Source organism: Mustelus asterias, chromosome 17, assembly GCF_964213995.1.
Source record: "Mustelus asterias chromosome 17, sMusAst1.hap1.1, whole genome shotgun sequence".
NCBI classification, from domain to species: domain Eukaryota; kingdom Metazoa; phylum Chordata; class Chondrichthyes; order Carcharhiniformes; family Triakidae; genus Mustelus; species Mustelus asterias.
The window spans coordinates 51,017,152-51,271,422 of record NC_135817.1 but is presented as its reverse complement, the minus strand read 5'-3'; the positions used below and the strand labels follow the sequence as shown (position 1 = coordinate 51,271,422).

Sequence of the window (254,271 nt, the reverse complement as noted above, 5' to 3'; positions counted from 1 at the left end):
CCTGACATATTCTTTCTTTCAGATAGTTTTCCAATTGCGTTTTGAATACCTCGATCAAATCTGCCTCCTCCACCCTTTCAGAAAGTTTGTTCCAGACTCCAAGGACACTCTGGGTGAAAAATCTTGTCTTCACATCACTTTTACTCCTTTTGCCAATTAGTTTGAATCTGTCCCCTCTAGTTCTGAATGCTGTCTTGAGTGGGAACATTTTCTCACTATTTACCCTGTCCATACCCCTCAGGAATACCTCTATCAATCTCTATCAATCTTGAATACCTCTATCAATCTTGAATACCTCTATCAAGTCTCCTCTTGGCAATCTTTTCTCGAAGGAAAACAGTCTCAACCTCTCCAATCTATCCTCATAGCTAGTTCCTTAGCCCTGGAATCATTCTTGTTCATTTCCTCTGTACCTTCACATCCTTCCTCAAGTATGGCGCCCAGAACTGGACACAGTACTCAGATACCTTATACAAGTTCATGACTTCCTTACTCTTGTACTCAGTGCTCCTATTAATAAGATATTATATGCTTTATTCACTGTTCTCTCAACATGCCCTGCCATCTTCAATGACTTATGTACATATGCACTGAGGTTCCTCTGTTTCTGCACCTCTTTTGGAGTTTCTCACTGGCTCTCCATATTCTTCCTATCAAAATGAATCACCTGACACTTCTCTACATTGAACTTTATCTGTCATTTATCTGCCCATTCCACCAATATATCTGCCCTTTTGAAGTTCAAGATTTTCCTCATCACAGTTGACAGCATTTCCAATCTTTGTAACATCTGCAAATTTTGAAATCATGCCTTGCACACCACAGTCTAGGTCATTGGTATACATTGATAAGAGTAAGGGTTCAAACACTGACCTCTGGGGAACTCCAAACTTTTTTCCAATTTGATAAACATCAATTAACTATTACTCTGTTTCCTGTCACTCAGCTAATTCTTTAACCAATTCCCTACTTTCCCTTTAATTCCATGAGCTAGAATTTTGCTCACTAGTCTGGTCCTGTGTAATGAGACAGGAATAATTAATGACCTCACAAGGATCCTCCCAGAAGGAGCGATCATAGTATGATTGAATTTCAAATATAGATGGAGCATGAGAAGGTAAAATCCAATACCGGAGTCTTGTGTTTAAACAAAGGAGGCTACAATGGGATGGGGAGGAGTTGCTAAGGTAGACTGGGAGCAAAAACGTTATGGTGGGACAATTGAGGAACAGTGGAGGACTTTCAAAGTGATTTTTCACAGTGTTCAGCAAAATATCTACCAGTGGTAGGGAAGGACTGTAGAAAAAGGGATAATCAGCCATGGATATCTAAGGAAATAAAGGAGGGCACCAAATTGAAAGCAAATGCATACAAAGTGGCAAAGATTGGTGGAACGCTAGAGAATTGGGAAATCTTTATAGCTTTTTTCGTGGCTTTCTGTTGACCTTTAAAGAAAAATAAGATAATGAGAATAAACTAGTTCAGAATATAAAAAGATAGCAAAAGTTTCTACAAACATATAAAACAAAAAAGAATGGCTAAGGTAAACACTGGTCCTTTAGAGAAGGGGGATTTAATAACGGGAAATAGCCGAGCATTGAACATGTATTTTGTGTCGGTCTTCACAGTGGAAGACACAAATAACATGCCAAAAATTGATGACAAGAAGGCTGTGGCAGGTGAGGACCTAGAAACAATCATTATCACTAAATAAGTAGTGTTGGGCAAGCTAAATGGAGCTAAAGGTAGACATGTCTCCTGGCCCTGGAATGCATCCCAGGATATTAAAAGAGATGGCAGGTGAAATAGCAAATACACTAGTGGTAATTTACCAAAATTCGCAGGACTCTGGGGTGGTTCTGACAGATTGGAAAACAGCAAATATGACGCTACTGTTTAAAAAAGGAGGTAGACAAAAGGCAGGTTAGTTAGCTTAACTTCTGTAGTGGGGAAAATGCTTGAATCTATCTTCAAGGAAGAAATAGACATCTGAATGGAAATTGTCCCATTGGGAAGACGCAGCATGGGTTCATGAAAGGCAGATCATGTTGAACTAATTTACTGAAATTCTTTGAGGACATTACGAGCGCAGTGGACAATGGGGAACCGGTGGATGTAGTGTATCTGGATTTCCAGAAAGCATTCAACAAGGCTGCTGCATAAGATAAAGGTGCACGGTGTTACGGGTAATGTATTAGCATGGATAGAGGATTGGTTAGCTGACAGAAAGCAAAGAGTTGGGGTAAACCCAAAAAGAGTTGGGTGTTCTTCTGATTGGCAATCATTGACTAGTGGTGTGCCTCAGGGATCAGTGTTGGGACCGCAATTGTTTACAATTTACGTAGATGATTTGGAGTTGGGGACCAAGTGTAGTGTGTCAAAGTTCACAGATGACACTGAGTGGTAGAGCAAAGTGTGCAGAGAACACTGAAAGTCTGCAAAGGGATACAGATAGTTTAAATGAGTGGGCGAGGGTCTGGCAGATGGAGTACAATGTTGGTAAATATGTGTCATCCATTTTGGTAGGAATAACAGCAAAATGGACTATTATTTAAATGGTAAAACATTGCAGCATGCTGCTGTGCAGAGGGATCTGGGTGTCCTTGAGCATGAATAGCAAAACGTTAGTTTGCAGATGCAGCAAGTATTAAGAAGGCAAATGGAATTTTGTCCTTCATTGCTAGAGGGATGGAGTTTAAAAACATGGAGGTTATGTTGCAGCTGTATAAGGTGCTGGTGAGGCCACACCTGGAGTACTGTGTACAGCTTTGGTCTCCTTACTTGAGAAAGGATGTACTGGCACTGGAGGGGGTGCAGAGGAGATTCATTAAGTTGATTCCGGAGTTGAGAGGGTTGGCTTATGAGGAAAGATTGAGTAGACTGGGACTGTACTCATTGGAATTTAGAAGAATGAGGGGGGATCTTTTAGAAGCATAAAATTATGAAAGGAACAGATGAGATAGAAGCAGAGAGGTTGTTCCACTGGCGGGTGAAACTAAAACTAGGGGGCATAGCCTCAAAATAAGGGGGAATAGATTTAGGACTGAGTTGGGGAGGAACTTCTTCGCCCTAAGGGTTGTGAATCTGTGGAATTCACTGCCCAGTGAAGCAGTTGAGGCAAAGATAGATAGATTTTTGAACAGTAAAGGAATTAAGGGTTATCCTGACTGGGCGGGAAAGTGGAGCTGAGTCCACGGAAAGATCAGACATAATCTTATTGAATGGCGGAGCAGGCTCGAGGAGCCAGATGGCCTACTCCTGCTCTTAGTTCTCATGTTCGTATTGTGTTTCAAGTGCCTTTTGAAAATCCATATACACCACATCAACAGCCTTGCCCTTATCAACCTTCTCTGTTACCTTCTCAAAAAACCTCCTGCAAGTTTTCCTTAATGAATCCATGCTGGATTTCCTTTATTATCCTGCACTTGTCTAAGTGACTATTGATTTTGCTCCAAACTATGGTTTTCAGAAGTTACCTACCACTGAAAAACTGACTGCCCATTAGTGGCCAGATTTATCCTTGCACTTCTTTTTGAACAAGGGTGTAAAATTCACAATTCTCCAGCTGTGTTTAAGGAAGACTGGGAGATTATCGCTACTAGTTTCTTTGCAATTTTCACTCTCATTTCCCTCAGTACCCTTGGATACATCTCATTTGGTCCTGATATCTTACCAATTTTAAGATAGCCTTTCCAATACCTTCCTTCCCGATTGTGAATTCTTCTGGTGTACCAGTTTACCACAACCTGGGTAGTATCTTATTCCTTTGTAAAGGAGGAATGCAAACTAATTGTTTAATACCTCTTCATGCAAGTCCTCTTTTTTATCCCTAATTACCCTATTCTTTCTTTTACCATCCTGGTATTATTTATATGCTTATAAAAGATGTTGGGATTCTCTTTTATATTAGCTTTCCTTGCTTTTATTGTTAATTTTTCACTTTCCCACTAGTCATTTTATATTCAGCCTGATTCTCCGTTGTATTTTCTACCTGACATCTGTCGTATGCACGCTTTTCATCTTCACCTTTATCTCCCTCATCATCCGGGGTTTTATTTGACCCATTGCTGGTCCGAAATAATCAATTCAGACCATGACAGGGGCACTAGTCGCAAAGGTATTCAACCCCCAGCATATATAGGGACATGTATCGTGAGCAAACCCAACAGCTGGATTGGTTGGAAATTCTAGCATATGCATATGTCATGTACAGATAAGTGTTGACATGCAGTTCCTGAGGGGAACGCTGAATGACCTTGGGTGCTGGTCCTATGTGAGTTAAAATCTGTAAACTCAACAGTAAAAGAATAGAAACACGTAATAATTTTGACTATCAACAATCTCTATAACTCTTCTATGTACCTTGATTGTGGACCAATATTCGGTAAGTAAAATGTTTAGTTACACTCTCGCATAGCAACCACGTTACATTTAGATACATGCTAATTGGCTGATATACTTTAGATGAACCGTCTACTGCAGTCTTGCTCGGTGAAATAGTTGATGTGTGGGCACACTCTCTTGTGTTAATTGTACCCTCTAGGTATAAACAAAACACCTTTCGGCTCTCAATTAGTATCACAATAACACCATTTCTATTTCTTCTCTTCTTACACCCTTTTGGTTCCTTTGTCTCACAACCTGGCCCACTCTAGTGGCCCATCTACAAATCCAAATTATTCAGACTACGAGTACGGCGGCCATAAGGGCCATAACAACCCATTCCTTTATAGGTTTTTACTACATAAATAGTAAAAGAATAGCTAGAGGAAGAGTAGGATGCTTAGAGACAGCAAAGGGGATCTTATGGAGGCAGAAGATATAGCTGAAATACAAAATAATTACGTTACATTGATCTGTGTACTAGAGAAGAGGTTGCTGTCGATGTCACAGTGAAGATGATAGCACTATTGGTAAATTAAAAATAGATTAACGGTACTTAAAAGATTGACTATGCAAAAATATAGAAGTTCTACAGTCCCGATGGAATGCATCCTCTGTAGTTGAGAGAAGTAAAACTAGAAATTGCAGATGCTCTGAGACAATCTTCCTTAGATGCAAAGTGGTATGAGAGGAGTTAAGGATTGCAAATATTATATCCTAAGGAAAGGGAACCTGGTACAGGAAGCTCATAATATCTGAAATGCAATGCCTCAAAGACTGGTGGAAGCAGGTTCAATAGTAACTTTCCAAAAATATATATTTGAAAGAAGAAAATTTACAGAACTATAAGGAACGTACAGGAGGGTGGCTTTACCAAGGAGCCAGCATATATACAATGAACTGAATAGCCTCCTTCGGTGATTATTAAAACATAGCACGACTGCCTCACAGTGTCAGGGACCTGGGTTCGATTCCCAGCTTGGGCCACTGTCTGTGTGGACTCTACATGTTCTCCTTGTATCTGCGTGGGTTTCCTCTGGGTGCTCTGGTTTCCTCCCACAGTCCGAAAGATGTGCTGATTAGGTTCATTGGCCATGCTAAACTCTTCCTCAGTGTACCTGAACAGGCGCTGGAATGTGGTGACAAGGGGATTTTCACAGTAACTTCATTGCAGTGTTAACCTAAGCCTACGTGTGACACCAATAAATAAACTTTAAACTTTAAAAAGTAATCCAGAGACCCAGAATAAAGCTCTGTAAACCTGGGTTCAAACCAAGATTTGAATTTAATCAATAAAAATCTGCAATTGAAAGTAATGATGACCATTATCAATTGTCATAAAAATTGCTAATGTCCTTTAGGGGAGGAATTCAGCCGTCCTTACCTGGTCTGGCCATCTGACTCCAGATCCACAGAAATGTTGTTGATTCTTAACTGCCCTTTGAAATGGCCTAGCAAGTCACTCCGTAATATCAAATTGCTAGAAAAGACAAGGAATGAAACAAAATAGACAACCAGGTATTGACCTAGGCACCGGGAACAATGGTGACAGATCCAGCCGTATTGACCCTGCAAAGTTCCCCCTTATTAATATCGGAGGGCTTGTGCCAAAATTGGAAGAGCTGTCTCACAAACTAGTCAAGTGATAGCTTAACATAGTCATACTCGTGGAATCATCCCTTACAATGTCCCAGACTCCACCATCCTTGGGTATGTTCTGTCCAACTGGCAAAATAAACCCAGCAGAGGTGGTGGCACAGTGGTATATAGTCAGCAGGTAGTTGCTCTGGGAATCCTCAACATTGATTCCGGACCCCATGAAGTATCATGGTATCAGGTCAAAAATCTCCTGTTGAGTACCATGTATCTCAGCTACCCCTGGCTGATGAATCAGTACTCCATGTTGAATGCCACTTGGAAGAGGCACTGAAGGTGGCATAGGCACAGAATGGGACTCTGTCTTCAATGTCCATTACCAAAAGTGGTTCAGTTGCACCATTACAGACTGTGCTGGCTGAGTTCTAAAAGAGATAAATGCGGCAGGTGGTGAGGGAACCAATAAGAGGGAAAAGCATACTTGACCTCATCCTCACCAATCTGCCTGCCACAGATGCTTCTGTCCTTGACAGTATTGGTAGGACTGACCACCACACAGTCCTTGTTGAGTCAAAGTTCTGTCTTCACACTGAGGATGCCCTCCATGTGGCACTACCACTGTGCTAAATGGGATAGATTTTGAACTGATCCAGCAACTGAACACCAGGAAGCATCATGGGCCATTGTAGTCAACCACAATCTGTAACTTCATGCCCTGGCATATCTCTCACTCTACCATTGCCACCAAGCCAGAGGGTCAACCCTGGTCCAATGATGAGTGCAGAAGGGCATGCAGGAGCAGCACCAGGCGTACCTAAAAATGAGATGTCAACCTGGTGAAGTTACAACACAGGACTACTTGCATGCCAAACAGTATAAGCAGCAAGTGATAATTAAACAACTTGCTGGATGAAGAGTCTCCACAAATATCCACATCTTCAATGATGGGGGAGGCCAGTACATCAGTGCAAAAGTTAAGGCTGCACTTCCAAAAGTGGTTTTTAGCCAGAAATGTCAAGTGGATAATCCATCTCGGCCTCCTCCAGAGATCCTCAGCATCACAGATGTCAGTCTTCAGCCAATTTGATTCACTCCACCTGATATCGAAAGATAGCTGAAGGCACTGAATACTGCAAAGGCTATGGGCCCTGACAATATTCTGGCAACTCCAAAACTTGCTGCACCCGTAGCCAAGCTATTCCAGTACAACTACAACTATGACATTTACCAGACAATGTGGAAAATTACTCAAGTACGTCCTGTCCACAAAAGCAGTCAAATCCCATCTGGCCAATTACCGCCCCATCAGTCCACTCTCATCATCAGTAAAGCAATGGAAGGAGTCTTCAACAGTGCTGTCAAGCGGCAGTTGCTTACCAATAACCTGCTCACTGATGCTCAATTTGGGCTTTGCCAGGATCACTCAGCTCCCCATCTCATTACAGCCTTGGTGCAAACATTTACAAAATAAATCAATTTCAAAGATAAGGTGAGTCTGACTGATCTTGATATCAAGGCCACATCTGACCAAGTGTAGCATCAAGGGGCCGAGCAAAACTGTAGTCAATGAGAATCAGGGGAAAACTCTTTGCTAGCTGGAATCATACTGAGCTCAAAGGAAGATGGTTGTGGTTGTTGAAAGTCAATTATCTTAATTCCTCAGCATAGTGTCCTAGGCCCAACCATCTTCAGCTTCTTCATCAATGACTTTTCTCCCATCATAAGCCCAGAAGTGGGGATGTTCACTGATGATTGCATAATGTTCAGCGCCATTCGCGATTCCTCAGATACTGAAGCAGTCCATGCCCAAATGCAGCAATATCCAGACTTGGGCTGACAAATGGCAAATAACATTTGTACCACACAAGTGCCAGCCAATGACCATCTTCAACAAGAGATAATCTAACCATTGTCCCTTGACATTCAATGACATTACCATCCCTGAATGCCCCACTATCAACATTCTGGGGGTTACGATTGACCAGAAACTGAGCTGGACTAGACATATAAATACTGTGGCTACAAGACTGAGTCAGAGGCTAGGAATCCCGTGGAGAGTAACTCATCTCCTGACTCTCCAAAGCCTGTCCACCATTTATAAGGCACAAATCAGAACTGTGACGGAATACTCTTCACTTGCTTGGATGAGTGCAGTTCCAACAACACTCAAGAAGCTTGACAACATCCAAGATAAAGCAGTCCATTTGATTGGCATCATCCACAAACATTCAATCCCTCCACCACCAATGCACTGTGATGCTCAAAGGAAGATGGTTGTGGTTGTTGAAGGTCAATTAGGATAGTCTATGTTTGGGGCTAGAATTATAATCCGCTTCACCTACATCACATGGACTACAGCAGTTTAAAAAGGCAGCGCATCACCACTTCCTCAATAGTAATGAGGAAGGGGCAATAAATGTTGGGCTAGCCAGTGGCGTCCAAATCCCATGAATATTTTTTTTAAAACCTGCTACAGTGTCTCTTTTTTAATATGGAACTTGAACTGTGGATGATGTTCTAAGTATTGTCTAATCAAGGCTGTAACTTACCAATGCTCCTTAGACAGCACATTACAAACATACAACCGCTACAACTAGATTCTAGAAGGATAGGAGCAGCAGACAATGGGAACACACCTCCTGAAAGTTGCCCTCCAGGCAATTTACCATCCTAACTTGAAAATATATAGCTGTCCCTTCACTGTTGCTGGGTCAGAATCCTGGAACTCCCTCCTTAACAGCACTGTATGTATCTATGTGAAGGAAATATGTGAATAACTAGGTAGAATGAATATGTATTTAGGATATTATACTTTTGAATTGAGAAAGTGGTCACATATTCAAGTATTGCCATTTTTACCCAGAAGCCTTAAAGTACATAGATGGGCAGCACTTGCTGACAGCTTTGATTTCAACAGGTGTTAAATTGACTTCACCTGTGCCATGCATAAAGTAACATCAGGGCCTTTCAAGTTATGATGGGGGCCCTTAAATTGGTATCAGCTGAGACATTGCATGTTTAAAGTTTTATTGGGATTCTGTATTAGAACTAGGTTTTTTATCATTTATAATCGTTAACTTTGCGATATACTTGTCCACTTTAAAGTGTATTGCATGTTAAGTTGATAAAGTATAACATCTCTTGTGATATTTTGTAGCCTAATGCGGTGTAAGAACCCAAGTCTCGTATTTTCTGAGTGGGAAGATACAATTTTTGAAGCGAGAAGCCTGGACCCTTATAATATCCAGATAACTTGACCAACAAATTATTAAACAGGTTATCTGGGAAAAGGTAATGTCTCTTAATAGCCGCTTTCCTTGGGGAGACGTGGTTCACATTCTCAGACCCAAAATAAGTGTATGTGTGAAGTTGCTGCTTTGAACTCAGCTGAGGGTGATTATTAAGGGAGTGCTTCCAATCTAGGATAGTCTATGTTTGGGGCTAGAATTATAATCCGCTTCACCTACATCACATGGACTACAGCAGTTTAAAAAGGCAGCGCATCACCACTTCCTCAATAGTAATGAGGAAGGGGCAATAAATGCTGGGCTAGCCAGTGGCGTCCAAATCCCATGAATATTTTTTTTAAAACCTGCTACAGTGTCTCTTTTTTAATATGGAACTTGAACTGTGGATGATGTTCTAAGTATTGTCTAATCAAGGCTGCATATAATTTGACCATATCTTCTCTGCTTTTCAATTCTAATCCTTTAGAAATGAACCACAATGTTTTTTTTTCCTGCCACTGCTGATTCCTATAACAATGCACCCGTGTCTTTTGCAGGTTCAGGCCCTGCCTCGTCACTTCTCTCCTTCCCTTCCCGCAAAAGCCCACTACTTGACGATCCCCAATATTCTATGGCTATATGGTATCACACCCTTTCTTTTGTAACTGTTGCACCTGGGGATCTGGTGTTCCTTGAGTGGTGACCAAGGAAAGTAATTTCAGGGAAACCTATTGTTCCCTTGCCTATGCACTATTAAAGAATGGCTGGTTTCAAGTATTATGGGTACTTTTTGAATATGCATGGATATTATGCATTGCGGATGTGGATCAATTTCAATTTCTTGGATTGAACTGACCTCAAATGGGAATGGCAACACTGAAATCAGGGCAAGGCTAGTAATTGCCCACTTTACAATTCATCAACTAAATGTTGATGAATTGTAGGGGGCATGTAACATCGGGCTGCACTTGAAAAATCAACTTGGAAAAATTGCTGGTGCAGAGGATTGTTCTTCATGGGTACGAGCGTTGGAGCCACATTAAAACTGATGAGAAGAGGATTACAGCTTTTAAAATGTAATCCCGATGAAGGGTCCTTAGAATCAGGGCAAAGAACTAATGAATTTGACCACAAGAAAATCAGAATCCCAGTATCTCATGGGGTTTTCGCTGAAGTGAAGAAGCAGATATGGAAAAAAATGTGACCACTGGAGAAGGCAGAGTAAAAATTTACTGAAAAAGACACACCAGGGACAAAAGGAATGTCTCAGGAAAACAGCTAAGTTAAAGGAACTGCGGACAGGAAATTGAACATGGTTGGGTGAAGTTAAAGTGAAAAGCAGAGAAAGTGCTCAGAGTTAAAGAGACAAATGCAGTAACCAGGTTTAAAGTGGGAAACCAGACATCAGAGGTAAATCAAAAGTTTGGTGATATCTTAATACAGCCTGTAAAGTAGTAGTGTTTTGATGGCATGGCTGGATACCCAAATTGTGTGGAAGCTTGAATGCATGTGGCAATCCAAGGCAGACAAATACTGAAAGGAGAAACTGAAATCTTGGAAGTTGATTCTTGGTTGAGACATCTGAGAGAAAGCATTGTTTGGGAGAAGATTCCAAGGCATGTTTTTTTCCAAGAGTGTAGTTTGGAAACATTTGTTTGGAAGCTCAGATTTCACTGAGACCAGCTGGCTCATTGTGTGATAAGCATATGTGGTGATTTGATGAGAAACCCATAGAAGTCATATTGGATGGCATCTACCATTTGGTTTCAGCGCGTGGTGTGTCTGACCAGTTGGCCTGTTGGTTTACATGGACTTTGTACTCACTGAGAACATTGTTGTATAATATATACTTTGCAACATATTTTGCTTGAAAATCTGTAAAGATATAGATGGGGTGAAGGAATATTACATCATAGTCACTCTTTTCATGTTTAATTAATGTTTTATTGTTTTGTTAAAAGTTAATTGGCAGCCCTGTGACTTTGTTCATCCATGTCTCTAAACAAAAAAAAAATCAAAGTTACAGTCTATTAAGCTAGGGTGCCATTATGGGACTTGATTGTTCAGTAGTAACAGCAGCTGGGATTTTAACATTATACACACCTAATCTCACACTTTATCATGCAACACTATCAATCCATCATAGACCTTTCTCCCTCAAGTGCTTATCTAGCTTCTCCATAAATGGGTTTACTCTATGTGCCCTAATTACTCCTCAGCCATGTTTCATACAGCACGTCAACTACAAATATAGGCTGGAATTTTCCAGCCATTCATGCCCTGCTGCTGCAAGCAAGCATGGAGAATTTAGCGCTCAGCCAAATCACCATTCACTGCAGCAGAACGAAAGAATCCCGTCAGCGTGAACAGCTGGAAAACTCCAGTCATAATCGTTCAGTCCTAGTTCTATACTTCAAATATTTTTTATACTTTGTCTAATGCCTATATGTCCTTTTTACAAAATTCTGATGGCCCATGTACTTTTGAGGAAAACCTACATTTTACATTGGGGTGCTAGTCTCTTTTTTTCTCCAGGAGGCAATTTTTGGTAAAGCTCCTTGCTTTCCGTAACTGATCATGCAACCAAGTTGCCTGGGAAATAAACAATAGAAAAAAGGGTCAACAAGAGGTTAATTATATGAGGGAGTAGATTGTGTGCATGATTGTTTCATTTGGTGTTTAGAATAAGCTGCCTGCAGAACAGAGAACATTTCTGTCAGTGTAGTGCCACCTGTGTCCACAGATCGGTGGATTGGTCGTGGCACGGAGTCACTGGGATGGAGTAGAGGAGCAGGCCTTGCTGGGACGCTCTTTTGGAGAGTCAGTGCAGACTTGATGGACCAAATGGCCTCTTTCTGCCCTGTGGGGATTCTATGATATGGTTACTGGTGTGCATAACCAGTTACTTGGAGTGATGTGAGAGTTTTGGGACACCAGTTTCCCCTTATCCACACCCACCCCTTTTGACTTTATCAAACTGCACACCAAAAGATCAAGGATACTTGCCCTCGCAAACATCTCCTATATATTCCACAGGTTTAAAAGAACAAAAAGTGGCAGCTTGTCAGGAACAGACTTGAATCTGCTAACTTCCACAATTAACCAGTGCGCGTTTGGAGGCACGTGGTGCAATTATCTGAAGATTTAATACTGGGTTCTGGCTTTTAACTGCTAATAAACACGTTTCCCAGCTATCTGAAATGCACAAGTCAACAAGTTGAGACAAAAGCACAGTGGGGGTTAACGGGGCTACAAAATTCACAAGATGAAAAGCTTTTAAATACTGAACTAGTACAGCTGCTTCTTTGCCTCTGAAAAACTTTTGCTCACATGACTGTCCTTAGATTGTGCTTTCACTGTTTGTAGAGTATTTTCAGGACTTTGGTGATCATATCTGTAACCTTCCATTGCCTTTGACTTTGATCTGCTTGCATGGCTGCCAGCCCTCACAGCAAGAAGTTTAACAACACCAGGTTAAAGTCCAACAGGTTTATTTGGTAGCAAAAGCCACACATGTTTCGGAGCTGCAAGCCCCTTCTTCAGGTGAGTGGGAACTCCGAAAGCTTGTGTGGCTTTTGCTACCAAATAAACCTGTTGGTCTTTAACCTGGTGTTGTTAAACTTCTTACTGTGTTTACCCCAGTCCAACGCCGGCATCTCCACATTAGTATCTTATGCAATTCTACCTTGGCCCTCAGAAGAGGAACGAGAAAGGAGCAGACCCATCAACAACACCAGCAGTAACTTTTTTTTCCTCAACCACCTGCTGCTATACAGGACAGAGAGGAAGAGCACAAACGTCCTACTTACAGCAGGTGACCGCCACCTCTCCCACAGGGTATACAGAGGAGAATTCCTACAGTACAGGAGGAGGCCATTCGGCCCATCGAGTCTGTACTATCCCACCCAGGCCCTATTTCCGTAACCCCACACATTTACCCTGCTAATCCCCCTGGCATTAGGGTCAATTTAGCATGGCCAATCCACCTAACCCGCACATCTTTGGACTGTGGGAGGAAACCAGAGCACAGAGGAAACCCACACAGGCATGGGGAGAAAGTGCAAACTCCACACCGACAGTGATCCGAGGAATGATTTGAACTTGGGTCCCTGGCGCTGTGAGATAGTGCTAACCACTCTGCCACCTGAGTAGCCAGAGACTTTCTCAATCCCCTGCCCTTTGGAGTTATGGGGATGCCTTGTCAGCAGCTTTCAAGCTCACCATAGCCCTGAATTCTGCATCTCTGGTTTCTTCTAGGGATCTACTGCTCACAAGTGCATCTCCCAGGTGACGGATGCCACCTTTGCCAGGGTGCCAATTATGTCCATTTTGCAACTGATAAGGCAACACACCATGGGAGGGCCTTTGGGTTTGCTGCAATTCCTAGATTCCTGTTAAGTCCATGGAGTCTTTGATGGCAGCCATATGGTAATGAAGCACTTTCAGACTAACCAGGAATATAGAGCAATTAAAACTGATTGCAATCCATTAAGTTTAAGCTTTTATGTTACTCAAATAAGATCATGCATGTTTGTAGGTATCCAGGAAACTTCACTAGTCAAGTCTTCCACAGATCTTTGAACTGCCAAGCAGGTTGTTTCTTGAAGCCATGGCTCATGATGCTCACGAGGAACCCTACCACAGATGCACTGTACAGCTAAAACAAAAGCCATATAAGCTCAGGACTGAACATAGAGCAATTCAAGCTGTGATTCAGGTGCATGGAAAGATCTGGAAGCATTTGTCAATGTGCACCAGCAAGGATGTCCTGAATGCTGATGGTCTGCAGAGTCTTGCACAACATAGCACAAGAGAGGACTAAAGCTGCAAAAGACAATGATTGCACTGCAGTTACAGCGGGGGAAGAAATCTGTGCTGCAGTTACACACACAGTCGCCTGGCATAGTCCTATATAGACGCAATTCAAATAATCTGAGGTTATGTAGCCATACACCAGTGCTGAACCCACTTAACCCCTGGACACTCTAAACATATACCATTCCTCCAGTCAATTATCCTTCTATTTCACACCCACTGCTCCTCTTCTACTTTGGTTAAGCCATTTACCTCAAGACTGACATCCATTTGTCAGTGAGAGGCAATAACTGGACAATAGAGAGTAGAGATAAAGTTTGTGTATAGATTTTAACAATTACGTTGACAGATTGATGCACTTTTAAACACCCAAGTCATTTTCCGTGGCTTAACAGCACCTCCCAAGACACTGATAACAGTTACATGGGAACATTAACACCTCTAAGTCACACAACCTTGACATAATCATCATTCCTTCATAGGTACTGAATTAAAATGCTGGAACTCCTTATCTATCAGTAAAAGTTTATTTATTAGTCACAAGTAGGCTTACATTAACATTGCAATGAAGTTACTGTGAAAATCCCTTAGTCGCCACAAATTAGTGTCTGTTCAGGTACACAGAGGGAGAATTTAGCATGGCCAATCCACCTAATCAGCACGTCTTTTAGACTTGGGAGGAAACCGGAGCACCCGGAGAAAACCTACAGAGACACAGGAAGAGCATGCAAGAGACCATGACCCAAACCGGGAATCAAAACCGGGATCCTGGTGCTGTGAGGCAGCAGTGCTAACCACTGTGCCATCAAGCTGCCCAGTATAGACTGTAGTAGTTCAAGAAGATAGGTCACATAACCATTTTTTGAGGGGCAACTAAAGATGGGCAACAAGAACTGCCTTGCCAGCAAGGCAAATATTCCAAGACTGAATTTAAGAGAAAAGGAAATTACCCAGCTCCACCTATGTAACCAAAGCATGCCCAATTTGCAACTTGTTTAAATCATGAAAATGTACTAATTACCAAAATAGCTAATACTGAATTTCCGTTGAAAACTACTGCAAAAAGTTCTAGTCCAAATAAAACTATGAATTTGGAACAATACAAAATGCTTCAACTGAACACACCCTCTCCAGACTCCACTCCCCTATTTTGTTGCTATTTCCTGACAATCTTTTATATTGATCCTTTACAAATACTTATCAATTTCCCTTTTAAATTGTGATCATTACTGCTATAGCGATAAAGCATCGCATGTTCTCATACCTTTGTGTGAAAATAATCCTAAGATTCTCTCTTGATACTTCCAGTAATCAGTAGTCTCTAAAATTCTTACCAAATCATTAAGCTTTTTGGACTGATGGGTGGGCAAAAGAAATGGGGAGTAAAACATGCCTCAGCGGTTAGCTAAACTTCAAACACACAACAGGTTTTCAAAAAATAGTTCAAACCATTCTAATAAAGTCAAAAACACAAGGCAACGAAAGAATGGATGGGCGAACAAAAAATATACAGTACACTATTATAATCATGAACAGATATGCATATTTCACCACAAATGGAATATTCTGTTGACTTGTGCAATACTTCATAAGTGATCTGATCAGGAAAACATTAACTTAATTGGACATTCTAATAACAGTTCACTTGATCTAAAACAGTCATTTTCAACTGATACAGTCATGTCAGGAACACATGCAGATAAATTCTGCTTATACTCTCACATCATACGTACACACATTTAAGAAAACAAGTGGCAGTAAAAATACATATATTTATAATTAGATGAACCTCAAGGCAAAGAATCAGGCAATATACAAAATAAGAGAATAAAGATGAATACAACTCTGATTCTTATTTTAATATATAACATACACAGCTTTCTTAAAAATATAACCAATATATGTAAATAAGAAAACTCACTGAATATATAATTTTCATTGCTTCGAAATATTGCTAGTTTCAACAAGAAACACTTGTACTTCTATACAACCAATACAACCTTTGCACTAAAAATGTTTCATATTACTGTTAATTCTCCTGTGCATTGGTTGCAACAATTAAATGTGATATTTTCATATCTAGTGTATGGGTGAAATCGTCCTATGTTCTTTTTGTTAGAAAGCAATGAAGATGGTGAAGTATCACAGAATGGTATATCTGTTGTTCCTTTGCTGCACAGTGTTGGAGCCAACATCATCAAAACCTGCAGATACAAAAAAAGGAATCTGAGCATTTAAAATGCTGAGTCAGCCAATTAAGTTATTTACGTCACAGTTATTACTGCTCAAGTAATGTTTAGTTCACTCAACTAGTCAAAGCATCGGAGAAAACCTGAACCACTAGGCGCCTGTACATGAAAAATATACAGTCAATAGTTTGTAGCATTTGTAACAAGATGGATGGACTGATAACTCAAATAGAAATAAAGGAGTATGATAGGATTGCAACCATGACTCTGTAGTGGCTAAGTGACTGCAGCTGGGATCAGAATATTCAAGGGTACTTGTCCATTTCAAAAGGACAGGAAGAAAGGAAGAGGAGGTGAGGTAACTTTGTTAATAAAGTAGTCTGAGAAATCATCTTAGTTTGGGGGATCAAAATATAGTATCAGTTTGTGTGGCAATAATAGCAAAGGAATCACTGGTGGGAATGGTTTATATGCCCTCTGAAAGTAGCTACACTGTAGGACAGAGCATCAAGAAAAAATGGGGGAATGTAAGAAAGAAAATGTAAGAATGTGCAACAATCATGGGAGATTTTAATTTTACAATAGTATGGCCAAATCAAATTGGGAAGGATGAGTTCATAGAGTGTACTTGTGACAGTTTCGAAGAATAGTATGTTCCGAAACCAACCAAGGACAAGGCTATTTTAGATCTGGCATCATATAATGCTGTGGAGATGCCGGCGTTGGACTGGGGTAAACACAGTAAGAAGTCTTACAACATCAGGTTAAACACCTGTTGGACTTTAACCTGGTGTTGTTAGACTTCTTATCAAATAATGCAACAGGATTAATTCCTGACCTCTTACCTCAGCAAGAGTGATCGTATCATGATATCATTTTACATTATTTTCAAGGATGAGAAATTTGGGTCAGAAACTAGTGCCATAAACTTAAATAAGCCAAGTACAAATGTATGGCGACATTCTTGGCTAAAGTGGAATAAGAAAATAGGTAAATGGTAAGATGGTAGAGAAGCACTCGCAGACATTTCATATTTGAGCAGCACGGTGACACCGTGGATAACACTGCTCAAAGCACCAGGGGCCCGGGTTTGATTCCGTCCTTGGGTGACTGACTGAAGTTTGCACACTCTCCCTGTGTCAGTGTGGGTTTCCTCTGGGTGCCCCAGTTTCCTCTCTCAGTCCAAAGATGAGTAGGTTAGGTGGATTAGCCATGGTAAACATGTGGTGATATGGGGATAGGGCGAAAGAGGGGGTTTGGGTGGGATGCTCTTCTGGAGAGTTGGTGCAGACTCGATGGATCAGATGGCCTCTTTCTGCTCTGTCGGGATCCTATGGTTCTATATCTGTCAATAAAGACATAATTCACTTCGAAGAAAATTCTACCAGACTAACTAAGGAAGTTAAGGATGGCATCAAATTGAAAGAAAAGATATTTACTGCTGCAACATTTTAGAAATATCTAAGAATGACTACAAAATAGTAAAAAGGGAAAAATTGGAGAATGAGAGAAGACTAGCAAATATAAAAAGATAGTAAAAGCTTCTATAAGTAGTGAAAATGAGCAATGTTCCCCTAGGAGGGTGAGACTGAAGAATTAGTCCATGGAAAATCAAAAAAAAAAGCAGCAGAATCTTGGTTTCTGTCTTCACCCCACATCTTTTGTCTTGCCCTGAACCTATCACCTTTCTTCAGTTTAACTCATGCCTTCATCAAATTCATCTTGTCCACGAGAACTTATTCATAGATTCCATACTAGCTGTCACATTGCAAACGGTTCCCTCTACTCAAGTAGGTCAAGTAATTTCACTTCCCTTTCAAATCTATCATCACCATCTCCTCAAAAAATCCACCCATTCCATCTGTCCTCGCAGACTACATCTGGTGGTTAAAAGGTAGGGATATGGACACCCAAAGGCTAGACAACTGGGAGTCTAAAAGTACATTTATTGTATACATTATTACTAAAGATCACCCATAGTTCTAATAATCAAAGGTTTCATATTGAATGAAAATCAAAAATCGTTTAATGTCAGCTATAAAACATTGGAGGCAAATCTCATGCAACAGTTTTGAAAGGAAACCAGTATTTGAACAGGGAACATTTGAGGTTTAAAATGTGATAAAACATCGAGTTAAAAATCAATATTTTAACATATTCCTTCATGTTCAATCACATACCAAGTATCGGATTTTCCCATTAGCAGTGTTTGTACTGTTGTGAAACCATTTTCTATTAGGATCATACAGTACCTTTTCAGCCATTTTTTCAGCTGGTGTGTTGCAGAATTCAGCTTGTTGGTTAGTTTTTTGTGCATTACTTGTACTCAGTTTTCCAAGGAGGTGAGAATTAACAGCCTCTGCTAACTTAAGATTGACAGCAGCAAGCTCTGCCGTGGTGTGTGGTTGTGCACTAGGGTAATACGTTTGTTGTCGGCCCCATTGCAGAGATACCAAAAGCTCCTCAAGGAATCTGTGAAGTATAATAAAAATACATTTTTTTAAAAACTGGATCCTGTGCGCAACTAACTTGTACAAAGTTGGACGCTTTATTGTGGGTAATGGTAATTTTTTTTTTATTGGAGCACTATACTTGCTGTGCAACTGCCTGAACAAAAGTCTGCCCTTCTTGGAAGGGAACCTAATTTTACAAGGATAAAAATAAAATAATGCAAATGCTGGAAATCCAAAATAAAAACAGAAAATGCTGGAAAATCTCAACGAGTCTGGTAGTAACTGTGGAGCGAGCAACTGAGTTAACATTTTGAGTCCATATGACCTTTCTACAGCACTGAAGAGTTATCACGGACTTGAAACGTTAACTCTGTTTCTCTGTCCACAGATACTGCCAGCCCTGCTGAATTTATCCAGCATTTTCTGTTTTTATTACAAGAGAACAGTTGTGGCTATCCAAGTTTGCTACCACTTATGAAATCTTCAGAGACTGTTTGAAATATTAGAAGCCTTTCATTACATATAAATATACTTGTAATCCAAACATAGTTTCTTCCAGAACTCACTTTATTAAACAGTGCTTATTTGGGTTTAATTACATGACCCAGATTTTGCAAGGAGAATTATGACACCACTATTAATGTTGACCATGAAGGAGTAAATCAGACAGCAACATCTGGGATCTGCACATGCACAATTAAATGTGGAAAATAATACACTCGAGTTACTCTGTTCCTCCACAGGCTTTGCTGTGCTGGCATCTTACTGAGAGACTTGGTATTCAGACAAAAGGCAGAGAGTTGGGATAAAAGGTTCTTTCTCAGAATGGCAACCAGTGACAAGTGGTGTCCCGCAGGGTTCAGTGTTGGGGCCACAGCTGTTCTCTTTATATATTAACGATCTAGATGACGGGACTGGGGGCATTCTGGCCAAGTTTGCCGATGATACAAAGATAGGTGGAGGGGCAGGTAATATTGAGGAGGTGGGGAGGCTGCAGAAAGATTTAGACAGTTTAGGAGAGTGGTCCAAGAAGTGGCTGATGAAATTCAACGTGGGCAAGTGCGAGGTCGTGCACTTTGGAAAAAAGAATAGAGGCATGGACTATTTTCTAAACGGTGACAAAATTCATAATGCTAAAGTGCAAAGGGACTTGGGAGTCCTAGTCCAGGATTCTCTAAAGGTAAACTTGCAGGTTGAGTCCGTAATTAAGAAAGCAAATGTAAGGTTGTCATTTATCTCAAGAGGCTTGGAATACAAAAGCAGGGATGTACTTCTGAGGCTTTATAAAGCACTGGTTAGGCCCCATTTGGAGTACTGTGAGCAATTTTGGGCCCCACACCTCAGGAAGGACATACTGGCACTGGAGCGGGTCCAGCGGAGATTCACACGGATGATCCCAGGAATGGTAGGCCTGACATACGATGAACGTCTGAGGATCGTGGGATTATATTCATTGGAGTTTAGGAGGTTGAGGGGAGATCTGATAGAGACTTACAAGATAATGAACGGCTTAGATAGGATGGACGTAGGGAAGTTGTTTCCATTAGCAGGGGAGACTAGGACGCGGGGGCACAGCCTTAGAATAAAAGGGAGTCACTTTAGAACAGAGATGAGGAGAAATTTCTTCAGCCAGAGAGTGGTAGGTCTGTGGAATTCATTGCCACAGAGGGCTGTGGAGGCCGAGACGTTGAGCGTCTTCAAGACAGAAATTGATAAATTCTTGATTTCTCGAGGAATTAAGGGCTATGGGGAGAGAGCGGGTAAATGGAGTTGAAATCAACCATGATTGAATGGTGGAGTGGACTCGATGGGCCGAATGGCCTTACTTCCGCTCCTATGTCTTATGTCTTATGGTCTTATGTATGAAAGGTGTGAAACTGTGGTACTTACCCACTAGATCCCCACTTAACATGCCAGAAAATGTTAGGGCATGCCCTTTCAAGTATAAGTGAAAATTGTCAGGCTTGATAAGTCTTTGTTTTTACCAAACTCTCTTAAACTGAAAATTAATTTTATAATAGAGTTTCACTCCTTCAGATTTTAATTATTGCTTTAGATTATTTAAAAGTAGAAATTATTTTCTTCCATCTTTCCTCTTTCTCGTTATCCAGACTTTCAGGTTCTAACTCTGCATGTCTTAGTAAGGATTTCTCAATCGGATCGGCTGAGGTGAAATGCCATTGCTTGCCCTGGTCCTTGTAGAGGATGCTTCGCTGCTTTGATTGTCTGATTACTGCAAATCAGTGTTATCAGAAATTCTGTGGGCAAGTGGAAGCTTAATTAATGACAAAAGTCATTTGTTGGCCTCTGATTATAATATTAAGGTCATTACTTATTTCTTGCAAGGGGCGGAGGTGGGGGGTCATATGCCACTTTCCCTGCCCGAAATTGGACTTTGCTGAGTTATGGGACGATTTCACCCTTGTTTTTGGATTCTATTCCTATGTAAAACTCAATCCCTGTACCATTTTCATTTACCCAAGAGGTTATCATGACAGTGAATTTTAATGAAATCCTGCTATGTTATTTGGAACCATAGAATAGCTATAGTACAGGCCATCTGGCCTGTCATGCCTGTGCCAGCTCTCCATAAGAACAATTCAGCTTGTCCAATGCTCTCGCTTTTTCACCATAGACCTGCAAATTTCTTCTCTTCAGATAATTATCCAATACTCTTTTGAAAGGCATGATGGAATCTGCCTGCAACATGGTCTCAAGCAGTTTGTTCCAGATGGATGGCACGGTGGTTAGCACTGCTGCCTCACAGTGCTAGGGACCCGGGTTCAATTCCGGCCTAGGGTCACTGCCTGTTTGAAGTTTTCACGTTCTCCTCATGTCAGCATGAGTTTCCTCCGGGTGTTCCTGCTTCCTCCCACGTTCCAAAGATGTGCGGATTAGGTTGATTGACCATGCTAAATTGCCCCTTAGTGTCAGGGGGACTAGCAGGGTAAATAAGTGGGGTTATGGGGATAGGGCCTGGGTGGGATTGTGGCTGGTGCAGACTCAATAGGCCAAATGGCCTCCCTCTGCAGTGTAGGGATTCTATGATTCTTTTTTTCCCACTTCGCTTATTAACTTTCCATATGCAGCCTGGTTCTAACTTATATCATCAACCTGACACCAGTCTTACTGTTTTTCTTGCTTAATTTGAGAAATATTTATATAATGCAATAAAAAAGTGAACTATATGTACTAAAAGAGTGAAACTATACTTTAAGCACTTTGCAGGTCAGCCCATTAACTTCTTTTTAGTGACTGAATATTTGTTGTTTTTTTATTGACAAGGAAGTGAAAGAGTGTAATGGGTACTCAGGAGTATAGAGTTGACGCCTCTATCAGATCAGCCATGATCTTATGGGATGGTGAAGCAAGTTCGAGACCTATTCCTGCTACTAATTCCGTTGTTAGTATGTTTCCTTGTCTTTTATCTTCAACCACTTTTTCATCCTTAATAAAATGCTGGCTTATCTTCAATTCTGATGAAGGGTGCACATCTTGTCTTTTCTCTATACAGATACAGATGTTGATTGATACGATGTGCACTTCCAGCATTTTGTTTTTATTTCAAGTTTTTGTAATGTACATTTTGAAAACAATGTAATTACCAGGGTGTTATTCATTTAAAGGCTATCCAAAACAATGGATTGCATGCAGAACTCCAAAGAATTAAATATATATATTTTGCAAGAGCAGGTTTCCTTTATGATAACACTGTGGATAGGTTTATTTCTATATCTAGTTGTTGCCATTGTGGACAAGATAATCAGCCTTGCAACAGCCCATCCAGGTTGACAAAAAAACCCAGATCAACCTGCTAACACCAACAGATGATAGTGTAGTGGCAATGTCACTGGGCTAATAATCCAGAGGCCTAAGCTAGTGCTCTGGAGTCGTGGGTTCAAATCTCACCACAGCAGCTGGTGGATTTTGAATTCAGTTAATAAATCTGAAATATAAAGCAAATTTACTATCTATGCTTGTCATAAAAACCTACCTGGTTCACTAATGTCCTTCAAGGAAGGAAATCTGTTGTCCTTACCTGGTCTGGCCTACACGTGACTCCAAATGCACAGCAACGTGATTGGTTATTTAACTGTCCTATGAAATGGCAAGCCAGCGACACCCACATCCAATAAAAAAAACCTCTCATCAACCATATTTATCTTTGGAGATATGTTCAGTTGCCTCACACTGATTGAAAACTGGCTCAATTTACTTTAAGGTGGATCCCACCTTCAAAACAAACAAGGCATCCAAAGTGCAGAAAATAAAGGAAAAATTATTAAGTAGAATAACATATTGTTGAAAAGATTTAAGTTAAAGTTGTTAAAATAAAATGGGTGAAATAATGGGAGCTAGGCTAACTGTATTTGATTTAAATTGAAATGTTTAATAGTCATTTTAGAAATGAGGATATGTATTACATTTTAGTCACTTTACTATTCTAACATATTTACGGCTTGTGGCAGTTTAATGGTTAGCCTAGGAAAACTAGTGGCAGTTTAACGGTTGAAAGTTTATCGTCTAATTTAGCGGTCTCCAAACTTTCCAGTACGAGGGCCACATCGTATATTTTACACATTTTCGCGGGTTAAAGAAAAAAATTTGTTTTATAAATGAATGAATAAAATTTATTTTATCTGGGCCGGATGTGACCCGCTGTGGGCCGGATGTGGCCCGCGGGCCGTAGTTTGGAGACCCCTGGTCTAATTGATAAAACATGATATGACTGCACAGGATGATAACATACCTATGGGAGTCAACCATATCCTGACGAAATTGCTCACGTTCACTAAGAAGATCCTGTATTGCACTTTGGGTTTCTCTAACATGACGCTGCAAAGATGCCCTAGCATGGGCCAGCTCCTCTGTCATCACTCTGCATGGAAAGAAGATTAAAACAATATTTTACCCATAATTTATAAAATTTACAATGTCTATGCATATTAAATGGAAAAAGATGTTTATCCAATTTAAAAATGAGTAAGCATTTAACAAAGTCATTAAACATGGACCAAGAAACATATTTTACATTATCTATAGTGTCCATATTAAAAAGGAATTTTGAAGCTGAAGTACACATATATTGGCACAATAAGACCGAAATAAATTTGATGAAAATACTGGCTAAAATCTATTACAATTAATTACTGCACAATATCAAATTAGCATTTCAAAAATAAATTTACCTTTTTGCTGAATTTATTTATTTAAATATATATAGTCCAGTGCAGATATCTCTCTAGGGGTTCTATATAATTCTCTGAGCAACTAAAACTAGTGTAGCCAAGTCTGGATTGCATGGTGTCTGGTTTCACTATTTCAGTATTCTTTTACATAGAACTGAGAGAACATGAAGCATAGAAACAGGCCAGTCAGCCCAAGCCAATGTTTATGTTCATTTAAGCCCCCTCCTACTCTTTCTGATCTAACTTTGTTGTATACCCCTCTATTCCCTTCTCCCTCAAACTCTTATCTAGTTTCTCTAAAATGCATCTATACAATTTGCCTCAACTGACCCCCGTGGTAGCAGGTTACACATTCTCTTCACTCTCTTTCTTCCAAATGCCTTTTTTGATTTTTGGGTGACTACATCTTACATTTTGGACTTTAGTTTTTCTTTTCCCACAATTGGAAACATACTCTCGGTATCTACTTGATCAAAAGTTTCCATAATTTTAAAGACCTCTATTAGCTCATCCATAAGCCTTCCCTTTCAAGACAAGGAGTCTTAGGCTGTACATCTTTGTAGATTTTTTTTGTACCATCTCCAGTGCCTCTATTAGTTTCATAATATGGCAACCAGAACTGCACACAGCACTCGAAGTGTGGTCTGACCAAGGTTAGCACATTTTTAATTTTTCAGTTCTATCCCTCTAGAAATAAACCATGTGCTTGATTTACTTTTGCTATGGTCTTACTGATGTGTCACAACCTTTAGTGATGTGTGTATTTATACTCCCAAATTCCTTTGAACCTCTTTGCCAATATTCCTTACTAAAATGTAATACCTCAATTATCTGTAATGAAACTCATGTGCCAAATACATGACCTGTCCACAAGCTTGTTAGTGCCTTCTATTTTTTTTTCTTAATTTGTTCAGTGCATGTGGGCATTGTTGGCTCGGCTAGCATTTACTGCTAATCTCTAATTGCCCTTAGAAAAACACAATGATGAGGTGCCTTCTTGAACCACTGCAGTCCACTGTTGTGGAAACATCCACAGTGCTGTTAAGGAGTTCCAAGATATTGACCCAATAATGACTTACTATATAACTATTCATCACCCCAATCTGCACCATTTGGCATCACCTACAAATTTAGAAATTGTGTGTCCAAATGTAAATTGTGAACAACAGTGATCCCAAGTACTAATTATTATGGGACCCCATTTACAATCTTCTATCACTGAATAGCTATCCATTCTGGAATAATTCATTGGGAATGATTTATCTGAAAGCCTAGGATTCGACTGGAAATATTATTGGAAACACTGATCTTTGTTACCTTATTGGATACTTGTTTAACTTCATTTCACAGCACAATCTTACAAAAAGGGATAAAGCATTTAAGCAAATAGCCACAAGGCTTCAAAAATCAGAGACTTTTCCATCCATTTGAAAAAGCAGTATTGTAGGACAACTAGCGTTGCCTATTATGTTTACAGCAAATACACCACCTCGTGTCTGAATAAAACATTAATCATAGCACTCCCCTCTATTGTCATAAGTGGAAGTGATGCAAGTAAGCAATAGAATTAGAAAATGTTAGTAAAGCTGTAAACAAAAGTACATTGTTCACAAGTCTTTCAATACAAATGGCTGTAAAGTATCCAACCTGCTTGCAAGGAACTTGCTGCGCCATACATCACATTGTATGGTCATCCGCTCCAGCTGCTCAGAGAGCTGAGCCAAGTTTTGAGTCAAAGTCTCATTTTCCAGGATTAGTTGATTTTTTTCACGGGCCATGCGCTCAAAATGATATTGAAGATCATTCCCAACAGAAGCTACAAGTAGTTTTTTTAGCTCACGATTTACCTGTAATAGAGGGGAAAACAATCTTCTGAACGGAATTATTTTTATACATATGAAAGTTACCAATTACTGTTCATCTTGCAGTTTGGCTGGATTTTAGGCTGGGTTTGGAGGCAGGAGGGCTGGCTAGATGTCATGGGAAGGCAGCGGGTGGCATGCCCATCACTTTTCTGTCACCATGCCATCTTCCCATCAGCAAGAAAGATGGCAGATAGCCCTCCCACCCAAAGCCCAAATGAGCCAGTTGGACCCCCTTCCTGTTTCTACTGGCATTTAAGCAGCCACGAGGGAAGACCACCAGGTAAATGTTGGTAGTCTCCAGTTGTGGGCGGGCTCAACTCTCACACATTTTGGCCCAAGATAGGGAAGCAGTAGCAGCAAGGGCCACCCCCATGGCAACAGCACAGCCTGCCCTCACCAACCCTTTGCTAGGCCTGTTCAACTGGCCCAGATACCTAGAGTCCACACCTTCCTGGTTGCGAGAGTGCGTGACCTCTGCCTCCTCCAGATGCAGCTCCAGCAGTGGCCACTGCTCTGGATGACACTGCTGAACTACTGGCTGGCCTTCTGATTGGGCCCAGGCAGTTCCAGGCGGCAGATGCTCATTCCTAATACCAATTAATTGGCTGTCACTAACAAGATGCTGTATTGGATCCTGCTGGCCACCAAAGCAGGTATTCCCTCTGCAGCTAATAAATCCAACCCTTCCTTTCTATTTTTCTGTGTCTTGCTGATTAATGTTTTAGAGAATAAATATCACAGAGGTCATAGAATATTGTAGAGTCCAAAAATGATAATAACAAGTGCTGTGAAGACTTGGAATTTAAATTGAGTAGATCAAGGCAAAAAAGTACACAATTGTCTGATTTTGCATGGGGAGGCAGAGAATTGAAAAATATATTTCAATGACTCAGATGCTGGTCTATATCATATTGATTTTCTATTAAGCAATCCTCAGGTTATCCAGCCCATCAACTTCCTTATCAATAACAAAAGTAAACTACAGCAGATGTTGCAAATATGGAATAAGAACATAAAATGCAAGAAACACTCAGCAGGTCAGTGGGAGAGAAACAGAGAGGGGGGCGGTTTTACCATCGCGTTGCACCCGTTAAGTGGGGGGTAAAGCGATTAGCGCGATTGGCACTGGTTTTTGCAACCGGCGCTATTTTACAAGTGCCGGATTTCCGGCACGGTCAGCCTCTTGGCGGAAATGGGCGAGAGGCAGGTTAATGTATTGAAATTTATTTAAATAAGCGTTTCAATGTCATTAGCGATCCCGACAATCATCCGGGCTCGCCTGCCTTTATGACCTCGCCAGGAAAGGTTCTCACCAGCGAGGAATAGACATACTCCCCATGAATGGGGAGCAGTTGGCTTGGCCTCACCGGTGGAACCAGAGGCCAATGAGGCCCCCCTGGAGAGGCCGAGGGCCCCTTGTAAGTGCTGCCAGTCTGGCACCTGGGCAATGCCCATCAGGCAGTGCCAAGGGGCAGGGGCCAGTGGGGCCTGCTGCCACTCTGCAGCGATAAGTGGGGAGAGGGAGCCCACTGTCACTCTGCAGTGATCGGTGGGGGGAGGGCAGCAGGGCCATAATCGGTATAATCGGTCTGAGCGGGGGGGGGGGGGGGGGGGGGCTGTACCTCGGGCCGTAGGCCCCCAGGATTGCAGGATGGAGGGTGGGTGGGAAGAGCTGCTTCAGGCTGCCTGCATGGGCCTGACAGCTCTCTCTTTGTCTGTCAGATCCTTGCTACTGGTAATGCATATGGCCAGCATCAGAGACCTGCACATGTGCACTACCTCCCTCTGCAGGCTTTCGGGCCTGTTAAGCCCCACCCACAGGCTTCTGCAGCGAGCAACAGGCTCACTCAAAATTTTGCGGGCAGAGCGCGTATGGGGAGGGCCTATAAACATGCCCAAATGGCGGATCTGAAACTCTCCTAGTTTCAAGTTCGCCCAGGATTGAGAACAAAAATAATAAATTACCACCCAGAGTCATGTTACAGGTTGATGATACAGATGCTGTATGAGCTGTTGAATGTTTGTTCTATTTTCTCTTTTTAGACACAGTCCTTTGTGATTGTAAAATCCGTTTTCTCTTCTTCCCCAACCTCACCAAACCATTTGCTTATCTTTCAGTTTTCAGTTCTGACATAAGCCTAGCTTGTCTTTTCTCTTCACAAGTTTATTTCCAGCAAGTTGTTTGTGATATTTTAACTTCAGTAACAATTTAAATGCAAACACAAGACCAGAGCACAGCTCTCAAATTTCCACAATGCAATTTAAAGTACGTGTCATCTCACCTCAGTTTGTACCCGGATTTGATTGGCCAGCCCTTCTTTATCTTGTAGGAGTTTTCTTTCTGAACTTTGAGATTTATCAATGGCGGCTTTTAGTTCTGTCAGTTCTCTTTTGAGCTCGTTCGTATTCTCTAACTGACTCGACAACTCGCCTTTATGAGAACCTGCAGTGTCATTTAACTTTGTACTCTTTGTGGGAATTTCATGAATTACAGCAGCTTTGGGAACTAAGATTTTAATGGCTTCCACCTCAATCGCTTGGTCAGGCTGAACACTCCCAAGCTGAAGAACGCCAGGCTTAGTGACAATTTGTGAAGAACAAGAAACTACATGAGTTCGTGGAGCATGATGACATTTTTTATTTATTCCTGTGGTATTTTCCACAGGTTTGGCTGGTTCTTTTGTTTCCATTCCATCTCCAGGTCTACGGATAGGTTGTACAATGTGAACTAAAAATGTGAAAAAGGAAACATCTTACTGCTATGAATACAAAAAAGATAAATTAAATATTGATAGCCAAATGTTATTCTACTTTAGATGATAATTGTGGCAATAGTCACTGCAAGCAATAAAATGCTTGCAACCATAACAGATGTTAAGAAAGAATAAACACCATTAGGGCTTAAGGTAGTTTTAAATTTATGTCAAAATAAATATCAATCACTTGAAACATCTATCTTGCACAGTAAGTATTATACTAACCAGACTCACTTATGTAATGCAATATTTTGAGTTGGTAAACCAGATTGCAGCATTCAGATATCACATACGTTAGATGCCAAAGCAGTCGGTGATCGGACACAGAGATATATTTGAAACAAGCAGGTTGAGTCTGTGTGCAATTAAGTGTCCATTAAGTATCAGTAGGGGAAGCTCACAGGCTAACTGTCCCCATCATTAAGAAACAATTTGTAACTGACTTAACAACTCTACTAAGCAGAGAAATTACATAACCTATTGTTTCCATTTGTCCTCCCATCACAAAACATCCTCTGTCCATTTCCTCCAGTTCCCCATCTTCTCCTCAGTCCCTCCTACCTTCTCCTTCTGCCCTGTTCCCTCCTGCTTTCCATCTTAAAACACATCATCCTCCTCTTTATCTCCCATTTCCTTCTCTCAATTCCTCCCCTTCATGTCTACATCATGCTCCCCCCACCCCATCCTAGCCTGTGTCAAGTTGTGTCCAGCCCTTTGATGTAGTGTGCCCTCAATACAGCAGTTGTCTTCACTCCTAATGTGCAACAACACATGGGAGAATAATAAGTATTATTAATGAAGTTAACTTAACGTGTGAAACTTGTTTGTTTTTGTCTAGGATACTAAATTAATAAAAACAATTGATTGAAGAATGCTTTTTTAAAAAGCAGTTTGTACCTCAGAATTAATTATGGCAAATAATTTGGTATTATGGCACTCATTCTTTCTCCTCCTTCCCATTGGCAATACCATACAAACTTTGCTGTTATTTAGAACGCATTGATCTTTCAAACTATTAAAAAAGAAGCAAAGTATGTGGCTTCTCTAGTTGACATAAAATTTCTGAACCTTCTTGGGGAGGAAAAGTCAGCTAAAATGCCACCAATGTTTTAACAAACTTCAGTGTTGGACCACAATGTAAAGTTGTTTAGCTAAACAAAATAATTCTGCATATTGTCAGTGTTACAAAAGGCCACCTTTTCATTTTTATTCCACTAAATTCTAGAATCACAGGATGGATACAGCATATAAAGAGGCCATTCACCCCCCCCCCCCTCTCCACAGTCCTAATTTTTCATTTTCCGATAATGATTCAATTTTCTTTTCAAAGCCATGAATGCATTTGCTTCCACCAGACTTTCAGGCAGTGTGTTCCAGATCATAACAACTCGCTGTGTAAAACATTTTTACTCATGTCATAGGAATGTAGGTCTTAGGGGCATTTGGCCCTTCAAACCTGTATGCCATTCAATGAGATCATGGCTGATAGGGTTGCGGTCTCAACTCCACTTTTCTTTGCTGGCACCATAATCCCCGACTCATTTGTCGCCATTCCTTCTTTGTAATCACTTCTGATTCTTATTGCAACCACAAGTGGGAATAATTTCTCCCTATCTAATCTGCCAAACCCATCATGATTTTGAATACCTTAATCAAATGTCCTTTCAACCTTCTCTTCTCCAAGATTGCTTCTCCAATCTATCAATGGAACTGAAGTTCCTCATTCCTGGAAGATTCTCCTGATTCTTTTTTGCATCTACATTTTAATTCCTTCATGTCCTTCCTGACGTGTGGTGCCCAGAACTGAGTGCAATACTCCATTTGAAACTGATTCAGTGTTTTACACGTATTACTATCTTCCTCATAGTTCATGATATTTCCAAGCTTTATGTCATGTGCAAATAGTGCCATGAAATCCTTTACATCAGCAGCGGAGATTAGAATTTACAAAAAAAACTAAAACGACATAACTAAAGGCTCTGTATCTGAATGCATGCAACATTCATAGTAAAACAAATAAATTGACATCACAAATTGAAATAAATATGCATGATCAGATAACCACCACAGACGTGGCTGCAAAATGAACAAAGACAGGACCTGAATATTCAGGGGTATTTGACTTGGAAAGGACAGGACCTTAGGAAAAGGTTGAGGTGTAGCTCTGACAAGTAATGATGACATTAGTACAATAAAGATGGTTTTCATTCTGGAGATCAAGATGTAGAATCAGTTTGGGGAGAGGTGAAAAATAGTAAAGGCAAGAAGTAACTTGTGGGAGTGGTTTATAGGCCCCTAAATAGTAACTACACTGTTGGATGGGGCATACAGGAAAAACTAATGGGGCTTGTGAGAAAGGAATGGCAATAACCATGGGTGATTTTAATCTACATATAGATTGGACAAACCAGATTGGCAAAGGTAGCTTGGATATGAGCTTATAGTATGTTTTTGGGGCAATTTCTTACAGCAGCATGTGCTAGCACCAACCAGATGGCAGTATATACTAGATTGGTAATGTGCAATGAGACAGGATTAATTAATGACCTCGTACTGAAGGCTTCCCTAGGTAGAATATGAAGTCGTTTCCTACCATTTAAAGTTTATTTATTAGTGTCGCAAGTAGGTTGACATTAACACTGCAGTAAAGTTACTGTGAAAATCCCCTAGTCGCCACACTCCGACACCTGTTCGGGTACACTGAAGGAGAATTTAGCATGGCCAATGCACCCAACCAGCACGTCTTTTGGACTGAGGGGGGAAACCAGAGCATCTGGAGGAAACCCACGCAGACACGGGGAGAACGTGCAAACTCCACACAGACAGTGACCCAAGCCGGGAATCAAACCCGGGTCCCTGGTGCTGTGAGATAGCAGTGCTAACCACTGTGCCACCATGCCATGTCAGCTATTTACAGCAAACACCATATGTATACTTTTAGGAGTTATTTTACGTATCTAACACAAAGTAAATGAAGATCGGGAGTTAAATTACAAACTCACAGCCTCATATTAATAGTAATAAATATGGAATTTTATTCAAGAATCACATTGGTAGCCTGAAGCCTGCATCTTACAGGGTTGAATTTAGTCAAACTTTTGAGTTATCTTGGTTGTTCTGCGCGTAACCAGTTTTGAAATTAGGTAGATTGTGTAAGGGGTTTCCTGAACTTAGTACAAATATTAAGTCTCCTTGCTTGTAGGTTTTCAAGCTTTGTTACATGAAGGGCATTATCATACGACTGGCACTGAGGGCTTAAGATCAATCTCAGCGCATGTTGCTACATTATTTCAATCTGTGTAGTTTGCACATGTGGGAGGCCAGAGTTCCATTGCTGCAACTTTGTATTACAATAAACCTGATTTGGAAAGAATTTCATTAATTCTTAGAAATAAAAGCAGTAAAATACCTTTATTCTCCATCTTGATAACCGATGTCATATTCCTGAAGCTGTTTTGAATTTTAATTCAGTCACTAATTCTCACCTGGAAAAAGATATTAAAATTACTCCTCAGAACTTTTGCTAGATCAGTATCAAATCATTAAGTAATCTGAAATTACTATAACTATAGGAAAACCAAATAATAGAAACTGTATCGTAAATTTTATAACCAGTCTTCACTCATTTAAAATGAATCAAAGACATAGTAGATTACAGTTTTAGAAAATGACAGACTAGAAACCATTAACATTTTTTGTCTTTTATACTTCAATGGATAAGATCATTGTAATAATTTATATGCAAAATAGTTGACTACACAAAATTTGTGGAGATACAAGAGGTAAAATTTTAAGTTGAAAAATGAGGAAGAAAAATATTCATTAAATCTTTAAAAGGATTAGGATTAGTTCAGATAAACAAATCTTTAAAATTGGAAGAAGTTCATAAAGTTAAAATATGTAAATTGGGTCAGTCTATAGATTGAGGTACAGGTACTAAACGCAAAGACTAAATGCTACTCCTGTCCAAACAATAATCGAGTCATAATTAGAGTAATACGTTCACATTTGGGGACCATACTTTAGAGAGAAGGTCAGTGAAAGATAGAGAGTTATGATGACTTGAAGCATCAACCTTCTTTCTGAACAGATGCTGCTCGATTTGCTGAGTATTTCCAGCATTTTCTGTTTTATTTCTGATTTCCAGCATCCACATTATTTTCCAGTAAGTTTATTGTATCAGGGATGAGATGCCTATACGTGAAAGATAAGAGAAACTAGTATCTTATCAGAACAAAAGTTAAAAAGGAGAGCTGATACTGTTTCTTTCAAAATTATGAGGGATCTTGATAAATAGGGAAAGTACTATTCCAGTGTATGGTCAGTTGGTATTTAAAAGACATATATTTATCATCACCAAAGGAAGGAAAAGGTTAGAGTTTTTCCTGATGAAATATATTATTTGGAAATGAACAGTTTTAGTAGAAATGATTGTGGATACAGAATCCATAATAGCATGTTTAGAGGAAGTGACTAACGATATAAAAATAGGAGTTTTAGACAGCTGGCGCAAAGTAAAGGCAATAAGGAGTCTCACAACACGAGGTTAAAGTCCAACAGGTTTATTTGGTAGCACAAGCCACTAGCTTTCAGAGCGCTGCCCCTTCATCAGGTGAATGGGAGTTCTGTTCACAAACAGGGCATATGAAGACATAAACTCAATTTACAAAATAATGGTTGGAATGCGAATCTTTACAGGTAATCAAATCTTAAATGTACAGACAATGTGAGTGGAGAGAGTGTTAAGCACAGGTTAAAGAGCTGTGTATTGTCTCCAGCCAGGACAGTTAGTGAGATTTTGCAAGCCCAGGCACCTTCCACTCACTATCTCCCACTCACCTGATGAAGGGGCAGCGCTCCGAAAGCGAGTGGCTTGTGCTACCATATAAACCTGTTGGACTTTAACCCAGTGTTGTGAGACTTCTTACTGTGTTTACCACAGTCCAACACCGGCATCTTCACATCATGGCAAAGTAAAGGAGCATACGGCCATCTTCAATACAATATTGATTGTACAATACTCTGGCTTCTTTTGAAACTATAACAAAGCAGTTTTATTAAAAACAGCCCAATAGAATTGTAACTCCAGTTATGTTTTAATATTCAAAAAGCATATATGTTCTTAAATAAGAGTCAGGTAATTAGCATCTCAAACAATAAAATGCCCAGCCATCTACCCCAACCTTCAGTTACCTCACAACATCATGGGACCATCATCACCACAAGCATTCAGTGCTTCAAGGCGGTCCATCATACCACCTATCTTCTCAGAGTAGTTATAGAAGGACAGTAAATGCGGTATCGCCATATGAAAAAAACAACAAAATAAATACTACTGAACATAAAAAGGATAGTTCTACGTCCAAGTATGTGCAGGTTAGGTGGATTGGTCATGGCAAATTGCTCCTTAGTGTCCCAAGATGTGTAGGTTAGATGGGTTCGCCATGGTAAATGTGTAGGGTTATAGAGATAGGGCAAGGTGAGGGCCTGGCTAAGATATCCTGGTTAAGATTGCCAGTATCAAGTAAGATACCCTGTCAGAGAGTTGGTGCAGAATCAATTGGCCAAGTTGCCTCCTTCTGCACTGAAGGAATTCTATGATCCCTCCATTATGCATTTTACTGCAGACGATAATTTGAACTATCCAATCATCATAGAACATAGAACATAGAAAGCCACAGCACAAACAGGCCCTTCGGCCCACAAGTTGCACCGATCACATCCCCACCTCTAGGCCTATCTATAGCCCTCAATCCCATTAAATCCCATGTACTCATCCAGAAGTCTCTTAAAAGACCCCAACGAGTTTGCCTCCACCACCACCGACGTCAGCCGATTCCACTCACCCACCACCCTCTGAGTGAAAAACTTACCCCTGACCTCTCCTCTGTACCTACCCCCCAGCACCTTAAACCTGTGTCCTCTCGTAGCAACCATTTCAGCCCTTGGAAATAGCCTCTGAGAGTCTACCCTATCCAGACCTCTCAACATCTTGTAAACCTCTATCAGGTCACCTCTCATCCTTCGTCTCTCCAGGGAGAAGAGACCAAGCTCCCTCAACCTATCCTCATAAGGCATGCCCCCCAATCCAGGCAACATCTTGTAAATCTCCTCTGCACCCTTTCAATGGCTTCAACATCTTTCCTGTAATGAGGTGACCAGAACTGCGCGCAGTACTCCAAGTGGGGTCTAACCAGGGTCCTATAAAGCTGCAGCATTATCTCCCGACTCCTAAACTCAATCCCTCGATTAATGAAGGCCAGTACGCCGTACGCCTTCTTGACCGCATCCTCCACCTGCGAGGCCGATTTAAGAGTCCTATGGACCCGGACCCCAAGGTCCTTCTGATCCTCTACACTGCTAAGAATGGTACCCTTCATATTATACTGCTGCTTCATCCCATTGGATCTGCCAAAATGGATCACCACACACTTATCCGGGTTGAAGTCCATCTGCCACTTCTCCGCCCAGTCTTGCATTCTATCTATGTCTCGCTGCAACTTCTGACATTCCTCCAAACTATCCACAACACCACCTACCTTGGTGTCGTCAGCAAACTTACCAACCCATCCCTCCACTTCCTCATCCAGGTCATTTATGAAAATGACAAACAGCAAGGGTCCCAGAACAGATCCCTGGGGCACTCCACTGGTCACTGACCTCCATGCAGAGAAAGACCCCTCCACAGCCACTCTCTGCCTTCTGCAGGCAAGCCAGTTCTGGATCCACAAGGCAACAGCCCCTTGGATCCCATGCCCTCTCACTTTCTCAAGAAGTCTTGCATGGGGGACCTTATCGAACGCCTTGCTGAAGTCCATATAGACCACATCCACCGCTCTTCCTTCGTCAATGTGTTTGGTCACATTTTCAAAGAACTCAACCAGGCTCGTAAGGCACGACCTGCCCTTGACAAAGCCGTGCTGACTACTTTTGATCATACTAAACTTCTCTAGATGATCATAAATCCTGTCTCTCAGGATCCTCTCCATCAACTTACCAACCACTGAGGTTAGACTCACCGGTCGGTAATTTCCCGGGCTGTCCCTGTTCCCTTTCTTGAATATAGGGACCACATCTGCAATCCTCCAATCCTCCGGAACCTCTCCCGTCTCCATCGACGATGCAAAGATCATCGCCAAAGGCTCCGCAATCTCCTCCCTCGCCTCCCACAGTAACCTGGGGTACATCCCATCCGGTCCCGGCGACTTACCAACCTTGATGCCATTCAATAGTTCCAACACATCCTCTTTCTTTATGTCCACATGCTCGATCCTTTCTGTCCACCGCAAACCAGCAGTACAACCACCCAGATCCCTTTCCACCGTGAATACCGAGGTAAAGTATTCATTAAGCAGCTCCGCCATTTCTAACGGTTCCACACAAACTTTTCCCCCTTCACCTTTTAAGGGTCCTATGCCTTCACATCTCATCCTTTTACTCTTGACATATTTGTAGAAAGCCTTGGGATTCTCCTTAATCTTACCCGCCAAGGCCTTCTCATGACCCCTTCTCGCTCTCCTAATTTCCTTCTTAAGCTCCTTCCTACATCCCGTATACTCCTCTAAATCCTTAACACCTCCTAGCTCTCTGAACCTTCTGTACGCCTCTCTTTTCTTATTCACCAGGTTCATCACAACCTTCGTGCACCACGGTTCCCGTACCCTACCAACACCCCCCTGTCTCATCGGAACGTTGTCATGCAGAGCTCCAGACAAACATTCCTTGAAAATCCTCCACTATATGCATTACCATTCTATATGCAATGGTAATGCATATAGAAAAAAATGAATCATTTAAACTTGATAGCCAGGTCTGACAATAGAAACATGAGGAAATCAGTCCAAGCAAAACTGTCTCAACAACTATAATCAAGGAAAAATAACAAACATTAGTTTTAGAAAAAGAACTAATGGCAATGTTCTGTAAAGAAGTTACTTGATCTGCATCTGGACTTCAAGTTCACATCACGTGCAGCAAATGGATTAGACTACATTGATTGAAGTGTTTGGGATCCTGGACAATGCAAAGAGGAAATAAAAGGGCAGGCGTTGCATCTCTTGCACTTGAACAGGAAGCTGACTTGGGAAGGGAAGGAAAAGAAGGGGGTTCATTCCACAAGTGTAACTGCAGGCTTCTAGTAACTGATCATTTTAATACTTTGCTCCCACTCTGGTCTCTAGCTGTTTCATCCCTGGATGGGCTTGAAGAATGGTTAACAGATGAATGGGCTAACCCACTGCACCACCGAAATTATGGTAAAATAATCAGATCACTCATACCTGCCACAGGAGCATTTTATTGAATTAAAATTTCACCATAGACCATGCTGGGAGTCAAGCCTGGGACCCCAGAGCACTGCCCTAGGTTAGTGGACTATCATCAGGTCAATGACCATAGCACGAGGCCACAGGAGGAACCCTTTTTAAATTCCACCCATCTGTCGTCATGAGATTCAAACCCAGATTCCCAGAGCGCTATCCTGGGAGTCTGGATTACGAGTCCAGCAACAAACCACTGCGCCACCAACTCCCAAGATAGAGCAAAGGGGACCAGTGTCTGGCTACGTGCTGAAACTCCGAATTGGATCAGGGATCTTCAATCTATCCCCTGCTTTTTCTATAGTTTCAATAAGCTCAACAAGCTCGAAGAGTATCATCTCATCTTTCAATTAAGCATTTCACAGACTTCTGGCTTTAACACGGAGTTTGACAATTTCACATCATTCTTTATTCAGACAACAGCTGTTGGTCGTGATCTTGCAAGTGCCACCAGTTACACTTCCTCCAGATACATATTTTGCTTTTTATCCCCTACTATCTCCCTTTTTCTTTACCTTATTCCTTTTGTCATTTAATCTCGCCTTCCTTCCACCTAGCCACATACATACCTTCCCTTTCACTTTCTTCCACACTTCCCCCTCCGTAATTGCTGAAAGCCTGTTATATCGCTATTATTACCCAGTTAACTTCCCTTGCCATACAGAGACTTAGAACATAGAACAGTACAGCACAGAACAGGCTCTTTGGCCCACGATGTTGTGCCGAGCTTTATCTCAAACCAAGATCAAGCTATCCCACCCCCCTATCATCCTGGTGTGCTCCATGTGCCTATCCAATAACCACTTAAATGTTCCTAAAGTGTCTGACTCCACTATCACTGCAGGCAGTCCATTCCACACCCCAACCACTCTCTGCGTAAAGAACCTACCTCTGATATCCTTCCTATATCTCCCACCATGAACCCTATAGTTATGCCCCCTTGTAATAGCTCCATCCACCCGAGGAAATAGTCTTTGGGCGTTCACTCTATCTATTCCCTTCATCATTTTATAAACCTCTATTAAGTCTCCCCTCAGCCTCCTCCGCTCCAGAGAGAACAGCCCTAGCTCCCTCAACCTTTCTTCATAAGACCTACCCTCCAAACCAGGCAGCATCCTGGTAAATCTCCTCTGCACTCTTTCCAGCGCATCCACATCCTTCTTATAGTGAGGTGACCAGAACTGCACACAATATTCCAAATGTGGTCTCACCAAGGTCCTGTACAGTTGCAGCATAACCCCACGGCTCTTAAACTCCAACCCCCTGTTAATAAAAGCTAACACACTATAGGCCTTCTTCACAGCTCTATCCACTTGAGTGGCAACCTTTAGAGATCTGTGGATATGGACCCCAAGATCTCTCTGTTCCTCCACAGTCTTCAGAACCCTACCTTTGACCCTGTAATCCACATTTAAATTAGTCCTACCAAAATGAATCACCTCACATTTATCAGGGTTAAACTCCATTTGCCATTTTTCAGCCCAGCTTTGCATCCTATCTATGTCTCTTTGCAGCCTACAACAGCCCTCCACCTCATCCACTACTCCACCAATCTTGGTGTCATCAGCAAATTTACTGATCCACCCTTCAGCCCCCTCCTCTAAGTCATTAATAAAAATCACAAAGAACAGAGGACCAAGCACTGATCCCTGTGGCACTCCGCTAGCAACCTGCCTCCAGTCCGAAAATTTTCCATCCACCACCACCCTCTGTCTTCGATCAGATAGCCAGTTACCTATCCAATCGGCCAACTTTCCCTCTATCCCACACCTCCTTACTTTCATCATAAGCCGACCATGGGGGACCTTATCAAACGCCTTACTAAAATCCATGTATATGACATCTACTACCCTACCTTCATCAACACACTTAGTTACCTCCTCAAAAAATTCAATCAAATTTGTGAGGCACGACTTGCCCTTCACGAATCCGTGCTGACTATCCCCTTAATCCGCATCTTTCTAAATGGTCGTAAATCCCATCCCCAAGGATCTTTTCCATCAATTTACCAACCACCAAAGTAAGACTAACCGGTCTATAATTACCAGGGTCATTTCTATTCCCTTTCTTAAACAGAGGAACAACATTCGCCACTCTCCAGTCCTCTGGCACCATCCCCGTGGACAGTGAGGACCCAAAGATCAAAGCCAAAGGCTCTGCAATCTCATCCCTTGCCTCCCAAAGAATCCTAGGATATATTTCATCAGGCCCAGTAAGATACTTCTTACTGTGTTTACCCCAGTCCAACGCCGGCATCTCCACATCATGACATCCAGATACTGCCAGACCCGCTGCTGATCATTGCCAGTATGGGCACTACTTCGCTTTTGTCTGAAGCTATGCTGCCGGTCGGTGGCGCAGAATCCGGAAGAGCCAATAAGCTTCTTAAAAGTAGGAGAGAGGGATCCACCGAGGCCTAGAGCCTGAGAGTCCTGGGGTGGTAGCGGGACTTTCTTTTTTTGGGATACTGACATTTTAACTGAAACGCGGCGATTAAAACGAACCAACTCAAACACCTCTGACAATGCGGGCCTTGGGGCCTCACTTACCCGAGGTGACAGCTGTTATCCTGCGTGGCAGCTCCAAGCAGCCTGACAACAGAGACAGACACACACAACTTCCGGCAGCGGCATAACCTTTCACCTTTGTTTAACCTTTCACCCCGGCCAACCTCCCTCAACAAAATAGAAAGGTTTCGAAAAAAAAATCTACATTGTGTCTTTCCAATCCGATAACGTTAAGGAATAAAACGTATCGTTTTGTTTTAAAATTTTAAAAAAAATGTTGGATTGAAATCCGTTGCTATGGGACCTTCAGTTCAACAGAGTGGAGCCGGGAGGAGGCGGCGGCGGCGGCGGCGGTAGTGGCGGCTCTGGCTGAGGAAGACACATAGGCAAGATGGTGAGAGCCGCCTACCTGGCAGCGACCCTCAGACAGGGAAGCTTTTCTTTTACCTACACCGTGTATCACACCCTCCCAGTGAGCCACCCAGCAGCAATTAGACAGGTCCCGTTACCGACCAGGAATGACCACCCCCCTCCCCCCCTCGGGCTGGAGCCTGGTGGTTATTTTACCTCTAATGTGTTAGTCAGAAAAGGGTGTCCGCCCCCCCCCCCTTTGGTAAGAGTTTGTTTAGTGTTTCGTGCTCTTGCATTTTTTTTTAAAAAAGCAGCCAGCACATTCGACACCGTGAGAAATTGCAAAAAAGACAGCGCCAGCCTCCTGGTGTGAGAAGGTCTCTCGGAGGGTTGTGTTTGTTTTCGCGGTTTGCTTTGCTTTACTGTATCGGGGAAAAAGGTGTTTGTTAGTTTCACAAACCATTACAATCTGGAAGCTTCGAAGTTTGTTTTAGCAACGGCCAAGTGTTTAGATGTCAAATGCGCGATTATTTTAATTTTTTTGTGATTATTCCTAACAAGTTTGCAGACTCCGAATGTGCAATTGCATGTTGTATTTTGAGTGGCTTCACGGCCTTTTTTATTTCTCCTGGCATAGCATTATAGATGCACCACAGAAGGAAGCTATTCATCCTAAGGTGTCTGTGCTGACTACTGATGTATCCAATTAATCCCATTCTTATGCTCTTTTCCCATAGCCCTGTAATTTGAGTTCCCATCAAGTGTTGAGACAGCTAATTTTTTTAATGTTCTTATTGAATATGCTTCCATGTGCCCTTCCTGTCCTCACATATACCCACACATACTCAATCATAGAGTTTTACAGCACAGAAAGAGGCCCTTTGATCCATCATGTCTGTGCTGGCCACCAAGAGCCTATCTATTCTAATTCCATTTTCCAGCATTTAGTCCGTAGCCCTGTATGCTATGGTGTTTCAAGTGCTCATCTAAATGCTTCTTAAATATTGTGAGGGTTCCTGCCTCTACCACCCTTTCAGGCAGTGAATTCCAGATGTCCTCCACCCTCTGGGTGAAAATTGTTTTCCTCAAATCCTGTGATGCACTATCAATCAAGCAAAGACTAGTTTGTATGCTGGAACAAATAGGCTTTTATTAGCAAAAGACTGGGAGCACACCCATTCTGATGAATTGGTCCAGAGACTGAGGCAGGGGGTGGGGAGCAGTCACCTTTATACCTGGACCAGGGGGGAGGAGTCCCAGGCAGGGCCATGTCCAGGCATGTCACACACACACACAGGCAATAAGCTAACAGTGGTTTACCACAGTCACCCCCTGCTTTTTAAACAAGAGTCCGGCGGGGGTCAGGTGGGTGGAACGATATTTACAGAATTACAAATTTAGTCTCTCTGGGGGCTTGATCTGCCGCTGCGACCGCCATAGTGCCGGTTGTGGTATCTGTTCCGGTGGCCGCGGTGTTGGTTCAGGCGCCAGGCCGTAGTCGATCGAGTCGTCTGTAGTCCAATCCAATTGTCGGGTGCGTGGTGGTGGCTCCTGGGGCTCAGGCGTGCTGTATACGGGGGTAGGTCGTCGTGGTCCCTGGGGCACCAGCGGGTGCCAGGTCTCAAATAGAGACCGTGTCCTCCCGCCCGTCGGGGTACGCCACATAGATGTATTGGGGGTTGGCGTGGAGGAGTTGGACTCTTTCGACCAGGGGGTCCGACTTATGGGTCCTCACGTGCTTCCGGAGCAGGACAGGGTCTGGGGACGTCAGCCACGACGGTAGTGAGGTCCCCGAGGAGGACTTTCTGGGGAAAACAAACATTCTTTCGTGAAGGGTAGCATTGGTAGCTGTGCAAAGGAGTTATCTATTCGAGTGTAGTGTATCAGGGAGGACCTCTTGCCAGCGGGTGACTGGAAGACCTTCAGACCTCAGAGCTAGTAAAACGGCCTTCCAGACTGTTGCATTCTCCCTCTCTACCTGTCCGTTCCCCCTGGGGTTGTAGCTGGTGGTCCTACTCGAGGCTATGCCTTTGGAGAGCAGGTACTGTCGCAGCTCATCACTCATAAAGGAGGATCCCCGGTCGCTATGGATATAGCTAGGGAAACCGAACAGGGTGAAGAGGCTGTGCAGGGCCCTGACGACCGTGGCCGAGGTCATATCCAGGCAGGGAATAGCGAAGGGGAAATGTGAATATTCGTCAATGATGTTGAGGAATTATATGTTGCGGTCAGAAGAGGGGAGGGGGCCTTTGAAGTTGACGCTTAAGTGTTCGAAAGGGCAGGTGGCCTTTGAGATGTGCCCTGTCTGGCCGATAGAAGTGCGGCTTGCACTCTGCGCAGACTTGGCAGTGTCTGGTTATAGACCTGAATTCCTCAATGGAGTAGGGCAGGTTATGGGCTTTAATGAAGTGAAAAAACCTGGTGACCCTCGGGTGGCAGAGGTTGTTGTGGAGAGTCTGCAATTGATCTGTTTGTGCGCTGGCACATATTCCCTGGGACAGGGGGCTCATTGAGCTTCCCGGGCCGGTATAAGATGTCGTAATTATAGGTGGAAAGCTCGATTCTCCACCTCAATATTTTATCATTTTTGATCTTGCCCCGCTGCGTGTTATTAAACATGAATGCAACTGACCGTTGGTCCGTGAGTAGGGTGAATCGTTTACCAGCTAAGTAGTGGCGCCAGTGCCGTACAGCTTCCACTATGGCTTGGGCCTCCTTTTCGACAGAGGAGTGTCGAATTTTAGGGCCTTGGAGGGTTCGTGAGAAGAAGGCCACGGGTCTACCCGCCTGGTTAAGGGTGGCGGCTAGGGTGAAGTCAGATGCATCGCTCTCCACCTGGAACGGGATGGATTCGTCTACAGCGTGCATCGTGGCCTTCGCGATGTCTGCTTTGATGCGGTCGAAGGCCAGGCGGGCCTCTGCCGTCAGGGGAAAAGAGGTGGATTTGATGAGCGGACGGGCTTTATCCGCATAATTGGGGACCCACTGGGCGTAATAAGAGAAGAAGCCCAAGCATCTCCTCAGTGCTTTGAGGCTGGTGGGGAGGGGGAGTTCCAGGAGGGGATGCATGCGGTCGGGATCGGGACCGATGACCCTCTTTTCCACCACACAACCAGGGATGGTGAGGCGGTGTGTGCGGAATATGCACTTCTCCTTATTAAAGGTCAGATTTAGGAGTGTGGCGGTGTGGAGGAATTTGTGGAGGTTGGCGTTGCGGTCCTGCTGATCATGGCTGCAGATGGTGACGTTATCCAGGTATGGGAAGGTGGCCCGCAGCCCATTCTGGTCTACCATTCGGTCCATCTCATGCTGGTAAACCGAGACCCCGTTGGTGATGCCGAAGGGGACCCTAAGGAAGTGATAGAGGCGGCCATCCGCCTCAAAGGCAGTATATTGGCGGTCTTCCGGGTGGATAGGGAGCTGGTGGTATGCAGATTTTAAGTCGATGGTGGAGAACACCCGATATTACGCAATCTGATTAACCATGTCGGATATGCAGGGAAGGGGGTTTGCGTCCAGCTGCGTGTAGTGGTTAATGGTCTGACTGTAGTCAATGACCATGCGATGTTTCTCCCCAGTCTTAACAACTACTACTGGGGCTCTCCAGGGGCTGGTACTGGCCTCAATGATCCCCTCCCCCAGGAGCCGTTGTACTTCGGACCTGATAAAAATTCTGTCTCCAGCACTGTACTGTCTGCTCTTGGTGGCGATGGGCTTGCAGTCGGGGGTGAGATTTTCAAACAGTGAGGGAGGGGCGACTTTAAGGGTCGAGAGGCTGCAGGTGGTGCACGGTGGGCAATCTAAGAACTGCTGATTGCAAACGGAGAGCGGAGGAAAAGGCCCATTATACTCCATGGTGACACTCTTCAGGTGACACAGGAAATCTAGCCCCAGGAGTATGGCAGCGCAGAGTTGTGGCAGCACGAGGAGCCTGAAATGTTTGTACACTGTGCCCCGTACAGTCAGGGTCGCCACGCAGTACCCGAGGACATCCACCGAGTGGGACTTTGAAGCCATGGAGATCGTTTGCTTCACTGGCAGTACTGAAAGAGTGTAGCAACTCACTATGTTAGGGTGAATAAAGCTCTCCGTACTCCCACAGTCAAATAAACAGTTTGTAGTGCGACCATTTACCTCGATGTCTATCATGGACCTGTCGAGTTGGTGAGGCCTGGATTGGTCCAGCGTAATTGAAGCCACCGTTGAATTTTGCAACGCGGCTGACGGCATCCAAGATGGCAGCCCGCATGGCTCACACGTGGCTGAAGGCGTCCAAGATGGCAGCCCGCACGGCTCACACGTGGCTGACGGCGGCCCGCACGGCTCACGCGGCTGCAGGTGTCCAAGATGGCCACCTGCACGGCTCGCATGTGGCTGAAGGCGTCCAAGATGGCAGCCCGCACGGCTCACACGCGGCTGACGGCGGCCCGCACGGCTCACGCGGCTGCAGGTGTCCAAGATGGCGGCCCGCACGGCTCACACGCAGCTGATGGCAGCCCGCATGGCTCATGCGGCTGAAGGCGTCCAAGATGGCAGCCCGCACGGCTCTCACGCAGCTGAAGGCGTCCAAGATGGCGGCCCCCGCGGGTCGCACACGGCGCTACTGGGCTTGGAGGTCAATTTCGCCCTGCATACCTTCACGTAATGGCCCTTCTTTCCACACCCGGAGCAGATCGCATCCTTCGCTGGGCAGCGTTGTCGGGGGTGCTTCCCAGGCCGCAGAAGTAGCACTTCGGGCCTCCGGAGACTGCTGCAGCGGTCGGGTCATTGGTGGGACGTGGCCTGGCGTAGGCCTGCGGCCCTCCCGAGTACAGAGGTGGCGGTGACCGCGGTGTCCATGATGCGCCCCCGTGGTCGGGGGTGTAGGCCTCGAGATTACGGAAGGCCACCTCTAACGAGTCGGCAAGCGCCACAGTCTTTTGTAGGTCCAGGCCACCCTGTTCCAGCAGTCATTGTCGGATATAGTTTGACCTGATACCCGTGACATAGGCATCTCTGATTAAGTCCTCAGTGTTTTGGGTGGCTGTTACGGCCTTGCAGTTGCAGGCCCTGCCAAGTGCTCGCAACGCACGCAGGAATTGATCGCCCGATTCTTCTGGCTGTTGTCTGCGAGTAGCCAGAAGGTGTCTGGCGTAGATTTCATTAGACCATTTGTTGTACTGGCCTTTTAAAAGTTCGATCGAGTCCTTGTAATTTTCAGCGTCTCTAATCATCGTGAATACTTGATCGCTTACCTGGGCGTGGAGCACGTGTAGCTTGTCGGTTTCGGTCCGGACAACGGAGGCGGTGAGGAAAGTTTCGAAACATCGCAGCCAGTGATCGAAGCTGTTCGAGGCTCCTACAGCTTGTGGATCCAATTCGAGTCTATCGGGTTTTAGTATCCGCTCCATCCCAAAACTTTTGCTGATAAAATTGATGCACTATCAATCAAGCAAAGACTAGTTTGTATGCTAGAACAAATAGGCTTTTATTAGCAAAAGACTTGGAGCACACCCATGCCAATGAACTGGTCCAGAGACTGAGGCAGGGGGTGGGGAGCAGTCACCTTTATATCTGGACCAGGGGAGGAGGAGTCCCAGGCAGGGCCGGCAGGGGCATGTCCAGGCATGTCACACACACACGCAGGCAATAAGTTAACAGTGGATTACCACATCCCTTTACCTTAAAGCTATGCCCCCTGGTTATTGATCCCTCAACTAAGGGGAATTTTTTCTTCCTAAATATGTCCTTCATAATTTTTGTACACTTTAGTTAGGTTCCCCCCCTCAGCCGCCTTAGCTCCAAGGAGAACAAACCCAGCCTAACCAAACTCTCTTCATAGCTGAAATGCTCTGGCCCAGGCAACATCCTGGTGAATCTCCTCTACGCTCTTCCTAGTGCAGTCACATCCTTCCTATAGTGTGGCGACCAGAACTGCACACATTACTTGTAAACTGTGGTCTACCGAATGTTTTATATAGCTCCATCATAACTTTGTTGTTCTTGTACTCTATGCCGAGGCTAATAAAGGCAAGTATCCCATATGCCTTTTTAACTAGCTTATCTACCTGGCCTTCATGGTGCCTTCATGGACGTATGGACATGTCCCCAAGAGTCCTCTATACTTCCTAACATCCTACCATTCATTGTGTATTCCTTTGCCTTGTTAGTCCTCCCAAAATGCATCACCTCACACTTTTAAGGGTTAAATTCCATTTGCCACTACTTTGCCCATCTGACAAGCCCATCTATATCGCCCTGTAATCTGATTCCTTGATGAATATTGCGACACCACCTCCTCTTTTACACCATCTCCACTTTTCAGACAGTGCATCCCACATCATTTTCCTGAATGTGTGCTGCCATGAATTGAATTCTATTCCAGCTGAGATCTAACCAGTGTTTTACAATGATTTAACATAACTTTCTTGCATTTATATTCTTCCTTTGTTAATAAAGCCAAGGACAGAATTTTTAAAACAGTTTTCTGAACATATCCTGTTAAATTCAAGGAATTGTGTACATACACTCCCTGGTCTCTCAGTTCCTACACCCCTTTTAAAATTATGCCATTTAGTTTATCTTGTATCATTTCATACTTCTTTGCTTTAAGTTTCATCGACTAGGTGCTCAGTGCATCAATCTCTCAATATCTTCCAAATGTTTGTTACTACCCTTATTGTTTACTACCTTGATATTTTCTTTATCTATTCAACATGTTGTACTCATAGAATCATAGAAACCCTACAGTGCAGAAAGAAGCCAATCAGCCCATCGAGTCTGCACTGATCACAATCCCACCCAGGCCCTACCCCCATATCCCTACATATTTTACCCGCTAATCCCTCTAACCTACGCATCTCAGGACACTAAGGAGCAATTTTTAGCATGGCCAATCAACCTAACCCGCACATCTTTGGACTGTGGGAGGAAACCGGAGCACCCAGAGGAAACCCACGCAGACACGAGGAGAATGTGCAAACTCCACACAGACAGTGATCCGAGTCGGGAATCGAATCCAGGTCCCTGGAGCTGTGAAGCAGCAGTGCTAACCATTGTGCTACCGTGCCGCCCGTACTGTGTGAATGTGTATATATAATATATATAAAAATTAATTGATGGGTTGCAACATTTTGTTTCAAAATTCATTGAAAATTCCTCTGTGATAGGTAGAAGAAGTGATGTGCAGTTGTGGCAGAAGATACAGAGGAGTGTAGTGCCACTATCTTTCAAGACTTTCTGTTAAAGCCATGTGGCACACTGAACAACAAAAGAGCATAGAGAGAGAAACAATCACGCAAACACAAACAGAATGAATGTTCATAGAAGATTAGAAGAGAGAGAACCTGTAATATATGGACATCAACATCAGCTTGATATAGATAATGTCTGCTTAAATTTACTCTGAACAGTGCTATTCCAAATTACGATACAGAAACAAGCATTTTAGTTTTTGTCCTTCGCAAAGGCAGTAATCCGCATTTAATTTATCTGGTCTGTTCCCCGCCAATTTATTTAAAAACTTATTTGAATAATAGATATATTATATTTCACAGAACTAGGTATCTTGGCAGTAAAGGAAAAAGTTTAAAATCTTTTCACTTGCCAATCCATCTCCATCTTCTTTCCATCTGTACCTTCCTAGTAAATGTGCGAAATGTCATGGGAGGTATATTAGTTTGGGTATAACTCTACATGGAAGTTTGGGTTCTTTGGGCGCAATTTTACTGGCTTGCTGCACAGATAAGTTTGTGTGTGGAACGAGAAATTGGGTTCGTGCTTGGTTACGGGCACTGTTTTGCCAGCGGGATCGGCTTTGTGCCCAAAAAGGACGCAACGCCAATTTGCATGTCATTAACGACTCCTGCACAACATTGTCCAGGCTTACTTCAACTTACCTCCCTGCCGACGAGAATCACAGCTGGTCTCCATCAGCGGAGACCAGATGTGATGGCCTCATGGGGTTGGATCAGAGGCCATTGAAGCCCTCAGTGGTTGGGGGTATGGTTGGGCAGTGCCAGAGAAGCGGTGCCACTCTGGCACTGCCCACTGGGCATCCTGGCACTGCCCACTGGCTACCATAATTGTGCTGGGGCAGTACCAAGGAGGTGGGGCCTGAGGGTGGGGCGCTCTGCAGTGGTGGGGGGAGCTCTGCAGGGGGGTATGCAAGGGGGGGGAGACTGGCACAGGGAGTGATTGGCAGCAATGGGGAGGATACAGGGTGGGCTATGGGTCATGACAAGGGACTCATCAGGAGGGTCTTGATGCCAGCGACCTGAGTTGCCATTGTGGGTGGGGAGGGGTTCTACATTGCCGCCAATGATGAGGGGTGGCATGAGATCCATGGGGAAAGGGGGCGTGGTGGCAGGGGAGATCGCATCTCCTGCGCAATGGCACCCCAAGCAGTCTGCAGCTGGATTTTCTGGTGAGCTTAGGCACTGCCCTGCCGCCCTACTGGTGAGAATCACACTTCTGTCCAAAAATGTGACAGTGTCATAAGATTGCATTTCAAACTCGCCCAAAAAAAGATTGAAATTGTCATGTTTTCTCATTCATTCGGCACTTAGATTTTTTTTTCGTATGATTGCGCCCGTTTCTTATTTTAAAGACTCACTATTGCATAGTTGGGAGTTAGTTCAGAAATCAAGCAGCTGTATGTGGGGATTGATATTCAGTTTAAGTTACCATTATCTAGTCTTCCTCTAAAGATCACACTATGCTTGTTTTCCAATGGGCTGTTGGATTTTCTGCTTAGAGTGGTTTACAATTTTGACATTAAGACATTAGGGTGTGTTACCTATTTGATTATTTGGCTCACAGTTCAACCTAGTACTCACCAGAAAGTTCTGCAATGCATAATGACAAACATATGTGTATAAAAGTAAAGGTAAATCCTTGGAATCTTCTGTAATTATTTTAAAAAGAAAACATAGATGCTGTTATAGGGAGGATTGCTGTTTGTTCTTTTGGGTGCACAAGCTAGGATGCACTGGTTTTCTATTTTGTCTGGAATGAGTGGCTGGAAGGTCCAGATTGACAGAATGTTGTGTTCACTCTGGGATAACTGTTTGTTGATGATAGATCCCATCTCAATTTTGTCGTAAGCAAAAATACATTAATTTTCTTTTCTGATTATAGGTAAGTGGACATTCGTTATTACAAATGTTGTGTGTAGTAGAATAGATGCTGAAGTAAAAAATAATAACGAAGGTATTACTTTAGTTAAATTAATCTATCTTTAAACAGCAATCAAGTATAAAAATGACAGAATGCACGTGTGTTTATTTTGTGGATCTTGGTGGCCAAGACAGAAGGTTAAAATGTGTTGGAACTGGATAGTCCATTAGGTTAGCATGTTAACCTTCTAGATGTTGAATACTTTGAGAGTTGGAACTGTAATGTAGAACTCGCTACCACAGAGTAGTTGAAGTGCAATTTAGGCAAAACTAGACTAAGGAGAAGGGAATAGATGGCTACAATGGAAGATGGTTTCTATGCTTCCTCATCTAAATGAGAAAAGACAGGAAGAAGCTTGAATAGAGTATGAACATGGACTGGTTCAAATGGCCTGTTTCTGCGTCATACATCTGTGTAATAACAGGAAATGTTAATCTGGCTACTATGGAAAAGTGATGGGCTTCTCCTGAGTTTGGAGCTCAGATACATTGCTGGAGAAAGTTTGAAGAACATTTTATCTGTATGTAACCATATTGTACTTAGCCAAGGAACTCTTGATGTTGAAACTGGTACACAAAGTGAGAAATCATTATCCCTGTTGCCTGCATTCTTTGCCATGATAAACTCATCGGCAAAAGAATAATATTCTGTTGTTCGTAACCCTGCAGGCAACAGGAATAAGTATGTAGCCAGATGAGGATTTAGGTTCCACTCCAGCATCCTCCACCTTACTTCATCTAACTATCAGGATAACATTATACTCTGTGCTTCCTCATAGTGTATCTTTCTATCAACATAGCTTTAGTGGGGCTGATGGCATAGTCTAGCTTCTTCTCCGGCTTTCTTCCAGCATCCCTCAATTTATTGCTCAAAATTATCCATCTATTGGATTTTTCTTCTTATCTGTTTTAACTACAGTTTCTCAGTCAATTGTTGCCAGAAAAAAAGCTGTTAGGGCTTTGTTTCCAATGTCTATACTTGACTATCTTTCTCTCTCCAACTTTGATTAGCAATTCTTTTGATTTCTGAACTTCTAGGTTTCCCTTAAAATAATCTGTACTATTTGCCTCAACTATTCCCTGTGCTAGTGAGTACATATTCTCACCACCTTGGATAAAAAGGTTTATTCTGAATTCCCAATTTCAATTCTTGGTGACTTACACCATGTTAATGGTCTCTACTTGTGCCTAAATGGAAGCCACACTCCCCATATCTGCTGTATCAAAACCTTTCATTGTTTTAATACCTCTATTAGGTCACGCCTCAGCCTTCCCTTTCCAATAGAGGTAGCCAGGCTATTCATCATCCTTTGCTGATGGGTGTAACCTTGTCGTTTTGGTAACATCCTTGCAATTTTTATTATCCCTCTTCCGTGTGCTTCTTTGTCCTTTTGGTAATATAATGAACAGCTTTGCACACAGCATTCCAAATGTGGTCTAGCCAAGGTTCAGTACATGTTTAGTATAGATTCTCTCCCTTTAGAAATAAGCCTGGCACTTTGTTTGCTTTTGTTACGGCTTTATTGACCAGTATTGCAACATGCAGTGATTTGTGTATTTGTATATCCAGATCTCTTTGCTCCGCTGCACTTTTTGGATTCTTATTTTCCAAGTAATTTTATTTCCTTATTTTTCTAATAATACCTCAAAATTATATGTTAACATTAATTTGCCAATTATTTGTCTATTCTGCAGTTTGTTAATGAATTTATTAGTGTCATTTTGTAATTTGTTGCAAACTTTTGCAGCGCTGACCTGAACTCCCAATTTGATGTCATCCACAAATTAAGAAATTATGTTTTTGATTTCAAAGTCTAAATCATTTAATATAAATTGTGAACAGCCTTGGTTCCAGATCTGATCCTTGTCTGATCTGCCTTGATAACTTCTGTCATGCTGAATACCTATACAGTCATCTGCTTTACGTCTTGCAACCCGCTAGTTATCTATTCTGCTATTAGTTCACTTATTCTGCATGTTCTGATCTCATTCATTGTCTACTATGTTATTTCCTCATCAAAGGTGTTAAAGAAATCTAGATAAATTGCAGCTGTCTTACTCTTGTCCTCTCTCTCTCTCCACTTCAACGAGGTTTATACTGTATTATGTCTGGACACATAATGCAGATTCCTCATTTGTGGAATAACATTAGAAACTGGTGTCACTTTAAGTTAGAAACAATTAAGCCAAATATATATGCAACATTCCTTTTACAACTCACTAGATTTGAGGAGACTCTTGTTTCATCTGTCATTAGTCATTGAAAGTAAAAAGCACTCAACATGCAGTTTGATTGCCTGTAATGCTGTAGTCTTCTTACAAATGATCTTAAATTTGAAATATCTGCCAACTTTAAATGTTTTAATGAAATAATAATGTTTGAACACTATAATAGGCCACACATTTCAGAGGGGAGTTCTGAATGTCACATAATTTGTGCAGAAGTTTTGAATAAATCATAATTGAGAGTTATTGGCTGCAAAATTAATTCTAGTGGTGCCAGGCATGCCAACTTGCATCCCTGAGTGCAGAGAATGAGTCACTATTCATGTTAGCATTCTTCTTTGATATGGACACATGTCACAGAATCAGAGTCCCCTGAATATACGCGAAGATGTTGAATTGCGCCACCCTGACTTCAGGCACCCCAACCTTCTGCTGTGATGTCAGGAAAATAAAACTGAGTCCAGTGCCAATGCCTGAGCTTGAGCAAGTGCCAGATCAAGTAATGTGGCCTGTTCATCATTTCTGTGCTATTGCTTTCTCCTTGGGCTGCTTTGGCTGTTCAGGTGGCAGCTCTTGGTTGTCGGAAAGCAAGAATGTAGAAAAGGGAGGTACTCATGAGGGAATGGGTAGTGTGGGAAGTAAGAGATCCATGATTTCTGCCTTGGAATTAAAAGTTCTGAGTTCAGCAGCTTGGCCTTCATGCCAGATAGCAGGATGAGGGTGTGCTGGGAGTTGAGAAGGGGTAAGATACTGCAGATCCCAATATTGAGGGTATTTGACTTTCCTGAGCCTACAATTCTGGGCAAAATAAATTTTGTATCTATTAAGTTGTTTACTTGGACGTTTTTTGACTCTGTAAAATGTGTTGCTCTCTCTTACAAATACTTGGGCTGGATTTTTAACGGGCAAGGCTCGCAGAATGGCATTCTCCGTTGGTCTTGGGCGGGATCTTACAAGCCTCGGGCCGGCGAGGCAGTAAAATTCTGGTTAATGATATTCTGGGTAAACGGCAAAGATAATCCTAGTTTTGGATGATTCAAGAGTAGTGGTTATTTTTGAAAGGGGATAACTAGACCAAAGAGTTGATTAAATATAGGCAGATCTGGCGATGGATTGATAAGAAATCTGTGCATCACCAGAGTTTTGTACCTGCTGATTTTTATATTCCAGCTAGTGTTTATCATTATCAGTATTCAATCATCATTCCAGATGTTCCTATACATCAGTAAGCTGATTGCATTTACTTGTTCTGGTGCTTAGTTGACACTCAAGAGGTCACATCATTAATGATAGTAGTACAAAATAAAAGCAGATTTAATGGTTGCATGACCTGATAAATTTGGTTGAATATTATGTTTGAAAACAATTGCTGGGTATGGATACAAAACTTGAGTACTTGAGCAATTTCTAGATATTTGGTAGAAGTATTTGGGGCGGCACGGTGGCACAGTGGTTAGCACTGCTGCCTCACAGCAGTGAGGGATCCAGGTTCGATTCCAGGCTTGGGTCATAGTCTGTGTGGAGTTTGCACATTCTCACCGTGTCTGCATGGGTTTCCTCCGGGTGCTCCGGTTTCCTCCCACAGTCCACAAATGTGCAGGTTAGGTGGATTGGCTATGCTAAAAAATTGCCCCTTTAGCGTTGGGGAGATTAGCAGGGTAAATATGTGAGGTTATGGGGATAGGGCCTGGGTGGGATTGTGGTCGGTGCAGACTTGATGGGCCAAATGGCCTCCTTCTGCTATATAGAGTCTATGAAGTAGCAATCAGTTTATTTGGATTGAGGCTTTATGCTTTGTGTCTGCAATGTTATATGAGCATGTGCTGAACGTATGCCATCTGTGTTTTCTCAGTATTCTGTTTGCTTTGGAATTTGCCATTTGGTAGGAAAATTCTACATTTCACTACTAGTATCTAAATGACATGTTAACAAACATATCTTTCAAATACTTTGGAAGGGAACAGATTCACAGTTGTGAAGTGACCCTTAGTTGGAAGTATGTGTAAGTGCACAGATATTGGGTGAGCAAAAGATTTAGTTCAATCCAAATAGCCTGCCACCACTCATTTTTCAGGTTGATGTGAAGAATAAGTACATGTATAAGGTACCATAGAGTTACCTGAAATTCACTGAACAGAATGGTAGCATGAATCTTTGCCTGCAGGGGAAAATGTCTCTAATTAGAGATGGCCTCGAACAGAATTTTGTGTGAAACCTGCACAATTCTTGTTATATCTCAAACTGCTTCAATGTGTTAACCCACAACAAATGTTTTTCTTTACTGGAGGGTAAATAAACCTGACCATAATTGGGGCTGAAATAATGTAATAGCATATTACTGCATTTTAAACTGGGAACTGTTTGTATCACTGGATGGCAGCATTTGCTAATTTTATTAGGAACCTGATTCCTCATCAAAGATTGCTTGAAGGTCATTTGAAAATAACTGAGTGTGTGCGTGGGTGCGTGTGTGCGTGCGTGTCACGCATGCAGAGTACTTTTCTCTGAATTATATGATTAATTCACATTATGGTTATTATGTTTTTGAGAATTAAAAATAAAAACACAACATGCATTGTCCTTTTTAGTATCTTGACTTCTGGGAGTAAAATTAAGTAATCAATCAATCATGCCTAAACTGACACGATTGAGTGAGGACTTGAACTGGGGCAGTAATTATGATGTGTCTTGGGTTTTCAGGGTCCAAAATAGGCATGAAGTTGAATTTGGGAGTGTGACTTTAAACAGTGTAAAAGGGTGAGTGGCATGATGATATGCCAAAGATGTGCGGGTTAGGTTGATTGGCTATGCTAAAATTGCCCCTTAGTGTCCTGGGATGCGTAGATTAGAGGGATTAGCGGGTAAAATATGTAGGGATACGGGGGCTTGGGTGGGATTGTGGTCGGTGCAGACTCGATGGGCCGAATGGCCTCTTTCTGTACTGTAGAGTTTCTATGATATTGGTATGGACGTACAATAAAGGCCCATGACCCTATAACAAGTGTAACCTATATCTGAAATGGTGGACTTTTCAGCAACTGGCCTCCTTGCCTGCCAGAAACATTATCTTTGTAACCTGTCCAGCAGATCAAGGTGAGTTAGTAAGGAGTTTTCAAGAGCGGTATGTAAAGGGATCCCAACCTCTATTGAAAATAGGAGGTTGAATAACAGCAAGAAAGAATACTGTGATTTGCATGAATTGTTGGATTCCTACAGATGCAGGGAATTGTAGACTGTACATGTATAGCCAAGGCACTTATCCATCAGGAAGCAGCTCTGTTTCTGAACAGGAAGGGCTTACATTCACTTGATCTGCAACCTGTTTGTGACCACAAATAATGAGTCATACAGGTCTATGCCTTGTTTCCTCTCATTAGTCATGATTCATTCACACAGCAGCAGTCTTCAATATCCTTCTGTTCCACCCTGATCCAATATTCCTCTGTTCCACCTAAATTAGCATCTTTTTAAACAAGGGCTATCTTTTTTCTACAACTGGCTGGCATTCTTGTCCCTGAGTCAGATGTTGTGTGTTTAGCCCAGTTCCAGAGTCTTGACCACAAAATCTAGGCCAACATCCAATTTCTGTACTTTGAAAGTGCTGTAATTTGGAAGTGCTGTCTTTGAGTGAGACATTAAAACCAAGGTTCCATCTGTGCATTAATGGCACTATTTCAAAGACATGCAAGACATTCGTGCTGGTATTCTAATCGTTATTTATTCCTCAACCAACATCACTAAATCAGATTATCTAGTCATTATCTTGTTGCTGTTTGTGTTCCCTGCTGTGTACAAATTAGCTCCTGTGTTTCCTACACTGCATTAATAGCTAGACTTCAAAGGTACTTAATTATCTGTAAAGCTATTTGGGACAAACTAAGGCTGTGAAAGGCACTATATAAGTGCAGTTTTTAAATTTTGTTCATAGGATGTGGGCATCACTGGCAAGCCTAGCATTTAACGCCCATCCCTAATTACCCCTGAGAAGGTGATGCTGAGCTGTCCTCCATTCCTTTTGATGCAGGCGCACAAACAGTGCTGTTGGGGGGGTGATCGTAGTTGTGTGGGGTGGGGGGAAGAGTTGGGGAGTACCAGGATTTTGATTCTGCAAAGTACCATCCCATCTTCAATTCCTGTCCTGTCCAATCCTTGAATGTGTTGTCTTCCAAATTAATGCTTATCCTTGCAGGAATTCCATGTTTGAATCCTTCCAATTGGGTTTCTGCCCATACAAACATAGCTCTTATCAAAGTCACATTGTAAATTTTGCCTCATCATCCTTCTTGACCTTTCTGCAGTCTTTGAAGCAGACATCCCCCCTCTTCCAACAACCCCCCACTGTTGTCCAGCTGGATGGGCTTGCTTTTACCTGGTTCAATTTTTATCTAACTATACGAAGGGTATCACTTGCAATGTCATTTCTTCCTTCTCCCATACTGTTAACTACCAGATTTATCTTGGGCACCCTTTTATTTCTCATCGTCATGCTGGTCCTTCGTAATATCATCAGAAAGCACAATGTTAGTTTTCACGTGGATGCTGTTGTCACCTAACTCTACTTTGCAGCCACCTCGTGACTCCACCATTGCTAAATTGTCAGACTGCGTATTTGATGTCCAAATGGAAGAGCAGAAATTTCCTTCAATTAAATATTGGGAAGATGGAAGTCATTGTTTTGTGACGCTGCTGCAAACTCCGTTCCCTATCTATCGACTCCAACCCTCTCCCTTGCAATTGTCTGACATTAAACCAGACTGACCCCTGAGATGATCTTCTGATCACATTTTGGGCTATCACTAAGACTGCTTACTTTCATCTTTAACTCCACTGCTCAATTCTTATCCTTATTTTCAAATCCCTCTATGACTTTGCTCCTACCTATCTCTGTAATTTTCCCCATCAGTACAACAAGATATCACCACATATTCAATTCTAGCCTCTTGTCCCTGATTTTATCCGCTCTGGCACTGGGGACTGTGCCTTCAGTTGCCTTAAAATCTGGAACTCCTGCCTGACACCCGATCCCATCTCTATCTTACTTTCCAACTTTAAGACACTCCATAAAACCTAGCTCTTTAACCCCAGTTTTGGTCATCTGACCTAATATCTCGTGGCTTGTTGTGACATTTTGCTTTATACTATTTGTGAAGTGTTTTGGGATGTTTCATTAACATTAAAGGCACTACATAAGTACAAGTTGTGTAATTGTATGCTGGTGGTGGACATTAACTAGTGAATAATCTGAATCCCTGTAAGTAGATACTGAAACTGTAGTTGGTGGGGTCTGGAGGCATGTGTGTGTAATGTGTAACTTTATAGTAAATACACAAGTACACAGACTGGCTCCAGTTCTATCCTTCAGCACCTGGTTTACTGGGAAAAAACAGAAGGGACCTGCCTTCTGTATGCAAAACCCTCTGTCCATGATGTCCATGACAATATATGAATAAATCATGGTCCTCCTTTGTAGACAACGCTGGCAACCAAGGAAAAAATGGGTAATGCAAGGGTATAAGCAAAGGAACAAAAAGACATATGAATAAGATGAGATGGGAGGAAGTCTGTGTACAGCATAGATACCAGTATAGACTTGTTGGGCCCAATGGCCTGTTTTTGCTGCACGTTCTGTGTAATTACAGAGTAATGATAGGCAAACCTCTTAACTCACCTTGGTTATCATGGTGAGCTCATTGAACTAGTTCCTGTATTAAAACCATTCTCTATGGAATATACTTGCATTCCTCTGCCACCTTTATCTACTCTTAATGAGCAGTTTGTTTGCAATCTTTCCTCTCACCTAGTTGGTAGAAGATATACTTCCTCCGAAGCAGTGTCTGAAAACAAAGGGAGAGAGGCACTTGCGGCTTCTCCTGTACTTGCTATTGTCCACAGATAGTTGTTTGCAGCAGAAGAGCATTTGCTCTTTAAGAGGTACAGGCTGCCATTATAATACTTTATGCAAACCAAGAACAAGCTGCCAACCGAATGCTGGAAGTCTACCCATTTAATTGTAATGAATAAGTTGCATGAATTTGGGAATGTTGTTAATAGGCATGTGTTCATGAGTGTGCTTACGAGTATGATATTCTGCACATGAAATATGAATCTTCACAATTTCTACTTCGTTAAGCTATGATTTGGACTGTCACTCCTCGTGTAAACTATTTCTGTAGTGTTTGAGAATAATTTACCATAGCCCTGGTGATTATCAATAATGTGGAGATGCTCTCCTGAAGAAGGGGCTTGGGGCTCCGAAAGCTTGTGTGGCTTTTGCTACCAAATAAACCTGTTGGACTTTAACCTGGTGTTGTTAAACTTCTTACTGTGATTATCAATAAGGCAAATAGACAACTGGAAGGCAATGATTTGGGACATTTTATATTGATTATTATCACTGGACTAGTAATCCAGAGACCCAGGGTGATGCTCTGGGGACCCGAGTTCAAATCCCACCATGTCAGAAGGTGAAATTTGAATTCAATAACAATCTGGAATGAAAATGTCCCTGAAACTATTGTTGATTGTTGTAAAGACACATGTCATTCTCTGCTGTCCTTTAGGGAAGGATATCTACTGCCCCAACCTGGACATCAGAGAACGACATGTGTCTTCACAACAATCAACAATGGTTTCAACGACATTTTCATCCTTCCCTAAAGGACATATGCACTTGTCACCAACTCTACTTGCCTTCCCATCCATTATCTCAGGATGAAGCGGACTATTTGTAAATCTACTATCCTATTTGACCTCAAACCATTACAGCTCTATGTCCTCTTCATCATGAAAATTACCTGCTTCCACCTCCTTAACATTGCTCACCTCTACATATCTTCTGCTGAAACCTGCATTCTTGCTTTTGTAATAGCTGAGTGTGGAGGCAACAATGTTACATTCTTCTATTCAATGTTAATATATCAATCACACAACAAGGATTAGTGAAACAATGTGAGTTCTTTATTTGATTAGATATACAAATATTAACTAGGAGGCTAAGTATACATGTCTGTCTCCTACCATCTGCTGCTGTGGACTGAATACAAGTCATGGGATTAATTGCATCCTATGTCAAGGTGATATTGAGAGAGTGGTTCCTCAAAGGTACATGTACATCATATCAGAATATCCCATTTTTTCTAAGCTAGTTTATCTTTAAAGAATGAAACTATTTCCATGACAACAAAATAACAAAATGATCCCTTTGAGTTCTAATTAATGCCAAACCACCTAGAGTCTGCTGTTAATCTCTGTTCCTCCACAACTGTCACAGCAGATAGACTTGTATTATTTAAGCTCTCCCAAATTTGAATAATCATACAAGGACCTGTTGTTCATTGGCTGTGAGGTGTGACAATGTTCCAGAATGAAGGTCCAGAGTGTAAAATTCCTACAGAGCTACAGAATCACTTACGAATTGAAAATCTTTATAGTTTTTTTCACTTCCACGCCAATTCTTCTATATTTGGAAGAGTTGAGGCTTGTATACTTCCGAGTCATATCTTCAAAAGTCATGCTGACATCATGTTACATTCTTTTATTTGATGTAAATGTACCAATGTCACAAGAAAGATTGGTGAAAAAAATGTTATTTATTGTATATAGTCCTATAATGTTAACTAGGAAGCTAAGAATACAAATCTGGCTCCTGCCATTTACTGTTGTAGATCCTGTGTCAACGTGGTGGTGAGTGACTGGAGTTTAAGATACTGAACCTTAAAGTTATTATACATCATGTTGTGAAGTTAGTGTTTGTAAAATTATGAAAATGCTAAGAGTTGTAAATTGTCTGTTTAAAAGGTGGTTTTGTTTTTTCTGTACTTAGAGTTTTTTAAAAATGCAGGTGTGCAGTACACAGCGAGCATAGAGTGAAACAATGTATTGCTAGCCTAGGCAGTAACGCTGCCAGGACAACTGGTTGGTTTTGAAGTTTAACCAATCAGTTTGAAATGAGCACTTGGGTAGCAGCAGCCTATCTGATTTGAATTTGATGTTTTGATAACCTGTAAACCAATCCTATTGTGGGGTTTTGGTATGTTAGATATGATATCAGGGGTATAAAGACCACAGCTCCCAGCTCCAAACTGCTAGAAGACAACCTCCCACCTGCCGAGTAACAGCTTAGTTCAGCTCCGAGAGAGAGAGACAGACAGCAGCTCTCTAATAGTGTTACAGCCACATTGATGTCTTAAAAGAAAGCCTCATCTCAATCATAAAGGTAGTGAAAACAGAAGATAAAGATGATCCTGGAGGACTACAAACCTGATTGCATTTTGTGTGACTAAAGGTTTTTTTTGTTAATAAGTGGAAATTGTAATTATCTAAACAGCATTCCATTAGAATAGTGTTTTATTTGGTTTGTTAACCTGTTTACTGTTAGAAGAATAAAGTGTTACTTGGTTACTTGTTGCTATTTCAGAGTGTCTCAGGTAGTTATTTTGATTTGACCACTAAGCTGTTGAAGGGAGATAATCCCCCTTCTCAAATTCTTTGATAGGTTATGAAGGGAGATACTTCTCTTTGAGTGGTTGTGTCAGAGAGGAGATCAACCTCCCCTTCGTAACAGTCATAATACAACAACAATATTCTTCTGGCAAACGTTCTGTCCGATACACTCTCAACTTTAGGTAATCCAAAATTCTGCTGCTAATATTTTATCCTGTATGTAGATCCTTTCACCCCTGTCCTTTGTGATCTGCATTGTTTCCCAGTCTTTGTGTCACCAATTTAAGATATTCATCCTTGTTTTTTAATCCCTCTACATTCTCCCTTTTACCTCTTTCTGGCTTTTCTCATCCTTGTTATTTTGAAATTTTAGATTGCTATCTCAAAATTTGTGGTTACACGGGAAAGTTTGATCTTGTAAGTGTTACTTGTGATTATTTAACCACATCAGTAAATCTAATCTAAGAAGAGTTCATCGTGGCAGAAAGAAAAATTTAGATGAACAACATCACCTTTTCTTGTTCTATACATTTTTTGTGCGTTATGCTGCTGTAGACTGAATACAAGTCATGGCACTAATATAGCAATAAAAATTTAAGTTATATATTGTGTCAATCTGCACCAAAGAATCTATTCATGTCAATTTGTGCTTTTTATGTCCTCACAGATAACTTAATACAAATTCATTTCAGAAGTCTAAGTATAACTAAAAACAAATAATATAATCTAATTGGTTTCGATGTGTATTCATTCCACTAACAAAATGTTTACAGCTATGGCCAATATTGTCTGGAAATAGAAGTATAAATTTGTCACATATGCATGCCAAATGGGATAGCTAATCAGTAACCTAATTTGGGCTTGCTCGATGTTTCTTTTGCATTGAAAGGGCTTCTCTCTCTCGTTGAGTTATTAACTGATAATTATTGGTCAGGATACTCTGAACTCACCAGCTCTCCTACGAATTGTATCATAAGATTTTTTATGTCCAGCTGGGGCCTTAATTAAACATGTCACCCAACAGATTGTCTCTCTGATACCGCAGTAGTCCCTTAGTGCTACCCTAATGCACCAATTAAAATGTCCAACTGGGACTCACAACCGTCTGACCTCTAGCAAATACCACTAGGCCAAAGCTTGAAAGGTGATTTAATATCATCATGAAGTAACGTGGCTGATTGAATCTCCAAATCGGACCTCTCAGGGACAAAAGTGGGGAATTATGCTTGGAGCCCAAAGAAGTAGGGGAGATCCTAAATGAATACTTTGCGTCGGTATTCACAAAGGAGTGGGATGTGTTGACTGGGAGTGTCTCGGAGGGGAGTGTTGAACAGTTGGAGAAAATCTCCATTACAAAGGAGGAAGTGTTAGGTTTGTTAGAGAATATAAAGACTGACAAATCCCCAGGGCCTGATGGAATCTATCCAAGGCTGCTCAGGGAGACGAGAGATGAAATCGCTGGGCCTCTGATGCAAATCTTTGTCTCGTCACTGGACGCAGGTGAGGTCCCAGAGGATTGGAGGATAGCTAATGTGGTCCCGTTATTTAAGAAGGGTAGGAAGGATAACCCGGATAATTATAGGCCGGTGAGCTTGACGTCCGTGGTGGGGAAGTTGTTGGAGAAGATTCTTAGAGATAGGATGTATGCGCATTTAGAAAGGAATAAACTCATTAACGATAGTCAGCATGGTTTTGTGAGAGGGAGGTCATGCCTCACTAACCTGGTGGAGTTTTTTGAAGAAGTGACCAGAATGGTTGACGAGGGAAGGGCCATGGATGTCGTCTATATGGACTTTAGTAAAGCGTTTGACAAAGTCCCTCATGGTAGGCTGGTGAAAAAGGTTGGATCTCATGGGATAAAGGGGGAGGTGGCTAGATGGGTGGAGAACTGGCTTGGTCACAGAAGACAGAGGGTGGTAGTGGAAGGGTCTTTTTCTGGCTGGAGGCCTGTGACTAGTGATGTTCCGCAGGGCTCTGTATTGGGACCTCTGCTATTTGTCATTTATATAAATGATCTGGAAGAAGGTGTAACTGGGGTGATCAGTAAGTTTGCGGACAACACAAAATTGGCAGGACTTGCAGATAGTGAGGAGCATTGTCAGAAGCTACAGAAGGATATAGATAGGCTGGAAATTTGGGCAAAGAAATGGCAGATGGAGTTCAATCCTGATAAATGCGAAGTGATGCATTTTGGTAGAAATAATGTAGGGAGGAGCTATACGATAAATGGCAGAACCATAAAGGGTGTAGATATGCAGAGGGATCTGGGTGTACAAGTCCACAGATCCTTGAAGGTGACGTCACAGGTGTAGAAGGTGGTGAAGAAGGCATATGGCATGCTTGCCTTTATAGGACGGGGCATAGAGTATAAAAGTTGGGGTCTGATGTTGCAGGTGTATAGAACGTTGGTTCGGCCGCATTTGGAATACTGCGTCCAGTTCTGGTCGCCACACTACCAGAAGGATGTGGAGGCTTTGGAGAGAGTGCAGAGGAGGTTTACCAGGATGTTGCCTGGTATGGAGGGGCTTAGTTATGAGGAGAGATTGGGTAAACTGGGGTTGTTCTCCCTGGAAAGACGGAGGATGAGGGGAGACTTAATAGAGGTGTATAAAATTATGAAAGGCATAGATAGGGTGAACGGTGGGAAGCTTTTCCCCAGGTCGGTGGTGGCGTTCACGAGGGGTCATAGGTTCAAGGTGAAGGGGGGATGGTTTAACACCGATATCAGAAGGACATATTTTACACAGAGGGTGGTGGGGGCCTGGAATGCGCTGCCAGGCAAGGTGGTGGAGGCGGACACACTGGGAACGTTTAAGACTTATCTAGACAGCCATATGAACGGAGTGGGAATGGAGGGATACAAAAGAATGGTCTCGTTTGGACCAGGGAGCGGCGCGGGTTTGGAGGGCCAAAGGGCCTGTTCCTGTGCTGTATTGTTCTTTGTTCTTTGTTCCATTCTTTTAGCCTATTATTTTGTATGTTGGTGCTCCGGCATTCAGTTCCATCATGATCCAGTCTGCAAAAGATTTAGGGAGCATTACTGCATGACCTTTTCTGCTGCAAAGGAAGACCTATCATTATGCATTTATCTAAGCTTAATTTTTTTATATGGTTTGTTGATCAGTGCAGAATTTTACTGTAACTTTTTAGTTTAATAAATATATACTATTTTAGACATATATTTACCTAGAGTGGGTACTCTGGCATGATCTATTGGGACAACTTGTACATTTGTACACTTCATTCAATCATACAAGTCCCAAATTGTAACCCATCGTATCTGATGAGAAGAAGGTATGCATGATGTCTGCTGCAGTTTTCACTCCTAGGTTTCAGGAGACTTCTGAGATCCTTTCCGCAGGCAGGCTGATGAGAGCCTCAAATACTCAAAACATCTGAACCAATAACATAATTCATGAATTGTTACCTTTGGCTGTGCTTAACTTATATGGCCTAAGAAGTTGCTATATATTGGACTTGGGGTCAGAAATGGCTGCAAATAAGCTTTACGATTTTATTTAAAGGTTGCCTTGTGGACTAGGAAAAGCAGGATCTCTACCCTAGGCCTCATAAGTAATCCTTGGGCCTCCGTTATTCCAAGGATCTCACCTCCTTACTGTGCCACCTGGAATCTGCTCCCAAAACTTACATTATAGTGGATTCCTGCTGTTGTGTTATTTCCTGCTTCTCCCATTGTAATGTTTCTGATGGGATGGGTAGGAGTCAGCACTGGGATGACATAATGAGACCTAGAGATTAATAGGACCTGGGGCTCATGCCAATGAATTGCTGTGAGTTTTCTTCTTGCCCCAACTGCCCACTGTTTGATGCTTGCCCCATTTTAAAATCAAGGCTGTATTTAACTGTTATGTAGCATGAATTAGAATGAGGGAAGTTTTGACTTTTCATTGGCAACTCAGTACGTTTTTTCCAAGTTTTTATTTGTTGCAACCAATAAGATTGGTTTCATGAGCAATCCAGCGACATTACTGTTGACTTCAGCTACTCCCATTATGTCATCCCAAAAAGTTACAACTTTGAAGGAGTCAAATTCTAAATCTTTTGAAAGTGAATCTGATTGTTCATGTTGCCAACTGGCAGTTGTATAGTGGATGGTGATCTTTAAAAAAATCTAATACTTGCAGAGGGCGTTTTCGCATAGTGAATTTGTGTTTTATTATTAAAAAAATACTTCAACTGTTCTCTTTTCTTATCTGATATATTTGTTCCTTATTATTTTGTAGATTCCTTTGCTCCCCCTCAGTTCCCATGGTCTCACATTGCTCTTTTCCCAGCCTTTGCCTTTATCTTGGTTTTCTCAGCCATGAAACGCTGTATTTTGGTTTGAACCTTGTAATTATTCTCAACATTTTGGTGTTAGCTCCTGGTTGTTGTGACACTGAATGCATCTTCAACAAGGGGCAGCACAAAAAAATTTTGAGGATTTGATGAAGATTGTTAAGACTTGAGATGTGTTTCTTGTTGATTAGTTTTGGTGACAGTGGTTTGTAGTGCTACTTAATTGTTAAATTATTTGAATGTTCTTAAATTCATGTATTTGCATTTTAAGATAATTACTGCTGTATGATCATTCTGAATTTCAATTATATTCAGCAATCCATTAAAAATATAACTCTTTGGTAAGGATTATGCTAGAATAAAGGACAAAGTTGATTTGAAACAAAATAAAATGGAGAAGTATTTTAATTGGAGGTTTGAAGTACCAACATGACACCAGTTTTTGTACTTGTTAACGTGTAGATTCTGTGAGTTGTGCTTTCGAAATTCAAATCACACTTTGATAATGTAAGACTCTTCAGAGCAGAATGTACTGTAGAAATTGTTGTTTTTTATTTTAGTACTGTGATTAGTCTGACACTAGCCATGAATTTAAAAGTAATTATTTTTTTAAAACTTTAATTTTACGAATCTCTTTAAAATTGCCATAGATTTGATGTCTGTATAATGCACCTTATAACTGACACCTTTTTAAGAGAAATCTGATTTGTTGCATTGGTTTATTGTTTTCTCTCTAACAACGGAGCACTTGGAGAATTGCTACTTTTCAAAAAGGAAAGCTGAATACTATCACTAATACTAGTGTAACTGCCATTTGGAGGACGCTATTACTGTTTGAATTTTACTTCTAATATGTAGCTTCCCCATGCATTTACAATTATGTGGAGCTATATTTACATAGTTATTAGTAAATTCACTTTGAACAGTCGATACAACAAAGATACATCTTACCCAAGCACCGGACTATATCTTACCCTGCAGACATGCAGTTCCAAAGTTCTTTAACTTGGCCCCTGGTACGTAGGATCTCTCACGTTTTACACTCAGCAATTATCTGTGAGGTTCTGCATTTTAATTTTGACCCCAGCTCATGAATCTCTCAGCAAAATCTGGTTCCTAATTCTACTTATGTCATTGATTCCTAAGTGGAGCCCATAACAGGCGTATCCTCCTCCTCTCATTTCCAGTTCTTGTCCAGCTCAAGGAGATGTCCTGAAGCCTAGCATCAGGCAGACAATATTATGTTCACCATTTCTGGTCATGGCTGCAGAGAGGTATCTATGCCCCAACCATACTGTGATGTAACTTTTCCCATGCTGAACAAAAGAACAAAGAACAATACAGCACAGGAACAGGCCCTTCAGCCCTCCAAGCCCGTGCTGCTCCCTGGTCCAAACTAGACCATTCTTTTGTATCCCTCCATTCCCACTCCGTTCATATGGCTATCTAGATAAGTCTGAAACGTTCCCAGTGTGTCCGCCTCCACCATCTTGCCTGGCGGTGCATTCCAGGCCCCCACCACCCTCTGTGTAAAATATGTCCTTCTGATATCTGTGTTAAACCTCCCCCCCTTCACCTTGAACCTATGACCCCTCGTGAACGTCACCACCGACCTGGGGAAAAGCTTCCCACCGTTCACCCTATTTATGCCTTTCATAATTTTATACACCTCTATTAAGTTTCCCCTCATCCTCCGTCTTTCCAGGGAGAACAACCCCAGTTTACCCAATCTCTCCTCATAACTAAGCCCCTCCATACCAGGCAACATCCTGGTAAAACCTCCTCTGTACTCTCTCCAAAGCCTCCACGTCCTTCTGGTAGTGTGGCGACCAGAACTGGGCGCAGTATTCCAAATGCAGCCGAACCAACGTTCTATACAACTGCAACATCAGACCCCAACTTTTATACTCTATGCCCCGTCCTATAAAGGCAAGCATGCCATATGCCTTCTTCACCACCTTCTCCTGTGACGTCACCTTCAAGGATCTGTGGACTTGCACACCCAGATCCCTCTGCGTATCTACACCCTTTATGGTTCTGCCATTTATCGTATAGCTCCTCCCTACATTATTTCTACCAAAATGCATCACTTCGCATTTATCAGGATTGAACTCCATCTGCCATTTCTTTGCCCAAATTTCCAGCCTATCTATATCCTTCTGTAGCTTCTGACAATGCTCCTCACTATCTGCAGGTCCTGCCAATTTTGTGTCGTCCGCAAACTTACTGATCACCCCAGTTACACCTTCTTCCGGATCGTTTATATAAATCACAAACAGCAGAGGTCCCAATACAGAGCCCTGCGGAACACCACTAGTCACAGGCCTCCAGCCGGAAAAAGACCCTTCCACTACCACCCTCTGTCTTCTGTGACCAAGCCAGTTCTCCACCCATCTAGCCACCTCCCCCTTTATCCCATGAGATCCAACCTTTTTCACCAGCCTACCATGAGGGACTTTGTCAAACGCTTTACTAAAGTCCATATAGACGACATCCATGGCCCTTCCCTCGTCAACCATTCTGGTCACTTCTTCAAAAAACACCACCAGGTTAGTGAGGCATGACCTCCCTCTCACAAAACCATGCTGACTATCGTTAATGAGTTTATTCCTTTCTAAATGCGCATACATCCTATCTCTAAGAACCTTCTCCAACAAGTTCCCCACCACGGACGTCAAGCTCACCGGCCTATAATTACCCGGGTTATCCTTCCTACCCTTCTTAAATAGCAGGACCACATTAGCTATCCTCCAATCCTCTGGGACCTCACCTGCGTCCAGTGACGAGACAAAGATTTGCGTCAGAGGCCCAGTGATTTCATCTCTCGTCTCCCTGAGCAGCCTTGGATAGATTCCATCAGGCCCTGGGGATTTGTCAGTCTTTATATTCTCTAACAAACCTAACACTTCCTCCTTTGTAATGGAGATTTTCTCCAACTGTTCAACACTCCCCTCCGAGACACTCCCAGTCAACACATCCCTCTCCTTTGTGAATACCGACACAAAGTATTCATTTAGGATCTCCCCTACGTCTTTGGGCTCCAAGCATAATTCCCCACTTTTGTCCCTGAGAGGTCCGATTTTTTCCCTGACAACCCTTTTGTTCCTAACGTATGAATAAAATGCCTTGGGATTCTCCTTAATCCTGTCTGCTAAGGACATTTCGTGACCCCTTTTTGCCCTTCTAATTCCCCGTTTGAGTTCTTTCCTACTTTCTTTGTATTCCTCCAGAGCTCCCTCCGTTTTTAGCTGCCTGGACCTAACATACGCCTCTCTTTTCATTTTGACCAGTCCCTCAATTTCCCTGGTTATCCACGGTTCTCGAATCCTACCCTTCCTATCCTTTTTTACAGGCTGCTATTGGCTTAGTTGTCATCTTGGATCCTAAGGGCATTTATTTACTTAAAGGGCGCTTTGCTCTTAAATAAATGATAAGTTCAACACTGAGCTCTAACTTCTCGGCTTCCAGTGCCCCTCACTTTTCTGACTGTAATGTTTTCATTTGTTTGGCATCAGATCCTGTTCTCAGCCACTTCCTTTTCAATGCATGGTACTTGAAGTTCCTAATCTTTTCAACTATCTACTGCTCACTACTGCTGTTCCATTTCAGCATGCGGGTGCCTGGGGAACTGTTTGGTGCTGTAATGACATTTCTGGGCATTAATGTAAGCCAATACAGTGAATGCTACCTTCACCAGGCTGTATGTCTATGCATAAAATTTGACAATCTCCAAGAGGATCAACATCATGGAATGATACAGCACAGAAGCTGTTCATGCTAACAATGTAGTTTTTAAAATCAACAATGTAGCTTTTGCTGTGGATTCAATTTGAGAGTCTGGGGTTCTTGTAGCACCTGATGCTAACATTAAAAAGTGATACCTCCCTCATTTGTTCCAGATTTCAAAGGACTTCTGGAAAAGCAAAATAATATGGGTATTGGAAAGCTGGAATAAAAACGAAGTTCTGGAAATTCTTAGCAAGTCAGGCAATGTCTGTGGCAAGAATATCAGAATTAACCTTTCAGGTTGATGAGATTTTGGCAGAATTTGGGGGAAAAGGATAGACAAGTAACAGGTTTTATACAAATACAAGGGCAAGAAAAGCTGAGGTGGAAAGTACAAAAGGGAAGTCCTTTGATAGGATGGAAATCAAGAGATATCAAATGATCAAAGGGTTCTACTAAGGACACGCCTGATAGTTAATGCTGAATTGTCCCATATCTCAGAAGGGAAACATGAAACAACTGCCCACAACTCTATTTTTGCAATTTGGTGTAGTGTGAGGAAAAGCTTTAAATCCAACGAATGAAGTTATAGATTTTCTGTGATGATTTTAATTAAATAAATGTTTATTACAAAACAAACAACAAACTAATCTATATGTACACCTAACTATGACAATGGCGATACATGGTACCACTAATTTAAACAGTTTTAAATTAGCTTAACTTTACCTTCAGAGCTAACTCCTTAAATCATTCCACATTACCTTATAGATTTTAAAATCTGTAAAAATCCAGTAACAACTACCACACCAGGCAGTCATTCTTTGGGGTTGCTTCTGAAGTAAAACAAGCAGTTGGCTTTTCAAGCCAGGCTTTCTTGACAGAGACTTCTTGCTGGAAGTTAAACAACATGGTACCACATGGTAGGTTGTTGCATAAGGTTAAATCTCACGGGATTCAGGGTAAGGTAGCCAATTGGATACAAAAGTGACTTGATGACAGAAGACAGAGGGTGGTTGTAGAGGGTCGTTTTTCAAATTGGAGGCCTGTGACGAGCGGTGTGCTTCAGGGATCAGTGCTGGGTCCACTGTTATTTATCATTTATGTTAATGATTTGGATGAGAATTTAGGAGGCATGGTTAGTAAGTTTGCAGATGACACCAAGGTTGGTGGCATAGTGGACAGTGAAGAAGGTTGTCCAGGATTGCAACGGGATCTTGATCAATTGGGCCAGTGGGCTGACGAACGGCAGATGGAATTTAATTTAGATAAATGCAAGGTGATGCATTTTGGGAGATTGAAGCAGGGCAGGACTTACTCAGTTAATGGTAGGGTGTTGGGGAGAGTTATAGAACAAACAGATCTAGGGGTACAGGTCCATAGCTCCTTGAAAGTGGAGTCACAGGTGGACAGGGTCGTGAAGAAGGCATTTGGCATTCTTGGTTTCATTGGTCAGAACATTGAATACAGGAGTTGGGACATCTTGTTGAAGTTGTACAAGACATTGGTAAGGCCACACTTGGAATACTGTATGCAATTCTGGTCACCCTATTATAGAAAGGATATTATTAAACTAGAAAGAGTGCAGAAAAGATCTACTGAATGCTACCGGGACTTGATGGTTTGAGTTATAAGGAGAGACTGGATAGACTGGGACTTTTTTCTTTGGAGCGTAGAAGGCTGAGGGGTGATCTTATAGAGATCTATAAAATAATGAGGGGCCTAGATAAGGTAGATAGTCAACATCTTTTCCCAAAGGTAGGGGAGTCTAAAACTGGAGAGCATAGGTTTAAGTTGAGAGAGGAAAGATACGAAGGGTCCAGAGGGGCAATTTTTTCACAGAGGGTGGTGAGTGTCTGCAACGGGCTGCTAGAGGTAGTTGTAGAACCTCGACAACTTTTGTTTAGTTACATGTTACATGGCTAAGATTGATATAGAAGGTTATGGGCCAAATGAGGGCAATTGGGACTAGCTTAATGGTAAAAACTGGGCGGCATGGACCAGTTGGGCCAAAGGGCCTGTTTCCATGCTGTAAACCTCTTTGACTCTATAACAATTCCTGCTGTTGGTTGAGGTCTAAAAACATCTCCCTGCATGGGTTTAATCATCTCCTTAAATACAGTTTTTCCCTTTAGTCTTCCCTATCTGACCTAATCTCCCTAGGACATAGACTTATTTAACTTTATTTCTTGATTTTAGCTTTCATTGTAAAGGCAAAGTGCACTCACTTTATGGACCTTTCACACCTTGTATCTTTTCATTTGAACTCTTAACTTATTTAAAGACATTCGTGTTCTGTCTCCTATTGCTACTAACTTGCCTTAAGTAAGCATCTGCTTGCAGTGTTGCTCAGCTCATCATCGTATCAATGGCATTACCGCTAAAAGCCATGTTATCCCTGTCTTGAGTAACCTATATTTTCCTACTTTTTAAAAATACATAACCAGCAGAAAATATTCCAGTTTCTTGGATTTCCTGGTATTTTCATGTCACCAATATTTTTTTGAAAATATGGTAATTGTAAAGCAAAGCAGCAAAAGTTTTGTCTAAATAAGGTAAATTGTCCCAAAAAGTGGGGCCAGAGATTGTGATCTGAAGTTGTTGAACTCAATATTAAGTCTGTAAAAATACCTAATTGAAAGGTGCGGTGCTGTTCCTTGTTAAGATTCATGGAAAGAGTTTTCACAACACCAGGTTAAAGTCCAACAGGTTTATTTGGTAGCAAATACCATTAGCTTTCGGAGCGCTGCTCCTTCGTCAGATGGAGTGGAAATCTGCTCTCAAACAAGGCACAGAGACACAAAATCAAGTTACAGAATACTGATTAGAATGCGAATCCCTACAGCCAACCAGATCTTAAAGCTACAGACAATGTGAGTGGAGGGAGCATTAAGCACAGGTTAAAGAGATGTGCATTGTCTCCAGACAGGACAGCCAGCAAGCCCAGGAGGCAAGCTGTGGGGGTTACTGATAATGTGACATAAATCCAACATCCCGGTTTAGGCCGTCCCCATGTGTGCGGAACTTGGCTATCAGTTTCTGCTCAGCGACTCTGCGCTGTCGTGTGTCGTGAAGGCTGCCTTGGAGAACACTTACCCGAAGATCAGAGGCTGAATGCCCGTGATCGCTGAAGTGCTCCCCCACAGGACGAGAACAGTCTTGCCTGGTGATTGTCGAGTGGTGTTCATTCATCCGTTGTCATAGCGTCGCTACGACAACGGATGAATGAACGGATGAATGAGACGCTACGACAACGGATGAATGAACACCGCTCGACAATCACCAGGTAAGACTGTTCTCTTCCTGTGGGGGAGCACTTCAGCGGTCACGGGCATTCAGCCTCTGATCTTCGGGTAAGCGTTCTCCAAGGCAGCCTTCACGACACACGACAGCGCAGAGTTACTGAGCAGAAACTGATAGCCAAGTTCTGCACACATGAGGACGGCCTAAACTGGGATGTTGGATTTATGTCACATTATCAGTAACCCCCACAGCTTGCCTCCTGGACTTGCTGGCTGTCCTGTCTGGAGACAATACACATCTCTTTAACCTGTGCTTAATGCTCCCTCCACTCACATTGTCTGTAGCTTTAAGATCTGGTTGGTTGTAGGGATTCGCGTTCTAATCAGTATTCTGTAACTTGATTTTGTGTCTCTGTGCCTTGTTTGAGAGCAGATTTCCACTCCATCTGACGAAGGAGCAGCGCTCTGAAAGCTAATGGTATTTGCTACCAAATAAACCTGTTGGACTTTAACCTGGTGTTGTTAAAACTCTTACTGTGTTCACCCCAGCCCAACGCCGGCATCTCCACATCAAGATTCATGGAACCAATGTCGGAGGTTGTGGACAGAGGTCAGAATAGGAGTTGGATGGAGAATTAAACTGACCAGTATCTGGAAGTTTTGGATTGCATTTGCAGATTGAATGTTGGTCTTCTACAAAGTTGCACCTGATTTGTGTTTGGTGCATCCAATGTGGAGGAAGCTGTTTTGGGAGCAGTGAATATGATGTACTAAATTGAAAGATATATAAGTAAATTGTTGTTTCAACTGGAAGGTGTGTTTGGAGCCCTGGACTGTGGAAAATTGAGGAGCTAAAGGTGCTGTTATTACATTTCCTGAATTGGAGGGGATGTTGCCATAGTTAGGGGTATCATCCTTTCAGAATGCTAAAAAGGAGGGAAAGGTGTGTTTGATGATGGAAATAGCAGAGGATGATCCGTTGAATGTGTAAAGGATGAAAAATACATGTTGCCCACCTCCAGGTATTCTTTATTTTCCCCATAATCTCCCATGCAGCACAATAATTCCTACAGGAGCATATTTTTGTGGGGCTTGATGTTGAGTAATTTGTTATTTCAATTTTATTTTCCGATTTAAAATAATCTTGCATTTCACTCGATTTAAATTCTACTTTCGCAACTTAGAAGTCACAATTTATAAGTCACAAGAACTGAAAATGTGTGTGTTGTTAATACCCTTTTGTCTCTCTCCCCTCCCGTTTTAGGATTATGAAGAACAATTTTCGTTTATTGCGGAATGGTATGATGCAAGTGCTAGTTTAATTCGGCGTTACGTATTTCTGTATTATCCAAAAGATGGAGCTATTGAAATGGTGAGTGTTTTGTTTTGCTTCTTGGTACTGCTTTTTGTAGCTTTTTGTTTTAAATTAAGTGCCAGATTGGGCACAAAATCAAGCCCTGACCTCTGCAATGTGCAGTAAGAAGTCTCACAACACCAGGTTAAAGTTCAACAGGTTTATTTGGTAGCACAAGCCACAAGCTTTTGGAGCACTGCCCCTTCATCAGGTGAGTGAGAGTTGTGTTCACAAACAGGGCATATATAAACACAAACTCAATTTACAAGATAATGTGGCCAATGTTGGCTTTGGCAAGAGATAGCAGAACTCCAATTAGTCTCAGTATGCAAGTGAGTTGAATGTTGAAACAGAATATCCATATAGAGCTATAATTCAATGTTACAAGTACAGTGGAAGTTTCATTATCAGTGTCCCTATTATTCATCATTCTCATTACTGTATATGCCAGAACTATCTCAGGACAAAGTCCAAACATCATTTCCAATGCGTGATTCTTTTCGTATTTTTTAATTGGATATTATCTTTCTCTATTGATGAAATATAATAACATGTTTTAAGTTATGATCATTGTATTCATTTCCAATGCCTAGGTACTCATGGTTATCTGTCAATTTTATTACTTTTTGGGGCTTTTTCAGTTTGGGATGGTTGACTTGAGGCTCCAGATGTATAGGATAGGATTGAAATTAAACTTAAAAACATTGGTAATTTGTGTGATTGCAAAAACTATTGCAATTCTCTTTTCTATATTAAAAATCCAACTGTTTTTATTAATATCCTTTTAAAATGTAATCTATCTTTGGTATGCATATAATTCCATTTGGTTTAGTTAATTTTAAAGCCTCAACTTAAAATTGTCTTGTAATGTTGGTTACTTGCTTGAAAAAGAAGCTGTAAAACCAATTGGGAATGAGCAAAAAAGTCATTGCTACTCGCATCCTTAGAACATCAACCTTAACTTAATGAGGCAGTTTTGCTTTGCACTTACGGAGACCTGCCCTTGATTTTGACTAAGTACTAATGTCTCATCCAACCTGAAAATCTTTAACTAAATAATCAAATGAAATAACTAAATAGGAAATGGTATATTGTTTTCCATGGGAAATTATTATTGGGGAGAAGGAAGACCAGCAGCATTTTGCAAGTAGAAAGGAGTATCATGAAAGATGTCTACAACCTACTTGACATTTATCTCTCCCTCCTAGGAATCTACAAATTGCATAGGTCTTATGAGGATCTTCCTGAGGCATTCTGTGCCAGAAGAGTTAGCTTCTCCAGATCTGCCGTTAGGCATCTCTTGTGACTTTCTGATTAAAGATCTGAAGCTGTGTTTTTTTGCATGCGCTATTCTGTCTGGCTATGAAGGTCACTATTGCCTTCAACTTCTACACTTTAGGCTGTACAAGCAGGCCAAGGGATCTCTGCAACATAAGTCAAGAAGCAACTGTGTGTTTATGTGTTTTACATGATGTATACTCAGCAAAAACAGTAGCTTTAAATAGTCTTAAGTGTATGGTACAGCTGAGAATTATAAGTATAAAGTTAAGGACAAAAGTACTGTTCAATTAGAATTTATGCTGGATTTTTGGATTGAAATCAGGTACCTATTTCTGTTTCTGGTGTTTAGGACACTTGGAAGGAATAAAAATAATCTAAGACCCTAGACAAATTAAATTGTCCATGAATTTTAAAACTGGAACTAATTTATATCTTTTTAAGTTCCTTGGCTAAGATTTGAAGTTGCTTAGTTTCCAACTTGGTGATTAATTTTTTTTTTGGTAAGTTTTTTTAAAATCAAACAGAAGAAAGTTGATTTATTTATTTCTTAAGCAAAGAGTTTATTTACTTTTTTATGTAAGATTCCCCCTCTGCTCGAGGGGAAATGAGAATGGAGCAGTTTAGTAGAATATATCTGTTCATATTATTTTAAATCTGTGCAAAATAACTTTATCAAAAATATTTCTGGCTTAAATCTGAACGAGACCTGAGATGAGGCAACTGAGTTCTATCACTTTGATGTCACTTTAGTTAGTCTGTTCAAGATCGTTGTGGGACATGATGATTACTTAAATATCAGTTCTTCACTCACCTATTTTCTTTGTTCATGGATATGATTTTGGATTTAGAACAACTTGGTGAAATGCTGCTGTGATTCACAGATGGGGTACAGAGCTTAATCTAGTCCTTTAAAAGGATAAAACAGTTAATCGTCTATTAATCCCTCGCAAATGAGATGATGCAAATAGACTTTGAAATAGGATTTTCAGTACAAATCATTGCAATACAATGTGCTCACAAGTTGCACCAGATATTGTTAACTAAATCTGCAATAAAGAGTGATAAAATCATCATGGCTTAGAAGAAGCCTGTTTAGCACATTAATGCATGCTAATTTATATATTATTTATATATTATTTACATGCTAATACGTTTCTGTAGGGCAGTCCAGTAAGTCCCATTTTCCTATTCTACCTTTGTAGCCTTGGAAATTTATTTCTCGCCAGTGCCTATTTAATTTTCTTTTGAAATCAATGATCATCTCCACTTCCATATGCCTGTAGACAATGGCCGGAATTTTATCAGCCCGCCCGCCATGGGAATCAGAGCAGGTAAAGGGGCGGAGCATGGGAAGGTCTGTTAACCTCTGGCAGGATTTTACGATTTCGGGACGAGTGAGACTGTAAAATCCCACCCAATGAATTCCAGGTTGTTACCACTTGCTGTATTTTTTTTTAAAAGTTCTGTCTCCCATCATTTCTGTATTCCCAGCCTAAAACTGTAAATCTATGTACTAGAATGTACCATCATTAGTTTTAATGCCAACTTGGAGTTGGAATTCCTTTCAGTTTTGTCTATATTTAACAATGACAACATCCACTAATTTTACTAAACTATCCATTATACTATACAACCAATACTATAATGTTTGTTGCTGCTATGCATTGGGCAGTGGTGCACCATAGGTATCAATGGCAGTATAAGCAGAATTGTCCCATTATGCAACGGGACTCTGATTCATCTCTTAATATTCCCCTCCTCCAAGTCTCTTGATAATCATGGTCCATTGGGAGCTTAAATCCAACTTTTTAAGAATTATTTTTATTGGATGTGGCCATCAGTGGCAAGGCCAGCATTTGTCGCTCATCTGAATTAGAAGGTGATGATGAGTCAAACTCATGAACCACTAAAGTCCATCTAGTGCAGGTACACCTACAGTGCAGTTAGGTGCTAGGAGTTAGCGCAGATTAGATGCAGACCTCTTGCTCATCTCTGAATTTGTTAACCCTACAAAAGCTTGAGATGGCTGCCATGAAGGCGCAATGGGGAAAAGTTGCCGTCTAAGACGTTTTGGTTATAATACACTGAGGGGCTGAAAGATTTGTAGAATCCCCACAAGCTTTTATGCCCGTCATTCAATGTGTTTTGTTAATATCGAGAATATTGAATTTGTTGTTTGGTAGTATAAAACTTCAGGGGTATTGCTGAAAAAAGGGAACATTCATCAGTTCAGCTTACAAGAAATTGCCAACAATAAAGGGGAAACAACCATTTATACTGCATGAGAAGAGAGTGCTGATTGGTTGGCAAATGGACTTTGGTGGAGGCATTGCCATGGAGAATGCAGCATGGAACAGTTAACTGCTTAGCTTTGTTCAAATTCAGACTGGGCAGGTAAACTCTAGTCAAGGTATGCCCTGGGTAATGAACCAAGGAATAGTTGTTTCCCAAGCATTTTTTTACTTGAAAAAGGCTTAAATGTGCGGACATGTCATCTGCAGACAGAAGGAACTTTACTGTGAGTAATTTTTTGTGAGCTGTCCTGATGAGTGCAAGATGAATCTTACAACATTATTAAATAAGAGCAGATGTAGGCCATTCGGCCCCTTGAGCCTGTTCCACCATTCAGTAAGATCATGGCTGATCTGTTTGTGTTGAGTTCCACATTCCTTATCTATCCCCGATAACCTTTGATTCCCATGCCTAACAAGAATCTATCTACCTCTACCTTAAAAATATTCCATGACCCCACTTTACTGCTGGGTTCCAAAGTGGCACAACCGCCTAAGAGAAAGAAATTCTCCTCACCTCTGTCCTATAAGGGCAGTTACTAATTTTAAAACGCTCCCTACCTCTGGATTCACTCGCAAAAGGAAACAACACCCTTTCAACTTCCACCTTGTCAATACCATTCAGGGTCTGATGGCATGTCTCTTTTCACAGCAATACTCAAGTATTGAAATTGTATCAAGTCACTTCAGGGAGATACGAAGGAAAGTCAAATTCTATTGCACTTTCTGTCATTTTTCAATTTGCAATCTTTTGCCCCTGGGCTGTATGCCTGACGTGGAATGTATAATGTAAACATCAAGAGACTTACAACTGTATAGATACAGTATGTCCCCTTTCTCTGTGTATGGAGGCAAGTCAAATTTTATTGTACTTTCTGTATTCATCAAGTTGAAATATTTGGTGATGTACTTTTGGGGTGAAGGGGTTGGGAGTGGAGATACGGTGCTATGTTCACCACAAGCTCATGGTGGGCACCAGTTCTACTCATTCTGCTGCCAGAATTATAGGGCCCTCTACCTAAAGGTTAATCTAATTTTTCTCTTGGGTTTATTGGGTTTACTGCATACAGGATCAGGCAATTGCGTTTCTTAGGTTCTTAGACAAGTGTGCTATCACTGAATCAACGCTTCTGAAAAGTACATGGTAAAATGTTGGCAGGTGACAGCGTTTCTGGAACATCACATTAAATATTTTACTGTCCATTTCATTACCATGGGACTGGCATAACTATAATCGGGGCTTAGTCAATTTAAACAGCAGAAAGACTACGGGAGAGTATTAGAATCATAGAATCCATGTGGTGCAGAACAAGGCCATTTCAGCCCATCGAGTCTGCACTGACAACAATCCCACCCAGGCTCTATCCCTGTAACCCCATGTATTTACCCTGCTATCCCTGTGGTACTAAGGGGCAATTTAGCCCAGCCAATCAACATAACCTGCACATCTCTGGACTTTGGGAGGAAACTGGAGCACCCGGACGAAGCCCACGCAGACACTGGGCAAACATGCAAACTCTACATAGACAATTACCGAAGGCTGGAATTGAACACGGGTCCGTGGCGCTGTGAGGCAGCCGTGCTAACCACTGTGCCACCGTGTCGCCTACACAGAAGCACAGTGTGCCTCTGCATTGCCATAATTACAATTACCTCTGCATTGTAGACATGTAGGTAGCAAAGCAAATAAATCTTTCTCTGCTGAGTCCATCCAAGTAGGCTAGTGAATGCATGTATTTTTGTAATGCAAATTGTACTGATTGTACCAAGGTTGATTTCATCATACTCAGCATTCTGCATGTTATGTCTGTTGTGGAATGAAGCAGCTTACAAATCAACCAAACAATACCTGGTCTGCTTTCCAAAATATTAAAACAATTAATGTGTTTCAGTAACTGCGAGTCAGTCCAGATCACAAGGGAATGTCATTGTTGCATTCCTGGATCACACGACTGCACAAGTAGGAGTTGACTTCTGTTTTTTTTTAAAAAAGGCAGACAATTATACTCTTAAGGGAGTGACTGACGCCACCTAACTGGTGTAGCTGTCTGTGGCAGACTGACAAGAGTTTGCATTTTTTTCTCAAGCGACTTGAACAACACTTTATTTGTTTTATTTAAGGTGTTTGCATTTTTCCATGTGCTTCTATTTTGACTTTCTTTAGGTATGTTTTATTTTGTGAATAGATGTGTTGATAGTATCCATTCTTGACATTTTACAGTATGACATAAAGAACCACCGTACCTTTCTGAAAAGGACTAAATATGAGCAATTGAGGCCAGAAGAATTGTTCGTTGGCAGCATAATTACTGTGTACAGTCGTCAGCTTCATTTGGTAGCCTATGGGGACCAATACACAGCTCGCAAAATGGGAAGTAAGAAAGAAAAGTAAGAATTTAATTCCTAAATATATTCAGAGTTCACATGAATTATGAAGGTGTATTTTGGGCCAAACAGTGTTTAAATCTTTTTGCATACAAATAAAATCCATCCATTGTGAAATTGCCATTCCACCCTAGTAATTTACTGATAATTCTGATCAAATTTTGACTGGGCAGCTCTTGTATTAAACAAATCACTTAACTACTTGCATAAATCCATAATATTGTAAATGTGCTAGAAGTTACATATTTTAAAATACAGGACCCTGTTTTTTACAGACAGAACATGTGCCCAGGTTGCACAGTTTTCAACTAAACAAAATAGGCCACAGCCATTCTCAGGTTCATTCCCCAGGGCTATACCTTTACCAGTCAGAGTCAACCTGACTCTGACCTGATACTGGAATTTAGAAGAATGAGAGGGGATCTCATCAAAACATATAAAATCCTGATGGGACTGGACAGGCGAGATGTGGGAAAAATGTTCCCAATATTGGGCAAGTCCAGAACTAGGTGTCACAATCTAAGAATAAGGGGTAAGCCATTCAGGACTGAGATGAGGAGGAACTTCTTCACTCAGAAAGTTGTGAACCTGTGGAATTCTGTACCACAGAAAGCTATTGGGGCCAGTTTGTAGATATGTTCAAGAGGGAGCTGGACGTGGCCCTTGCGGCTGAAGGGATCAAGGGGTATAGAGAGAACGTGGGAGTGGGATATTGAGTGCATGATCATATTGAATGGTGGTGCAGGCCCGAAGGGCTGAATGGCCTATTCGTGAACCTATTTTCTATGTTTAAACAGCTTGGTTTGAATTTAAACAATGCTTGGCAGTTAACTGTTGGTCGTCAGTTAACTGGTGCATTCTCCATGGCAACACCTCTACCAATCGGAGTCCACTTGCCATCCAATCAGCAGTCTCTTCTTATGAAGTATAACTTGTTCCATCTACATTTAGTATTCTTGCAAATGAAAACTTCAATAAGATGTAGCCTTTTCAGTAATGCTCAAGTGCTGTACTGCCAATGACTAAATGGTAAATACGTGGATTATTTGTTTCTTGTGTTCTATTTGAATCTAGCTTTACATAGTTGGGTCCCAGATTGCTGATTTGAATTGCAATTAGTCAAACTGATGGAAGTAGTAGCAATTTCCTATAGTTGAAATAAACTCTTCCTAGCTGTCTATCATGAACATTTGAGCAGAAATATAAACTTTATATACTGTTTGTGTATTTAATAGAGAAAGTGTCTTCTAGAGAATCTGATCCAGCTTTGTAAGATTTAAGGTGCATAGATTGTTCTTGATGTTATATGGTTAACTAGAATGAGCATTCATCCATATGAAGTGAGGAAACCGGGAGCAAAGTTGGATGTCATGTTTTCCTTTCCTAGGTGATGGTGGACCTGTAAAAGCATGATTCAGGCATTTCCGTCGAACATATTCATGTCAAGAGTTTATAAATGACACAAATGGAGTGAGAGATATTTCTGCCAGAGGACTCTGGAATAAACCAAGTCATTTTTGTCCATTCCAGCAGGAAAGGGGTGGAATTTGGTGCATATGCATTCAATATACCCATCTCTGGGGTGAGAAAATACGACATAATGGGTTTTCCTCATCCTGGATACAAAAACATAAGTATGAAGTTTTGCTGAGAACCTTGTCCTTCAATATATAGGGTTTTGTTTTCTGCTTTTTCCTATGACTGGTAAGCTTTCTGTCTGACAAGGGCAGTTTTTCCTATGATGAATAAACTTTATATCAAAAATATCTGGAGCAAAACTGTAATCCATTGGCAAAAATATCTTGATCTGAATCCATGATAGAAACTTAACCAGGAGGTTGCAGTTGAGTATCTGAGCTAGGGCCACAATAGCCTACTGAATACAAGTTTATCAAATTATTCATTTGTTTAAAAGATTTTTTTCACTCCAGCTTGCTCCAGTCAAATAGTGTTGTGATTTCAATTATTGCCAGATATTTCTTACATATCTCTCAAATGGGAGAATTGTTGTATGCCTTGTTTTGCTTGTTCAACTTCAAATTAATGTTAGTAACTGAAAGTATTATCCTGATATAAATACAATTGTTCTTACCTTCAATCCTCTGCATACGTCAATGAAAGAAATACAGTTGCTGTGTCCAGTCAGAATGCAGTGCAGAGGATGTTTTGTGTGGGAAGAGGGTAGATGGTGAGTTTGTGTGTCTCAGAAGAGTGCTAACTTCACTTAATTTTGTAAATTAGTAATGGTCTTCATCTTGACAGGTGAATTGGGTAGGCAGCAGGTTGAGTTTGAAAATTCTTGGTTATCCTACATACTTTGGGGTTTCACAGCATGTGCTTTCTGTTTTTGACATGATTCCTGATTGGTAGTCAGACCGATTGATGGGCTTGGCTTGCAGTTGGGCATGGAGCACTCCAGAGAAGGCCAGAGGCGCAGTGGAGTCGGCCTGCAGCTACTACTGAGAGTGTGTCTATGGGGAGGGGTCAGGTGTCCATCTCCTGATCCAGGAGGTTTTTGTAGGGGTTGAGGGGAGTCCGGTTCAAGGCAAGAGGGTAAGTTTGGTAGCGAGAACTCACCTCCACTCACCTGATGAAGGAGCAGCGCTCTGAAAGCTCATGATTCCAAACAAACCTTTTGGACTTTAACCTGGTGTTGTGAGACTTCTTAGTGTAGCTAGAACAAAGCATTCTTGGCCTACAAGCAGTGTTGTAAAGATACTTGCCTTCCCCTGCCACCCACCCCTATATATTTCACCCCTATATTTTTGTAAAATAGATCTTGTGACATTTTTCACATTATGCAATGCATTGTGCCACGTATAATTATATTATCTTTGCATTATACTTGTGTTTGATCTAGTGCCATTTTGTTTTTTTATTGGTTTCCACTATTTTGAAATTCTTTATTTTTTTATTGTTAGCATTCTGTTTTTATTAGTGCTTTTGTCTATTTTTGTTCCCAGTCTGTCAATGCATCCACTTTGAAGTTCTCATCCTTATTTTCAAGTTCTTCCATAATGTTATCTTTCCCGATCTCTCTAACCTCTCCAGCCCCACAAACTTCCAAGGTCTCTGTGCTGCTCCACTTCTAGTTCCTTGTGTATCCCCAATTTTCATCATTCCACAATGGGAAGCCGTGCCTTCAGTTACCTGGACACTAAACTCTGGGCTCTCTAAACCTCTCCACTTTGCTACACATTTCACTTCCTTTAAGATGCTCCTTTGACCACGCTTGTGATCATTCATCCTAATATAACTGTGTCAAATTTTGTTTAGTATTGCTCCTTGGGATGTTTCGCCAGAATAATATTTCTGTTTTTATATCACCTTTAAAATAATAAAAGATGGCATGCAATATCTTCACAAAAGCATTAGAAAACACTGCACTACGTGGAGAAATATTACCGTGGATGTCAGATTTAAGTCGACATTCGTAGCCTCAAAATCCCTGTAAAAACAGGGTTCGATTTGTATGCTGAGTATATGGGTGGTTATCATTTTAATTGTCATTAGCATTCAAAGCAAAGAGCAAGCATGTCTTAAACCCCAGTGTACCTTTGTAACACAGCTCTTATCACCTGCTTGATCCCTTGTGCCCAATTATAAGGTACCAGTAAGTAAAATATACCTTTGTGGGATGAAACATTGAGGCTGACTACTAATGCAAGTATAGCGTGTTATAATTGAAAAAGGGGGGTTGATTTATACACCAAGTAGATGCAAAAAATTTTGGGGGTGGGAAACTATCTATCATGTTGTGATCAACAGGTGAGTGAGATGACTGATGATTGTGAAGCGATTTAAAATGGGGTGAACAAACGGCCAGCATTAGAGGAATGCAGATATCTCTGATGATTGCAGGAGTGGGGGCGATCATGGAGATAGGGAGGGGCCAGACCATGTTGGGATTTTAAAATCAAGACTTGACAGTGAGCTATTGTAGATCAGTGAACACGGGGATGATAGGGGAGCAGGACTTGATGTGAGTTAAGTTACAGGTAGCAGACTTTTGGATGACCTGAAGTCATGGAAGGTAGAATGTGGGAGACAAACCAGGAATGTGTTGGGATAGTCAAGTCTAGAGATAACATGAATGAGGGTTTCAACAGTTGATGGGCTGAGACAGGAATGAGATGTTAGAGTTGGAACTAGATGGCCTTATTGATGAATATGAGGTTGGAAGCTTATCTCAAGGTCACATGTAACACCAAGGTTGCAAAGAGACTTGCTGAATTCCCCCAGACTGTTGAGAGGGATGGAGTTGATAGCTAGAGAATGGTGTTTGGAGCAGGGGCCAACAATAGTAGTTTCATCCAGTGTTGTATGTTGGCCAAGCAGTTGATAATTTAGCAACAGTGGAGGAATTGAAAGAGGTGGTTGTAAGATAGAGCTGAGTATCATAAACATGTGAAAATTAACACTCTTTTGCTATGTAAGATCACTGATGTTGGCGCAAGGAAGCACTGACCATGTAATTGTGTGGTTTATTACATGGACAAAATGAAATGTGAGAATAGTGAGTCAAAAGATGATGGAGGTGTTGCAGGTTAGTGTGCATACATGTGTGTGTTTATGTGTGCTCAGTGTCCTTGTATCAAACAGAACTGAAGAAGGCTTGAGCACGGATGGTACAGAATATAATAACTCTGGGGTTGCTACAATCTGGCATTATTTGGAGAAGCTAGTAATATCTTCACAGTGAATTACTGCTGTTCTCTTCTGAACCATCAGGCTCTACCCTACCTGTTCTTGCTGGTTGGCCTCCTTCTTTGACCTTTTCTTGATACATACGCAAGTATTTTCCTCCTCCTTCCTCTCTCTCCATTTCCATTATCAGTCGGTTCCTGACTTTGTTTATAGCAATAAGAACAAACATAATTGACGTCTAACACAAAAGCATAAAGTGCTGAACATGCATATTGGGTCTGTTTCCTTTGAATAGAGAGAAGATAGGTTAATGTTTCTCACTCTACATTTTCAGCGTTTTAAAAACTTCTACATTTGTGGCTGCTCTAGAAAATGTGTTGCCATTTAAGCAAATATATCTTTGGTTTGATGTCCATGTTTGTGCCTCCCAAATTGAAACGTAGAACCTAAATTTGTATTAACTACTTTTGTCTGTACTGGCAGTAACAACAGTGGCAAATCATTTGTCTTTCAGTAGTAGACTTGTATTTGGGATTTTTTTATTTATTACGGGGTTTGGTTTAAAATGTCTTGTCCTGGATATTGAACAACATTTTTTCTCCTATTTCTTTCAGGACCCTAGGTATAATAAAGCCAAGTCCTGATCTTAAATTTGGAAAATTAATTGACCGGCTCTACAATGCAGGGTTGGTCATATCCAGAGCGAAAATGGCTAATCTAACAAGGTAGGTAGTGTATTTTTTTTTTAAACTTGGATTTCAAAACCTTCTTTGTAGAGCACTATCTATGCATTGAGACTGCAAGCTTCTTCAGGGGGAAAAATTATGTACCTTGGCATTGTTTGCAGTTTAAATACCATTTTAGTGTTATAAAGATTGTCTATTGTTTTGGAGAGGCCTGGAGGCTTGTATGGTTGAATGTAAGCTATTTATTGGTAACATATAACTATACTGCCAAGCACAGGTGCTGTCTCTATGCCTGCCACTTCTTGACTGTACAGACAATTTACTGTCATGTAACTCTCTACATCACAATGTGGGCAGTGTTATTCTGCAGTCCCACATTAACCCTTACTCTACCAAATAATTCTTATCCTACACCTCTACCTAAGTCCTTACCAAATACATTTCCATGTAATCTTCAATTTATTTGCTACCCCTTCTCAAGTCTCTGACTTCATAAATGCAGACTGTCTGGAGGCTTAGAGTCATAGAGGTCTACAGCACAGTAAAAAGTCCTTCAGTCCATTGAGTATGTGCCTTTCAAAGACAAACCACCCAACTATTCTAATCCTATTTTCCAGCACCTGGTCCACAGCCTTGTTTGCCTTGGCATAGCAAGTATATATCTAAATACTTCTGAAATGTTATAAAGGTCTCCGCTTCCACCACCCTTTCAGGCAGTGAGTTCCAGGCTCCCACCACCCTCTGACTGAAAAACGTTTTCCTCACATTCCCTTTCAACCTCCTGCCCCTGACCATAAACCTATGCCCCCTGGCCATTGATCCCTCCAAGGGGAAAAGTTTCTTCTTGTCTACTCTACCTATGCCCCTCATAATTTTATACATCTCAATTGTGTCCCCGCCCTCAAGTCTCCTCTGCAGGTGAAAGCAAGGTTACTAATGTTGGAATTATTAAAATTGGGTTGTGTAAGAGGACCAAACTGAAGCAGTGTTGAGATCACAAAGCTTATAGAAAGTTATAGAGTTCATAGAATCCCCACAGTGCAGAAGGAGGCCATTCAGCCCATCGAGTCTGCACTGACAACAATCCCACCCAGGCCCTATTCCCGTAACCCCACATATTTATCCTGCTAATTCCCCTGACACTAGGGTCAATTTAGTATGGCCAATCAACCTAACCCGCACCTCTTTGGACTGTGGGAGGAAACCTGGGCACCCGGAGGAAACCTGCGCGGACACGGGGAGAATGTGCAAACTCCACACAGACAGTGACCCAAGGCCAGAACTGAACCCAGGTCCCTGGCGCTGTGAGGCAGCAGTGCTAACCACTGTGCCCGTGAGTTGGAAAGAGGAAAGGTCATGGAGGGATTTGAAACAAATAGAAGAATTTTAGAATTGAGGCATTGCTTAATCAGGAGCCAATGTAGATAAGCAGGCATCAGTACAATGGGTGAACGGGACTTGGTGCAAGTTACGATAAGCAGCAGAATTTTTGAAGATCTTCAGTTTCTGCAGTGTAGAAGGTGGGAGGCTGTCCAATATAGAATTGGAATAATTGAAAATTGGACTCAACAATCCATTGCCTGAATCATGGGGCTGAAATGAATAGGTGGTAAGTCATGTGCTGAGGAACACAGAAAATCCTAGCCATGATCTTGAAATTTATACCGCCCAGTCAGATGGCTAATCCTGGAGTAATGAAGAGCACAGAAGAGTATAAGGAGCAGCTGCAGGTGTATCTGCAAGTGAATGCCAAACTGGTGAAGCTATAGTACAGGTCTATAGAGAAGTTTAGAGCATAGCTGGAGGACTACATGGCCGGCACACATGTATCAGCTGTTTGAAAGAGCTACCCAATTTGGTGTATGCATTTTCTTCTTTTTGTTACCTATTTTAATTCGGGGGTTTTGCTTCAAAACTGTAGACTTGACCTTGGCCCCTTTATTCTGAATTTAAAAACTGGTTATCACATCCAGAAGAAAAAGAAACATCAAACTCCAAAGAATTGACAAACCCACTAATTAGGGTAGAATGTTTTTTATTTTACCAGCCAAGGAGAACCATAATTACAATGGCAGAATCTAACAGGATTTTCACAAAGCTCTGCTTTGTGCATTCCACCATATCACTGTCCTCGCATGATTTGCCCCTTTCTCAATCAAACAATTCAATCGTAGGAGCACTGTGAGCTCTGAAGTCAAAGCAGAAATGTTGGAAATGGTCAGCAGATTTGGCAGCATCTGTGGAGACAACCCTTCAGTTTGATCTATCATCAGAACTAGCTTTGAAACCTGCTTGCTTGCCTGACACTGGCTCGATAAATTTCACATTACATAGAACAGTGAATTATTCTAAAGTAGGCAGGAGTCAAGTTACACATTCCAAGCAAACTATTTGACCTCCTTGGAAGATAAGATATATCCATCAGAAATCTGATCCAACCCACTTGAGCTGCAAATAAGAAAGTTCTATGGTTTGCATTTATCTGTGTACTTTCTGGGAGAGAGTACTCTGCAGCAGGGGAAGAGGTTCTGCTGTTTGTAGGCTCCAGGCAGCAAAGATATTGCTGGCTAGCAAAGTCCCAGGAGCCATGTGATAGCTCTGTGCTAAGAGAATTATGGGATGCTGTGAAGGTGGTAGAAGGTCCGGCTAGAAAGGATTAGTGCTCAGAAGAACAGAGATTGGAGCTTGGTGAAATACAGTGAATCCAGCCAACTATTAAAGAGTTGAAGTTGCGTTAGTAAGTAGAGGCTGGAATGCAGACTCTCAAACCCAGAGAAATGGAGTCTCCAGAAATGAGATTGCAACCTGTGAGGTGTGCAGTCATTGAGGCAGTCTGAGTTTGGAGCTTTCAGAGAATTCCGAGACTTAATCTTCAAAAGTGGAAACACAGTTTCAAAGAGTTTGGTTGACTCACAGTATTTACTGACATTTGGACAGGCTGCTGAGAAATCTGTGGAATCTGTTTTGGTCGCATTTGCCACTTATTGTGCAGTGTGGTGTGTTTGACCACAGTTTGCCTGTTAATTCACATGAACCTCATATTAACCCTGAATGTTAGAGCACAAGATAAATAATGTAAATTGTTTTATCTTTTTGACCTTGGATAGTAATGTTTATTTCTGTTTGTTCCAAGTGTGTGGTATCTTGTGGCTTTAATCTTTTAGCAAGCATCTGGAACATAACTTTGTCTACTTTAAACAGTGTTATTGGTCCCTAACTGGATCTTACCAAAATCTTGGGGATCTTGTTTGGGATCATAACATGAGTAACTCGTCTCTGCACCTTCAAGCCCTGACATCTCTCATGCCTTGAATTTGACACAATACTCAACTGAGGCCTAACCAGTGTTTTATAAAGGTTAACATTATTTTATAAAGCCAAAATTTCTGTATGCTTTTAACAGCATCCCCAACTAATCTTCCCATCTTTTAAAGATTTGAGCATATAAACTCTCTGTGCTCCCCCCAACAATATCATTTACTTTATATTGGATTTCCTTATTCCTCCAATCAAAATTCATCACTTCACACTTCTCTGCATCAAATTGTATCTGCCATATTTCTGCCCAATTCATGAATCTGTATGTTATCCTAAAGTCGATTATTATATTCTTCATTGCATATTGCATTTTCTAAGTTCTGTATTATCTACAAACTTTAACCTGTGTCCTGCGCACTCCAGTCCAGGTCATTATATATGTGAAAAAGAATATTGGTTTTAATTGTGACTCCTTGGGGAACACCAATGTTGATTTCTCTTCAGTCTGATAGACAGCATTCACCTCTACTATGCTATAGTTAAGAAAACCCACCAACGCCTCTACTTTCTCAAGAGACTAAGGAAATTTGGCATGTCTGCTACAACTCTCATCAACTTCTACAGATGCACCATAGAAAGCATTCTTTCTGGTTGTATCACAGCTTGGTATGGCTCCTGCTCTGTTCAAGACTACAAGAAACTACAAAGGGTCGTGAATATAGCCCAATCCATCACACTAACCAGTCCCGTCCATTGACTCGGTCTACACTTCCCGCTGCCTCGGAAAAGCAGCCAGCATAATCAAGGGCCCTACACATCCCGGACATACTCTCTTTCACTTTCTTCCGTCGGGAAAAAGATACAAAAGTCTGAGATCACGTACCAACCGACTCAAAAACAGCTTCTTCCCTGCTGCCATCAGACTTTTGAATGGACTTACCTTGCATTAAGTTGATCTTTCTCTCCATCCTAGCTATGACTGTAACACTACATTCTGCACTCTCTCCTTTCCTTCTCTATGAAGGTATACTTTGTCTATAGCATGCAGGAAACAATACTTTTCACTGTATTCTAATACATGTGACAATAATAAATCAAATCAAAGTCTCTTGGCTAATTTCATATCCAAGGTGTCATTGCCTGTTTAAACCAGATAAGTATATTATGCTGTGCTTTATCAAACATATCAACTGCAGTATCTTCATCAACATTCTGTTATTTGAAGAATATTTCCTCACTTTTTTCCTTGAATGGAAACTCCTATTCATCAAGAACACTATTCTCCACAAATTCCCACATATTTATCAGCAACGTATTCTTGTTTACAGGTGACACATTGGTGGAATGCAAGTAAAATCCTTTTATGTATTTTTAATCGCATGTCATATAATGAATGTGAACTAATTTCTTCGTTCAAAAGAAATGAGGCATTATGTGGAGAGTAAATTTACTTCATAAAGTACTTTATTGGCTGTAAAGCAGTTAAAATTCCATTTAATTGAATTCCTAATATTTACATTGTAACAAATTCCCAGGTCTTAACATCAGAATGATAAACAAAAAACTTTCCATGAGGTTGCAATGACTGTTGACAATATCAGACTATTTTGTTGAAACTAAACTGAATACCTAATTATATTGTGGGAATATGAGCGCAGAATAATGGGATTTCCTTCCTCTATTTCAGTGATCTTCTTCAGTATTTAACTTGTGGCCCAGCTGTTGCACTGGAAATTATGGGAGATGAGGCTGTGTCCGTTTGGAAGAAGCTAATTGGTTCTTCAAGGAATGCAGAAAGTGAAGTCAATGTTCGGGCACTTTATGGAATCGACAACATCAATAATGTTCATGGCTCTGAATGTGCTGCAGTTGCAGCTCGAGTAAGTTTTTTTTGTGGGGTGAGGGCAGCAAGGGAAAGAAAATTGCATTGAGCTGAATCTTTACTTCTTGTCATGTTTAGGTGTATAATTCATACGCATAATTCTATGCATAAAGGCAGATGAGAATTATGCACAATTTTCCTAAATGGATTTATTTGGTGAATAGTCCTTTAAGGCTTAAAGTATGAATGAAGCCATTTAAATTCTTGAACTCTCTTAAGGGTTGAATATAGATTTCAGTTGTGATTAAGCTTATTCCAAAAATGTTTAAAGTTTCTTGCTTGTTCATTGATAATTCTGGGCAATTTATCCCTCCTGAAAATTAATAGGAAACTGATTAAGTCTGTCTGTCCAATACTTAATTATGGCACTGGGAAAAATTAAAATTAAGTTTGCTTACAGTCCTGTCAGCTTATAAGGGCCACTGTTGAACTTACTATTGGCCAATGCAAGCAAATCTTTGCAATCTGAATGAAAAATTATGGCACGTTCCCAGAATAAACTGTGGGAGTTGGGAAGAAGGAAGCAAAAACTATTTTCAGCTAGAAAAGGTTTAGAAAATTTCATTGATGAGAAAATGGTAAAATTAAAAAGACTAAAACTTCAAAAAAATCTAGAAAAGGATGATTGTCAGCTAAGTTTTGAATTGGAGAAAATGTTTTTACTTCAAGATAAATGCAAGTATTGCATATAGAAGTGAAGCTATTTCAGATTCCAAGACAGCAGGAAAGTGGTCCTAGTTTCTTAAGACAAATCATTTATGATTTAAATTGAGGGAACAATAGCCATTAGAATCAGAGAATGGTACAGCATAGAAGGAGGTCACTTAGTTCATTGGACCTATGTTGGCTCTTTGGTACAGCTATCCATTTCAGGCGATGCATTCCAGGTCATAAATTGCCGCATACATTTTAAAAATCTTACTCTTTTGTCAATCACCTTAAATCTGCGTACTCTGGTTACCAATCCTTATACTAGTGGAAGCTATTCCTCCCTATAAAAACCATATATGATTTTTGAACACTTCTTTCAAATCTCTTCTTTATCTTTGCCCCAGGGAAAACAACTCCAGCTTCTCCGATCTCTCCACATAATTAAAGTCCTACTAACCTAGTACCATTTAATACTGTTTTAGTAAATCTCGACTGCAAGTTCTCTCAAGGCTTTAACAGTTTTCCTTAAGTTCAGTGCACAGGACTGAACACTCCTCCACTTGAGGCCTAACTAGTAAATCATATAATGGTTACAGTGCAGAAGGAGGACATTTGGCCCATTAAGCTCATGCTGACTCACTGCAGGAGCTTGCTCCTTCCCCGTTGTCCTACAAATATTTTTCCTTCAGGTATTTATCGCATTTCCTTTCCAAGGCCACAATTCATCTGCTTCCACTACTACTAAGGCAGTGCATTTGTGATCCTAACCATTCACTGTGTCAAAAAGTTTGTCCTTGTGTCAACTTTGGTTCTTTTGCCATGATCTTTCCACCAATGGGAACAGTTCCTCCCTTTCTAATCTGCCCAAACCCCTCATGATTTTGAACACTGCTAATAAAGTTTAACGTTTATTTGTTAGTGTCACAAGTAAGCTTATATTAACATTGCAATGAAGTTACTGTCAAAATCCCCTAGTTAATCCCCCGCTAATAGGTCTCTTCTGCGTGTTTGCTTCTCAAAGTAAACAACCTGTTTCTCCAGCCTATCCTCGTAGCTGAAGTCCCTCATCCCTAGAACCATTCTCATAAATCTGTTCTGCATCCTTTCTGATACCTTCAGATCCTTCCTAAAGTGTTGTCCCCAGATTTGGACACAATGCACCAGTCGAGTTTGAAATAGTGTTTCATAAAGGTTCATCGTAACTTCACTGCTTTTGTACTTTCTTCCTCTATTAAAAAGGCCAAATATCTCATTTGTTTTTCTAACACCTTCTCAACTTGTTCAGCCACTTTCAAAGATTTGTTTATATGCATCCACTGGTTTCTCTGTTCCTGTATCCAATTCAGAACTGTACGATTTAGTTTATGTTGCCCCTCCTCATTCTTCCTACCACGTGAAACATTATTTGCCTTGATTCTGCCCATTTCACCAGACCTTGCTTTTACCAGTTGCTGCCTTCCAAAGCTCCTGACATGATTGATCTCTCTTCCCCTCAACAATTTCCCCCCTCCCTCCAAAAAAGACTACGATCCATGACTTTCCCTAGATTTGTGGCTGTGTCTTCCTGCAGCTGATTGCAAGTTTTCCTCCTCTCGCAGCTGACAAGCATATCAATTTGGCTGGCTGGCTGCTGGGTGGGAAGCAGGAGAAATCAATTCTAATGAGATCTTGTCATTAAATTCAGCTGGCATTTTGTCTCTCCGGCCTTATCTGGATTCCCTTAAGCTACTATGCATCCTGCACCCTTCCTGTGAATGTCTGGACCCATGTTTCAAAGTTCTTTTGTATTTCAAAAACTATGGGTTCAGGTACTTTCGCTTAGATTGTTTATATCTCATCATGCCATCCATCTTTCTAAAAAACAACACTGGAGCAGCATGGTCTTCTGGTTCAAAATGGTCTTCTAGAAAATGACAGCTTCTGCTCTCAAAATTATAAAATTACTTGAATCTGGTTCTGAGAAAATGAATAATGGAATCTTATAGCCTAAATGTCCCCTTGAAATTCAATTTATTTTGCTTAAGCCTTTTGCTAGTCTTTATTGGACCACAAAAATTAGCGAAATATAAGTATTGGTGGTTGAACAATCACATATCTTGTTTGACAATTTATGAGGCATTTTCCTATTTGCCTTTTTGTCTCTGAATTGTACATAGGAGATTGCAGTTTTGATGTTATAGCTGCCACTCCATATTTATTCTATTACCTTAATATTATTTATTAATTAAGCTATTGGTGGAAAACAGTGTCCATCTTTTTCCAGTGTGATTCCCAATGCCAATCTCAATCTTGCCTTTATCAGGACGAGCACTGCAGATGCTGGAAATCTGAAATAAGAACAGGAGATGTGGCAGTTTTCAGCAGGCCAGGCAGCATCTATGGAGAGAGAAACCAGTTAATGGGTTGAGTTCTGGGTCCCAATCGCATGCCTTGCCATTTTAAGTAAACAACTTTTGGGAAGGCAGGAGGTCGAAAGCAACCATGGACGACAAGGTTTGGTGTCGAGCCTTTGCCGGTTGGCCCTCAGATTTCAACTCAAAGCAACTGCAGAGAAAATTCCAAGCTCGAATAGACAGATCCTTAATGAGCTAAAGAGACTGTTAATTGCCAGTGAGCGTGTTTCTCACCTTTGCCAGACCTTTAAAAACTTGAAACTTTCCTGGAGGAGGCAGGATTCCGATGAGACCTCCAGGACCATGATTTTCGAAGCCTGCTTGTACTGGATCAAAGTTAACATGCAATTAGTTACAGCAAGCAATTAGGAAGGCAAATGTAATATTAACTATTGTTGCACTGGGATTAGAATAGGAGAGTAAACAATCTTTACTACAATTATACAGTGTGGGAATATTGATTAAGGAGAAGATTGCAGTGCTGGAGGGCAGAATAATTTAGCTAGAGCTAAGGAATAATAATGATGCAGTTACATTGCTCGATGTAGTCTATTGACCACCAACTAGTTGGAAAGGTGTAGAGAAATGAATTTGCAAGGAAGAGAAGTGGAAAAATTATAGAGTAGTTATAATGGGGGGATTTAATTATCAAGTATAGACTGGGATAGTATCAGTGTAAAGGGTAGTGTTGTTCAAGAGTTCCTGGAATGTGTTCTGGAGAATTTTCTACTGTATGTTTTCAGTTCAACAGGAAGAGAGGCATTGCTGGACTTGGTTCTTGGGAGTGATATAGTCAAGTATCAGAGGAACAGTTTAGGGACAGTCATTGTGTTATAAAATTTAGATTGACCATGAACAAAGAAAATTACAGCACAGGAACAGGCCCTTCGGCCCTCCAAGCCTGTACCGACCATGTTGCCCGACTGAACTAAAACCCCCTACTCTTCTGGGGACCACATCCCTCCATTCCCATCCTATTCATGTATTTGTCAAGACGCCCCTTAAAAATCACTATTGTATCTGCTTCCACTATCTCCCTCGGCATCGAGTTCCAGGCACCCACCACCCTCTGTGAAAAAAAAACTTGCCTCATACACCTCCTTAAACCTATGCCCCCTAGTAATCGACCCTTCCACCTTGGGAAAAAGCTTCTGACTATCCATTCTGTCCATGCTCCTCATAATCTTGTAGACTTCTATCAGGTCACCCCTCAACCTCCATCGTTCCAGTGAGAACAAACCAAGTTTCTCCAACCTCTCCTCATAGCTAATGCTCTCCATACCAGGCAACATCCTGGTAAATCTTTTCTGTACCCTCTCCAAAGTCTCCACATCCTCTGGTAATGTGGCGACCAGAATTGAACATTATATTCAAAGTGCGGCCTAACTAAGGTTCTATAAAGCTGCAATATGACTTGCCAATTTTTAAACTCAATGCCCCGGCTGATGAAGGCAAGCATGCTGTATGCCTTCTTGATTACATTCTCCACCTGTGTTGCCACTTTCAGTGACGTGTGTACCTGTACACCCAGATCCCTTTGCCTATCAATACTCTTAAGGGTTCTGCCATTTACTGTATATTTCTTATCTGTATTAGACCTTCCAAAATGCATTGCCTCACATTCGTCTGGATTAAACTCCGCCCAAGTCTCCAACCGATCTATAACCTGCTGTATCCTCTGATGGTCCTCATCACTATCCGCAAATCCACCAACCTTTGTGTCGTCCGCAAACTTACTAATCAAACCAGTTAAGTTTTCCAAATTATTTATATATATTACAAACTGCAAAGGTCCCAGCACTGATCCCTGAGGAATGCCATTTGTCACAAGTCTCCATTCAGAAACGCACTCTTCCACTGCTACCCTCTGTCTTCTATGATTGAGCCAGTTCTGTATTCACCTTGCTAACTCACCTCTGATGCGATGCGACTTGACCCTCTGCACCAGTCTGCCATGAGGGACCTTGTCAAAGGCCTTACTGAAGTCCATGTGACAACATCCACTGCCCTACCCTCATCAATCATCTTTGTCACTTCCTCGAAAAACTCAATCAAGTTAGTGAGACACGACCTCCCCTTCACAAAACCATGTTGCCTCTCACTAATACGTCCATATATTTCCAAGTGGGAGTAAATCCTGTCTTGAAGAATCCTCTCCAATAATTTCCCTACCACTGATGTGAGGCTCACCGGCCTGTAATTACCTGGATTATTCTTGCGACCTTTCTTAAACAAAGAAACAACATTGGCTATTCTCCAATCCTCTGGGACCTCCCCTGTAGCCAATGAGGATACAAAGATTTCTCTCAAGGCCCCAGCAATTTTCTCCCTTGTCTCTCTCAGTATTCTGGGGTATATCCCATCAGGCCCTGGGGACTTGTCTACCTTAATGTAATTGGGCGGCATGGTAGCACAGTGGTTAGCACTGCTGCTTCACAGCTCCAGGGACCTGGGTTCGATTCCCGGCTTGGGTCACTGTCTGTGTGGAGTCTGCACATTCTCCTCGTGTCTGCGTGGGTTTACTCTGGGTGCTCTGGTTTCCTCCCACAGTCCAAAGATGTGCGGGTTAGGTTGATTGGCCAAGCTAAAAAAAAATTGCCCCTTAAAGCCCTGAGATGCTTAGGTTAGAGGGATTAGCGGGTAAATATGTAAGGATATGGGGCTGGGGCCTGGGTGGGATTGTGGTCGGTGCAGACTCGATGGGCTGTAGTGTTTCTATGATTCTCAAGAACCCCAATACCACCTCATTTTTGATCTCAAAATGACTCAAGCTATCTACACACCCTTCCCTGGTTTCATCATCCACCAAGTCCTTCCCTTTGGTGAATAGTGATGCAAAGTACTCATTTAATTCCACACATAGATTCCCTCCCCTGTCCTTGAGTGGGCCAACTCTCTCCCTAGCTCTTTATATATGTATGAAAAGCCTGGGGATTTTCCCTAATCCTGCTGGCCAATGACTTTGTGTGACCCCTTTTAGCCCTCCTTAATCCTTGCTTAAGTTTCTTTCTGCTTTCCTTGTATTCCACACTTGCTTCGTGTGTTCCCGGCCTCCTAGCCTTGACAAATGCTTCCTTTTTCTCTTTGACTTGGCTCACAATATCTCTCATGATCCAAGGTTCCCAAAACTTGCCATACTTATCCTTCATCCTTACAGGAATGTGCCGGTCCCGAATCCCTATCAACTTACACTTGAAAGCCTCCCACGTGCCAGATGTTGATTTGCCCTCAAACATCTGCTCCCAATCTGCATTCTTCAGTTCCTGCCTCATATTGTTGTAATGAGCCTTCCCCAATTTAGCACCTTAACTTGAGGACTACACTTATCTTTATCCATCAGTACCTTAAAGCTTACTGAATTGTGGTCACTGTTCTCGAACTGCTCCCCTACTGAAACATCGACCACCTGGCCAGGCTCATTCCCCAATACCAGGTCCGGTACGGCCCCTTCCCTAGTTGGACTATCTACATACTGTTTCAAGAAGCCCTTCTGGATGTTCCTTACAAACTCTGCCCCATCCACGCCCCGAGCACTAAGTGAGTCCCAGTCAATATAGGGGAAATTAAAATCTCCCACCACAACAACCCTGTTACTTTTACACCTTGCCAAAATCTGCCTACACATCAGTTCCTCTATCTCCCGCCGGCTGTTGCGTGGCCTATAGTAAACCCCCAACATTGTGACTACACCCTTCCTATCCCTGAGCTCTACACATATTGCCTCGCTGTATGAGCCCTCCGAGGTGTCCTCCCGCAGTACAGCTGTGATATTCTCCTTAACCAGTAGTGCAACTCCCCCAACCTTTTTATATCCCCCTCTATCCTGCCTGGAACATTAAGTTGCCAATCCTGTCCTTCGCTTAACCAAGCCTCTGTAATAGCAACAACATCATAGTTCCAAGTACTAATTCAAGCTCTAAGTTCATCTGCCTTACGTGTCACACTTCTCGCATTGGAACAAATGTGCTTCAGTCCACCAGACCCTCTTTGATTAGCAACCACATCCTGCCTGCTGTTTCTCTGAATCTTACTGACCCTACTCTCTGGGCCCTACTCTCTAGGCCTCTGGACCTATGACTCTATGGAAAAGGACAAGAATACTTAAGACACAAGAGCGGCACGGTGCCACAGTGGTTAGCATTGCTGCCTCACAGCGCCAGGGACCCGGGTTCGATTCCCATCTTGGGTCATTATCTGTGCGGAGTCTGCACGTTCTCCCCGTGTTTGCATGGGTTTCCTCCGGGCGCTCTGGGGGTTTCCTCCCACAGTCCAAAGATGTGCGGGTTAGGTGGATTGGCAATACTAAATTGCCTCTTAGTGTCAGGAGGACTATCTAGGGTAAATGCATGGGTTATGGGGAGAGGGCCTGGGTGGGATTGAAGTGGGTGCAGGTTCGATGGGCCAAATGGTCACCCTCTGCACTGTAGGATTCTATGAACTTCAATGGGTAAGACTAAATCTGGCTCAGATAAATTGGATTAGCAGTCAAAGCTGTAACTGAACAAAGGGCTGCCTTCGAAGAAGCAAGAGTTTTGAGTGTATTCCCACATGCAGGAAAGTTAGGGTACACAAATCCAATGCTCCCTGGATACCAAAAGCGATATGGATAAAGATGATGCAGAAACATTGTGCTTATGATAAATGTCAGTTGGATAATACAATCGTGAACCAGGCCAAATATGGAGGTTTCCGAGAGGAATTGAAAAAGAAAATAGATGCAAAGAGAGAGGAGATTGGCCTCTAACCTAAAAGGGAATCCAACAGTCTTCTACAGGCATTTAAAGAGTGGTAGGAGGATGAGTGGAGCTGATAAGGGACTAAAAAAGAGAAAAAATGTATGGAGGCACGAGGCATGGATGAAGTATTAAATAAATACCCTGCGCTGTTCTTACCAAGGGAAAAGATCTTGTTTAGGTCATGGTGAAAGAAGAGAGCATCCAAAGACTTACAGATTTAAAATCAATGAGGGGAGGTATTGTCTCTATTTATAGTTGATAAAGCCTCAGGACTGGATGAGATGCATCCAAGGATACTGAGAGAAGTGAGAGAGCAATAGAGATTAATCATTTAGAATTTAGATAAGGAATAATTTCCCACCCAAAAGAGTTGTGAATTTTTACTCTCTGTTACAGAGAGCTGTTGATGCTTGGGTTGATAGATTTTTAGGTGGTCAGGGAATTAAAGGATATGAGGAGAGTGCAGGCTGATGGAGTTGAGGCATGATCTTATTGAATGGCAGAGCAGACTCAAAGGATCAAATGGTCTACTCGAGCTCTTTTTTTCCCCATGGTCTCTGCCCCCTCACCCTACTCCCCAATAGAGAAAATCTACCCATATCAAATTATTTTAATTTTTCAAATACTTGTCACCACTTCAACTTAGATTCAAGGGATTATAAATCATTTTTATGCAATCTCTCCTCCAATTGATCCTTTAAACCCTGATATCATTCTGGTGAATCTTTGCTGCGTTTCCTCTGTGGCCCAATATATGCTACTTGAGGTGTGATTCCCAAAACTTCATATAGTACTCTAGATGGAGTGCGACTAAGACTGTATACAAGTATAGCATATGTTCCTCCTAATTTGCATTTCAGCCTCCTTGAGAGAAAGATTAGCATTTCATCAGCCTTTGGATTCTTTTGTACTTGGATTCCAAATCTCTTTGTGCTATTAGGGTTCCTAATTTCTGACCATTTAGAGAATATTTATCTCTCTTGGTCCAAATTGGATGAATGGGTATGGGGTGAGAAGCACGAGTTGTTTTGTCACACTATCAGGAGCTTAGTCATCATCTGGAGTACTGTGTACAGTATTGGTCTCCTTATTTAAGGAAAGATGTAAATACATTGGAAGCAGGTCAGAGAAGGTTTACCAGATTAATATCTATAATGGACAGGTTGTCTTATGAGGAAAGGCTGGACAGGCTCGGCTTGAATCCACTGGAGTTTGGAAGAGAAAAAGGTTACTTGATTGAAATATATAAGATCCTCGGGTCTTGACAGGGTGGATGTGGAAAAGACGTTTTCTCATGTGGGAGAATCTAGAACTAGAGGTCACCCTTTAAAAATAAGGGGCTGTCCATTTAGGACAGAGACGAGGAAAACATTTTTTCTGAGTGTTGTGAGTCTTTGCCTCAACCACCTTTTGAGGAAGAGAAATTAGAGTCTTTGAATATCTTCAAGGAAGAGGTAGATAGATTCTTGATAAGCAAGCTGAAGTTAAAATCAGATCAGCATGGTCTTATTGAATGAAGGAGCAGGCTCAAGAGGTCGAGTGATTACTCCTGCTCCTAATTTGTATGTTCATGTGGCAGGTGAGGGTGCTGGAAGTTCGGTAGGAGCAGAAGGCAGGAAGTTCCTGTCATATTGTTCTTAGTGATGTGGCAACTGCAGCATGATGTAGAGAATCATCTCCTTATGGAGCTCTAGAAATGCAGGTTTCCTTGTTCTGCTCAGCTCCTTTCTATGGTGTGCCGCTTTGTCTTGCGAGAGAGGAGTTAGAATAGTTGTGCAGCATTGTGCTTGGCCGATGTGCCTGCCATAGCTGAAGGTAAGTGAAAGTTGAGAGGTGGCTGTAGAGCTGGCATAACTGGAGTATTTGTGAGGGTAAAGTCGAGTTACCTGGATGTTAGCTGTGTACCTTGATTGCCAGGGACTGCTGTTGGTTCAGTGATGACATGGTGCATTGAGGCTGGTATTTCTGGTGGGTAAGAAATATCACGAGAAGATGCATTACCAGACATTGACCACCTGCATAAGGTCATTAAACCTCTTGTGACACTGGTACCTGCCCTTCATGTCCAGACCCTGGGACTTTACCTTTGTGGCCACCTGCTCTCACTCCCTTCCGCGGTTAGCCTTTGAGAGTCACTTGGTTCCCCACAGGACCAAGCTGTGCTGTCTCCTCTCTGCCTCCTCCACCGCTGCTTGCAGTGCCACATTTAGCACTATGTCTGCCCTGGTGTTTCTTTGTAATAATTTAAATTGCATTCATGTTTTTGTCCTTTAAGAAGAAGACTGTAATATGAGGTCTGTAATCAACATTGCCTGGGCCTCCTGTTGTACACGGTGCTCACAGGCAGCGCTCATTAACAGAGAACAGCTCTGAAGACACACTTGCAGTCGTACAAATGAGATGGTGCACCTAAATGATCTGAACAGGTGTTAGCAGTTCACAAATCAAGACCCTGATGCCCCTGCTAAAAAAATTAATTATTTAATTTCAAATCCTATAGGTTCCTAAAGCTCCTAAGAAAACTCTAGGAACAGAGCAAAACCACCCTGAAGCCCATGTAGGAAACATTTGTAAGATCGCATTAGTATATACTTTTAGTGATTTTGTTTTCCAAACTCTGCCTGTTGTCACAGGCAATGCTATTTGCAACCTTGGCCATGACTGAGAGGGTGGAAATCTGACTGAGGCTTTCAATCAAGAAACCTTAGGAGAGTTGGACATTAGGCTGGATGGTCCTGACACTTTAAAGGACTTTCGAAGGAAAATTGAAATTGGGGATGAGTTGGTAGTTTGAGAAACCTGGTGGAGTTTTTTGAAGAAGTGACTAGAATGGTTGATGAGGGAAGAGCCGTGGATGTCGTCTATATGGACTTTAGTAAAGCGTTTGACAAAGTCCCTCATGGTAGGTTGGTGCAAAAGGTTGGATCTCATGGGATAAAGGGGGAGGTGGCTAGATGGGTGGAGAACTGGCTTGGTCACAGGAGACAGAGGGTGGTAGTGGAAGGGTCTTTTTCCGGCTGGATGCCTGTGACTAGTGGTGTTCCGCAGGGCTCTGTATTGGGACCTCTGCTGTTTGTGATTTATATAAACGATCTGGAAGAAGGTGTAACTGGGGTGATCAGTAAGTTTGCGGACGACACGAAAATGGCTGGACTTGCAGATAGTGAGGAACATTGTCAGAGGCTACAGAAGGATATAGATAGGCTGGAAATTTGGGCAAAGAAATGGCAGATGGAGTTCAATCCAGATAAATGCGAAGTGATGCATTTTGGTAGAACTAACGTAGGGGGGAGCTATATGATAAATGGCAGAACTATAAAGGGTGTAGATATGCAGAGGGACCTGGGTGTGCAAGTCCACAGATCCTTGAAGGTGACGTCATAGGTGGAGAAGGTAGTGAATAAGGCATATGGTATGCTTGCCTTTATAGGACGGGGCATAGAGTATAAAAGTTGGGGTCTGATGTTGCAGTTGTATAGAACGTTGGTTCGGCTGCATTTGGAATACTGCGCCCAGTTCTGGTCGCCACACTACCAGAAGGACGTGGAGGCTTTGGAGAGAGTGCAGAGGAGGTTTACCAGGATGTTGCCTGGTATGGAAGGGCTTAGTTGTGAGGAGAGATTGGGTAAACTGGGGTTGTTCTCACTGGAAAGACGGAGGATGAGGGGTGACCTAATAGAGGTGTATAAAATTATGAAAGGCATAGATAGGGTGAACGGTGGGAAGCTTTTACCCAGATCGGTGGTGACGTTCACGAGGGGTCATAGGTTCAAGATGAGGGGGGGGGGAGGTTTAACACGGATATCAGAAGGACATATTTTACACAGAGGGTGGTGGGGGCCTGGAATGTGCTGCCGGGCAAGGTGGTGGAGGCGGACACACTGGGAACGTTTAAGACTTATCTAGATAGCCACATGAACGGAGTGGGAATGGAGGGATACAAAAGAATGGTCTAGTTTGGACCAGGGAGCGGCGCGGGCTTGGAGGGCCGAAGGGCCTGTTCCTGTGCTGTAATGTTCTTTGTTCTTTGAGAAGAGTTATGGCTCGGGGGAAGCTTTTAATGAATGGAATGGATCTGAACTCATCGTCGTCATCATTCCATCTACATAAGATGCTGGGTATGCAGCAAATCTAATCTGTTTTGGATGGAGTAGCTTCATATGGGGCACTTTTGCTAATGGCTGAAGAAACCAATCTGTGAGAGGCAGGTTCTACTGCAAGTGCTCCAAATGGAATGGTTATTGGGTGTCATTGTGGGTTATTTACTTAGGTGTTGGTGCCTGTTGTCAATCTACTGTAGACAACTGATTATCATGGTGGCCAACAGGTGATGCTGCCATTTCCCTTTGTCATTGGTTAGTGTCTCCCAGGTGTGAAAATTGATGTTTAGAGCCTTTATATCATGCTTGCACGCATCCTTGAAGTGGGGTTTTGCCATACAACTGGTTGTCTGACTCAGGGGGCTACCAGAAAATCCTTACATATGTGATCATCTTCCATCCTACAAACATGCCCGAGCCAGCAAACTCATCTCTGCTTGATGAATGCCAATATACTTGGGAGATTTGCCTTGAGAGAACTGCCACATTTATGATTTTGCCCTTCCAAGAGATGTCCAGAATGTGCCACAAGCAGCAAAGATGAAAGTTGTTGAGCTTCCTTTCTTGATGCCATAAGTTGTCCTTGTATTGCAGCAACATAACAAGGTGCTGAGAACACAGACCTCGTAAACCAACATCTCAGTCCTAAGAGTCAGCTTGATTGTGACTGAACTATTGCAGTAGTGACTTAACAGTGTAATTAATTGTATATGAAGCATTATGGAATGTTTCTAAGGAACATGGTGTGGGTCTGCATTACTAAGGTTAGTTTATTTTCAGTCCGCTGACCCATAGGCATTGGATTCATCAGCAGTGCAGCACTGCAGAGACATCTGATTTAAACTTCTATGGACTAACAATGCCTATTTTAGGTTGGCAGGGTTGTGGTGTTAATTTCAATCTCGTAGTGTATGCCCTTCATATTGGTTAAAGGGCATAAAATTGGGATACACTGCAATGCTTGATAGACATTAGACTATTGCATATGCAGAAAAGGTGCCTGACAGAAATCATTGAACATGGCATAACAGGTCAACAAAGCAGATGGAATCCTCGGATTCATAAATAGTGGTATAGAGTGGAAAAGCCAAGAATTGATGCAAAATGTATGTAAAACAATAATTTGACATCAGCTGGAACATTGTGTCAAATTCCAGATAACATACCTTGCAAAGGATGTGAAAGGTGTGGAGGAGATTTACTAGGATGGATTCAGGGATGTGGGATTACAGTTATGTGGATAGACTAGGGAAGGTGGGGTTGTTCTTCTTGAGCAGAAAAGGCTAAGTGGAGTAAAAGCAAAATACAGTGGATACTGAAGATCTGAAAGAAAAAGTGCCAGAAAAGCTCAGTTGGCAGCATCTGTGGAGAGAGACACAGTTAATGTTTTGAGTCCAATATGACTTTGGAACCCCTTCCAAAGAAGTTAATCTCTCCACAGATGCGACCAGACTGGCTGAGGTTTTCTAGCACTTTGTTTGAAAATCTTTTTCATGCACCAGTGGATGATTCAATAGTAGCCTTCAAAGGGAGCTGAATAAATACTTGAGGAAAAATAATACATGGGGGAAAAGCAGGGGAGTGGAGCTAACTGAATTCTCTTCAAAAGAACTGGCACAGATTTGATGGGCTGAGTGGTCTTCTATGCTGTACTGTTCTGTGGTTCTAGGAACACGTGTTTCAGGTCCCCACTGCATGATTATTTTGCTCTGCGGCATCTGGTACTTACTGCCCTCAGGAAAACTAGGGTTAAGGCGTAACAAGGGTTTTCTTATGCCACAACTATCAAGGTAAAATTTTAAAATATACTTTCTGGCATGTGAAGATGGGAAGAGTGGGCATTTTCTTCATGACACCACAGTCAAAGAATGTGAGCCGCTGCTAGTTACCATTTTTGACCTTCCCTTCCATCCTTTTTCACCAGCAAGCTACCTGTTGTCCATGGTTTGCTGCCTCAGTAGCAGTAAGGTCTGAGATCCAATCTCAGGTGCATCTCGGGCCTCATTTTACAGGCACAGTAACTGTTCCCTTCATGTGTCCAAAACTGTTGTGCCTGAATTTTAAATTTTCTAATACTTACAAGTTGTTATATTTAACTGTGAACATAACTGCATTTCAAAAATAATTACTTAGCTCAAGTTGTCCAGAATAATGAGGACTTGCCTGTAAAAGTTCTTTTGATTAAATTTTGTTACTTTGCAAGTAAAAACATTGTATGCCACGGTACTGATATTACAGAGCAGTAAGCCTGAGGGTTCAATACTTAATTTGTGGTAAAAGAATGTGCTCTCAGCTGGGGTGGTGTTGAGGCGAATACAATTGCCCTTTGAAGGGAGAGTCAGGGTAATAGAAAATAGAACAAAGCTGGCTGCTGACTGCTCGGGGCAACATTGCGTAGGCGTCTCCATCCCTCCATCCATCATGTTAATCATGACATTAATATTTAAATTGGCTTCATGCCCTTTTTGGGAAAAACAGGGCCAGAAAGATGGCCTATGGGGCAAGACCAGTTCACACCTGGCACGAAAGCCTCGCACACCAGTGCAGCAAGCTGGAAAGATCACACCCATGTTTCAGGTCAATTACCTTTTTGCAGAACTAATTTCTATTTCACATTTCCAGGATCGGCAGTATTTTATTTTTGTATTAATCTGTTCAATTCATTTTGTATTTTTTTGTTTTTATAGGAGCTCGAGATATTTTTCCCATCGCTTGGTAGAGGGCCATCAAATACGGCAACATGTATTGAATGCACCTTATGCATTATAAAACCGCATGCTATTGCTGAAGGTAAGCTTGTCATAGTGGAAAAAGCATTACTTTCTATCAGAAGAAAATGAAAAATGCTGTCAATTTTGTAGAATTTACATCGACACAATCCTTTGATTTCCTTGCTCATCTTTCCATAGCATTTCCTCCCAAGAGGTCTTCTGGTATAATTCTTAGAACTTCTTAGACCCTATGGACCTTATTTTGATCATTTTGTATCAAGGTGTATGATTTCACCAGTTTTCAATATGGAAAGCTATGTCCAGGCATCATATACTGTGATAAGGGAGTTTCTGCATAGAAGAATGTTGAATTATCAAGCGATCTTGAATGGAGCAATGTCAAGGGATTTCAATGTGACAGTACAAGTTAAGTCTCGAGTATAAAAAAAAATGTTGACAATAGCTATCATTTCCTCAATAGTGAGAAACAAGGAGTACAAAGGAGTGAAAATTATGCTATAGTTGGATAAAGTTCTGGTTAGACTGCATCTGATGCATTGCATTGTTCTGTCCCTTGGGAAGGATGCATTGGCTTTGGAAGGCAAATTTACTAGAATTATACTGGGTTTAAAAGCATTACATTTTGTGGACGGATTGCAGAGGTTAGGCTTGCAAGGTATTCCAAGTGATTGAAAGAGTTGGTCAGGTAATTAGAGAAAAAAAATAATTTCTGTGTTGGGGAAGTGCAGAACAAGGGGCGTTAATCTTAGATTGGAGTCATGGGCTAAAACTCTACCACTTCATCTGTCCCGATTCCGGGGCAGGCAAGGTTCCCAAAACAGAAATCTCTGTTGGCCTCGGGCGGGATTTTACGATCTCGCCCGAGTGAGGCCACAGGGGTGATATCAAAAATCCCTTCTTCACACAAATGATAAAAAAATTCTGGAGATATCTCCTCCCCAAAATAATTGCTGAGGCTGGGTCAAATTTCAAAATTGAGATTGATAAGCATGTTAAGCATATTGCGATCCAAGGCAGATAAATGTAGTTCAGCTAGAGAGCAATGATGGTAGTTTCATTTCTGTTGATGGGATCTTCCAGTGTACAAATGGCTGCTATGACTGCACGTATAGTGATCAAAAATGGAGGGAGAGTAAATATCGGCCCCTTCATATTGGTGGATAAAATATTACCTATAAACCCCATATGGGCATTTGTCCATATTTATTATCGCGAGCGAGTGAGGTGTTTTGTCTTTTATTGTACCAGAAAACATGCAAGATAAAGTTTTACAACAATGTTAAATCTACTGTATTGATTAAATGCTGCTGATTTAATAAATCTGATTCTTTGCTCTTAGCCTAAGCCATAAGTCTTGATAAGAGTGTTTATTCTTCCAGAATTTGAAGACCAGGAAATATAAGGATGTAATTCCTTAAGATATGACACTAACCAGAGTTTCTATTTGATCTCCTAGGCAGTGATACATTACCAGGTGTTGTGTTGATAAAGTTGCACTCTTATTTCTGGGAACAAAGATTGTCTTTCAGAAATGAGTGTTATCACAAAAAGCAGTCGTTGGTAGCTCGATTTAATAATTTTAATCTGGACTGATAGATTTTTGTTTGCAAAGTGAATTAAGGGTTGTGAAGCCAAGGCGGAGGGATGAAGTTAGAATAAAATCAGCCATCATCTCATCAAAGGATAGAGCAGGCTTAAAGAGCTGAATGGACTCCTTTAAGAGGCTAGAATTCGCTGAGAAGAACTTTCCTACTCATTTTATCACATTTATTTCAACAATTAGTCAGCTTGGCTCAAGACAGACGTTGGAGCATGAATACAGTCCAGTCTCCTCCAGCCATGATTTATACAAATATTTTACTCTTTGATTAATTTATTTAAATTCTTCTCAATCCAGCTTACTTTTGAAGTTATTTATTAAACCATTATGTTGGAAGCATTTGAGAAGCGATGATCAAGTTATTTAGCTTCAGGGAATGGTACAAAAAGGAACAAAAACAACTGTTTAAGCATTTAACTTGTGTTGTCGCTTGGCATAATGATTTAGAACTGTGTAGCTTGGCATAATGATTTAGAACTGTGTAGCTTGGCATAATGGTTTAGAACTGTGTAGCTTGGCATAATGGTTTTGAACTGTTTATTTTCTGCTACAGGTGCTGGCTAAGCTTAATTACTGCAAAAAAAAAAGTTACAGCTGGAGCTCGCATTAAAATATTACTGTTTAATGAGTTTGAATATTTAAAGCTCAAGGCAAAATCTACTTTATTTTTCTCTTGCCTCACAAAGACCAGAAAGATTATGGGAGAACATGTGATAAAATTATTGGCCGAATTAAACTGTAAAAGGTTTATGTTCTTTTCCTGGGCACACGGCAAATTTACCTCAATATCTAAAGAAGTGAAATCACTCAAATGTAGGAAGGCAGAGCTTATTTATGCATGTGTCTGAAACATGGAAGCCTAAATATCTAGAGTGAAAAGGAAGATGGAAACCTCAATAATAACACAAATCTTCCTAGACCAGTTTCTGAACAATTTTATCAAAATTCAACTAATACTGTAGCATCCAACCTACCAATCAGCTTTTAGTAGTGTAATCCCTTTTCTAAATGCCTGGGAAATCCCCAGTAATGTTGGCAGGCCTCCTGACTGAAACATTAATCCAATCTGCTGACCTGCTCACTTAACCTGTATCTTGTACTCCTGCCACAATACAAAATGGGAATCCCACAGTGCAAGTTGAGTGCTGCTGAACCTTAAGATTTTGCCAACTCATCCAGTTGAGCTCCCTTCCTCTGTTGAGCTGCTGATCTGCTCTCCCATGAGACCACTGTTATCCAGTAGGATTTTGGTGCCACAAGTTTGGTGAGCAATCAGCTCGCCATATTAACCAGAGAATTATACAAAATATATGCAAAGAATGGGGTGAATCTTGTAACAATCTCTGAGGTGAATTGGACTTGAGGGCCAAGACTAAAAATCAGCAGTCGTGCACCGTTTTGTGGCAGCATCTCTGTTAAAGACTATAGGGGCGATTCTCCCAGTCCACTGCTCTAGCAGTGCAATGGGCTGGGAGACATCAGCGGAGGCTGTTTACTGGGCTCCATGCTGGGCGCCACAACCTCCATGTGTCACGGGGACAGGATTTCCGGAGTTGTCAGCTCCATGTCGGAAATCGGTACGGAGCTGATTTAAATATTGAAATTCGCATTTAAATCCCATCAGCGGGCCCGGGACTGAAGTCTCCGGACCTTCTAACGTCTCCTTCCCCTGCTAGGAGTGGTTCACTCCAGCGGGGTTTGCAACACCACCCCACTAACGTGGAACTGGCGGTCGACCCCTCTGGAGTGAAGAGAGGCCAAGGAGGCCTCCTGGCAGGTTGAGGGAAGGGGGGGTGCCCCTGGGCATTGCCAGCCTGGCCCCCTGGCACTGTCTAAGGGGCACATTGGCATTGCCTACCAGGCATTGCCAGTACCAAGTGGGTGGGACCTATAGGAGGGCGATCGGTGGGGGTCCCATTGCCACTCTGCACTTGGGATCAGTGGATCGTGGGCAGAGTTAGGGAAGTGGGTGATCGGGGGCTGGCCATCTGGGTTTTGGGGAGGGGTCAGAACTGCCACCAAGATGGTGGGGGAGGGAGGTTGGGGAGATCGGGGCGAGGAGAAACATCGGGGCTGACCCAGGAGGCCAGTGATCAGGGAGGTGGGGTTGGGGGGGGGGGGGGGGGGGCGGCGTGGGGTGGTGGTCACTAAACTAGTGATGGGGGGGTTGCTTTACAGGCCAGCAATCGAGCTGGCCAGCGATTCAGAGGCTGGCAGTGCGGGGCTATTGCGCTGGCACCGATCTCCGCTCTGACAGATTGGTGCATGCGCAGTGGCCTACTGTACTATACTGCCGGCCTCTCCAGCGAGAATGGGCCCTGCCCCTGGATTTTCAGCGTGAATCTCTCTCAGGCATTCTGTGATGCAGAGTATGGGAGATTCATTTTGAAAATCCCGCTTAAAAAACCAGAGGAAGTTACTCCAGTTTTTATGCGAATTCAGCACTTAGAATTTTTTTGGGAGAATCTCCCCCAATTTTTAGCAGCAGCAAATAATCACACAAAGCATCCAGGTATAATGTTGCAATTAAAATATTTCAACATGTTTTTACTTCCTTCAATGGGAACTCTTTTACACATTATGATGTTTATAATAATATTATAAATCCCACATTCCCTTTACCAGATTTATATGCACATAATTACAATGCAAAAATTAGTTTTCCATTTTGCTATTATAACGTACATTGTCCCACTTCCAATACATTCAGCAATGTAATTAAGGGTCATTAATTGTAGCCTTAATGAGTTAGGCTACAATTTTTTTTTAATATTAAGAATTGTTTTTGCTGTAGGATTCCATTTGGCTAAAATCTTTCAGCTAATGAAGAGCATGAATCTTTAGTAGAAGGGGCTAGGAATAATAGGGTTAATGTAGAACTGAGTACAGTACCACCATACGATGATATGAAAACACATAACTCACATCCAGGGTCAGTCTAATGTTGAACAGTGTTAAATTTAATAATAGTATATGTTGGAGGAATAATACAGCAGCTTGTCTTTTACCTTCAGTAAGTTTACAGCACAGTAGAGATACAAATTCCTTGCAGCTTCCTCACCACAACTGTTCCATTTATATTCTTTTGGAGGTTCAGCCAACAGCCATCACCTGTCTTTAATAAGGTAATTAGTTTTAACATGTAATTGCCAAAGCACGCACTTGCTGATACACTGACAGATTCCCCTCTTTTAAATTAAGGCTTTAGAAAAATAAAGAAATTCAAGAACACGTTATTTTTAAATTCGAAACAAATAGAAACAAAGTTAGTTGCTTTAACATTATAAATCCCTCATTCCCTTTACCAGATTTATATGCACATAATTACAATGCAAAAATTAGTTTTCCAATTTACTCTAATAACACAAGTTGTCCCTCTTCCAATACATTCAGTAATTCCTTGGAACAGGCATTTATTTCCATTAAACAGTCTGATCATTGGTGACTTGTGTCGATCCATTGTATCTTGGAAATCTCACTTTTTAACATTTATTTAATGCTAGCTAGGTCAATTCTTAACCTTTTTTCCAGTCACACTTTCGTTGAATAGGCATTGTCCCACAGGGATCGGTTATCAACGTAGCACTCCATGGGCAGACTTTTCTCACATTGCCCTTTGTACAATATTTCTTTAACATTTTGTTTGCTCTGAGCTTCCTCTACCGTGGCATATTGCATCATGGTACTCAGCTCCAATACATCATAATTGGCATCAGGTCCAGTCTGAGTGCATAAATAGGTCAACTGCTCAATTAAATTTCTCAATTGATTGGTTTCTTTCTTGAACACTGGCTCCTCTTTTTGTGACGATCTGACCCAATTTATTGGGATGCAACTACCATTTCCTAGATGGGAGTGTTGGCTCAATGTCACTTCTGACTTGTTTTGCTTAATGTTTAGCCAATGTATTTAAAAACCCCTGAAGCCTGCCTTCCAAACTTGAACCCCGTCTTGATTTAATTGATCACCAATTGTTCAAATTCTTCTGAACCTCCCGACAGAAAATCATCCGCATGCATAATAAAGATTCCTGTTAGTGTCTCCTTGTTGTACCAATAGAACGTCACAGGATCTGCTTTTAACTGAAAGCAATCCATTTTCAATTGGACTGACCTCAGGATATAACCAACACCCTACAATAGAATTCATCACATGTCTGTGGGTGATTCACCATTTGGTGGCTAGCGAGCATATTGGTCAACGCTGCAATAGGCCACAAATAATGTTGATGTTTGAGAGACGGAACAAGCTACTGGTCCTTGTGCTCAGGGGATAGGAATAGAAATGCTGCTTCCTGATAATTTCTTCATCAGAAGGCAGAACATGCGAAAAAGGGCATGTAAAAAAAGTAGAGTAATAATTATGGGTGACTTTAATCTTTGAGTTGATTGGGTTAATGAAGTTAGAAAGGGTAGCTGTGACAACAAATTCATGGAGTGTCCTGGGGATGGTTTCCTCAAGCTATATGTCATGGAGCCAACCAGGAAACAGGCTGTCTTGGATCTGGTAATGAGGCAGATTTAATAAATGACCTCAGAGTAAAAGATCCCCTAGGAAGTAGTGATCATCCCATGATCAAATTTAATATTTGGCCTGAGAGTGATAAAATTGGGTCAGAAACAACGGTGTTTAACTTAATTAAAGGAAATTACAATGAAATAAGAAGAGAGTTAGCTAAGGTGGACTGGGCAGATAGATTAGCAGGAAAGGCGGTAAGCAAGCAGTGGCAGACATTTAAGGTTAATCATAAGTCTTCCCAAACTATATCCCAGCAAGGAGGAAAGATTCTAAGAGAAGGATAAACCAACCATGGCTAACCAAGGAAGTTAAGGAGAGAATTAAGTTGAAAGAAAAAGTATAGCCCCGGAGACTGAGATAAATTCAAAATCCAGCAAAGGAAGACTAAAAGAATAGAGAGAAAATAAATTGTGAGGTCAAATGAGCAAGGAATATAAAAACTGACATTAAGAGCTTCTTTAAATATGTGAAAAGGAAGAGAGAGGTCAAAGTAAACATTGGTCCCTTAGAAAATGAATCTGGGGAGATAGTTATGGGGAATAAGGAAATGGCAGAGGACTTAAACAGATATTTTGCATTATTCTTTATGGTGGAAGAAAATTCGGATATTCCATTAACACTAAAGAGGGGAGGAATTAAGTACCATCACTAGAAAAGTAATGTTAGACAAACTAATGGGGCTAAAGGCAGATAAATCCTCTGGCCCTGGCGGCTTGCATCCTAGGGTCCTAAAAGAAGGAGCTACAGAGACACTGGATGCATTGGTTGTAATTTTCCAAAACTCCTTGGATTTTGGAGATGTATCGGAGGATTGGAAAACTCCAATGTGACATCTCTATTCAAAAAGGGAGGCAGGCAAAAAACAGGAAACTATAGGCCAATTAGCCTAGCATCTATTGCTGGAATCAATTATTAAGAAAGTAATAGCAGCACATTTGGAAAATCATAATTTTAATCGGGCAGAGTCAGCATGGCTTCATGAAAGGGAAATCATGTCTGACTAATTTATTAAAGATTTTTGAGGAAGTCTCAAGTGGAGTGGATAGAGGCGAGCCAATCAATGTGTTGTATTTGGACTTCCAGAAGGCATTTGACAGGGTGCCTCCCAAAATGTTACGTCATGGCTTTGGAAGTAGTATGTTGGCATGGATAGCAACAGCATTATGTAAATGGATATTTCTTTTGAAGTCACGTTATTACACTTGATGAAAGGATTGAGATAAATCTGACATCCAAGAATCTAGAAGTTGAAGCCACTGATGCTGATGGCAGGCTTGCTATCCAGAGGGAAAAACATCATTTCCAGAGAGGACAATGTCACTTCCTGATGCAATGATCAAAGTTCCTGAGAAGGCGAGGAGACCACCAAAGCGAACATGAAATCAAAATCAATTTTGAACAACAATTTATGATTTATTTTAAGCTGAAAAACAGCAAATCCTGACTAAAACCATGTGCCTAAATGTGAACTTTTATGTACCATATGTCTATTAAGGAATGGAGTCTATCAAGACTGGTGCCCGGATAAGTTCCCCTAATTTGTTAACTTCCCAAACGGGACCCCAATTTTGTTATGCCCCTGGGTAAGGAGGAATTAGCTGCTACCTTCTTTAGTTAACTCCTACACCCCTACCAAGACCAGATTAATTTAGTTGAAAAATAATCCCTTCCCCGTGAATACCTTTTCTCAGTCCAAGTGTATGTACTTTTAATAGGAGCCAATTTAACCAGACTTTCTTGAGACGAAGAACAAAGAACAAAGAACAGTACAGCACAGGAAACGGGCCCTTCGGCCCTCCAAGCCTGTGCCGCTCCTTGGTCCAACTAGACCAATCGTTTGTATCCCTCCATTCCCAGGCTGCTCATGTGACTATCCAGATAAGTCTTAAACGATGTCAGCGTGCCTGCCTCCACCACCCTACTTGGCAGCGCATTCCAGGCCCCCACCACCCTCTGTGTAAAAAACATCCCTCTAATATCTGAGTTATACTTCGCCCCTCTCACCTTGAGCCCGTGACCCCTCGTGAACGTCACTTCTGATCTGGGAAAAAGCTTCCCACCGTTCACCCTATCTATCCCCTTCATAATCTTGTACACCTCTATTAGATCTCCCCTCATTCTCCGTCTTTCCAAGGAGAACAACCCCAGTCTACTCAATCTCTCCTCATAGCTAAGACCCTCCATACCAGGCAACATCCTGGTAAACCTTCTCTGCACTCTCTCTAACGCCTCCACGTCCTTCTGGTAGTGCGGCGACCAGAACTGGATGCAGTACTCCAAATGTGGCCTAACCAGCGTTCTATACAGCTTCATCATCAGACTCCAGCTTTTATACTCTTACCCCGTCCTATAAAGGCAAGCATACCATATGCCTTCTTCACCACCTTCTCCACCTGTGTTGCCACCTTCAAGGATTTGTGGACTTGCACACCTAGGTCCCTCTGTGTTTCTATACTCCTGATGACTCTGCCATTTATTGTATAACTCCTCCCTACATTATTTCTTCCAAAATGCATCAAAATGCATTACAAGGAGTAAATTTATGAGCTTTTTTTTTGAAAAGCAAGAAAATTATAAAGAACACAACACACACATTCACACACTGATCAGATTAGAAATTATAATTCAGATAAAAGTTTTTTAAAAACCCTAATCAATCTTTGGCTTGTCTATGAACGTTGATGGTGGTATGTTGTGGCCGTTAAGTTAGGTGATTCGAGCAGAGTTGACTTTGGAAGGTTAACAGTTAGTTTGGAGACATTGGATTCTGCAGAGTGGTTGGAAAGCTGTCCGATTTCTATTAGCTTGTGGCTGTTACTGAGCTTTCTTCCCATCAACAGAGAGAAATCTATTTTTCCTGCACAGTTTTTGCAGGGGTGACTGACTGCTGTCGCATCTTCTGACACACAGACACTCTTAGGGAGACATACACACACACTCTCAGGGAGACGGGGAGACACGGGCACAGACTCGGGGAGACACCCCAGCACTAGTACACGCAGACAAGGTCTGCAGCTGGCTTTTATTCCAGTTTCCTGTGTACTCCTGAAAGGAAACAAACAACGTGTCTCTCGCCCCAGAATCACTTTTCTTTGAACTCAGACCATTTCCAAATTGCCTCGATATCGATCAGCAAGAGATGGGTTTTAGATGTCTGCTCAGATGTCTCTCTTCACATTCATTTTTGGCAGCTCTCACTTGCCTTTCTCACCTTCCCACTGGAAGATGACCTTGCATTGTAAAACAGTTTGTTCTGTCTTATTTCAAATTTCAGTTAAAAATTTTGAAAATTAGTTTTTCAAAAAATAAAAAGCTGTAACTTCATGACACGTCTAAGCTACATACACCAAGCAGAAAAATCAAGGACTTGTTTTGCATGTTAGGGAGTTAACCAGCATGGCAGATTTAATGAGGTTCTTCTTGCAGTTAAATCTGTGACGATGAGTGTTGTTCTTTCAGTCTGAGATGTGACAAAACTGACACAAATTGGCCTTTTAGCTACTGCAGTAGAGCCAAACCAGGCCTCCAGAATCCCCAAACCCTTCCAGTTCTTGCCTCCGAATTTGTATATTTCCTTTATAAAGGCAGTTGGTTAGGCCATGTGTAGAATTTTTTTTTCAGAATGTAGCTGCTCCCTAAATAAACAGTGTTTAAGGCTAATCAATCTGTAGAGAAGGTAGCACGTATTATCGGATCCCTGATTTGCATATGCAAAGGACATGCTACCTGTTCTGATGTGGGCTCTGGATATCATTTTTAAAAACTATATGTTTCTGGCTCAGAATGCTTCAGTGTTACCGTGTTTCTGGGCAAATATCTTTCACTGTCTCATCCCATTTGGAATTGAAGATTGTATAAAAGAGACTTGCAGTTTTGTTGGAGTTTTAAAGAAGCCATTGATTTTAAAATTGTCAATGTAATTAACATAGATAAGTGGAAACTTAGTGCTCAGAAAAACACAATCTAATTATTCGCATTATGCAGAGTACAGAAGATCAGTAATTACATAGAACCATAGAAAAGTTACAGAATGAGGTCATTTTGGCCATCTTTTCCATGCCAGCCCAAGGACACCCAGATGCCCTTTCTAATCCCACCTTCCTGCACCAGGCCCAATATCTCTGCAGCTTACAGCACTTGAGGTGCAGATCCAGGTACTTTTAAAAAAAAATTTAGAATCATAGAATCCTGCAGTGCAGAAGGAGGCCATTCAGCCCATCGATTTTGCACCGACCACCATCCCACCCAGGTCCTATCCCCATGCATTTACTCTAGCTAGTCCCCCTGACACTAAGTGCCAATTTAGCATGGCCAATCCACCTAACCCGCACATCTTTGGACTGTGGGAGGAAACCGGAGCACCCAGAGGAAACCCACACAGACAGGGGAGAACGTGCAAACTCCACATAGACAGTGACCCAAGCCGGGAATCAAACCCGGGTCCCTGACACTGTGAGACAGCAGTGCTAACCACAGTGCCACCGTGTCGCCTCTTAGGCTCTCTGTTTCCACCACCAACTTGAGCTGTAAATTCCAGACACCCACTAGGGGAGGCAATGGCCTAGTGGCATTATTGTTAGACTTAGTAATCCAGAGACCCAGGATAATGTTCTGGGGATTTGGGTTCAAATCTCACCACGGCAGAATTTGAATTCAATAAATACCTGGAATTAAGAATCTTCTGATGACCATGAAACCATTGTCGATTGTCGGAAAAACTCATCTGGTTCCCCTTAGGGAAGGAAATCTACTGTCTTTACCTGGTTTGGCCTACGTGTGACTCCAGAGCCACGACAATGTGGTCGACTCTCAATGCCAATGAAATGGCTAGGTGAGACACTCACTTCAAAGGTGACAAGGGATGGGAAATAAATGCTGGTCAGCCAGCGATGCCTATGTCCCACAAATGAATAAAAAAAACTACCCTCTGTGCAAATAAATTCTTCCCCATATTCCCTCTACATCTTCTGCCACTTATCTTGAATCTATGTTTCCTGCCTCTGGAATTCTCCACCAAGGGAAACAATTTTACTCAAATGGCAGATCTGCAGACCTTTGATCTGATTCGCTGGTTGTGTGGTCACTGAGTCCTTGCATGCTACTTCTGTTTTTTAGTATATGTTGTAGCTACCTCTTCATTAGATATGCTCATCTACCCTCCTCATTGAAACCAGGTTGGTCCCCTAGATTGACGATGATGGTAGATTGAGGGATATTGCAGGCCATGAGTTTACTAATTATGGTGGAATACAATTCTGCCGCTGATTGCCCACAGCACTTACTGGATGCCTAGTTTTGAGCTGCTTCTGAGTATATCCCAATGAGCACTGTGAGTGCTGCAAAATACAATGGAGGATGTCCTCAGTGTGAAGATGGCACTTTGTTATCACAGGCACAATTTTATGCCATAAAATTTTGCCCATGTTATAATAAGGTGAGAAACATGGTTGGTGAGAATTGCTTTCTTTTCGGGGGCCATTGAAAGGGAGGGCATCAAAGCTGGAAGTGGGCCTATGCCTGACTTTAGCAGGAGGCTGCTGAGGGTTTGTTATTTGGGATATTTTTGCTGTACGCACACCTCTGATCAGATTCAGGGCTATTCCTCAGGGGAAGATCAAAAAAGTTGGTGCTGTGGCCATTTTTGTTACATGAAATGGTGTTCCCTATAGACATTGAACATTCTATGGGAATGGAGAAGAAGAAAGCCAGCTGACCAGATGCAGGAGTGACATGAGCTGCAGGGAGATGGATAAGCTGCTGATGAGCAAGGGTCTGTAGAGGGAAAGCAGCAGCAGGCACACGGATGTAGGGAAGTCCATACCATGCCACCGGGGTTTACAGGGTCTGCATGTCCTATTTGCAGATGATGGAGTGACTGTCTCCAGAGATTTCACCTTTCGTAAAGCTGTCACATCCATATTTGACATGCTGGTGGCTGAAATAGTCTCCAATTGTTTGGGTGGCTATCTGATGCCTGTAGTTTTAAAAGTGACAGTTGCATTGAACTTTGCCTGCAGCTCATTCCAGGTCACTTGTGGGGGCCTCAGTGGAACCACCCAGCCTGCAGCGCATCTCTGTATCAAGGTCTTCATTGATGCCATGTTTAGGCATGCACACAACAGACAACAACTGTTAATTGGAAAGAGCCCAAGGCTTTGTTGCAGCCATGCCTGGGTTTGCATGGGTACAGGAAGTCACCAGCAGGGTAGCGAGGAGTTTTCAATAACTACAAATGATACCACTCCTTATTGCACAGATTGTGTGTGACTGCAAAGAATTATGCATGCACGTGCAAGGCACTCACGAAGCAGCCATGATACATATATCCTTTGACACTCCAAGGTACCAGTAATGTTTACAGACCTGGGGATATTGTCTCTGAGCAGCAATCTATCCAAAGGATACCCCTGAAGAAATGGCTGCTGATTCCACTATGAAGTCCAAGGATGGAACTTGAGCATTGTTGCAACAAAAGCCTCACAATGATCTCGCTCATCATCCAGCAGACCATAGGTTTGCCTCTAGGTCATATTTCGATTCCTGGATAGACCAGATGGGTTGCTCTAAAGTACACCAGCTAGAGTCTACCAGATTGTAGTAGTCTGCTGTATGCCTTCCATGGAGGGACTAACTGTCTGAGAGGAATTGAGGGAGACAGGCCAGTCCTCTGAGGAGTCAGAAGAATGGGAGGGTGAGCTGCAGCAGGCAACTGGCCAAGATGATCCATGGGGAAGGGAGTTCTAGATGCCAGTGAGATACTGAGAGCTTTGGTCATAAGATTCCATTAGCTGAGTCTCTCCAACTCAATGTCACCTTCATGGTCATTGGCATCATCTCTGCATGCTCCATCACATGAACACCAGTATCGTGTATCGGTAACGTTATTCAGTCAACTACTGTCATTCGGAAGGACACACATAATCACACAAGCATGTCAACTAAATCCATATACTTGTTTCACACACACATGATCAATGCATGCACCTAGAACCAATTGAAAAAATAACAATCATGTATGTACACAACTCTCATAATGATTCAAATCCCACAAATAAGAGAGGCACCCATGTTTGCAAGTGTGACTAATGTGGGATTCTCTTACAAAATTTCCTGATGCTGTGGCATGGTGCTCCCTCCATTGTCAAGAAACTTGCTTAAAATAAAGATTAACAAATTGGATAAAAGGGAATTGATAAGGGTTCAACTGCTCTGAAGGGTTTTTGATATGTGAATTAGCTTAGCAGCATGATAAACAGAGATTTGCTTAAGTGAAATGGAGAATAATAGAATATAGAATCGTACGTGTTAAAACTACAGAAGGTGGGATTTCAAAGTGGAGACATAAGAATGCATGGGTCGCTAGAAGCATAGCTTCTCAGATGATTGTTTAGATAGGTTAAGATCAAAAGGGATAAATGACATATCAGTGGCAGAGTTAGTTCTGTACTGGAGACAGAAGCACAGCTGATGAGCAACTAAGATCATAACCATGCCCAGCTGGAAACAGAAGCTCCCTGAAAGTGGGCTTCTATGCTGAGAAGCTGCTGTTTTGAAAACCTCAACAATTCTGATCTCAACCAGAAGAAGGCTTTCTGAAATAAAGATACAAATCGTGTGTGGCAACTAGTTGTTGGCTTGTGAAACTAAACCTTATGGGGTGTTGTTTTGGGAAAAGGAACATTCCCAGAGTTTAGGAATGTAGGTAGATGTGGAATGGGGTTAATTCATGTATGCCCCATGTGTGTGTGGTGGCACAGTGGTTAGCACCACTACCTCAGTGCCAGGGACCCAGGTTCGATTCCTGGCTTGGGTCACTGTGGGGAGTCTGCACGTTCTCCCTGTGTCTGCGTGGGTTTCCTCCGGGTGCTCCGGTTTCCTCCCACAGTCCGAAAGATGTGCTGGTTAGGTGCATTGGCAATGCTAAGTTCTCCCTCACTGTACCCGAACAGGTGCCAGAGTGTGGCAACTAGGAGATTATCACAGTAACTTCATTGCAGTGTTAGTGTAAGCCTTCTTGTAACTAATAAATAAACTTTAACTTTAAATGATTTTAAACTAAATGTCCAACTAAAATAACCTAGTGAATTTAAAACAAAATCATTTCTTGGTGAACAATCTCTCTTGATTTCTTTTATCCAACAAATAAACCCTCAAAATGGGTGTTGCTAATTGGAAGTATTGTGTATCTGAACAGTCTATGGAAGATGTCATGTGTTTAGAAATATTGATAAATGCACAACTTGTCTGAATGGAATAAATTGGAGAGATAATTCTCAAAGCTTTCAAAGTGTTTCAGAAAAAACAAATAAATTCTCATCCCAGCGGAATGAGACATGCACCATTCTGCCCTTCAATTTCTGTTGTAACAAATTATAGAATCATAGAACCCTACAGTGCAGAAAGAGGCCATTCGGCCCATCGAGTCTGCACCGACCACAATCCCACCCAGGCCCTACCCCCCTATCCCTACATATTTCACCCGCTAATCCCTCTAACCTACTCATCTCAGGACACTAAGGGGCAATTTTAGCACAGCCAATCAACCTAACCCGCACATCTTTGGACTGTGGGAGGAAACCGGAGCACCCGGAGGAAACCCACGCAGACACGAGGAGAATGTGCAAACTCCACACAGACAGTGACCCGAGCGGGAATCGAACCCAGGTCCCTGGAGCTGTGAAGCCGCAGTGCTAACCACTGTGCTACCGTGCCGCCCTGATGAGGATTGGTAATGTTTGTTTCCCAGAGGGTTTCCTATTTGCTGTGGTAGTTGGGATGGTGAGGTGCGAGACCACATTGTGTTAATACCTACACCTTTACCTCTTCCATGCTTATTATCCAAGGTCCAAAACAATCATTCCAGGTTAAGCAGCGTTGCACTTGCACCTCTTTCAATTTGGTCAATTGCATTCGCTGCTCCCAATGTGGTCTCCTCTATATCGGAGAGACCAAACCGAGACTGGGTGATCGCTTTGCTGTGCACCTTCTGTCTGTGCACACTCAGGTCTCTGACCTTCCTGTTGCTTGCCATTTTAACACACGATCCTGCTCCCATGGCCACATGTCTGTCCTTGGTCTACTGCAATGTTCCAGTGAAGCTCAACATAGTCTGGAGGAACAGCATCTCATCTTCTGGCTAGGCACATTACAGCTTTCCGGTCTCAACATTGAATTCAACAACTTCAGATGATTAGCTCGACCCCACCTTGACTTCAGCTTCTCTGCCGTTTGGCCATTCACACCTTTTATTCTTTCTATGGGCTGCCATTAGCAGCCTTTTCCCTTGTTTCTATGGCTATGACTCATCTTTCATTCCCTCACCCTACTGTATAAATATCTCCCACTTTCTATGTCTTTTAGCTTTGACAAAGGGTCATCTGGACTCGAAACGTCAGCTCTTTTCTCCCCTTACAGATACTGCCAGACCTGCTGAGATTTTCCAGCATTTTCTCTCTTGGTTTCAGATTCCAGCATCTGCAATAATTTACTTTTATCCAGAATACCTGGTTGCTTGATTTACAGTTGTTGCAGCCATTTCTATGTTACCTATTGTTTGGAGCTGTAGCAAACCTCCCCTTTAAGATGTACTGCTGACTGCCAGTGTTAGAAATGCTTAACTTACCATCCTTCCAAGCAGATGCACAACCAGTAAGCAGCACTGTGAGGGTAGTCCTGACTGCACACTTGAGCCATGATAATGAGTGAAAATTAAAGCAAAATACTGTAAATATTGGAAGCTGAAACAAAAACAGAAAAGCGCTGGAAAAACTCAGCAGGTGATTGAATTTCTTGGGCTTTGAATCGACATTGCATCCTTTCATGAATTCCAAAGCTTTACAACAAATAAATTAGTTTTGAAGTATCATTTGTTGTTTTCTAAGCAAACACAAAGAAATTTATGTGCAACTTGGTCCCACAAACAACAAATGTTGTGCTGTGACCATTCAATAATCTATGACACAAGAACATTGATAGCTAATCCATTTTGGTGGTGTCTGTTGAGGAAAACATGCTGGTTGAGCAGTGGGCGAAGTCCTGCTCTTCTCCAAATAGTTATATGGGATATTTTATGATGAAACAAACTGGCAGATGGAACTTTGATTTAATGTCTTCTCTGACAATACAGCATGCTTTCAGTAACGTACTGAAGTGTCACCTGAGAGTATGTGAGCTTTGACAAAGGGTCATCTGGATTTGAAACGTCAGCTCTTTTCTCTCCTTACAGATGCTGCCAGACCTGCTGAGATTTTCCAGCATTTTCTCTTTTGGTTTCAGATTCCAGCATCCACAGTAATTTGCTATTATATAGTATGTGATCAAATATTTGAGTGGGACTTGATTCCGTAGCCTGTTAATTCAGAGACTATTACTACTGCTGAGCCAAGCAGACAGTATGATGACCATCGCAGTTACTCCACATCCTGTCATTTCCCCATAGCATCTTTCCAACATAGTCTTTTCTGTGGTGATTATAAGTGGTTGTCTAACATTGAGAAATTGCATTACCTTTCCTGTCAAACTTATCATAGACATGACACTTTGCTGGATTGTACATACAGTACAGCTAGTCACTAGCTGAGCTTGCTGAGTCATTGAGTTCTGAATAAGGTTCTGTAAGATTAATATTCTTCTCTATTTTAGTTTGGGGCCCGATAGTTTAACATCTTAGCACCAAATTTCTGTATACATTACCTTAAGGTCATTCACCTATTTAAAATAAACAAGATTATCAACTTTAATAAAGTATTACAGATAGATGTTTAGTGTTTAAATTGTGCACTAAAAATACTGCTCAGAGGAATTTTAACCCCTTTAATTTTAATGTGAAAAAAAGGAAGCAGACAAAAGGAAGTCAAAATGAAATCATCATAGAATGAACAGTATAAAAATATGAAACCGAGCACAGAATGAACGCAGTTCAAAATCAATTTGTGGGTGAGTTCAGATGAGTTTTAGCACGAAAAGATCCTATCATCTATCCATCGTATGCAGAATGTAGAGGGGTTCTGCTATTTGTTGTTTGTGTGAAGATAAGAGTGAAACATTTTTAAAATATTCATTCAGAGGATGTGGGCATCACTGGCTAGGCCAGCATTAATTGCCCATCCCTAATTGCCCTTGAGAAGACCGTGGTGAGCTGCCTTCTTGAACCTCTGCACTCCATGTGATGTACAAATACCCACAATGCTGTTCGGGAGGAGATTCCAGAATTTTGACCCAGTGATAGTGAAGGAATGGCGATATATTTCCAAGTCAGGATAGTGTGTGTGGCTTTGAGGGGAACTTCCAGGTCGTTTTGTTCCCATGCATCCGAAACATGGAATAGTTTTGTTTCTGGTGGTAGGAAGTTAGAAGAGTCACCAAAACATGTTAAAGAGCAGAATTCCTAGTCTTAAAAAATTGAATGGTGCCATTGTAACCCAGGAAGTGTAGTGGAACAGGACTTCTGCTTGTCCATCTGTTGGCTGCCTATCAGGGACAATCTCATTCTTGAAATGGGGTTATTTAAATATTGGGAGTGAGCTTGTGCAGGCAGAAGTATCTGCTGGGACATCCACCCACAGACCCAGTGATGGGCTGTGTGATCAAAGGTACACTGAAGCTACTTGTGTGATGCTCCTAAGTTGGTAGGCCTCAATTTCAAATATCAGTCATTTTTCTTTTTGGATATTTGCAATTTGAACACAGCATGTCGGGCTTATATATGGCCCCAAATGTCATAGAATCCTTGTAGTGCAGAAGGAGGCCATTCGGCCCATTGAGCCTGCATCAACAACACAGCATGGTGACACAGTGGTTAGCACTGCTGCCTCACAGCGCCAGCGACCCAGGTTCAATTCCTGGCTTGGGTCACTGTCTGTGTGGACTTTGCATGTTCTCCCCATGTCTGTGTGGGTTTGCTCCAGGTGCTCCGGTTTCCTCCCACAGTCCAAAAGACATGCTGGTTAGGTGCACTGGCCGTACTAAATTCTTCCTCAGTGTATCCAAACAAGCTCAGGAGTGTGGCGACTAGGGGATTTTCAGAGCAACTTCATTGCAGTGTTAATGTAAGCCTACTTGTGACACTAATAAATAAACTTTAAAACAACAATCACACCCAGGCCCTAACCCCTTAACCCCACATATTTACCTGTTAATCACCCTGACATTAAGGGGCAATTTGGCATGGCTAATCCACCTAACCTGCACATCTTTGGATACTAAAGGGCAATTTAGCATGGCCAATCAACCTGCACTTCTTTGGACTGTGGGAGGAAACTAGAACGCCCGGAAGAAACCGATGCTGACATGGGGTGATTGTGCAAACTCCACACAGACAGTGACCTGAGGCCAGAATTGAACTCCAGTCCCTGGTGCTGTGAGGCAACAGTGCTAACCACTGTGCCGCCGTGCCGCCCTAGACCATGTCGGGTGGGATTTTCCAGTTGCGGTCCCCCCAAAACTGGAAAGTCCCACCTGAGGTCAATGGACCTTTGCATGGTCCGCCCCGCCCCCCTGCCTGCTATGATTCCCATGGTGGGCGGGATGGGAAAATTTCCCTCTAAATGCCTGCTTCATGTAGTCTAACTACACGACTTTAGGGGGAGCCCAAGATCACATCAGAAGTGCTCCCAAAAGTGACATTGGAACAGAAGGTGCAATACAAGAGCAGAAATTTGAGGCTTATGACAATTGATTCCATATCTTCAGAAAGTTATACCTGAGTATCAAATGACCATTTGTATTTAATTTCCAATACTGGCTCAACTTTGAAAGTTACAGTAAGCCATATTGGGTTATATCAAGAACAACGTGCTATCAGCATTAGCTTGTACGAATATTTTAATATTTTTCTTTATCTTTAATCAATCCATAATTAATCTCAGCAACTCATAGTAACAAAGTTGTAATAGTTTCATTAGTCCAACATCAAATAATCTGGTTCTGACCATCCACTTCATTGCTTTATCTTAGTCTTTTTCTCCTGGTGTATTTTGTTACAATTTGGAAGCTTCATTTAGCTAACAATTAATGAAAAGTTTTATGTGTATTCTAATTTGTTCTCACTAGTAACACGTCAACTCCAAAGTCCTAAATTTTTTATTTTATGCCTGCCTGCTAATTTAAAGGTTATAGTCTTTTCCTTGGAGATTTTTATTTTTTTATTGCAGTAGATAATTTACAGATTCCCTAAACAGAAACACAGCAATGGAAAATCACAGCACTCTTTATCTCTGGCAGCTCTGGGCAGGCTGATCACCCAATGACTAGAATAAAGGAACAGCTGTTGCTAGGCAGTGGGAACGATGTATCCTAGCAACAGACGTACTTACAATGGAAACATAAGGAACACAAAGTGATCTTAGACATGTGGTTGGTTCCTGTGAGGGCAGCTTAATGCTGAACTGACACGAAATGGGAGATGTAAAGGACGAACAAGTGGAAAATAGTGAAATAAACTATTTGTGACTTGTACCTCAGAGCAGCAGCTCCGTAGTAGTTTCTAGGAGATTGTATAATTTATTTTTATAACCATATTATCAATCTATAGATGAAAGAAAAATGCTCATGTTAAAAATTTGTATTGAAAATAGAAAATGGTGGAAGCCAGTCAGCATCTCAAAGAGAAAGACAGGTTAACATTTCAGATGGGATATTTTAACTCAAAATGTTAACCTATTTTCTCTTTCAGATGCAGATTGATTTTTTTTTTCTTATTTAGTTGAAACGAGCAGTTATAACATTCTTGGTCATATTTGCAAACACAGAATATTTACAGTTTGCTGAGGCAAGAAAAACATTGACTTTCTTGGAACATCTTTCCATGAGGTTTGCAAGAGAGAGCAGGATCATGACATTGTACCACTTCCTGAAATGATGTATTCTGTGTCTCACCAGCATGTTACTCAGTTAGATCTCTCCGAAGTTTCAGGTCCTCCCCATTATACATCTCTCCTCCTCCTCCTCCCCTTCCACCCCCCTATCTCCCACTGTGTAGAAGGTTGTTTCACTGCGGGAACTAGTACACATCTGTTCTGTTTCACTACCATTATCTGTTTGGATGAGGTAGGACTGTAGATATAGTGTCTGTTCAACTACTTGTCCGTAGTGAGCTTGGTCTTGGATCCAAACTGGCTGTCCTCGTTGGAGGTCTGGCACATTGTGTGCTTTGTGATGCTTGTCATCGTTTCACATTTGGCTGGAACCATACAGAATCAGCATCACAGAATTGTTGCGGCGCAGAAGAAGGGCATTTGGTCTATCGCATCTGTGCCGGCTCTACAAATGACATCATAACTTAGTGCCATTCTCCTGCCCATACCCTTGCACATCGTTTCTATTCAAATAAGCATCTAATGCCCCCTTCAATGTATCAATTGAATCTGCCTCCACCACACTTCCAGGCAGTGTATTCCAGATTGAACCACGTGCTATGTGCAAAAGACTTTTCTCACATTACACATTCTATTTCTTCATCAATTTGTCCAAGTTATCAGCTTGTACTTACGGCATAAGCATTTGTGAAAGTGCTGGAAGGATGAGTCATCAGTTTTTCCATTAGGAGTTCACATGGTGCTGAACCATTTTGGCGTGGAGTTAATCAATCGCTCAGTAGTGCAAGTCTGATGTCATCGTTCTTCTTTAGCAATGCTTTCGGGAATATCAACAAATCCATACAATGTTGTGAAATCTTTAAAGCATTCATTGGCGAACTGCGGTCTATTGTCTGAGATTACAAGCTCCGGGATTCCATGTTACAAATATCTCCTTTAGCGATGTAATCACTGCTTCAGAAGTGTGACCCTGCAGATGCTTGACTTCGATCCATATTGCATAATAGTCCACTACGATCAGGAACATTTTACTTCTGTGTTTAAAGAGGTTCATCCCAAGATGTTTCCATAGTCTTAATGGAAATGAAAATAACATCAATGGTTCTCTTGATTCTTGATAACAAATAGCACATAATACAGTTTAATATCATCTCTTTTAATATCTTTGAGAGACCTGGTCACCAAATAACCTGCTTTGGCTCAACATTTTGTGATGCACAAATGTCTTTAGTGCAACCATTGCAGTATATCCCGGCTCGGGTCACTGTCTGTGTGGAGTTTGCACATTCTCCTCGTGTCTGCGTGGGTTTCCTCCGGGTGCTCCGGTTTCCTCCCACAGTCCAAAGATGTGCGGGTTAGGTTGATTGGCCAGGTTAAAAATTGCCCCTTAGAGTCCTGGGATGCATAGGTTAGAGGGATTAGCGGGTAAAATATGTGGGGGTAGGGCCTGGGTGGGATTGTGGTCGGTGCAGACTCGATGGGCCGAATGGCCTCCTTCTGCACTGTAGGGTGTCTATGTGTCTATATTGAGTCTCAGAATGACCAATCTCTCATCATAGATGCGTAAATCATCAACTACACTGAGATGTTCTCTCCGTTGGGTTTTGGCACTGGGACCATCCATGAGCATCAACTTGTTGGTTCTATCATAGATAAAGTAACCCTTTGCTTCAACGTAGAGTTAATACCCTTCTTTACCTTTGGCAACAGTAGATGACAAGGTTTTCTGGATGCAAACTGACATATTGGCTTTGTTTCAGGATGTAGGCTAATGTAGTATGTTGTCATCAGCTTTCTTAGCGCTTTATTTTGTTTACTTATTAGTCACAAGTAAGGTTTGCATTAACACTGCAATGAAGTTACTGTGAAATTCCCCTTGTCGCCACACTCCGGCGCCTGTTTGGTCAAGGCATCTAACCAGCATGTCCTTCAGATTGTGGGAGAAAACCGGAGCACCTGGAGGAATCCCATTCAGATACGGGGAGAATGTGCAAACTCAACACAGACAGTGACCCAAGCCGGGAATCGAACCCGGGTCCCAGGCGCTGTGAGGCAGCAATGCTAACCACTGTACCACCATGCCTGTGAACACCTGTGGAAATTCAGCCCTGGTGGATTTAGACTGATCTGAGCTTTCCAGTTCCTATACTCTGCAAATCAGATGCAATCTGGCACAGACTTTCCTGCTAAAGAGTGAATAACTGTGGTTCAGTATCACGTATAAGATTTCAGTGGTTTTTCTCTCTCTCTATTAAAGGGTTTTGTTCAGTTGTCCTATGACTGGCTTGTGTACTTTCTTTGCATGATGGCTGAAGAAAGAACCAAAATTGATGCACCTGTGTCTAACTAAAAGCATGTCTTGTTTTCCTCTATTAGGAAATCAACCCATTAGTGGCTTCCACTTGGTTCCTGGACCTCCCCAAGGAAAAGCATCTCAATACCATTGATATCTTCTAATTCGTGTATCTTGCCATCTTTTGAAGGCTTTTTTTGTTTATTTGATTTATTATTGTCATAAGAATTAGTATACAGTGAAAAGTATTGTTTCTTGCGCATATACAGACAAAACATACCATACATAGAGAATGAAAGGAGAGAGTGCAGAATGTAGTGTTACAGTCATAGCTAGGGTGTAGAGAAAAATCAACTTAATACGAGGTAGGTCCATTCAAAAGTCTGATGGCAGCAAGGAAGAAGCTGTTCTTGTGTTGGTTGGTACATGTCCTCAGACTTTTGTATCTTTTTCCTGACGGAAGAAGGTGGAAGAGAGTATGTCTGGAGTGCGTGGGGTCCTTGATTATGCTGGCTGCTTTTCCGAGGCAGCGGGAAGTGTTGACAGTGTCAATGGTTGGGAGCCTAGTTTAAGTGATGGACTAGGCTTCGTTCACGACTGTTTGTAGTTTTTTTGCGGTTTTGGGTAGAGCAGGAGCCATACCAAGCTATGATACAACCAGAAAGAATGCTTTCTATGGTGCATCTGTAAAAGTTGGTGAGAGTTGTTGCGGACATGCCAAATTTCCTTAGCCTCCTGAGAAAGTAGGCTAAGTTGGTGGGCTTTCTTAAGTACAGCTGCTTGCTGTGACACAAAACTTGAAAGTGACCCTCCTTTCTGCAAAAACAGCATTTGGCATCTTTGGCAGGACAATTTTCATGCCTGTGATTTTTTTTCATTGCCTCATCAATTACAATTAACAGAGATGGTTGATAAATACCCGTCCTGTCTCCCCTGTTTTTGTACGTCCACTTCTCTGCTTTTAAATGTAATATATTGCACAGATTAAGTTGTTTTTGGGATGTAGTTCTCCCTATTACCTGGAGTCACTGATTTTTGCTTCTTGACCCCATGTTTTCTGCTCACTTGAACCGCCTTTGTTAAGGTTATAGCATCCAATGACCGCCAAGCAGTTAGAAAATGCTTCATCCAAGAGTCTGACAACAATACAGCCCCTGATTAGTGCATATTTTAAGCTGCCAATTTCTCAGTTCTCTGCAAGTCTATATGATATTGATTGTTTACAAATGCATCAATACTTTCCTCTTGTCCTTGAGTACGCTCGTTAAATTTAACCCACTTGGCAATGGTATTCTTTTGCAGATTGAAGTAGGTATCGAGTGCTTTTATTATTTCCTTGTACATAGATTTTTATTCTTTGATTCCTTGCATTTCTAGGATATCATCTCTCCAGCCACCCTATGCATATAATAGCGCTCTGGCCTGTTTTTTTTATTCATTCAAGAATGTGGCCCTTGAGAAAGCTGTGGTGAGTGGCCATCTTGAACTGCTGCAGTCCATGTGGTGTAGGAACAACATTGTGCTGTTGGGGAGGGAGTACCAGGATTTTGGCACAGCAACAGTGAAGCAAGGGCGACTTATTTCGAAGTCAGGATAAGGAGTTGCTTGGAGGGGAACTTGCAGGTGGCGGTGTTCCCATTGTATGTGCTGCCCTTGTCCTTCTAGATGGCAGTGGCCGTAGGTTTGGAATGTGCTGCCTAAGGAGCCTTACAGAGGTTCTGCAGTGTCTGTTTGAAGTGGTACACACTGATGTTACTGTGTGTCGGTGGTGGAGAGAGTGAATGTTTGTGAAAGGAATGCCAATCAGGTGTGTTGCTTTGTTCTGGATGATGTCCAGCTTCTTGAGTGTTCTTGGAATTACACTCATCAGGCAAAGGGAGAGTATTCATTCACACTCCTGATGTTTGCCTTGTAGATGGTGATCAGGCTTTGGGGAGTCAGGAGATGAGTTACTTACCACAGGATTTCTAGCCTCTGACCTGCCTTGTGGCACTGGTGTGGTGCGAATGATAGTTACACTTGACAGTCTAATCCTGGATATTGTCCAAATCCTGTTGCATTTGTGTATAGACTGCAGTTCAGTTTTGCCATGTTCTACCTGGTAAATCCTCTGTGCCAGTTCCACCACGCTTCTGCTTGGTTGAGACCTGTGACCTCCTTGAAGCTTTATGATAATTGCCACCATATAATATTCTTAGTATTGTGGCTAACACAGAATATTTACAGAGTTTGCTGAGGTAAGAAAATGTTGACTTTCTTGCGACATTTTACTGTGTCTACATCTTTCCATGAGGTCTACAAGAGAGAGTAGAATCATGAGACAGTGCATTACTACTTGTGATTATGTATACTGTCTCATTAGCTTAGCACTCAGTTAGATTTAACCCTTTTTATTACAGCAGGGTGTTAAGGAATACTTGCATCATGATATGTCCTCCTGTGTCCATGATTTAACTTGAACATTGTATTGCAGCGGAACCTGTGTATTGTTAAAGAAAATTTTTAAAGAACAACCTACATCGTGGCAAATCCATTCAGTATTACTTTATTTTGCACTTTGGGAGTGATCAGAAGGATCTGCTCAAATTTGTCCTGTTGCAGCCGTCTTTTATACAGATCATATGAGTATATTCAAGACTGTACAGATCTAATCACATCACTCAATACAATGGATTTCCTACCTTGTTTACCCAATAGGTCTTTACCAGAATACAATACACCCATAATTAAATTACCTATGTGGTTGTAGCTTTTTTTTCCCCAGAGCATTCTATTCTTTGTATGCCTTCATTTTATTCGAGCCACGCTATCCTCTCTAACCCTTTATTTATATTCTACTTTTTCAGTATGCTATTTATGTAATGCTTTAATTTAAGATGTAGTTATTAAATTGTAGAAATACACTTTATAAGGGGGACTCTTTTGTCTGCAGTGACAAAAATAGATTGCTAGGATCATAAGTCAACGCTGTTAAAATATCTGGTCCACTTAAGTTTATGAGGAAAGAAACTTTTGAACAGAATATGACCATGCCCAGCTCAGGAAGAAACAGCAATGCGCAAAACAAAAATGATAATGTTGATATAGAATAGAAGAAAGAAAATACAGGAAATAAAACAAGTTACAGAAACAAAGGAATAACTTTGTAGAAGATAAAATTAAATGTAGCTAGACTACACTTGGAAGCAGTCGCAAAAATAAATTAACGTGCGTTATTTTTGGGTCTGTTTGGTTGCTACACATGGAATTACATCATTGTCATTTCAATTGAAGAGTCAATACTTGGACCCATTATCCATTCTTTGTTTTATGTAGAACATTAACATGGACCTACTCAGATTGATAAAATCACATCAATGACAAAATTATAATAACGAATAAAAACTATGCTTTCTCCTAATTACGCATTTGGTCCAATTTGCTACAGTTTCATGCTACCGTCATGCAAGCATAACCTGCCGAATCATTTGATACATGAGCCCCGATAATAGCAGGGAGTCATTGAGGGTGCAGGGCAGCCTGTAATTGGGCAAGTAACCTGGTAAGGCCAGAGATGTCGAAGCCCTACTGATCTTGACAACAGTGTCTCCTTAGAATACTGTTACACTGCCTTCTGCAGCAGCCTACCAAATTGACAGGCATGTGGGAAGAAATATGATCATCACTTGGTCCTATCCAAGGTAAGCTTGCAACTAAATTAGATGCCATTTTTATTAATTCTGCAAGGAACAGACATTTCATTCAAGCCAGGTGTCAACTTACAACTGCTTTTCTTGCTGTGGACTGTCTGGGTCTCTGATAATAATGTGCAGGGTAGGAATTAATTCAAAGAGAGAGTATTACTGTTTCTTTGTTAAGTAATTATTTATGAGTGTTTTTTACACAATATGAATACACTTCAGTTTTTCCATGTTTTGTTCCATGCCTTGAGCACACACATGCAATTGAGAAGTGTGCACACCGGACAATTTTTATTTCTTGTTAGCATGGTTACAAAATCAAGATGGTGTCATCTGTTCCTCTCAAATTGATATTTGTTAAAGGTTGTTTTCAGCATATTTATTTCAATTTTATTTTTGTTGTGCAGGTTTCTCTGGTTACCCCTTTTTGCTGTGTTGACTTGAACCAGGAGTTGAGCATGAATTCTAAGCTGCTATCTCAGTCAATATTGAGAAAGTGCAGCATGTTGGATATGAAATTAGATTTTGGGGGTAATTTTCACCTTCCCTGTATAGATGGGAAACTGCATTGCAGATTGGCTGCTAATTATACATAGAAACATGCATAGAAAATAGAAGCAGGAGTAGACCATTCAGCCCTCCAAGCCTGCTCCGCCATTCATTATGACCATGGCTGATCATCATGATCCTGCCTTCCCCCCCTATTCCTTCCATTTAACCCCCAGAGCTACATCTAATTTCTTCTTCAAATCACACACTGTTTTGACCTCAACTGCTTTCTGTGGTCGTGAGTTCCACAGATTCATCGCTCTGGGTGAAAAAAATTCTTTTCACCTCAGTACTAAAAGGTTTAGCCCTTATCCTCAAACTGTAACCCCTATTTCTGGACTCCCCCACGAGCAGGAACATTCTTTCTGAATATACCCTGTCTAATCCTCATAGAATCTATGGAAAGGAGATAGGCAGGCCCTTCGGTCAAAACTGGTCCGTGACGACCAAAAAGCTCATCTAAGTTAACCCATTTGGCCCATATCCCTCTAAACCTTTCCACTCCATGTATCTGTCCAAATGCTTTTTAAATGTTGTCAGTTTCCTTGCCTCAACCACTTCCTCCGCAGCTCATTCCACAAACGTTAAAAAAAAAGTTGCTCCTCAGGTTCACATTAATTTTTTCTCCTCTTAACTTAAACCTATGCCCTCTAGTTCTCAATTACCCAACCCTGGGAAAAAGGCTGAGTGCGTCCACTTTATCCATCCTCATGATCTTATACTCCCTATAAGATCACCCGTCGGTCTCCTACGCTCCAAAGAAAAAACTCATAGCCTGTCCAATCTCTCCTTATAACTCAGTCCCTTGAGTCCTGGCAACATCCTTGTACTCTTCTGCACTCCCTAGTTTAATAACATCTTTCCTATAGCAGGGCGACCTAAACTGAACACAATACTCCAAGTGCAGCCTTACTGAAGTCCATATAGACTGCATCTACCGCCCTGCCCTCATCAACATTCCTGGTCACTTCATCAAAGAACTTTAACAAATTTGTAAGGCATGATCTCCCATGCACAAAGTCGTGCTGACTACTCCTAATCAAATCCTGTCTTTCCAAATGCCTGTATATCTTATCCCTCAGAATCGTCTCTGGAAACTTACACACCACAGGTGTTAGGCTCATCGGTCTATAATTCCCAGGTTTTTCTTTGCAGCCCTTCTTAAACAAGGGCACAACATTTGCTACCTTCCACTCTTCTGGTACATCATCCATGGCTAATGACGATGCAAATATCTCAGCCAGGGCTCCTGCAATTTCTTCTCTAGCCTCACATAGTGTTTTTGGATATACCTGGTCAGGGCCAGGTGATTTATCCACCTTCATCCATTTTAATATGTCCATCATCTCCTCTACTGGAATACGAACTGTCCCCAATATATAGCCACTAACTTTCTCAGGTTCCCAAGTCTTCATGTCTTTCTCCTCCATAAACGCAGAGGAGAAATATTCATTGAGAACTTCGCCTATCTCCTGCGGTTACACACATATGTCCACTTTGGTCCTTGAGGGATCCTATTTTCTCTCTCTAGTCCTTTTTTCCTTTAATATACTTAAAGAATCCCTTTGGATTCACCTTAATCCTCTCAGCCAAAGCTACCTCATGCCCCCTTTTTGCCCTCCTAATTTCCTCCTCGAGTATACTCCTGTATCTCCTGTACACCTCCAGGGAATCCCTTGATGCCAGCTGCGTGTATCTGAGCCATGCCTCCTTTTTCCTGGTCAAAACCTCAGTATGTTTTATCATCCAGGACTCTCTACTCCTGCCAGCTTTGCTCTTTACTTTAACAGGAACATTTAGACCCTGAACTCTAGCTATATCACTTTTTTAAAGGCCTCCCACTTGCCGGAAGTCCCTTTGCCCTCAAACAAGCTACTCCCATAAACCCTTGCGAGCTCCTGTCTAATTCCATCAAAATTTGCCTTGCCCAATTTCAAACTTACACCTGTGAACCAGTTTTGTCCCTTTCCATCACTATTTTAAAATTAATAGAACTATGGTCACTGGTCCCAAAGTGGTCCCCCTCAGTCACTTGCCCTGCCCTATTTCCCAAGAGTAGGTCAGGTTTTGCCCTTTCCCAAGCAGGACCCTCCACATACTGCCTGAGGAAACTTTCCTGAACACACTTAACAAATTCCACCCCATCTAAGCCCTTAACACTATGGCAGTCCCAGTCTATGTTAGGAAAATTTAAATCCCCTAATATGACAAACCTATTACTCCTGCAATTCTCCCCAATCTCCCTACATATTTGTTCTTTTAATTCCCGTTGACTATTTGTGGGCCTATAGTACAAATAGAAGTTTATAAGTTTCTATAAGATCCCCTCTCATTCTTTTAAACTCCAATCCTAACCAACTTAGTCTCTCCATATATGAAAGACCTTCCATCCCAGGAATCAGCCTGGCAAACCTTTGCTGCGCTCCCTCTACAGCAAGGACATCCTTCCTTCCTCAGATAAGGACACCAAAATTGCACACACTACTCCAGGATGTGGCCTCACCAACACCCTATACAATTGCAGTAAAACATCCCTATTCCTATACTCAAATCTTCTTGCTATGAATGCCTGGTCCCCTGTTGGGTCCTCAATGTATTGGTCCAGAAAACCATCCTGTATGCACTCCAGAAATTCCTCTATTGTGCTGTGACATATTTGACTCACCCAACCATATGCAGATTAAAGTCACCCATAATCACAGATGTTCCTTTATCACATGCATCTGACGTCCTGTCTAATGTTATTTCCAACATTACCAAAAATTGTGGAAAGTGACTGATTTAATTTCCATGGTAATGAAAATTGAGTGTTTTATAATAGATGGATAATGCACTCTGGCAGTTTACTGTCTAGAAGGTGAAGATAAAGTTTTTCCTTATTCAGTTGAGGCTTTACCTGTCGATTCTGGTGGTTCAGAGGGATGTTAAAGTTCCTAAGGCAAGATGCTTTCCTTGTTTTCTGGCCAGCATTCCTCTTTTTTGCTGTACACGATATTCCTGCCATTTTTACACATGATGTAGAAATGCCGACGTTGGCACAATAAGAAATCTCACAACACCAGGTTAAAGTCCAACACGTTTATTTGGTTGCACAAGCCACAAGCTTTCGGAGCGTTGCTCCTTCATCAGGTGAGTGGGAGTTCTGTTCACAAACAGGGCGTATAAAGACACAAACTCAATTTACAAAATAATGGTTGGAATGCGAGTCTTTACAGGTAATCAAGTCTTAAAGGTTCAGACAATGTGAGTGGAGAGAGGGTTAAGCACAGGTTAAAAAGAGATGTGTATTGTCTCCAGCCAGGACAGTTAGTGAGATTTTGCAAGCCCAGGCAAGTCATGGAGGTTGCAGATAGTTGACATGAATCCAAGATCCCTGTTGAGGCTGTCCTCGTGTGTGCGGAACTTGACTATCAGTTTCTGCTCAGCGATCCTGCGTTGTCGTGTGTCGTGAAGGCTGCCTTGGAGAACGCTTACCCGAAGATCAGAGGCTGAATGCCCGTGACTGCTGAAGTGTTCCCCAGCAGGAAGAGAACACTCCTGCCTGGTGATTGTCAAGTGGTGTTCATTCATCCATTGTCGTAGCGTCTGCATGGTCTCCCCAATGTACCATGCCTCGGGACATCCTTTCCTGCAGCATATCAGGTAGACAACGTTGGCCGAGTTGCAAGAGTATGTACCGTGTACCTGGTGGATGGTGTTCTCATGTGAGATGATGGCATCGATGATCCGGCACGTCTTGCAGAGGTTGCTGTGGCAGGGTTGTGTGGTGTCGTGGTCACTGTTCACCTGAAGGCTGGGTAGTTTGCTGCGGACAATGGTCTGTTTGAGGTTATGTGGTTGTTTGAAGGCAAGAAGTGGGGGTGTGGGGATGGCCTTGGCAAGATGTTCGTCTTCATCGAAGACATGTTGAAGGCTCCGGAGAAGATGTCGTAGCTTCTCCACTCCGGGGAAGTACTGTCCGCCGTGTCCCGTGTTTGTCTTCTGAGGAGGTTGGTGCTGTTTTTCGCTGGGGCGCATCGGAACTGTCGATCGATGAGTCGAGCAACATATCCTGTTCTTATGAGGATATCTTTCAGCGTCTGGAGGTGTCTGTTGCGATCCTCCTCATCTGAAACACCCCGACTTGCCTGGGCTTGCAAAATCTCACTAACTGTCCTGGCTGGAGACAATACACATCTCTTTTTAACCTGTGATTAACCCTCTCTCCACTCACATTGTCTGTACCTTTAAGACTTGATTACCTGTAAAGACTTGCATTCCAACCATTATTTTGTAAATTGAGTTTGTGTCTTTATTTGCCCTGTTTGTGAACAGAACTCCCACTCACTTGATGAAGGAGCAGCGCTCCGAAAGCTTGTGGCTTGTGCTACCAAATAAACCTGTTGGACTTTAACATGGTGTTGAGACTTCTTACTTTTACACATAACTGCATTTACCACGTGCCAAAGTTGATGCCTTGCATATGAAACACTTGGGATATGTTGGAATCTTTTTTTTCAATCCTGTATTTATTGGTTAATTGCAAGACATTGAAACTGCTTCTCATTTCTAACGTCAAATTTGGAATGTGATTAAGACCAAAAATTAACAAAAGAATGGCTTACTTTATTTTCAAAAGTGTTGCAGACTTTATTTATGTGTTTACTGATTCTCATGATCCTAATTCCTCAAGTTTGATTAATATCACAAACACTTTTTTTAAAATTTTAAGGTAATTGTGACAAAAAGTGCACATACAAGGTTTCATTTCTTGACTTGCGTCAAAAAGGAAAATTACACCTTAATTTTAACTATATTAGCTATGAAGACCAAAGTTCTACCCTACCCTTTTTTTAAATAATCTTTGCTTTTTGATTTGAAACTGGTGGTGCAATCAGTCTTGATGAATTTTGCAATGAACATAATCCAATCAGTGCACCCGTCTCCAGTGTTGCTGGAGTCTCTTATACTGTTTGCGGCGCCTATTTCTCGCCACTCATCTCTCATTGCTTCAAGATCTAGAAGTGATTACTCTCACACGCAGCAATATCCTTCCTTTGGTCCCAGTTGTCATCATCCCTGAGATACCATTCTGTGGAGACCATCTTGCACCAGTGCCGTAACCCAACACCTCATCTTACCAATTCCACATTTGAAACGCAAAGTACTTCCTGTAAGATTTTCCATCCTATTCTGAATACTTCTTCCTAATATTCTTGCGTTCCAAACTTTTCCCAGTCCCCATCATATCCCTTTCAGTTTTCCTAGACTTTTAACCACTCTCCCAATATTACCAAACCACATAATACATAAACAATTAAATTAGAACCTTTAAAATGTCAAATGACAATGGCACCATCCTTACCTCCCACAAATTCACTTGGGGCTCAATATAATATGAGTCACAACCGTACCTTTTTATATAAACATCTTCCTTGTAGAAAAATGTCCCTTCACACTTCCCAGACACAAAAAAAGTTAGGTTTGAAGGGCTGACCAAAAGCATGGTCAATAAGGTGGCTTTTAAGAAGAATTAAGGAAACAGAGGAATGTAGGGAATTCCAGAGTGTGGTGCCAAGGTGGCTGAAGGCACTGTTGGAATGAAGAAAGTGGGAGAGTGTACAAGAGGCTGGCTCTGAGGAGCTGAGAACTTGTGGAATGAAGTGGGGAGTGGTGAGGGGAAAGGTTATAGGAATAGAGTCATAGAGGTTTACAGCATGGAAACAGGCCCTTCAGCCCAACTTGTCCATGCCACCCTTTTTTTTAAAAACCCCTAAGCTAATCCCAATTGCCCGCATTTGGCCCATATCCCTCTATACCCATCGTACCCATGTAACTATCTAAATGATTTTTAAAAGACAAAATTGTACCCGCCTCTACTACTACCTCTGGCAGCTTGTTCCAGACACTCCACCCTCTGTGTGAAAAAATTGCCCCTCTGGACACTTTTGTATCTCTCCCCTCTAACCTTAAACCTATGCCCTCTAGTTTTAGACTCCCCTACCTTTGGGAAAAGATATTGACTATCTACCTTGCCTATGCCCCTCATTATTTTATAGACCTCTATAAGGTCACCCCTCAGCCTCCTACGCTCCAGAGAAAAAAGTCCCAGTCTATTCAGCCACTCCTTATAACTCAATCCATCAAGTCCCGGTAGTATCCTAGTAGATATTTTCTGCACTCTTTCGAGTTTAATAATATCCTTTCTATAATAGGGTGACCAGAATTGCACACAGTATTCCAAGTGTGGCCTTACCAATGTCTTGTACAACTTCAACAAGACGTCCCAACTCCTGTATTCAATGTTCTGACCGATCAAACCAAGCATGCTGAATGTCTTCTTCACCACTCTGTCCACCTGTGACTCCACTTTCAAGGAGCTATGAACATGTACCCCTAGATCTCTTTGTTCTGTAACTCTCCCCAACACCCCACCATTAACTGAGTAAGTCCTGCCCTGGTTCAATCTACCAAAATGCATCACCTCGCATTTGTCTAAATTAAATTCCATCTGCCATTTGTCAGCCCACTGGCCCAATTGGTCAAGATCCTGTTGCAATTGGAGATAACTTTCTTCACTGTCCACTATGCCACCAATCTTGGTGTAATCTGCAAACTTACTAACCATGCCCCCTATAGGAAGAAGCATGACAGTGAGAGGATTTAAATATAGAGTTATAGATGTTTACAGCATGGAAACAGGCCCTTTGGCCCAGTTTGTCCATGCCGCCCTTTGTTTTAACCACTAAGTTTGTCCCAATTACCTGTATTTGGCCCATATCCCTCTATACCCATGTAACTGTCTAAATGCTTTTTAAAAGACAAAGTTGTACCTGCCTTTACTACTACCTCTGGCAGCTTGTTCCAGACACTCACCACCCTCTGTGTGAAAAAAAACTGCCCTTCTGGACTCTTTTGTGTCTCTCCCCTCTCATCTTAAACCTATGTCCTCTAGTTTTAGACTCCCCTGCCTTTGGGAAAAGCTGTTAACTATCTACCTGATCTATACCCCTCATTATTTTATAAACCTCTGTAAGATCACCCTTAAGTGAAACTAAAACATTTTAAAAATTGAAACTCTGGGAGTCCAGAGTATTGGGAGCAGAGTTTTGAGATTAGCTGGCATTTACAAATTTTAGCAAATGATCACTCTTTCCATCCCTTCTTTCTGCCTTACGATATTCCCTTCCTCTGACCACCCTCAATGCGGTGTACCTTGCCACCTCCTTTCTTCCCTTCAAAAGTATCCTTAACATCCTGTTTCTGCTGACTCTTTGCTACCCTCTCTAGTCCGACTTGGTTTTGACTCAAAAAAGCACACTGGTTTCTTTGTTCATAATAGGTTTTAAAGAAATGTAGATTATTTTAATTGCATATTCAGAACTTATTGTGGGTGCATTAAGTTTAATGGAGCTTTCTGTTTCATTCAGGTAGTCGGCTTCACAGAATATTTGGTATACTGTGCTCTACACTTGTCGTTTGGGAATATATGCATTCACATTAATACATGCCTATAAACAAGTGAATAAAGTAGATATGAGAAAGCAGCTGAAGATACAAAATATGTGTTTTATATAACTAATACAAGTGATCAGGAGATTAGGGGAGGCTGATTATTAATGTTTACATTTTAGCTACTTGAATTTCAATTTGCTCTGTGACATGATGTACCAGACAAATGAATGTTTTTGACTCTGACACTAGATTGGAGGATTTGTGTTAAATCCAACCTTTTTGCCATTATAATCAAACTATAAAGTAATTGTTAATTCCCATCTTCAGCTAAAGTGAATTACAAAGATATTTATGTCAGAAAGCTATTAGAATGAGATATGCACAGTGGATTAGTAAGAAACCTGTAATTGTGCTCTTCAGTGATGCAGTCTACTTTTTTTGAGTCTCATGTTCATCGAGTCAGTCTCATTGATGGCTCTGCTTATTACTCAACAATCTCCAGAAGAATGGTGCTCATTGAATCGCTCTCTAATAGGCTTTAGAAAGAGTCTAGCACATGATTTTCAAAAATGCAGAGACAATGTCAGTGGTTTAGTTATGGATACATGTGCGCTTGTTTTTTCTTTTGAATGAGTTAAAAATTTCTAACTAACATTGGCAACAGTTCCAGAAAACAGTCATTGATCCAGAGTTAAGTCAAACACTTGTTCTATGTTTCTTAAATTTGCTTAACAGCTGAAAATTTGAACAAGATATGATGTTGTATTAATGGTGAGATATGAGAATAATTCTTGTGGAATAAAATTAATTGACAGATCAGGGATTTATTTGTGATGTCTTGGGAATGCTCATAAATATTTACCTAGGCAACAAAGCAAGGAAACAATTCCCTCAAAAGCCTAGAGAGTTTGGGCTCACCTCGGAGACTGATCTAAGACATGACAGCTGAAAAATATAGAATAAAGGAATATAAAAAAGACTATGTTCTGTAAAAGCTCCATGATCCAAGGATTGAGCAGTTTCTCTGAATTTTCATTCCAATAGAATTGAGATAGCTCTTTGGAATTCTGGACATGCATCTTCAAAGGATTCACACACATATTAAAACACTGCAAGGTGATATTTTTTAATTCTTGTGAATAAAGAATCGAGGAAACAGGATTTGTTTGCAGATGATTATGTTCACTTGGTTCCTAAATATGATAACTACAAGCCTAAACTTGGGCAGTTGCCACTGGTCATGTAGAATATGAAGTTGTTTCCCACCATTTAGAGTTTATTTATTACCGTCACAAATAAGCTTACATTAACACTGCAATGAAGTTACTGTGAAAATCACCTGGTTGCCACACTCCAGTGCCTGTTCGGGTACACTGAGGGAGAATTTAGCATGACCAATGCACCTAACCAGCACATCATTCGGACTGTGGGAGGAAACTGGAGTACCTGGAGGAAACCCACGCAGACATGGGGAGAATGTGCAAAATCCACACAGACAGTGACCCAAGCCGAGAATCAAACCCAGGTCCCTGGCACTGAGGCAGCAATGTTAACCACTGTGCCACCGTTGCCGCCCTTATCATGAATAAAAATGCTAGTTAGTTAAATCTAAATGTTAATTGTAATATTGGGTTGGAATTACTAACAAATGTTATCAATATTGATTTCTTTGTCTTTTTATAAATCTAAAAGGCTAAAAATTGAAATCAATGGGAATTGAGGAAAACCCTCTATTTGTTGGAGTCATACTTAATACAAACAAAGACAGTTGTGGTTGTTGAATGCCAGCCATCTCAGCCACAGGAGATCACTGCAGGAATTCCACATGGTCCTAGGTTGAACAAGCTTCAATTGCTTCAACATTGACTTTCCCTCCAACATAAGGTCAGAAGTGTGGATGTTTGCTGATGATTACAAAATCTTTAGGATCATTCACAACTGTTCAGATACTGACTCAGTCCATGTCCATATGCAAGATCTAAACAACATTCGGGCTTGGGCTGATAATGTGGCTAGTAACTATGTGCCACACAAGTACCAGGCAATGACATTCTCTCTTGTTAGAAACTATCTCACCTTGACTTTTAACAGCATTACCAGAGTTGAGTCCCCCACTATCAACATCTTGGGAGTTAAAATTCATCAGGAACTTAATTAGACCAGTCATACAAATATTGTAACTACAGGAGTAGGTCAGAGGCTGGGAATTCTGTGGTGAGTAATTCTCCTCCTGATTCCTCAAAGCCTATTTACCACCTGCAAGTCAAGGAGTGTGATAGATTACTCTCCACTTTGCTGAATGAGTGTGGCTCCAACAACACTTGAAACTTGACACCTTCCAGGTCAAAGCATCCCACTTTATTGGCAGTCCATTCACCACGTTAAACATTCACTCCCTTCACCAATGCACTGTGGCAGCAATATATCCACCTACAAGATGCACTGCAGTAACTCGCCCAAGTCTCCTTTTGACAGCACTTTTTAAACCTGTAATCTGCATCGTCTAGAAGGACAAGGGCAGCAGACACCATCACCATCAGCTGATCTGGAACTATATCACCATACTTTCATTGCCATTCAGTCAAAAACCTGGAACTCCCTTTCTTGCAGTGAAGAAGTACACATGGGGAATGGTCAGAAGATACAGCCACAGAGATGGCAACATCTTGGCACCAATAGCTGCTAACAATTTTCTGCATTAATGCAGGTTACTACTATGCCTGAGGAGATGTTTCATACATACTACATCAGCCATGATCCTTTGCCCATCCATCTACCCTCTTGCCACCCATCTGACAGGGTCTGCTCATTCAACTGGCCCTTATCCAGGTCCCTCATAGCTGCACACGGCCGTGGCACAACAGTGTGACTCGGGGAGTAAACCAGTAGGGTAGTTAGAGGTCAGCCATGCAGAATACCATGTGAGAGTGACAGCAACAAATTCCAGACTATTGCTCATTTGTACAGATCCGTTTTTGCAAGCACCTACCGCCACAACCCTCCCCCACACATCCCAACAGCACTCATTAATGAAATATACGCTTAGTACATTTAAGCATACAAATATGTGCAAGACAATGTATCACTAAGGAGAGTGAGGTTCTGTGCCTCATTTCAGCAGCCAGAGTTGGTGGCACAGGGTGAAGGGCACGTGTTTTCTATGGTTCTATTGCAGGTCAGTGGGACTAGGCATAAAATGGTTCGGCACAGACAAGAAGGGCCAAAAGGCCTGTTTCTGAGCTGTAATTTTCTATGGTTCTATGGTATCAGCTTGCAGGAGGTGGTGTCTGATTCAGAGATAAGTATGCACTATCCCCCTTGGAGGACAGAGGAAAATAACAATGAAGCTCTAGTTGGCAGGAACATTGAGCCTTGGGAATCAGCTTTTGGGGCACAGTGTTTGGATAATCCCTTGCAGATGGAATTCCCTGAGGCAATGTGAGCTCAAACACTGGAGTCCATCACGGTGATGAGTTCCACATTGGTTTTTAAATTTCATTTTATGGGATGTGGGTGTTCCTGGCTGGACCAGCATTTTATTGCCCATCCGTAGTTGCTCTTGAGAAGGTGGTGGTGAGCTGTCTTCTTGAATTGCTTCAGTCCCTCTGGTGTAGGTGCACCCACAGTGCTGTTAGAGAGGGAATTCCAAGATGTTGATCCAGCGACAGTGAAGGAATGGCGATATATTTCCAAGTCAGGATGGTGAGTGTCCTGGATGGGAATCTCTAGGTGGTGATGTTCCCAGGTATCTGGAGCTCTTGTCCTTCTAGGTGGTAGTGGTCATAGGATTGGAAGGTGCTGTCTAAGGGACCTTGGTGAGTTCCTGCAATGCATCTTATAGGTAATACATACGGCTGCCACTGTTCGTCAGTGGTGGAGGAAGTGAATGTTTGTGGAAGAGGTAGCATTCAAGTGGGCTGCTTTGTCCTGTATGGTGCTGAGCTTCTTGAATATTGTTGGAGCTACACTCATCCAGGCAAGTGGAAAGTATTCCATTACACGCCTGACTTGTGCCTTGTAGATAGTGGTCAGGCGTTGGGGAGTCAGGAGGTGAGTTATTTGCCACAGGATTCCTAGCCTTTGATCTGCTTTGGTCGTACAGTATTTATATGGATAGTCCAGTTCTAGTCAATGGTAACCCCAGGATGTTGACAGTGAGGGCTTCAGTGATGGTAATGGCATTCAGTGTAGAGGATGATGGTTAGATCCTTTCTTGTTGGAGATGGTCACTGTCTGGCACTTGCGTGATGCAAATGTTGCTTGCCACTTGTCAGCCTGAGCCTGATATTATCCAGGTCTTGCTTCATTTGGACATGGACTGCTTCAATATCTGAGGAGTCATGAATGGTTCTGAATATTGTGCAGTCATTAACGAATATCCCCATTTCTGACTGTATGATGGAAGGAAGGTCATTGATGAAGCAGATGAAGATGGTTGAGCCTGGGACACTACCCTGAGGAACTCCTGTAGTGATATCCTGGAGCTGAGATGAATGACCTCCAACTATCACAATCATCTTCTTTTGTGCCAGGTATGACTCCAACCAGCTGAGGCTTTTCCCCCGAATTTCCATTGACTCCAGTTTTGCTCGGACTCCTTTGATGCCTCACTCGCTCAAATGCTGCCTTGATGTCAAGGACAGTCACCTCACCTCACCTCACCTCAGGCATTGTCTCAGGGACTCAACCATGTGAGCTCCGACCAGGGAGAATGGCAACTCTCTTGGAGAGACTGAATCAGCAACATTCGGAATGGATGCGAGAGCAGTATCATGGCTTGCATCATGGGTGCAAGACTCACTCAGCAGCCTGGCTAGTCCACTCAGAGTTTGAGAGCTGACATCCATGGAATATGTGAGGAACAATGTTCCTTTAACAGGATGTTTGCACTGTTGTACAGCAGTTGCTGGAATGGATGATTGCTGCACATCAGCAGCCACCTCTGTCAATCCCACCTGAAGGCCAACCTAGGGCTGTGAAGGTTAGTGAGAAAGGTAAAGATACCAAGAGCTTCTCTGCACCTTTCACCTCTTCCAACTTCCTAGCCTATCTGTCAGAGCTCTTATTGGCTCCACAGGTGCCAGTGACCACCTCTGCCCATTCAGGGATACAGAGGCTGCAGTTTGAAGGAGGTCCCCAACACATGCTGCAAGATGAAGTCAGCCACCACACTCCTTAATGCCATGTGGAACAAGACATGAGCAGTCTGCCTCTACCTCTGCCAAGGTAACATGGGAGTTATTGCGTGCTGCAGATGTTGCACACTCCTGAAACTGAACCATGGAGGTGCATAGATAACCTGGAAGATTATTCAAGGAGCTGGTCTAGCACTGCTGTAGCGTCGCTCTGTGCAATTTGCAATAACTCCAGTTCTATTAGCAGATACAGTCCTATCTATTGAGTGAAGCTATTGAGTGAAATCATACTTCTTACTGGCACTCTCAGCATACTGAGGATGGTTTGAGAATGCAAAGGTTGGTAACTTTGCTATCTCATTGGCAGAAATGTGAAGGAATTCTTAAGTTGTGTTTGTGCAATATTTTGAGGACAAGGGTTATGATTGTGATATTTTAAGCCATATCTATATAATTGACATTCTTTAGGGTTGGCTTTTCCCCTTGTTGGATATGGGCACATGCTTGAGGAACTGTGGCATGCATGTTAATGCTTTATTATGTGGAAGCTGCTCAATAGGGACTGACTGACGGCAAGTGTGAACTCTCGGGACCCTAGGTGGATCTATTTTGGGTTAGGACACTTCAGATGATGACCTCCTCCTGCAAAGGATCAGCTGTGGCTACATGGAACTATCTCTCAGCTCCTCCGCCATTGCTGTCCTCTTCTTCCTTCTCCATGCCTTATCCCTGAGAATGAACAGGGGCCTCTTCCTCCTCTTCATCTTCCCCCTTCTCCTCCTCCTCCTCCTCCTCAACTTCACCTTTCTCTTCCTCCTCCTTCTTAATTCTCCTCCTCTGCTTCCTCTTACTCCTCATTCACCTCTTTTTTTTCTCATCCTAGTTGTTCTCCTCCTCCTCCTCAGAAGTTCCAACTTTGGGTCTAGTTTTTCTTTTCCTTCCAGTTGTCGGCCCTTCTGCTGCGTAATATTGTGCAGCATGCAAAACATTGCTACTATTAGGGACACTCTTACAGGGGAATATTGTAGAGCTCCTCCTCAGTGGAGCACCTGACGTGCCTTTTGAGAATACCAGTAGCCGCCTCTGTTGTACTCCAGGTCACCACAATGCTGTTGTTATAGTTCCTTTTGGGCTGTTTGTGCTTCCTAAAGGAAGTCATTAGCGATCTCTCTTGTTCCCCAGAAGCCAACCATGGATCGGTGTTGGTGCTTGAAAATCTGAGGCAGTTGGGAATTCCTCAGTATTGAATTGTGGCAGCCACCAGGGTACTTTGCAATGATGTGCACGGATGCCTTACTGTGGTCACACAACACCTGCATATATAGGGGCTTTCAGTTCACCAATGTGTCAGATCAAAGAGTTGGAGCCCTTATGGCATCATGGATGCAGTCATGGTATGGTGCCATGACCAATTGGAAAGTGAGCTTTAAGGTTGCAGTAGTCAGTACGTTTGATTTGATTTGATTTATTGTCATATGTATTATTATACAGTGAAAAGTATTTATTTCTTGCATGCTATACAGACAAAGCATACCGTGCATAGAGAAGGAAAGGAGAGAGTGCAGAATGTAGTGTTACAGTCATAGCTAGGGTGTAGAAAAAGATCAACTTAATGCGAGGTAGGTCCATTCAAAAATCTGATGGCAGCAGGGAAGAAGCTGTTTTTGAGTCGGTTGGTACGTGACCTCAGACTTTGTATCTTTTTCTCGAAAGAAGAAGGTGGAAGAGAGTGTATCAAACATGTAAAATATTAGAAAGTACAACATTCTTTTGGTTGTATGGGAAGAATATTTCTGGTAACCTTTCCTTTCTTTAGAGTCCTTTAATTTTAATTTTGTTTTCAAGCACCTAATATCCCTGCTGCTAAGAAGATAGATGCACAATCTGGACCCAAGCCATCGTACTACTCCGTAACTGGCTTCCCAAAGAAGCTAAAGATAAGGAGTAAATCATTCTTCCCTTGGTGTTATGCCATAGCATACAACCAGCACATCTCTGCTTGATGCGCCTCAGATCTGGCATTGAGCCGAATGACACTCAAATCTGTGTCTACACCTAATACCAAGTTCTTCAGATGTACACTTAAAATCATTTAACCTGTTTTTGAAACTGGTTTAACAATTAATAGATGTGAAGTGCTTTGTTAAATTATAAATGTGCAGTAAAATTAATCTGGCAATCTAGCATGTTGAGTTCCAGATAGTGAGCAGCTGAGTGGAGTCTTGTGCCCTCTTCCCCCCCAGCTTTCAGTGGCAAGGATGGAGGCATTTAATGAAGAGGGAGGGTGAAGGGTGATGACCCTGCTACTTACTAATCTCCACCACAATTAAAACCATGACTGAAATACCTGTGGACAACTTTCCCGCCCGACCACCAATTGAGGCCATTAAGTGGGCAATTCCTGCTCACTTAAGGCCCTCAGGTGTGCGTGTGTATATGTACATGCGCTCCAGCCTAATGTGTCTACCTGTGAACCATTCCCACTACTGACTGACCACCGTCTACCATAATCTACGACATCCAATGAATTGGCCTTTCCAATCTCATTTCTCCTCACCACCCTACCAGACATGCTGCTCCTGCCCCACCCCACTCAGCGGACTCGAGCTATAGCCTCTGATCTCCTCACTACACCTGCATTCGACCTTTCCATCTCTCTTCCATTGACAACCACAGTTGCAATAGTGCTCTTTGCTAAGCTGATTGTTCTGCATGTTGTGGCTTACAATTTTTCTGTGGTCCCTATTGCTGGGGTTTCCATTTATAATGTTGGCCAATTGACTAAAATATTGATTTATTCATTTGGAGATAGAATTGCATTTCCAGCTGCATTCTGAAATGTTTCAATAGAATAATACTAACAGCCTAAAATGACTTTCCTGCAAATTCGCAGAAAAGATACTTGGCATTAAAACTATATCCTCTTCCAGTGTAGCAAGTTTGAGTGCATGTAAAGGATTCCGGTTGTTTCAATCAATGGTGACTTGGAGGAAAGGATATGTGAACCAAATGTTGCAGAGAGGTTACAAGATGTCATTGAGCACAGGCCTAACCACTGGTTATGAAATGTAAGGGAAGAGGGTGTTGGTGGAGGTGAAAGGAAGGTTGTTCAACACTAATCTGGCACCCAGAAACGTGATGTTAAATAAACCCGAATGTTATACTCCAGAGCAGAACACACAGGTAAGCTCGGGAATGTGTGGAAGCTGGTAAACTACAATCTGAAAATGGATAGCTGCAAATGGGCCAGGTGGCTAAGAAGGTCCTAAAATGGATGAGAAGTCCAAAAAATGTGTTTAACACCTACAAATGCTGAAAAAGTACCTATGAAAAAAAGCAAACTGCCAGTTGAACTTGGCTGATCCATGCCTTCTTTGCCCGGAGACCTGTAACAAAAAGACTGGGAAATTGGACTGTTCATTTTTTAATATTCATGTAGGATTCTGCCTTATAAAATGTTAAAATCAGGGCATAGGAAGTAAGCGTTAGTCTATATAAGACTTTAACATGTTAAAAGTGGATGTTCCCTAGAACTCCATTGTGATTTATCTGTGTTGACACAGATTGTCTTTTTATCTGTCATCTTTCTGATGGTACGTCTCTGTCTAAAAGGCCTCTGCTGGCCTCTAACAACTTATCGGACTATGAAGTAAAGTGCTTCTCCCAGCTCCACACTCCACAGAGGCCACTGCCGCCCACATGTGATTATGACCTCAAACCCGCCCCTGCCACTGTGGCCTTCCCCAATCACTGCCAACTGCTACTTCCCTTTCACCCTTTCATGATCTTGCCTAATGCTATTCTTGTTTCTTCAGAAGGAACTCTTCAAAATGCAGCTAATGAAAATACAACAAAACTTACTCCAACTTATAAATCAAAGAAAGAGTTTAATAAAGAAACATCATTACTCCAAACTTGGGGCCTCGCCCTGGGCCACTCCAAGCTACCCACAATTCTACATAGTTCCTTATTTATAGTGAATCAGCTGGTCAGCTGACTATTACATCACTCTGTAATTGGTTCCATGGTTTACTGGGTTAGCTGATCCTTGCGTCTTGTTCCCATTGGTCACATTACATCCAATACAAAGTTGTCACCGGTTACATTCTAACAATCCTCCCCTCTGGTCACCAGACCTCCCTCCTGATCACTCTCTACCCCGGTTGCCTATCCCCTAAGGACGTGCTAGAGGGTCACTGGTGGTGTTTCAATGGCCTGTTCTTTGAGAACCCCTCTATGGCGAGCTTCCTGTGGATGCCTGTTAGTTGTCCACAACTTTCTGGCTCCATATTTGAGACTTCATTATTACATATACTTTTGACCTACCCATTTAGGTGCAGGAAATGATTCCTGTGTCCTTGGACTCCTTTTTTTCTGCGCATGCAGTAATTTAATGTACCAGGCCATGGCAGATCATTTCAAATATTTGTAATAGCCTCGCTAATTTGCTTTATAGTCATTTGGTAGTACAGAGCTTGAGTATTGCTGAGAAAAGAAATTTTGTCAAAGCTTTTCATCTTTTACTCATCAAGACAATTGCAAGAATCCAAATGTCAGGGGAAATAACTTTATACTGTGGCAAGTGGAGTCTGATTGGTAGAGGCATCGCTATGGATAATGCAGCAGTTAATGGTGACTGACAATTAACTGTCAAGCATTGTTTGAAAATTAAACCAGGCAGCTTTATTCCGATGCGGCAAGGCATTGCCCTAAGGAATGAACCAACAAATGGCTATCACTTATTTTGTCTAGCTGAAACAGGTGCAATGTGTGTCCCTGTCCTTTCTGTCTGCAAAGAACAGGGCCCTGTGTATTAATATATGTAGCTTCCAAAACACACACGTGCCACACTGCAAGCCTGGTTATGATCTTAAATTGGTTGTCAGCGTAACTTTTAGTACACTGAGGATTATTTCGCAAATATTGCCCAATCACGAATCACACCTAATGTTGGACATTGTTTTCAGTTTTGCAAGCATGGGTTAGTTGTGTATGGTTTGCACTTTGCCCATTGCAAACAATAGAAGGGACATGCTGTTTGATATGACCCATCAGTCTTTGAGATGTACAGCTTACATACCTAGCTTAATGCTGTGCTGAGTACCAAAACTTCTTTCATACTTTCTTATCTCTCTTTTTGGTTTCCTTCTGCACCTTTCATATTTCTCATAGTTTGCTTCTGTATTATCCTCCCATGATTATCCCTCTCTTGTCAATCATCTTTTTGCTGTAAACTCTATTAATCCATAGCAGCTCTGCCCTAGACAGACTTAGATTGCTTTTACTCCTGAAATGTATTTAGTTTGAACAGTAACCACTTCATGTATACATATCTCTCACCTGGGTCATTTTATCTGTCAGTTTTTCCAAATATTTAATGGTTGGGTGGTTCTTCTAATGGTATAAAATTTATATTCTCAGCCTCTAGAGTGACTTATAGGGACCAGTTGGCTTTAAGACGGTTTTTTACTGTTTAGAATCACACTACCAACTGTTCACAATGTAAATGATCTGGGGCACTCCACGTAATTAAGAATGGTGGATGTGAATAATGCAGTGAGAACAGTGTTCTTGTGAGATTGTTTAATAGTCTGATGTGTTCCAGCACCAAACAACAAACCTGACTTCTCACCTGTCCCATATCTACACTGAGCATAGTTAATGTAGAAAAAGCAAAAGTTGTTTCCATTTCTTACCAATGTCCATGTCCTCAAATTCATAAATTTCAAATGTTGGATAAAATGAAAAATGCATATTTTTAAAATGGAAATAATTTTAAAATTGCTTAATATTTCATTCAGTGAGTAACTGAAGCAGGTGGATTTCAAATTTGATGTTTGGCCTAAGTTAGCTGATCTTAGCTATTACAGTAGTCGGGGGAAGTTTGGTAGTTTTTTTGTCCATCGGTTGGAAGGTGAAAATTGGCTGGTCCCATTTTGTATCCATGGGATGTGTACGCCGCTGGCTAAGCCAGCTTTTATTGCCCATCCGGGATTGGCCTTGGGATGGTGGTGGTGAGCCACCTTTTTGAACCACTGCAGTCCATGTTGTTTGGGAACACCTAAAATGCTGTCTGAAAGCGAGTTCCAGGATTTTCACCCAGCAACAGCGAAGGAACAGATACATAGTTCCAAGTTAGGATGGTGTGCGCCTTGGAGGGGTGCTTACAGGTAGTGATGTTCCCATGTATCTTCTGTCCTCATCCTTCCTGCTGGTAGAGGTTGCGGGTCTGGAAGGTGATATGAAAGGAGCCTTGGTGAGTTCCTGCAGTGCTGCTTGTAAATGGCACACACTGCTACCACTTTCCGTTCGTGGTGGAGGAGTGGATGTTGAAGATAGAACATAGAACAGTACAGCACAGAACAGGCCCTTCGGCCCACGATGTTGTGCCGAAAAGATGGTGGATGGTGTACTAATCAAGCAGGCTGCTTTGGACTTCTTGAGTGTTGTTAGAGCTGCATTCATTCAGCAAGTGGAGACTACTTCGTCACATTCCTGACTTAAGCCTTGTAGATGGCGGACAGCATTTGTGAAGTCAGGAGATGAGTTACTTGCTGCAGAATACCCAGCCTCTGCTCTGCTTTTGTAGCCACAGAATTTATATGGCTGGCCCAATTCAATTTCTGGTCAATAGTAATCCCCAGGATGTAGATAGTTAGGTGTCCATCAATGATAATGCTGTTGAATATCAAGGGGAGATGGTTGGATTTTATCTTGTTGGAGATGGTTATTGCCTGGCACTTTTGTGGCATGAACGTTACTTGCAACTTATCAGCCCAAGCCTGGATATTGTCCAGGTCTTGCTGCTTCAATTAGCACTGCTGCCTCACAGCGACAGGGACCTGGGTTCAATTCCGGCCTTGGGTGACTGTTTGGAGTTTGCACATTCTCCCCGTGTTTACGTGGGTTTTGTCTGGGTACTCCAGTTTCCTCCCACAGTCCAATGATGTGCAGGTTAGGTTGATTGGCCATGCTAAATTTCCCCTTAGTGTCCCAGGATATGTAGGTTAGGGGGATTAGTGGGATAAATACATGGAGTTATGTGGATAGGGTCTGGATGGGATACTCCGTCGGAGAGTTGGTGCAGTCTCGATAGGCCAAATGTCCTATTTCTGCAATGTAGGGATTCTATGATGAACATCTGAGGAGCTGCAAATGGTACTGAATATTGCATAAGAGAGACAAAAACAGAAAATGCTGGAAAATCTCAGCAGGTCTGACAGCTTCTGTAGAGAGAGAATAGAGTTAACATTTCGAGTCTGAATCACCCTTTGTCAGAGCTCATTGTTTTTGATTTATTATTGTCACATGTATTGGTATACAGTGAAAAGTATTGTTTCTTGCACGCCAGAAGAACTGTGCAAGAGGAACTCATACAACAATGTCCCAGGGCTGAGATAATTGACCTCCAACAACTCTCGTATGTTTATTTTCCTTTATGCTAGGTATAACTTAAACCAGTGGAGTGATTTTCCCCTTATTTTCACTGATTCTGTTTTTTCCTCTGGCTCCTTGATGTCAGTTAAATGCTGCCTTTATGTCAAGTGCAGTCGCTCTCAACTCTTGAGTTCAGCTCTTTTGTCCATGTTGAGAACCAAGGCTGTATTGAGGTCAAGATCCGAGTGGCCCTGGCGGAATTGAAACTGAGCATCAATGAGCTGGTTATTGCTCAGTAACTGCCACATGATGGCACTGTCGACGACACTGTCATCTCTCTGACGACCGACAGTAGACTGATGGGGTGGTAGGTAATTGGTCAGGTTGAATTTGTCGTGCTTTTTGTGGACAAGACATACTTGGGCAATGTTTCACATTGTTGGGTAGATGCCCGTGTTGTAGCTGTTCTGGGATAGCTTGGCTAGGAGTGTGACTCGTTCTGAATCGCACATCTTTAGTAATATTAGCGAATGCTGTCAGGTCCCATAGCTTTTCAGTATCCAGTGCCTGACAACCTTTTCTTGATATCACGTGGAGTGAACTGAAATGGCTGACAATTGGCATCAGTGATGCTGGAAGATGGATCATCCATCTGGCACTTTTGCCCAAAGATGGTTGCAAATGTTTCAGCCTTGTCTTTTGCATTGATGTGCTGGGCTGCCCGAGGATGGGATATTTGTCAAGCCTTCTCCCCCAGTTAGTTGCTTAATTGTCCACCATGGTTCACAACGGGATGTGCAAGACTGCCGAGCTTAGATCTGATTGGTTGGTTGTGAGATTGCTCAGCTGCTGCTACCACTGTTTGCTGTGCAAATAGTCCTGTGTTGTAACTTCACCAGGTTGACACCTTGTTTTTAGGTATGTCTGGTGCTGTTCCTGGTATGCCCTCCTGCAATCTTCATTAAACCAGAGTTGATACCCCTGCTTGATGAATAGTAGAGTGAGGGATATGTCAGACCATAAGGTTGGCGAATCATAGTTGTATACATAACAGTTCTGCTGCTGACAGCCCGCAGCAACTCATAGAAATCATAGAAACCCTACAGTACAGAAAGAGGCCATTCGGTCCATCGAGTCTGCACCGACCACAATCCCACCCAGCCCCTACCCCCATATCCCTACATATTTGACCCATGATTGCCTCTAATCTACGCATCCCAGGACACTAAGGGACAATTTTAGCATGGCCATTCAACCTAACCTGCACATCTTTGGACTGTGGGAGGAAACCAGAGCACCCGGAGGAAACCCACGCAGACACGAGGAGAATGCGCGAACTCCACACAGACAGTGACCCAAGCTGGGAATCGAACCCAGGTCCCTGGAGCTGTGAAGCAGCAGTGCTAACCACTGTGCTACCGTGCCGCCCATCATGGATGGTCAGTTTTAAATTGTTAGATCTAGTCACTGTCAAATGATCCCTACTGGAAGTGTGTACAAGACAACATGGGAGTGGAAGAGAAAAAGTGAAAACTGAACTCTTAAGGTAAATGTATCTTTAAAATGTATTCACCTTTGTAACCTTCAATCCTGTTAAAGATGATAAAATTTCCCTCCGCACTTGTGGGCTAGAAAAGAGAATATCTGCTTGGGTTCCCTGATTGCCTTCCAGCGACCACTGTGTGTTGACATTAGGTAAGGATGAGATAGGACTCAGCTGTGATACTCTTTCACATGAAAGTAATTTATGACTTTCATAGTTCATGCTCACACGTGCAGAATGACCATTTTGTTGAGGAACTTGTTGACCTATGGGCCCTATGAAACTGGATGAGTCAGCACTGAGGAGAAGAGAAAATGTGGAACTGATGTGAAATAATTATGCCTACTGAAGTAATTTTCCAATTGACTCATTGTATGTTTATGATATAAAATGAAATTGGTGAACTATTGCTGTTGAATTCTTTCATTTTTTTATTTATAGGTCTGACTGGAAAGATTTTGGATGCTATTGAAGAACGAGGATTTAAATTTACTGCATTTCAAATGGTAAGCAAGCTCATTTTATAAAATTACAGTTTTTAGTCATTTTGCAAGTGAAATTGTGCAGGCTGCTATGAGTTCTAAAGTATTGCCAGGAGCCTCTGGACCTATAATGGCACCTGAAACTTTGGTTCATGATTGGGTTTGTAATGTACTGATCCTTTATGTTTCTTGGTATACTTCATCAGTTTGGATGGGCTAGGCTGTGAACCGGTGCAATAAACCATGATGAAAGGGGGTGATAGCTCTTATCCCCATACGATCATCATCCAACATTCTTTGGAAATGTAAGGATATATTTGACTGCTACAAGGTGAAAGTATTGTGGCAGCTGCCTTGGAATTGAGCATTATCTGTGTTTTGGAATCACATAAAAGGTACATAACGATAGAGTGGAATCACTTGTGGTTGACAAAACCACTTGTGTAATTAATAGTGCACTGTATTTTGAGAAAACTAGCCATTGCAGAGAACCCCAGGAAACTCTCATTTGATTGTCATCATCCAATTTCTAACATAAATGCTGCCCTTCAGCAATCTCATTCTGAAAACATAGCATCAGTTTCCACATTTACATTGAGGACACCCTGCTCTAACTCACCACTAGCTCTCTTGACCTCTCCATGGTCTCTGCTTTGTCTCATTATTTGTTCAATATCCAGTATTAGAAGAGTTGCAATTTCCTCCAACTGAACATTGGGAAAGCTGAAGCCATTGTCATAGTTTCCTGGAACAAACTCAATTCCCTATCCACTGACTCTATTCCTCTCCCTAGCCACTGTCTGAAGCCAAATGAGATCATTCGCAATATCATCAAGACCACTGCTTTCCACCTCTGTAACGTCACCCAACTTCAACCCTGCTTAGGTTATTTTGCTGTTGAAACCCTCACCCGTGCCTTTATTATCTGTAGACTTGAATATTACAACGCTCTCTTGCTGATCTCCCAGCTTCCATAAACCTAAGGTCACCAAAACCTTGCCCATTTCCTAGGTCGCGCAAAGTCCTGTTCGTCCATCATGCTTGTGTCCGTTGACCTATATTGGCTCCCAGTCACGCAATGACTTGGTTTCAAAATTCTGATCCTTATTTTCACCTGCATCTTGATTCTGTTGACCCTCTTCTCCTTCATCCTTGCAGATTTCAACCCCAACAATACTACTGGACTCCCAATAGTATGGATCCTATTCCACAATGCTCTCGGACATTTCAGTTTCACAGCTTCGTAGCACAGAATCAGCTAACCTTCCAGGTTTCAGGACACTCTTTCAATTATTCCATCTATTGCTCCACCATTAAATCAAATCTTATCCCGCTACAGTATTGAAAAGCTCTAGCACTCACCCCTGTTCTACTGAACTCAAAAATGTCCTACAATACTGCATAAGCTTAAGATGCCTCACAGTACTGTCAAAGCTCACAAGTTTTTCCCTAATTGCTGCACACACTATCTGTAGTCTTAAACATCTCATCTACAATTTGCTGTTCCTCCAGAGCCATAGCGATGAAGAAGTTAAAAGTTTATTTATTAGTCACAAGTAGGCTTACATTAACACTACAATGAAGTTACTGTGAAAATCCCCTAGTCGCCACACTCTGGCGTCTGTTCAGGTACAATGAGGGAGAATTTCGCATGGCCAATGCACCTAACCAGCATATCTTTCAGACTATGGGAGGAAACTGGAGCACCTGGAGGAAACCCACGCAGACACGAGAGAACGTGCAAACTCCACACAGACAGTGACCCAAGCCGTGCCACTGTGCTGAAGATTGATAATAGTGAGGATCATTCATTTACAGTTGTGAGATGCGAATACTCATGGAATTCACTTCCAAGCTGAAATAAACAACTTGCATTTAGACATTAGTATGTAACTTGAGTATTGCTGAAAAAAGAGACATGCTATTGAAGCTTTTTGTCTTGCACTCATCAGGACAGAAACAAGAATGCCAAATTTTGAAGGGAACAGTAATCTATACTTCATGAGAAAAAGGGTGCCGATTGGTTGACAAGCCATCTCTGGTCGAGACATTGCCGTGGTGAATCCACCAGGGAGCTATTGTCCCCCCTTAATGTAATGAAAGTCCTAAGGCCCTTCACATGGGTATAAACAAACTCAATTAGACACTGAGCCACGTAAGGAAATATTAAACCAAGTGGTGAAAGAAATAGTTTTTAAGGAGCATTTTAAAGGAAGAAAGAGAGATAGATCAATGAAAGGAGAAAATTCTAAAGCTTTGAAATAGGCAGCTGAAGGCAGAACCTTAAATGGTAGGATGATTAAAATTAAGGATGAGCAAGGAGCCAGAATTGGAGCAGTGCAGAGATTTCCAAGAGTTGGGGAGATTATAAGGGCTATGTTATGAAAGATTTTGAAAACAAAAATTAAAACTTTAACATAAAGACATTGCATGACAGGGAGCCAACATAGGTCTGTCAACATGGACATGATGGCTGAAGTCCTAATTTGTACAAATTCCCATGGGCAAGCTATTGATGAGCTTAGGTTTTGGAGGGTGAGACATGGGAGATCAGCAAGTCAGCATTGTAATAGTCAAGTCTACAGCTAGCACAGACATGGGTGCAGATTTCAGCAGCAGAAGAACCGAGGCAGGGTTGAAGGCTGGCGATCATCTGGAGGTGAAAGCAGATCATGTTGATGGTGGAACAAATGTGTTTGAAAGCTCATCTGAGGACCGGATAAAATGTCAAGATTGAGAAAAATTTGGTTCAGCTTCAGAGAGTGGCCAGGGTGTGAGATAGAATCAATGGGTAAGGAGTGTATTTAGTTGCAGAAAAGTGGTCTGTTAGGATCAAGGTGCTAGATGGGACAGGATACTGGAGGCTGTCAGCCTTCGTACATTTCCCATTTTACTGTCTGATGACGGATAGTGTATTACAAGTTTCCAAGCATCTAAAGTGCTTGGGCTGCATTTGGTGCACATATAATCGATAGGTATTTTAAGTTCTGATATTGGGATATGCACCACGTAGGTGTGTACTACCTTTTGTTGCAAAATCACAGGTTAGATGAAGGGTGGCTATCACTAAAGCAACGTACTGTTAATGAGATACTATATTAAAACTTCCTCCTGTAAGATGTGTGAATTTGCCTGCTGCATTTCAATTTTTAAGGTTCCATGTCTTTTCTGATAGTGCAGTGAAAATTTGTGCTCGTTTTGTTGAAAGTAGAGATGTTTAATTGCGCTTTACGCACTTAAAGAACAGTACAGCACAGGAACATGCCCTTTGGCCCACCAAGTCTGTGTCAACACAGATGCCTCTCTAATATTTTCTTGCTTCTACATGGTCCATATTCATACCCATTCCCCGCCTATTCATGTATCTATCCAGATGTCTCTTGAACGTTGTTATAGAATCTGCTTCCACCACCCCCTCCAGCAGCGCGTTCCAGGCATTCACCACCCTCTGTGTGAAAAACCTGCCCCTTACATCTCTTTTAAACTTTCTCCCTCTCACTTTCAACCTATGCCCCCGAGTAATTGGCCCTTCAACCCTGGGAAAAAGATCCTGACTATCCACTCTATCCAAGCGTGTCATAATCTTGTAAACCTCTATTCGGTCCCCTCTCATCCTCTGCCGCTCCAATGAAAACAATCCAAGTTTGTTCAATCTCTCTTCATAGTCCATATCCCCCAAATCAGGCAACATCCTGGTAAATCTCTTCTGCACCTTTTCTGATGCACCAACATCCTTCCGGTAGTGTGGCGACCAGAATTGTACACAATACTCCAAATGCGACCTAACCAAAGTCTTATACAGCTGCAACATGATTTTCCAATTCCTATACTCAACCGATGAAGGCCAGCATGCCATAAGCCATCTTGACCACCTTGTCCACCCGAGTTGCCACCCTTTTTTTAAATTAATGTCACAAGTAGGTTTACATTAACACTGCATTGAAGTTACTGTGAAAATCCCCGAGTCACCACACTCCGGAGCCTGTTTGGATACACTGAGGAAGAGTTTAGCATGGCCAATGCACCTAACCAGCATGTCTTTTGAAATGTGGGAGGAAACCGGAGCACTCGGAGGAAACACACGCAGACACGAGGAGGACGTGCAAACTCCACATAGACAGTGACCCAAGCCTGGAATCGAACCCAGGTCCCTGGTGCTGTGAGGCAGCAATGCTCGGTGCTGTGAGGCAGCAATGCTCACCACTGTGCCACCATGCCCCACCTTCAGGGAACTGTGGATCTGCACACCTAGATCCCTCTGTGTGCTAATATTTCTAGAGGCTCTACCATTTACTGTATATCTTCCTTCTGCAGTAGACCTTCCAAATTGCATCACCAGGTTAAATTCCAACTGCCATCTTTCGGCCCAGGTCTCCAGCTGATTTATATCCTGCTGTATCCTCTGACAATCCTCCTCACTATCCGCTACTCCCCCAATTTTTGTATCATCTGCAAATTTACTAATCAGACCACCTACATTTTCCTCCAAGTCATTTATTTATATATATTAATTACAAACAACCGAGGCCCCAGCACTGATCCTTGTGGAACACCACTTGTCATAGACCTCCAGTTAGAAAAGACAGTTTTGTATCCATCTTACCAGCTCACCTCGGATCCCATGTGACTTCACCTTCTGTATCAGCCTGCCATGAGGAACCTTATCGAAGACTTTGCTAAAGTCCATGCATGCAACAACCACTGCCCTGCCCTGGTCAATTTTTTTTGTTACTTCCTCAAAGAACTCAATCTCAAGGTTGTGAGACACGACCTCCCTTCACAAAACCATGTTGCCTATCGCTGATAAGTCTAAGAATCTTCTCCAATAATTTCCACATCACTGCTGTAAGGCTCACAGGCCTGTAATTTCCCAGATTGTCTCGTCTGCCCTTCTTAAACAGAGGAATTCCTCTGTTAGCTACTCTCCAATCCTCTCGTACCTCGTTCTTGGCTAAAGAGGATACAAAGATTTTGGCCAAGGCCTCAGCAATTTCTTCCCTTGCCTCACTCTGCATTCTGGAATGGCCCTATCTGGCCCTGAGGACTTGTCCACCTTAATGTTTTTCAAAACCTCCTCCCTTTTTATCTCAACATGTCCTGGAATGTCAACATCCTCCTTTCTACACTCACCATCCACTGCATCATTCTCCTTTGTGAATACTGATGCAAAGTACTTGTTAAGGACCTCACCTACCTCATCTGGCTCCACACATTAATTCTCTTCACTGTTCTCGAGTGGGCCCACCCTTTCCTTGGCTACCCTCTTCCTCCTTTTATACGCATAAAAAGCCTTGGGATTCTCCTTAACCCTGCCTGCCAAGGACATTCATGGCTCCTTTTTTCCCTCCTAAGTCCCTGTTTGAGCTCTTTCCTGCTATATTTGTTTGTATTCCTCAAGAGCCCTATCCATTTTCAATTTTCTGAAATTTATGTATGCCTCCTTTTTCTTTTTCACTAAGCTCACAATCTCTCTTGTTATCCAGAGTTCCTGAATCTTGCCTTCTTTATCCTTCATTTTTACAGGGACATACTTGTCTTGAATTGTTAACAATAGACTTTTAAAAGACTCCCACATATTGGATGTGGATTTACCCTCAAACTTGATGATATTGGGTGAAGGAGGAGTAAATACTGTCAGGTGGGGTGAGGGAGCATAAAATCTGTCAGAGGGAAGGGGGTGAGCATTTTCGAGGAAGTGAAGTAGGGCTGAACACGTGCTGGGGTGGGTTCAGAGAGGGAGTGAACATTGTCGGGGGATGTGGTTATGGAATGTTGAAGGTGACAGCTCCATTTAAAAATAGTGCAAGTCAATGAGCTGAAGACCAACCTTAAGAGACAAGTTTTTAGTTTGTGATGCAGCTTCACTGGAATTACTGTACGCTCTGTACCACTAGGTCTTCTGATTCTGTCGCTGGATCCCTGCTGGAGCCAGACCCAGAAGGTGCAAAGGCTCTAGTATAGAATGGTAAATGGGCAGTTTAAATCGCAGTCAACAGTGGGCACATTCGCTCTGCCACTAACTGGAAGATCTGGGTCAGATAGTTACCTTTCAAATTTTAAATTGACGAGAAAAATCTCAAAGATTTTAAATGTTGGAAATCTGAAACAAAAGAATAACATGCTAGAAATGCAACAGCTCAATCAACATTTGTGGATACACCAGCTTTTCAGGCTGGCTGAAAAATAAAGATCTTAATGAATGGAGGGAGTGGTGGTTGCATCTGTGGGAATATCAGTCAACTGATCGCTAGGTGTATCAAATAATCTTACAATGGCAAAAGGCATTGAAAATAATTAAAAACATCAACAAGAAAAAAGCTAAGGCAATGAGAGGCACATCTGGAAAAGAGGGAAAAAAATAAGGAATTTAAAACCCAGAAACACAATTATTAATAAATAAAACTGCGTGACTAAGAAAGTTAAAAGATGTCACAAAGCAATTTCTATCCGTCCAATTTTTTGATGTTTTGAAAAGTCTGCTGTTACTGATATGAATTAACTTAAGACCTTGTTTTTAGGTTGAACTGTGAAGGTTTTTAGGTTGAACTGGGAACGTTTAAGACTTATCTAGATAGCCATATGAACGGAGTGGGAATGGAGGGATACAAAAGAATGGTCTAGTTTGGACCAGGGAGCGGCATGGGTTTGGAGGGCCGAAGGGCCTGTTCCTGTGCCGTATTGTTCTTTGTTCTTTGTATAGTAAAATCAATGACCAGATTTGTTGCTACAATATTTTTGAAACATGTATAACCACATAGTCAAATGAAAATAATTTTAAGAATTGATTATTTCCATTGTGCCATTATCAGCTCTTACTCCCAGCAACTTTGTGAGCAAAACAGTTTTGAATGGAGGGGTGTACAGGAACAAATGTAGTGAACAGCACATAGTGGGATTTCCCACTCCATCAGATTTTGGGCCGTAGTTTAGCTGTTGCCAGTATCCAAACACCATGAACTTTGTTTTTCAGATGTTTATTAGTTATGGTCTCAGAAGTTATTGTTGATTACAATGCAAGAATATGTTGAATATATTCTGAACACATTTGGCTTAAGTTATCATTAGATGGGATAGGTAAATAGTTGAAGCAGAAGTGCAAAGCTCCACTGAATCAATTGGCAGTAAATGGATAGTAATAGGAAACTACTGGAAGTTTAAATAATAATTTACAACATTTTTCATTTGATGATTTACTTCTACTGAATATATCTTCAATTAAAAAGTTTCTAAATAAAATTCAGGGTAGGGCAATTGAACGTCAGGATAAAATGTGTGCTACAATTTCAGCACTAAACTAAGTATATATAAACTATATAGCCTAGAGAATGACAGTTAAGGGGAGCCCCGGCAGTCACAAGACATAAAATATTAATTTAAGTAAGTTTTGCCAGGAATATTAATTCAAAGTAAAGCAAGAAAGTAGGGCAAGATGGTGTAATTTAAATAAATGAAAAGTAAATCCTTACAATAATCTGACAGAATTGAAGAGACATATATATTAGAGTCATCCAAAACATAACTGATTGCTAAATAAGAGAACAAGGTGGTAGAGAGATGATGTTCCTTGGGCTGAGTAACTTTGTATTATCTGCAATATGTGTGACCTTGCTTTAATATGCATGTTAAAAGTTCAAAGTGTCAATTTGACCATTATTTGAAACAGCCAGAGGTCCATGAGAAACAATTGCTACTGTGGGACCAAATGAAAAACATTCCACTTGATTGCTTCTACTGTTAAGAGTAATCTGCATTATCAGATCAAGGTATTAATGCTGGGAAATAACATTTAAATCACAGAGGAAATTGGAGGGTGGGGGGAGGGAGGAGACTTGCATCCATATTGTGCTTTTCACAATCACACGACATCTCAAAACCCTTTAAAGCCAATGAAGTACTATAGGAGTAGAGTCACTGTAATAATGTAGAAAATGAGGTAGCAACTTTTGCATCCAAACAGCACTGGTGAAAATGGTCAGATCATCTCTTCTTCGAAATAGTGCCATGGATCTTTAACATCCCCTAGAGCAGGCCTCGGTTTAATGCCTCAGCTAAAAGATGGCACCTCCGACAGTGCAGCACACCTTCAGTATTGCATGAAGGTATCAGCCTTGATTTTTGTAATCAAATCCTGGAGTGGGACATGAACCCAGAACTTCATGGCTGAAATTTTCTGGCTGATCCCACCAGCGGGATCTTCAGGTCCTGCCAACGACGACCCCCGCTGTAGGTTCTCCTGCGGTGGAGGGTGCAAACAACTGGAAAACGCATTAACAGCAGCTCCCAGCCAATGGCGGGCTGCAAAATTTCACCTATTCCTGTTCCTATGCTGCTAGATATCTCACAGAACAAAAATGGATGTTGAGTCGGGAGTTCTGAGGACAAAAATGGATACTGACTAGTAAGCAAAAATATACTTGTTTTTGATGGTGGCCTTGATCAGTAGTAGTACTCTCGCCCCTAAATTGAAGATTGTGGATTCAAGTCCCATCCAGAAACTTGCGCTCATCGACCTTAATTTTTTGGATGGCTGGGTCTTGCTTCCTGCCATCTGAAGAGTCATCAGGGAACACATCGCCACCGACTCAGTGCCCCACAGCCACTTTAGCTCTGATAAACGCTAAGTGACTGCAGGCAGGACCTCCTCTCACTCAGGAGGATGTCCTGCCTTAGAGAGCTAGTTGCTGGCCAAGCTGATTGCCCAGCAGCTCTCCAGTCCCTGCAGTAACAGCCCTGCAGCAAACAGAAGGAATGCAGGAGGACACCTGAGACTAAGTTCAGGCACTGGAAAACTTCACAGGGGTCCAGGGAACGGAAGGATAGGAAAGGCCTGGGGCTGCACAAAGGAATCATGGTGTTTGTATTCATTTGTGGGATGTGGGTATTGCTGGCTAGGCCAGCATTTATTGCACATCCCTAGTTGCCCATGAGAAGGCATTGGTGAGCTGCATTTTTGAACTGCTGCAGTTTTGGGAGACCGCCTGTTGGGAGAGAGGAAAAACTGAACTTAAAATCTAGGCTAGATGATGAAAAATATGGAAAATCTTGGGCGAGATTCTCTGGTCTCCCGGCCGCATGTTTCCTGTTGGTGGGAGGTGGCACGTTGTTGGCTAGCAGCGGGATTCTCTGGTCCTGCCGCTGTCAATGGCAATTCCCATTGACCTCATTCCACGCTGGTGGGAAACCCACGCGTGGGGATGCATTGCTGGCGGGACTGGAGAATCCCGTCAGCATGAACAGCTGGAGAATTCTGGCCCTTGTCTTTGGCCACTTTAGATGATCACCACTAATTTAGGAGACTACTCAGGCCTTAAGTAATGTTATACAGTATCTACTTTTTGTATGAGGTGGTCTGTGCCCCAGCCAGAAGCAGGTGCAGCTCTTGCTTAAATAAATTTAGCGAATCGAGGTGAACTTCCTGTTCCAGAGTCCATTATTCACTGTGAAAAGAACTACTTCCTAAAATCTAACCTAGTACTGGCCTTGCGTAACTTGAGATTGTGATCTATGGTTCGCTCTAATCTATTTGGTTCAATAAAGGACTGAAAGAGTACTGCTATTAATGAGCACTGTATTTTTAAACCGAAAGCCATAGGCGACCCTACTTGCTAATTAGCTCATGTTCTTATGTTAGCCATAGCTAACCTTCACTTCCAAGTTAGGCTGTGGATCAATCCCCATTCCAATGACTTAAGCAGAAAATCAAGGCTGACATTCCAGTGCCATGCTGTCGGAAGTTCCATCTGTTGGAATGAAATATTAAAATTGCGGCCCGATGCTCTCCCTTGGTATACGTAAAAGATCCCATGGCATTATTTGAAGAGGGCAGGGGAGTTCTTTGTGTCCTGACAAGTACTTATCCCTCAATCCGTACCACAGAAACCTTGCCAGGTTGTTTTCTTGTGACTGTAATATTTTGATAGAAACATGTTGCTTAGTAAGCAGAATCCTAAAACCCTAGTACTGCCAACGAGGAGACTCAACTTGGAATTCAATTATCAGTGTTTAAAATCTCGTTCTCCAGTGGACAGTGGGTGGGAGAGGGGGAAGAATAGGTGTGCCTGCCTTGGTTATATCATCAGGAGAAAAGAAAATTGTTGTTTTATTTTCCATATGGTGAAATGCATGTCTTGGCATGTTAACTGATGTTCAATGAGTCTGCTAGCAGGATTATCCTACTTTTTGTCCCCCCATAAGGCAGGGAACAAGTGTATGATGGGAGAGCTAATTTGTCATGAAAATGAAACTTATTTAAAGAATGAAAATCAACTTTTGTGGTTTACATTTTTTCTTCTACCCACAGTTTAATGTAGAACGCGTCAATGCCGAGGAATTCTTTGAAGTATACAAAGGAGTTGTTTCTGAGTACAATGTAAGTAGGAAGATGGTAAAGGCGGTGAATGAACATTAAAGATGCTTAGCCAGTACTGTGCCAGTCTGAAAGTGGCAGAAACGTTTCTGCAAAAAAGAAAAAGTACATAAGCTAACCATTTTAATTTTTGACTTAACCATGAATTGGCATCTGGTCTGTACAATTCTCTAACTTGTTTTTAAGTATGTCATAAGAAAATTTCAGTAAAACCTGTAATTATGTTATTTTGTTTTCAGTGATATTTCATTTTAAACCTCTACTAAAATGGCGGAAGGAGGGAATTCAGATATTTGTACTGTTGTATTTTAGAATTGTGATCCAATTATGGGAGCAGTTTTAAATTTTTAAATGTTGTGTACCTGATACTATTGCAATTAAAATCGGGAAAAGTCCATTCTCCTGCTTAGCCAACCTTTACCCTGTAAGCATCTTCTTTTGGCTTGCTAATATATAACATCTTTAGCTGTTTATTAACTGCTAGCGTTATGTAACTGAGTGCTGTTTGGCAATAATTTTACGCAGCCACTCCCATTTTATTGGAAAATTATTGGATTCCAGATATTTTGTAATATTATTTATTGAACGTTTAGATTTTTATCACTTTATTTTATAGTTAGCTATTTCTTTACAGCTACCTGCAGATAAGCAATCATGAGCTTGCATAAATCTATGCAGCATTTTTATGTTCAAGTTAATAATTTGATTAATCGACAGAATACCCATTTTGTCACCAATTGTAATTCGTTGTGGATTAATATATATAAAATGAGCTAAAGTTAAATATTTTTCTTTAGGATCCCTGCTTTCTGGGGGGAAAAACATTTTCTAATGGTGCATAAGATTTATTCCAATTCCCTTAGCATTACGAAGTTCTCACTCGAGAATGTGTCACACTGTCTGTTGCCTGATTTTGCCAGAACTAAAGCATGTTTTGTCCATTTTTCGGGAGGCAATATAGTATTGGAGCTGATTTGTTTAACCACGCAGCATCCCTCTTCTGCAGTATACGTTATTCACTTTGAAATTTGGCATTCTTGCGTCTATCCTGATGGGTGCAAGATGAAAAGATTTAACAGCATATCTTTTTTTGACAATATTTGAATATAATCTTATTCTGTTTTCTGTTTGTGATTTGAAAAAAGCTGTTATTTCCTGTGGTCCATCTTGTCTCTTGCTAGGATCATCTGTCTCTTCCATTGTTCTTGACTTCATGCACTTAAAGAGGTGACATCTGCGATCTACACCAGATGAAACTGATACCCTTATTGTAGTTTAGCATGTCAGTGGAGGCAAGGTACCAGGGTATGCCCATGGGGTGTGCATTACCAGTTGTTTGGAGGCTTAAGCAAGTTCAAGAGCTCAAGACCAGAGTGTGCCGCTGGCAGGGACTGAGAGATGTACTCATCCTGTCACAGAAATCCCCCATAACGCCATTTTCTCATTCAATGGGAATAAATTAATGGACAGTGGCATTTCCGTTTTCTTCACTGCATTACTGCATTTAAGCCAGTACATAATAGAATAATAGTAGGGCAGTTTATAGAATACTTCAAGGACACTAAGCTCCTAGTGTGCGTGATTAGTTTTCTTCCTCTTCCACTCCCACTTAATTTACTTATACAAACCTAGCTGCCAGTAGAGCAGGAGATTGTAATCCCTGGTGCATGGGGAAATTTCATAAGTGGGAATGGAGTGCTAAAATTTCAATACAGAAAATTCAAATTCAATGTGGGTTCCTTCAGACAAGCCCTCTGGAGCTAATCCAAGCAGGCAATCTAATTGTGAGCTGATCTTGTGTCAGCAGCAGTCTGATGCATGGACTTGTATCGTATTCCTGTCAAATGCACATCACGATATCACGATTCACATTGGAGTTATTCTGTACTTTTCACTGCCTTTGATCATTCGGTAGTGAGCCAAGAGTTATCTACTGGCCCGGAGTTTACATCGAGAATAACGTTGAGGCGAACAGCATTCACTTTCATTATACAGTAAATTGTACAACAACTTCTGGAGTAGACATATGAACAAGTAAACGCTGAAGTCCAGATGCTTTGGTCCAAATTCTACTGCTCTGCGAGTTACACAGTAACATTAGCTTGCCTACAGCCCAGCATTGAAATCCATGTAAGGGCATGAAGTTGCAGAAATATGCCATTAATTATCAACTAAACATGGCAAGAAGAAGTTGGGGCTAGTGCATTCAGATGGAAGTCCATTTTTTATGGTATGATGCTTCATAATTACTGTCAAACAACCTGATGCCCAAAAGAGGTAATTTTACAAGAATGGTGTCTTGTATCATAAGAATTTAATCAGTGCGAGAGATTTTATTATTTTAAACTCCTGTCTCTCCCACTTATCTATCTCTTAATTCCATCTTTCCCAATTTTATTTTATTTTCAGTACTTGATTTCAAACTAATTTATAATTCCTGGTTTAGCTACTGAGGGGGCTGAACTGGATAGAAGGGCATCAGATTGCAAAGCACTGTTAACCCCCATCCATGTATTGCAATGCTGTAAAAATTGCGAATATCCTGCTGCATGCAAATTTCCATGATCTCTGCATACAGTCAGCGCTGACTGCACTGTTCATTGGCAGCGCACACACCAGCATGAGGCCAATATTTGACTACCATCACCACTTAAAGCTAGCCTGCACCTCTTAAAGGAGAGGTGCATTGTGCCATCAGCAGGTGCTGATGCCGTGGTTGAAGAAAAATTGATCTTGGAAAGAGTGAAGAATGGCACAGCAGGAGAGAGAGAAGGCTCCAGGATTCCCAGACCTTGCACTTTCGTGGAGGAGCTAGAAAGGAGAAGCAGTGGCTGTAACCGCAAGGGAAAAGGAGGCCTTTCAGACACATGGTCAAAAGGCAGCAGAGTATATAACCATGGAGGTCAATGCCAGGAGTTAGGCCTCTAGGACCTGGATGCAGTGACATTAGAACTTCAATTGGTGTGGAGCTTTTTGAGTGTTGTTGGAGCTGTACTCATCCAGGCAAGTGGAGAGTATTCCATCATACCTCTGACTTGTGCCTTGGACAGGCTTTGGGGAGTCAGGATGCAAGTTAATTGCCATAAAATTCCTAACCTCTGACCTGCCCTTGTAACCACAGTAATAAATAAGATAACCTGGTTTAGATATGATGTAATTTATTCTCTCCGCATTTTACATTAAATTGCTGAGTATTACATTGATCTACAATTGGCATGATTTTCTCAATCCAGCAGCTGCAAGAGAAATGTCGTGAGCAAAGGAGATCACTGTATATTGCCTTTAGCAGTTTCACTAAAGCATTTGGTTTATAGACCATATGCAGTCTATTTAAGCTGCTGGAGAAAAAGGGCTGCCTGCCAAAGCAACTCAATGCTGAAGCTCATTTTATCATGACAACATGATAACATATGTAGCTAAATTAGCAGACAACACAAAAATAGGTGGAAAGACAAGTTGTGAGAGGGATTCAAACAGTTAACAAAGAGATATTGATGGGTTAAATAAGTGGCCAAAAAGTTGGCAAATGGAGTATAATGTGGGAAAATGTGAAGTTGTTCATTTTGGAAGGGAGAATAAAATAACAGTATTATTTTAATGGATAAAACTACAGAAAGCTGTAACACAAGGAGACTGGGGGGGTACTTGTGCACATAACACAGAAAGCTGGCACAAAGGTACAGCAGGCAATCAGGAAGGCTAATGGACTGTTGGCCCTCATTTCAAAGGGGTTGGAGTGTTAGAGTTGGGAATTCTTGCTGCAACTGGTCCCTTATTTAAGGGAAGATTATTCCTTCGAAGTAGTTCAGAGAAGGTTCACTAGGATGATCCCCAGTATGGAGGAATTGTCTTATGAGGAAAGGTTAAACAGATTGGGACTCTACTCATTGGAATTTAGAAGAATGAGAGGTGATCTCATTGAAAATTATAGAATTCTTAAGACTAAGATGAGGAGGAATTTCATCTGAGGGTTGAGAGCAATGGGGGCAGAGTCCTTGTGTATACTTAAGGCTGAGATAGATAGATGTTAGATTAGAAAGAGAATCCAGGGCTACGAGGAAAGGGCAAGAAAGTGGACCTGAGGAATGTCAGATCAGCCATGATCCTATTGAATGATGGTACAGGCTCAAGGGGCCTACTCTGTTCCTATTTCTCATGGTCTTGTGGTAAGGTCAGCTACGAAGGGAACTACCGGGCAGCACGGTAGCACAGTGGTTAGCACTGCTGCTTCCCAGCTCCAGGGACCTGGGTTCGATTCCCGGCTTGGGTCACTGTCTGTGTGGAGTTTGCACATTCTCCCCGTGTCTGCGTGCGTTTCCTCTGGGTGCTCCGGTTTCCTCCCACAGTCCAAAGATGTGCAGGTTAGGTTGATTGGCCATGCTAAAATTGCCCTTAGTGTCCTGGGGATGCGTAGGTTAGAGGGATTAGCGGGTAAATATGTAGGGATATGGGGGTAGGGCCTGGGTGGGATTGTGGTCGGTGCAGACTCGATGGGCCGAATGGCCTCTTTCTGTGCTGTAGGGTTTCTAAGATTGTCTTTCTAAGACATCTGTATCTTTTGAGAACAGGAGTGGGGATGAATGGTTACATTCTGGTGCCGACACTCTGGCCTATACTTCTCTTTGTTGCTCTATTATGCCTTTAGGTCATCTACTTGTATACCAGGACTGGGAGAAAACTTTTCGGCCTTACACTTCTTAAATCCAAGAAAGAAAGTTTGCCAAGTCCTCATCAGAGGACTATGTTCTATGCTGATACACTGCACGAGCATTGCATACTGAGGAACACCTTCAGCAGTAAAGTGGACAGACTGTTTCATGTTGGTAGCAGGCTTGGTTTGAACAGCAGCATCAAGAAACCAATTGTCAAGATGTTGTCATCTATAATGTCACTGAAGGTTATTGATATCTTCACATAACTAGGCAGCACAATCACCAACAATGGTTCTTAATGCTTTAATCAGCATATTCATGAAAAAAAACTGCAGCTGTTATGTCCAAGATGAGTAAGAGAGTGAGGAAAAACAACCTGACTGGGTACACAAAACTGTGAGTCTACCAAGCCTGCATCCTCCGTGCACTCCTCTTCAGTGGTGAGACCTGGACTACATAGGCAATAAAGAAGAAAAGGCTGAACATTTTCCATCTTCGCTTTAAACAGACGTATTCTAAGCATCTCTTGGCAGACAAGGTCACCAACCTTCAGAGGTCCTGAAGCATGCTAATTCCATCAGTGTACATTCATTGCTCATCCAATGGTATCTGTGTTTATTAGAAGGATGATGGCCATACACACAAAGACCTTTTGTATGTACTGGCCATAGGGTCATAAACCCTCCCTGAGCATACATACCTCCGCTACAAAAACACCTTCAAGCGAGATATGAAGATGGTGGACATTGACACTTAATAACTGGGAGAATGGGGCTGACAGCTGTAATCTCTGGAGGCTGACTGTTTTGAAGGACATTAGAAGAGGCAAGCAGAAACTAAAAGTTCAGTTGGTCAAGGAGAGGGCCAAAGAAAATAGGTCAACAAGTTGTGCACTTTCTCAGCCCACTGTTTTCCTCTGCAGCAAATGTGGCAGAAACTGCCATGCCAGAGTGGGGCTCCTGAGTCTCAAATGACAATATAGAGTTGCCATCCATCACCCTACATGATGGAACCCATATTACTTTGAAAAAATCCATTTTAATATATTTATACACATTTAGAGCCTGAATTTCTTAAGCAGTTAGGATGTGAAAAAGATATATTTATTTTAGTAACCATATAATCACGACAGTGCAAAAGGAGGCCTTTCAGCCATCAAGTTTGCACCGACTCTCTGAAAGAGCATCTTGCCCAGGCCCAGCCCCCTGCCCTATCCCTATAACCCCACACATTTACCATGGCTACTCCACCTAACATACTTATCATGGGACACCAAGGAACAACTTAGCATGGCCAATGCGTCTAACCTGCACATCTTTGGATGTGAGAGAAAACCAGATCACCCGAAGGAAACCCAAGAAGACACTGGGAGAATGTGCAAAATTCACACAGATAGTCCCCCAAGACTGGAATTGAACCCAGGTCCTTGGCACTGTGAGGTAGTGGTGCTAACCACTGTGCCACCATGTCAATAGTAGCATTTTCCTCCTTAGAAAATCAAATTTAACATTCCAATTTTTAAAACTCAATTTTGTACTTGATCAGGATCACTGATAAAACTGATTATTTTACTTTGCAATATTAATGTTCTATTAAAGAATCATAGCGATTTCAACACAGTGAGGCCATTCAGCCCATCATGTCTGCCAGAAATTCAGGACCTGTTTCAAAACAGAGCTTCTATATTTCAATATTTACTATATGTACATACAAGCTTAGCACAGAACTTGCCAAATTGTGGGTTGCAACCCCCAGTGGGATGTGAGACACGATTTTGGGGTCACGACCTCTGAAGCATCAATGGTTGCTGTGGAACTTGGATTCAATTCCAATGGCTATGAGGCCCATTTAGATCTTGGCATTATTTGAAGGTCAAGGCCTAATGGCCTGCTCTGAGGCCTGATCTGCTGCTGCCAAATAAGCCTGTGAAAAGTTTAGTTTTTTTTTAAAGAGTTGCCTTTTCATCCACTCCCCCAATGCTGAACTCCCGTTCCTCACCTCCCCTCCCACAGTCCAAACTAAAACACCTCCCCCATCCCCCAACCATTCAGCAACTTCCGTCACTCTTTCTCACTCACACCAACACACAGCTCAACAGCCCTGGTGTGCTCCCCAAATTTCCACTCTGGGATAATGCAAAGATTGAGGCATTAAATTTAAGTTGCACTGAAAACAGGTTTGGGAAGCACTGGCTTAACAGTTAATGCTTTGCAGTAATTTTGCCTATTCATGTTGATTTTTCAACTGACCAATAATATCTTGCAAAATGTTGACTTTTTTTTTAAAAGGTTGAAAATATTTGTCCTAGAAATTTGTACATTTATTTTTGAAATATATTACCAACCTATAAGCAGAGAGAAAACAATCTTGAGCCAAAATAACAAATGTGTTGTCAACGTGGGCTGTTTCTTCAGTTTAATATTTTTGTAATTTTCTCCAACGCAACCTGACTTACCACTGACTTAATCTATGTGAACTGAAATTAGCCTGCTCCTTGACCAAGGCTTCAAGACTGTCATCAGTAATAATTGTTACTCGTTTGATGTTAGACCTGAAAAGTTACCGCTTTGAAATCAAATTGTTTAGGTTTGAGATTTGCTCAATTTCCCATTCAATGACTATGTTGCAATTTGCAAGTAGCATGGCTGGGGAAGAGAGTGTCACAATTTTTCTCTACCTGCACCAATACATTTTATGTTCTTCCCACAGGGTATGGTAAATGAACTTTCTTCAGGCCCTTGCCTTGCCCTTGAGTTGCAAGGAACGGATGTTCAGAAGTCATTTAGAGAATGCTGTGGACCATCAGACCCTGTAAGTTACAGTCAAATTTCAAAAATTGCTGAGTAAATTGCTGAACCTTGCCAGTATCATAGAATCCCCACAGTGCAGAAAGAGGCCATTTGGCCCATCGAGTCGGCACCACAATCCCACCCAGGCCTTATGCCCATAACCCCACATATTTACCCTGCTAGCCCCCCTGCCACTAAGGAGCAATTTAGCATGGCCAATCAACCTAACCCGCACATCTTTAGAATGTGGGAGGAAACTCTCACAGACACAGGGAGAATGTGCAGACTCCACACAGTGACCTGAGGCCGGAATTGAACCTGGATCCCTGGTGCTGTGAGGCAGCAATGCCAGCCACCGTACCGCCCCTATTTAGGGCTGTGTTTAGGAAAGGTGCAATCACTATGCTGGGGGTATGCTACAGGCCACCCAACAGCCCACAGGAAGTGGAGGAACGGATATGTCAGGAGATTCTGGATATGTGCAGAAAAAATAGGGTTGTTGTAGTGGGAGCTTCAATTTCCCTGGTATAGACTGGAAAGTGCTTAGGGCTGGGGATCTGGACGGGGAGGAATTTGTAAAATGTGTACTGGAAGGTTCTTTGGAACAGTATGTAGATAGCCCAACTGGAGAGAGGGCTATACTGGATCTAGTTCTGGGAAATGAGCCCGGTCAGGTCGTCAAAGTTTCGGTAGGGGAACATGTGGCAAATAGTGACCACAACTCTGTTAACTTTAGGATAGTAATGGACAAGGACGAGTGTTGTCCTAAGGGTAGGGTGCTAAATTGGGGGAAGGCTAACTATAGCAACTGAAAACAGATGGAACTCTGGAGGAATACAGAGAGAGTAGGAAAGAACTCAAACGGGAAGTTAGAAGGGCAAAAAGAGGTCACGAAATGTTCTTGGCAGACAGGATTAAGGAGAATCCTAAGGCATTTTATTCATATGTTAGGAACAAAAGAGTTGTCAGGGAAAAAGTCGGACCTCTCAGGGACAAAGGAGGGGAATTATGCTTAGAACCCAAGGGAATAGGGGAGATCCTAAATAAATACTTTGCATTCACAAAGGAGAGGGACTTGTTGACTGGGAGTGTCTCAGGGGGAGGTGTTGACCCGTTAAAGAGAATCTCCATTACAAGGGAGGAAGTGTTAGGTTTTTTAGGTAACATTAAAACTGACAAATCCCCAGGGTCTGATGGCATCTATCCTAGACTGCTCAGGGAGACAAGAGATGTAATTGCTGGGCCTCTGACGGAAATCTTTGTCTCTTCATTGGACACAGGTGAGGTCCCTAAGGATTGGAGGATAGCGAATGTGGTACCGTTATTTAAGAAGGGTAGGAGGGATAACCCAGGTAATTATAGGTCAGTGAGCTTGACGTCCGTGGTAGGGAAGTTGTTGGAGAGGATTCTTAGAGACAGGGTGTATGCGCATTTAGAACGGAACAATCTCATTAGTGACAGACAACATGGTTTTGTAAGAGGGAGGTCATGCCTTACAAATTTGGTGGAGTTTTTTGAGGAAGTGACAAAAACGGTTGACGAAGGAAGGGCCGTAGATGTTGTTTATATGGATTTCAGTAAGGCATTTGACAAAGTTCCTCATGGCAGATTGGTTAAGAAGGTTAAGGCTCATGGGATACAAGGAGAGGTGGCTAGATGGGTAGAAAACTGGCTTGGCCACAGGAGACAGAGGGTAACAGTCGAAGGGTCTTTTTCCGGCTGGAGGTCTGACCAGTGGTGTTCTGCAGTGCTCTGTACTGGGACCTCTGCTATTTGTGATATATATAAATGATTTGGAAGAAGGTGTAACTGGTGTTATCAGCAAGTTTGCGGATGACACGAAGATGGCTGGACTTGCGGATAGCGATGAACATTGTCGGACAATACAGCAGGATATAGATAGGCTGGAAAATTGGGCGGAGAAATGGAGATGGAATTTAATCCAGATAAATGCGAAGTGATGCATTTTGGAAGAACTAATGTAGGGGGGGAGTTATACAATAAATGGCAGAGCCATCAAGAGTATAGAAACACAGAGGGATCTAGGTGTGCAAGTCCACAAATTCTTGAAGGTGGCAGCACAGGTGGAGAAGGTGGTGAAGAAGGCATATGGTATGCTTGCCTTTATAGTACGGGGTATAGAGTATAAAAGCTGGAGTCTGATGTTGCAGCTGTATAGAACGCTGGTTAGGCCACATTTGGAGTACTGCGTTCAGTTCTGGTCGCCGCACTACCAGAAGGACGTGGAGGCATTAGAGAGAGTGCAGAGAAGGTTTACCAGGATGTTGCCTGGTATGGAGGATCTTAGCTATGAGGAGAGATTGGGTCAACTGGGCTTGTTCTCCCTGGAAAGATGGAGAATGAGGGGAGACCTAAAATTATGAAGGGTATAGAGAGGGTGAACAGTGGGAAGCTTTTTCCCAGGTTGGGGGTGACGATCACGAGAGGTCACGGGCTCAAGGTGAGAGGGGTGAGGTATAACACAGATATCAGAGGGACGTTTTTTACACAGAGTGGTGGGGGCCTGGGATGCGCTGCCAAGTAGGGTGGTGGAGGCGGACACGCTGGCATCATTTAAGACTTACCTGGATAGTCACATGAGCAGTCTGGGAATGGAGGGATACAAACGAATGGTCTAGTTGGACCAATGAGTGGCACAGGGTTGGAGGGCCGAAGGGCCTGTTTCCTGTGCTGTACTGTTCTTTGTTCTTTGTATTTTTGAAGTGCGCAGGTCAATTGTCTTATACACACTTAGAATGTAACAAATCCATTTTTCAGTGAATATTCATTTCCATATTGAATAACATTTGTTTTACAGCCATGATTAATGGCATGATCATACTCAATTTAAATTGAATGGGAGGGCCATACATTGAAAGCAAGACCATACATTTACATTGGTGTCCTTCAATTAAACTTCAATTAACTACAGATCCATTTGTTGTGATTTTCCTTTAGCAGCTAAAAAGTCAGACTTATAAAATTACCCTTCCAGTAAAGGTCAGGAGATAACAAAGTTGCTTGCTGTATCTTGCCTGAAGATAATTTTTAATTGGATTGCATTTTGTATAATCTGCTTGAAGCAGATAGGAGGTAGACAGGCCATTTTAACATTGTTTTAAAAGGTTTTGACACAATGAGGCTGATGTAAGGTGGGCCACCTCTCTATAATTTACTAATTTCACTTTCTGAAAAATATGAGATGTCAAAGAATGTCCTAATGATTTGAAAAAGGGGGAAATTGAGGCTGAGTTCATCAGTGGTACTCCTGTTTATCACCAGGTGACTCAGATATTCGTCATGAAGAATGTTATGTAAATGTAAGCTTTTCACCTAAAGGGAGCAAATGCTAACTGTCTCTGAGGTGAGACATGGAGGATGGTAACTTGACATTGGGATTTCAGCAAAAATAATTTTGGGTTTGCAAGTCTGATTCCACATTTGAGAGGTGTTTAATGCAGGCAACGGGGGTCGCACCCACCATCAAGAGACTGCCACCTCCTTTAGGGGTGCAGCCAATGAAGCATTTATGTAGACAGTGGCTGGCTTTGCCCTGCATCCAGGCCCTGGGGGCATAACCCCCCCCCCCTCCCCAAAAGCTACCAGTCAATCCAAGGCTGCCAGATGTGCATTGTAGGTAGTGCCAGCAGGAGTGGTGGCTGCTGCTGGTGGTACACCCACCAGAGGCCCAGGATTCCAGGCCAAAGGTGACTTGAGGGTGGGATGAGGAACAGGGGGGGGAGTTGCAGGAGAAGTGGGGGGGGGGGGGGGGGGGGGGGGGGTCAGTAGCAAGGGCCTGGCTCTCAGTGGGCATCCCCTACCTGATGCTGGGTTCCTTCATCAGGCACAGTGCTTTTGAATGAGGGAACATTCCCCCCCCCCTCACCCCCATTCCCCAGAACCTCTTTTCGGGTTTGACATGGTGAGTACCTCACTGTTAGTTTCCCACTTAAGAGCTTCAATTGGCAATGGATTGGAAGGCCATCCATGAGTCTTCTCACCCTGGACTTTGTTAGGACAAAGCCAGGAATGTGGTGGAGACCCAACCACCACCTTTCCACACAGTTAAATGCCCCTGCTGCCTCCAATATGGCATTAAATTCCACCTATAATGGTGCTCAGAGCTGTGCTACTTTGGGATGGTGCAGAAAAAAGATAGGTTTCACTCTGATAAATATGGAGTGACATTGTGTAGTCCTGGAAAGCAAGTTTCCAAGTCACTTTTTCAGTCCTGCTGTAACGAATCTCCAGAAACGGCAAGAGATTTTGTTTTCAATATAAGCAGAAAGTGGAGAAAAATCTCACTTTTTAATAAAATGAGAGATTCTTTGAAGGATTTGCACAAAGCTGACCAAGTGGCTTTTGTGTTAAAATGCGAGAGTCCAAATCATGACTAACATTCATATTCATTGCCACTATTATGTGAGTATTAGCAGTTTACAAATCAGCCACAAGAAATTTGATTGATCTGTATTAGCGGGAGAGACAAAGAAAGACTGACTGGATCAGCTGTGTCCCAAAGAGCAGTACATATATCAGCGATATTAATCTTGACATGACCCGAACGATCTGATCCTGAAACTAAATTTGAGAATAAGATATCAGAGGAAAGGGATGTTATACTTCAATGCACACATTAAGATGAATGTGTGATGTGTTACGATGGTATAGATATATACTGGAACATGGGCAATCGCGTAAAGACTCTAGTTGTTTGTTCATTTGCACTTCAACTGCCTTACCTTTTGTAAAATAAAATGCGTTAAACAATCATAATGTCAATTGACAGACTTTGATCATTATCATTGTAATAGCCTACACACCCTATGTTGCAAAGTCTGCTGTCAAACTCATTTCTTCCGTGTGCGCAAGAAATGAATTAATAAGTCGTAACATTTTAATCAAACTTCACTAGTTAGGAATTTTAATCATTAGGATCCCATGGAAAGCACAATTGCTGCAATACCTTTTGCTATTGATACTAGTTTGAGAAGCTTGGTGGATTATTCAAACTTTAATTTACATATGTAAGCATGGTGTTACCTTATTTCATTTGCTTATGTACTTTGGCACAGCAGTACCTGGAATATCTTATCAACCTTGAGGTGATCGAAAGGCTACATTGCCTCGGACATGTTATGGTGGCAGAAAATAGTGTAAGGGTTGGAGCTGGATCATAACAGAACAATAAAATCAAATGGGCAGGGAATGGGAAGAGAATGAGCACTGTTGACAGAAAACAGTTAGAGAGGCAAAAGACCTGGGAGAGCAGCAGGGAATAAAACCCACTGCTGCTTAGAGGGGCAGTCACAATGCTGGAGGAAGCAGGCAACATGGGCAACGTTTGAAACCAAATCAAAATACTGAATGTCAAAACTTTGTTAGGCTGAAGTCGCTGAAGGCAATGACAGCTTTCTCCACTATATAGTGCAGAACTTTGGAAAAAAATTAAAGTCACGGATCCTACAATGTATTGCAGGCAAGGCAGCCTCTACTTCGCCTGCCCCATCATCAACTCAGACACTTGATGATTCCAGGCGCCATTTTTAAATGCCGCCCCAGTGCACAGCGAGCAAACCAGTTCATTCAGGTGCATTTCCTGGCACCCCCCACCGTGCATCAAGAGGCACTACCAGGACTCTGTTCCTGTTGCCGAACTTGTCCGATAGGAAGAGGAGCAGAAAATTCCAGCCATGGAGTAAGAAGGCATTTTTTTTTTTGGAGTTGAAGCAGAAATGTGACAAGAATGTGATGTTCATTGTGGAGGGAGGTGCTGTGACAGTGAGTGCCACCTCCGTGAACTTTATCCCATTCCAAAAGAAATTCAGCAACTTCCCACAGCAGCCGAAACAAGCTACCAGCTTGCTGGTTGTTCTTATAGTCTCCTCATTTACGTTGTCATGGTGAAAGTGGGGGCTGTGACAGTAGGGAATGATGGCTTTGCATAAGTTATTCCCTAGCTCCTGAGCCTGTGGCCTCTTTTGAAACGAAGAGAGGATGTCCTTCCTTTCACCTCATGGGAATGTGTCTATTCCATCTTCAATAACTTTCCCTTGTTAATTCTAAGATAAAAGCAAATTACTGCTGAGACTGGAATCTGAAACAGTTCTGACAAAGAATCATCCAGACACAAAATGTTAGCTCTGTTCTCTCCACAAATGCTATCAGACCTTCTGAAATTTTCCAGCATTTTCTGTTTTTGTTCCATTGTTAGTTGATGTTTTGATCTATTTTTCCTTCTACTGTTCCGTCTTAGCTATAAGGACTTGAATGTGCATACCCATGGTGAATCTCATTGTAATGGCTCCATGATAGAGGTCAGAATTTTACGTTCCCCTGCCAGCAGGTTTAAGGGGGATTGCCTGTAAATTTTCTACAATGGCCTTTCAACCTGCTTCCTGCCCACCCTGAACTCTCTATAATGTTATGGTGAGATGGGCGAGGCCTAGGCCAGCTGACCCACCTTGCCACGATTGAGGTCCTTATTTGACCACCTAAGGACCTTTTACTGCCCAGCCTCAATCTTCAGACTGGTGGTAGGAGTTCAAGGACAAGGGGTAAAGCCAGAAATTGGATAGTATTCAGGCCTTGGGTGCGAAGCGGGGTGGTCACCTCCATCAGCAGCCTCCTTTTAACATCAGGCACCCCACCTTTCCCCACCAGAGAAAGTCCAGCCCTGTACGTGCTCCCTCCCTACCGGCCTCTTCACCAATACACTCACCTCCCTCTACTCATCCTCCACAATCTCACCTCCCCTCCCCACCCTGAGATCCTCACATTTACCTATTCCTGGACCCCGAAGACCAAGCTCCGGGGACTGCTTGCAGTCCCAATTTGTCCACTGCAGGAACAAGAAAGCTACTGGCCAATCAGATTGGAACTTTTTCCCGAATGGGGGGGTGAAAGTCCCACCTGCAGCCAGTTGTATGGTGCATTAAATGGCTGTAGGGCAGGCTGTATCGACGGGGTGTGTCCTCGATCTGCTGACACTGACATGATAGGGAGGGAAATTTCATCATCCTAGAAATCCAGGCCAGAATGTAAGAAGTAAACAATCTTCCTGTCTGAAGTCATCGAAAGGCACATTATAGAATCCTTTGTAAGTTGTGCAGTTGAGAAAAGATCTGATTTGCATAAATCATCCAGATTGATGTTTCAACATTTGTGGACGTTTGAAGTCTGCGAACCACTTTGTGCTTTCCATATTATGTAGGTAACTTGCTCTTTTTTGTTACGTTAACTTAAGTCTGGAGCAATTCTAGTGTAAATGGCAGAATATCTGAAACAGCTTTGGCCTCACTCTCCTGTTATTGGCATACATGCACTATTAGACAGTACCACTGAAAATCTCCATCCTTGTTCGTGGCTGGGATTCTCTGGTACCGCTGAAAATGAATGAAGTTTTGGCTGGCATGCCAAATTCTCTGTTCTCACTTGCAGCAGGGTGGGCATGGGCGAAGAATCTTGCCCTACAATTTAGAATGGGTGTGTTGCTAGCATATCTGACATGCATGCTAAATTCCAGCACCCACACCAGAGCAGCACTACTTTTGCATTAAAAGCACCACAGAATTTCTTGTTGCAGGGCTAGCAGCATTTCTCAAGGTGACATTAGCTCTTATCACCAGCTGCCTGTTTGCACCACCCTGGCTACAGTATAATGAGCTTAGGGGACCAATATCAGAATTGCCCTGGGCCTCATCATTTAGGTGCATGCTACTCTCTCTTTCTTCTCCCACCCCCCATGCCTGGCTAAGGCCCCACAATATGATAGGCAAGAAATCTGTGCACATTTCTGGTCTAACTTCCAGTGTGTCCAATTTTGTAGGCCCTAATGTCTTTATCAAATCCCAAGCCATCTCTATCTCCAACTTTAGAAAATCACATACATAATTGATCATTCTACAGTTTTTCTAATTAAAATTGTTCAATGTAGCACTATAGAATTCAAATGTTGTGACTAGAATGCTATAGCTATGTCGGAATTTGGGATAAAACTAATCACAGAAGCTGCATAATCTGTCTACTGAAAAATGGAAGTAGCTTATGCATATTCATTCTACATTTAATAAAATTGAGATTTCCATAGTTAGCTTTTATCAGTTTAAAAAAAATAAATCTGGTATATATCGTAAATACTCAATTTGTATCTTGGGTAAATAGTATGCAATTTAATACTGCTTATATACTGTGCTGCTATCAAATAGGCATTTGTTTTTAAAGAAAAGATAGTAAAACAACAAACTCTGAAATGGAAATCAAGGGAAAAAATCATAAAGATTGAAGTAAATAATTGCTGTAAATCCTGATTTTTTTTTAATGGTTCAAAACCCCATATATATTTATGATACTTGATTCAGCGTCCTCTGCTCAGGAAATCACATGTAGCTATGACTCATGCTGTAATCTATCAACCATAGATGTGATGAGTTTCTTGAGTTCTGAACTGTGCTACTCCATTGTTGGGGAAAATCGGACCCTTTGTCTCATCTCCTTTGTTATTTGAGTCTCAGCAATTTTGCTATGAGGGTTAGTATAAAGCTTTATTTATCTGCTCTACTTCCTGAGGAAATGATGGACGCTAAGCAAATAATAGGAAATTAAGAGAATGGATTACAAAGCACAGTTCTTTTATCATTGTGTTCTAAACCACGAGTCATTTTTGTGTTAACACATCTGAATGAGAAGTAATCCAAATATTAGAACTATTGTTCTGAACAGATGACCCCTTCTTATTTGCGATTTGGTTGCATAGCACCTTTTGAAAGTGAGATAATGAAAATGTACACGATAACAATAATTTGAATAATTTATTGCTATATAAGTGAAAGATTTATTTAAGTTCAAAAGTACATAAATATGTCTCATTCTTTAAATATTGTTTTAAAATAAGTTTATATGAAATCAACTACAAGTATCTTTTCAAGATCGTTACATGACCTCATTGTCCAGAATAGTCTTCCTGCACAGTTCATTCAAAAATTTTGATAAATGTTACTTGCTATTCGAAAGCAATATGATTTTTAAATTATATGTCTGGTACATAATATGTTTTCATTACTATTAATGTTTTAAGTATTCAATTGCACCTGACCTATATACATGAAAATAAATAGCATGATTATATCTCTGGGTAAGGGAAGATTGCAAATGCTCAATCCATTGAATGTCTTTTTTTAAATTGAAGCATAGTACAACATTTCTTAATGTTAGTAAAATTTTGTATAAAGTCAATATTTGACACTGGCCACTGACACTTTGGTGCCTGTATGTTGTAATGCACACTGTTAGACTTAAATAAATGCTGAGAACCATGGCTTTTACCAGAATTGTACAATCTGCGGCCCAAAGACCACATTTCGATTTTTCTCATGCTCTGGGGGGCTGATGAGCAAGTTTTGGAAAGATAAGTTTTGACACAACATTAAACAGGAATTTCAAAAAGAAAAGCTGATGCATGAAAAGAAACAACAAACGAGCAAAAAAATGTTGCATACAACGCACACCCCTCACACACACAGCCACTAAGCACCCCTCACACACACACAAACCTCTCAATCACACACATGCACATACTCACCCCTTGTACACATACACTCACCACACATGCACGCACACACCCCTTGTACTTATACATGTACACACCCCTTGTACTTATACATGTACACACCCCTTGTACTTATACATGTACACACCCCTTGTACTTATACATGTACACACCCCTTGTACTTATACATGTACACACCCCTTGTACTTATACATGTACACACCCCTTGTACTTATACATGCACACACCCCCTGTACTTGCACACACCCCCTGTACTTGCACACACCCCCTGTACTTGCACACACCCCTTGTACTTATACACGCACACACCCCTTGTACTTATACACGCACACACCCCTTGTACTTATACACGCACACACCCCCTGTACTTGCACACACCCCCTGTACTTGCACACACCCCCTGTACTTGCACACACCCCCTGTACTTGCACACACCCCCTGTACTTGCACACACCCCCTGTACTTGCACACACCCCCTGTACTTGCACACACCCCCTGTACTTGCACACACCCCCTGTACTTGCACACACCCCCTGTACTTGCACACACCCCCTGTACTTGCACACACCCCCTGTACTTGCACACACCCCCTGTACTTGCACACACCCCCTGTACTTGCACACACCCCCTGTACTTGCACACACCCCCTGTACTTGCACACACCCCCTGTACTTGCACACACCCCCTGTACTTGCACACACCCCCTGTACTTGCACACACCCCCTGTACTTGCACACACCCCCTGTACTTGCACACACCCCCTGTACTTGCACACACCCCCTGTACTTGCACACACCCCCTGTACTTGCACACACCCCCTGTACTTGCACACACCCCCTGTACTTGCACACACCCCCTGTACTTGCACACACCCCCTGTACTTGCACACACCCCCTGTACTTGCACACACCCCCTGTACTTGCACACACCCCCTGTACTTGCACACACCCCCTGTACTTGCACACACCCCCTGTACTTGCACACACCCCCTGTACTTGCACACACCCCCTGTACTTGCACACACCCCCTGTACTTGCACACACCCCCTGTACTTGCACACACCCCCTGTACTTGCACACACCCCCTGTACTTGCACACACCCCCTGTACTTGCACACACCCCCTGTACTTGCACACACCCCCTGTACTTGCACACACCCCCTGTACTTGCACACACCCCCTGTACTTGCACACACCCCCTGTACTTGCACACACCCCCTGTACTTGCACACACCCCCTGTACTTGCACACACCCCCTGTACTTGCACACACCCCCTGTACTTGCACACACCCCCTGTACTTGCACACACCCCCTGTACTTGCACACACCCCCTGTACTTGCACACACCCCCTGTACTTGCACACACCCCCTGTACTTGCACACACCCCCTGTACTTGCACACACCCCCTGTACTTGCACACACCCCCTGTACTTGCACACACCCCCTGTACTTGCACACACCCCCTGTACTTGCACACACCCCCTGTACTTGCACACACCCCCTGTACTTGCACACACCCCCTGTACTTGCACACACCCCCTGTACTTGCACACACCCCCTGTACTTGCACACACCCCCTGTACTTGCACACACCCCCTGTACTTGCACACACCCCCTGTACTTGCACACACCCCCTGTACTTGCACACACCCCCTGTACTTGCACACACCCCCTGTACTTGCACACACCCCCTGTACTTGCACACACCCCCTGTACTTGCACACACCCCCTGTACTTGCACACACCCCCTGTACTTGCACACACCCCCTGTACTTGCACACACCCCCTGTACTTGCACACACCCCCTGTACTTGCACACACCCCCTGTACTTGCACACACCCCTTGTACTTGCACACACCCCTTGTACTTGCACACACCCCTTGTACTTGCACACACCCCTTGTACTTGCACACACCCCTTGTACGTGCACACACCCCTTGTACGTGCACACACCCCTTGTACGTGCACACACCCCTTGTACTTGTACGTGCACACACTCTTTCACAGACATGCACGCCTCACACACACACATTCACCCCTCGCACCCACACTCAGCCACTAAGCACGCCTTGTATACACAACCATTCAGCCAACTTTGCTAACACTCATACACCCACTCCACCATCCTCACAACCACCTACCTGCTGTCCTCGCCCCATTGCTGCCCTCATGCCCACCCACACTCACACCCCCTTAGCCTATCAGCAGCAAATGCAGGAGAGAAACAGAATGTCATTGGAGGAGCAATCCCCTGCAGAAATATTCAAACTCACTGACCTGTCTTAACGGCATTTTCAACAATGCCGGCCATGGGCTGTGGGTTTGACAAGCTTGGCTTATACCTTGCACAGAGTTCTACCTACCAAAGTAGCTAATTTTTCATGTTTTGACAGTTGACTCCTCAAAATATGCTTAAAATAACAGGAAAACTTTCTATAGTCACACGTAAGCATTTGGGATTGTATATGTGCCCCTTGGCTCCCAACAAGTGTCAGGAGCCAAAAGTCAAATACCAACTATATTAAGAAAATGCTTTATTCTAACATTAAGAAATCTTCTAATATGTTTTAAAAGTTTTATAGACAATTATTCGACTGATTGAGCTCTTGCAATCTACCCATATCCTGAGATGTAATTAAGAATAACAGTGTGAGGCCATCTACTATGCATGGCAGAGCACCTCTTGGCATTAATGCAAATGGAAGTCAAATTACTGATCCGATTTCCAATGTACACACTTGACATTGTAGAACCGAAACAGCGTTGCAGAAATGCTTTTATAGTAGCACTCTAGTCTTGTCAAATTCCAAAAAGTAAAAAGATGGAGCCTCTGCTTTATGCCACACTAAAGCTCAAACGATGCTGACAGAGCAACAGAAACACTTTCCATAGTCATAAACAAACACTTAGGAATATATACATGTTGGTGAGCACTCTCTGAGCGTCAGTGACCAAAAAACTTTGTTGTTTCTGTGCAGCTTTATTATAGAACCATTAGGTCAGAAGTTTGTAGATAGGTGGGGCTAACTCCACCCTTCCTTATTGAATGTTTTAAAAAATCCCCAGCTGGGTCTAAATGTGCACTTATTCTGCATTTTTCAAATTGTTTCTTTGTTAATATGTTCAATTCTGCATTAAGTTTGAACTTCTCAAAAATATTGCCAGTAATCAATTATATAGCATATAATGTGGAAGTATAAAAGAAGAGTATCTGACACAAATGGCAAACTCACCTCTATTGAATATTTATTTGAATTATCGATGACTATAGCAATTGTACTTGTGCATTCCTGCAGTTGGAACAATTAACCCATGTTGTAAATTATTATCTTACTTTTAAAGGGATTGAATTTATGCAGAATTCTCCCAATTCTCTGCTGAACTTTAATTGAAGATCTGCAGACCCCCAGAGAAGTAATATAAATGGCGTTACACAATTTCTGCAGAGTTTCCAACAATCTTCTGCCGCTGTTGTAACAGACAATTGGGGGAGCCCCCCCTGGACATTTAACCTGAAACAAATTTCTGTGTTTATTAAATTTTAAAGTTCTATGCCTCTTTATGGAAAAATTCAGTCATCCTAAAAGCTATTCCAGTGATTTTGTGTTCAGAAAGGTTTTAACATTATTAAACGTCATAACCTACATTTTCAAATTGGTTTCACTCCAAAAATGAGGGTTAACTACACAAAACCAATACAAAATTGTAGAGAACTGTCATGTCTGATTAAGTTTCTGCTGGCACCAGAGACTTCTGCCAGTTTGATTGTTTGCATATGTAAATGAGGCTCTAATGAGGTTACATATATAAATGGAGACTTTAATGAGTGCTAGATTTTTCTCTACCTGACTGTATGAAAAGATCATTCAGGGATACTAACTAAGGCCAATTGTGACAGCAGCATATCAGATGTAAATCTGTGACAATCCTGCCACACAACCTTCGACCAAAATTTTAATGGTTTTTAAAGAATCCTATTTAAAGACTGAAAGACATTTACACACAATTATTAATGATATTACATTTGATTTATTCTTTGAGGTAATTGTTGGGTTACTGCCATTTTTGTCCAAAACTCATTAATAATTTCCCTGTACTTGTTTTTTGGATTGGCAAAGAGGAGACCAACGTGGGGATGTGAGCCAAATCAACTTTTTTTCTAATATGTTCATGGGATGTGAGCATTGCTGGCAATTCAAATATTTGTTGTTCATTCCTAATTGCCCTTGAGAAGGTCGTGGTGAGTCACTTTCTTGAGCTGTCCATGAATTATTGTAAGTAATCCCACAGTGCTGTGAGGGAGGAAATTGCAGAATTTTGACCCAGTGACAGGGAAGGAACATTGATATATTTCCACGTCAGGATAGTGTGTGACTTGGTGGAGAACTTGCATGTGAAGCTGTTCTCTTGTGCCTGCAGCCCTTATTCTTCTAAGTGGTGAAGGTTGCAGATTTGGAAGGTGCTGTAGAAAGACTCTTGGTGAGTTGGTGCAGTGTGTGTTCTCCTTGCAGCTTATGTTCCCACCTAACTTTGCATCATTGGAAAACTTGGATACATTACTCTTGATCTCTTTGTCTAAGTCATTAATATAGGTTGTAAACAGCGGAGGCCCCCTAGCCCTGATCCTTGCACTTGTTACAACCATGTTGGTTTGTCTGATCAAACAAAGTAGTGTTAAAACCTCCTTAATAATAGATTCATTAGTGATGTATCCTCCCTTAAGTATCACCATTTACCAGAAACTTAATTAGGCTATCCACATGGCTACAGGCGCAGGTCAGAGGCTGCTTCCATAGTGTATTGTTGGTGGAGGGAGAGAATGTTTAAGGTGATGGGTGGGGTGCTAATCAAGCAGATTGCTTTGTCCTGGGTGGTGTTGAGCACCTCGGGTGTATTGGAGTTGCAGGCATTCAAGTAAGTTTGAATCCTTTCATGTAGATGGTGGAAAGACTTTGGGGAATCAAGAGGTGAGTTACTAGCTACAGAGTATCCAACCTCTGACCTACTCTGAGCCACAGCTGAGCATGAATCATGCAGGTTCGATTTTAGAGGTGGAAGGCAACTGAGCTGCTATTAATATCCTGATATCAGTCTGAGTTTTCATCCTGACCCAATCCTCAGTGCTGCCTTTATTCAAACCATGCTGTCAAGTTACAGAGTAGCTACTTGATTAGAAGGGATATCCCCTCTGGATATAACTCATGAACTTTATCTGGAACCAAGTTGGTCTACAACATGAATCATGCCACCAAGAACAATGCTCAAGTAACATGCCTGCTGCGTGGAACATTCCTGAGGAGCTTTGCAATACAACTGCTGTGTGGATATCAGATTTGTAGTTGTTTGCTGCATGCTTCACAGCTTTGCCATCATGAGGGGCCAACTGTTAGCACCAGATAGATAACAAGAGGACGAGCATGAAGAGGACAGGAATCATCTCTCCTTTCCCTAGCTGCCAAAGCTCAGTGACCAGCTCATCAAAGAACACTTCACTGCAACCATCTAACCCTCCCCTAATACATTAACAGTCTCTCAATCCTTTTCACCACTGCCTTCACTGCCACTATCTTTCTTCCTTCAGTCCAGCCTTGTGGGTCTTGCCCTCAATTCACTACAAATATAAAAACATCAAATCCAAATAAAATGTACATTTACTAAATATTTCAATTCCGTCTTTATTTACAGGCGATATGGTGGCGCAGTGGTTAGCACTGCTGATCACAGCGCCAGCGACCCGTGTTTGATTCCAGCTTGGGTCACTGTCTGTGTGGAGTCTGCACATTTGCTCCGTGTCTGCGTGGGTTTCCTTCGGGTGCTCCAGTTTCCTCCCACAGTCCAAGAGATGTGCTGGTTAGGTGCATTGGCCATGCTAAATTGCTAAAGTGTCGGAGGACTAGCTAGGGTAACTGCATGGGATTATGGGGATAGGGCCTGGGTGGGTTTGTGGTTGGTGCAGATTCAATGGGCTGAATGGCCTCCTTCTGCACTGTGGGGTTTCTATCTAACAGGAAAGGGGGGGAAAGCAAATAACAAATCATCAGTGCGAAAGCCCTTAGTTTCTGTTTTTCCTGCTCCTTTTATAATCTTAGTGCTTCTCTAGTGGCTCCAGATTTAGAGGTGGAAGGCAACCGAGCTGCTATTAAAGACACTTCAGATGGCCATGGTGGATGACTTTTGAGTAGCTGTGGTGTTTGAGGCCTGGCCTCAGTTTGCAATGTGGGCGATTGAACTGGCTATTTGAAACTAACAAGGGCACCAGTGCAGTGAGTGGTAGGGGATCAGTGATCCTGAGAGTGGATAGCAGGTGCATTTTCTATGATGTCTTGGCAGGCTCTTGTCTCTGCTCCTCAGCATCCTAGGAGTCTGATTTTTAACAGAGTGCAGGAGGAAGGTGAAGCCCATGTCGACAGTGGTACCCAAAGCAAAGGTGACAACCTTATGAGCTTCCATGGCAGCTGCAGGAACCATCAGGTGAGGCTCCATGGTCATTGGCATTACTGTTGTATGATTGAGTTGATCACACTGTACATCTTGGGCAGAGTGCTCAGCAGGCACGGTATTAAATCTTGGCACAAGCTGGAGCTGGGCTGCTCTGTGTTATGTAACATTGTGTGTAAGCTTGCTGGCATACTGTCAAGTGCAGATTTCTTGTTGTATGCATGTCAGGTTTCCTCAGTAGCTTAGGCCCTCAAAGTAAGCATCTGAACTCACTGCAGCTGAGCACATATGCAATATCTTTGTCTGGCAAGCTGACACCCGTTGGGTTCTAGCCCCCCCCTGCCCAATCTCCTTCACAAATGCCCGGTGATTCACCACATGATGACCTTTCTAGTTGGCCTCTAAAGTGTGTCTGGTGCTGGTATCTAAACTTGTCTTTGCAACAATCAGATCGAGTAACACTGAATCATCTAGAAGGCTGCTCTCCTCTCCTGCCACTGATTGAGGTATCTTTATTGAATTTGTTTCAAATACAATTCAGTCTCCAGCATGAGAACCAAAGTTTGAAACCAGTTTCACAGTCACTTTTTGACTGTCATTATTTCTTGAACAACATTAATGGTTTTCATTTTTTATACTAACAAATATTCATATCCCTTTTACTTACCAGGAAAATATGCTGGATAAAAATTCAGTATCTGTATTTATTGATGTAGTAACTGTGCTCACGGATTGACTGTTCAAGGCAACAATTGTTAGTTAAAAAAGGTGGGTGTAGAATGGGCAGTTGTCATTACAATTAACAATGTTTTACGTTGTGTGGTAACAGCATCACATGCTTGGATGACTCTAAATTGTAATTTCTAAATAAACTCCTTTTAAATTACAATGGTTAATTGTCTGCGAAACCCACTTTGTTATTCACAGTACTGCACATGCAGCATTCTGATATTGCAACTCTCCATTTCTGGTAGAAAAGCATAATACATTATGGGGGCGATTCTCCCAGTCTGCTGTGCTGCGAGAGCAGTGCAGCGGGCCGGGAGACTCAAGCGGGGGCTGTGTAGCGGGCTTCCCGCTGGGCACCATGGCCTCCGCACGTCTCTGACCGCCGGATTTCTGGCACTGTTAGCTCTACGCCAGAAATTGGCGCAGAGCTGAATAAATTATTTAAATGAAGATTTTAATATCATATGTGGGCCTGGGACTGAAATCTCTAGGCCTTACTAGACTCTCCCACCCACCGCCAAGAGTGTTTCACTCCAGCGGGTTGTACAACAGTTCCCCACTAGTGGGGAGCTGGCGGCCCAACCCCACTGGAGGGAAGGGGGGCCATCGAGGCCCGCCCCTCCCCCCCAGGAGGTCACCCCTAGGGTTTTGCCAGCTTGGCACCCTGGCACTGTCCACTGAGCGGGAGGGTTGCGGCTGGGGTGGGGGGGAGATCAGTGGAGGTTGGGAGTCCCTGCCATTCTGCACTTGGGCTTGATGATGGAGGGAGGGGGGCCAGGAATTGGGGCTGGTCATCAGGGTGGAGGGAGACGGGGTCGAGGCTGGCCTGAACACATCCAGAAGGCCAGCAATCGGGTGGTGGGGGATTCGCATGGCCAGTGATGGGGGGTTGCTGTGCTGGCCAGCAATCGGGAGGCCGGCAGTGCGGGGCTACTGCGCATGCGCCCAGATTAGCGCATGCGCAGTGGCGTGCTCAGCGCTATGCTGCTGGCCTCTCCAGCGGGAATAGGCCCTGCCCCCAGCTTTTTAATGAGATTCACACTAGTGCACTTGGGTGTGGGAGATTCATTTTGAAAATCGTGCTGAAAAAACTAGTGAGATTTACTCCAGTTTTTACACAAATTCAGCGCTTAGTTTTTTTGGGAGAATCCCACCCAATTGAAAAAGCAAACATTGTAAATACATTCCAGAACATCATACATATATTCAGACAAAGTGGTTATGCACTATGGTATATTTTATGTACTTTAAATTTAATGTTCCAAGCAGAGACACTCTCATTTATTTTCATTGTCAGTTTATCTGATGCCTACGTTACCCTCAGCCTCTTTTTCCAAGAGTAAAGAAGCAAAGTCTGTCAATTCTTCTCTGATATTTATACCCCCCTTTTTCTGATATTTTAAATCTTCTCTACAACATCTATCCTTCCATACCATTTTTATAATATGGTGACCAGAGGTATGGTCTAAACAAGATTTGATATAGGTTTGGCATAACTTCCCTACTTTCCAATTCTATCGTGCTAGAAATAAAGCCCACTGCTCAGTTTGCTTTCTTTGTGATCTTACTAACTTGTGGTGTAACTTGTAGTGATTGGTGTATTTGTACTCCAAATCCATCTATTCGTTTACCCTATGTGGACCTGTCCTTCCAAGTAATAAATGACCTCCGTATTCTTCCTATCAAAATGCACAACCTCACTTTTATCCAAAAGAGAAAATGCTGGAAAATCTCAACAGGTCTGGCAGCATCTGTAAGGAGAGTGAAGAGCTGACATTGAGTCCAGATGACCCTTTGTCAAAGCTAGAGAGTTTAGAGTCTCTTTTGGTTTCAGATTCCAGTATCCGCAGTAATTGGCTTTTACCTCACGTTTATCTATGTTGAACTTCATTTTCCAATTATTTGTCCATTCTGCAAGTTTCTGAATGTCTTCCTGTAGTTTGTTGCAGCCCTCCTCAGTATTGACTGCCCCCCCCCCCCCCCCACCACCCCTTTCAATTTAGTGTCGTCTGCAAATTTAGAAATTGTGTTCTTGATTCCAAATCATGAATGTTAATTGTAAACAGCACTGGTCCCAGCACTGATCTTTGTGGAGCACTTTGGGACATTCTCCCAACCTTTATTCCCACTCTCTAGTTCTTGAAACCAACTAACAATCCATTCTTCCACTTGTCTCCTAACTTCACATTCTGTCACCTTATTCATTAGTCTATAGAAGGACATCTTAGCAAAGACCTATTGGCATCATGATAAATTAAATCCACTGCATTATCATTACCTACTCTTTCTGTTACTATCCTCAAAGGATTCAGTAAGGTTGATCAAGCAATATTTTCCCTAAACTATTATAATTTTTTTCTATTCTTTTTTCTGCTTTAGTAGGACTTCTATTATTTTTCCTGCTACAGATGTTAAGCTGACTAGTTTATATTCCCTTTGGCATGTTCTGTCCAATTTTTAATTATAGGAATTACATTAATATCTGTTTGTTTCCTGGTGTTACACCTTTTTCTAACAAACTATTAAATATGAGGCGGATGAATGTGCAGCTTTAACTCTGTTAAATATATTATATTTAAATACATATTTTATATAACTGGTGTAACAAAATCTTTTGTTTTCCATAACAAAGAGGTTTATATTTGTTATTTAGGGTTTAATTTTAATGGCTTGCAGACTTGATTTATGAAGCACTTCGATCAAAAAGAAATGTTTCAACTGTTCATGGCAGCAGCATACCATTCCTTGGCTGTAAAAGTTTTTTGTACTTTCGTTTTGCTTTTCTGCAATTTTCAGAGTCAGTCTGTGTTATTTTGAATAAATATGTAAAAGGGTGAACACGACAAACGGGGAGAAATTAATCTCGTGTCTAAAATTGGTGCAAAATGGCTGCATGATTACACTCTAATCTGTGTGCAAAAAACAAATCAGCACACGACTTGCATTTGAATAGCAATGTAGTCACAAGCTTTATTAATATTTAAGTGAGCACATTCATTTGCACAGCTCATGCACCTTACTTTGAAAATTTCAATACCATTAAAGTATACAGTAATTATGGTGCAGCAGAAAGTTACTGATCTGTTAAGGTCAAATATCAAAATCAATTTTCTTTTCTGGTTGAAAATTCAGCTGTAATATTGCAACCCAATGCTAGTGGCAGAAAAATATAGAACCTATAAATTCCCAACATAAAAGCAAAGTACTGTGGATTCTGGAAACCAAGATAAAAACAGAATATGCTGCAAATACTCAGCAGGCCTGGTGGCATGTTTGGAGGGAGAAAATGAGTTAATGTTTCATCAGAACGCTGATGAAAGAACATCAACCTGAAACTTTGTTCTGTTTCAGCCTCTGCAGATGCTGCCTGACCTGAGTTTTTCCAGCATTTTATTTTTGCATGCTATAAGTATCCAAACCTTTTTGGAAATGATGAGTTTAAATAAGCAGGGTATCCAAAAGTTGATAGTGCTGTGGGATTGCTTAAGAAATATTGCTCAGGAGAGTTGACATTTTGAATAAATGGAAATTAGATTTGATGATTTCACCTAATGACTAACAAGCTTGTATCAGAAGCAGATATGCTGCAAATTTACAATAATATTTTGATCTCAGCTTTGTTTCAGCAAATTATCATATTGTGCAATAATAGTTCTAATTGCACTGTTCTATAACTTGGCTCTCCAGATAACCTTTTGTTATGGCCCCACCTCCAGTAAATACTGGGCAAGTCAGATCTCAGAGCAAAATCTGGCTTGATAGATCCTAATTTATTTCTAAACCATGGAGAAAAGTTACTGAACAAATTTGTAGGAGTCTTTTAACACAAAATAAAATATTTATTAAACAAGAAAACTGAACTGCATTACACCAGCCAAAAAGGCTGGAAAGATCTCAATAGCAACACAAAGTTATTCAAATTATATTATTCATTTACCCCAGCAATATCTCAACAAACACACAATCTCAAAAAGATAATACAATTTACAATATCTATCTTGTACTCTAAATTTCAGGGTAAGTATGAGGTGCTTGTGAATTAACAGGTGAACTGTGGTTGGACACATCACACTCTAAAATAATGACAGATGCAACAAAAGCAGATTCCACGGATTTCTCAACAATCCACTCAAACATTTGTCATATTGTGAGCCAATCAATCTCATGGAAACTTGGTCGTTCTCATTGCAGGTTTCCAATCTCCACATTTGGAGAACTTGCCTTGGAATTATCTTCAAATGTCACTCTCACTCAGACAGCTTCAACAAGGATCCACCTCCATCTCGCCTTTCAATCTCACCTTCCATAATTCCTTTTACTTGGATCTCTGAGTACTCAAACTTCACCTTCGAAACACAATTTCAGATCATTGGCTGTGTCAAGCAAACCACCACTGCTCCAAAAAGCCTGCTGTCCAAAAGAGCATCCCACACAAGGCCTCCTCACTCCCCACCTGAAAGAGCAGATGGTTTAATGTCACATCTGAAAGGAGGAATCTGATTGAAGGATCAAAATATATGAATATATTTTATTGATATGTTTTAGATTTGTCCACTTCCTATAAAAGAAACAAGGGTGTGCTTTAAATTTTGTCACGTAGGCAATAATTTTTGAAAAAGGTTCATATTCATTTGTTCCTTTCTTATACCTAGGAATCACACGGAATGATAGATAAAAAGAGCCTACCTGGGAAACTGGGACAGAATCCAGATGGTCAGAAACATGTAACTTCATGCTGATCATTTTTTCTATCGCAACATAGCAATCCTGAATTAACAGCAAGATTGTAGACAACTCCTAACTTTCAAAACAAAAACATTCCCCTTGTCAAATTGCTATTTGTTAACACTTGTGCTGCAAGTAATGACAAATCAAGGTCCAGTCAGAGATGCTACACTAGAGGTACACTGGTGACACTTTCATTGTAGAAAAAAATGTTTCCTTAAAGCTCTTACCACTTATCTTTAAAATATAAAATGTATGATGCAGTTACCCAGCCAGATTTATATAGGTTGATAGAGCTGCAACTTTGACAATGTTGTTATAGTTGCGAAAGTAAGCAACAGGATGTGTTTGTAGAAATGCTGAGGCACCATTCATGGCTTTAAATAATCAGTTTGTTGTGTACAGGATTTGAGATTTTTTTTTTGCTACCAATCACTTTATAGCTCAAACATTTGTGAAACATGATTTGCACAGTTACTGGTAAACTGAGGTATTAAAACTATTATGCCTCTTAAGGAGGACAATAATTTAGCATGTAAAATGTTAATATAAAAGTAATGTGAAACATGTCAAAGTGAGATTTGTTTGCTTAGTTTATCTGCAGGTGACTTTGAGATCCTTGTAGAAAGCAGTCATAAATTGATTGTCTTTGTTAAATAATTAATGCACGTCTTCAGTACAAAAAGAAAACAGACCCCGAGACCATTAGTTCTGAATGGTTGCTTATTGAGAAGTCAGAGAAGAGCATATCATTACAATCAGTGCCATATATTACAAGCTTGGTGGCTAATGATATTTGCAGCATTTTTTGAACAAATGCTGCAGTAGAAATTATACTTTTTTCTTTGTAACCTCCAGTGATAGTTAAAAGTACAGGGATTGTTTCTGCAGCAGTTAACCATGAACTGAATATTGAACAAAGTGCTAATAGCCATTAAGCAGTTAAAAGGCTCAATCTAATCTGTTCTCATAATCCTGTTTGTCATAGAAATCATAGAAACCCTACAGTGCAGAAGGAGGCCATTCGGCCCATCGAGTCTGCACCGACCACAATCCCACCCAGGCCCTACCTCCACATATTTACCCGCTAATCCCACTAACCTACGCATCTCAGGACTCTAAGGGGCAATTTTTAACCTGGCCAATCAACCTAACCCGCACATCTTTGGACTGTGGGAGGAAACCGGAGCACCCGGAGGAAACCCACATAGACACGAGGAGAATGTGCAAACTCCACACAGACAGTGACCCGAGCCGGGAATCGAACCCGGGACCCTGGAGCTGTGAAGCAGCAGTGCTAACCACTGTGCTACCGTGCCAACGGTAGACATCCTTCCAAAATGTATTCCCTTTAAGGATGTCAGGCACCCACTGTGGCCTACTTTTAATATTCAGAGTATCAATAAATTTCTCCTAAACTGTTTCCTCATTTTATTATTAACAAGTTGATGACCTCTGGTCATATTTCCTGGCTCTGAGCCCCTTCTTCAGGTGAGTGGGAATTCTGTTCACAAACAGAACTTATAAGACACAGACTCAATTTACATGAATAATGGTTGGAATGCGAATACTTACAACTAATCCAGTCTTTAAGAAACAAAACAATGGGAGTGGAGAGAGCATCAAGACAGGCTAAAAAGATGTGTATTGTCTCCAGACAAGACAGCCAGTGAAACTCTGCAGGTCCACGCAACTGTGGGAGTTACAAATAGTGTGACATAAATTCTGATTCTAGGATCGCATGATAAAGACTCAGGAGGAAAAAAGCAGAAATATTTATGTGAAATAGTGTGACATAAACCCAATATCCCGGTTGAGGCCGTCCTTGTGTGTGCGGAACCTGGCTATCAGTTTCTCCTCCTGAGTCTTTATCATGCGATCCTAGAATCAGAATTTATGTCACACTATTTGTAACTCCCACAGTTGCGTGGACCTGCAGAGTTTCACTGGCTGTCTTGTCTGGAGACAATACACATCTTTTTAGCCTGTCTTGATGCTCTCTCCACTCCCATTGTTTTGTTTCTTAAAGACTGGATTAGTTGTAAGTATTCGCATTCCAACCATTATTCATGTAAATTGAGTCTGTGTCTTATAAGTTCTGTTTGTGAACAGAATTCCCACTCACCTGAAGAAGGGGCTCAGAGCCTCGAAAGCTTGTGTGGCTTTTGCTACCAAATAAACCTGTTGGACTTTAACCTGGTGTTGTTAAACTTCTTACTGTGTTTACCCCAGTCCAACGCCGGCATCTCCACATCATATTTCCTGACCAGAGGATATGGTATTTCCCAACTTGTCATATCAAACGCTTCAGAAATAAAAATCTCATTTTACCTGACTACCGCAGCTGGAATACTGTGTGCAGTATTGGTCCCCTTATTTGCGGAAGGATATATTGGCCTTGGAGGGAGTGCAGAGAAGGTTCACCAGGTTGATACCAGAGATGAGGGGTGTTGATTATGAGGAGAGACTAAGCAGATTGGGTTTGTACTCGTTGGAATTTAGAAGGCTGAGGGTGGATCTTATAGAGACCTATAAGATAAATGAAGGGGCTGGATAGGGTAGAGGTGGAGAGATTCTTTCCACTTAGAAAGGAAGCTAGAACCAGAGGGCACAGCCTCAAAATAAAGGGGGGGTCAGTTTAGGACAGAGTTGAGGAGGAACTTCTTTTCTCAGAGGGTGGTGAATCTCTGGAATTCTCTGCCCACTGAAGTGGTGGAGGCTACCTCGTTGAATATGTTTAAATCACGGATAGATGGATTCCTGATCGGTAAGGGAATTAGGGATTATGGGGATCAGGCGGGTAAGTGGAACTGATCCACTTCAGATCAGCCATGATCTTATTGAATGGCGGGGCAGGCTCGAGGGGCTAGATGGCCTACTCCTCCTCCTATTTCTTATGTTCTTATGTACTACATTGAAACAGGCCCAGAAACCCACAAAGTGGCCATATTTTAAACACACGTGCACACACACAAAATGTTAACAGCAAATGAAATTTGAGTGGTTTGATTGCTCACCAATGATTATTAAACCCAAGTTTCTCAGCATGATTGAACCGATCAGAGTATCCCTTGGTTTCATCTAGATAGAAATGTGCACTGGCAGAAACGCATACATACTTGCTAGAGATAACCTGCTTTTAGCGCTAAATAAATTATAATGCAATAATGTATGTAACACAATTATGCTAAGACTAAAATAAACTTCACTTGTTTGAGCTTTGACTTCCAGCTTTTTTCCCTTTGTCAATGGTATTCTTCTTTCATTCTATTTCTTTGTCTCAGACTGTTCCTTTCTGCCATCCTTGTAAATGTTGCTGTTGATTAGCTAGTGCCTGCACCACCCTCCCACCCCCCCCAATCACCCTCTCCCCCCCACCCCCGCACATAGTGTTTCTCATTCCCTGAATATATTTGATCAATTACTCTCTCCATGAGTTTGGTATTTCCGCTATTCATTGTCTTCATTGATCACTGCAAAGCATTCAACAGTGTGAGCAGAGGTGGCCTTTTAAGCTGCTGAAGAAAGGTTGCTACCTACTGAAGCTGCTCAATGTAATCTCTTCTTTCTAGAAAAAATGATGGGGTAAGATCAGCAATATCTGAATGTTTTAAGATGTGCAGTAGGGTCAAGCAGATTGTGTTCTGACACCGAACGACAGACGCTCTTTGGCATATTCTTCTTTGCTGCTGTCATATGCCTTCATGTCTTCTACACAGAGTGTCAACGTTCATACCCAGAACAGTTGGAAAACTTTTCAGCCTTGCTCAGCTAAGATCCAGGACAAAGGTGTTGTCAAGTCCTCATCAGAGCATTGCTCTATGCCGACAATTCTGGACTAGAATTGCACAAGGAGGATCACCTTCAGTGGCAAATGGAGACTCTATCATGCGTGTAAAGAGTTTGGATTGATCATCAGCATCATGAAGACGAATATCATGGTCTAGGATGTTACCATTCTGCCATCTATCAGCATTGGCAATTTGACACTGGATGTTGTTAATAGCTTCATATATCTAGGATTCCACAATCACCAGCAATCTGTCATTTGAACTGAAATCAACACAACAGCTGCAGCTTTTGCAGTGCAATATTTAAGCTGTGTAGCTGTGTGGAACAATGGCAACCTGACCGAGAATATCAAACTGAGAGTTTACCAAGCCTGTATCATTTTCGCACTCCTCTATGGTGATGAGACCTGGTCAACAAATGCTAGGCAGGAAACAAGGCTGAACAGTTTCCGCTTTTGCTGTCTCAGATTTATCCTTGGTAGGACAAGGTCACTGACTCAAGAGATCCTAGAGTATACTAGTTAATTGCTAAGCCAACAACACCTGTGCTGATTCAGCCAAGTTCATCAGATGGGTCACAGCCGTATACACAAAAGACATTCTGTATGGTGAACCGGCTGCTGGGTCATGACCTCCTGGACATCCATACCACCACGATGATGAATCTGCAAGTGAAATATGAAGACGGTGGGCATTGACAACTGGAAGCCAGTTGTTGACAGCCATCAACCTCAGAAAAGTGACTGGAAGGGCTTTTGAAGAGGCAAACAGAAATGAAAATCTCAGCTGGTTGAGAAGAGGGCTCAGAGAAAACAGAGGTCAACAAATTGTGCACCTTCTCAGTCCATTGGCTTCCTCTGCAGCCAGAGTGGGGCACCTCAGCCACACTAGGCAGTGCTTAAAGGTGCAAATCATTGCCTTATGAGACAGAGGGCTGCCGCTCTAAATGTTGCTGTCGATTTGTTATTGCCCCACCACCCTCCCGCTTCTGTCAATCACTCACTGAGTATACTTAATCAATTACTTTCTCCGTGAATTTGTCATTTCTAATTCCCACAGAGATAGTATAATATTTAGCTAATTGAAAGGATAGATCTTCATGAAACAAACACAAAAAATGCTGAATTTATATGCCATATATTTGATTTTCATACAAATTAATGGAGTATAAACAAGACTGATAAAAAAAACGGTTTGCTAAAATATATTCAGTGACTTTGTTAGCCATAATGCTCAGCCATTTTATAATTATGTAAATTAAAACTCCCATTTTGCATACTTTTCAATCAACTAGTTAGCAACATGCTACTCTGCTTGTTTACTTAACATGAGATATTGTGAGCATCAAAGCTGAATCTTAATTGGGATTCAGATTAACCATGTGAATGATTTAATTATTCACTTTTTGCATCTGATGAGTAACAATTCGCTGTTAGTGATAATCATAGTTTAGGTCATTCATTAATCACATTTTCCCCCTCATGCTGCATGAAAACTTGAACAGAATGTTTAGCAGTCTGTTGTTATGTTTGGGTAATCTCGCTAACCTTTCTTTTTCAAATGCATTTTTTACCAAATGTAAAATGAACATATCTTAAACTCAATATTCTTTAATACTTCATATTAATACTTAATACTAACTAATACTAATAACTAATACTAATACTTCATACTAACATCTTAAGATGTTTTTCTAGTACCTTACCATATACAAGAATTTGATGTTGTCAATATATTAAAGGGTACTTAATCAATCTGACAGGTTTAATGTAAATCAATAAAATTTATTCATTTTGCGTTTGCAATTATAGTTTGTTTGTAAGCTGGCACTTAGTACTGAACAATCACTTCCATATCATAGAATTCCTACAGTGTAGACAGAAGGAAGCCATTCGGCCCATCGAGCCTGCATTGACAACGATCCCACCCAGGCCCCATCCCCATAACCCCGTATATCTACCCTCCTAATTCCCATGACAAGGGGCAATTTACCATGGCCAATCCACTTAACCCACACATCTTTGGAGTGTGGGTAGAAACCGGAGCACCTGGAGGAAACCCAAGCATATGGGAAGAACATGCAAACTCCACACACACACACTGTTACCCAAGGCCGGAATTGAACCCTCTTAGCCATCATTTTTATAACACACCTACATAAACTCCTATTATTTACAACATTCACTCATTGATTGTAGATCTGTGGAAGAACTGGATTTAGTGCACCAAATTGCTTCTACATGTAACATTCGTGCCACACAAGTGCCAAGCAATGGCCATCTCCAACAAAAGAGAATCTAATCACTGCCCATGACATTCAATGGCATTACCATCACTTAATCCTCCAATAACAACATCCTGGGGGTTAACATTGCCCAGGAACCCAATGGACTAATCATATAAATACTGTGGCTACAAGAGCAGGTCAGAGACTAGGAATCCTGCAGTGAGTAACTAATCTCGTGACTTCCTAAAGCCTGTCCACAATCTACAAGTCAGGAGTGTAAATGAAAACTCTCCACTTGCCTGGATGAGTGGAGCACCAACAACACTGAAGAAGCTTGACAACATCAGGACAAAACAGCCTGCTTGATTGGCACCCCTTCTACAAACATTCACTCCCTCTGTGCATAGTAGTAGCAGTGTCTACCATCTACAAGATGCTCTGCAGGAACTCACCAAGGCTCCTTAGACAGCACCTTCCAAATCCACGCAAGGGCACCGGATAAATGAGAAAACCATCACTTGGAAGTTCCCCTCCAAGATACTTACCATCCTTACTTTTTTAAAGTTTATTTATGAGTCACTAGTAAGGCTTACATTAACACTGCAGTGAAGTTACTGTGAAATTCCCCTGACTTGGAAATATGTCACCGTTTCTTCACTGTTGCAACTCCCTCCCTAACAGCATGGTGGGCCCTCCCTAACGGCACAGTGGGTGTACCATGTGTACTGTCACTAGGATTGCAGTGGCTCAAGAAGACAGCTCACTGCCACCTTCTCAATGGCAATTGGTGATGGCTAATAAATGCTGGCCTAGCTAGTGAATCACCCTCCCTTGAATGAATAAAAAAAAGTTTATTCTTCAGTTTTGCTCTTAAATTGGCAATATTAGCTCCAGTGGGAAGTTGCCAGATTCCCTCTACATTACCAAATCACCCCTCCTGCTGCTGCCCCAGCCACACCGCCCAGACTAGCAAGTCATTTGTGATTGTGTTTCATTGCTCATCAGCATTTGGCAGAGGAGACTGACTGCGTCTCATCATTATTGCCTCCACAGAGTCTTGAGAAAGGTGCAAAAAGCTGTTAACCTATTGAATGTGGAATTTACCTTGCACTGTGAAGTAGAATACCACAAAGCCTACTAAAATATTGCACAGATTATTGAAGAAAAAGAATGAAAACAAGGCTTTGCTTTATATAGTGCAAAAATATTATGTTGTCCTCAGAGTTTGTTGTTGCTGAAAGAAAGGAGGTTAAAATTCTATTGTCAGTAATTGAAATGTGCCATGACATTGCATATAAGAAGACTTGTGGCCTGGGTAGAAGTCTCTGCACCCCATTGTCAACAATCTGTGACAATATAGACATTACTTAATACCATATGAAATTAAGTTTCCTGGGCACAGTACAACTGATCCTACATTTTCCTCTGGACCAGATAGGCTAATTGTTTCTTTGGACTGCAGGAAATCTTTATTTCCATTACTTCGAAAGTTCCAGCAATTGAAAATTCAAATTAATGGCTAAAAATATCCAGTGCAACATTGGTCCTAGAACTTACTGTCCTTAGCTCTGCTTGTAAGGCCCATTGCCCAAAGAGTCTACTGGGACTTCAAACAACCTGGACTAATACAAATCCATTTTAATGCCAGGCTCAATTTTCTGTTTGTCAGAATTTAATTGTTTCAAGTCACCCTAGGCTCAAAATTCATTAGAAAGCTACACTATGTGGGCCTACCAGAAGAGTTTTGTGTGGGATGTGTCACTGGACACTTCTTGTGTGACCCATGCGTTGTGAAACTAGTGATGCACACAGATGCATCCCAAGAGAAACCTGAAGTGGGGGGTGGGGGGTCAGGCGGGGATAGCTCAGAGGGCATTGAAGCTCTTGGGCAGTTGGATACATAGCTGGGTGGTGCCCATCTGGCACTGCCAGTTGGTCACTGCCAGAGTGTAAGTGGTACTGCCAGGGTGGCAGGGGTAGTACCAAGGGGGTGGGCCTGAGGGACTTGGACATGAAGGGGGATCCATTGGGAGGGCCCCAATGCCAGCAATCTTTGTTGGGGAGGGTGGTGGAGACACATCTTTTCAATTAAGATGGTGGCCCTGATGTCCATGGAGGGGAGGGAGATGGTCTTCAATTGCACTTTGATATTGGGGTGCCCTTTAAAAATGGCGCCCGATCGCTGTGGCTGGGCTTGCCGGCATGTTTAGGCCCCACTCCTCTCAGAACTGGTGCAAAACTTGCCCCTCTCTCAAAAATGACTAAGTGTGGGAAAGTTGTGATCTGATTCGCGCCAGACCTGCTGGGTTCTCAAAACATTTTTGGGGAAAATTTCACTAATCATTTTGTCTTGGGTCTAATATTTTAGGTTACCACTGTCCTTAACTTCCATGCCACTAAATCATTTCAAGCTTGCGTAACATCAGTCAAACAGCTATGTCCATTGAACAAGCTATTATGAAGACATGCTTGTATCAAATATTGATTTTTAATTCATCAGCTAGAAACAGGAATTGGACTTATAAAGCAGCCAGCATAATTAAGGACCCCACGCACTCTGGACATTCCCTCTTCCACCTTCTTCCGTCGGGAAAAAGATATAAAAGTCTGAGGTCACATACCAACCGACTCAAGAACAGCTTCTTCCCTGCTGCTATCGCACTTTTGAATGGACCAACCTTGCATTAAGTTGATCTTTCTCTACACCCTAGCTATGACTGTAACACTACACTCTGCACTCTCTCATTTCCTTCTCTATGAAGGGTTTGCTTTGTCTAGCGTGCAAGAAACAATACTGTATGCTAATACATGTCACAATAATAAATCAAATCAAAATCAAATGTAAAAATTTTTTTTTTTAAAAGAGATTTAAGTGATTTTAACTTGCATCAATTTTGCTGATGCTAATTTATATTACTATGTACATTCCACATGTGAGTCTTATGGGCAGAAGACAGCAAGACTGCAAAACTCACTAAGGACAATGATTCCCAGGGACTATGAAAGACCTTCCTTCCTGTCCTATTGACAAGATATTTATGGAAATCACCTACTGTATTCAACAGCTGAAGAATGAACCATTCAAAAGTTAATTGCTTGGACTCAATACCTTGATTTTTTTAAGATAGTTCCCCAGATGAGCAAATCGAGTTATAATTGGAATCTACAATTATGTTTGAATTATCAGCAGTTGGAGAGAGATCACATGACCAGCCATGTCTTTTTTGTGGCTTCAGCATATGGATTTCTCAGTAGCACTGGATTAGCAGTTGATCTAAGTGGAGCTCCTGCTCTCTCTCCCTCCACCCAACTAAAACGTTTGGATGCTGTCTACTAATTTGACTTTGTCTCCATTCTGCAGTAGACAGATTTTAAAGAAAACTCTCAGCCAGCTCCAGCATCTACATCTTTAAATCGGAAGCATCAAATTCAGTCTGCAGTCAGTAGAAATTCCAAGCTATGAACCCTGAACTTATTTTATTTCCTTGCTACTCTAATTTGGCCAATCTACCCTCCTCTGCTTTGTAATCTGTATTTGTGTGTGTGGACTTCAAATATATGTGTGTGTGTGTCTACTGAAGCCATCGCGTATTTTACCCAGATTGGTTTAAATTTAATAAAACTAACCTCCTTTGTTAAACTCAAGAGCAGCATCTACCCGATCAGTTCTTTTATGATCAATTAAGTTACTCACTGAATTTGTAAGTGTAACCTTTAAAAATGATAAACTTGTTGCAATCAAATGAGACGAGAGAAAAGAGAGGAGCCATTTAATTCCATCTCACCTGGTTGTAACTAAGTCATAGATGCACTGTTTTCTAGAGAGCAATTTTATCAGCTTCCCCATGGACAGCCAGTCCCAATGTGACAGAGCACTGCAATTTTACCAAGTACTAGAATTGTTCAAGTTACAGATAACACTCAAATGCTTCATTCATCGATGACCAGACTTCTGTCAGTGTGCAGTTTGCTGGCATACCATCATGTGAGTGATTGCTTGCTACCCTGGTAGCTGCCACAATGCCTTTATTTTAAGAAATTGCATCATTCCAAAACGGTAGCTCTCAGTAGCTCAAGAAAAATTGAGATTATCCTCTAATGTGTTGGCTGATGATGCCAGTACATTTTCCCAAGCCCCAGTAGACTAATGTATACAATCCATTCATCCACCCAAATCGGCAATGAACACGCCTGCCTCATGCTTCAGGCACTGCAGCACTGGAAAGCCATCCAACAGGGCACAATGTATGCTGGCACTGGGTTCCTCAATTTGTTCTGCCATTCAAAACGTACTGTCCTGACACAGCTTTAACTGCCCGCAAGTGTTTGCTCTGTAAATATATTTTAACGGAAGGCCCATGTAATCCTCATCCACAGACTCTGCAGTAAAAAGGAAAGGTTTTCTAACACTTCAGTCAAAACTCTTCAGTGTTTTGCTCCTCCAGTTCCACTCCAGATATTCCTGGTTACTTGTCTCTGTATCCCATTGGTGTACTCTTCTCTGGCTCTTCCAGGTGGTTTTCTGATTACTGAGACTCCTTGATGTCCTATTCCATTGAAAGCTATTTTAATGTCGAGAGCAGCTCTTCCTACTTGTCGGTCATTCAGCTTTGGCATTCAAGCTTGGACTAAGACTGAGAAGGTCCAGAGCCAAGTATTTCTCCAGAACCTAAAAGCCAGTATTGTTTGATGGCACTATCGATAATTCCATCCTTAATAAGATGAATGCACTTAAATGCTAAAGGAATGAGAAATAAGATGCCAGATCTGGAGACTATTGGGAGTAGGAAGATTGGAAAAATGGGTAAATGCAGAGTAATGATGAATGCTTCAGACTTTGTCAGGAACAATAAAGGTATTTATTAACAAGGAAAAACTGTACAGAGGCCCACAGTCCCGTGGCTGGCCTGGAGCAGCCCACCGGCTGTCCTCAGTCCCTCTATGTCTACCACATGGCTTCTAGTTGTCTTCTGCTTCACCCCCTGGGGTGAATACCCACTCTTAGTCCCAGTTGGTCTCTGAAGCCAGGTGACTCCCTTCTGCTGTGTTGTCCTTAAAAGGACAAATCACAACAAAGAGGATGGAAATCAATATAACATTCAGATATAATGTTATGAAAAAAACCCAAAATTGGACAAAAAAGCAGATGGTGCATGTGTCAGGGACACCTGGAAGTGAGCAGAGTTGATCCTGTAGGTGGGGATGGGATGGCAGGACGAGTGGCAGTGCAAGCTACAAAGTGAGCTATAGTGGTTTGACATGTCGAATTCCATACAAATACAAGCTAGTACTGCTACATAAGAGCATCAATGTTTGTGCCAACGTTTTAGTAGACCGGTTCAAAACTGCTCTCCCCACCTCACCACCCCTCCCCCTTCCCCCCCGGCCCCACTGCACTCCCACCTCCCCACTGCCCTGAAACTTAATCTATTTCAAATACTTATATAATATTCCCTTAAAAGATGTGATGGTGTCTTCTTGAACCATTTGTTGTGGCAAAATGTTCCATGATCCAGTTAGTATTCATATAATGGTTCAAGCTGCAGTTGAAATCATCACAGAAAGATCTATTTGATCTGTAAAGAGAAGTTATTTGAGCACAGGAATATTATTTTAATGGGTGACTTCCATCAACCAAATATAAACTCTTTTAGAACCTGAGCTAGTAAATGTAATCATGACCTAAGCATCAAAGAGATTAGGAGAGGCAGTGCTTACCTTGACCTGTTGTTCCTTAGTGACCTAAGCAATGTACGGAAAGTGAAATTCATCACAGCCATGCTGGAACATGATAGCACAGTTGGGTATTTGACTAAAAGACAGAAAATGGAGAGTTATAACTGGCATGTTTTCAAAATGGAGGAATGTAAACAATGCATTGGACTGCATGTTAGGACCTTTTCATTCTCTCAATGTCAGTGATACTGGCAAGGCTGGCATTTATTGCCTATCTCTGGTTGCTCTGAGAAGGTGGTATTGGACCTTGCACATTGCTGAGGTAATAGTTTGACACAACTGAGTGGCTTGCTGGACCATAGTTAAGAGTCAACCACGTTCTTGTGGGACCTGAGTCATATATAAACTAGAAGACGTTGGATGATTTCTTTCCTCAAGGACATTAATATCCTTGGATTTTTACAGCAATCTGACTACTTCAAGGTCAATTTTACTGAGACTAGCTTTTACAACATATTGAATCACAAAATTTTAGAGCAGAGAATGAGGCCTTTCAGCTCACCATGTCTGTGCTTGCTCTTCCAAAGAACAATCTAGTTAGTCACATTTCCCCATTATTTCTCCATATTCGAGCATTTGTTTTCCTTTGAAGTACATATCCAATTGCCTTTGGAAGGGTACTATTGAATTTGTATTCACTTTTCTATCAGGCAACGAGTGTATTCTAAGTCCAAACCACATCTTGTGCAAAAAAGGTTTTCTTTGTGATGCCCCAATGCTTTTGCCAATCGCATTTTAAATCTGTATCCTCTTGTTATCAATCTTATAGAGTCATAGAGGTTTACAGCATGTAAACAGGCCCTTCGGCCCAACTTGTCCATGCCGCCCTTTTTTTTAAACCCCTAAGCTAATCCTTATTGCCCGCATTTGGCCCATATCCCTCTATACTCATCTTACCCATGTAACTATCTAAATGCTTTTTAAAAGACAAAATTGTACCCGCCTGTACTACTACCTCTGGCAGCTTGTTCCAGACACTTGCCACCCTCTGTGTGAAGAAATTGCCCCTCTGGACACTTTTTATCTCTCCCTTCTCACCTTAAACCTATGCCCTCTAGTTTTAGACTCCCCTACCTTTGGGAAAAGATATTGACTATCTAACTGATCTGTGCCCCTCATTATCTTATAGACCTCTATAAGATGACCCCTCAGCCTCCTACGCTCCAGAGAAAAAAGTCCCAGTCTATCCAGCCTCTCCTTATAACTCAAACCATCAAGTCCCGGTAGCATCCTAGTAAATCTTTTCTGCACTCTTTCTAGTTTAATAATATCCTTTCTATAATAGGGTGACCAGAACTGCACACAGTATTCCAAGTGTGGCCTTACCACACTTGGGTGGCACAGTAGCACAGTGGTTAGCACTGCTGCTTCACAGCTCCAGGGACCTGGGTTCGATTCCCGGCTTGGGGTCAGTGTGTGTGGAGTTTGCACATTCTCCTCGTGCCTGCGTGGGTTTCCTCCGGGTGCTCTGGTTTCCTCCCACAGTCCAAAGATGTGCGAGTTAGGTTGATTGGCCATGCTAAAATTGCCCCTTAGTGTCCTGTGATGCGTAGGTTAGAGGGATTAGTGGATAAATATGTAGGGATAAGGGGGTAGGGCCTGGGTGGGATTGTGGTCGGCGCAGACTCGATGGGCCAAATGGCCTCTTTCTGCGCTGTAGGGTTTCTATGATTCTATGATCTATGATACCAATCAATGTCTGGTACAACTTCAACAAGGCTGTCCCAACTCCTATATTCAATGTTCTGACCGATGAAACCAAGCATGCCGAATGCCTTCTTCACCACTCTGTCCATCTGTGACTCCACTTTCAAGGAGCTATGAACATGTACCCCTAGATCTCTTTGTTCCCCAACGCCCTACCATTGGAAACAATTTGTCTTCATTTCCTCTATCTAAACTCATCACGACTGTAATCACCTCTAACAGATCTCTTTTTTACCTTCTCTGCTCAAAAAAGCCTTCACTACTTTCTAAAGTGTGATACCCAAAATTGGACACCGTGCGAGGGATTTTCCACCCCCGTTTTCAGCGGGCAGGTGCGGAGAATCCAATGGGAATCCCCAAATAGCTTTCATGCCAGCAGCATTTCCCGTTGACATTGTCCCTGCCCCCTGTCAATGGGGTTCCAGCCATGAAGGACAGAATAAAACATTTAAATATCATTAGCAAGCAAGTATTATCCCTCCACGTAAGAAATTCCCCCGCCCCATCGCGTAATGTCATGCCGGCAGGGTTTACAACAGCTCTGGACCAATGGGGACCAGGCAAATGGTCCCTGCCAGAGGCGCACAGGTAAGCACAGCCCCCGGGGGAGAGGGTGATGCCCAGGCATTACATTGGCACTGCCGCCTTCCATTTATTTTTGAAAGTACTTGAAAGTTTGGCAGGAAAGACAGGCAAGGCATGGCAGGCTGCACTCTGCATTTCCCACCCAAGACAACAATTGGAAAAAAAATCATGAACTTCAACAAAGTGTTTCATATCGGTTTAGCATAACTTCCTGACTTTGTATTATATGCCTCTATTTAGAAAGCTCAGAATACCATATATTTTATCAACTGATTTGTTAACTATCCTGCTCCCTTCAAGAACTTGTGAATGAACCCCCTCAGAATTGTCTCTTCTTGCACTGCCTTTAAATTGTACCATTTAGCATGTTCCTCGTCATTCTTCCACCAAAATGTGTCACTTCAGACTGTCCCATAGGGCCCCCAGGACCTTGTATGTGACTTTTACTTTAATAAAGCTATCCATATCCAAGCAACCATTATATATCTATCTGCACATACTACTGCACATCCTATTCAGAAAATACTATTTGTTATTGTCATTTTTTGGACACTTTACTGTCAACTTTTTCCATTATACATGCTTAATGTCCACATGTATTCAGGAAATTGTCAATGCTTACTCTTTACCTTGTAACTGCATCCTCTGTCCACTGAGATGATAGCACACTCTACAGTGGCACTGACACCTCACAGCATCAGGGACCTGGGTTCGATTCCAGCCTTGGGTCACTGTCTGTGTGGAGTTTGCATGTTCTCCCTGTGTCTGTGTGGGTTTCCTCCGGGTGCTCTGGTTTCCTCCCACAGTCCAAAGATGTGCAGTTCGGGTGGATTGGCTGTACTAAATTGCTCCTTAGTGTCCAAGGATGTGTAGGTTAGGTGGATTAGCTATAGTAAGTACCTGGGGTTATGGGGGGGCAGGGGACTATATCTTTTCCATATATCTCTTACATTTCTGAAAACATTTACACGTGATCGGAGTGGCAACAGAAGACGTGAGAAACAGGAATAACAGAGTTTAAGCATTTCAGTAAAATTTATTTCAGTACAATAACACTGGAAGAGATGTCGGGGTAGAGGTAAAAATAATATAAGATGCACACAAAATTCAAACTAAAATTCCAAATATTCAAAAACAACTTGTCCTCCTCGAGCTTAGATACTATAAATAAAATAATTGGTTTTGGTGTAAATGAGATGTAAATCCTAAAACAGCTAAAAGGAATCAAAACAAATAATTGTTTAGACATGGAATGTATGTGACCCAGAGAGCTGAGCGAGAGTAAGGCAGAGACATATAAAGCACTGATAATTATTCCGAGGAAGTTACTGGATCCTGGTAGGGCATCAGATTTTAATTCTGGATGGATGAGCTAAGATGGACCAATGACTAACCTCACCTGAATTAATGTGAAAGTTGGGATATTTAGTATTGCTGTGCACTGCTACGATGCTGGAAGAGACACAGTCTTGCAGGTATAAAAATAGCTTAGTTATTTATGGAAGATGGAATGTAAACAACCAAGAAAAAGGTATATTGTCATTCTAAAGATTTAAACTGGTGTCTGTAATGTGTTGATTAAGGTGAATTATGCTGAGGATTGGAAGAATTTTTAATCTCCTCCCTCTGGGGAGTCAAACTGCCTTGGAATTGAAATTAGCAATCCTGCAGTTGGAGACATTGGGACTGGATTTATACTCAAGTCCCAGAGAATGGAACTGACTCATTGCTGCACTGTTTTTCACCAAGATTGTTGAAAATTTTAATTTTAAATCCCTCGTCACAAGTGCCTTCCTATAACCGACTACAAACTTTTATATAGTTTTTAAAATATTTTTTCTCTTTTTTTCTATTAATGATACTGTGATAAATAAGAAATAGGAGCAGGAGTAGGCCATCTAGCCCCTCGAGCCTGCCCCGCCATTCAATAAGATCATGGCTGATCTGAAGTGGATCAGTTCCACTTACCCACCTGATCCCTATAACCCCTAATTCCCTTACCGATTAAATCACAGAGTAACAGTGGGGGGTGGAAGTATAAGTTGTAAATATGGCTTTTGGATTTTCATTCTGCAGGAAATTGCTCGCCATCTACGACCTCGCAGTTTGCGTGCCCTTTTTGGAAAAAGCAAAGTTCAAAATGCGATTCATTGCACTGACCTTCCTGAAGATGGAGTTCTGGAGGTAAACAAAGATCTAGTTAACAGATAAGCTCTATAGTTGATGTAGGTGTAGTCGATATTAATTCTCCTTGATAATTTAATCAATTTTGCTTTGGAGAATGCTTTAAGGAAAAATCAGTATTTCTAGTTTCAACCCAAATAGATCATAGAATCCATACAGTGCAAAAGGAAGCCATTCAGCCCATCGAGCCTGCACCGACAACAATCCCACCCAGGCCCTAACCCCTTAACCCCACGTATTTATCCTGCTGGTCCCCCGAGGGGCAATTTTTAGCATAGCCAATCTACCTAATCCACACATATTTGGGAGGAAACTGGAGCGCCTGGAGGAAACCCACACAGACACGGGGAGAACGTGCAAACTCCACACATACAGTCACCCAAGGCTGGAATTGAATCTGGGCCCCTGGTGCTGTGAGGCAGCAGTGCTAACCAGTGTTCTGCCCTAAGGTGGATAACAGTGGCACTTTATTGCACTCTAACCTAATTGCTGCCATGTATATCATAATACCTATACAAGTTATGACATTTTAAATAATATATTGAACAGAACTGATATGTAAACAAATTGATGATCAGCTGTTAGGGGACATGATTTATAATACCATAAATGGCCTGACCTTAGAACTGGAGCAGTCAAGTTGAAGAGGATTTACTTTGTGTCATCTATAACTCATCATTTATACACGTGAGGTAAATAACTAAAATGATCACAAAGCTTGGAAGTACATGAACTAAATTGGTTGAAGATATTAGTTTTGTATTTTCTTTGCAGGACTACACTATATTATTTTGTATGAGTATATATTCCTAAAAGTAGTTTATGAAGTAATTGTGCATCTTGCTGCATAATGCCAGGGACTGGATTGAATTGTCTGTCTAATCGGATTACTTGCACTGGGAGCACATCAGGGGTGAGAACAACTAATTTGGTTCTGGGTATTAGTTAGGCTTGGGACTAATGAGGAGATGTTTATTTTTTTCACAAAATAATATAACAGATAATAGTGTAGACACTGTCATGAAGTTTTTGGATGTCGTGCAGTTGTAGTTAGGTCTGCAATTTTGGCTTTTGAGACAAAGTTGACTGGGTGCTAGACACACAATCGTACCTACATTTTTTCGCTGCAATAATTATTTCACTAAATATATCATTGCTATTGAAATGTTCTCTGAAATTCATACGCTGAACATGGGTTACTGCTAATGAACAAACACACTAAACAGGAGCATAAGTCGGCCATTCAGTCTCAAGCCTGCTCTGATATTCAATAAGGTCATGGCTGATCTGTTTGCATTTCGAATTCCGCATTCCCATTTACCCCCGATTATCTTAGATTCTAGTTGGGCAAGGGAATCTACCTCTGCCTTTAAAGATGTATTCCATAAAATAAAATATTCCACCGCCTTCTGAGGCAGTGTTCCAAAGTTGCATTTTTTCTCATACCTATCCTAAAAAGGCAGCCCCTAATTTTAAAACAGTGCCCCCTGGTTCAGGACTCATCCACAAGAGGAAACATGCTTTCTACGCCCACCTTGTCAAGACCATTCAGGATCTTATGTACTTCAGTCAAGTCAGCCCTCATTCTTCTAAACGCCAGTGGAAATAAGCCTAATCTGTCCAATCTTTCCTCTTAAGACACCCGTTCATTCCAATGTTATGATATGGCAGGTGCTAATTGCCAGGCTGACCAAATTTCACAGGGAAACTTGGACAAGCTATCACAACGATTTTCAATTTATATTTTGTTTCAAGAAGGAACATGCATTGGGGTCAGGAGTCATAAACTCCTATTCTACTTTTGGAGATTTTAAATATGTTAATAAATGTTTTGATATATTTAAAATCTCCAAAACTTAAACACACGAGATTACATTCATACAGGTGAAAATCAGTCTTACAAACATTTCCCAAAATATTACTTGGTTAGACTCATAAATAAACATCAATTTTTTTGGCAACGGTCTCTTTACATACAGTATAGATTCCAGTAATTTTACTGCAAGGCACAAAGATGTAATAGCAGCACATTTAGAGAATCTAATCAAGCAAAGTTAGCATGACGTCATGAAAGGGAAATCATGTCTGACTAATTTTTGAGTTTTTTGAGGGAGTTTTAACCAGAGTGTACAGAGGGGAACCAGTAGACGTGTTGTATTTGGACTTCCAGAAGGTGTTCGACAAGGTACTTCACAAAAGGTTAAGTCCAAAGATGTGCAGGTTAGGTTGATTGGCCATACTAAATTGATCCTAGTGTGAGGGGATTAGCAGGGTAAATATGTGGGGTTACGGGAATAGGGTCTGGATGGGATTGTGGTCGGTGCAGACTTGATGGCCCAAATGGCCTCCTTCTGCACTGTAGGGAATCTAGGTCATGGTGTTGGAGGTCGTATATTGGTATGGACAGAAAATTGGCTAGTGGGCAGGAAACTGAGTGGGGTAAGGGTTTCTTTTTCAGATTGATAATCTGTAACCTGTGAGGTTCAACAAGGATCAGTGCTGGGATCACAACTGTTTACATATATATGAATGACTTGGAGGAAGGAAGCAAATGTACTGTAGCCAAATTTGCAGATAACACAAAAATAGCTGGAAAGGCAAATTGCGAGAGAGATACAAAGAGGTATGATAGGTTAAGTGTGTGGATAAAATTGGTAAAATGGAGTATATGGGGTTACGGGGAAAGGGCAGGAAAGTGGACATGAGGAATGTCAGATCAATCATGATCCAACTGAATGGTGGAGCAGGCTCAACTGGCCGAACAGCCTATTCCTATTTCTTATGGTTTTATGGCACCCACTATTGCAATGGGCAGGTATGTCATAGGGATTCTCTCTCCCTTTTACTTGACAGTGAAAATCCAATATTCTAAACAAAACTCTGCTTTCTGGAACAATCAGACACTTCTCTGGGGTTTCTAGAGAAGGCTCACTTTGCTTCTTTCACAGCTGTTTCATGCAGCTTACTGCAGAAAGTCACATGACCACTCTTCTTTGCATAGCTTCCATCCTCTCCTTAAATATGTTTTTTTTCTCTTTCATCTTGAAACCCATTGCTCTCCTCTACCTTTCCCAGAATATAAACATCTTTCATGTTTTCCTAATGGCTACTACTTTTGAGTAAAATAAACTTAATAACTTTGCTTTATTCACTAATGATCTTTCCCAGTTGTAAGTCTCCTTTTTATTTCTCTTTGAAATTCAACAGTTAAAAGACCAGATCCTCACCAACCTCCTAATGCAAATTTCAATCTAGGTTTATTATTACTTGTACCCATCTCAGCTTGGTCAGCACCACTTCATACCCCTGCTTTACACCTTGCATCCTAACTGTCTTCACCTTAATTAAATTAACCATACACACACAGCCCCTACAAGTCAGCTTCAGAGTATATCACAGTAGTATTTTTTAAATTAATTTTCTTTACACCAGGTATCTAGTAAACCTCCTCTGAATCATATCCAATGCATTTACATCCTTCCTTAAAAAGGAGGCCAAAACTGCACACATTATTTGAGATATGGGTCTGATTCTCCCATCGTGATCTGCAACTTTTCTGGCAGGTCCGGTTGGGAGAATCGCGTCATCGGCCTTTTTCCAGGATTTGCGCATGCAGGGAACAGTCGCAGTCCAGACTGCGCTGGAGACCAGCGGGAAGAGAGCTAAGTCATTTGAATCTTTTTTAATGTCGTTTAAATATGTTTTGCATGTCATTATTGGGCCCGGCACGGGCCCAATAATGACATGCCTGATAGAATCTCCCACCCTGCCAGGAGTACTCATTCTGGCGGGGTTTAGAGTAGCTCCCCATGTTCGGGAAACTAGCAGGAGACCCCGCTGGAATGAAGGGGGGCAATTGGGGCCCCCCAAGGGGTCGGGTGACGGGAGGGTGGTGCCCCCTGGGCATGGGCACCCTGGCAGTACCAGCCTGTGCCCCTGGCACTGCTCAAGGGGCAAAGTGCCCATGCCCAGGAGGCACCTTGGCACTGCCCAGTGAGCATCAGGCAGTGCCATGGGGGCCGGACCTATTGTGGGCGGGGCCTAGAGGCGATCAGTGGGGGTGGTGGTCCCGCTGCCACTCTGCATTGGAATCTGTCTGGGCTGGAGGGAGACCAACGATCGGGGCGGGCTGAGGGGTCTGTCAGGGTGAGGGGGGGTGGGAGGATCACCACTGCTGGGAGGTGGGCTGGACATTGGGGGGAGACGGGGGGGAGGGGGGGGAGTCAGGGCTGGCGCGGGAGTTGTTAAGGGGGCCGTGATCAGGTCGTGGGGGGGTTGCTGGAGGGGCAGCACTGTGATGGTCCCGGGTTGGCCAGCGATCAAGCTGGCCAGCAAATGGGGAGACTGACAGATCGAGGCCACTGTGCATGCGCAGAGTTCCGGAACTGTCAGACTGTCAGGCGTGAATAGGCCCCGCCCCCTTGGGTTTTTAATGAGATTCACGATGTGACCTCTAGAGTGCACAGAGTGGGGAGATTCGAGTGAGAAGGTGCACTGAAAAAACAGCCATGATCTCGAACAGTTTTCTCACCAATTCAGCACTTTTGGGAGAATCGCCCCCATGGTCTCACCAATGCCCTGTATAATTGAAGCATAACATCCTTACTCGGCGCAGGAGTGTGGTGACTAGGGGATTTTCACAATTTTATTGCAGTGTTAATGTAAGCCCACTTGTGACATTAATAAATTAAAATTCCTCTCTTAATAAAGGATAGAACATAAGAACATAAGAAATAGGAGCAGGAGTAGGCCATCTGGCCCTTCGAGCCTGCCCCGCCATTCAACAAGATCATGGCTGATCTGAAGCGAATCAGTTCCACTTACCCGCCTGCTCCCCATATCCCCTAATTCCCTTATCGATCAGAAAACTATCTACCCGTGATTTAAACTCTATCTACCCGTGATTTAAACACTATCTACCCGTGATTTAAGCCTTCCATTAGTTTTCTTAATTACTTAAACCTACATGCTAACTTTTTGTGACTTGAGCATTAAGACACCTAGATCCATTTACACCTTAGAATTCTGCAGCCTTTCTCTGTTTAATTAATACTCTGCTTTTTTTATTCTTCCTGCCAAAGTGAACACTTCACACTTTCATCAAGGGTAGAGACAAGGCAGTAGAGCAAAATAGTAACATGGGAAATGAGGGTCAGAGAAGGCAGGAAGGGACAGTGAGAAAAAAAACCCCTAAGAATGCACCAACAGTGAAGACCAGATGCACAAAGATTACAAAAAGACAAAACTAAAAGTTCTCTATCTGAACGCACATAGCATTCATAACAAAGTAAATGAATTGATAGTGCACATTGAAGTAAATATATATGATCTGGTAGCCATTACAGAGATACAGAGAAACTAGAAGCAGGAGTAGACCATTCAACCTTTCAAGCCTGCTCTGCCATTCATCTTAATCATGGCTAATCATCGAATTCAATATCCTGATTTCCCCCCTTCTTCCCATATCCCTTGATCCTTTAGCCCCAAGAGCTGTATCTAATTTCTTCTTGAAATCAGATAATGTTTGGCTTCAACTACATTTAGTGGTTGTGAACTCCACACATTCACCATCCTCTGAGTGAAGAAATTTCTCCTCACCTCAGTTCTATAAGGTTTACCCCTTATCCTCAAACTATGACCTCTAGTTCTGGACTCCCCCAATGTGGCTGCAGGACTACAAGGATTGCATCCTGAATACTGAGGGGTAGTTCTGTTGAGCTTCCCCAATCTTGTCTGCTTGGTCCCTTTACCTGCCTCACTCATGGTCACATCCTCTTTCCCTCACTGGTGAGCAAAACAGACAACACTATTCTAAGAGGTGTGATCGTTTTCTGGAACAAAGTATCCAGTTATTTCTCCCTCTCCCTTTGTTGCGTCGTGTCTGCAATTAGACTTCCAGATCAAGCATCCTGATTCAGAAATCCTCTAGCTGCTTACACTCTCTGCAGTCCTGTTTGTCATGGACCACCTTGATGTCTAAAAGCTCCTACATTTCATAGCATAACACCTGTCCTGACATTGTTACTTATGTTATTTATTTAATGTAAGTTACATAAGTTAATTACTTTCTTAATCAATTTAGAATAATTCCTATGCATACCACACCTCTTTTTCTTCTGGGGCGGTACAGTGGTTAGCACTGCTGCCTCACAGCACCAGGGTTTGAGTCACTGTCTGTGTTAAGTCTGCACATTCTTCCCGTGTCTGCGTGGGATTCCTCTGAGTGCTCCGGTTTCCTCCCACAGTATGAAGGACGTGCTGGTTAGGTGCATTGGCTATGCTAAGTTCTGTGTACCCGAACAGGTGTCAAGAGTGCTTTAACTAAGGGGTTTTCACAGTAACTTCCTTGCGCTGTTAACCATAGAATCCCTACAGTGCAGAAGGAGGCCATTCAGCCCATTGAGTCTGCACCAACCACACTCCCACCCAGCCCCTATCCCCGTAGCCCCATGCATTTACCCGGCTAATCCCCCTGACACTCAGTGGCAATTTAGCATGACCAACCAACCTAACCTGCACACCTTTGGACTGTGGGAGGAAACCAGAGCACCCAGAGGAAACCCACGCAGACATGGGTAGAATATGCAAACTCCACACAGATAGTGACCCAAGCCGGGAATCGAACCCAGGTGCCTGGCACAGAGGCAGAAGTGCGAACTATTGTGCCACCGTGCCGCCCTAATATAAGCCTACATTAATGTAAGCCTACATGTGACACTAATAAATTAACTTTAAAAGAAATTGTGCTCCAAATTCTCACATGAACCTAATTTGCTACTCACTTGGATGTTGTCTCCTTGCATGCCCCTTACTGATTATGAACCGTCTGATGAGTCACTAGCTAGTTTAGCTTCCTGCCACTGTAATTAACATGAATTGAATCAACTGTTTTCAGCTGATTCAGATAACTGCCACTACCAGACAGTTCCCTGTTTAACAAGCTTGTCTAACTTACTTGAAGGTTATTAGTTCTGTGTGAGAGCTTGATTCGTAATCTATATTTAAACCCGAAGAAGACTTAGCAGAATTTAGTTTGTGGACCTAATTCGCTCCTCATTTAGTCTCCATCACACTCGGGCGTAATCTACTATCTCCTTACACATCCCTTACTGATGAAAAACAACTCCGAGAAAAGCTATCTGCAAAAGGAATCAGAGAATACAACCAGAGCAAGCGCAAGCAGCAAGTTACTCAAAAGCACAAAAAAAGCTCGACACAAATGCAGCAAGTTCACCACTGATACTAATTCAAGGGGATCTCTAGTTATTTTTCTAATTACTTTTGGCAAAGGATGTAAAAATATCAGGATATACATTACGGCACAAGTGCCTAATGCTATCATTTGCTGGAATTTCTGTTCCATGATGGCATATACTGCTGATCTACCGTTACCAAGGTGTACGTTTTCAGCAAATTCCATAGATTTAAATGGACAGAATTACATGTAATTGGGCTTATATGAAACTGATTTACAAAGACTGCAGAAAACTAATTGCGCAGAGATTAACAATCCATTGATGTAAGGACTCAGAAAATGCAAGTGTAGTAAAAGAAAATTCACCTGGAAGAGAATCTTTGTCTTTTGTAAAAAAAATACAAGCAGAAAATCTACTTTTAAAGAAGTGGCTTCTGCTATCATCTTTTACTATCTTACTAAATGTGTTATGATCCTCATAAAGACTTTTAAAAAGATACATTATGGACTTTCTCATTTCCTTCTTTCCGTGTATAATCAGTGCATTTAATTTTAATAAGACTGATGTCAATTGATGTCAATTTTGTCAATTAAAAAGCCACCAGCAGCAAACTTCCATGGATTTAAACAAGGAGTATTATTTATTCACAAACTCACCCTGAAAAGGTCTATCACCACGTCCATTACACAAAACACACGCCAAAGAAAAATACAGTTAAAGATAGCAGTGTACTTCTACAAATATTAAAACCAAACAAAATAGTTAGCAGTTGACATGTCCTAAGGACTTCAGTGAAGAAGGAAACCTTTCACATTCTGAAATGAAATTGGAGTTCAGGTAAATTCAGATGGCCGAGGTCAAACCCAGATTAATTGCAGGTTTCCATGAAAAACTGATCAGCTGATTGTGTAGACAGGCCCTGATGGCTATTGTAACTGAAGGTCCAATATCTTACAGGCAAGCTCGGCACTTTGTGAAACAGGTTGGTAGAGGCTATTAAAAGACTTTAAACCTCACAGGTCTTTAAAGCAAAAATGTTTTCTTATTCCATTACAGGAACTTGGCATTGCTGGCTAGGCCAGCAGTTATTGCCCATCCTTAATTTCCCTTGAGAAGGTGGTGGTGATTGCTGCCTTCTTTCAGTGCTGCAGTCCCTGTGGTATAGGTACGCATGCACTCAGCTGTTGGGGAGGGAGTTCTGCAACTATATTTCCTGTGATTATATAAAAGCTAATAACAAGTCTAAGCTAGGATGCTAAGGGAAGCTAGAGTCGTGACAGCAGAAACTCTGACAACAATCTTTCAATCTCTTTAGATGTGGAAGTGGTGCCAGATAACTGGAGGTTTGTTACAGCCCTGTTGAAAAAGTGAGGGGACGTGTGTGCGTGCGTAGGGAAGGGGCGGTGGAAGAATACATCTGGCAGTAACAGGCCAATCTATCAAATATCAGTTAGCAGGAAAACCTACTCAAGGCCCCTATCAAGAATAAAATTCTCATTTTCAGAACAAGGGGGATCCAGCCCATTTGTTCAAGGCAAATTTTGTCTCACTAAACTGACATTGTTCAGGACGTAACAGAGAGAATCAATGAAGGTTTTTTTTTTGTTCATTCGTGGGACATGGCCACCATTTGTTACCCTTGAACTGAATGGCTTGCTTGGCCATTTCAGAGGGCAGTTGAGAGTCAACCACATTGCTGTGGCTCTGGAGATCAACAATGGTTTCATGGTCAGCAGTAGATGCTTAATTCCAGATTTTTTTAAAATATTGAATTCAGATTCCACCATCTGCCATGGCAGGATTTGAATCCAGGTCCCCAGAACAGTAACTGAGGTTCTGGATTAATAGTCTAGTGATAATACCACTAGGCCATCACCTCCCCTAGGTATTGCAGTCAGTGTTTTGTATCTAAATTTTACAAAGGCATTTGATGAAATACACCCTGCCCAGTCGACCTTGCGAAGTCCTCCTCCAACGATCTTGGGATTTGTGCCAAAATTGGGAAAGCTGTCATACAGACTTATCAAGTAACAGCCTGATATAACCCACACCCAATCCCAATGATTGCAGTGTTCAGTAACATGCTGGCCCATCAGATGCTGAAGCAAACTGTGCTAAAATACCATACAGCAAGACCTAGACAATATTTAGTCTTCAGTTGATAAGTGGCAAGTAATCTGAGCTCCATTCAAATGCAAAGTAACAACCATCTTCTACAAGAGAGAATTTAACCATCTCCCCATGATGTTCAACAGCATTACCTTCGCTGAAACCCCACCATCAGCAGCTTGGAGTTTACCATTGATTCTTCAAAAGCTGTCTACTATCTACAAGACACAAGTTAGGGATGTGATGGAATACTCTCCACTTGCTTCGATGATTGTAGTTCCAGCAACACTGAAGAAGTTCAGCATCATGCTGGATAAATAAGCCCACTTATTCGGCACCCCATCCAGCATGTTGAACTCTTTCTACCACCTTAAACATTCACTCCTTCCACCACCTGCACCCAGTAGCAGGAGTGTGGACTTTCAATAACAGTGATAGGCAACCTGCAGCCCAGGGGCCATATATGGCCCAACTGGGTTCTGAGTGCAGCCCATGAGACATTTTGTTATCCAATGCACAGGGTTGCTACATTCTGCTGGTTTCTGTCCGTGTAATTTTTTTAACCTATGGGTATGACTGCATGTAACCCATGTAAAGCAAGGGCAAGTGAAGTGAGATGCATGCTGATTGCACACAATATCGACTGTGAAAGCTTTGCACTCCCTCTCCATCCAAAGTGGAAATATTTAATTTGTTTTTACCATTTTAAGTTGATAGTTCTAAATTATTAAGCATTTTCTATAACTTATGAAATATTTGACAAGTATTTAATCTTATTCATGGAATCATGCTTAGTGAACAAGCCCGATTTCAATCTTGTGGCTCACTGAGATGAAGGAGGGCCACTCATACGGCCCAGTCACGAACTTAGAGTGCCCATCACTGATCCATAAGATACACTGCAGCAACTTGCCAGTCCAACTTTGAGAGCACCTTCTATTTTCCAAATCCATGACCTCTACCACCTATGACAAGGGCAGCAGTTACATGGGAGTACCACCACCTGGAAGTTCCCCTCCAAGCCACACACCATACTGACTCGAAACTGTATCACCATTCCTTCACTGCCATTGGGTCAAAAATCTGAAACTCTTATTCTTAACAGCACTGTGGGAGTTACTACACCACAAGGACTGCACTGGTTCAAGAAGGTAGAGTACCACCACTTTCTCGAGGACAATTATGATGGGCAGTTAATGCAGGCCTTCTGAGTGACATCCCATGAAAGAATAATAGAAGCACAATGCATGCAAGGGACTGTGGTAACTTAGGTGCACAACTGGCTAAGAGATCAGAGGCAGAGAGTAGTGGTGAACAGATGTTTTTATGATTAGAGAGAATTATGCAGGGGTTGATATTAGCACTCGTGCTTTACTTGTTTGATATCAATGATCTGGGGGCACGGTGACACAATGGTTAGCACTGCTTCCTCACAGCACCAGGGACTTGGGTTTGATTCCTGGCTTGGGTCACTGTCTGTGCAGAGTTTGCACATTCTCCCTATGTCTGTGTGGGTTTCCTCCGAGTGCTCCAGTTTCCTCCCACAGTCCAAAGATGTGTGGGTTAGGTGGATTGGCCATTCTAAATTGTCCTTTGGTGTCAAGGGGACTAGCTAGGGTAAATGCATGGTGTTATGGGGTTGTGGTCAGTGTCTACTCAATGGGCTGAATGGCCTCTTTAGCGCTGTGGGATTCTATGACCTGGACTTTGATATTGAAATTTTGTTCTGAAGATGATAGAAAATTTTGCAACATTTAAATAGTGAACAAGATTTGAGGATGACCTAAATAGACTGGTCAATGCAATTTAATGCAGATAACTGTGAATCAATTTTAGAAGAGGCTGTAGTATCTAAATACTATTCACACAGTGGATCTATTGAGATATTGAAAAATTTCAAGTATTTTAAAAGTAATTATATACAACAAACACATTGGCAACTGTACACTTGGTGTACTGTGTACAGTTGCTAATGTGTTTAATAACAAACTCCTGCTTACTTCCCACTCACTATCCTGACCCTCTCTATCCCGAACACTCACTGTGAGCGAGGTGTTGTCTGAGAAATGTTCTATATAGACACTTTGACCAGTTTGTCACTCAAACACATTTACCCAGAACTATGGTTTGAACTTAGCTTTATTAAAAACACTTTCAGGTTAAAGAAACAATTTTTACAAAATAAATTAAGTTCACTTTCCCCAAACTAGGCTAATTGCCTGAGAAACAGATACTACCTGGTCTGGTGAAGTCGATTAGGCTGTTGGATTCAATTCACTGAGCTCACGTCAACAGATGAACTTAGGGTCTTCTTGACATGGTGAAATCTTACACGCCCTCTTGCATCATCCCAAGTCATAGTAACTTGGTCAGGCCTTTGCTGCATTTTGTCTTTGAGATGACTGTTTTTACCCCCACCACTAAGCCTTTCTGGAATGTTCTCTGGCTTTCAGCCAATGGAGTGACAGGGTGGATGAGGGTCACAGCACCCAATGATGTTAGGCCAGGCCATCCTAGCTGTATGTATCTTCGTTCAGGATATGGTTGATAGCAGGGAGTACACAATCAATGTATTTTTCTATTCTTTTGGCTGAGTACCTCCCGATAGGTTTTGGGCTATAGTGGCTTTTGACTGTGGTGACTTCGTCTGCAGCTGATCAGGCCTTGCTCGCAGTAGTTTAACTGTATATTAAATGTGTCCAATTTTAAGTTGGGCTTAATTGTCTATTTGACCAGAGGTCTCAGAAGAGGGAGTGAGTGAAAGGGGCCATTAGTGGCAGGTCAGGGAGGGAATACTTTACCACAGTGCCCAATGCAAAGACAAGAGGTGGGATTCTCCAGGCTCCCAGCCACATATTTCTCAATGGCAGGGGGCGGCATACCTTTCACTGCTGGGATTTTCTGGTCGTGCTGGCATTTCCCATTGAAGCCACCCCACACCAGGTTGGGGTTGTGCACTGCCAGCAGAACCAAAGAATCCCTCGGGTGTGAATGACAGGTGAAATCCAGCCTAGGTAAGTTTCAAGAGAAAAAATATACACTAGGAAATAATGCTGTTTGTCCTGGATTACTCCAGCAAGGGCAAGCCTAAATGAAAGGGCTTTCTCCTTTGCTATGCTATCTATAAGCAATCTGTTTTATACTGAAGTTTAGTATAGGTCAAAGCCTTCAAGCTACCAAATAAATCTACAAAATTTTTACATGCTAGCTTAGGAATTGTTATACATGCTATTATTGGTTTGTAAATCATCCAGCAGTTTGGAGTAAGGAAGTTATCCCGTGGGCTGTGAATCACCTCATTGGTGAATGATTTGAAACAGTATGTGTTACCCTCATGGAAATCTTATCAAGCTCCTTTTGAGTTTCAAGAAATTGCTGGATTGAGTAAAAATTAGGGATCCTTTTGATGACAAAGGCTTAATTTTTTCCCTATACAATAAGTACTGGGTCCCAAATCCACATTTGTTTTGTGCCAAATTAGGGCATTGCTGTCACTTAATTGGAAGCCTGAAGCTCCACAGCAGGTAGCCCTCACCACAGGGACCTCACCTCCAAGAAAAGCTCACGGAGGCAGAAAAAGTATACAAGGGAGCTAACTGGAGGTACTTTGTTCAGAATCTCCATCTCTTTCCCACAACCCCCCACTCAATTTCATTGATCTGAGGGAAGACCTTAGGCCCCCAATTGACCTTGCATTATCAAATCACCTTTAGAAATGTGCAGTGCAATGAGTTCAAGGCCAAGTTAAGATATCTAACTCCAGAAAATATATACCCAAATAAGACCAGATTAGCCTATTAACTCCTGCTTACAGGAGCAACAGACCACTGCTAGTGGTGTAGGAGATATTTTGCTTAAAATTTCAGTTATTATAATCCAAGATACCATGTTTTCTTTGTCTTGTATCCGTACACCAAGGGGGCAGTCAATTAAGTTCAAGTCCATTGAGCACAAAGTACTAGTTAGGGGAACGGGGGGGGGCTGTTTGCACAACTTTCATTTGCTCAATTTTCCAGTGGGTTACAAAGTCTGTCAACTGCTTATTTATAAAATTGGCCAATGTTTATGGTTCCTGCAAAGAACCTATTCTGACTCACCTGTGTTTTAAACTGGCTATTGGCTGAGTTCTTACTCTAACTGGCTATCTTCAGAAATATGCACTTCATAAAGTTTGCACTATTTATTTTTAGGTGCAGTATTTTTTCAAGATATTGGACAGTTGAAAAACATGGTCTGAAAATCAGTGAGAGTTCTTCATTTCAAGAAATAAGTTTCAAGACAGTAGGTTCATGAGTTTTATTTTTGATGTTTTAAATCAGGTGGAGCATTGTTCTCCCAACAAGTTTACAGATGTTACATTGCATTTTACACCATGAACACCATCCTACTGCATTGGTTTAAAATAAAGATTATGATTTTACCAGTGACTTTGGTATCTTTTATACATTACACTTTGCAGAAAAATTTTACAACTGCATAAATATAAAATCTTCCATGAAAATGGTTAAAACATTCATAGACACCACCATGTGATGGTTCCAGCAAACAACTTTAATAACTAATCACAATAGCTTGATAGCCAGACCCAGATCTCAACATGGATTGAAGATTAAACAGATCTAAAGGAAAGTGTAATAAAACCCATCACCCTACACTTAACATTGCCAAAAGAAAATGCAATTTCTCCTCCCTCCCCTACACGAAAACTTCAGAGTGCAGTATGTTCATACACATGGGCATAACAGAAACAAAATCAAGTACCATGGCAATTTTCAGAGTATTTACAACTTGGAAAGCAAAGCTTGCTCAAAAACTGCAACATGGTTTGAAGGACCAGTGAATGCACTACAGTACTGTACACTCAAACCCACACGAGGCACAAGGCAGCAATACCCAAGGACAGAAACACTGACTGCTACACATTAGTGGAATTATAATTTACAGTAATGGGCACACCCATGGCTCAAAGTAGTATCATTTACAGTAGAATAAATATGTACTACTATTGCTTTTATGTTACATACCTAGGTAAATGCAGAAAGCTAGTGTAAAGCATATAGATTAAGTGTAGGTCCCATATGTATGACAGTTTGTTCAAGACTAATTTGAAATAAGGGGCAAATTCTAGTATGCAGTTATCAGCTCTTGACCTCAAATTTTACTTCAAAACGTCCCAGAGAGCGGTCCTTGTCACTATAGTTAATATTTTCACCATACACTTTACACTCTATGCGCACTTCCATGTTTTGTGAGATATTCATGAACTGAATAGCAACCAAGGGCTGGAGGTATTTCTCCTGCAGACGCTTGCCATAGTATGGGTAGTACTGCAAAGGAAAGCCAGCGAACCCTCCCATGCCAAAGTATTCCACAGGTCCAATTTTATCTCTGTCTTCTTCTTTCTGAAGAAACCAAAAAACAAAAATTACAATGAGTCCAACAAGTCTTGAAGAGGTAACAAACACGTGGATAAGAGTTCTCCTCCTTTCTCCACTCTTCCTGACAACTTGGTAAAAAATAACATCTATTCCTGATGTATTTTCTGTGATGCAAGTAGTAGAGTTCATTCTTTAATATACACTGTTTGCATGCCTTTATAAAAAGCAAACTCAGATACATACATGTTGGCACTACTCTAGGAACAATATTAAAGATAGATGTCAGCCACTGGCAAAATGATTGAATATTTATTAATTTTAAACTCTTAAAACCTACTAACTGCATTTCCTCAATGCGCCACGTTGCAATCTATGCTCTCAACAAAGGTACAACGATTCCAAATTAAATTGCTCCTTTAAAAGGCTCTATTTTGGTTCAACAGATTTGTTTGTAGTTTGCTTATAACTAACTTTAGGTACTTTTAAGCTGTGATAAGCATCAACATCCTAAGTTACAAATAAAAGATCATAAATCATGTTTTGCTAACTTGAGTTTTTTGAAGTAGTAACGGAAACAGTCTGGATAATGCTGTTGATGTAGTGTACACAGACTTTCAAAGGCATTTGATGCATGGGCACACAGACTTGAGAAAAACTGTAGCTCATGGAAAAGGTAGCAACAATGGATACAAAATTGGCGAAAGAATAGGACGCAGAGTGTAATGGTCAATGGATTTTTTCAGGCTGGAGGAAGGTTTGTAGTAGAGTTACCCAAAGGTCAGTATTGGAACCCTTGCTTTTCCTGATAAATATGAATTATCTAGATCTTGGTGTGTAATTTGATATGAAATTTAGAAGGCACAAAACTTGGAAGCATTGTAAACTGAAGGGACAACGACGTAGAACTTCAGACACATTGCAGTAAGGTGATGCATTTCGGTAGGAAGAACATGGACAGACAAGGTAAAATTCTTAAGGGGGTGCAGGAGCAGAGGGACCTGGGTACATAGGTGCATGGATCACTGAAGGTGGTCAAACACCACTCGTGGAAAGCGAAGGATAGGCTAAAACTATTCAACAGCTATGTGGCCAAATGCTGAAATCCACGCTGACACCAAGTAATTAATGAATCTCTAAAAAGCAGCAAGCACTGCAATAGAGCGATTTACATTACTCAAACTTCATGCCAGACTCATCTGAATCATGAGCAACATTATGTAAATCCAAGCCATTCTACCAAGCCATATCCTCCAGGTAGCTTGGAGGAACTTGATATGCATTCTTGAAAAGAGAAACTGAACTCAACTACTGGCTATCCAACCATTTTTTAAAAAATCATTCTGGCTTTGGTTAGACTGTTTACCACTTAGATTAAATTGGATGAATATTTATGCCATCTCCGGTGGCTGGGGTGGTGCAGGCAGGAAAGCAAACTAGAGAAATCCTTACTGCAATTTTTAAGGCAGATGGGAGGATTTGTCAATCAAGCATTTTATAGCTGAACCCCATTTCTCAATTTGAATCTTTCATGATCCAATTGTGAAAGGGAGATAGAAAACTAGTTGATATTGCAATACTGATTTTTCCTCCCCCAAACATAGAGGAACATTTTGCAGAAGAGATGCTGTTATGTAACTGAAAAAGACCAAACTCAAAAACAAGCAAACATAGTAAAACAAAAAATTAGGACAGTTAATTGACAACTAGTTAGCCAGTTGGCTATTCTGCTTTTGTTCTGACTGCCCATTGGATTTACTATACTGCATTTGTTAACTATGCCCAACCTCAGCATATTGCTGCTGTGGAAAAGAGAAATACTTTGCACTAGGTTTTACCAGCTACAAACATTCTGCCATGAAACCACCTCTAAAAACAATGCTATCAATGTTTTAGAGGGAGGGGGCAAGGTGAAAAGTGGGTAAATAAAGGGAGAAGTAATGCAGCAGCCAGAAATCAAAATGGAAAATCATGACTTTCAAACATGCATGCGCAGTTCTTTTTAATGCTGCCACTGAAGCTGTGGCAAACAAAAATGGCAGGATTTCATATATAGGGCTTAAATATTACAAAACCATTTCAGTGCTGAAGAACAAGATTGACATTTAGATAGTACATTTCAGTCATCAGAAATTTCAGTGCTTTATGAAGTACTTTTAGAAACTGTTACTGTTGTAATGTAGGGAAATGTAGCAGCCAATGTGCAAAGCAAACTCCCACAGACATCATGATAATGACCGACTAATCTGTTTTTTGTGATGATAGAGAAATAAACATAGGCCAGAACACTGAAGATAACCCTCCTCTGCGAAACATTGCCACAGGATCTTTTAAATCTAACAGCAGGTAGACGGGGCCTCATTATATCATCCAACGGATGCCACCTCAGACAGTACAGTTGTCCCCCAGCACCATACTGGAGTGGCAACCTTGATTTTTATGCTCAAGTCCAGTGGAATTTGAATTCAGAACTTGTGATTCTGAGGTGACAGTATTACCTACTGAGCCACAGCAACACAATGAGCCCGAGCTTCCATGGAGTGGCAATCAGCATTGGACTGCCACTCAATGCCCAAATACTTATATTTTTTGTTGACACTGTCGCTTGATGTGACTCAAGCCAGGCAAGATCCAGGCAGTGCCCATGGGCATCAAACTGAAAAGGCCAGGAGTGTCAGTCTTTTGGGACCCTGACTAATCTGAGAATGGGGAGCTCAGAAGTTATAGCCCAATAGTTCAGGTATGTGAACCAAACAAAGAAAAATAATTTTGAATTTTTTGCATTTGAAACTTGGTATGTGGGCTTTGCCGGCTAGGCCAACATTCATTGCCCATCCCTAACTACCCTTAAGGTGGTGAGCTGCCTTCCTGAACTGCTACAGTCCATATACACCCACAGCACTGTTAGGGAGTACCAGGATTTAGATCCAGTGACCGTGAAGTAACAGCAATATGTTTCCAACTCAGGATGGTGAGTGGCTTGGAGGACAGGTTAAAAAAAATGCACTTGTTCAAAAGGAAGTTAACTAGCTTTGTCAAAAAGGCATTACCAAATTAGTTTACTCATGCTCCTTAAAAACAAAATATTGAACTTGTTTAAATCAATTTATCAATTTGACACAGCTTGCATATATTTTTCCAAATTGACAGCCATTTCCTCTGGTCAAGTTCCAAGTGAGGAGTTCGGGAACCACATTAAACAGAAACTCTATTCAACACTAAAAATGCAATCTTCTCAGCTAGTGGTCTTCCAGAAGAAAGAAGAAACATTCAACAAATCTCAACTTCCTGTCCAAGCAGAGGGTTCCTATACATCGTTCAAATTGTGATGCGTGTGTAATTTTCACAGCACTAAAAACATCAATTGGTGATCCATGGCATGCTGCAATAAATGGCCAACTAATCAATAATTCCTACTCTGAAAAGAACGTCAGTTGAATGACAATAAAACAGAATGCTAAAGACATTTGCATATTAAGGGAGCAGCTAGAGAAGTTCACTTCACGCATAGATAAAGTGAAGAAAGAACAGGTAGTTATCATTCTCCATCCTGGTTCAAAACCAAAATCTCTTACCTTTGCTGCACAACGAATAGGAATAAGATACTGATTATAATTTGCTTGCAACTCTTCAGGAAGATCAGTGTTATTCTTTGGAGGCTAAAAGAAAAAATATTGAGCAACCAATCACACCCACTTAAAACTATTATAAATTACACAACTTAAATGTCTCTAAAATTCGTTAAAGTATACATTCTTATAAATGAGAAAGGCTGGATCTAGCTGGAAAAGTGCGCTATTGTTGCGCAGGTTTGGTAATGAGCAAATTGAGGGGATTAAGAGAAGCACAAATGCAAATCTCCAAGATCTGGTCAATTCATGTTCCATTTGCTTTGCAACCAATCATTCTTTAGAACATACTGGACTTGCACATTAGTTGTCCACTTCCAGGGAAAATACGAATAAAAACAAATGCTGCCGTTGCCAGTAATGCTCACCCCACAAAAGACTAAATTTCAACTCACTGCAGAAGTTAGGGGTAGACCACAAATAAGTATGTTTAACAGCACAATTGTTCATGCAATATCATTCAACATCTTTGACTTAAAAAATTAAACTGTTCAATTGCAATCTTGCATGCAACGAAATGGTCAAATTTTAAAATCTTTTACCAGTGCTTTTCTCTAAATCGTGTTCCCTGTATTGGCCACTGTACCTAATTCACTTTCCTTCTCTGCCCTGTTTCTTTCCCAACTCTAAAAATCTCTTCACTAAGGGCCCAGATGCTCTTGTTGCAGATAATTGAGCTAGCGATGCAGGAGGAAGATGCCCATTCTAGCAAGATCTACCCCAACATACAAGCAGCAATAAAAGTAAGCTTTTCATCAATAGTGAGCCAGCTTAAAATATATGGTACTATAACTGCTGGATTATAACAACCCATATTTTTTTATTCCATCATGACTAAACTGATCTAAACTATGTCAATAGTGCTAAAATGCTTTAAGTCAAACTGCAACTATAATTTACTGGCCATCACATAACTCAGATTTTTTGCAGTCAGTGTGTCTTGGGAATCCTTAGAAATCTCAAAGTTTGTGTTTTACCAAAAAAATTGACCGACTCTCAGCCTTTCATTTCTTGAGTCAGGTTATTTAATTACACATGCAAAGTATCATTTAAACTTGAAGGAGCCTCACCTTGGGATAAAAGTTAATAATCCTGTTGAGCTTCGCAACAATGCAAGGTCTGCCATCTGCAAAGCCATAAGAAGGATCTTCTAGTCCAGAGCAATTCTTAAGCCACTTACGGTTAAATTTACACACTCTCTTCTGGCCACTTGAATCATCTAGTGGGCCTCTATCAATGTACGCCTTAGGAGAGTCTAAAAATAAATATTAGATTATTAACAGCACTTGATATCAAAGTCAAAATTCAAGCAACCTAAACATTGGTAATAGAGATAATATAAAATATCTCACTACAAATGGGGATATGCATCTAAGGCATAATTAAACAAGCAGGCAGGAATATCTATAAAGTCCTTCATGGAACTGAAGGCAAGTTGGTGACCTGGTTGGATAGTAGATAGAATAGATAAATTGAGATGGCAATTTTTGGCCGACAGATAATAGGTGGCTTGGTCATAGAAGACAGAGGGTGGTAGTGGAAGGGTCTTTTTCCGGCTGGAGGCCTGTGACTAGTGGTGTACCGCAGGGCTCTGTATTGGGACCTCTGCTGTTTGTGATTTATATAAATGATCTGGAAGAAGGAGTAACTGGGGTGATCAGTAAGTTTGCGGATGACACAAAACTGGCAGGACTTGCAGATAGTGAGGAACATTGTCAGAGGCTACAGAAGGATATAGATAGGCTGGAAATTTGGGCAAGGAAATGGCAGATGGAGTTCAATCCTGATAAATGCGAAGTGATGCATTTTGGTGGGAATAATGTAGGGAGGAGCTACACGATAAATGGAAGAACCATAAAGGGTGTAGAGACGCAGAGGGACCTGGGTGTGCAAGTCCACAGATCTTTGAAGGTGACGTCACAGGTGGAGAAGGTGGTGAAGAAGGCATATGGCATGCTTGCCTTTATAGGACGGGGCATAGAGTATAAGAGTTGGGGTCTGATGTTGCAGATGTATAGAACGTTGGTTCGGCCGCATTTGGAATACTGCGTCCAGTTCTGGTCGCCACACTACCAGAAGGACGTGGAGGCTTTGGAGAGAGTACAGAGGAGGTTTACCAGGATGTTGCCTGGTATGGAGGGGCTTAGTTATGAGGAGAGATTGGGGAAACTGGGGTTGTTCGCCTTGGAAAGACGGAGGATGAGGGGAGACTTAATAGAGGTGTATAAAATTATGAAAGGCATAGATAGGGTGAACGGTGGGAAGCTTTTCCCCGGGTCGGTGGTGACGTTCACGAGGGGTCATAGGTTCAAGGTGAAGGGAGGGAGGTTTAACACAGATATCAGAAGGACATATTTCACACAGAGGGTCGTGGGGGCCTGGAATGTGTTGCTGGGCAAGGTGGTGGAGGCGGACACACTGGGAACATTTAAGACTTATCTAGACAGCTATATGAACGGAGTGGGAATGGAGGGATACAAAAGAGTGGTCTAGTTTGGACCAGGGAGCGGCGCGGGCTAATTGTTCCTTGTTTCTCGTTTCAAGGCTTCATTCTATGATCATCTTGCTGGTGCCAGTACAGAGCGAGACTGCGGATAGTTGGGAACCTGTCTCGGGGGCAAGGAATTCAGATGGTGTTCGTGGAAGTGGAAATGACTAGGGTTGGGAAGCATTTTCCGATCAGGGCCATTGTGATCTCCTGGACTCGTTTCGATCGCCTCAGGGGGTCGGAAAGGAATTTCCCAGATTTTTTTTCCCCATATTGGCCCTGGGGTTTTTCACTCTGGGTTTTCGCCTCTCCCTGGAGATCACATGGTCTGGAATGGGGGGGGGGGGGGGGTGGGGGTGAGTTAATAGGTTGTAATGAACAAAGCATCGTAGCTGTGAGGGACAGCTCGGTGGATAGGATATTGGTATGTAGATAGGCTGGAAAATTGGGCGGGGATCCTGGATTCAGGATTCAATCCTGGACCGGGGAGCGGCGCGGGCTTGGAGGGCCGAAGGGCCTGTTCCTGTGCAGTATTGTTCTTTGTAAGCAATATAGATGGAGGCATAATATCACAAAAATATATTGATAGATTAAGTGAATGGGCAAAACAGTTAAATGGATTTCAATTAAAACCAACGTGAGGTCATCCACTTTGGCCCTAAAAATAGTAGAAACAAAAGTTCCAAAGTCACTTGCGGGGTCCAGGTACATAGATCATCAAGATGTCATTGGAACATCTAAAGGACTAGAATGAAGGGGTAAAAGTAATGTTTCAGCTATGCAATACCTGGAGTATACCTTAGCCACCACACAAGTGAAGGAAATATTAGCCTTGGAGAGAGAGAGTGCAGTATAGTTTTACCAGAATAGCTGGACTACAAGGGTTAAATTACATGGACACATTGTATTCCTTGGAATTTAGCAGGTTCAGGGTGATTTGACAGAAGTTAAGGGAACTGGTAGGATAGACACAGAAGCACCTTGCTGGTTGGGAAGTTTAAGACTAGGAGCGGCCGGGGATGGAGGATGGTACTGTCTACAAAAAAATACAGCCAGTCTCTACAGGAGTAAAATTAAAACACTGCCACAGACAAAAGGTGGAAGGAAGCAACAACTGATGCTGGATCAATTGCTCTATTAAGTTCAAAACCAAGGCATTAAGGAACATGAGGCAAAGACAGATATATGGAGTTAAGTCTCAAGTTAGGCATGATCTCACCAAATGGTGGAACAGGTTCAGGGGAGCTAAAAGGCCCACTTCTTCAACCACCAGCACACCACCTCCCCAAACCTAAGCAGAGATATGAAACCTGCTCCCAGAGTGGCAGTTTGCAATGCCACACAATTAATCAAGCTATCCAATCTTCTTCCAATCATGTAACACTTCCACCTCCTTCAGGTATCATGCCCCAAAGGCACTGACAATCATGAAACTCCATTGGAACTGCAGTGGTTTGCCGTTGCCTTCTGCAATATGGCTGACCAGACACTCCCACTCTCTGGTCTGCCAGACATATTGGAAGGATTTACAGGCTGATAATCAATCTATTGGGTCACCTTCCATGGCTGTCAAGCCTTGAAATACAGCTTAAACTTGAAGTTTCAGGCCCAGAAGGGGGCTGCTACCAATGCGCCACAAGACCTCCCACAACTTTCCTCTATAGCTTCAAAGTGCTTGCTTATTTATCCCATAAAACTTCAAGGGCAAAGATCAGTGCCAAAAACAGAAGATATCTATAGAGCATCTCAAGATTAAAATTCAACACTGGTTTGTGAAAATGGACTAGATTTAACATTCACTCTAGGTGGTGCCCGACACCCTTCCTAACATTGACTCTAGGCAGTGCCCAACAGTTTTGGTAAAGATTGTAATGGAAGTTTGGCCACAAAATTAACCTTTTGTCCTAGTAATATGTCAAATCGCTACCCCATATCAATTTTAGTCAATACTTCTTATTGATTAACATATAGCCAATTCAGTACAGGATGGTGGATTCAGCACATCAAAACCTAAGTTACTGTGCAAAGCCGCAAAATGACATGCTCAAAAAAGTATAGCAGTCTGGATTCTGGAACAGATACTCCACAAATTGCAAATAATCGCAGGTTGTTGGGACAATTTGGACACTCCACTGTTGGCTTTGCACAACAGCAGCTCGCCCTCATTTTGCATTTTCACACAATACCAATTAAATGTACAGAAAATTGTTATTTAACTGCTTTCTAATGAGTTTCATATTACTGCATTACCAATCATCCCTTTTTAAACTGTTGTATGTCATCCCTACAGAAGCATGATTTAAATTTAAAACTGTTCAATTTATTTTTTACTTCTTCCACTCTTTTCTCTCCACCCAATCATTTCCACATTCTGAAATTGACAGCATTCTGCTATCACCACGCTGTTACATCCAATTTAGATCAGTGACCACATATGTCTGATCCCTATGATACTCCAGTTACATCTTACCAACTCCAAAAGACCCATTTATCCCTACTCACCTTCCCATTAAATAACTAATCCTTTAAATATACAACCCCCTACACTATGTGCTATTAGCTTGTGAAGTATCCTTTGACGTGGCGCCTTATAAATGTATTTGGGAAGTCCGAGTACACCACATCAAGAAGTTCCCCTTCATCCATATTATTTCCTCAAAAAGCTGAATTAGTCAATTATTGACTTATCCTGCTAGAACTTTCGTAATAATGAAGGTAAGCTAATCAGCCTTACTTTCCTGCTACATTTGCCAAATTCCAATCCACTGGGGCCCTTCCAGAATCCAAGGAATTTTGGAAGATTATAACTCATGAATCTACCTCTATGCAGGTTCAAATACTATATAAACATTGTCACTACCATCTTTTCTGTAGGCATAACTCATTCATATCTTCCTCCTGAGGATCTTTGCCAGCATTGCCTCAAGACTGTCAAAGACAAAATGGTTCCTCTTTATGAAAGGGAAATATTTAGTCTTAAACTCAAGTCTAAAAACATAGTCTAAGATTACTTTTTATTCATTTGTGGAACAAGGGCGTTACTGGCTCGCCAACATTTATTGCCCATCCCTAGTTGCCCTTGAGAAGGTGGTGGTGAGCTGCCTCCTTGAATCGCTATAGTCCATGTGCTGTGAGTTGACCCACAATGCCATTAGTGAGGGAATTCCAGAATTTTGACCCAGCGATTACAAAGGAACGATGATATATTTCCAAGTCAGGATGGTGAGTGGCCTGGAGAACTTGCAGGTGGTGATGTTGCCCTTGTCCTTTGAAATGGAAATTGTTACGGAGTTGGAAGGTGCTGTTTAAGGATCTTTGGTGAATTGCTGCAGTGCACCTTGTAGATAGTACACGCTGCTGCTACTGAGCGTCAGAGGCCTTGATGTCAAGGACTGTCACTCTCACCTCTGGAATTCAGCTCTTTGTCCATATTTGAACCAAGGTTGTAATTAGGTCAGGAGCTGAGTGACCCTGGCAAAACCCAAACTGGGCTTTACTGAGCAAGTGCTGCTTGATAGCACTGTTGATGACCCCTTCAATCACTCTACTGATGATCGAGAGTAGACTGATTTGGGCAGTAATTGACTGAGTTGGATTTGTCCTGCTTTGTGTGTACAGGACACACCGGAGCAATTTTCCACATTGTCGGGTAGATGCCAGTGTTGTAACTACTGGAAGAGCTTGGCTGGGGGAGTGGCAAATTCTGGAGCACAAGTCTTCAGTACTATTGCCAGAATGTTATCAGGGCCGGTGCCTATGGAGTATTCAGTGCCCCCAATCATTTCTTGATATGATGTGGAGTGAATCGAATTGGCTGGAGACTGTCATCTGAGATGGGTGGCATAGTGGTTAGCACTGCTGCCTCAGTGCCAGGGATCCGGGTTCAATTCCCAGCTTAGGTCACTATCTGTGTGGAGTTTGCACATTCTCCATGTGCTGCGGTTTTCTCCCACAGTCCAAAGATGTGCAGGTTAAGCGAATTGGCCATGCTAAATTGCCTCTCAGTGTCAGGGAACTAGTTAGGGTAAATGCATGGGGTTATGGCCTGGGTGGGATTATGGTCAGTGCAGTCTCGATGGGCCAAGTGGCCTCCTTCTGCACTGTTGGATTCTATGCTGGGGACCACTGGAGGAGGCAGAGATGGATCATCCACTCAGTACTTCATCATATTTCTCCTTCCTTCAACAAGGACCACTTTGAATGCAGGAACTCAACTGTTTTCTGAAAGCTAACATCCATTTATGAGCTAAGAATCTTCTATAAAGCCCAATAGACCTCAGGCAAGCAGGTTATCCAATTGTTTGCTGGATCTGAACATTAGTTACTGCCTCTGTTCTACACTCAAGCTAATGTAGGAAAAATATTGTAACTGCTTTACTTTTGCTATGAAGTTGGAAAGGGGTTTAAATTAGGCCAAGTTAATGGTTGTATTCATGATATTTTGTAGCTATCCGATTACTAGCCTTGAGAGAGTTAGCCCAGTTAGGATTTTAGTTTCAAGTATTAACCAGGCCAGGTTGATTGTTTAAAGAAATAAATGCATGGACTCAAGGAATAAAACAAGTGCCTGCAACTTCCCTGTGAGTGTCAATGACCAACGGATTGGCACTCCATTGAGACTTGCCTTCACTTGAAATCCAAATCCAGCATCTTGCCTGACCATCCTGACTCAGGGCAGAGATGACAAATAATGAAGCAGCTCAGGGACTCCAGCAGTGAAGTGTAAAAGGGACACAATGAAGGAGGACATGTCCCTTTCTACAGCAGTTTGAAAGATACAACTGAGAAATAGAGTGCATCTTTGGGGTAGCTACCCCGAATTCAATGTTGGGGAGCCAGGAAGTTACAGCCATTCAGCATTAGATACTAATTTCTATGCAAATGCTAAATTAGGGAACAAATGGCATCTGAAAACTGTTATTGATCACAATTCCAAAATTTGCAGGTAACAAAACTTCCAAGTACTGAACATTTGAGGAGGATAGGATAGACTTCAAGAGAACAAACAGGTTGGTGAAATGAGCAGACATAGGATAGATTAAATTTAATGCAGAGAAGAAAACAATACATTTTGATAGGAATAATGAGGGGGGGGGGGCAAAAAGCAAGACAGAGACACCAAACTGTTGATGGTGGCACGGCAGAAATTCTGGCTTTTATGAAGAGGCATAGAGTCTTTGGGACTCCCTCCACACGGAGGTTATAATGAGCTTTTATACAACTTGTTCAGCCTCAGCTGCAGTAGTGTCAAATTCCAAGTACCACATCTTAGGATGTGAGCACTTTGAAGATGGTGCAGAAAACCTTTATAAGAACATTCCAAAGATGAGACTCCAAATTACATGGATATGTTAGAAAAGCTAGGGTTTTCTTTGGAGAATTGGAGCCTGAGGAGATTGGAGAGTTGTTCAAAATTATGAGGTGTAGATAGGAACTGTTGCTGTTTGTGGGAGGGTTAAAGGCCAAGACCAATTCAAGGGAAAAACTGTTATTGTTGGTGAGAGGGTCAAAGGCCAATTTAAGAAGATTGGCCAAAACAACATGAGAAAGAAACTTTTATATGTATTACAGGGACAAATTTGGCTCTGGCCTTTAAAAGAAAATTGGATAATCACCTGAAGAAAAAAATATTTGGAGGATCAGGAACAGCTGAGTTGTTCGTAAAGTCAACACAAATAAAATTGGCCAAATGACCTCCTGTAATGTAACGTCATCATTCTATGATCTCAGTACATCCCAAAACAGTGTAGTCACTTTCTGTAATTCAGTGAACCAGAACATCCAAATACCAATGAGATAATTGAACAATTAAATTATTAGTTGTGATGTTGGTCAAGGGATAAATGTTGGCCAAGACAAAGGGAGAACTCCTGTCCTTGTTTGAATAGTGCCACAAGATCGATCCGCCCAGCAGGATCCTAGTTTAATATTCACCCGAAAAACAGGTCTTCCAACAGAGGAGTATTTTAACCAGACCACACTGAAGCGCATGGCCTGGGCTTTGCAATCAGCAGTAAATGATGGACCAGCTACTCATTACATGCACATCTGCCCAAAAACTTTCCACAGGCTTTTGCGCTTGCTTGAACTCAGAAATCCATTTCCCCCTAAATGGGGTTTGGGACCTGGATGAACAGGGCAAGACACCATAGAAGGACAGCGCAGAGTCCAAATCATGTGCAGAAAACAAAATGTGAGATTGAGATAAAGACGGTCAACATTTTTTTAGATCTCCAATAATTAAATCCTTAAGGAACAAGATTCTACCTTGCCAAAGGTTAATTTGCAATGCCAGGGAGGTTGCTCTACAAGACTCGTGTGGTTAGAAATCAACAGTCAATCGTTAGAAAAAAAAAACAAGCATCAAAATTTAAGCAAATTTAGTGGGCAAGTACAGCAACATCACACATTCCATGCTTCAATGGGGGAACTCTGAGGAACCAGCATAACAAAGCTTCTGAAGGAAAGGGGCAACCTTCCACATTGAATTGAGCAAGGGCAGTCCAACATACAGTACTCTAACAATGGCATGCATGGATATTCTCACTTATCCTTGAACAGGAATTTCAAAGCTACTGGGTTCAAATTGTTAGGAGTAAGGCTTCAACCCTGAATCTTGTGGCAAGAGTGCACTGTACCAAAACTGACCAATTTAAGACAATCTTATTGCAACAGAATTCACAAGCTGATCTTGTCCAAACAACTAGAATATTTAAACATGCAAATTAGCATTTCCAACAATCTTCGAGACCAAACAATTCAAAACATTGTCCAATAATTTTAATTGCATCATTTGGAAGTTATTGGAATAATGCAGACAAAATTTAAGGACCATGACTGTAATGACCAACGTCAAAAAAACCACACATTGTCCAAAAAACATCTCTACATGTGACACTACATAGTACTTTAGCCTCTGCAGCAGCTGTCATCTATAGCCAGAATGTATAAGCTGAGGAAATGTACAGCCTGATGCTTTCTTCCCATTGTCAAACTTAAATTAGGCTAATTAAACCAACATTCATTTGCACTGAATAGTCACTGAGCGAGTAACCTTGTATTTCAACTTGTAGTTGTTTTAGAACGTGACAAAGCTTGTCCATCCTCACGTGGATGTGTCAACAAGATGCATAAAGTGTGAACTGAATTAGCTTATTTAAACAAAACTATTTGGCTAAAAAATTGAATTAGCAAAAACATTTTCTATTCCAAATTGGGCATCAAGACTATGGCAGGATATTGCTGCCAGAGAATTGTATTTTTGACAACAGTTGGTGGGCACTGCTTCTGTAGCAATATGTGTACTCAGAACTGAATTAGTCTCATGGAGCGACACCATGTGGGTTATTCTCAAACTACATCTTTAAAAACGTCTCGAGAATAAATGAAGGAGATTAGTGACTTAGAGGCTTATATTTAATCAAGTGTCAACTTAGCTCTATCACCCTGAGTAATTAACCATTCTCAAATTAGTGGCCATTTCTGTAGCTCGAATATAATGGTTGGGGGTGGGGTGGGAGGTCCTGCATTGTGGAAGCACAGCTACCCAAACAAGATGAAAAATTAGAGCCCAAATATGGTTTATCATCATGATTCAGCCAAACATTCCAATAGATCGATTACACAATTCAAAGGGAAGAGAGTTTACTCCTTGTCCTGGTCAGAATCATGCTCTTAACCAACACCACACATTTAACTGGCTATTTATGTTATTACCATTCACAAGAACTCACTATGACAAAATGTTTAGTATGTTAGCAGTTCAAATGCAAATATTTTAATATGGCTAATACTTTATTTACTATTGCCTCTCAAAAAGCAAAAAAGTGCAGTTTAGGTTGAGCTGTTATCCAATGAACAATCTCCTCTTCATCAGCAAGTTGAGACCACCAACAACGCCCCCCCCCCAGAAAGCCTACAATTTATCTATTTTATTCAACCTTCGTTTCACTGCAAGCTAAAAATTAAAACATTGCAAATTGTCATTTGAGTAATTTGGTGTTTATATATTGAAAATTGTAAAACTACAAACAGCCAACCAAAAGACCAGCAAGGCTTATGAAATGTTTGCAAAGGAGGCAACTTGAGATAAAGTACTTCAGATTTGATAAATAAATGACTCAATTTTCTAATTTGGGTAGTTCACAATCCATTTTATAATATTTAAATATAATAATTAGGAGTAGGCCATTCAGTCCCCTTAAGCCTGTCCCAATCGACAAGATCATGGTTCAACTCTGCCTGTTCCCCAGAACTCAGCTCCCTTGTCAATCAGAAATCTATCCAAGTCAGCCATGAATATATCCAATGACCCAGCCTCCATTGCTCGCTGGGGGAAGAGAATGCCAACCGAACAATCCTGAGGCCGGGGGGGGGGAAAGAGTTCTCATCATCTTAAATGGGAGACCCCTTATTTTGAAACTGTACCCCTAGTTTTGGACCTCTGCATGAGGGGAAGCATCCCTTCAGGTCTCTCTTGTCAAGCCTCTTCAGAATCTTATGCCTCAGTACGTATCACCTCACTCTTATAAACTCCAATAAGCATAGGCATAATCTGTTCACCTTTCCTTGTAGGGCAGCTCCTTCATCCCAGGGATCAGCCTAGGAACCTTCTCTAAACTGCTTTCATTGCAAATATATCCCTCCATAGGTGACCAAAAGTGCACGTAGTACTCTAGATGTGGTCCCACTAATGCCCTGTAATTTTTAGCAAGACTTCCCTGCTTTTATACTGCATTCCATGCAATAAAGTCAACATTCCATTTGCCTTTGAATTACTTGCTGTACCCACATGCAGATTTTGAGCTCAATATACATCCTTCATCCAAGTAATTAATATAGACTATAATCTCAGAATCACTTCAGTGCAGGAGGCTATTTAGCCCATCGTGTTTGCACCAACCCTCTGACAGAGTATCTTACCCAGGCCCTGGGTAAGAACCCCACATATTTACCCCACTAATCCCCCCTCACCCACACATCTTGGGACACTAAGGGGCAATTTGGCATGGAATATCTGCCAAACTTGCACATCTGGATTGTGGATGGAAGCCGGAGCACCCAAAGAAAACCCACACAGACATGAGGAAAATGTGCAAACACTGCACAGTCACCCAAGGCTGGAATCAAACCTGGGTCCCTGGTGCTGTGATAGCTGAGGCCCCAGCACTGATCATTGCTGCACTCCACTAATTAAAGTTTGCCAACCTGAAAATGATCAATTTATCCCAACTGGTTCCTGTGTTAGCAAGTCCTTTACCAATGCTAATATATCTCCAACATCATGCACCCTTATTTTGTGCAGCACCATATCAAATGCGTTTTGGAAATCCAAATACACTACATCTACATGTGCCGCTTTATCCATTCTCCTGGTTACACCCTCAAAAAAATAATAAATTTGTCAAACATGATCTCCCTTTCACAAAACCATGCTGACTCTTGTCCGATTCGAAGTGTTACATTTTCAGTTTTCCAATTTGCTGTAACCTTTCCAGAATCTAATTTTTGGAAGATTGCAGCTAACTATCTCTATAGCCATTTCTTTTGAGACCTTAGGATGCAAGTCATCAGATCAAAGGGACTTTTCCTCTGGTGATGACTGCTTCAAGTTCCTCTCACCTTTTTGCCTCTTGATTTTTAACTATTCTTGGAATGCTTTGCATCTTTTACCATGAATATGGATACAAAATACTTGTTCAAAACTTCTGGCCATGTGAGTGAGTCATATGCCTATCAAAGCAAGAACAGTCACCTAAACTTACCAGTACAGTCCTCATAAGGAGTGCTGCCAAACTGAATGGTTTCATTGTAAAGATCCAACAGCTTGTTCATACTTTTCACAAAACTTTCGTAGGTCGTTGGGTTCGACATAGTAAAGGAAATTTCCGTTTTAAACGAATACGGTGAATGTGAGAGGCCTAAAATGGAAGTTAAAATTCAATAAATCAAATATAAATGTAATTAAGCTTTGGTACATTTATAAGATGTTGTTACTCTTCAGTAAACCAATATGTCTTTGTATATTTCTGAAATTCAGAATGCAATGCTAAACTGAAGAATCATGATTTAGTATGCTATCTTCATACAGTAAACCCATCGCTATTTGGGACAGTCAATAATTAATTGATTTCTGGACAGCACAAATATGTCTGCATTAAGTTTTTAATGAAATAATCAGCCAGATTGTTCCTACACACAGAGACCCTTGTTTTTTTTTTATTCATTCATGGGATGTGGCCACTGCTGGCCTGGGCCAGCATTTAGTGCCCTTAAACTGAGTGGTTTGCTCAGCCATGAGGGCACCTAAGAGTCTGTCATTTGCTGTGGATCTGGAGTCACTTGGGGGGCCAGACCTGTCAAGGACGGCAGATTTCCTTCCCTAAAGGGCATAAATTCCAATTCTGTTTTACTGAAATTTTGCACACAATCTATCATGATGGAATTTGAACGTGTCCCCAAACCATTAGCCTGCCCCTCTGAATTATTAGCCCAGTGACAATACCACTGCCTCCCCCGTTGGAAACTAATGCATGCAGAGATCAAGATTACTAAAAGGTTTGCACATAAATAATTTGTTACTTGCATAATACACCAGAGGACAGTCACACCTCAGTGAAGAGGACAGATTAACACAGTTTAATGGTGTAGGTCTTAAACAACATGCATATCTACATTGTGGTGCATAATACAATTAATCTGTACCCCAAATAAAGCCTTATTTGATACCGAACACAGTATAGAACATCGTGACATGAGTGGATTACGCGGTATTTTTATAGGCACAGATGAACACTTGATGAATACAAAGTCCGTTTATGCATTCAAAATAAATCAATCCTAAAATAAAGCATCGTTATTCAATTAATCCTGTGCAAGATTCATAAAACCCGACTTCAGTGAACAGTGTGGGGGAGGCTGGAGTGTGTGCATACTGATAAGTGACCTTCACAGTTGCCTCCCAGCATAGTGGTAGTGACACGCAGGCTTTTCCATTGCGCCTCTTTCGGCAACCACGGACAACAAATGGAGAAGCACTCTAGCATGGTGAAGTAATTTATGCCACAAAAAATCTAATTAGAAGCTTCCGACACCCACCCCCTGTCCTCATCTTCCACCGCCTTGTGTACATTTAAAAATGCAAAACCAATATACCTGGAGGTGCAACTCTGTCCTGGTATTTCGGTTCGAATTCACTGATCGTGAGCAGCAGTACTTGAATAGTTCCGATGAAAATCCCAGCGAGGCACCCATAAAAGACCAAGTAGAACAAGAATATCTTGACTACAGGAAGAATACAGATAACCAAACATTACTAGGTGTTTTTTTTTTGGGGGGGGGGGGGGGGGGGGAGAAAGAGAGAAAACCTGACTGGTTAAACACAAATGGAAAATGCAATAGAAACGGTTCCGATTCATTATCAAAGTGTCCGAATCTTGATATTAGCTTGCTTCTCAAGCAGATTGTTTCACTATCACTGTAAATGTGAACTTGTAAAGAAGCCTGGTTGAGAAAGGCTATGTATGACTCAGTGGGGCTGAGGGGTGTAATAGTAATGGCCCATGCTGATAAGATGTCCTCCAGCCTTTCAGACAGAGGTACCGTTGACACTTGCAGCAAAGGACCGTTCGGAAAATTTCCATCCGATGACGAGAAGGGAGTGTTCAGCCAGACAGAGAGACAGCCAATAATTTATTGGTAATGAACTTGCACACTCGTGATAGGGTTGCGTAATGTTTATTGGTGCAGTGAAGGTGGAAAAATCGATAGGAAACCCCGATGCCAACAAATTTAAAAAAGAAAATGCCAGGCCAAGTTGTCCTTTTAAAAAAATCGACTCCCCCCACACGCACAGCACCATTTGTTTGCTTGTTAACAAAAGCTGCCAAGATCGCGCCGACAGTCAAGAGTTTGCCAAAAAAATCTGGGCTACCAAATTAGTAACATGCTCATGAAGCCGAATCAATATTCGTGATTAGAAGGGGAGCAGACTTATAGACAGGTGGATGTGAAAGGAGTTTTCTACACAAGGGTTGTCTGGGCACCAAGATAACCATCGGTTGCTAAGAGACAAAAAATACTCGGACCATTTTTTCCTCCTGAAACACACACACATGTATAAAATCACAGTCTTTTTGCCTCTTCCCCCACTCCCAATTATGTTTTATTGATTCCTAAATCTCTCACTCCAAGGAAATTCCCTGGATCTGACCAGTTAATGATGTTTTTGGAAAATAGTGATTTTGGATGTACCCAAGGGGAGCAATGTCGAGCGGCTGGGTGGCGTGCTGCAAAGCGTACCACCTTGAATAACCTTGGACTGCGGAAATTGTGCCTTCAAACTTCTTGCTTCCCCCTCACCCGTGCTCTTCCCCCTCCTTCCCGCCGCCAATCACATGTTTGCCCAAAAATTAAATCAAAGATCACCAAACATTAAAACAAAATACTGCAGAGTTCTCCCTCTCCCACTCCACACAAGCACCAAAACGAATCTAACGTTCAGACACTGCACGGAAGCAATGTCCTTCACACTGACTTTTATTTTTAAAAAAACACACACATCGAGTCACGCACATTACATGAAGGCGGAAGCCGGTGCCATTTACCCGCTCGCTTCTGGCACTCAACACGCACCATTTTACAACCAATCTTGTGTCTAAAAATGTACAAAAACGCTTGCAAAGACTGCCCTCACACACTTAGAGAGAGAGAGAAAAAAAACAGAAAATCTCCAGACTATTCTCTGGCGACATTTCACAACGCGGTCCATTAACTGAGATCAAAGGCGGGAGGAGGCCGATTACTTATATATACACACTTTTTAAAAAAGAGGAAAAAAAGACTTACACCAACTGCTGCCGGTTCTGCCTAGAAATTGCTTCTCCTCGGAATCCCAGAGGAATTTCTTCCAGCCTCCATCTCCCTCCTTGCCCTTTGCCATGCTGCCTTGGAGGAGACCGAGTGCGGTGGTGGGGGTGGGAAGAGTGCTTGTGAAAAGCTTGGCCTGGCTGTAGAGCGGATCCTGGCCGGCTCGCGGCTACTGGCGCGCGCGCGCCCTCCCTCGCGGCGGCAGTTGCTCTTCAAAAATAAACGGCTGCTGGAGAGTGGGAGCCCGCTCACACTCGAGGCGTCAATTCCACCGGGCGGGCGGGCGGCGTGGATGGAGGAAGCGGGTGGGGAGGAGAACGGAAAGCTGAGAGACTCGGTAAGGTGACTTTTTTTTTTCCCTCTCTCTCTCGTTTCTTTTTTTCCACAAAAAATATAATATCCTCTTAAGCTGGAGGGGGAAGTTGTTGTTGAGCGACAGTCAGCAGGAAGGGCAATGGGGCGGGAGGGGGGGAAAAGGGGATGAAGGGAAGCGGAGTTTGAGCAGCTCTTTAGGTGTCAGGAGTTCCGCCCAAGGTAAAGGACTCACTGGCTCAGGATTTTATCGGCGGCCGTTCCGCCTCGCCTGGTTAATGAATTATTCCACGGCGCCAGCCAACGGGGAGCGGGCTCCCTTTGTGACGTACAGGCTCAGCCCAGCCTACCCGGTGTGGGCTGCGGGGGGAGGGACTCCGGCTGAATGTGACACCCTGGAGCAAAATGCTGATTTACTGCATTCTTCACACACCCAGAGTTGTGGGCAATATAGAGGGGGAACGGGGGAGGGGGACATGCTCAGCATCTTAACCTGCGGCGCTGCTGACAGCAACATAGCATCACTTTACCATCGCTGCCAATCAGTCTGTTTTATGAGGGGAAAGGCCGTAAATCAGTGATTCCTGTCAATGCAATTCCATGCGGCTGTACTTCAATGAACGAATGAACAAAAAAAACCAAAAAGGCCTGATTCATACCGCTCCTCAACAACGTCGCTCAGAATAGTCTGACGGACTTCGCAATAATTGGCAGCTGTTTGAACGATAGTGAGCCTCCACAAAGCGTTTGAAATTTAGCTCCGAAGTCCCACTATTCCGCTTCCCCCCCCCCCCCCGGCCTTCCTTTAAAGGACATCCTTCATAAAGGATTAAAAAAATATTTCACAATCCCCTACGCTTGGTTCACTTCATGATGGGGGAATTAGTAAACTGAGTAACAGCTCCTGGAGATGTCTGTGCCACGGTAAACTGAACTCAGATACTGACTTTTGTCTCCAGTCGCCAGCGGAAGATTTCAACCTAATTTAAAGGAAGGCTCAGATATGAGGAAAAATAGGATGAACCCTCTCAAAAAAAAACAAAATGGGAAGATATGGGTCTTCAGTTAAGACATCCAAATCTACGGGGGGGGGGGGGATGCAGACCATCAAGAGGACTCTTGCACAGCTCAGTTCTGTTTTTATAAAGAGGAATATGCTGCAAACTCTATTAGAAGAAAGCAGTGTTTATTTTACGTTTGCTGAACAATTTTACTGCGGATCTGCTGCCCTTTCGTGTTTGCCCTTCAAGAACTTACAGACCGAAGCACGTGATTGGCGCCGCTTCCGGGAATGGAAAAAAAATTCCACTCCAAGAGCATTAGTTTCATATTCACCTTCGACACCCAGGTTCCCTTCAAACGGCTTATATGAACCAACCTTTAGCCGATCGACACTTTCTCGAAGGTCCCACAGCACACCCATAAAGGAACAACACTGGAAGCACCAGCAGATCTCCCCTTCAAATTGGGGCCACCGCAAGCTGTGTCTTTTAGGAGAGAAAAACACCTAAAGTTACGCATAGCAAAAAAATTGAAATATGAGGCTGCTGCTGTAGAGACCACACAGTTCTTAGTGGAAAAACTAAACTCAAGGTTGTACATATGTGTTTTTTCTATAAAACTTCGGACCTATTTTGGCTCGAGACGAAGCTAATTACAAGAGGGTCCTTATGATAAAAACTGAATGCATCCCTCTAAGTTTAGACACTAGGATTATATAAACATGTAACACCAAGAACCTACAAGTAACAACACATGGACACACATCTGAGATGGCACATTTATAGTGGAACAATTTTAACATACAAAGATGTGGGAGTTAGGTTGATTGGCCATGCTAAATTGACCCTTAGTGTCAGGGGGACTAGCTAGGGTAAATACATTAAGGTCTGGGTGGGATTGTGGTCGGTGCAGACTTGATGGGCCCAATGACCTCCTTCTGCACTGTAGGGTTCTATACAAAAATCAATACTGAAAATGGAGATAAAACATTAAATTACAATAAAGATTAAAGCATAGTTTTAATTCCATGACAAAGTTCATGATAAGTGTCAACGTTTTATGGACCCTAGTGTGGCATGAAGATTCCAGAGTGAACTCCCCTTAATATACCATTTTCATGGCCAACACAAATGCTAATTCCTCCATCAACCCATTTCATGACACTAATATTATTAGCACAATGTTGGCGGGGCGGGGGGAAAAGAGAGATAAGGTGGTGAAACGACAGCACATCTTTGATCAATGTTGTGCATTTCCAGGTAACGGGATGCCAGTGTTTAATGTCACATTGTATGTTTGCTCCATGTCTGTTTAGCTAGTCCAATTCTTGCAGTTACATGTCAGAATGAAGCTCAATAGATTGTTGGTCCTGATAGTTTTAAGAGAGCAAAATATATCTGGGTGTGAGAACAAGTATGTTTCCACAAATCAAGCTTATCTGTACATCATTTGGTTAGAACTCCCAGACTTGCCTTGAGTATTCCATATACAAATAAGTGACACTAATTAGTGTTATCCTTAAACATATCAAAGTATATAATTGATATGCATAATTTCCCATGTAATCTTGTGGTGTATCAGATGCAATGCAATTGGAAAGATAATGCATTTAATCTTTCATATACACCTTGTGTATCTATAATTACAAGGACACAGTGAATTTTGTGTGTAAAACCTATGTAAATACTCTGGTCTTGCTCTATATTTTGCAACTAGTTTATGGTATTTGCAATACCTCATCTAATGAGTCTTCCTAAAATACTACAGGATTGCTATATTATTTCTAAATTATGTGGATGAGGAAGAAATCAACTTAACACTCGCTTAATTTTAATGGGCAAAAAAATTGTGCGTCATCAATCAGGCATTGGCTGCTGCATCTGATTCCTGATACGTGTTCCAGTGAAGCTTTATGTCAAGAACACTAAATTGTAAAGCCAACCTCTCTATAAACACAGTATAACCTGTTATGAATAGGATTGCTCAAAGCACTGTCTAAGAGAGTCTGTGCTTAGTTATCTAATAAAATAAACCCTGTGTGTGTTATGCATTGCATTTATTTTGCTCCTCAAAAGATGATTGCCCCAGGAATCCATCATTGTTAAACAGCATCTAATTTGCCTTTAGATCATTTACAAGATTCAACAGAAAATTTTATTAACTTAAGGAAAATGACAATAACTTGTATTGATATGGTACCTTTAATGTGGCAAACTATCCCAAAGTACTCCACAGGAGCTGCTGTCAAACAAAATTTGACACCAAGTCAGCTACATAGAGAATTTAGGAGAGATAACCAAAGTAAGAGAGGCTAGAATTGGAAGAGCACAAATATTTGAGGGTCAGTTTGAAGGAGGTTACAGAGATAGAAACAGCTGAGACCATGGAGGTATTTGAAAATAAGGATAAGAATTTTAAAATAATGACATTTCTTAACTAACTGCCAATGCCTGTTATTGAGTTCAAAAAATAATGGTTGAATGGGACTTGGTGCGAGTTAGGACATGAGCATCAGAGTTTTGGATGCCCTCAAGTTTACAAAGGGTGGAGGATGGGAGTTCAGCTAAAAGTGCATTGGAATAACTCTAAAGGTAACAAAGGTATGGATAAGGATTTCAGTAGCAGATAAACTGAAGTAAACTGAGGTAGGGCAGAGTCAAGCAATGTTACAGAGGTGGAAATTGGCTGTTTTAGTCATGATGTAGCTATGTAGTCAGAAGGTTAACAGTTTAGTGCAGCCTCAGACAGGTGCCCTGGAGAGAGATGGAGTCAGTGAATAGGAAACCATGATATGGAGACAGGCCAAGAGTATAACATTGTGAACAATTGTAAAATATTGACATTTCAGTTGGCTAATCTATTTACAAATAGAAAACGTACTATTGTTGATATTTTATATCAGCTTGATATTTCCAGAAAATTTTTTTTTAAACAATAATTTCCCGATTTTCTATTTTTCAGTCAGATAATTTTTGTGGGTTTCCCAATTAACCTCATCATGTTATACCAATTACACAAAAATAATAGTTCTCAATAAACCTATACATTTTTCATGGAGTACCTGACCCAACATTTATGATTGCAGGTTCAATCAACATAGCCATCAACTTAATGCCAGAAAGAAGACTAGTTTTGAATGCAGCCACTAGATGGGGTGCCTTGCTGTAATGGGATGTTTTACTGGGGAGGGGTGGGTGGCACAGCTAGTATGCCCCACAAATGTCTTCAGCTGATCATGCAGCAGTTTTTAAATGCAATTAATGATTGTAGAATTGTCTACAATCCAGCTAGTCTCTCTGTTTCACTCTATTCAAAGGAAGTATGCTAATAAAAAAACATGACAAGAAATTGAGAATGCAGGTTTTTTGTTCATTCACAGGATGTGGATGTCATTGTCAAAACAGCCATTTATTGCCCAACCCCAGTTGCCCTATATAAAAGGTGGTGGTGAGCCACCTTATTGACAACAGAGGGGCTTATTATACCATTTCAGAGGTCTATACTACTCAACCATATGTGTGGGGGTCTGGAGTCACATAAGCCAATCCAGCTAAGAATAGAAGATTTTTAACTAAAAGACATAAATAAACCCAATGTTTTTATCAACAGTCCAGTAGTTGCATGGTCACAACTCCTAATTCTAGCTTTTTATTAGTCCATTACATCACAGCACCAGGGACCCTGGTTCGATTTTTGGCTTGGGTCACTGTCTGTACAGAGTCTGCACGTTCTCCCCGTGTCTGCATGGGTTTCCTCCGGGTGCTCCGGTTTCTTCCCACAGTCCAAAAGACGTGCTGGTTAGGTGCATTGGCCATGGCAAATTCTCCCTCAGCACACCCTCAGGCGCCGGAGTGTGGCGACTAGGGGTTTTCATCGTAACTTCATTGCAATGTTAATGTAAGCCTACTTGTAACACTAATAAATAAACTTTTAAAACTTTAACTTTTAGTTGAATTGAAATTGGGAATTGAGCTCGTCTCCAGATCATTAGTCCAATAACAAACAAATCACTGGTTCTGTGCACAAATACCTTCAATGGCTTCTTCAATGATTTTCCCTCCATCATAAGGTCCGAAGTGAGGCTGTTTGCTAATAATTAGGCAATGTTTAGATCCATTCACATTTTTCAGGTAACGAAGCAGTCCATGACTGCATGCAACAAGACTTTGTACAAGATCCCAACATGGGCTGATTCGTGAAAAGTAATATTCACATCATATTATGACCAAACAATGACCATCTTCAAAAAGAGACTACCATCTCCTCAGTGGCATTCTTATCACTGTTTCCTCTATCAACATCATCCTGGGGCACAACCATTGACTTCATTAACTCAGGTAGTCCCTCTTCCCATCATATTTGGAAGATGTCCATCCAGTTTAACTTGATTATCTTGAGTCAATCACAGTCCAAAAGACTTGGCCTGACACTATTATTACTGGGTAAAAGCAAATTACTGTGGATGCTGGAATCTGAAACCAAAAGAGAAAACGCTGGAAAATCTCAGCAGGTCTGGCAACGTTTGTAAGGAGAGAAAAGAGCCAATGTTGAGTCCTGATGATCCTTTGTCAAAGGGTCATCAGGACTCGAAACATCGGTTCTTTTCTCTCCTTACAGATGTTGCCAGACTTGCTGAGATTTTCCAGCGTTTTCTCTTTTGGTTATTACTGGGAGCTGAGCACACTGCTGGTACTGTGGTAGTCCCCCTTATTTTGATGGCTTTTCCTGTGTAAATTGTTAGTTTTGCTGTGGAACCCCTCAAACTCAATGGCTGGACTCCTCCTTGTAAATATCAAATGTGCATTCTGTCACTGTGGCAGAAGCTCTCATATCAATGTCCATCTTTAAGGGTTTATCATTTACCAAAAGCATTAGTGATGGGAGCTACCTTGCTGCTTTCACATTGAACAATGAGTGAATATTTGAATCCTTTGTACTAGACTCTTCCATACTATGCACTTGTAATATATTACTAACTTATTTTTACATCAGTGCCTTAAATGACCTTTCCTATGGCAGAAAAAAAACATTCAGCTTATTTATATTTGCAAGCTTCAGGGGAGTGATTACCCTTGCACCAGTAACACTACTTCAATCCTAGGCAATTGATTGGCTCTTTTAATTCTGCTTGCTCTATTTGGGGCTGCATTTGCTTCCCATTTTAAAACTACGTCTTTTCTGGCACCATTGAGTGCAGCTTCCTTCCCTACCTGTTGAACTGTGCCATTTTGCATGCTCTGAACCTCCTGTGCACCCTGCTCTGCACTCTCCATCACCAGTGCAATCTCTAGCATCTTAAAATTTATGTCTGCCTCTATTAATAGTTTCCTTTGGATGGCCTCATTAACCCTAAATGGTTAGGATCAGTCATTGAAAGTGGCTCTGAAGTCACAATGCTCTGAGACCGGTCTTAACTTGATGATATAAGTTGCAATAGCTTCCCTAGGAGCTCTCGTGGTTGAGTTAAACTTAAATCACTGCAATATTACTGATAGTTTTGGGTGGTAGTACATTTTCACTAATTCAGCTATCTCAACTAATGACTTGGAGTCAGGAGTACTTGGGGATGTGAGGCTGCTTATTAAATTATAGGCTTGGGTCCCACAAACACTCAGAAAGATTGCCTTTCTCTTCCCCTCCCCCTCTATTCCATTAGCCTGAAAATAGTCCAAACATTCAGCACATTGTGTCCAATCCACCACAAAGGCATCAAAAAGATCTATCCATTCAAGTAGAGGCATATCTGCAAACACTCTTTTGTTTCTCACCTTGAACTGAACTTCAATGGGACTTTATACTCACAATCTTACAACCATTTTTCTTTTATTCTCATCACCATGTCATAATTCTGATTCACCAATTAGGCAAATAACAACTGCAACATTTATTTACAAAAAACTAAAATACAAAGGCTGGCATCCTCATGGTTGCTAGTCAACTCCTGAGAAGGTTCTGGAACAGAAACCTGGATTTCATCAGGATGATCTCCAACCCTGTTCCCTGATTGGTTCCTCAGGTCATAGAATCATAGAAACCCTACAGTGCAGAAGGAGGCCATTCGGCCCATCGAGTCTGCACCGACCACAATCCCACCCAGGCCCTACCCCCACATATTTACCCACTAATCCCTCTAACCTACACATCTCAGGACTCTAAGGGGCAATTTTTTTTTTTTAACCTGGCCAATCAACCTAACCCGCACATCTTTGGACTGTGGGAGGAAACCGGAGCACCTGGAGGAAACCCATGCAGACACGAGGAGAATGTGCAAACTCCACACAGACAGTGACCCGAGCCGGGAATCGAACCCGGGACCCTGGAGCTGTGAAGCAGCAGTGCTAACCACTGTGCTACCGTGCCGCCCCCTACACTGCAGAAGGATCATGTGGCCCCCTACACTGCAGAAGGATCTTTAAAGGGACAATCACCACAGATGCATATGTATGGGGCAGCTCCAACACCATTGAAGAAGCACAACACTATCCACAGTAAGGCAGTCCATCAGCACCCCATCCACTGGTTTAATTATCCACTCCCTCCACCATCAGAATACCAACTCTGCACTATTTACAGGATACACTGCAGCAACTAGCAAATGCTTCTTTGGCAACACATTCCAAATTCACAATCTCCACTTGGAAGGGCAAGGCCAACAAATGCATGGGAGCACCATTACCTCTAAGTCACACACTATCCTGTTCCTTCACTGTCACTAGGCCATATTTCTGGATCTATCCATCAAACGGTACCATGAAAAGAAAGTCTTGCATTTTAAAGAAAACATGAATGGGATATAGGCAGCACTGGCTCAGCCAGTATTCATTGCCCATCCCTAACTGCCCTAGAGAAGGTGACGGCGAGCTGCCTTCTTGAACCGCTGCTGTCCATGTGGTGTAAGTACACCCATGGGACTACTGTTAGGGAGGGAGCTTCAGGACTTTGACCCAGCAAAAGTTAAGGAACAGCAATATATTTCCAAGTCCAGTGTCTTTTAAGAGTACTGGACATTTCAAACCCTTCACAGCCAATGAAGTACTTTTGAAATGTAATCACTGTTGTAATGTAGGAAGCATGGCAGTCAGTTAGTGCACAGCACATTTGCACAAACAGCAATGTGATCATGACTAGATGTTTTTGCAATGTTGATTACGGAATGCATATTGGCCAGGATATCAAAATCCCCTATTATTGGAAATAATGCCATAGGATCTTTTATATCTACCTGCGGGGATACATGGCATCACAGTTTAATGTATCATGCAAAAGACAACACCTCCAACAGTGCAGCACTCTAACAGTGCTTAATTTTCTATTCAAATTTGGGAATTCATAACCTCCATTTCCTCCTCCACTTTTCCAGTTACTTAGGAAATATATACAGCACAAAAACAATCCTGGAGTTTATGTGCTCCATTCCCCTTTCTACCTTTCCATTTACATAGAATATATGTACTGCACAGAAACTGCCATTTGGCTCAACTGGTCTTTACCAAAGTTCATGTTGAACTGTAACTTCCTACCAATCTTCCTCATTTAACTCAATCAGTATAATTCACTATTCCAAAATCTGTGGTATGCTTATCTAGCCTTCCCTTAAATGTGTCTACACTATTTGTCTAAACCACTCCCAAAGTGAGTTCCACATCCTCACCACTCTCTAGGTGAAGGTGCTCCTCTTGAGGCCTCAACAAGGCTGGTAGAAGGTTCCTGTTGGTATCTTTGAGATGTTTGTGGCCAGTGACTCGCAGGTGCCCAAGCTTGTTAGGGCCTTGCTGCAGAATGTTGCATTTCAGATTCTACTAGGCCCAGTTGAATCATTGGCATCAGCTGGTGGGTATTGATTGAGGGGGTACCGAAGGAGTGGGCGAGTCGACACCTTAAGAGACTGCTCCCATTACCCCACTTCTAAATCTGTGGGACTGGGGCTCATCACTTCAACTGATCTGTAGAAAAGTAGACTGCAAGAGATGAATGACTCCTTGGAAGTTCCTATTTATTCAGTCCACCAGTCTATTCAAGACAGGTCTCTTCAAGGTGGAACCTAAACCTTGAAAGGCAGCCGGTTGAGCTTCCATCAATATTATAAAGACTGTTGACACTGATTTGCTTTGTGAAAGCCACATTATACTCACCAAGGGTAAACGAGTGCTGATGTCATGAGATAACATCGCACAGGCTGAGAGCAATCTGTTTCATACTTTCAGTCATAGTACTAAAGCCTTTGGCAGGTCTTCCAGTGTTTGACAAAGGTATTTGTTTGATGCCAGAGGTTTTGGTAGCTGACGTCCTCATTTTTGGCATCCTCAACTGAACTGATAAAGGATTTCCCATCCTGCAAACTATTTTCTGTGCTCTCCCTGTTACGAGTACATGCTTTTCATTTGTGCAGACTATTTTGCTTCAACTATCTAACCCAATATCCAAGCTGGTGCCTATAGCATGTGATGGTGCATCCACAGGAAGATTGTCATCCTCTACAGTGTGAGAGAACCTCTTATTGTTAAAAAGGCCCTAGAGTAAAGAGAAAGGGCCAACAGTTCAGATGGCAGATAGAAGTTAGACATTTGCAGGTGATTGACTTAAAAATGCAGCTTGAAATTGTGAAGCTTGCTACATATTTTCTGAGCTGAATTAAGTTTACAAGTAAGATGCAGGCATTTTCCTGAAAGTAAACACATACTTTCTTCTTCCCAATATGGATGACTTGGGTCACTGGGGCATTTTACTCTGCTTGGGCAAGTGCTAGTGACTGTTCCTCCCTTCTTGTTCCTCTATATTTAATTTTGATCTTCAGAAAGAGAAATGAATTAGCGTGTAGCTATTGAAAAAGTAAATGGAAATGTGAGGGGTTTCTGCACATAGTCAATGGGTACATTTCTCCCAAAACATTTCTAAGTATGGTCTCAAGCGGGAAACACATTGCGATTCCTGTCGCATGGGTCAGTGGGATCCCGATTGCAATCCTCCCCACACTTAGACTTTATTTTGGAGCTTGGAATGATTTACCCTGTGAATGAGATGTGCAGGACCTAAAGATGCTGGCAAGGATGGCTCCTCAAAGATCAGGGTGCCCTTTATAACACTGCCAGGGTGACAGGGGGATGTGCTGGGGCACTGTCCAGCCACATCTCTGGCCACCCGAGGGCTACTCTGTGGTCATCACATCTATCCAGATAATTCAGCAGTGCCTGTGAGCAAGTCCTCATTGAAAAACCCTTGCTTGGTGCCAGTCCCTTGTATTGGTTAAAACCTCCAGTAAAGGCATGCTGTTCGAGCATAAGATATGGAACAAAATCCTCTTTAAAAAATAAATACAGACTGTACACCTGTGCTTTCTAGGAAGCACTTCAGAGTAGAAAAAAATCCTCATTAAAATGAGCTCAGACTGAACAGCTGCGCTTTTGAGGAGGCACCGCAGAGTTAATAGATGGTGATGTGCCATGTAAATAAACAATAATAATCCCTTCTTTAAAGGAGCCAGCAGCTGCCACTCAAAGGGTTGCAAAAGTTAATGGGACAAAAAGCACATCAAGGCTTTTAAAAGCAACAGAGAGAAGACTCGCCCCTGCAACCTGACAGCTCTTTGAAATTGACATGCTGAGAGATAGTTCAAAGCTTTTAAAAGCAACAGAGAAGACCAGCCACATGACCCCATCCCAGGGGAGACCCTTGGCTTGAGCCCCCCACAACCCCCAGCTCCCTTGAAGGGTTCCCTCACTGCACCCTGGCCACAAATGCTTTGCTCATGGGCAACCTGGAGGTGAGTGCTGAGCAGTACTCACCTCCTTGCTGCCCCTCAGAGTCCATACCACTGCATTCGATTTTATTCTTGCTAATAAGATTAAAATGAATGCAAATGTGTTTGAATCGGGATCACGCCAGGTGGAATGAGTCGGGAGCATTGGAAATTGTTTAGCGCCCAGTGCAAATCCTGTTTCAGGTCTCTCATCAAATACACCGGCCCAGCAAGATTTGCGCCTGGGGCTAATGGGGTTGGAGAATCGTCCTCGGTGTGTTGGAAGGTGGAGAAGAAGCATGGTGAAATAAGAATGTGAAGGTGATGAATGTAAAGGGAAGTGTATACAATGTGAAACGAGAAGCAAATGCTCGGGGGAGTTGGTGGTGGGTGCAACTGGTATGGTGTAATAGAGATTGCTGTTGTGGGTGGTATGATTAAAGGAAATTAAGAGGTGAGTGTATTTGGAATGAAAAAGGAGAAGATTCATTGTCCCTTGATGGTGATGGGGAGAACAAGATTGTTGAGGGTGGTGTAAGTGGGGGTGACAGAGTGTTGTGAGGTGTTATTAGATGGAGAAATGAAGAGTTTGTTTAACCTTGCTGCCCTAGGGGAATTTCACAGCAACTTCATTGCAGTGTTAATGTAAGCCTTGCTTGTGACTAATAAATATACTTTAACTTTTTGTGAGGTCATCAATCTCTTTCTACTATGGAACTCAGGCCATGGGAGTGATGCTACTAGCACTGCTGTTTTGAACCACCATAGCCAGACCTACTTCGTGGTGGCATTGGAACGCTTTTGTGGCTTCATGGAAATAGTTGTTTTTGACTTGTCTTCATTTCTTCCACAAAGATCTACAGAATCTGAAAATGGAGAACAAGACAGTCTTTCATTCACTTATGCTGCCACAATCCTTTTCGTCATTCTGCAAGCAAAAATCAAAGCAAGGACTTGCAAACTCACTTTAAGAGTCCTCAGAGGATGCTTCGAAATTTGTGTATATCCTCTGAGAAGGCTTCCCAATTCTCAATGCAATAAGGAGGACAGCTCAACAGTCAAATAGAAAGGAAAAATGGAGCTAAAATTGCCTGGACCTGACACCAACAATATTATAGTAGCTTGCCGTCAATCGTCCCCTCATTCCCCCACCACTTCTCTTGGCTGACCATGGTAAAATCCGAACTGACATCCTTGATAATTGTCACTATGAGCTCAATCTTCACACCCAGCCCTTGAAGAATCATTTCATAGGTGTATCCAGCTATCCAGCAATTCTGAAGGAGCCAATTGTTTAAAGGTCCTAATCTTCTCTCACCATTTATATTCAGTGTTTAACTGTCTGCAAACATTAATGACTTAAAAAAATAGTTTCACTTCCATTTTGAGATGCCTGCCTTTCCAGATGACATTTAAAACTGAAAAGGTTTTTGGTACTGTGCACATTTATCTTATTAAACTTTTAAGTAAGCACCATCACTAGAGTACTGTTTTTTAAAATTCATTTGTGGGGCAAGGGCGTCGCTGGCTGGCCAGCATTTATTGCCCATCCCTAGTTGCCCTTCAGAAGGTGCTGGTGAGCTGCCTTCTTGAACCGCTGAAGTCCATGTTCTGTGGGTTGACTCACAATGCCGTTAAGGAGAGAATTCCAGGATTTTGACCCAACGACTGCAAAGGAATGGCGATATATTTCCAAGTCAAGATGGTGAGTGGCTTGGAGGGGAACTTGCGGGTGGCGGTGTTCCCATTTATCTGCTGCCCTTGTTCTTCTAGATGGAAGCGGTCATGGATTTGGACGGTACACTCTAAGGATCTTTGGTGAATTGTAACAGCTACAAAAGTATTTCCTGAACTGCATCTTTAAATCAAAATGATGGCAGTCAAAGTATCAATAATGGTTCCTTTGATCTTGTGATTAAATCAGGTCAGTGGGTTGCATTTTTAATGTATGCACTGCTTTTGATTGACTTTCAGGATGGTTGATTGTTAGCTGTAGATATGTAAATAGTTGGGGCAGCTGCATTATCTGCTTCTTGTTCTTGTTTGTTTCCTGACAATCCATGTCAAATTCCATATTTGCTTGTAATATTTCTTTTATAATGTGTATAAAACAAAGGATGTGGAGGAACAATGGGTAAGAGTTGGGGTATAGGTCGGCCATGATCTAATTGAATTGTGGAACAGGTTCAAGAGGCCAAATGGCCTACTTCCATTCCTATTTTCCTACAATTTAATAAGTATTGTTGCAAGAGCAAATTACACAAGTGCCTCTAAGAAGCATACCGTTGGAGGAGACAATCCCAACCTGAAAAAGATCATGGCCTACCTGGAGAAATTTACATAACTAGTTGTAATGAGATATGACAAGCTGAAGGGCATATTACTAGTGCTAGGTTAGTGACTTAACATTGATGTGATGTACCAAGCAAGTCACAAGCTTTCATCCCCTTCACTTGATGATGAGATCCAGCCCTCTTAATGGACCTTCTGTTATCACT

The 254,271-nt window shown here is 41.9% G+C and overlaps 3 protein-coding genes across 12 annotated transcripts; 1 reads left to right on the top strand and 2 right to left on the bottom strand.

The window, feature by feature from the left end:
• Positions 1-14,326: 14,326 nt before the first annotated feature.
• On the bottom strand, positions 14,327-39,422 carry blzf1 (basic leucine zipper nuclear factor 1). 4 transcript variants are annotated; one of them, XM_078232651.1, is made up of 8 exons: positions 39,341-39,419; positions 33,313-33,511; positions 31,883-31,958; positions 28,000-28,445; positions 25,500-25,699; positions 23,414-23,542; positions 18,463-18,682; positions 14,327-16,225 (listed from the first exon to the last, which is right to left on the bottom strand). In XM_078232651.1, exons 3-8 carry the CDS (start codon positions 31,911-31,913, stop codon positions 16,040-16,042), a joined length of 1,212 nt encoding a protein of 403 aa, XP_078088777.1. In that variant the 5' UTR covers positions 31,914-31,958; positions 33,313-33,511; positions 39,341-39,419; the 3' UTR covers positions 14,327-16,039. The 4 variants fall into 4 exon arrangements, with proteins under 4 accessions (XP_078088777.1, XP_078088778.1, XP_078088779.1 ...); XM_078232652.1 differs by lacking the exon at positions 33,313-33,511 and adding an exon at positions 33,667-33,736 and having other exon boundaries at positions 39,341-39,416; XM_078232653.1 differs by lacking the exon at positions 33,313-33,511 and adding an exon at positions 32,495-32,667 and having other exon boundaries at positions 39,341-39,416.
• Positions 39,423-39,460: 38 nt separating this feature from the next.
• nme7 (NME/NM23 family member 7) lies at positions 39,461-220,784 on the top strand. 7 transcript variants are annotated; one of them, XM_078232643.1, is made up of 11 exons: positions 39,461-39,692; positions 72,004-72,111; positions 77,887-78,053; positions 83,312-83,422; positions 88,329-88,521; positions 103,091-103,193; positions 151,520-151,584; positions 161,861-161,929; positions 169,288-169,389; positions 206,952-207,059; positions 220,555-220,784. In XM_078232643.1, the coding sequence occupies exons 1-11, from the start codon at positions 39,690-39,692 to the stop codon at positions 220,585-220,587; spliced, it is 1,062 nt and encodes a 353-aa protein (XP_078088769.1). In that variant the 5' UTR covers positions 39,461-39,689; the 3' UTR covers positions 220,588-220,784. The 7 variants fall into 7 exon arrangements, with proteins under 7 accessions (XP_078088769.1, XP_078088767.1, XP_078088770.1 ...); XM_078232648.1 differs by lacking the exons at positions 206,952-207,059; positions 220,555-220,784 and adding exons at positions 185,826-185,881; positions 186,046-186,104 and having other exon boundaries at positions 39,467-39,692; XM_078232641.1 differs by lacking the exons at positions 206,952-207,059; positions 220,555-220,784 and adding an exon at positions 190,296-191,756.
• Positions 220,647-244,905, bottom strand: LOC144506475 (sodium/potassium-transporting ATPase subunit beta-1-like). The gene is made up of 6 exons (XM_078232649.1): positions 240,703-244,905; positions 239,011-239,139; positions 237,621-237,776; positions 226,439-226,623; positions 225,315-225,398; positions 220,647-221,766 (listed from the first exon to the last, which is right to left on the bottom strand). Exons 1-6 carry the CDS (start codon positions 240,794-240,796, stop codon positions 221,503-221,505), a joined length of 912 nt encoding a protein of 303 aa, XP_078088775.1. The 5' UTR covers positions 240,797-244,905; the 3' UTR covers positions 220,647-221,502.
• Between the last annotated feature and the right edge of the window lie 9,366 nt (positions 244,906-254,271).

Coding starts and splice junctions, on each gene's coding strand:
- nme7 (XM_078232641.1), top strand. Junction 72,112..77,886: donor AAGATGGAGCTATTGAAATG/GTGAGTGTTTTG, acceptor GACATTTTACAG/TATGACATAAAGAACCACCG. Junction 83,423..88,328: donor AAAATGGCTAATCTAACAAG/GTAGGTAGTGTA, acceptor CCTCTATTTCAG/TGATCTTCTTCAGTATTTAA.
- blzf1 (XM_078232650.1), bottom strand. CDS start 31,913: ATGACATCGGTTATCAAGATGGAGAATAAAG. Junction 25,700..27,999: donor AAATCCGGGTACAAACTGAG/GTGAGATGACAC, acceptor CCTCTATTACAG/GTAAATCGTGAGCTAAAAAA. Junction 16,226..18,462: donor CTGAAAAAATGGCTGAAAAG/GTACTGTATGAT, acceptor TTGTATCTGCAG/GTTTTGATGATGTTGGCTCC.
- LOC144506475 (XM_078232649.1), bottom strand. CDS start 240,796: ATGGCAAAGGGCAAGGAGGGAGATGGAGGCTGGAAGAAATTCCTCTGG. Junction 226,624..237,620: donor TCCTTATGAGGACTGTACTG/GTAAGTTTAGGT, acceptor ATTTATTTTTAG/ACTCTCCTAAGGCGTACATT. Junction 225,399..226,438: donor TTATTAACTTTTATCCCAAG/GTGAGGCTCCTT, acceptor TTTTTCTTTTAG/CCTCCAAAGAATAACACTGA.